The sequence below is a fragment of the Strix uralensis genome, chromosome 3 (genome assembly GCF_047716275.1).
Source record: "Strix uralensis isolate ZFMK-TIS-50842 chromosome 3, bStrUra1, whole genome shotgun sequence".
Lineage (NCBI taxonomy): Eukaryota > Metazoa > Chordata > Aves > Strigiformes > Strigidae > Strix > Strix uralensis.
The window spans coordinates 74,718,750-74,972,154 of record NC_133974.1 but is presented as its reverse complement, the minus strand read 5'-3'; the positions used below and the strand labels follow the sequence as shown (position 1 = coordinate 74,972,154).

The 253,405-nt window shown below is 38.6% G+C and overlaps 2 protein-coding genes across 2 annotated transcripts; both read left to right on the top strand.

The window, feature by feature from the left end:
- Positions 1 to 11,541: 11,541 nt before the first annotated feature.
- Positions 11,542 to 33,013, top strand: RAB32 (RAB32, member RAS oncogene family). Its single transcript, XM_074862917.1, has 3 exons — positions 11,542 to 11,981; positions 28,739 to 29,016; positions 31,442 to 33,013. The coding sequence occupies exons 1-3, from the start codon at positions 11,753 to 11,755 to the stop codon at positions 31,589 to 31,591; spliced, it is 657 nt and encodes a 218-aa protein (XP_074719018.1). The 5' UTR covers positions 11,542 to 11,752; the 3' UTR covers positions 31,592 to 33,013.
- Positions 33,014 to 36,427: 3,414 nt separating this feature from the next.
- ADGB (androglobin) lies at positions 36,428 to 173,270 on the top strand. Its single transcript, XM_074864612.1, has 36 exons — positions 36,428 to 36,601; positions 42,382 to 42,677; positions 62,253 to 62,403; positions 65,332 to 65,424; positions 67,728 to 67,799; positions 69,058 to 69,246; positions 75,556 to 75,695; positions 76,994 to 77,080; positions 78,711 to 78,922; positions 80,511 to 80,639; positions 86,505 to 86,599; positions 89,118 to 89,292; positions 90,058 to 90,148; positions 92,879 to 93,023; positions 101,164 to 101,209; positions 113,175 to 113,343; positions 115,255 to 115,318; positions 116,989 to 117,091; positions 118,128 to 118,269; positions 120,384 to 120,498; positions 121,996 to 122,163; positions 125,479 to 125,617; positions 132,392 to 132,526; positions 134,796 to 134,889; positions 137,562 to 137,696; positions 137,891 to 138,044; positions 145,071 to 145,258; positions 146,855 to 147,039; positions 153,929 to 154,128; positions 155,318 to 155,429; positions 162,946 to 163,133; positions 164,851 to 165,006; positions 167,400 to 167,508; positions 169,571 to 169,673; positions 171,034 to 171,217; positions 172,846 to 173,270. Exons 1-36 carry the CDS (start codon positions 36,428 to 36,430, stop codon positions 173,035 to 173,037), a joined length of 5,130 nt encoding a protein of 1,709 aa, XP_074720713.1. The 3' UTR covers positions 173,038 to 173,270.
- The last annotated feature ends 80,135 nt before the right edge of the window (positions 173,271 to 253,405 follow it).

Sequence of the window (253,405 nt, the reverse complement as noted above, 5' to 3'; positions counted from 1 at the left end):
CTGCAGGGGGCCAACCTGTGTAGGTAACCTGTAGACTTTGCTCTCTCAGCAGTCATTTAATAAAGCACATTAGCTTTGAGGCATGAGTCTCAAGTACTACCTCAGCTTTCCTACACCAACTCATATGTTTGACACTAAGCATATCCTAAGTACTGTGTTGGACTGAGACTGGTTTTTTGTCAGTATTGTAGTTTTCAAAAAACTACTAAATTTCCTTCAGCCCTCACCCCTTTATAAATAGATCTTTGCTGTAGTTGAGAGATATAAACTAAAGAATCATTGAAACTAAAATCAGGAGTCTTGAAATACATTATTATTTTCAAAAATCAAAATTGCTATTAGGTCAAACTACTTAAATTACAAACATCTCGGGCAATTTTCTGGAGGGAAGCATCAGAATAGTAGGTCAACTGGAAAAAAAAAGGACTTGAATTCTTTGAAGTAGTTTATAAGAGGCTGCCAGAAGAAATGTTTTCATTTAGGAGAAAAAGAAGAAAAAGAAAAAAAACCTTGGTTAGTATCTATGACATGTCATGTGACAAGCTGCTATTTGAAAAGACTGTTTATGGTTGTTAGAACTTCATACACATCTAAGAACCGATTTTGTAAGGAAAGCTCTCTGATCTGCAGCACACATGCAAGCACATGTAAGAAAGAAAGTGTTTGCTAGGTCCAGCAAACGGAAGTAATGTTGGCTGTAGCTTTGGGACATTTTAAATAAACACCTTTAGTTCTGAATGGACCTTCTATACATGCAATCTGTAACTCCCTCTGTTCTTTAAGTGAGCTTCCTTCTGCCAAGAACTGGATTCTTTGGTGGTTTGCATCTATTACAGAAAGAAACTGTAAAATTAGCTCAGAAGAGCTGATACCAGAGCTCTACAACCAGACAGATTGTTCTTAAGAAGAAAATATCCATCCTCTGGAAGCTATGTGTGAATAACTTAGTATCTCCATCACAGACAAATCACAGACACAGAGCTGCAACAGCATGGAAAGGAGTGTTCGCGCTTTGTGGTCCGCAATAGTTTATCCCACTGAATTTGCTGTCTCGATGTTTGAGACCAGGTTAACATTTAAGAACTATCTCTATGACAAAAGTGGTTAGACACCTTTACAATTGTTGAGATTGATACCAGTAGTTAGAGGATTAGATTAAAAAAAATAAAGCATTTCTGAAGTAGTCAGGAACTTTTTGATCCTACAAATTAAATGAAAAGACTAACTAATAGCGCTTGATTTGTAAAATTAAAAGAGTATCTTAAAAAGATATTTAGAGGAGTTAAATTTCTTTAGTAGAATATCTCACCAAGAGAAAATAAGAGAAAAGAATAAAAAGAGGAATTGAAGAAAGATAAGTAGGTACTGATAGAAAATCAGTAGAAATACTTCATTTTAGGCTACAACACTGTTTTTGTCTTTTATTAAAATGAGATGTGAACCCAAGGACTCTAGGTCATCAGCCATGCATCAGATAAATAATTACAAAAGTATTTTTAATTGATAGGTTTTCATCTCACTTCTTCCAAAGTTAATATAATTATTTGTATTTTGTAGATGGGGAACCTCACCAGGAAGACCAAATGACTTTTCTAGCATTATGTGGCATGTTAGTAGCAACTGAAAATAAAACACAAACTGAGATTCTGGGATGTTGGTTTGACATTTCACACCATGGTGCCTTCCTAGAAATGAGGCTTGACTTAGGTCTGAGAGCCAGGCAAACATTATGGTGAGTTTTTTTCAGGAATGTGTGATGAAGTCCACTGAGTGACAGAAAATTCTCATTGCCTTCCTACTTTCTTTGTGAATCTGCTACAATTGTCAGTGTCTCTTTTGTGGTATTGGCTAGTCTGATTTGTGTGTTTTGGGCCTCTCTTCACAACATGATGACTTTCGGAAACTGAGTGTTCTGAAATTAGGCACAAATGTGCACATTGTTTTCTCTATCTTTCTTCTTCTTTTGTCTGTCTTCTCTTTAATTTCTTGAAAACTGGCGGTAATCAGATATATCCCGTTTCTTCTAGATTTCCTTGCAGTATTGCTTGGTCCAATTTTAGGAATTCACCATATTTGCCATCTTTTTAAATTTCACTGCCATCTCTAAACTGCCCTAGGGAAATAAATTATGCAGAGCTGAAGTACACTGGGATGAAAGCTTCTTCCCTCATTCAAAGAATCCTAGGAAAACACTTGCCATCTTCCAGATTCCTAGACTAGAAGGCAATTGCTGACCCCTAATTGAGTGATTAGTTGCCTCTAGTAAGCTTAGAGACAAATGCCTGTTGGAAATCCTATAGCAAATCAAAACTTGTTCATAGGCTGCCAGGGAACCATCATGATTGGACTGTGAGATGTCTGTGCTGAATTAATTGCTGGTGAATTATGTAAAGTGCAAAGCCTGAGAATGTTATCTCTGACATAAACAGACTGCGCTCACAAAACAAAATATTTGGAAGTAGAGAGATTTGCTATATAACTCATGTTACTGTGGTGAGATGGAAAGCAAGATAAAGATTATAGTTACTCTCCAAGTCGCCCAGTTGGAAGAACAGTCCTAAGACCTAAATGTGTTACCCAGTGGCAGTTTTACATACTCTCTTGGCAGTAGTTTGAAAACTAGCAAATAATAATCAGTCATTAATAATCTCTAGTAAAACTTGATAGCAGACTATAAACCAGATGCCCTTTTCCTTGCTCATTGCTGCTCATGGAATTAGCAACATTTATGTCCTAATGTTCAGCTTGATTGTTATTCAGCTTACAAAAAATTTCCAAAGATCCTGATCTGATATGGGTTGGGCTCATTGATTTGTTTAATTAGTTCACCTCTCTCACTAGCTATGGAGCCTAATGAATTAAAAAAACAACCCAAAAACAATGAACCTGAGCTTTTGAAACATTAGGTATGGATAACTGTGTAATTATTTTTTGAAAAAAACCCTGCAGCTACCTTTTAGAACAGTATATCATAAGCATTAAACACAGATATTCAGTTGCCAGGACTTCTGCCTAGAATGAGCTCTTTATTGTCTTTTATGTTCAGACAGTTTAGAGATGTGTAGGCGATGAGGTCTCCATAGAATAAATAGAGGTTGAGGGAATAATGATGCAGCTTAGGTAGACCAAACTGACAGTAGCTTATGTTTGACTGTCTGTTGCTAACAATGCAGAAAATAGGCAGCAGTGTTTTAGTTGATCACCACAAATAAAAGTAAAATTATGGAAAAATTATAAATATCTATAGCGAAAAGGAGAAAAATGTACATAGATCAGCGGTACAGTGATGAAAATTGGCACTGAGCAGCCATGCCAGTCTGAACGACAAGAATGTCTTGGGAGCCGACCAGAGCGAGCATAGATAAGCTATTGTCTTTGTCCCTCAGCTGATCAGCCAGCTGGCAAAAGCACTCAGCCCCCGTTCCCCAGCTGCCAGCTCTCCACGGACAGAGTGGTGCTTCTCCTCAGGAAGGATCTGGCAAACAAGGTACATACAGCCAGGGGCAGGTCAAGAACTGGAGCACCATGATGGAGGACACACTCAAGAAAGAAAATGACTTAAAGGACACCTAATCCTGCACACACACAGAAAAAAAAAAAAAAAAAAAGTTTTTCTCAGTGAATGATGAACCTGAAGACTCTTTTATATGCAAATACAGGTAAAGGAATTGGTGAATTAACAGCTTCATTCTCACACAGTCACAGTAGTCACACACTACGTTAAAAAATGCTAATTGAAAAAAAAAATGCTAATATGATTAGCAAAATACATTTTGCTTGTGTAGATACATTGAGCCTGAAGGTCTTTAAAGAAGAATGACTACCAGATAGAACATTTAGATGGAGAGAATACACCACTATGGAAACAGACAGGACATTATTTTCTTCTTTTCTTTTTTTTATGGTGGGGAGTGGTGCTACACCTATAGAACCATGATTCAAATACCTACAGACCTCAGGAGCAGTGGTGATAAGATGATATACTGTTGCAGTGGGAGATACTTGCTTTCTCAGTAATGAAGGCTGGGAATCTCCATTATTTTTCTTTAGCCTGCTTGAAATTTAAGCAAACTTTATCCATGCCAGGTGTCTGCCTCAGGCTGAAAACCTCTAAAACTTGTCAGCACGACCTGTTCAGCTATTTCTCAGTAATAAATTAGAGGGAAAAAATTATTGTCCCAAGTCAGGGAAAAAAGCTTCCTTTTGGCTGGAAAGGTTTGAACTTCCATGCTCGGCAGCAGGACCTTGGAAACTGACACAGGGGTAGCACATATCAAACTTTACATATCCGTAAAACACTCTTAAAATTGGTCAGGGGCCTCTTAGACACCTCAGTTCAAACACTAATTTCAGGATCTGGAAATTAAAATCAGCTGTAAGAAAGCCATATAGCTACAGCCTAAATTCCATCTTAATCTTCACACAAATTACACTGAAACTATTATTTGGTCATAATATGACCTGCTCCATTGCATGAGCTCATAGTCTGTTTAAAGCACAGAATAGCACTGAGGCCAACACAAAATACAGTAAGTATGGTTAGTTTCATTCAAAATCTTTGTCAGAGAAGCTTGCACTTTTGAATGGGAATAAAAAAGGGAAAGAGCATCTTCATCTCTCCTGTCACAGCTGTGAAAGTCTGCAGCAAAGAATGCAGTGGAAAGCATCTACATTTTCAGCTGAACCTGTGATGAGTGAATAAGTACGATGTATATTTCTGTTTACATGCATATTAGCTGTATTTTCAGGTCTGGTGTAATATTGATCTTTTTCACTCTTTGTCCCACCACAAAAACTAAGAAACTAGCTGCATGTGACAAAGCTCATGCACGTGAATAACCTCTAGAAAGTGCGGTGGGTGGGATGACTCACAGTGGCTGAAGTTCCACACTTGCTTAGATGTGTAAGCAGAATGGGGACTTAGTATTACATACTTTAAAGAAAGTGACAGAACATTTTTTGTTTCGATTTTTCTACTTTGCTCCATGTGTAAGATACAACAAATGCTGCTGCTTTAAAGGGTTGTTACAAATGAAATAAATTTTAACTTATTAAAATGAAATATGTTGATCAACATGGATTTCTTTACAGTAGTGTCTGGTTTTCACTCTTGTCACTCTAAGTATCTATGTAATTTGGTATCTGTGTTTCCAAGTCACATTTTATTTTAGTCATACTTCTGTAGCTGCAGATATTGTGCAGCGTGGTACAGGAAAAGTACACTTGTTAACCAAGATAAGCTAAGAATGATAAGAATTTTAGATAAGAATGACACAAAACATTATGTTGACTCATCAACACAAACATAATCGGGAATTTCTAGTGCTTTCCAGTACTTCCATTTTGGAACTGTTTTAAAACAAATGAAAAGTGTTTTTCTAGGGTGGCTGCTGTCTGGTTGGTGCCTACTGCAGAGTCTGCCCAGCTGGAGATGCTACCAGTTGCTGCTAGAGTAAATCCTCTCACCTCACTCCTACCTTCAGCTGCTCTCTGCCTCAATATTTTGCTGTAGGTGCCATTAGTTAATCACCATCAGGTAGGCCATTGCCTAGTCTGTGTTGATGAGATATCAAAATGACCCTGACTTTGGGGAAGAGATCAGGTGGAGGCACTGTGGATGGAAAGTAAGGGCCTTGCATGGAAGAACTTCTGTTCCCTTCCTAGCACATGGCTTGGGAGTACTGAGGACAATTGGGGGATGTTTAGTGAATGTTGGAAAAAGTGTTGTGGGAATTTGGAGAAATAAGGTCCCCTAACAAACTGGAGTGAGCAGCTAACAAGGGAAAAAAGAGTTTATGGTAATATTTCCCTCAGTATTTCACAGACTCTTCTGTCTTGCTTCCCTGAGCCCCAGTCAACCGCTGTCCCTTCTCCTGGCCCTCAGTCTAGATCTGCAATGGTGCTCTACAAGTACTCTCATTTTGCCACACATCTGCCTGCCAACGGCACTCCTCAGGAGCACTGCACTGGTTCAACACTAGAGTATTGAACTCTTATCTTCTTCAGAGTGCTGATAATGAAGGCAAAGACTTTACCATTCTCAAATGCAAAGAGGCAAAAAATAAATATTTGTGGTCAAGAGAATTCAAAAGCTGTCTCTCTCAGTCTGTTGTCTGCCTAGAGGTAGATTTACCAAAAGGCAAGGAGTTCAGCAGATCTTTAGCACTTTCACTATCGCCTGCCCCCACATCCTGTGTTGCAGTCACAGCCAGAGGACAAGACAGTCTTTCAGTCTCTCTTCCAGCCCCAGCAGTCTTGTACCCATTCACTTCCTGACTACCTCAAAGGTATAAAGGACTTTTCAAAAGAAAAGAATTAACAATAAAACAAACATAGCCCACAGAATTTTGTTAAGAGGAAGCCTGTAAATGAGGAACAAGTAAGCCTGATTGCCATGTAAAGGTGTCAGTCCAAGCTCAGCACCATTTGTTTGCATAGATTACAGATGAGTTAGTCTGAGAAAGAATATCCTATCCTCTGTGCAAGACCATCAGGCCTCATGAAAGAGGCCTCTGTGATCATCAGAGCTCTCTCCAGATGTTTGCCAAAGACTGGCAAACGTCACTGTTTGACGTGAATTCCTCATGGCTGGTTTCTCTTCCTCTTCCAGAAAAAAAGCATTCATCTATTACTCCATCGTATAGACTGTTATTTTATGGGTTTTAATAAAAACTTAATATTTTTTTTTCTAGTTTTCCAATATATATTTAGGGTTGTTTAATAATAGTTTTGCTTGCAGGCATCCAAGATACATTTTACAACCGACACAAAGACAGTATCTGTGTTTCTGCAACCATATCTTTCAAGTATAAGTAGAATTGTCCTATATGTAGGCTGTGTGTATATTACAGGTTCTAGTCCACATAATACAGTTAAGTTTGTGGTCAGGAGACAACAGTATATCATACTGCCTTGTAGGAAGTAAAGCCCCAGACAGGCTAATAGAGGCTTTCCGTTCATGGGTGCTCCCACACAACTGAAGGAGAATATTTTCAGTGGGTAAAAACTAAGCATGCATTTGCAGACCATAAATTCATATATACGTTTCATGTAACTTTAATTCAATCCTCTTGTATGTGTGCTTTGTTGTCCAGTGTTTTACTTGGCCACCACAGTATTTTTCCAACAGACCCCCAGCCTTGCATGCTTGCCTTGATCTCTACTGTTTCTCTGTTACTATCACTAAAAGCAGTACTTTGGAACATTTCCCTAGAAAACCAATGTTAAAAGAAAGCGTTCAGTCACCTACACTGCTCCAGGCAGTACAATCTGTCTGTTATAACAATACTGTTTTACAATGCAGATTTTTTTTTTTTCCCTTTGACTATTGGGAAATGCTACACAGAGCAGAGGAAGTGTTCTGTCAATCCTCTACCTGATCAGAGAAGTGCATGGAGATAGATAATATGGTATGCAAATCTGCCAGTCATAGCATCCAAGCAGCTGTTCTTCCTCACCCGGATACAGAGGAATCTTTCATGTGCTGTCCTTCTTCCACGTTTCCAGCTACTCACACCACTCCTTCAGCTATGAATTTCAATTCTAATGCACAGGGGAGAGTAAACAAAATGCATCCCTCTGCTTTAGCTTTCCTGGCCTGACTAACCAACTGAACCTTCTGCTGTCCCTTCCACACTGCAGGCTGACAAGAAGAAACATGAAGAATACCTCATTCACTTCAGAGAGGAAAAGCTCAGAAGAATGGGAAGGTGAGTATGAAAGGGAGAAATCATAAAAAAAAAAAAAAATAAAAACTAAAGGCCTAAACTGAAGTCAGGTGAAGAAGAACATTCAAGGGAAAAGGAAATAAAAACAGAAAACAAAAGACAAAAAGGGAGGATATTAAAGAGTTACAGTTGGTATATGACAATAGAAGGGAGATAAGGCAAAATGGTGTTGTAGAGGAAGTGGAGGAGAGACTAACATAGGAAAGATTAGAAGAAGCAGTGTTGAAGGAAGAGATACAAAAAGACATTAAGGATCAGAAAAAAAACGAAGCGACAATGTCATCTTACAAGCAAAGTTATTTCACCAGACCTTTGATATTCAACATGTAATGATCTATTAATTAATAGGCTATTAAAAGTTCTGAAACATTTCCAGTGAGCTGCCAGTTCCCCGAACCCAGCTGCTGTAGGAAGCCAGTATTCTAACATGTGGATAAACTGATAGTTCAGCAAAGGACCCCTGTGGATGGGAAGGCTAACACCAGCAAACAGCAACTGTAAAATAATAGCTAGTTTTAATTCAGACCAGCCTCCAGCATTCAGGTTGAGAGGCTATCAAAAGCCTGTTCTGTAAGATTTACATTTTCTCTTCCTCATTCCTGATACTTCCAGCGCAGGGAAAAAAAAAAAAAATAAAACAAATAGTTTTTAAAACTGCTATTTGAAATATGAAGCAGGCATCTTTTTAAAGGCAACCAACCAGTTAAGCTAGTTAAAATGGCACAATAATAACCCTTTCCTGGTCTCCCAGTGTAGGCAACTGAAGGTAAAATATAATCATATAATCCCAATTACTGTACCATGATGCAAACAACCCTTGTTCAATAGAAGATTTTTGCTGACATTCCAGTGATAAAGGGGAGTCTGTTAAAAAGTAGAATTACATGCAAAAGACCAAGTGACACTAAAATTTAGTTCACAGTATAAAGATTATCAGCCCTGAACTAGGAGGATGGTGATTATACTTTGTTCTGTAACCTCGTGCATGGTTGATTATACTGCACCACAGAGAGACAGAACAGTAATAACAGGACTGCAGATGACTGAATTTTGCCAAGCTGTTCCACACAGATATCAGCCAACTTGAATAAAATGAATAATAATGAAATTAAAGCAAATTAATAGTTCAAGCAAGACTCACTGCTATATGTTTGGCATGATGTAATGTAACTAGTACTGATCAAACTATTAATTGTGGAAAATTATCAGTCACATTTTGCCCTTGTTTCTCTTAGTGACTTCTGTGAATAGACCATGACTTTTACAGACTTCTTTGTTTTTCATGTTAGTTCTAATTGCTCAAAATCAGTATGTGAGGAAAAAAATTAACCTACAGGCTTCTTTTGTACTGTTGTTACAAAACTTCAAGTATACTGAGGTACTCGTATTCAGTTTACTAACAATAGTATAGTTGCTCACTTAGTTGTCTGATATGATCTATGTTCCCCTACAAAATGAGGAAGAATGAAGAAAGGGAGTAACAAATTTCTATGACATGTAAGACAAAAAGGGTAGTAGGCAGGCCTTTCCACCCCAACTATGCAAGGAAAAACAATTTATCTAATGTTATGAGAAGCCTGCAATTAGAACAAGCAAGTATTCCACACTCTGTCACATAATGACAGAATGTGCCTGGTAATCAAGTAACATAACACTCCTGTAAGGTAGGAAGGTACTATAATCGCCATCTGACAGGTAAGAAATGAAGACACAAAGAGTACATCTAAGCCCAAGGAACTAGGCTTCTGCATCCATATTAGAGTCCAGTCACACCTTTATGTGAGCATTTTCATCCCAAGGGGAAGGAGAGAAACTTGGGCACCTATGTGAGGAGAGATCTTCAGTGCATGCCAGCCAAATCCCCAATCTGAACAGACCATAGCTGTGCATGCAGGTAGACTATCAGTCTATATACAGCTAAAGAGGTTTACCAGAATCCATAGTGCTTAAAGTACATGTACTTGAAATCATCTTCAACCTCCCAAATAATGACAATGTTTCTTATCTATCGCATCTCTTGACAGAGAACCTGTGACACCCTCCATCAAAAAAAAAAAAAAATCTAATTTTTGAGTAAGTTTTCTCTTAGTTTGTATTCTGATGTTATTACTTCTGCTGAAAAGTAAATACTAATTAGAACAATTGCATTGAAGTTAATATAGCATGACAGCTTAAATTAATAAATTTAACCCAAAATTGCTAAATATGATTTTTCTCCAAGAAGTCTAGCTTTTTTGCCTCGTTTTGCCAAACAGCTATTTTCTTCACCCACGTCCATCTACATTGCATGCATCAGCTTTGTGTGACGTGGAAGTAAGCATGACAACCAAGAGAGTCTGGATTGTTTTACTCAAGTCACTAATTAAAAGCGTAGCAAAGGAATTAGTATATATAATAAACCATTATAAAATGAGGAGCAATTGATGGTTGTTTGCAGGTCAGTTACCAGATGTTTTAACTGTTACTTTGTTTCCCGTTGGAGGCATCCCTTCACACATCATCACTTGGGCTCCTAACTTGTGTGCACTCATGCTCTGTAGACAGTCAGGTAACATTTCCCTTTCTGATCGTTCCTCATTGCTCTCCAGTACAAAACAGCTCCATTAAGGAATTTACATGATAGCTCAACAATACAGCACCAAGACAGTACCACTCAGCTGCACAACTCCATCCTCTCATTGCAAGGACTGATGCCTGGGGTTGAGTGATTTGGAGAGTGTGTTAGCAAGGATAGTTTCTTCCCCAACACTTACAATCTGCACACATGGTACTATATGGTCCTAGGGACAGGAAACTTATTTTATGTTGGGTTCTAACAATGTGTCTGTTCATTTACTGCTTCGTCCAATGAATTTTTCAAAACAACCACAGAGTGATAAAAACCATTTTACTGGATTATAAGAACAGAAGGGAACCAAATGTGGTTGTCAGTGTTTGACGGGAATCCTGCAGATGAGGGGATGATTTCATCCTCTGTTACCTGAGCCTTTTATGCATGACGGCCTGTGCCACGTCACTGCTGCTGCCTCCGCCCTCGGCCTGTTTGCACAGGTGAGCTCAGCACCACCCTTCCCTGGAGCCCAGCACCCCCTTTCCCTGGTGTGTGGTTCCAGGCCTTATTGCAGGGTGTGCAAGTACAGGGAGGTGGCCCTGGGCGCAAATACCCTGCTCTCCCAGGGCCCTAAACAGGCTCCAGTTGGGCAAGACAGCAAGCCCAGTAATGGAGAGGTGACTGGGGGTGCGAGTGCAGGTTACTGGAGCGCTCCTACTAGCAGACACCCCGATAAAGCCCCCTTTGCCCCACGAACCTCTTGGCTTTGCCGAGCAGGGAAGAAAACCTGAGTGTTTTCAGGGCAGGGGCGCTCCCGAGACTTTTACCGAGAGAAAACTTTGCTGCCGCTACCAGTAAAAGGGGGCGGAGGATGCCACCGGCAGGGAGCTGACACTTCCCCGCGGGAGCCCCCTTTTAACGCTCAGCTCCCGCTACGGCCGGCGCCCCGTCCCGCTCCCCCCCGGGCGCTCCCCGGGGCACGGCCGTCACGCCCGGGGGGAGCGGGACGGGGCGCCGGCCTCCCGCCGCCGCCGGCTGCCCCACAACAGCCCATCCCGGCCGGGCGAGGAGCCGAGGGAGCTGCGGGGGTACCCAGGGACCCCATCCCGCCGCCGCCACCCCCCCACCCCTCCTGCTCCCGGTATCCCGCAGCGGCGGGGCGGGCCGGGTCCCTCCCCCTGCCCCTCCCCGCCGCCCTCCCCCGGGCTTTTATAAGGCCGCGGAGTTTCCGCGTCCTGTGACTGCAGTCAGGTGGTTGCGGGGTTTCCCCCCCGCCTCCCTCCCTCTATCCCGCTCCCTTTTCCTTCCCCGCCCGGCGTGGGCCGGCCCAGCGGGGAACCGTCTGGGGAAAGTTGGAGGAAAGTTGTCGGCTGGGAGGAAAGTTTAGAGGCGGGAGAGCCGCGGCAGTCCGGCCTCCCCGCGGCGTCCCGCCGGGTCCCGCAGCGCTGCGCTCCGCTCCGCGGGAGGGCCGAGGATGGCCGGCGGGGGAGGAGCGGGCTCTGGCCCGCCTGAGTGCCGGGAGCATCTCTTCAAGGTGCTGGTGATCGGGGAGCTGGGCGTGGGGAAAACCAGCATTATCAAGCGGTACGTGCACCAGCTTTTCTCCCAGCACTACCGGGCCACCATCGGGGTGGATTTTGCGCTCAAAGTCATCAACTGGGACAGCAAGACCCTGGTGCGGCTGCAGCTCTGGGATATTGCAGGTACGGGCCGGGGGCGGGCGTCTCTCTGCAGGGTGAGCCCCGAGTGGGCAGAGGCCTGTGAACTCGGCTCTCCGGCCTCTGCGGAGGAAGCGTATTTCCACCGAGAAGTCCGTCTTTTGGTTTTTCTCCTTGCCCCTGTTACCTGCAGCCCCTCTTGTCTGCGTTTGAGGTGTAAGTAGAGGGAGGTCTCAATGTGGGGGTGAAGTTTTTGACTTTTTACAGGCTGTGTGTGCTCCTGTTAGCTGATGTTGTGGGGCTTTTGGCTTGGCCCAGGTTTTACAGCGGTCCCCAAAGCTGCTTTGCTCTTCTTGCCGGCTCCCGGAGGCTCCTGCTCCTACTGCTCCTGACCCGCCTGCCCAGGCACTTGTGGCCTTGGTTCTGACTGCTGCGTAAATTCATTCGTGGTTATGGCTCTGTAACACTACTAGAGGAAATAAATATATTTTCCAAGTAGGTTATGTTTAGTAAGCACATGTTACAGCTTAAAGGTAGCTCAGATAGCTAAAATAGTCCTCAAAGGGAGTCTGCTCAAGCTTTGCTTGTTTGGAGTCACCTACTTAATTTTAAAGTAATTTGTGTCCCTGAAATGTGGAGTGAGGGAGTGGGACTTGTGTTATGCTTAGTTCTATGCACAAATCATGGGTTTGTGTATCAAAAAGGTACTTTGAGCACACAGAAGAAAAGTCCAGTTCACTTGTGCAAACTGCATGTCACTTTCCTATATATTATTCAAAACTGTTCTTTAACTGTTTTAAAGACCCCAACTGTATACCTATCATGGCTGACTATGCTTATGCTGCAGTGTTAAATGCCACAGAACAAACTCTGGTTTGTTGTGGTCTCATAAGAAGTCTGTCCCATCAACTCCTTAATCAACTGAAGTTGGTATTGCATTTCTAGTTTTGTGTGCAGCCCAGGTATTAACGTGCAGCTCCCTACCACATTCAGAATGTCTCCTTGGCTATGAAAAAGAATTATCTCAAATGCTGGTGTTTAAACTTATGCTACTGGAAGAAACAGGGTAACAACTGGTAGTTACTGTTTCCATGAACTCTATCAAGTAGAAGCTCAGGAAAGAGGAAGCATAACATGTGGCTGCTGTAACCCAGTGACAGACCAGCTGTACATCAGCTTCTGGCCTTTCTGCTCTAAAGGTTATCTTAAACACTACAAATATGATTCCTCAAACTAAAAAGCCTGCTTCTTACTGCCATATGCTGAAACACACTGTAGATCTTTCTGCTGCTGGCCTGCAGGGCAAACTAAAATTTTTTCTAATTTCTGTTCTGGAAAGCAAGCAAAGTTGGCAAGTTTTTCTTCTGTTGTGTTGCTTTTATGAATCAGTTTTAACTTTCTGTAAATCAATTAACAGTATTGGTACAAGCTGCTGCAATACTCTGGATATATTTTAGCAAGTGTGGGGTTCCAAAGATTGAAGAGGGGAGACTGTCAGTTATCATGGGGTTTGGCAGGCTGCCACGCTTGCGTTTAACTTCTCCTCAGCCCTTGGTTTCTGAGGCTGTGTGCTTTGACAAAGCAATCTGTTTCGAGAGGCTAGGCAGGAACTTAACTAGTAACAAAGTTTGGACAGAACCTATTTACATTATGGGAAGTCCTATCAATATACCCATGCATTAATTTCAAGATCTAGAAGACAATATCTTTCAGTCTTGATTATTACTCTTACAGTTTCTAGGACACTGCTAGGCGAAGACTGCATTAAGAGCTGCTGATAAATCCCTAGAGGCTTGTGCTAATATTGCTGATAGATTGAAGAATTAAAATTTTTCCTGTCACTGAAATATTTTTCCTATTTTACAATGTGGTGTACTTCCATATGAAACTCCTGACTAACCTTTCCCTAGCAAAAATGAAAAAGGAAGATACAACTGTTTTGCAGTTTGCACTCCAAACTCTAATGTCTAATCCAGTAGTTTAGGCTATATTGTTTCCAAGGGGCTGGGGGTCCTTCCCCAATAGAAAAAAACACCAAGAAGAGAAGTAATCTGATTCTGAGGGATTTTTTGATTGGGCTGTGCTTAGCCAGTGTGGGAGTAGCAGTTCAGACTGCTGTAGAACTTAACATCTCAGTTAAGCGTTAATCATTAAAATAAAGGGGATTTTAGTATCCATAAGGGTGTCATGGTCTTAAAACTGCTGAAGTCCTTGACCTGGGAATGTGTTCTGCAGCTGTCTATGCCTATATTCACAAATATTTCTAAATACCTGAGGATCTTAACAGGTTTATGTAGAGACTATTAGAGAACCAGGTTGAAGCTGGCTTCTATATAATCATAGCACATATTCCCTAAAGCATTTTACTGAAGTGTGTAACAAAGTATCTGAGCATGTGATAGTCATTCCCTTTTAACTCATCAGCCCAACTGTCTTCTGGCTTTCAACAGCTCATGTAGATAATTTTGTCTGCTGGTGTGTGCAGACAAACAGCTTTAGATCTCTTGGAGAGTTCTAAATCTTATGGTAAAGTAATGTTACATGTGACTTCCCTGCTGGTATTCTGAATTGATTATGATGCATTTAAAAAGGCTTCTGAATTGAAGTCTAACCCTTAAGCATAGTAAGGCGTGTTATTTTTCACTAGATCAAAGCTTGTACTTAACACTTCATCATAAAAAGCTTTCCTCAAAGATCTGGGTGCTGCAGTCTAAGATTCTGTACCTGAGTCAGTCATAAGAACTAATCATGTAGTTCAGTCAGCTAAAGATGCAGATACTGTGCTGACTTCTGGTGTGATGCAGCCAAAATGATGAATGTTGTGCTGTGTATTACAATGTAGTAGGTTCCTGAGTAACTTCAATTTCTTGTACTCGTTGAGGGTTTTTTTTAGTGACTAGATAATTCTATTGAATAGAGCATGACAGTATTACACTGCCTATACTTTTTTTCCTGGTGAAAATAACCTTCATGTTATAAGGTACAAAGTAATTAAATTCCTGCAGCAGAATCAAAGGGGAAGGAAGAAGGGTACTATTGTGCCTAAACTTGTGTATTCCAGAAATACTCAGGCATTTTAGTTTTTAGGCACAGGTTGTAGCTTCTTGAATAATGGAAATGGAAAAAGCTTGGTAGTAAAACTGATCAGTCACTGTCAAATTATGTCAGTTGCAGCATGAAGTATTCTGAAAGAAGCTGAATGGATTACATGCATGTTCATACAGGAGCAAAACTTCTAAACCTTAGCTGCCCTTAGGCATTACTCTTGTTTTTTACCTTGACATGTGGAGTTATGATAAATACCTCTTTCTGGATAAATTCTGAAAGTGTTAGACCCAGGTTAACCCCCTTGATCAAAGGACATAAATAATTGGCAAAATAAATAGGAGAAAGGTGTGAGTCACTGTTTTAAAGAGATACAAAACAAAGGAATCTTAATGATATGGAAATGCTTCTAAAGTCTATTTCAATATGCTAGAGATTCCTACTTGACAAGCATGCTGTTTTAGTGAGTATACTGCACTGACCACAACGTTGTGTAGGAGATGAATATAGCATATTGATGAAACTCAGTCAAATATAACTGAAAGAACACTTCAAGGATTTTCTGTATCATAAAAACTTTTGATCTGATCTCATACGACCAGCAACTGAGTAGTGTTAGCTGCTGCTTTATGATCATATTGATTATCACTCACATCAGCCTGTATGAACATGCAACTTCCTGAAGGGCAGGGGTGGTAAAAGTCATAGATGACCACTTGAGCTTGGCTTCTCCTGAAGAATGTCACTAATGACAAATGATAGACAAATTTGGTTTTAAAGCTTTGACTGAGTGATTCTGAATTAACTTTGGTGTAATAGCACCCTTCTTTCAGGACTGTGTTAGAATTTCTTTGTATGTTAGAATTTTTATGTATGTGGAACATAACTGTCTACTGTTGTGTATTTTGGTGGCTGAGTTTCAAAGGCATTCAGGCTGTTTTGGTGTGTGAGATGGTATACTTCCATGTGAAAAACCTTATAGTGTCAAGCAGCAGTATGTTTCAGTTTTTCCTCAGTCAGCATTTGTGCTACTGACATGTCAGAAGACCGTCAAGTTGCATCTGTGTACCAGGTCATTAACTTGTTTCTTGCATTATGGACTGATTTTATTCTTTTTAAATAAGGTCTTAACTAAGCCTTAAGCGATGTTCATGCATCCCTGAAAGTCTATAGGGCCAACCAGAAAAATTCCTCCATTTCCTTTACATACATAGCTCTGTGCCATGGAGGAATGTACTTCAATTGCTTTTCAGAGGAGTTTCTTCTAAGTGTGGAGAGCTTGGAGGTAGTAGTCTCTAAAAGTAGTCAAGGTCTTGTAACAACTTGTCCTTACCCACAACACATTTTGAAGCTCATTGTAGGGATTAAAACAGCAACTCCTGCAAAGAAACCATGAAAAAAAACCTGCTTAGCTGTGTGCCTAGTGCACGTGAGCATAGGGTGGTGGCAAGACAATCTAGGCATAACCTGTCCCCCTGTGATTTTTTTTTTTCCCCTCACTGTTATAAAGATACTTAATGAGTGAAAAACATGCACATAAATAACTGCATCAGAAATGGATGCAGAACCTGGAGCTCAGAGCTTTTTCAGAAACTGGTAAGTTATCTGAGGCTATTTCCTAGTTCATGTGGTGATGGAGGTTCCAGCAGCAGCTGTCTTCACGTAGAGGTGGAAGCTGAGGCAGGTCAGAGAACTTCCAGTCAGGGTTGGAGAATCTTTTATGTGATTGTCTCCAGACTGATCAAAAAGATTTGGAAGACCTGTGACTGATTTCTGAATGCTTCCTGCTCACACACATTTAAGTATAAATCTCATGTGAGGAAAAATTACTTAAGGATGATGTTGGCTGGAAACATGCAAGACTGGCTAATAAAGTTTGAGGAGGAGAAAGTAGAAAGCCTGCTCATGTTGAGAGGTTTTGAACACTATCTTAGAAGCAGTAGAGGCAGGAAACAGAACTGAAGGTGTACTGTATTTCCTTCTAGAAACTATCCCTCTGTGGGAAATCTTGCGTGGGTGTCCTTTCTTGTGACTCTTTCGGAACAGCTGAATTAGAGTTATGAGCTTTCAGTTGAGAATGATTTGCTGTGCTTGGAGCTTTACAGCAAAGTATCCAAATAAGTACTGAATGTGTTAAACTTGTTTCTTTTTGGTGTGTCTCCAGCCTTCAGACATCTCTGAATAGACTCTGGATTTCAACATGCATTCTTTTTTGGAATTCTCCTGTTTAATTTTTTATGAAATGCTATCAAGTAAGGTATGGTTATCGGTCTTACCGACGAAGCAATTTTTTTGCCCTATCAGTACTGAATCATTCATATTGGTGAAGGTTCTTGTGCTTAGGACTATATTATATAGCAACTTGAAGTACTATATATGTTATCTTGAATTAAACTTAAAGCCTGTGTGCTGATGGAATTCCATAAGCATATTGGAAATACTGTCTTGAAGCTGGTGTTGTAAGGCTGTTTAGTATGGTTAATTTTGATTATGCAAGACAGGACTGTTCAGTTAATTTTCAGTTAAATGGTAGAATTGAAGCAGATGTTCTTTGAGTGTCTTGGAAATAAGCTTAGAGTTTCTCCATAGGCATTTCTAGGTGTTCTACAAGAAGTGGGGTTAAAGATGTGCTCTTGGAAGACCACCTGATCTAGTACAGGCTTTAAAGAAAGCTTGCTGTATTGATCTTGCAGGTACTCTTAACTTCTGTCAACAATGGAAAAGCACTTAGTGCTTGAGTTTTTAATCACTATGGAATGGTGTTCCACAATATGGTGCTTCGGCCTTATTTTCAAATTGGTAAGGTTCATATCACACAGCAGTTGCTCAGGAGCTTTATGCTTTCTACAAGTTTACAAGGAAAATGTTCCCCTAGCACTCTGATATAGATAATAAAGGGTGGATGGGTGAGTGTTCATCAGATGGACAGGGGGGAAGCTACCTTAAAGGGAAACAATACCTAAGTTCTTATGTTCAGTACAGCGGACAGGAGGAAAAAATAGTATATCTTGTACAACATAACTAATTTTTGCATCAGTTTATAAAACAAACTAGAAATCTTTGCAGAAATTATCAACTTGCATTGATCATAAGATTTTTTTGAGGCAAGTATTGGCTAAATTCTTGCCCTTCATGTAATACTGACTCAAGTAGTCAGAAATTAAGCTGGTTTGACAAGTGCATTACCCTTCAGAGACAACCTCATGTAAACAATATTAAATACACACTTTTCTCTTAATGTATGGACTGTACGTGAATGTAAATTGACCTTTATCAACTCTCCTTGCATCAGTGTTTCAGCTTTAGTCTTGGTGTCTTCACCTTATTTACATCTCCACTTTGCCTCTTACCAGTTTGGTTTTCTTTACATGCACATTAGGACAGGGTGTCACTGAAGTGCACGTACACAAGTACAATTTGAGTTGGCAAGTGCTGTAAAGGGGTTGTTCTCAACTGATTATTTTCTTTCCTGCGTTTCATAAGATGGGTAATCTTAGCTGCCTGGTTCCAAAAAAGGCTTCAGCATGATGTATAAAATAAGATTCTTCCCTTCAGTAGTGAGCAAGGCCACTGGGATTCAGCCTCACAGCTGTTGGAAATACCTCCCTTGAACTCCAGTGGTAACCAATGCCTTGCTTTTGCAGTCTGTTTCCTCCAAATACTCACTTCAGAAGTTTTGAAGTGTGATATGCCATGTCAGAAAGAAATGATTTGCAGTAAGGGAATTTCTATTTATATTTTCACATGAAAGCATAGGAATAACTCTAGTGAATTTCTTGCAAGTGTTAAAGCTAGCATGACCAGCAGTAAGCAGTGACTACAAAGCATAGCATGCTTCTGAAGTTACCTGTGGTAGAACATTAGATGTTCAAGGTTCTCCTCTGGCTATGGAGACACAAAACAAAGGTAGATGGGGTAGTAAGATTATACTTTGAAAAATGATGGTATTTCAGGGGTTTATAGAGTTTACTGAGAGATAAGTACCTTGACTCTGTCTAGGGAAAGCATAGTAAACTTTCAGTAGCAGTGGCTTCTAGATTATTCCTTATTGTATTGATTTTAGCAGCTTTTCACATAATAGATGAAAAAGCCTCTGAGTTACTGCAAACAGCTTAAGGGAACTTGTTCTTTAAATGCTTCCAGGCTGGAGTGCTGGGTAGAGCAAAGTGGCAGCTATTTGATACAAAATTCCAATGACACACATGTGCCATGACACATTGACCATTTTGGAGATTAACATTTTTTCAGTCTCGTGATAAAGTTGTTCTTGAGACAAACTGACTTTAGACTTGTTCTTCTGTGTGCTGTGAAATGCTGTAGTGCCATGCAGCATCACTGTTAAGTACACTGTATGGCTCTGGCTGCATGGCAGCACTCCAAAAGAGGTGGATTAGAGGGTGTCAGGCATGAAATAGCTTAACTCTGGCAGATTACTTGTTTGGGTAAGTCTAGTTTAAAGCAAGGTAGGAAGTAACAGTTCATGCTGTTGCTGGCACTTATTGGACTATGTCAATATTTTCTGAATACTAATGCAAGAAGTTTTTCCATACATGCTGCATTTGACAGCTAGTTATAAATCATTTAGCTTGGTTGAAGTCTACTTTTCTGGGCATGGAAATCTAGTGCTTAGTCATGGGCTTCCTCTCTTGTTAATTTTCTGTTTAGCAAAGATGCAAGAAAAACAGGTTAAACTTTCTTAGACAAACATGACTGTCTTACATACAATACATTTGATGCTGGACAAAGCCTGTTGAACTGTAAGTGTAAGATATTACCTCTAAACTTCTTAAAGACAAGATAGTAAGCTGGTAAAGTAAGTTTCGTCAATCATAAATCACTAGATTAGCTCAAGGCTATGGGCAGTGATAAAGTGTATCAGTCTTGCTGTAAAATTCCCTGCGAGAGCTATGCAATGTTTGAGGAAGGCTTTCTGTCTTTGTGAAAGAGAATGGTGTGCTTTTCCCATCTATTAGGATGGTAGATGTGGTCAGCATTCCTGATGGAAATCGGATGTCTAACTTTGAGCAGTTGTACCTCAGTGCTCTTGCTGTTTCACTGGTGGTGAACTGGATTGTCCTGCTTCAGAATAAAGTATAACAATAGCAAACAGAATGGAAGGACAAGTTGCTGATTTTGAAAGTAGCCAACAAATTATTAGGTTAGAAACTGGCTTTGTGCAATGAAACTTTAGAGCAAGCTACTTCCTAATATTTCAGAATGGAATAGTGACTTCTAAGAACATGTGGAAACACTTCGTTATGATCTAAACAATCAAAATACTCCTCCACCTGAACTGATAGTCTTCAGTGACTTTTCAATGACTACAGAGTTTCTAATACATATTGTATATATCATGGATGTCAGGTCTCTGACACTGTTTCATTCAACAGAACTGATTCAACTGCACCCTGCAACTTTCTAATGTAGACATAACCAGAGGATCAAAGGTTATCTCTTATGGTAAAGTGGGAGTCAGTTGAACAGGGATTAACTGGCTGATTACCTTTTCCCCTGAAGGCGGTTCTTCTGGAGGGCTTGGGACAGTTACTGTTAGGAAGAGGTCTGTCCAGTGGTCAGTTAACCTTCCCACACCACCCTTAGTAAGGTAGGACACTGGCAATTCACTTAAAACCATCTGAGGCTGCTTTTGTCTGTTAGAAACTGTAAGAACTGCAGATAGTGAAACTGTTCCTAGTACTGCCTAATACAGGAAGATATAATAGTCTTGTAGTTCTTGCTTTTTAACTTCTTGGTGTTTGTCACCAGAACCACAAATACCAAATATTACTTCCACAATGGTAGAAAGTAAGTCAGGCTAAATGTGCCTTTATGCAACTCTTACAGGTTTCTAATATTTGCTAAAGCTGCTAGTATAGTTCTACACCTCTGTGGTTTAAACATGTGGTAACTTTTGCTTTTAATAGCTTAAATGGGTAACTGGGGAATGGAGAGCCATCTAGTACTGACAATCTCAGAGTCTGTCTGCTCTCAATCTACTGTTGTTACCCCTGTGAAAAGGCAGGTAGACACACTTGAGCATGTCCTGTAATGTTGATAGTGACTTGGTTAACCTACTTCTTGTTGAATAATAGATTCAATCTAATTGGGTAAGACAGTTCTGGGACAAGGCTGCGCTGGTTTGGGGAGAGGGGGGAATGCTGTCAGCAGTGGTAGCTTGCCAGTAACATATTGATATATCTGACTAAAAGGGAACCTCAGTCAAGTCACCCCTGGGCCTGGTAGTGATAAAAGGTACATTAGATATCTGGAGAACTGGGAGATGCATCCTCAGGGCAGTTCTGGATATTTGCTGTATTGTGCCAAACATCCAGCTGTAGAACCAACAGGCATTCAGAGTGTAGTCTCTTCTTGTCTGCAGCTCCTAAAGGGCTTAGGTGAGTTTCAAAAGTGACAGTGGTTCTAACTCGGTGAGAGGATTGGACTGCATGCCCAGCTGTTTTGGATGGTGCTTTAGCTTAAATCTACTGTACTGAATGATGTGAACTTTACTAGGAGTTGGAATGGCAAATAAGGAGCTGCTACTCAGATGATCCTTGATGTTAGTATGTGAAAGCTTGACCCTAGAAATTCAGGGAGTTGGGGAAAAATCTTTTGTAAAGCAGCACAACTGGAACAGAGAGGAGAGTGCTTTTAGGTTAGGCCGTCCCTTGGCAGAAGGAAGACTGAAAAAAGGGTTTTCACTTACTCTTGAATTGTGGTTTTTTCCATCGAGGTTGAATAAAAGCACAAATGTCTCATGGTCCTGGAAATTGTCTGAAGTGATTAACTTGTAGAGTTTGGCATTGAAGCCTAAATAGTGGCACTGTGCTTGCTCGCTGTGGCCAATAAAGTCAGAGTAGTTGATAGCAAGGACCTAAGAACTATGGTGTTGGCAGTCAAATTAGAGATAGTCTGACTGTCACTAATGACCCTTCTTGAATTTTGGCATGACTAATTGACTATTAGTGGTCATGGTAAATAGTTGATCTGAGAACTTTTCACAATTGAAGGGGAATGTTTAAGTATTCCCAGACTACAACTGATTTATTACAACCATTCACTATAGCTTAATAAAAATCATGTGATGCCTGAGTTCGCTGCAGTGTCTAGTACCTGTTGGTAGAAGAACTCAAACACTAGCAGGATGCTACTTCTGTGCATTTTGAACCCACTCAATTTGATTCACTAGGTCTCTTGATCATTTTCTTCACTACTGCAGTATTGCTGGATAGCTTTTTTTGGCTTGGTTTTATAGATTGAACTTTCCTGTGTGGTATATTCCTTCCTTCTGTTGAACTTAAACTGCCTTTTAAACTAACTGAACTCTGAGTTTCAGTATTCTGAAGGACAATGTTGGCAAGAGCTGCTTGGCTTTATTCATATACTGAGGAGTATTTGCTGTTTTTCAGACTCTTGACAACTCTGTATTATTGGGTCCAGGAAAAAACTGCAAAACTTCATTGAAATGGTCTTCCAGTTAAAAGCAAACAACTTTGGAATAAAACTCTTCAGCTAGTTGTGCTTTGACTTTGGGGTGACTGTAGTCTAGACTATACATGTATAGTTTAAGATTATTTGATGTGGAACTGCCAAACTTGTTAAAATCAAACTTTGAGCTCTGGCCACCCATTAAGCTGATTAGCCTGCCAAAGATGACTCGAACTCACATTACTTCAATGAAAGAAGCTATTTGTTCCATCATTCTTCCAGTTGTCAGGCTTTTATAACCCTTGGTCATCTTTCTCTTCCTCATTAATGATGCAATTTTTGGAGGATGACAGAACTGTTAGTCTCATCTGAAAGAGAAGAACTTTGAAGAACTTTGTCCAGTTGTCCATCAGCACTCCTGATGAGATGTTAAGAGCTTAAATGAAACTAAGACAACTCTGGTTTCTGAGTTGTATGGCTTCAGGTAAGACTCAGCTTAGATTTTTACAAGGTAAGGGAACTTGTTGGTATTGACAGAAGTAAACCAAAACTTGCCCTCATAGCTTCCTCAGCTATGCTTTTTTGCTTCTTCTGGATAGGCCATTTCACTCTCCTTGAATAAGTTGTTGTTAGTTCATACAAACTACATATTAAGACTTCTAGGTATGATAAGTAGTCTGGGAGAAGGAACCCTGACAAACTCAGTATCATGCATATCCAGCAGTCATTTGTACATTTAGTTTGATTTTTCTAGCCTCAATTCCAATCACATAGGTGTTAAGAGCAGAAATAATGGTAGGAGTGTAGAGTGTCTACCGCTAAATAAAAGCAAGAACTGCCACAATGATGAGTCACACTGCTGTGATAAACAGGACACTTGTTTATTCCTTACACTGGTAAAGACTGCTGTAGAAACTCTTTAAAATGTACTTCAAGGCAAGGTTGGCACTGTCTGCAGCTTATGATAACGTCTTTTGCAGTGAAGGACAAAGATAAAGCTTCTAATGTCAGACCAGGCTATAACTTTTTTCATGTAGTTTTTAGCTTACAGTTTATCCCTATTACAATGTAGGTTGGGAAGCAAGAGTAGCTCCCAAGCTCTGATTCAGTTTTAACCTAAACTTAATTACTGTGATGCTGCTGTTGGCAACTGTATTAGTTCCTGATGCATGACATTATGCAAGTATTTCACTTAATGTTGTTGCAATTACTGGAAAATATGGTGCCAATGTGTACTGAGTCATTTAGATGTGAAAACTTTGTGGTTAGAGAATGCAAGAACTTTGCATTGCATGCAGCCACTTCCATATCCCCAAACAAAAACCTCTGATCCCCATGACTGCCCTGTAGCTTAGCTCCTCATCTACACCTGAACCCCTAAAACACAGAGAAAGTATACCTTTGTGGTACCATCAGGTTTATGTCAAGGCACTAGACCTATCAGAATAATTAATCCTATGATGTCCTTTCCTTACTGCTGTAGTAAGCAAGTATTTATCTTCATGTCCCCTTCCTTCCATGGTTATACACACTGGAGATTTTAAGTCTAGTTTCATCTGATCACTTTTAGCCTTCTTCCCCTCTGGGGTTATGATTCACTTTCTGCACTGCTCAACACTAGTCTCGCACATGGTGAAATGACTACAGCAAAAATTCTGCTGGACATAGGAAAGGGAATGACAAATCCCTGGCTGAACTGAGCATGGCAAAAATTGAGTAATTTAGTTTTAATAACATGGAGAATGATGTTCAGACTCCAGACTTTGGAGGACTAGTATATTCTACAGTTTGCTTTTTCTGTGAGGTTTTTTTGCAAACAGAAAAAGCACTTGCAAAAAGCTTTGCCTGAAAGTCCTGTTAAATTTTCAAAAGGCTGTCTAGAATGCTCTGCATTCCCTACAAGAAGCTCAGTATGTGCATTGTCAGTAATAACAGGATTATAAAGAAAGTCTACTCGGTTTATACTGAATTGTCTTCCTGCCTCATGCCATATACCTTTTACCCCAACGAAATTCTTACCTCTTAGGCAGGCCATGTGTTGTTGCTTCTGTCTTCTTTCTATAGAATAAAAACGATATAACCATTCTCGTTAGGCCTCCAGACAGGACAGAAGAGCAGCTGTAAGCTAATACACGGGTCAGGTTTATTGTTAGTATATATGAATTCTAGAGGTAAAAGCAGCTCTGTGTAACAAACTGTTTTGGAGTTTGGGCTACTTTAGAGAAGGGCAGCACTCATACTGGACTGTATTTGACCTATGAAAAGGCATTAATCTCTAATACTATAGTGGTGTTGAGTTGTGTGTGTTTAGGGGTAAGGGGTATGAAATCCTCCTAATGTAAAGCTTAAATCTAATAAGATAGAAGCTTTTATGTTGATATATGCATCGGTTTGTCTACTTTTGCCCAAACTTAAATCACAAAAAGAGTATGTATTAATGTTTTTTTAAATCTAAAATTTGTACTGTAAGAGCAAAAATTTCAACTTCTATCAATAAAGCCAGCTAAAAATACTTGAATGATTGTTCCTGGCAGCTGAAGCCCATTCTTTCTAAGTGACTGCTATAGAGTACAAAGTAAAGTACAGTTCAGTGCAGGCTTACATTCCTACCAGAACTGCTGTCTTCTCACACAAAAAAAGCTACTGTACAAAGCTAACATTGGCTTCTGCATTATTCCAGAGGTTCTGAATCTTCCAGTTAGCACAACCCCACTTGCAGTGGCTTCTCCCCTAGCCAGGACCCCATGAGGGGATTCAGCTAGTCTGTTTTTCCACTACAAGACCATTGTTGCCTTTCTGGTATAGTATATTTGGCAAGAGCCTGCATGGTATGAAGCTTCACGTAGGCTGGGGGATATTGGGGCATGAGAAGTCACCAATGTCAAGAAACCAACTGCCAGGCAATCTTGGTTGATTACCAGTCAATGCAGCTCTCCAGCTCATTATATATAAGACATGGGCCTAGGTTGATAGAGAAGACTGACTACAGTAAGATGATGGGAATTCTCTTGGAAATGGAGTTGACAAACTTATCTGAGTGATCAGACTTTCTGGCCAAGGCTAGGCCCCATGTTATTTCTATAAGAAAAAGCATTTGATTGTGGTTAGAACTCTTCAAGTTTGGTTATGATATATATTTTGTAACTTTATTTTCTTTAGAAGCTATATATGATGCTGTACTAATTCAGTCTCTTTTGTACACCTTAAATGCACTGTGTTATACAGGTTTCAGCTAGGGTTATTGCTATAGGAGGCTAGTATGGCCTTCTTGCTAACTATTCTTTAAAGCTTTTTGGGTGGGAGGGCAGTAGACAGGAAGGAATTCAGTCAATGGTCATGTCCTTCACTGTGGTAACTGATCACAGCCATGTTTACCTAGAGCATGCACAGCTATCTGAGAAATGATAACTGCCTGATAACCTTTTCTGCAATTCCCAAATAACTTAGTTTTCATATGTAGTGATTATGTTGTCTCTACTCCTTGCTGGTAACAGTCTAGCAACCCTTTCTGCAACTAATCAATACAACTTAATTTTATTATGTAAATGTCCATCAGGTATTTGGAAAAAACTTATAGCCTTAATTAAAAAAATACTGAAATCCCCACAGATCTCCAGCAATTGAATAGAGAGGACTAATGGGACTGTTCCCCTCACTACTTCAGAATCACTTTCAGTCTCATGTAAATAACAGCAAGTAGCATTTACTTCTAGACTGTTTTGGGGCCAAGATGAAGAAATCTTTCTGTAGAAGACTGAGGTTGGTACAGAGCACTGTAGACCTTGAGATTACACTGGTTTGTGGGTCTGTCCCTATGTGAAGGGGTATACTGCCTGAATTGGAGATAAGACTTGGTGCTTTAGCACAGTCAGAGGCATTTCTGTGTAAGAGGAATCGATGGCGAGACTGGCTAAACAAATGGCAAAGCTGAGAAGCTCCTTACAGCTTGTGTGGTGGTGTAATATAACTGAATTTGACCCTGTGGAGCTCCATTTTTAAATTAAAAAAAACCCACAAAAAACCCAAACAACAAAAACTCAAACAAAAAACCCCCACAAAACCCCCAAATCCTCACAATCTAAAGATAAACCTTCTTTAGATGTGACACAATTGATCTATAGAAGTAGTAAAAGACTTCTGGCCAAACTTTTTACTAATGGTATTTGATTCATGAAGACAGTGGACATGTGGTACAACAATTTGTAGTCACTGAGATGCAGGCTTGGTGCCTGCCTTGTTGGCCTTAAAGTCCCTGGCATAAATGCTGCTTCAAAACTTGAGCTTTGAATATGGAGGGAAGAGCTTCTCTCTTGCATGGTCATTGTTCTCACACAGGGGATAATGAGCTGGTAGTGAAGAAATTAATGTCTAATTTCCACCCCTCAGAATATGCTGGCTAGTGATGCTGTTTTATGCAGCATCATACTTTAAAGTTGAACAGCCAGAAATCAAGTCAGCTTTATAGTTCTCTGGAACTTCACTGTAGCTGCTGCTGCTTTTGGGCAATTCTAACAGCTGCTTTTCTGAAAATGTCTATAGGGAATCAGTTAATCGGTACACTGAAGTACTGACATTAAAATGAAGCAATTGAGCTAGAAAAGCATGCTGTTGAACAGGATCCCTGTCAAGTTCCTTTACCTAATGACTTTCTGGCTCTTCTTGAGAAGATAATACCCAGTTCTACTTGTAAATGTTTGTCCTTGCTAATCCAAGGTGGACTTGAATGTTTATAAACAGAGGACAACTGTTTCCAATTAAAATTCTTACTTTCTCTATTCTAAAACTGCATATGCATTAAATGTTAAGAGCTGAAGTGATGACACACTGTAAAACTAAACTATAAAGTGCAAGGCCTACTTTTTCCAGTGAAGCCTTCTGAACAAAGCAGAAAGCTATTTTAGTAGCAAGCAACATGACACTGGTATGTGCACTCGAGTACAAACACAGCATGATGGTCTGACCTTCCAAACAGAAGAGCTGAACTGGCACTTCTACATTTCAAGTATACAGACTAGAATAGCTGCTTAATAAAAAAGGCTTTTTTAGTTTACTATGCTTGCTGACCATTGGTTTTTCTCCGGGAATTTTGTTGTGAATAATTGTACTTTAACTATTCTGATAATTTTGTTTCAAATCCTGGGATTGCTGTAGAATTCCTATAGTTGGAAATTATTGCAGAGAAGGTCTTAGCCCTAGAAGATAAAGTCAAACATAACAGGTTTAGCTCAAAGTGTTAAACTAGCTCCTTTTGAGCTTGTCCCTAAGGAAAAATCAGTAATACAGGAGACTTCTTCAGAAGATGCTGTCATGGTTTAACTTGGCAGGCAGCTAAACACCGCTCACTCATGCCCCTGCAGTGGGACAGGGGAGAGAATTTAAAAAAAGTAAAATTCATGAGTTGAGATAAAGACTCTTTAATAGGACAGAGAAGGAAGGGGAAATATGAATAATGATAAAAGAATTAGATTATGAAAAACAAGTGATACACAATGCAATTGCTCACCACCTGCTGACTGATGCCCAGCCAGTTCCTGAGCAGCAGCCTCCAGCCAGCTTTCCTCCTAGTTTATATGCTAAGAATTGACTAGTTTATATACTAAGCATGATGTCATATGGTATGGAATATCCCTTTGGCCAGCTGCAGTCAGCTGTCCTGGCTGTGCCTCCTCCCAGCTTCTTGTGCCTGCCCACCCCTCCCCCCCCCAGCCTACTCACTGGTGGGGTGAGAAGCTGAAAAGTCCTTGACTTAGTGTAAACACTGCTTAGTGACAACTGAAACATCACTGTGTTATCAACATTATTCTCATCTTAAATCCAAAACACAGCACTGTACCAGCTACTAGGAAGAAAATTAACTCTATCCCAGCTGAAACAAGGACAGATGCTTTGAAGGCTCTTGGCCTTGGAGCTTGTAGAAACCCTTGTTGCTCACCCTTCAGAAAAAAGCTGAGTTTGCTTAAGTCTCTAGCTCAAGTAACTAGATTTATATCTAAATCTTGCAGAATCTCTTTTGATGAAAGAATGATTTGTGTATAGCTGTGCTGGTGGTGTTTTTAGGCATTACTTCTCAAAGAACATTATTCAACAAATAAGTAAAAAAAAAAAAATCAGTGGTAGTTGGGATTGTAAACTGCTTTTAACATCCTAATTGTCATGTATAATATACACAATGGCTGTTACAGTGAACTTCCATATAGGATAGAAGAGGCAATGTCATATGACCTAGGTGACTAGACCTGAATGCCAAACTTGTATGTACTAACCTGGTACAGAAGTCCATTTACATTGCCTACTAAAATAATATACTCTGTCACTGTCCTCTCTTTCAGGCCAGGAGCGCTTTGGAAATATGACCAGAGTATACTACAAAGAGGCAGTTGGTGCTTTTGTGGTCTTCGATGTCACAAGAGGCTCCACTTTTGAGGCTGTTTCAAAATGGAAGCATGATTTGGACAGTAAAGTACTACTTCCCAATGGCAGCCCCATCCCTGCTGTTCTTCTTGCAAACAAGTGTGACCAAAAGAAAGATGGCAGCCAGAATCCCTCTCAAATGGACCAGTTCTGCAGAGAAGGTGGCTTTGTTGGCTGGTTTGAAACATCTGCCAAGGTGAGCATAAAGAAAAAACATGTTTTAACTCCTCTAAGTATTGGCATAAGAATGGATGAATATAGTCATGTGGGGAATAAAATTATCAAGTAGAGAAAATGATAGTCAAGTCTCCAGTGTACAGCAAAAGTGGGAAGTGGGGTGCAGGCTAGCTCACTCCCATGAGACTTGCAGCATAGTTGGTTTAGATTAGAACTGCAGCTTAAATTTGGAGAACCTTGAAACTAACTGGAAACCTTGATTAACTGAGTTTAAGTATTTTTTCATCTTGCATGCATCAGGATCAGAGTCATTCTTTAGGTGTTAATACTCCTAAATGCTGATCAAACTATCCAAAAGATACAAGTAATCTTTAGGTGCAGGTTTTTAAATTGCACCTTCTGTCTTCACTGTTGCAACTAGGACGTGGTAAGACTCTAAAAGTGAACAAGCTATTTGCCTACTTGTTACTACCTGCCCAGATGATAATGTCACTAAAGCACTTTTCTGTTTTATCAGGCAGTGTCAAGACTGAAGAAAAACAAATTGTTCTGTATAGTAACAAGATAAGACAGACAGATGCTTTATTCAAACAGATAACTTTAAGTAACTTCGTATGTTGTACTTTTAGTCTACAGACTTGGTCAATGTACAGATAAGCTTGTAGTAGCTTAGTGAAGTGAAATTCAGCAGTTCCTTAAAACTCAATTGATTCTTAAAATGAAAGGTTCCTCTAGATGAAGACAATGTGGTTGACAGACCAAATTACCGGTCTGGCTCAACTACTTTATACGGTAAGCTAAACCTCAAGGTCCCTCTTCTCCCTTGGCTTGTCTACTTCCTTTAACCGCTGCTGATGAACTGGCACAAAACAACCATTTAAAGAAAAAAGTCTGTAAGAGGAATATAAGAAATAAAGTAACAAGCTTCTGCCTGATCACTTTAAAGTAAGGAAGAAGGGTACACAGACAGGAATCAGTTACATTAGCTAATTATTTGTATTTGAACAAATAATTCCCAAACCCACCCTTCTGTTACTGAACCCTTCACATTTTAAGACTCTCTATACTCAAAAACTGCCAAGATTCTGCTTTGGGTTATGTCTTCCCTGAAGTTTTACCTGCCTGTAACACTGTTATGTATAAATTTCAATGTGGGTTAAAAATAAATGCAAGCAACACTGGAATAAGACCTAACGTGGAAGTGTAGTGACTTACATTTTAGGTGGCATTTAAGACATGACAACGTAAAACAAGGTTCTTGGTGCAGAAAAGTCCAGACAGTATTAGTCCTAGTTCAGTTATTGACTTGTTCAGGACTCTGAAGAGGTGTAGTTAAAATAGCTTAGCAAAAATTCAGGACAGCTTTTTTGTTTTCTAAGCATAACAAATCAGTTTATGGTTTTAAATCCTGCTCACTTATATATCCTGATAATCTGGTTTTGCCTTTCTGCTGGAACTGATACTCGAATCTTCAGTCTACTCATCAGTAGTATAGGTCCCACTCCCTGTGGATTAGGGGGAATATTAAAGGCAAAAACTGCAGAGAGTATAAATACTCATAGAAATATCTTATGAACATCCTTACACTAAAATGAGGAGAATCCTCCTTCACTCTGGGCAGTGAAAAGTTCCTATCGGCAAACTGCCAAAAGCAGTTTGTGGCTAACAGTCACAAGCTTGTAAAATCCAGTAGTGATGGGTCGAATGATCTCATGATCTAACCTTTCTTGTGTAGAGTTTAGATCTACAGTTACAGAGGCAGAGCGTTCTGGGGTGGTATTTCCTTTGGAACCAAGGATGAGCAATTCCAAATGTGGCAGCCCTGTGGTGAGTTAATAGGTGGACCAACCAGGTCAAAGCTGTGGCCAAAGGCCCCTTGGCACTGGCCAGCTTGGCCTATCAGTAGCTGAGATACCCTGATGAAATACATCTCTAGGTATCCTGCATACACACCACCTTAAGTATGTATGTGGAGGTACTTTTCAAAGCATGCACAAGAAAATGTAGAGTGGCTAGATGAGGCACCCGGATTTAGCTGGGGTTTTGAGGCTGATGGAAAAGGTCCTTTTACATAAGTGCATCAGAAGCAGAAAAAGGCCCCAAAAGGTAGAAAACTACTATGAACACTGTAATTGCCTATTATCTTTCCTGATGCAGAAATGCATTTTGGCTTTTGAGTATTCCAAACACAGGTGACACTTTTACACCAACTGCCTACAAGATTGAAGTCAAAGTATGCTATTTGTAATATGGGTGAATAAATTTGTCTCAAACCTTTCTGGTAACTTTTGAAAAAAGCAAGTGTATGAGCAATGACCTGATGCATCTAAGCTGTTTGTGTCAGGCTGATGAGACTGTAGAAGAGCTTTTGTATTTGGCCAGCTTCTAATAGGAATGTGTGACTGTTTCAAAATCACTGACTTCCTTGCTTTCAACATTTTTAGGACAACATCAACATAGATGAAGCTGCTCGATTCTTGGTGGAAAACATCCTTGCCAACTACAAAACCTTTCCTAATGAAGAGAATGATGTGGGGAAACCAAAACTGGACCTAGACCCATTGAAAGCAGAGAGTAAATCACAATGCTGCTAATGCTATCGCTGTTCAGTAAATGTGATGGGATGAGCAGCAAGACTGTTCCTTAAATCAAACTGCTGCTATGGTGCTGCGTTGTGACAATCCATATGGGGTGTCTGGTATTATCTGAATAGGTGATTCTTGTGGGTGTTTACATATTCTTGTTTAGCATGAAACTGAGTATCTTGTAAGTTACCGCTCCACTTGCCTGAGTGACTACACCTAAGTCTGATTAGTGTCTTCTTACTTGAGAACATAAGGAGGTAGTGTTTACACTCCTAAAAAGGAACAAAGATAACATTCAGTGTCTAGTTTGCTTCTAGGACATATGCTATATTCCCAATAGGACTCAGTCATCATGGTTTTAGCTGAACAGACACTTGCACCTTTAAACTTTTCCTTTGTCACCAGTAATGTCCCACTTCAGCCTTCTCACCTACATTTTTTGTCCCTATTTATTATCCCCCACCATAAGGATCTGTCTCATTGCTAGTTCTCCTGGATCAAGACATCCCAGAAATCTTGAAGGGGTCGATGACAGATGGGAGGTATCTTTCTTAGTATGTTCACTAGGACTGGGTGAAGTAGATGGCTTTTACCACTGAGTAAGAACAAGATGGGTAAATGGTACTTAACATGGTTATAGAAATACTAACAAAAATGCACCTCTAGCCACTTAAGGCAGAATATTTTCAGCTTATACTTTACATATGAAACACATTAATGAATAGAGTTGTACTGCTGGCACATAGTTATGGTAACCTCACCCATATGCACATCCAGAAATAAACATCTAGTAACTTCTTCAGGCACTAACACTAAAAACTTTACCAAGAGTGCAAAGTAAATATCTTAGTCCTGTGATAATGAACTTGCTGTTTTTTTCCTTCTGTCTTGAGATGGTTCTGAATACCATGAGGAAGGAGAGAGGTCTTGAAGGAAATAGCTTAACTGGTTCTTGCTAGCCTATCAAACACCCCACCTCCTCAGCTCTATCTTCAATTTTAGAACAGTGCTGCACTCTTCTGATTACTTGGAGCTGGTGAACTGGTTTACCAGTTTGTAACTCTGTTTGCTGAGATGCCTATGTTTCCTTGTTATAACTTGTATGTATTTTTGGCAGCAAATGAAGAGCAAAAGGATTAGAGATTTCATGGTTCTTGAATATGTTCTGGAACTCTGGCTCTGCTTGGCTGAAAGGCTTTGAAGCTCCTCTTTATTTTAAGGGTTTCTTCTGTCCTGGTACCTCATTGCTACTGACTTCAGAAGTCTTATCTTGCTTGGTTTGATGGTGCTGATGTCTACTTAAACATCAGTATATGAAGTATGTGCCAGATTGGATATACTTTAATCTGTATTGAGATTTCCTAGGCTGTCTTTTTTTTCTGAAGAGTAATGTACTTTTTAAAAGGCAAATAAATGTATTTGGGCATCTTATGTATGTTGTTGGTGTATGCTTTTGAGCAAATGAATCTTCATATCATGTGTTCCACTCTATACACAAATGCTCTCACTGACATTTGAAAACAGCTTTATCTTCTGGTAGCTGCTATGTTAGAGCTTTAATAGATGGCTAGCCTTCCTTTGTGCTACAAACTTCATTCCTGTTCCTTGGAGGGAGCATTGCTGTGTTTGAGACTGGTGGGCTGGTCAGGAAATCTGATCCAGCCAGAAGATGAAAACTACAAGACTGGCATTTTAGCCTGAGGAGGGGAATGGGAGCATGTCCCTGGTAGATGAGAATGAGACTAGTTTCTGGAGAAGTCTTTAGGTCAATTAAACTAGTCATGGAGCCCTGTCCTAATTAACCCGAGAACTTTGATTTGGAAAGATATGTGGAAGTTTAAACAGACCCAATTTAACTTCAGGCTAATAAGTGAGTAAAAAGTGTCAAACATCATTTGTTTTATATATACAGGATATATAGTAAAGTGATAATTCATCTCAGTTACCAGAACAGAGGCCCCATGCTATTTTATTTCATTATGTCTTGAAATCTGAAATATGTCAATCTTAAATGAGCAAGTACCTGACTTCCTAGTCCCTATATTTAAGGGACAGTTTTGAGATTAAAAACTTGAGTAAAAATCTGAATCAGTGCCTCAGTAAAATGTCTTTCCTGGCATGTTTCCAACAACTGATTTTTGTAAATGGGATATAGTCTTCCTGGTTTGTAGTTGTGCAGTATGTCTGTGAAGCTAATGCATAAGTCAACCTCTATTCATTTAAAAAGCTTAATGAGGCATTACAATTGCTGAGAAAACAAGGAGTTAGAGCAATTAGTGATCTTTCAGTATGGGATTTTCTAGGTGTATCTTAACTGCAGTGGTAGAAAAATGAGCTATTCCAAGCTCCAGAGTTTTGTTTGTTTAAACTTTGTCAGACCATTGAGTTGTAATAGCATTCAGTCTCCTTAAATTGAACAAATCCTTGTTCATCTGTAGTGATTAATCCCTGGGTAATAGTTTGAGGCATTCTTGCAGACTCAGTACCGGAGTAACCATTTGGTATATAGTGATATGAGGAAAGAGTTATAAAAGAAGTATGTGCAGTAAAACCATGGTATTGAATGGTGAAACATTTTGCTCTTAAACTGTTGCTCCCTTATCTTTCTAGTCTTAACATCTTGCTAGAAACCTTGGTTCCAAAACAGAGAACTGACTACCTTTTTCTCCCTTTACAAAACACCCTGTTTGGTACAGAAACACGGTTCTCTTAAGTGCATGTATGCCTTTGTCCTTCATATAATGAGTTGCTAAAGAATTTAAGAAATGAGCGTAGCAGTATACTTTCAGGAGTAAAAAATATATTAACAAAATGCCAGTGAGATAAATGATTCTGAATTGAAATACAGCATTCACTTGACAGTATGTGAGAGGTCACTTCAGAGTTCTTTGTCCTGCAGCAGACTAATATTGAAAATAAGGAATATACTAGATTCAGATCTGATGATGTAGTGAAGAAAATTTGTAAGAAAGTGTGCCTGTATTGTACATGACCATCATAAAGCTCTGTCTGTAAGCTCAATTCTGTTTCAATCTGTGTCTGAACAGGGGAAAGATAAAAGTACTCAGTGTATTTTTAAACACATGATTATGGCCTCTTATCGCTACTTAAAATAGTTCAGTTCATTCAGTGAAAATTTCTAACTTAGACATTGTAAGTGGCTTATGTACTTGAATGAATAAATTCTACTAGATGGTTATTTTATCGTTTTAGTCTGTGTACATACAAAATACTTCCTGCTCCAAGTATCTTAAGAAAAACTTCCTTGTTTAGGTAGAGGTGCTGTTTCAGATAGCTTTGGCTTGGGAAGTGTACAAGAGAGGGTCAGCATCTCAATATCTGTTCCTTCATCCTTTTTCCAAGATAATAAGAGGTAAGTATACTATCTTGCATCTTTTTATCACTGGGTGAATCATAATTTGGCCTGAACTCTAAATTAAATTAAAATACACAGGATTTCTGGCCTTATTGCCCTTAACTTGTAAGAGGGAGTAAAAGGTAGCTGCTACATGTCATGTGGTATTTTAATATTAAGGGATTTTATCTGTCTTTTACAGGTTCTAGGAAATGAAACAAAGTGTTCAGCCTTTTGATAAAATATACAGGCTTCTGGTTTGCCTCATCATTTTTTTAATCTTAAGAACTTTTAACATGTCTATCATGCTTAAGTTACACTAAAAATTATCAGTCCTGTTGGAGAGCTTGTGGCTCCCTGAAGGTTAAAGATAGCATGGGCGTTCTGCTAACTCTGCTTCTAAACTCCTCTGCCATTTACTGGGATGTATCAAAGTAGTATATACTATTCATCCAGAGTAATGGACTTCCAACCTCTCACATTGTCCTGGTTTTGGCTGTGATAGAGTTAATTTTCTTCCTAGTAGCTGGTATAGTGTTGTGTTTTGGGTTTAGTAGGAGAATAATATTGATAACACACTGATGTTTTTAGTTGTTGCTAAGTAGTGTTTATACTAAGTCAAGGATTTTTTAGCTTCTCATGCCCTGCCAGCAAGAAGGCGGGGGGGGGGGGGGGGGGGGGGGGGGCACAAGAAGTTGGGAGGGGACACAGCCAGGGCAGCTGACCCAAACTGGCCAAAGAAATATCCCATTCCATATAATGTTATGTTCAGTATATGAACTGGGGGGAGTTGGCTGGGAGATGTGGATCACTGCTCGGGGACTGGCTGAGCATTGTTCAGGTGGTGGTGAGCAATTGCATTGTGCATTACTTGTGTTTCTTGGGTTTTATTTCTCTCTCTTTTTGTTATCTTCTTTTTCATTACAACTACTATATTTTATTTCAATTATTAAACCGTTCTTATCTCATATCTCTTATCTTGGTTTTGATTCTCCTCCCCATCCCACTGGGGCTGGGGGGAAGAGTGAGCAAGGGGCTGCATGGTGCTTAGTTGCCAGCTGGGGTTAAACCATGAGAAATCACAGAATCATCTAGGCTGGAAAGGACCTGGAAGATCATCTAGTCCAAGACATGTTCAGATGGGTTTGTTTTTTAACTTCTGTACTTCAAAAGTGTTCTGTAGACTGTGGTGTAGAAGTAATATAACACTTGGGCTGCATTGTCCATTTTCATTGTTCATATTATGTCTAAGCATCTTTGGTTATAATGAGTGAATATTAATTGACAGTATTATCCCAGCATTGATGTAGCAAAACATCTGCCTCATCAAGATACATTCAGTATTAACTTGCAATTACTATGCCTCAGACATGATTTTATACTCGGTCAGTATTTATTCAGTACAGTACAACACTGAAGTAGTTGTATTGTGCACAAAGATTACTTCTAGTCTCTTCTCCCTGGACAGCACCAGGCTGGTTGAAGTGCAAATGCTTCTATGGATATATGTACAGGCTGTATTGGGTTTGCATGGCAAGGTTTTGGTAGCAGGGGCCTACAAAGGTGGCTTCTGTGAGAAGCTGCTAGAAGCTTCCCCTGTGTCTGATGGAGCTAATGCCAGCCAGCGCCAAGACAGACCCACTGCTGGCCCATCAGCGATGGTGGTAGCGTCTCTGTCATAACATTTAAGAAGGGGAAACAAAACCAAAGAACAGCAACTTCAGCCAGAGAGAGGAGTGAGAATATGTGAAACAACTCTGCAGACACCAAGGCCACTGAAGGAGGGGGAGGAGGTGCTCCAGGTGCCAGAGCAGAGATTCCTGTGCAGCCTGTGGTGAAGCCCATGGTGAGGCAGGCTGTGCCCCTGCAGCCCATGGAGGTTAATGGTGGAGCAGGTACCCACCTGTGGAGGACCCCATGCTGGAGCAGGTGGATGCCTCCAAAGGAGGCTGTGACCCCATAGGAAGCTCACAATGGAGTAGGTTCCTGGCAGGACTTGGGACCCATGGGAAGAGAGGAGCCCATGCTGGAGCAGGTTTGCTGGCAGAACTTGTGACCCTGCAGGGGACCCATGCTGGAGCAGTCTGTTCCTGAAGGACTGCAGCCTGTGAGAGGGACCCACACTGGAGCAGTTTGTGAAGAACTGCAGCCTGTGGGACAGACTCACATTGGAGATTTTTGTAGAGGACTGTCTCCTGTGGGAAAGACCCCACACTGAAGCATGGGAAGAGTGTGAGGAGTCCTCCACTGGAGGAGGAAGGAGTGGCAGAGACAGCATGTGATGAACTGACTGCAACCCTCATTCCCCATCCCCCTGCGCCACTGTGGGGGAGGAGGTAGAGAAAGCCAGAGCAAAGCTGAACTCGGTTGGAGGTAAGGTGTTTCTAAGATTTGGGTTTATTTCTCATTATCCTACTTTGATTTGATTTGTAATAAATTATTTTCCCAAGTCAAAGTCTGTTTTGCCCATGATGGTAACTGGTGAGTGATCTCTCCCTGTCCTTATCTCAACTCATGAGCCTTTCGTTATATTTTCTCTCCCCTGTCCAGCTGAGGAGGGGAGTGATAGAGCAGCTGGTGGGCACCTGGAGGCCAGCCTGGGTCAACCTACCACACAGGCAAACTACTTTGCTTGAAACTTAAAGAATTGATGATTTCAATTGTGCTTTGCCTCAAGGTACCCAAAATCACTGCCTTCTAGTATTTAGTAGTTTAAGGAGCAGGGGCTTTCAGTCAGATTGTCTATCAGAATGCTATTTGTTTTCACTGGATTATTGTTTTAAGCACAATTAGATGAGACTTACTATAGTTCAAATGGTTATGATGGCACTTGTGCCATGTGTCATATGTATGATGGCACAAGTGTCATAATGACTTATGTCATTTTTACATGTTTCAGAAGTTAGAGAATGTAAACTGTGTTGTGGTATTTTTTTTTTATTTAGAGAAGATTTATTTTTACTGGGTAGATTGGAAGAACAAGTTTGAAGACATCTTACAGGTATACCTATTTATGGTCTTGTTCCTCACTTTGAAGAATGTTAATCACATTTATATTACAAAATATTTATCTAGCAGTCTTATATTTTGCATTTTTAAAATAGTATAACTTTTTGCTTTTAGCCTGTATACACAACTGCAACTTAAAACTGCACTGAAGTTAATCACTATAAAAAAGGATTTGCTATGATCTGCAGCATGCCTTAACTTAGAACAAGACCTAACTTTTTTAATCTCCTGGAGAAAAGTTACAACCTTAATTGTAAATAACAAAATACTAAAGTAAAATGGTGTACTAAGAGATTATTAGCCTCTACAGTTCAGTAGTTAACACTGCATTAACATTGTGTATTCTCATTTTAAAAACAGAAATATCCCTCCATCCCTTTGGCTATCATCAAAATTCATCATATCTTTTAGCCAAAGATTCAGGGTTTTTTTTTTTAAGAGGTAATACTACTTCCTCTGTCAGTATCCCCATTTCTTAACAATTGCAATAGCTAGAGTACCACAGTTGCCCTCAGCTCCAAACTTCAGATAGGGGTTTTCACACAGTATCAGTACAAGGAAGTCTTTCATTTTGACATAGAAAGATACCCTTGTTATGAATCATCAGATGTAAGTTTACAAAAGAAAAGCAATGGCACTACCCTGTTCTCTGAATGACTAATTTTCCTCTGCTGCCTGCTCTGGCTGCCTACACTCTGTTCCCCCAATATTTAACTGGAAAGAGGAGTGGAGAGAGGATCAAAGTTGTGGTGCTCCCCAGTTCATGAAGACACTTTGACTTGAAGTTAAGCATGTGCTCTGTTGGTACTGTTATATTTAAATTGGGCTTGGACAGCTGCTGAATATTTTACTGATTATTTTGGAGCTGTCTTCCCCCCAAAACAGACTATATAACATGACAATGTGATCAAGAGGTGCTTTAGCAAATAGACAACTTAACAAAAAGATAAATGGAAATAGTAACACAGCTGGGTTAATCAGAATCCTTTCTAGCACCATGTCAAATTCAGGGGAGGCTAGAGTGCTAGAAAAAAAGCATATCCCTGACAAGATCAGATGAGACACAGTACCGTAAGATATTTTTGAAATGGCAGTGGGCAGAAGGTCCTGTGCTTAGAAGACTTTTTTCTGTTACGCAGCTGGTTGCAATTTTCTTCCCCTGTCTTGTTTTACTCCATCAGTTTACCCAAGATACTCATATAATCCATTTCCCCCCTTCGCTCCCTAGCCTCAGGCTGACTTAAGAGTTAACAGAATACAGCTGCTTGTGAATAGTTTCAGTCTGTCTGTTCGAGGACGGTTTTGCTCAAGTTCAGTTCCCTGCCCTATGACACCTTGGCAGCCGACTATTCCTGACTCTGCACAGACTGCTCCTCCCAAGCTCTTATCACATACTGCAGGGTTTCCTTTTTCTCAGATGTTGCCAATGTCCACTCACAATCTCCCTTTTTCTGATCACTGTTCACTCTTTCTCTGATCTTTCACTGCCTGCTGTTCCTGAAATGCCAACCCACCGCTGTCCTCCCTTGTTCACAATTTCCCACTGACCTGTAGCTTCCTTATCTCACACCCACCTACTCTTTCACTTAGTAAATAAGCAGAAGAGAGTAGTGGAAGTCAGAGTACTCTTTTTTTTTTTTTTCTGATTTGCTAAATGAATTAATTTCAGAACCTAAATTTTTCTATCCTTTAGTAACTTTAACCCATTGTCTAACTTTAACCCTTTTTTCATGGAAAACTTCCCAGAACCACAGAATGGGTAAGGTTGGAAGTGGCCTTGGGAGACCATGTAGTGTTACACCCTTGCTCAGAGCTTAAGCAGGTTGCTCATGGCCATGTCCAGTTTGATGCAGACTCCACAGTCTCACTGGAAAATCTGTTCTCATGTTTGACCACCCTCATTGCAATTAAAAATAAAATTAAATATCTTATTTTTAAGAGGAATTTCCTGTATTCAAAATTTTACATTGTCTGCAATCCTATCACTGGGCGCCTCTGAGAATTTGAGGGTCTTTAGTCTCCCCATGAGGTATTTCTACACATTAAGATTTGGCCCCCTGCCACATGCCCAGGCCTTCTCTTAAGGCAAAAGCTTTCTTCTGTCTGGTTTTGGAATCCTTGTGCCTTCTTGAAAATCAGAGGAGAGAGTTAAGTCTCAGTGGTCTGAGCTCCAAGACCCCCGAGAGGGGCTTTGGTAGTGTTCCTGTTCATAGTTATTCTTTTTTTTCCCTCTCTCCAACTAGTTTTTGTAGCTACAAAAAAGTGCAAAATATTTAGGACTAAAAGGCTGTTTTCCTGATAGCGACTTGTGTGTGCTATAGCAGTTGATAATGTGATGGTTTAAGGGAAAAACAAAGGCAGTTTTTTCGAATGGTGCCTTAGAAGAATGGTGACCAGAATGCCACCCATCCATCGTTATCCAGTACCTGTTATCTTAGTTTTTGTTTAGCTACATCTCTGTGGGTCCCTAACATACACTGTTATTGTTTTATTGTCTCAAATATATATTTCACATTTTCCAACTGTAAGTCTGCTTCTACCCAAACAACTTTTTCCTTCAGGGAGTGTCTGTCATATGTACTTCATGGATGGAGACACTAGGCCAGTGAAACAGCTGATTTGACCTTGCAGATTCCTTGCCAGTTAGAAAACTAGCTTTTTTAAAATTCAGATTAACTTCTATTTCCAAACAAGCTGCCCTTGTCATTGCTGTTAGGTTATGGAATTCTAAATTAAGGTATTGGATAAATAAAAAGATGTAGCTTGATGGATGCAAAAGCTTGAGATCCTTTTTTTCTTCACAAAGCACCTAGATACATGCTTTGAATGCCATCACAAATGTATTGTAGAATTTTATGGTAAAAGTTGCATTTTGAACTTCATATGTAGCAGCTATCGTTTAAGAGAGCAAAGAATGAAGGGCTCTGTAGCTTACATACCTTCTCTTCTATTTCTGTCCTTCTTCCTTCACCACCCAAAAACGTTTACAGACAGATGCCCTGAAATTTCAGTTCCTTTTCTGTTTTCACCTAATTGTATTACAAGAATTATATTTGCTGGGAAGTTGAAAACCTCACTAGTCATCTGCAATGGGATCAGGAAGGAAGTTTCCCTAGTAGGAAAATTTTCACAGGTGCCTCTTACACCTATGTTTCATAGACACTTTTCCATAGTAGTTTCTCTGCCCAATGAATATAGGAAAGGGGATTCAGAGGAATAGATGGAAATCACAGATGATCTGAGGTAGTTTTATCCATGTTCTCTGTTACAAACTCATTCCTCTAAGTTCCAGCTTCAGTCTGCAAGTTTGCATCGGCTTCCAGCAAGGTGTGGAGGTTAAAGCCCTGCGCTGGTACTGAAGCAGTAGCCAGCTGTTTGAACTCACCACTGCCTCTGCTATTCATCTGCATGCCCCGATCAGTATTTGATAGTGTAATTGTCTGAAGAGAGACCAGTTTGAAAAAAAATAAATAAACCTAAAACGTTTACTTGGTTCTCAAGTGAGAAGTGTCCCAAGGTACCTTATTTAAAATGGATGCTGTTGGACATAATGCTGAAGGAAATGCAAAGATGTGGAAGAATTTTCCACTTTCAAATTTAGAAGTATATATCTGGCCTTCTGTCATCTTGATATAAATCAAGATCTGACATTTGTCTAAAACAAGCCTCTAGATGCAGCAACATCTGAATATTTTTCCTTGTATCTTTTGATCTATTCATGCCCTCTGCAATTTGACAAATAAATTTTCATTGATTTTTATATTTCAGAAAGACTGAGCTTGAATAAAAATAAGCAAAGAAGTACATTTTGGTTTATCATGGATTTTTCATCACAGACTATAACCTGGGAAATAGCAAATAGGTTGAAAATTAGAAATAGGAGTTGTTGGCAATAACACAATCCCTGGAATGTATCTGAAAAAGTTTCCTTAGTTTGGCTGAAATCAGGTATCTGCTGAATTCAAAAGTAGCTGATTAATGTTAGTTTTACCCAATCTTGGTGAAATTCCATTCACTTTGGTAATTACAGGCCTTGTATCAGGAATTAGTTGCATCATTTTAAAATTAAAAAAGAAAATACATACTTGCACAGTCCGGCTCTAAAACCTCTCTCCAGGCTCCAGTACTAATTATTTTTTGCTTCCTTCTCGTGTGGTTCATATGTACTGCTATAAAAAGGGGCCAAAAATTGCAACCATTTCGAATTGGTACTTTTTGCTCTTGCTCTTTTAATTGTTCAACAGAAACTCAGTCATGCGATTATAGTATTTACAACTAAAATGCGGTTTTAAAATGTCTTTCCCCCCCCCCCCCCCCCCCCAAATTGCCGTCTTCGGAGCGATCCTCGAAGCTCCCGCATGAGCTCAGGCAGCAGCATTTCATCACTTTCAAAGCTAAGCCTTTTCCGCAAAGGCACTTTACATCCGATTTTTAGTTCCTCGAAGACGGCGGCGGGGGCGTTGCGCGGGCGGGACCCCCCAGCCGCTGCCCGTCCGCTGCCCTCCTCCGCGGCGGGGCCCTGCCGGGCCGCCTCGCGCCGTCGGGGGCTGGCGGTAACGCCGGGGCCGGGCGGGCCGCGGGGCGGCGCTGGAGCCGCTACCTGCGGCGGGCCGGGTCGCCCGGCAACGCGGCGGACGCGGCGGGGCCCGCGGCCATGGCCTCCAAGGGGAGCAAGAAGAAGGAGCTCGGCAGCCGAAACAGCTCCGGGCTGCTGGGCGCCTCCGCCAAAGAGTAAGAGCCCCGGGAGGGAGGGCGGGAGGCGCGGGAGAAGGGGTGCCCCCTCACGCTGGCCGCCCGCGGGGGGCCAGGCGGGCGGGTCAGGGCGTCCGGCCGGGGCTGCTGCGGCCGCTCCCGGAGAGGGGGCTCGGCCACCCCCGCGGCTCGCCCGGCCGCCCGCCGCCTCAGGTCTCGGACCCCGGGCCCGGGCGGGCGTCAGGGCCAGCGGGCGGCGGGGCTGGGCCGAGCCGGGCGACCCGGTGCCGCCTTCTGCCGGCCACAGCTCAGTGCCGCGGCCTTGTCGCCACAGGCTGGACGCAGGTGGGGCGGAGGCGCTTGCCCGCAGTCCTGTGCCCGCAGATAACCAACGCTAAGAAAGTTTACTTGCTCAGGTGGATACTTCATGAAAAGCGGGTTCAGTAGGCAAGGCGGGGTTTGGTGGTGGTTGTTGCATGTTTTATTTTCTTTCTTAAACAAACTGGAGGCCCAGCTGGGTGTGGAAGTTGTACTTTCTCCTGCACCTGTCCAGTAGCGTCATCCTGCCAAAGCGATGTTGCGTGTATCTTGTGCCGTACCCGGGCGAGTAGAGAGGGGCCCCGGGACCTTGAGGAGAGCAGCGGGAGGGAACGAGAAGACCGGGGCACACGGGGGACGCGGGTGGGTGGCTTTGCAGAGTGGCCGTTTCTGTATGCCAGGGGCAGCGTGTTGGCCACAGCTCACAATACGAAGCGATCAACTTACAATTAAGAGCTAACAGAAGTGTTCACTGAAATGATGTTTAGGTTGAAAAGAATTTCGAAGCTGCAAATAGGGACAATAATTTTGGGAATACATGCTCCATTCTCACCAGGTGGAGGATCTAAGCTGGTTGAAGTTTTCAGGGCAAAATGGTTAACAACTCTTACAGCACATCAGTTTCATCTACAGAAGGAAAATACAACTCTCAGTGCCTTGAATGTTTGCTGTATGTTATAATGAATCTGAGGATATTAAGTGTTACAAAAAACCCATTCTTCCTATGCGTTTCTTAAATGTTTCTGTGTGAGTAGTGTCTCTTGAGATATTTTAACATGAATCACTATTTGCTAGGTATTTAGTGTGAATTTGTATATTTCTGTGAAATGTGTATTTCTCCCTGCAAAGACAAATAAATAAATAAATAGAAAACACTGACTTTCTTTCACTGTTGCTATTTTGACCTTTGCGTTCTATTTCTTATGTTTTGAGCAGCTTTCTCATCCTAAAGTATGTAAGCGTGCTCTTCTTTTTCCTGCCATAAACAGAGGTTTCAGTTGTATTGCTTATTTTCTTTCTTGAAATGAATTTTCAAAAGCCCCTTTGTTCTTATTTCATATGCAGTTACCCAGCCTTTGCTACAAAGTAGTTTCTTATTTCATATTTTTATACATCTGTTTTGCATTTCACACCTTGATTTCCATTTTGATAACTTCTCTGTTGTTGCAGGCAGCCAATATCTCTAATTCCTCCCTTCTCTTCACTGTGTCCATTTGCTTAGTAACTTTTTTGTTTGTTTTGACCACAGCCATACAGCCCCTCATATTTACTGCTTCAAGCAGTTTATCAATCTTCTCTGATGATATCTAAGCTGTCAGGCACACTTTTACTTTTTATCACTGTTAGAGAAAAAGAAATATTTTCTTACTTTTCAGTGTATGTGAAACTAAATGGGCTATCATCCGAAAGATTTTGTCCAGTATTTCAGATTTTGTCCCCTAATAGGCATTCTTCCTGTGTGAGAATGTTTTAGCTCTTCCATTAAATTAAGATACATCTTTTTTTTTTGAGTCTAACAATACATAGTTTTTATATAGTAAAATTGTTAATTCTGTCCTGTATCATACATAATAATTTGTAAAGAATCATTCTTATGAAATCAGTTATTTGTATCAGATTATCTAGAACAGTATCCATCTTTTTCTTTTGTACATTGTTACTTTAGGCTTTATTAAATGAAACCACGATGGATAAATCAGAAAATTATTTTCCCAGTGTCAGGTTGAGATGAGAATAGTTACAAACTATTTGAATGATATTAAGCTTTACAGAAACACCTCTGAAATGCAGTCTAGGAGATATACTCATGTTATATTTGAAATCTCATGTTGGACCTTAAGGACTGGAGACGATTTATCTCTGCAATTATCAACTAATTGCAATGGAACTAATGTCGAGCATATGCCAATGTTAATTCAATGTTAGCTAAGAATCAGAGCAGAGGAATATTTACTCCCTTCACTAAAGCTGTTTTACATAAAGTGTGGTAGCTTGAAGATATCCTAATGGTGGTTTAGTGACTTATGTTACTAGACTATGGAAGAAACTGTTACGGTAGCCTGACTGTAATGCAGAACCTTCATAACACAGATTATATAGTTTGTATTTATTTTTTTCATTAGTCCTGTAACTTCTGTTTGAACACGAGCATGACTTTCGGGTTTATCTGTTCTGTCATTGTGATAACACAGTGCACTTGTAAACTTGTAAACAGGAGTAACTCTCAGCAGTAAGCATCTAGTCAGGTTGTATGTGCAGCATACATTTCCATATGGCATCTTACTGTCCTGAACAATATTCAGGCATATGAAGAGATGAAGTGACCTTTTTTTAATTATTTTTAAAGAAAAAAATCTTATTTGATGGAACAGGTTTTAGTACACAGAGCTACCTTTATGTTTGTGTGTTTATATTAGTATATATATTACTAGAAATGTTGGTAATGTAAAAGAAAACAGGAAATCTGTGACACAAAAAACCTAAAGTTACAGCAACTCTGATACTAATTTCCTGACTAACCTATCCCTCTTCACTTTTTATTGTTCTGAAATATTACTAAGGCCTATGGATGGATGGATGGATGGATGGATGGATGGATGGATGGATGGATGAAAAAATGTTGGTTTAGGTCAATTCATGTCTTGCCAAGTTCAGCAACTGACCTTATAAACCTTCTTGTTTAAGCTGTCAGGAAACATTTTACTTTAGCATCTGTTGAGCTGTAGATAATGAATTTAAATGAAGAAAAGCTAGTGACAGCTTATTCTAAACTTTTGTGTAAATAAATTTTTGTCTTGAAACAATATTTTAGCATTTTTAGTCCCTCTGAAAGGACTGAAACATCGAATCGTATTTCTTTTCTTTAGTTATGGTATAAGCTGGTGGTCCCCGAACTTTTTTGATCATGCAACCCTATCAGTATAACATTTTGAGCACACACCCGCAATACATGTACATTTATTTATTTATAAATTATATACATGCAATACTGAAGTTCTAATATGTTCTTCCTTGTGCACAACACACCCTGCTTTGGAGACCACTGCTGTAAGCTAAAGTATTTCTATGGAGAGAACAAGCAACTAGGCAGTTTCAATTTTTAAACTACAGTCTGCTAAAGTCTACAGGGAGCTTTTTATTTGGATCAGGCTTATGGTCAAAACTACAGAACGACACATTGGTGATTTATGCAAAATGGAGGCTATGTTTCATTTTTCAATTTTCAACATTGCTTCTAGAGTGCTTTCCCCTTTGTCATAGGATTTGTGATGTTGGAATGATGGGAATGCAATTGACAGCAGACAGATTGACATGTTATTTCGTTATTTGGAAATGGAAGGGTGCTGTATAGTAAGGAATACCTGTATTACAGTAAAGATATTCTGTGTTTGCAGGGCCATGAGAAGAAGATGTAAATGTCATTCATTTACTAGAAAGTACATTTCTAGCCCCAAATGCAGAGAATGTTCAATTTTCTGATTTAAGGCTAAATCTACATGATTATTATCAAGAAAAATCAGAATAGTACAGAGCTGATTCTGCATGAGTCTACTCTGGGACAAAATGATTAATACTGATGCTCTTAATATTTATAATTGTTGAGAAAAACTACTGAACACAGTGATAAAACAACTGTACTGCGTAACCCTGTGACTTAGTCCTCATTTTGGTTGGTAATCCCTGTGTTGGATAGATTGTTCTCTGTTTCCTCAGGTAATGATTTTCTCCTAATAGTAGGCAAGTGTTAGTAATGATCATAAATGTTTTATCAAAGGCAGTTTACCAAGTCGTTTTTTCAGTGGGTTGTGGAGATTAGAACTGTATCTTAACACACCCCCTGTAAGATTGAAGCTGTGTTGATTGGAAATAGGACAATTACTTATTAGACATTTCGTTGACATCTGTGTATGTTCATTCTGTTACCCAGCTTGTTCAGTGCATTTGTGAGACAACTTGTAATGTACAAATTTTGTGTAAGTGTATGAGAATTTAAGTAATGTTACTACATCTGTATCTGAAAGAGGAATGGATGTTTGCAGGTTGCTTGAGAAAATGTTGCCTTGAAAGTTTAGTATTCAGTGATAATTGCAAGACAGGCTTTCCCTGAGGATCGCCTTTTTCTTTTGAACACACTTGCAGTTCAGTTGCGGGGATAAAAATGGAAAAAATATCTTCTCTTTGGTCTAATATTGTCTTTCTGATAGTAAATGCTATTTTTATATGTCTTTAATGACAAATACTGAATAGAAATGTCAATAGTAGAAAAAAGAAAAAAGGCTAATAGTTTTTAGAAATATTTTGTAAAAAAAATCCTGAGAGCTGTCAATGTTTACCACAAAGAATTACAGTGTTATAACTTCAAGTCTTGTGGATAATGTTAATGCAGAAGCTTTCTCAGAGTAATGTGTACAAACATCTGGGCAATGTATTTTGATCACGTTAAAATTACTTTGCTTGATTTCTAGTGAGATCAGGTTTCTTTTTCCCCTGTAAATGCATACAACAGTCAGCACAGTACATCTGCACCGTGGAAGATGGATGGGGATTATTGGTGGATATATTGTGATGCTGGAGTGGGACCTCAGACGCATATGGAGAAGGCAAGAAAATTCCTTTGGAGTCGCTAAGCCAGACTTTGTGTAGATCTCTGCAGGATGCTCCACTGGGTCTCTCTTCATTACTCCTTTCTAATTAGGTAGCAGTTTCCTTCAGGATCTAGGCAGTAGCTAGAGATGATGGCCTGAAGAGCTCAAAAGAACTGCGGTCCTTATAGCTTTTCTTAATTGCACCATTAGAGGCTACTCAGAATCTGGTTTTTCCCAGGTTTCAATGGCTATAGTGAATAGGAATTGATGTCTTTGTCAGCACTGAAAGAGATTCTGGCTAGTAAGAATGGATAATGAATTAAAATGCTTTTTAATTGAATTTGATGAAGCTGTATGCCATCAAGCCCAATCTTCTGAATTAAACTTGAGTCATCAACATCTATCTGAATTAGGCTCTGGGTTATTAGGGACAGAAGTGAGGAGTTAATGGTCAGTGCCAAGAGAAGCAAGTGATTTAGGGATAATTGTGGCACAGGCAGAGGTCACAGATGTTTAGGGGAAGGTCAGAGTGGTGCTGGAGTTCTTTTTAGGGAGAGCAGTAACTAAGAGCAGTATTTCCTGCTGTTGGATCCTTAAGGACCTGCAGAGACAGGCTGAAGCCTGGACTGGCTGAAAGAAGTGACTTAAGTTTAGCTGTGTGCCTGATTGATTGCAATGAGTAGCAGATTGCTGCACTGCTGTTGTACAGTGGGTTGCTGCATCAAAGCCTAGGATTACCTAACATTTGTTATTAAGATTAAAGGCTGGGACAGTAAGAACAGAAAAAATAGCAGCACTGCTAATTTGTGCTTGAATTCCTGTATGCCTAGGATAAAGATTCAGTCAAAGCTTGTGATTGAGATTTTATCCACTGCCAGCATGTGTTCCTCAGGTAAGTATTCTTAAGGTTTAGGCTGCAGCAGTGGTTTAGAGAATATAGACTGGACAGATTTTGATGTTTTGGGTGGAGTTCACTAGATTAAGGTTTGGGAATAGCAAGAACTAGTGTCTAGTGGATAATGGCATGGTGGTTGAACTTGGGGCTGCTTTTAGTGTTGGGCTGGAGCACTAGTGTTGGTTAGTGGAAGTTTTAATGGGCGCTAAAAATTTACATGGGGTCATGGCACAAGTTTGTGGAAAAGAAATCCTTTGAAGATTATATACATACATAGCAACCACATATAGCTCAAGAAGTGCTTGAGCTAAAACTGATCAGAGACTATCAAAGTATTGGAGAAATATACTATATATGCCTTTATGCTCTTTGTAGGCTTTCAATTGTGAGTATTGTTTGAGACAACATGTTGGGCTGTAGTTCACCCTTGCTCTGACTCACTACTCCCCTTCTTATGTTTGTGGTCCAAGAGGGTAGCTCAGTGGTGTATCTTTGTTTTGCAACGTACCTTGCAACATATCCGTTATTGAGAGAAGGGGTTGCTATATTATTGTAAAAGCTAGTTAGATTCGTACGTAGATGCTTATGCATGTTTTTGACCTTGCATGAGCTTCAGTCAGAGATGGGTATGGCTTGGTGGCTCTGCTAGGGGCTTGAAACAGAGCTAAAATTTTGAACAAAAGGCATTGAGAATACTAGTCCTAATTTTTTCAATTGTGGGATTAAACATATCCATTTTATGGTTAATTCTGCCCCACTTATTGGAAACTGAGCTGTCTTTAAAAATACAGTTAGTTTTGAGGTTATGGTTATGATAAACATAGTGCTTGAGTTCAAAGCATACAAGTGTCATGGTTTAGCCCCTGTAGGCAGCTCAGCCCCACACAGCTGCTTGCTTACTATCACACCCCACAGAATGAGGGAGAGAATCTGGGTAAAAGTGCAAAAACTTGTGGGTTGAGGTAAAGACAGCTTAATAGGTAAAGCAAAAGCTGCACGCATAAGCAAAACAAAATGAGGAATTAATTCACTGCTTTCCATCAGCAGGCAGCTGTTCAGCCATCTCCAGGAAAGCTGGGCTCCATCACACATAGCGGTTATGTGGGAAGACAAACGCTATCACTCCAAATGTCCCCCTCTTCCTTCTTTTCCCCCCAGCTTTTATTGCTGAGCGTGGTGTTATATACTAAGGAATATCTCTTTGGTAATTTTGTGGTCAGCTGTCCAGGCTGTGTCCCCTCTGGTACCTTCTTGTGCACCCCCAGTCTACTCACAGGTGGGGTGGTGTAAGAACCAGAAGAGGCCTTGATGCTGTGTAAGCTGAAACATCCCCCTGTTATCAACACTGTTTTCATCACAAATCCAAAACGTAGTCCCATACAAACAAGCTACTGTGAAGTAATTTAACTCAATCCTAGCCAAAACCAGTACAGCTAATTACTTGACTTTGCAAGGGAAGGAAGATTTATATGAAGAAATTTAGACTTTCACTGCATTCATAACCTTCTTTACAATTGTAACTGGCAATGTACTACAAGATATTATACCCTTACTACAAAGCTGATTTTGGGTAACTCAGGTGTCTCTTTGTGGTGGTTTGACCTTGGCTAAATGCCAGGTACCCACCAAGTCGCTCTATCACTTCCCCCCCTTCCCCTTTTTTTCCTCAACGGGGCAAAAAGGTGAAAGAAAATAAGATAGGAAAAAAAAAAACCCAAACCAACCCTTGTGGGTAAAACAAAAGCAGTTTTAATATAAGCAAAGGTCCGCACGCAGAAGCAAGAAGAAAAAAACAGATTTATTCTCTACTTCCCGTTAACAGGTGATGTCAGGCCTTCTCAGGAAGCAGGGCTCTGGTACGCGTAGTGGTTGCCTCGGAGGACCAAGGGTGACCCCCTTCCTCCTTTTTCCCAGCTTTATACTCGAGCAGACGTCATATGGTATGGAATATCCCTTTGGTCAGTTCGGGTCAGCTGTCCTGGTTGTGTCCCCTCCCAAGATCTTGCCCACCCCGTCCCACTGGGGGGGAGAAAATGTCGGAAAGAGCCTTGGTGCTGCGTAAGCACTACTCAGCAGTAGCCACAACACCAGTGTGCTATCGACACCCTGCCAGCTCCCAACATAAAACACAGCACCATGAGGGCTGCTATAGGGGAAAATCATTTCCGGCTCAGCCAGACCCAGTACACTCTTCCATCTCAAATATCTCAGTTCAGATCCTTCCTAACCATATGCCTCACCAAAGCCAGTTAAAGCTTCACAGGAGTCTGGGAGTGAGCTGTGGTATATCTTGAGCTACAGCAGTTGTTCATTTCCAGTTGGCAGCTACTGTCCTGATAATCTCGAGGAACAGGCATTTTAAGATCATGGTCTCATTTAGCAGGCTGTTAATTGCAATCACTCAGAAGATAAACAGAATTCTTTTGCTTTGAATGGCTGTCCATAAACCCTTTTGGAAGGGTTTATTGGCAGTTTGCATTACCAATATGACAAGGCATTTCCTGTTCTCTCAAGTAATTCAGAAGCAACATAAATCTGTAATGTCCCATGATTCCAGGATGTCCAACTGCAGAGTTAAGGGGAGTATGTTCCTCAGGTAAGTATTCTTAGGGGTCTATGTAGCTTAAAATTTAACCATCTGAAAACACAGAGCAAATGTTACTGTCATGCACATGCATACTTTCCCCAGACATAGTAATGCTAGTGGATAAATGTGTTAGGATCTTAGGTGCAATTTGGGTGAAATTCTTTGGTTCATGATTGTTCTTCAGAAGTTATTTATTGCATCAATGTGCATCTGCGAACTCTTTTACTGTACTATTGTACTAATACCTAAATTGTAATCTAACAAAAACTAGAGACATTCCTGAAGAGTCTGCATTGTCCTTCCTGAGCATAGAATATCTGCTTTTCATTTATTGTCTTTGATTATTTGTTCTGTACATAACTCGTATTTTCAAGGCCAGTATTTTTTTAGTCTCAGAAATAAAGTTACGCACATGCAGAATTTTAGTGTTAGCATTTTCTGGCCAGAAAGATGAAGATCTTGCTTTCAGCATCTGTGCTTCATTCATTGAAATGTTTCAGTGTGTAAACACAGTACAACTTTCATCTATATAGTCAATTTGTTAGTACTTTTTATTTTTTCTTCTTTTTTAGTTTCATGCTTTGTAGTGAGACAATGGGTTCTTCCCCAAGTAGATGAGATATACATATTAAAATAGCATATAATCCAACCAGTAAATTGAATTTTTTATTAACTAGATTGCATTTCAGTTAGGAAATTACATATTCAAATTAGTTTTCCTAGTTAATTCTAATTAAACCAATGAACCCCTGAGAGCTCATCTGTAGATTTCAAACTTCATGGACTCATGGGTATGAAAACATTAAGTAATATACCAGTGGCAATATCACACTAAATGCTGTAGTTTTAGGTTTTTCCTTCCATGGAACTCAAAGCAATGTCAGAGGATCTTGCAGGCAAACACTCCCCATGAGCCATTGGTTGGAGACAGTGCAATCAAACCGTGCAGTTGAAGTCTAGACTTCTATTACAATGAACAGTGTAATGAACAATGTAATAGAAAGAAGCAGCTTTCAGCAGAACTATATAGCAGAAAAAGCACTGTCAAAAGAAAGATAGTAATAATTGTGCTTTGAAACTGGAGAGCATTCTTAAAGTATCATGCTAGAGACTCTGTTTGCCATGGGTTATTCGTCTACTTAAACTGAATGGTCTTTAGTTTCTTCTGTGAGCTCTCTGTAACCACCACTGAAGAAATGTGATTTCCTGGTTTTCTTATCGATGCATGCTAAGTGCTTTGTAAATGAGTTGTCCTAAATCCACAGAAGTACTGACATGCTCTGCCATGCAGAGATTTTTAGTTCTTAGTTAATTACCCAGGTGCATTTAGAAGGCACAAAAGGATTTTATAGAAGCCAACAAGGAAGGAGTGCTAAAGAAAGGAGCAAAGCACAGTTCTTAAAAGATACTTGAGAACCAAACTCTACTACGGAAAGAAGTGCTGCAGTCTTCCTAGCGCTGGGAAAAAAAAACTCAGAAAAGTTACTGGTTCCACAGTTTCTAAGGTACTGTACAATTATATGGGGAAACATGACTTCAGATTCCCTCTTGAATCAGGTACAGTAAAAAAGGATTTGGAAAGAGATCGTCAGCTTCCTGCCTTGGAGGACAACCAGAACAAGTGGATGCTTTGTGACTGTACTGTTAGTGGTTTCTCACACAGAGCTCAGTGGAGTGGAACTAAGATCCCCCAAGCGGTGCATTCCTTTTTTTCTTTTTTTGTCCTGAGTTTGACAGAGGCATGTGCTACTTGAGATAGGCTGTTCCAGAAGCTACAGGTCATTATTCTCACCTGAGCTGCACCTGTTGTAAAAGGGTTCTGCTGCTAATTATGTGCTGAGTGGTCAGATGTTTCCTTTTACCAGTTTTAAATTTGCTGTGTTTTGTTAGATGCATTATTTTTCTTGTGTCATGAGAACAGATAAATAATACACTCTTATCTGTACTACTCAGGATTTTGTACGTTAACACTTTGTTATTCCTCCATGCTCTAAACCATTGCCTGTCACTGAATTTCCAAAGTTATTTTTATATTGCTAGGGCAACCGAACCAGACATAGTATTTCATGCAAAGGACATAAAATTAATAATGCTGAGTGGCACTGTACTAATTTCTTGTATCAGGCATCTTGCTTCTAATGTGTCCTAGTGTTTTATTTCCTTTCCTTGACTGTACTTGGAACAGAGATATTAACTGATCAATCATAATGACAGATAGCTCCTGATCTTGAAGTGTTATCAGTAACTGAGAACTATATAACCCGTAGTCATTTGCTACTAGTTGGAAGGACAGTGCATTGATCGAACAGAAATTTGGTCTGCAAGTTGGGTCTTGATGTTACTTACACTCCAATCTGTGACTTGTTGAAAGACTGCAAGATGCAGCTGGGACCCCTTGGTGCCTGTGGTAGTCTGCATTCTGTTCACATGGCCTGTCACCTCCACCTTTTGAAACCAGGTAACGGTAAAGGATTTGGGCTAGCTGACAACAATCCCACCTGGAGCACAACCCAGAGTCAACCACCTTGGAAGAATCGGTCAGAGATCACTTCTTTTGGCTGAGATTGGCACCTGAAAATCATCAGAAATGGAACTCCTCTTTCCAGGCCCTTGCTAACTCTAGCTAGGTATTGGTATATCATATTTCCACCTGTAAAAGTTGATATAAAGCCCTCTGTAAACTGTCTTTGTTTCTGTAGATTAAAAGTGTTCATTTAAGAGCTAGGTATTGCAAGATTTCTGCTTAAGCAGACATCTCTTGGGATTAATCTTCAGTGTTCCACACTTGGGAATGTAAATTCAAAAAAAACCAAAAAAAGTGAAGGATGTCTTTTAAAAGTCTAAGTGACCCCAGTGCAGTAGAACATGAAAAGCTGACGAATGACTTCCAGGCCATCTAATACCTTCCATTATCAAAAGAATATTTTTCAAATATGTAAAATAGTATTTTTTTCCATTCCATATTAAAAGCTTTTTGACAGCAGACCTCTGGCTCCATAGAATCAGGAGCAGAGAATTTTTACTACAGCTGGGTCTTGCCACTGAAAATGGCAAGCTGAGCTTTTCTGACATTGTTCTCTCAGGCTACAGAGTCTTGATTCATGCTGCCGTTGAAAGCAGCAGTGTCCACATTATTCTTTCTGAAGTCTGTAGCTTCACCTGATTTTGCTTCTGTCTTTGAGCCATTTAATGATCATTTGTGCAATAAAAACTATTCTTCCTGGAATGCAAAAATAGAAGGTTAAAAATGAGTCCACAATTCTAACACTGTGGATGAGCTTGCTATGAACATGAAGGTTGGATTTCACATAATTTCTTCCAAAATATATGAAAAAATGTATTTTTGTTTTAGTTTTGCTAAGGTTTAGTCACACAAAGTAAAAAAAATCTGTTGTGATCTACATGAAATAATCAATTGCCTTATCACTCTATTTGTCATCAGTTTTTTGAATGCATCTTCATTTTTTTTCTCTTAACACATGGCACCAGTCTAGTACTCTATTCTGCTTTTTATATTAAATTTCTGACTTTTTTGTCAGTTCAAACTTTTATATAGCAAAAAAAGGTATAGTTGGTATAAATGGATCAAAATAACAAAAGTCTGAATTATGTTGATGATAACTGATCCAAACTTTTAAAGAAAGATACTCAAATTTAGCTGGAATTTTAAAATTATAAAGGCTAAAATACAGACAATGTTTATAGGGCAACAAATGGAATCCAGCTGAAAATAGGAGAACAACCTAAAAAAAAAAGTTTTAAAAACAACAGTGCTTCTAGGCCACTACTTTCTATCAATTTTTCTTTGAAATAATGTCCAGGAAACAACACTGTGTGGAATTTAGGCAAGGGATTTGGCATGTAGTGCTTTTTTTCTCTGTTCTGTAACCTGGAAAGCAAACCAAGAAGGAACATCTCACCTCCCATTAATATGCAGACAAATAAAAAAAAAAGAAAACGTGGACTTCTAGCTGGTAAGGCTAAATGTGAGGCTAGGTAACCATCCTCTCTTAGCAAATGTGTGTGCATTTGAAATAGGCTCATTCTTGGCAAGTTGCTGAAGTCTATTAGTAGTTTGTCTGACACCTACAAGGATGTCAGCTATGTTTAGAAAGGAGAATATTACACTTGAAAGTGTAATAGACTTTCAGACTCCTTTGAAAATAATATGCCTATAAAGAATAATCAGTTGGTAGTCATCTTTTCGTTCCATCATCACTTTAATTTTCCACAGTTTGATCTTGCTTCACACAGAAAGCACTCGGTGCTTTTTGAGGAAGAAATCCTACGCCAGTACACAAAAGTGAAATCACAACAAAACCTGTTGTGATAGTCTTTGCAGGCAATTCTCATTGCAACTTAGATGCTTTACAATTATTTGTTCTGGTCATCGTACCTGAACTGCATCCATGGCTTGAGTCTCTCCACAAACATGAGAGCTCTGAGCATTTACACTAATGTATTTTTCTTCTGCAGAGAGTCCTTTTAAGTTTTGGCTCCAGTGTCCGAGATAAGAATAATGGTAAGTTACTGTAAACAACACATACACATTTTTGGTTTATTTTGTAACTGCTGCTGACTATACTAATAATAAAGAGAAGACTGTATTGCCTTAGCTGTTTATTAGATCGTCTGATCATGACTCATTCTGTTCATTCCTCTTCTGAAGAATGGCACTAGGTATGAAGAAAAGGAGCAAATCATTTTGGCACAGTTACTGATACTTGGTCAAATGTTCTCAAATCCTTTCCAGATTCTTATGAACTTGAGTGTTGCCATGGTTTCTGCTGTGGGTTTCTAGGATACTCAAATGCTACTTTAAAAAAAAAATAATTCAGTGATTAGAGTTTAAAAGAACTTTCTGCACTAAAATAACGTCTTCAGAGGGGCCTTTTGTCTTTGAGTTCTGAAGAGATTAGGGAAAAAGTTAAGTGGCTTCCCCACAGGGCATGTTTGGAGTAGAAGTTGAGCCATGTGCTTGTTCTCTGCCCTCTTTTTCCTAACATAAAAGCCTTTAGTGGGGCTAGAAATTGTTTCTTCTGGCTGCTCAAACAGTCCAAGTGAAGGGACACATTTTTCTATACCGCTTCCTGGTAAGTGGAAAGAGCCCAAAATTCTCATCTCCCTGTGACTCAATGTTGATATCCACTGGGGAAGTGAGATTCCTCACTCCTATGTCTTCCTTCAGATTGCTCTTACTTCTATACATATAGAGGAGTTCAGAGCATCTAAAGGAGTCAAAGGAGGAAAGAAGGATGAAAGTTTCAGCTCTGAGCCTCATTCACTGGCATTCTAGATACTAATTACTTAAATATGATGTCCTGTTACTGAATCATTTCCATTAATTATTTGCCATCCCAAGAACTGTAGTCAGTGTGACATCAGATATATGTTAATACTGTATTTTCTGGGGCTTTAGTGAAATTAATCTTTACAGTGTAATGGTTGCAGATATTTCATGGAAAGAATAACTAATATTTAATGAAAGATAAAAGATCGGCAACAATCTACAGGGAACAAGGTGAAAATGATGAGCATCAAAGATTTTGTCTTCTGTTGGGATATTGTTATAATCAAATTCACAGTTTATTTTTTAATCTTTAAGACATGCTATGGGTAATGTTCATGACCATTTAAAACACCTACAGGGAGCACTAAGATGGAATGAAGTGATGGCCTGTTGGCAGTTATTTAGAAATAAATGCTCTGCTGTGGAGATAAACAAATTCTTAATAGAGTGAATCAAATGAAGACCAAACTCATAATCATTGAGTCTACAGAAAGGCTAGCATATAAATATCTAATCATACTGTACCACCTAAATGTATCACACTGCAAATAAAATGGCTGATTTGTTTAAACAGTTGCTCTTACAGATACCAATGCTCAGTCTTTTCATTCTCCAAAATGTGCTTTAAGCAAACACGTATTTTACTCCACAGATGAAGTTAGCTAACAACAGATGCATAGACAGTAGCTGTAGCTCAGCTGCTGAGTAGCAATTCATTAAATCAATCAAAACTTAGCTTTCAATTTTGCATCTCAGTCCTCAGACAGAGATCCCAATACTGTGTCCTAAATCCATGAAAACTTCTGTATTAATTTCTTAGGATGATAATATAAAGCAGACCTTGAACTTTGAAACTTAAGTAGATTTAATAGAAATAAACAGAACCTTAATGAAAATAGAAAAAGGATTTAGCTGCAAAAAAATCTTTGCAACCTGTGTCGTAAGAAATGACAAGGATTGCAGAAAGAATAAAAAAGATTGCATATATCCATATGCAAATAACCAGAAACCCTGAAGAAGTCATCAATGTGGTGGATTTTTTTCCTAACTTCCAAAGTACAGACATGGAGGCAGAAAAAGCTGAAGCACTTTTATCTGTCAAGGCTCCAACCAGATTGCTGCATAAAGTCCCAGAGTCATTGTGGAAGCAGTACTGGCATTGTTATTGAACTATTAAACAATTTTATCTGTTTCAAATACCCCCAATCAAAATTACTATGAGAAGATGTCTCATTTCCATCCTTAGATCTGCTCATCTAAGCAAAAGTGAAACACTAATTATTTTTCCTTCCTAATTTTGGGTTTTATTTTGTTTTATTGTTAAGGAAAGTGACAGCATCAAAATGCTAAGCAAGATTACAGGTGCATCTAACTTTTGCAAGGAGGGGTTAGGAAAGAGAGCATTCATTCTTTATGCAGAGGAAAGAATGAAATAGAAAGAAAGGTATCTTCCTAAATTCTAAAAAACCTGCATAGTGTCACAAAATTATTATTGTCTGGTGACCCAGAATGACATCAGTACTGGGGAAGGAAGGTGTAGTAGCCATGCTGTTCTGAAACTAAATACCAATACTTCTGTGATTCTCTTGAGAAGACTCCCTTCAATACTGCTGGATTCCCTCTATGAGGAATGGTCATAGAGAGTTTACAGGTAGATTTACCTACTTTAAGAAGAAAATATTTGCTCCCTAGACTCCATTGACCATGTTGACAAGATCTTGCTTACAGAGTGTGTGAGCAGCTAAAGTGTATATGTCTACAGACTAAATGACTATGTTTAACTTGAGAGAGCACACTTCCAGTACTTGTGAGCCTGTTTCCTGTCGCTCTGTTAAATCTGAAGTCTCTGAAAAACTTAGGCTGCAATCTGCATTCTTTTTTCCTGTTGTTTGTCTATCCTGCCGATCCCTATTTCCCTTGTTGGCACTATATCAATTATGCCAGTATTCTTGGAGAAGCTGCTTAGAGGGTCAGAGGTGAATTAGTGTCAACTTCATAGTGTTTCCCTCATTTGGCAGTTTATTCTTCCTTTATCTCCTTCAGGGTTTAGCACAGGATTAAAAAGAATTCTGCCAGTGTTAGTGTTTAAAATACTGTTGCACAATGAAGCCATCCAGCTTGAGCATAAAATACTAGTAATGGTTTGCTTTGTCCTTGTGTCTGTTAGTTCATTTCAAAAAATTTTCAATGAATTATATTATTCAATTCTTGTAATAATGAAACTTCTTAGCAGCTTTACTCAAATACAGTATTTAAATAAATTCAGCTGTCTTTTTTCACTTATTCTTTTATATTTTGAGTTCAATTAAATTGCAGTTCTTTGTGAATTTTTCCAAAATCTTGTTGAATCATCCTTTTTGAGAAGTAGGAGCATTGGGCTTCCCCAACTTAGTTTAACCATCTCAGTCTTAGATAGCACTGTTTCCATGTCTTCCACATTGTTAGTGTTGAGGGTATTCTATTATGTCAAAGTGCATTGGAAGGTGATTTTCTGTCTTAGTGTGATAGTAAGCTAGGCAAGTCTTTCCATACCTTGTTGTTTTTTTAAAATATGCTTTTTTATTATTCCATTATTGTCCCAAAGCAGTCAGAAATCTTGTAGCAATTATTGCAGTTATTATTTAATTTTCTTTGGGAATGGCTTCAGAACATCTTTATAGCTATTTTTATCATTATTATCATAATTGAGTGAAACTTCCATGCTTCTCTATAAATATTTAAAAGAGCAAATGCAGACTTAGAGGGAGGAAAAAAGATAAAAAAATTAGTAGTAGTCCTTGAATATTTTAAATCACCACATATTCATATTTAATCTGAAATAAGAAAGAAGTAGAAAAAGTAAGAATTTTAACTTGTCATTTTTCACTTGTAGGTATATGTAAGAAGCTGCCAGGAGTCATATTTAAATCAATGTTGAAAGGGGCAAAGTTTCAAAATATCCCAAATGTTGAAGCTGTTCGTACAGCTAGGATTCTGTTTTTCATTGCTCTTCATCCGTGCAGTTAATGCAGATACAGCAGATTCTTTGAAACAACTGGAACTGGTATAGACATTCCTAGTAATTCAGAGAAACTGATAAACACTTCAAGGTTTTCAATTGCTTGCTAAGTATTATTGAATATAGAATAAAGCGTCGTCTGAGTCTTCAAGAAAATGCCAGAGAAAAAAATGATATTAATGAAAGATCAAACATAATAGAGAGAGGCTGGAGGCCATTTACAGATAACTGAGATGACAAAGATGGAAAAGCAAAGCAAGATATCACTCCAGAGAATATATCTTCCTTCCAGATAGAGTGGTAGAAGTTATATTTTTTATTTGCACAGCAGAAGGCACAGATGGTATTGAATTTTCACAGCTGTCTTCCAGTAAGAGTTACTGGTAGTGTGGATGAATGTAGTTATTATCTAGACAGTGAGAAATCTTTACTTTTGCCCATGTCTTTCTCCTTATTATTGCTAACAACAAAGTATTATGGAATCACAGAAAAATGTTGATTGAAATGTGCCTCTGGTAGCCATCTAGTCCACCTCCCTGCTCAGAGCAGGGCTAGCTTAAATCAGGTTGCTTAGGTCCTGGTCCATTTGAGTTTAAAGTATCTCCAGGTTCCGTAGTTCCCCAGATCCTCCTTCTTACGGTTTTTAAGATGAGTGTGATTGCCTTTTTCCAGTCATCAGGAACTTTGCCCGTTGCCATGGTCTTTTGAATATGACTGACAGGAGCCTTGCAGTGACTCCAGTCAACTCCCTCAGTACCTTTGCTCACATCCCAACTAGTCCCATGGAGCTGTGTGTGTCCAATTGGCTTAAGTGCCTCCTAGCTGCCTTCCTCTACCGTAGATAATACTTCACTCCCACAGACTGTTAGTAGACTGGGAGGCCTGAGAGCCAAATTTGCCAGCAAAATGCAAGACACAAAAAGGCATTGAGTATCTTGGCCTTTCCTATGTCCTTTGTCACTAGGTTACCTGCCTCATTAAGCAGTGAACATGCACTTTCCTTACTTAGTCTTCTGTTTGCTGCCAGTGTAATTGTAGAAGCTTTTTTCCTTGCCCTTAATGTCCTTTGATTATTTTGACTCCTGCTGAGCTTTTGCTTTTGTAATTTCTTTGCTCTACACTTGAGCAATGTCTCTTTTCCCCCAAGTGACTTGCCCCTGCTTCCACCATCTGAGAGACAGAGCTTAATAGTATTTTCAGGTGTCACTTGCTACCCACCATTTTTCCCTAGCCAGACTACTCATTTATGAAGTCTGTGTTTGTCTTTAGAACATAGTCATAATTAATGTTGCACTTATATAGGAGCAATGAATGAATATTGTGTACAACAACTGAAAAAGAGCATATGTGAATTATGACATTGTGACCATTTTATCTGAAATGTCAAATTCTTTGTACTATCTGAGTGATGCTGTAAATCATAATCAGGGTTCAGGTTTTTTTCTGTGGAATCACCAAAATCTCAAGAGAAAGCTTTAATTCTGAAATTTAAAATGAGAGTATGGTTTTGTATGTTCTCACTGACTGATTTGTATATCAGTATAAATATCCACATGATATGATATGCAGTATATGGCCAGGAGTCAAAAGAAACTGTTCTCAAATATTAAAAAAATGGAAGCTTTCCCTTTCAGATCTCCTGAAGATGTCAGTTTCTAAAGAAATTAAGCTTTAGTTTTTAAAAGAAATATTTCTTGGTACCAGTTTGTAAAAATAGCTCGCCAGCTGTAGCCTAAAACACTGTTACCTTCCTCATCTCCTGGACATATTTGTAGGAATTCTGCTGTTTCACACTAAAAAAAAAAAAAAAAAAAAAAAAAAAAAAAAAGTGTTGTATAAGGAAAGGAAAGAGAATGACAATATCTGTAGGTTTTTATAGCTGATGTACATAATGTAATGGAAGTATCATGTAAGTATATTGTTAAGGCTCCAGTAGTAAAAGAATCTCTGTCTAATAATGTATTTCTGCTGAAGGACACTGCTGAGTATCGAAGGAAATTCTGACCTTAGTCCTTTTTTCCAACTAGTTGAAGTGATATTTTTTCTGCAATAAGATTTTTTTAAACCCTTTTGCTCAGTTTTTGGTGCCAGGTTGCTTCTCAGGTCCCTGCAGCTTCTTCCCTTTGTTCTTTTGAGTGAACATCTACAGTTTATTGCCAGTGGATTTTGGAGAATATAATTAAGATGTGACCTGCACACACTTTGCTTCCAAGTTTGGTAGTTAAGGAGGAAGGAGCTGCTGTATTCTCATTCTAGCTAATTCAATTTTTCAGCCCTTCATATGCTCTGGAAAAATGATGTGCACCAGTACTACTTGTGAAAATCCCTGCAGTCTCAGCAAACTTTTTACCAAAGTTGTGAATCCTAAGAAGAGGGTAGTGAGAGTGCTGGCAGCATAAGAGGCCCTGAGAATGAAACTAACTGGAGACAGAACTGACTGGTCTAGTAGCTCACAGGTGCCTAGCAGTGGGAGTCCTTTTCTCCAATATGTCTTTTATCCATAGCAAGCTCCTTTTGGTGGTTAAAGAAAATAAGTCATAAAAAAAGAAAAAAGATGAAAGCCATCAGATGGGTGAGTGAGTTGAATTGGGTCGTGAATGCTAGGACCTGTACACAGGAGAACCATGTGGCTTGAAGCAGGGGAAAAGGAAGACAGAGGAAACCACTCGGATTCTGCTTTTGTGCTTCAGCTGTCCCATTTACTTCAGCAGGTTTCCTCATATAAATGCATTTGAATATTTTGTTGGTTTATACCTAATAGCACCATCTAGCACTTCTATAGGCTTGCTTATCTTAGTGACAAACAGTTACTGTAGTTACCAACACTAGATTTTTTATTACAGTACATTAAAAAAAGAATATTTTATGAGATAAAAATCTTCCTACTACCCTTGCCTAATATATTGTTCATTTTTATTCATGTCTCTGTTTGTTTCCCAGGGCAACTTTGTCTTCCCACAGAGGTGCTTCCAATGAGAGGTGGAGATTTCCTATTTGGCCAGAATGGAATGAAGCAGATATCAATGCAGAAAAATGGGATGCTGGAAAAGTTGGAAAAGAGAAAGATAAAACTGGGAAAAGCCCCATTTCAGTAAGTTGTTTGACACATATTATTTCTACTTCATTTTTTTTACCTGTATTTAGTAGAGAATTTGTCACAACCTCAAAAAATTTTGTTACTGATAAATATGTTAATTTTCAATCATATATTTTCAGTAAGTTTTAAATAATTCTAAAATAATAAACTTAAAGTATTGTGCATTGTTTATTTGTTGCTTCTTAAATGCACTGTTAATATGTGTGCTCTAATGTGTGCACATTAATGATTTAAAAAAAATGCAATCCCAAAATTAAAACTGGGGATGTGGGAACAGCTGAACTGTTGTAGTATGTCAGAACAATCCCTTCTCTGGGCACTTCAGTTTCTGTGGAGTCAAAAGATTAAATGCACCCATCTTTATTATGGGAAAAACAGATGTTGAAGTGTTTTCTTTTGCACACCTCAATTTCTGGACATGTGAAACACTGTCTGAAGTTCCAGTGTGCAGAGAATGGTTTGAGGGGATATCGTTATTTTGCAGAAAGTAAGCACCTACCAGATGCAGAAAAATTCTGTCTTTCCAACTTTGGAGTGACTTTTAAATCTCATGTGGATTTTTACTCCTTCAAACTGGTTATCATTACAGAATGTCTGTGCATTTTATGCAGAGTGGTAGTAAAATTATTTCTTAAAGAGTTTCTCAAACTTGGATTTTAAATGTCACTTAAAAATTATATTTAATACAGTGCTTAATTGTCTATTTTATATGCAAATTCTTCATTGTTCCTACATTTGTTCTGTATGTATTCTTGTGTGTTATGTATATGTTAGCATATGTGTTTGTAGATTTTAGGGGTTTTTTTCTTATCCCAAGCTTAAATATATTATACCCCAATGGGGCCAAAGTACTCTTCTGAGAGAAGGTATAGGTTCTATACTGAATGCTGCCATTAACTTGACATGTAAATAATTTTCCTTTGTGTCTTTCTTCTGTTCCGTTACCATATTTGGTGTCTTCGGGCTGTATTCTAAACATTTATCTATCACTAATCTGTTAGGTCTACCAGCATTATTATAATAGATAAAATTTAAGAATAATTGTAACTGAAAATCTTTCTTCTTTTTTAGCATAAGAGGCATTCTTAGGTGTTTACTGGACCATTCTGTTCTTCAGCCACAAGCTATATGAAACATTGCTCTTTTTACATGTTTAAAGGAGTTGTTAAATATGTCAGTCCCAGCAGATGAATTTACAGATCTAAAGGATTTTTTGATGTGGCCTCTTTTGATCCAAGCAGATAGCCAGAATTCAACATCATATAGGGTATTTCAGTTAGAAACAGAATTAGTGATGGCATCCAGTACCTTTGAGTACACTCGGAACATGAATATAAACAATCCTATTTCTTGTGTGGGGAAAAGGCATTAGTCGGAAGTGATCTCTTTCTTCGTAACACTAAAGCTCTTTTACCAAGTACCCCTACACAATAGCCTCTCTTAGGGCAGCACAGTGTGCTACTGAGATTGTGCATTGTCTGTTTCTCTTGTGCCTGTTTCTTGCCTGTTCTTTCTGTAGAACTTGTGGTTGAGGCTCCTGTCCTTAGAGCATAAACTCCTAAGACCTGGCAGTTGTCTCTTTATAGCCACCTTAAATAAAAGATAAGTTAAACCTGATTTTGTCAGCCAACCTACAGTATCCTAATTCAAAGTATTTTTGTACTTGACAGCTAAATCTCTCCGTTTTTTGGGGGGTGTTTCTTTTCTTAGTGTTATGTCATTCTCACCTGCCTCCTTTTTCTGGTTTATCTAGTGTTTAAGTGCTAAACTTTCCTGTTACACCATGTAGTCAGGGTTGGATGTCTCTGAAAGCAGAATATAAACTGCTATGTTAATACAGTTCTGTGTGGTCCATGCTACAAGGCCTTCTTTAAGCTTTCAGAAGAATAAATATTCCTGAAAGGTTCTTTTTTTCCCTCCAAATTATCTTTTGTCCTTCAGGTATTTGAAATAGTTTGTTGCAGATTGATATGCTGAAGAAATGTACACAGTGAAACAAATAAAAAAAATGCAAAGAAAATACTATTTTAGAGTCTTTGGTTTGTGTTTGTGTTTTTTATGCTTTCATAAAGTATTTTCTTTTGCCTTCCTTTAATCAGTACATACTCAAAGTATCATAGGTTTTCCTTCCCAGAAACTCTTTCTCTTCTTTGGTGTGTAGAAGATAAATACAGTCCATGGTGGACTGTTAAACACACAGAAATGTATAATATTCCTAAAAGCTATTTAAAGTTCCAGGCACAAATAAAAGGCATTAACTACGAAACCGATTAGTTTCTCAGTCAGCACGAGCATTATCAGAGGCATCTCCTCATCTACATTGCGCTATTAAGTAAACAGATACCATGTATCCTGATGCCTTCCTTTCACATGGAGGATAAGTATCACTTTGGAAATGAAAGCTTGAAAATTGTGTGAGATTCTCTCTTTAATGGGCTAATTCATGGTGCTTTATAATTATATCTCTCTTTGGTTTCTATAGCAGTTTTAAATGTGTGAAGCCCGCTTTGTTTGCATCTAAATAACGCTTTAGATATTTACGTTCAGTCTTCAGTTTAAAAAGCTTTAGAAATAAGTGTGTTAGGAGAAGTACTTAGAAACAACTTGATAGAGGAGTACCTGACTTAAAAGCTTAAACAGTTTGTGGGGAGGTTTTTCTGAAGGTTGGAAAAGAAAGAAAACATTTCATATAGAGCTATTTAGACAGCGCAGACCACATAGACTTCTCAACAATATAAGCAATCTTCATTTTGGGCTTTACACTCTTTTAGTTCTGTTATAGATACTATTAGTTCCTTCTTATGGTATTTTTTGCCTTAAGTGAATTATCATGTGAACAATATATTTTTTTAAATCTTGTGGAAGATACAATACTGTAATTAATAAAAAATGTTCCATTTTGTTCATGCATATTTTATGTAGCATGTCTTTGAGGATCCTGAAGGGAAAGTAAAGTTGCCAGCATCCTTAAAAGTGTATTCATGGAAACGTCCACATGAGTTTTTAGCAAATAAGGTAAGAAACAAACAAGGTCATAATGAAAAAATGCTACTCACCTATCTATGTCACAAGTAGAGGAAAATTAGTAGAGGAAATCAATTCAACAGATAAAACCCACTTGACCATCCAGAGTCATCCTGTCTGGGAGACCGTTGTGTACTAAGTTGTCAGTGATCCATGTCACAGCTAACCTGTGCTACAAGCATAGCTTGACCCTGAGGCCTGCGTGGTGCAGGGTGTAATCCCGGGTTGCTGGATAAACTCAGGCACCTCATTGTAAGGGAGGAGCCTGCAGGCAGCTCCCTCTTGTTACCAACAATTAGGCCACCAGCGTCTCCTTGCCTTTATCTAACTGCAGGAGCAAGTTCTTATGTGAACGTCCTTTTTGTTTTACAATAGAAATGATGAACAGAATTGTTTTCCTGTAAGAAAATCCTGTAATAGCTCAAATCCTATCATAGCTCAATAATACCAAAATGAGATAACCCTTTCTATGGTTGGGATCTGCAGAGAATGCTGCACGTGGATTGGAGACCTCTTTGATGCTGCACAACTTGGATTTCCCAGTGTCTAAAAGGACATCAGGTTGTCTGTACTAATCCCTTTCTTTCTCGTTAGCTCTAATAATAGCATTTTAAATGATACTCTACCGAGTCTGAGTGACTTTCTTACTGGGATCGCTATGGACCAGCACATCCTGGTGCAAAACATCATGGTAGTGTATCCTCCCAAGTCTGCTCTGTTTTTTGACTCCACATTCATTTAGAAGACACCTGGACAGAGAGATGCCTTTCTGTTTTATTTTGTGTTCTTGTTTTCTCACTTAAAAATCAGTGTCATGGCAAAGCAAGTTCTGTTTGTTCCAACTCAGGCTTCCCTTGAGCAGGTATCTGAAGTAAATATCCTGAAACCATGAATCAGCTTTACCAGAAAAATAGTATTTTTTCTTACTTCAACTATTGTATTTCTCCAGTCTGTATACAGGTCCACATCTTTGACAGTACTTGTCTGGAAGGTAACCATAACATTTTAAAATCATGCAAAGCTCTTATTCAGTTTATTTTTAAAATTAATTACAAAGAAAATAAACAGCCTACCATTTCAAAGATTAGTGTTCTCTAATGCTGTTGCTAATCTAAGTTTTAAGGCGTTTATGCTTCAGATGAAATGCTGAAGTTTTAAAACATTTTGACTACCCTTCCAAATTTTTCAGGCTTGTCAGTTTTCTTTTTGTCAGCTTGTCAGTTCCATTTTTTATTAACTAGACACTAAACAGGTCCAAGTTTAATTTTTAATGGAGGAAGGAGAGGAGGAGGTCAGGGGAGTAATTGACAAGACCAAAAGATTGGATGAGAAACGCTGCCAAAATGCATAACTGAGTAGAGGTATCTGAAAGATGAGGGCAAGAGAGCTGCCAGCCCAGAAAGCCGTGGAAACATGTATCTGTATTAAAAATAGCTTTTGAAATCTATCTTTAGAGCACTATGAAGAAAGCATTTGTTTTCTTTAAGATCTGATTAAAACTTTGGTGCTTGTTTTGGTCCAGTGTATTTTGAATCAAGAAGCTATGATTACTAGAAATTTTATAAGTTGTTAAAAATTAATGTAAATGCCAAGTGATGAAAGGCTATTTAGGATGATATATGTTGCTACCTAATCTATTAGTAACTATAAAAGAAAGCATAAACAAGCCTATTTAGTGTAGTAGGCAAAGAATCAATCAATGAACACCAATACATGGTGAGAGGCACAGATATATTTAGTTCAGTAAACTACAATGCTAGTATGTTATTTCTAAACTGCTTACAAAAATAAAATGGACTGTATAAACAAGTAACAATCATCAAAACTCTGTAATATAGACAAAGGTTTGCTAAAGTCAGTGTTCATGCTGACAGGACCACTGTTTAACTGACCATGAGGAAACAAAGCCCTTTGAATGTTGGTGGGGGACCAAGGAAATCTCAAAGTACGAGACAGTGTTATTTTCATGATTTAAATGCAGAACTGCAAACTTTATGAATAAATTGGGGGAATCTCGGTTTACTTACGTAATTATTTCATTTGACGCTCTTTAAATCTCCTGTTAAAAATAATTTTCTTAAAATTCTGAACGTCTACGTTTTAAGACATTTTTATTAAGAAATACAAAAGCAGCTACAAGATTTGCAAACTGATTGCCTTTAGTTTGCAAATGTCTTAACAAATGTTTGCCAGATGTCTAACATTTGTATGTCATTACAATTAAACATTAAGTGTTCATTTAAATTTTTTCCAGATAATTTAGCTATGGACTTTACTAATTTACTTTCTTCTAGATTCCTGTGGTTGTCAAAAATGAAACTTCATTTGACTTTGTTTCAGCAAATGAGCATATATTTTGTAGTGAGGTAGGTAGAAGTACATTAATGTCCCTCTTTAAAAATATTTTATTTCATTATTTTTAACTTTTTTGATTTCACTCCAGATTTCTACCATGAAGAAATAAGTTGTGACAGATTTTTTAAGTGCAAAAAGAATGATGGGAATAAAATGGCAAGAAATAATCTAGATTTGTATAATTAACATTTAGAATTTTTTTAGAATTTGAAAAATTAAATCGATCGTAAGAGGTTTTCCCAAATTATTTTTTTTTAAATATACAGTCTATGAACTATGAAGATTATTACTGGACAATATTCTCTAAAGATAAGAGCAAATAAAAGCTATATTAGAAAGGATTTATATTTTTCATCCAAGCTTTCCTGAGGTCATGTTCTTAGTGCGCCTGCATGTATGTGCAAATGTCTGTCACCCAACCAGTCTTTTCCTTTTCTCCGGAGCTGAATAAATGTTTACCAGATTTCTACAGGTCAGGGGTAAATATAAAGCAGGTAGAACCAAGGGATCTGAGTGCCTTAGTGAATATAATATTACTTCATAATTTCTATTTCATTCAGTGTTTCAAAGCAAATTCAAAGTTCAGCACCAGAGAAACTGTATGGGAGGAAGCCACCAGAAAACAGATTATGTAAATTTTGCTGTCCACAGAACCAATAATTAATTTTAGGGCAAGTTTCTTATAGTAAAAGCTTATTCTCATTCTTGTTTATTTAAATCACTGTAACAGCCTGATAATACTTGTGAAACTATAACACACTGCAGAAATCTGTGTGTTAGAAAAACACATGCACTGAAGAATGATTATTTAAAGTTTCTATTTTAAATTTTAAAAATTATTAAATACTTTTAATAATTTAGGATTTTTTGCTGAGAACAGATAACAACTATTAAAGCCATTACTGATATTTAGCCAGCTATATCTAGTAATAAGCAATTAAACAAGTGACAGTTCACAAGTCCTGTAATACAGTTTATTTTGAAATTGTATGTCTTCATTTTTCTTCGGTAAATGATGAACAGCATAATTTATATTGTGTCTTTACTTAGTTTCATTGTTTTGTGTTATTGTAGATAGATATTATATGATGATTTTAAGAAGAGTTGTACCAGTGAAATTAATTTTTGCATGAAACCATAGCTATACTTTTATGTCACTTCTTCATTTAAAACAGGTTCTTTTATATTCTTTATTCATTGTAATATAACTTTTTTTTTCTAGAAGATGTAAACAGAAAAAATTGTTTTTCTTTTTTTTTCTGTTCTCAGTTGATGAGATGGATTATAAGTGAAATTTATGCAGTCTGGAGGATATATAATGAAAAGGCCTTAACTAATGGAACATCCACACTTTTTTGGAAACCATGGGAACACATTTATGCGTTATGTAAAGCTACCAGGGGACACATGCCACTGTACAATAGCTATGGAAAATACGTAGTGAAACTTTATTGGATGGTGAGTACTTCCCTCCAACCATATATAAATATTGTGCAGCTAGCATGGCAAATTTTAATGGTTAGGATAAGTATTTATTATTATTGAAAATATATGGATTTGTAGGAGTAGAAGTATTGACAAATTGTTGATGCATGTTAATAAAAATGCCCTTTACGGTTCATGTGATTTTTGTACAACTTAGAACTTGATAAAACAGTTGTTGTTTGAAAAGACAATATTCTTGTGTCATAAATTGTGTAGAATTTTGCTGATTGTTATGAGGATTTTTTTCCTCTGGGCACTGCAACAAGATACTACATTTGAGTTCATTTATTACACTGTAGAAAGAGGATCCAATAATGTCAGTTGCTGATGTTGCATATGTTCAAACTATCTATTGAAATAACTTTTCTAATACTTGTGACATGCTTTTTTTTGTGTTAAACAGCAGTTCTTAATGTCATTCCTTAGCCCAAAGCACAATTTCAATATATTTGACAGAAAAGAATTAGTTCATTCTGTATCACATAGTGAATGGTTAAAATAAAGGTGATTTAAAAAGTGATTAATTTTCAACATTTGTAGTTTCTTTGAGCTGCATGTGATATTTTACATCCTATTTTTACAGGGTTTGATTTCTAAATCACATGTCTTCTTATAGCCCAAAGTAAACTGTTTTTGATTTAGTGCATCTACAGAAATTTTGTTTCTTTCTTATACCTTTTTGTTTTATGAAGGTACTTCTCGATATTTTGGGGGTTTTTTACTCTCTGTCTCAAAATGTTATGACAATACTAAGCATCATATGTGTGTGCTACTGAATGCAAATTCATTTTACCATTTGAATTCTCAGTGTTGGTTGGCTTCTACTGAATAAGAAGGTATGTTTCAGTTCATTTTTGCTAGAGAGAAAAATATGAAGACTTTGAGGTTTGCACTGCACTATAAAGTGTATGATTTAAACTTTCACTTGGTAACTTTTAACTCATTTTTGTTTCAGTCTTAATTTAATCTGCCGATTTTTGTGTGTGTGTGTGTATTAATTGTTTTGAAATAATACTCAAAATATTTCTATTCCTGGATAGTGAATGATAGGATATGGAGGTTTGATGCAAGTGTTTAGCAGAGTCAGACAAGTGTCCCAGACCTCTGGTGTATTAGGATTAAGAATGTTTTTTATTGTTTAAGTAACTCAGTTGGTGGACTTTATAGAGCTATTTGTATCCAATTGTATTTGAAGGTGATTAAAGACTTCCAGTGTGAGCACTGTTTACTGAAGATGTACTGGTAAAGCCAAAACAACCCATGGATTTTCTAAAAATAACAGACAATAACTTCTTAATGCATTTTACAGTCAACAGGGAACACTTAATTTAATATTGAACCTTATACTAATAAAGAAATATCACTGACCTAAAAGTTAGAAGTTGTCTTTGTTGTTAGGGTTATTCCAGTTACATTTGTAACAGAATATGTCACAAAACATTAAGACGTATAACTGGCCCTATTAATTTTCCAGTTCCCCAAACTTGAAAATATTTTTGACACAGTCATTTGGAAACATAAAGTTGGAAGTGTTAATGAAAACTCAAAGGCATCCCATTGGACTTCTAAAAAGATAAAATTCATGGAAACATAGAAAGTTCTACTTTAAAAAGGAAACAAAACCTAAGAAAGAATATGTAAAAGCTTTTTTTAAAAAAATGCTAAAATCAATGCTCATGAATACAAGTGAACAGCTAAGACAATGCAGACAGCTGATTAAGCAGGCCAAAGGTAGTAATGAAATTTACGTTGCTAATAGTATTGATATACAATGTTTAAAAACAGTCTAGCACAAGTTACTGGTAATAAAAACATAGACAGCAAGGTTAAGGAAAAAACCCATCAACAAGCAGTTATTCCATGAATATTTCTTATGTGCATTGGAAGGCTGAGATATATCTGCTCCTTGGCACACTGTGTATTGAACAAACATAACCATCTCTAACAAAGCAGGTTTAGAGGCTCCAGCTGCTCAAATTAAACATTGTCATATCAGTAGATTGAAGTAAGATGTGGGTATATTCAGAGTGCCTGCTTGAGAAAACTGCTTTAGTCATCACCACACCAACTGTCTCCAGCAGCAGAATTTAAGTAGATGAATTTAGGTGGTGAAGTGGTATGTTATTGTTAATGTAGATAGGTGTGAGTTTTTTCCAAGGGTGATTAAGTTGTCTCACATACTGAGTGAGGAGCTATCAGAATTAGTCAAAGAAACATTCAGTGTTTCTGAGAGTTTTCCTGGAGGTTAAGCAGCTGACTTAGGGCTTTGTATTAGGTACTTCTATCTATGCAGGTACCAAATGTTAGATTATTCTGTGAGAGTGCACGAAAAGTTATAGACAGCTCATATCTTTTATCAGATGGCTGCCACCTCTCCTTCTGCATAAAATGTGATGGTTAGAGCACTTGCCAAGGAGTGGAAGAACTGAATGTTCTTCCCTTCTCAGTTGATAAGGTCTAAACCTCTGAGTTTCTGCAAGGAAAGTTCCATGAGTACAGCTGTGATTGCTCTGCAAAAATGTACGTCATGGGACCAAAAACCAAAGGGTCACACCTGGATTCTTTTCCAAAGTTTCAGCATCATTTAGACTTTAGATTGTCATGTGTTTAACTTGGGTCTCTTCCAGCTTGATAGAGGTTACAAAGGTACAGCATATAGTTAGTTACAAATGGAAAAGAAGATAGTCCCAGTGGAGGAATTCTTAGTGAAATGAAAAAGGTCCAATAGCTAGAATTTGACTTTAGATAAATTCAATCCAAAATATGGCATAATTAATTAGAAGAAAGGGCAATTAAATATTAAAATAATTTTTGAGGGAAATAGTATATTCAGCATTACTTCATATCCTTAAAATGTGATGAAATAATTAAAAAAACCTGCTAATTTTGCTTTCTGGGAGAATATGTTATTAACATATAAGTATGTAAGAAGCTTCATAGAGTAAAGAGGAACCACCAAAGACTGATGGAAATGCAAAAGAAGAGAAAAATCAGGAAAGAACAACCTGGAAGGGTTTTTTTGTTTTTAACCCATGGTAAAAAATTAAAAAAGAGAGGTCTCTTGAGAAGATGTTCTCAGCCAAGAGGATGCAGTCAAAAGAAGGAGCAACAATAAGTATAAGAATGAAACTCTTAAATTTGGGGAGAAAGAGGTTTCATGAGGGCTGTGTTTGTGAAAAGCACTGATGTGATTAATGGAAGGATTTGGAAGATGGGATGTAAGAGTGCGGGTCAGAATACTCAAGGGCAACACTCTTAAATGTGTAACAGTAGGAGATGGAAAAATACACCAGAGGAGAGGAAGAGAATATATATATAATTTGGTGAAGAGTGAAGAGATTTTGTTTTCCTAATGGTCTTCATGGCAAGTCTCCAGTTTACCATTAGTTGAGATAATTAGTGTTGCTCTGCAAAAGGAGAGGGCACAAACTTCCTATCTCACATGTTTTTAGAACTTCAGAGTAAAGGAACTTGCATCACATCTGCAGCAGATGATGCTCCTGGAGAGGGACAGCAGCAAATCAGTGCCTCAGATGGATCAGCTGGCCAAGTTTTTGTGTTTGAGGTGTGGAGAGAGCCTTGCAGTTGCATGCAGCACATCACTTAGAAACACCTCAGCGCAGAGTTCTTTCAGAAATCTCTATAGTTACAAATACAAAATAATTATTCAAACATTTCCATGACCCTTGGAAAATTGCTCATTTTTTTTTTTTTTCTATGCTGGAAACTATTACTCTAGTGGTTATAGTACAAAAACTTCCTGTGAATAAAAGGAGGGATTTCTTTTACTTCTCCATCATCCTGTTAAATTGTTTATAAATCTGTCCATCTTTTGGAATGAGCATAAATGCAAACAAAGCCAGGGAGAGATTTGGAATGGCTGCACTTGTGCACATTGCAGTTTGATATGTCTCTTGAGACAGAATAAAACCCTAAGCATATTAATTTTATTTTTAAATGTAGATGTAAATTTATTGTACATGTATTTGTATTAAGAAAAACTTACAGTTCTAATACAGTATAGATCAAATACAGTATTTTAAAAGGAAGTTTCATGCACTTTGCTATTGATACACGTCAGCTAGCCAGCACTGAGAAAGAAATAAGAAAGCAGTTAAAACTGGAAGAATTTCTTAACTTTCCTGTAAGGGGGAGAACTTAGCTGATTTACATGCCTGTGATTTCCTCATCCCTTACTACTGCCTCCACATACGGAATAACTTATATTCATATAGGCAATAAGAGTTGCATGAGTTTGAGAAGGCAGAAATGATGTTGCCCAGGTTCCTCAGCAGAGGACATTATTCTGTGTGTGAATTTAATGCTGCAGAGGTTGTGTATTCGTGTGATAAAAGACTTCATTTTAAAGCATCTATGTGTTATCAGGGTGTTTTAGTTTCTTTGTCACTTTTGTTTTGGTTTTATTTTGTTTTGGGCCTTTCCATTTATTTAATTTCTTTTCCCCTGGTTATACAGCTGTATTTCACAGAAAGAAAAGCTGGGAAATAAAAGAGGGTCAAATGTTGGAAGATTAAAGAAAATGAGCAAATGAGAAAAGACAAATACCAGTAGAGATAGAGGAGAAACAGACTTCACAGGAGAAAGTGGAAAATTAAATGAAAAGGGAGAGAAAGCACAGTGGAAGAATAATGAACTGGTTTCAGTAAAATGCTGTATTGAGTCCTGAGGGGATTGTCATCCACCAGATCAAACCTGCGGATAAAAGTTTTTCACATAATTGGCACAATATTCTTTCAGTTCTACCCCACATCCTACTTTCACTTTGCATTCCTGAGGTTTATTGACTTTTTTTCTTTATTTCCGCTTTTTCTCACCTATAGATTTTCTATCCATAAACATTCTGCCCCACATACTTGTCTTTCTTTATCTTGGTGTCTTATCTCCTTAAACTAGCGTAATTTTTTTTAGAGTTAACAATGAAATGCTATAAAAAGGATATCATTGATGCAAAATAATTGTGATATGGATTCTATTATTTATAAAGTATAAAAGGTGAGCAGTTGGCAAGGAGGAGAAAAATATTTTTAATGGTGTTACATATACCAAAAATACTATTGCCTTTTAAGAATTACATGCATGGAATTACCACTCTGAATTTTAAAATGTCCTGAGCTATAGAAAACCAAATATCTCCTCAATCTTTTCCTTTACTTTCCAACTTGTACTGCTTTCTCTATTGAACTTCAGCAATTATTGAAAGAGGAGATGAATATGTGATCATTTCACTTACTAGGTCATTTTCAAACCTGGGAAATCTTAAAAATTTAGTTTTGTCTATCAAAAAATAGGTTTTATCCTAAAAAATATTAACCTCTTATGCTTTTTGAGTATCTTTGCTATATGGCCTAAATTTGTTTTCTTCTGAAACCTATAGAACTCTATATAGAGTTAATCAACAGGCATTTCAGCTTGAAGCCACAGTTCAGTTACAAGCAGAGAGCAGTAATTTTTCCCTCTCTAATAACGTATGGTGAACATTTTAGTGTGTTGGTCATTCTTCGTCATTTTGGGGGTGAGTTAACACAAGTACTTGCTGTTGCCCCACTATTTTCTTAGCCCTATTACGTCTTGATCACTAGGACAGAGACTCTTTTTGGGGAATGGTAGGCAAAATTATTTTGTGGGATACTAATTTACTAATGAAATATCTGGTATTTGAGACATCATTATCTTGTCTTACCTGTTTGTTTCTTATCCTGGAAATATGGACATTTGTTACATTCCATCATTTTGTGTTGTTTCCTATAGTGTTTTAGAAGATACAACCTTAATGCTTTCCAGGTCACTAACCACTGCAGCCAACATCCCCGGGTAGTTCTTGGGAAGCAAGGGGCACTGCTCATATCACAAGTATTTTCCAGACTAAGACCTTAAAGAGGAATTTGAAAAACTGATATCTTAGTTAAGCCTTTTTTTAATCATTACTGTTTCTCAGGCATCTGCAATGGCAACTGAAGAAATAGCAATGAATGCATGCACATGATGGACTACACGGAAGAAAGAAAATGTATTTGGAAATAGCTGCAATTAGATTAATCTCTGAAATAAATAAGTCAGAGGCAGTAATAAAATGCTATGAATACTGTTTCCATGCTTCTCAGATATTATATGAGAATTTCTTTTAAAGCCATCTGTAATATAAATGAAAATACAGTAGAATGTCTTGGGAAGGCGTTAAAAGTTCTCTTACACACCTGTTCTGTTTCCAGGCCACAGACTCAGTGTTTTCTTTCTTCTTTCCTCCCTCCCCCTCTATCATAGGGGTGTTGGAGAAAGATCATTGTGGATGACACTATGCCTTTCAGTGAAGAGGATAAGTTGTTACTACCAGCTACAACCTGTCAAACTGAACTGTGGCCAATGTTGCTGTCCAAAGCTATCATTAAGCTTGCAAATACTAGGTATGTTTAGTCATCTCACTTCTGGGTGTTTTTGTGAAGTCACATGGAATTTGCAAAAAGTTCTGTTAGTATACATGAGAAATATATTTTGCTAAAAATTTTGTAGTGACAAGTACACGCTCTTCTGAAAGCTGACACTGTAAATCAGTAAAGCAAAATCCCCTGTAGCTACAGAAGGTGCAATGTTTACTTTTTAGATGTGTTTGTAAATTTATGCACAGAAAACTTTGCAAAGAAACTGGAGTACTCTCTCTGTTTTATCTCTTTTCCATTATGCCCAAAAAGCTTCACATGTGGTTTTCTGCCAAATGGAAATGTCCAAGAAGTTTTAACAAAGTTTTAATCGTCAGCCCTAACCAGTATTGACTTAACTGGTATTGAAAATAGAGCGTTGTAAGCTACTTTTGATGCTTTTGCTACAGTTCTGCTGTTGTGGGCTCTATGGTAATCTACTTCCCTAAAACTGACTTGGAAAGTAGAAAGTGGCACACGGTACAGTGATTGACAATTACAGCTACAGGTTCCTAAGAGATGAGGAATGAACACCAAGTGTTTAAATGACTAAGCTTCAGAAAATAATTCAAAACACTGATCTGGGTAGTCAAGCTTCCCTGCTCTGGTCATATCAAGTTATGTTTGTCAGAAGAGTGATCTAAAATACTTCTACACAGGCTAGGGAGTTGCCTAGAGCTGTCTATTAGGAAACTGTTTGCAGGAACATGTTTGAAATAACTGCATTATTTATAGAGCACAAGGGTTAGTCATCATGAAGGGCTGGCATCTGTAACCTTTGTCCTCTCAGGATCTACAGACAGAAACCTCTCCAGAGGGTAGGAGACTTTATCAGTTTGAAAGAGTGGAGTGTGGTACACTGGAAATACAGCCAACTTGTGCAGAATAACCTGGGAGTTAGAGCAGCTGCTCAGGAGATGGAAGTTCTAGATTCATATCCCCCTTCTAGCGCGAGGGATTTCAAACCCTCATCTCCAACCCTGCAGAAAGAGGTTTTACTGTGCAAGTATACATAGTATGCTTGCTAACAATTTTGAAACTATAACGTTGTACTGGAGGGAATGCTAAAATAATGGGCCTGATGCAAAGTCATAAAAGCAAATTTGGCCTTGTAGGCTAGTAGTCTGCAGTGGTTTGGAAAACTAAACTGCAAGGAAAGACTTGTTTTTCAGCAAGCTATTCTGTTTGTGTATGGTCTTTCTCCGACAGAAAGCAATGTAGACTACAGAGTTTACTGTGAGTTGGTTATATTACAATTCTATATAATGTCTGCTTTTGTCTTACAGTACACATGAAACTGGAAAAAGAGAGCTGGAGGAATTTACAGTTCTACATACACTGACTGGATGGATACCAGAAGTTATTCCTCTCCAGTAAGTTCTTCTATTAAACAATTTACATATTAGCTGTTTAATATTTAATTCTATAAGGCATTATGAAAAATAAAGCTGAGCCCTAAAAGTCCTTCAGCATCAATTTTGGGAGGTGTACAGTTTTTAATTTTGGCACTTGAGAAAAGTGCATTCAAGGAATGCAATTTTACTGTGTTTTTCTTTATAGGGCTATTTATCATGTTAAGCTGATGCCTATTCTTTATAAAATTATTTTTTTAACTAATATCAAACACTGTGATGAAAACAAGGTTAGAGAAATCAATGTTTCATCTAGTATACAGGTAGAAAATGTCTGCCAGTATAATGATAACTTTGTATCTGAATGTACTATAGAAAGTATACATCATTAATTTGGAAGTAATCAACTTCAGCTAGTATGGTGTTTTCACCTTTTAAATTGGAACAGTTGATATACTTTTCTTTCCAACCAAAAATAGTATTTCCAACCTATAATAATATTTTTCTTGTTTCCTGTGTGTTTTAAGTCCATTTTGTGGTTTTAAAGAACAGACATTCTAATTTTCCAGCTTGATATTCTTTTTACTGAATGAATGACTGGGATACAAGTGCTTAATATTTAGACATTTTTTTAAAATTACACTTTTTTGCCTTTTGATGTATGCATTCTGATGAATACATAGATAAAAATAGTTTTGGTTTATATATAATTTATTTAGGTATAATGGTTTATCTACAACAGTATTTCAGTATTAAATAAGTTCAGTCAAAGGCTATTTTAGCCTTTATTTCAGCAATTCCCAAGCTGTGCTTGCAATTTAGGTTTTTGATATATTGGTGTCTTACAGTAGTGTGCATGTGGCCTATGGACTTAGAAATCTAAGTAACCTGAATTTTGTTTCTTTATGTAGTTAGTTTTACAATTGCAACAGCAAAAAACAGTATTCACAACTCTGTCACTTACTGCAAATACATTATATTCTGGAATAAGAAAATGTGAATACCATAGAGTCTTTGCAATAGTAAGATGGTTTTAGTTCATTGTACAATCAAATTTATTTTTTTTTAAAAAAAGGTTTCATGCAGTTAGCTTGCATGAAGCTCATTCATGGCCCTGAATGATTCATTCAGGTTTAGATTATTTCTGGAATCACTGAGTTTCTGTGGAGAACCAGTATGGCTGCAACTGGCATGTCGTATTGAAAAGCTGTTGTAGCCAGTGGAATCCATGGAAGAGGCATGGAACTACCTGTGTTGAAACAGTTAGGAAAACCTAGTTTGGAAGTACCTTTGAGAAGGTTTTTAATGTACAGAGCCAGAATCAAGTTGTTATATGGTGTAGTTGCAAAATGGTCTACAAATTTCCCTGGCGCAACTTTTATCTGCTGAAAAGCTTTAGAAAGAATACTTTGTTTAAGTGCTTCTCTAACCACTATCTCTTTCTTTATGGGTCTGTCCATAATCTCTCTCTTGACAAACTGGCTGATACACAATATCAGGCAAGTATGTTTTATTTACTAAAATAACCCAGTAACTTTTCAAAGAGTTGGACTGTCAGTTGTAGTATAGTGTTATCTAAATGAAAATCACGCTTTCTTTTTTTATTGCAAATATCATTATCATTGACATATGCATGTGGTTTTTTTTAAAGGCATGGATACTTGGACAAAGTCTGGGGCTTTTTGAAAGAGATTCTGCCAGAATTCAAGCTGCCAAATAAGAAAACTCCTGAACATGATATTCCTCAGTCAGATACAAAACCTAAAGAGACCGAAGTCTCAGAGTTAAAAAATGAATTTTCATCTGTGAATAAGCAGTCAGATAAACCTGAGAAAGCAGAGAAAGCTGATAAAATTGGCAAAGGTCTGTAATTTTAGGTAGTGTTATCTTTGTAGGCCAAGCATAAATAAAGTTATCCTCTGGCTTCGAATTTGTATGTCTTTATTATGCTACATGCACCTCTCTGGGTTTGTTGTTTTATTGAACATGTTGCAATGGTGTAAAATAAAAAAAAATTAACTGTAGATCTCATTAGAAGCAGTACTAGTCTCTTATTTTATGGAAACAGTTCATTTTAAGGCAGAGATTTGTTCAGCTCTGTGTCACAGCCATTTCTCTAAACACTGGTTCTTTGCAGAGGGACAGCAATCAGAGAGGTTACAGTTTCCCCAAAGGCAACACTACTCTGACCATCAATAAATTATACATTTCATAATGGATGTTACAAAGCATGATTACCTAAAGATGGTTCTGACAAGTATGTTCTAATGTCTGCCTGCAATTTTATTTATAGCAACTTTTCTGTTCATGCTACTAGGTATAGGTATTAATTTTCTTCAAGAGCTGCTAATCCTATTTACATTTAAATGAAAAAACTTAGGTTTAGAAACTTATTTGTTCCAGTGTATTATTCTTCAATGTTTATATTTGAGACTGAGTTTTCTTAATTGCTGTTTTTAACTTGAAGGCATGGATGCAATTTCACAACACTTTGGAAGTACAAATCATATACCAAAATTTCTATTTATTCCTAGATTTTCAGAAAAATCCCTGCCTTCCCCACTTTGAATCCCAAATACTATGCCCTAATGTCAAAAGTATTACAAAAATATTGGAAGAGGCCTGTCTGAGGGGGTATTCTCTCTTCTTTGGAATTCTTGCTGTCATTTCATGACCTACCCATCAGTGTAGTAGGTATTTCAGAGTTTGGAATGGACATGCAGAGGGATGCAGCCACTGAGAGGGAACAGCAATATCATTCATCCAACAGGGTGCTGTAATTTATTCCCAGAAAACTTTGTAAATTTAATCCTGTCTAAGACTTAGAAATTCTATTAGTAACTGAAACAGTTAAGAATCAGGGAAGCATTATGTTACAATACAGCTCAGTAATCTCCAACACTGAGGCTACAAGCTCTGTTCACATGCTCTGTTAATGTTTGGAATTTTTTTCATTAGAAATGTAATCTAAAAATGTAGTTTTCCTACAGTCTAATTTCTAAGTCTTGAAAGAAGGTTCTGACTGTGGGAGACTTTCTTCTTCCATGTCCATTGGGAACCTATGCCTCATCAATGTTAGAGTCTTTTGAAAATTGCTGGTGCACACGAGCAAGGACATGAAGAAGATATTTGACACAGTGCCAGGAATTCAGGAATTCCAAACATTATAATAGGGCCATGAGAGTTGTGCACCAACTGGAAGGTGGGACTGAGGCCTTCCTGGAACCTTCTCAGTAAATCTGCATTTACATCTTAAGAATTATTTTTTATCTTTTTTTTAAACTGAATGACATTAGTTCTTTATTGTATCTCAACTCTTCTGACTTGAAATAGTTTGTGGTTGATTTAATTTATCTAAAATGTCATTAAAGCATTTACACAGTATGAGACTTTATGACTGAAAGTTTGTATCTGAAAAAGAAAAATATTTAGTCTTTATTTTGCTTAATAGAAAAAGCAGAGCAAAGAGAAATCGGAAAGAAGAAAAGCAAAGAAGCAGAAAAAGAAAAAGACAAGTTAGCACCTCAGTCTTCACAAATGTTGACTGAAGCCCAACATTCTCTTCAGGCCTTAACTGGAAGTAAGTCCTATTGTTTTGAAGCTAAAAATATAAACAGGAAATATATGTAAAGCAAAGGGCTTTGCTTTTATTTGTTTTTGAACTTAATTGGGGGAAGGTTAAATATGCTATTTTTTTTTTAAGTTACAGTTCTTTATAGGCTGCGTTACAGACTGAAGTAATTCTAACCTATTAAAATCCTGTAACTTACATGAAGGATAGTATTGCAGTAATTTGTGTTTGATGTCAAAAGGTAAAGTAAATCTGTGCAGAATATTTGGAAGTTGCTGGCCAGTCATGTAGGACCAAGATTTGTTCTAGTGGTAAACTGTCTTTCTGTATTAAATAAAAAAAAGCTTCCTCTCTAATAACTTCTTTGTTCAGTACCCACTTTATTCAGTAAACTGTGTTTGGAAAAAACAGGAATGCTTCTTTGAAGGGCAGGGTGGCCAGAAATATTAGAATTCACTCCATGAGTTAATTGTTTAATAAATTTGTTTCCTCTATCCTGGAAATGTATCTTGATAAATTTATTTTCTGTATTAATACATTCACAATAGCATAAAAATGATGTAAACTCTTGCTTTGTGCATTTAGATTTAATGATTTTTTTAAAAAAACCAAAATACAGTTTAAACAAACCACAAGTAAATACAAATTGGTCAACTAATCAGTGAATAAAAAATGTCATGCCTACTAGCATAAAATATAGAAAATCTTCATAAATGTACATTAAGCTGATTTGCTTTTGTCATTGTTTATATTTGCATACATGTAACATTTCCATATGGCTAGCAGAAGGAAACGTGTTTATTAACTGTAATATTATCTAGTTGCAAATCAATAGGGAAGAATAAGTAGAGCATCTTTCTTTGGGGAGATAACTACAAAGTAAAAATGTCTAACAAGAATGAAGCTCGCTATGTAAATTGGATTCCTGCTTCTTGATTTAAATCCCGATTAAAATTGGTGGTTTAAATAATTTTAATTTATATCAAACCAATATTGCTGTTTGTCATCAGCAAATTTAATTTGAAATAATTTTAAATTAATTTGAAATCCTACCTTATATACTACTAAAGGAGTTAAACAGCAATAAATTTTAAAATGTATTGCAAGAATATAGTTTGTTTTGGTGGCAGCAATTGTGGAATAGGAAATGAGGCATTTCGCATGAATATAAGGAACATGACTAGTACTCAAGTACATTATGGGGAAAAGAAAGCAGAGGTGAAGCAGAAGGATCCAAGTGATGAATTCTAGAAATTGTACAAAATGAGTGAAAGGGCGTTAAAAATCATCAGGCAGTGTTTCCCTTTGAAAAACTACATGATGTTTTGATCTTTGTTCTGCCATTAAAAGCACCGTCCATTCTCTTTACTGAAAGACAGTGGCCTGTGAGGAAGGTTTTATAGAAACATTATTTGTTCAGGGATCAAATACAATGGTCAGAAAACTCTTTTATCCTAAGTCTGATCCAGAAAAGAGTTCTGAAAAAGAGTAAGAGGTAGATATCTCACTAATAAACTTGATAAGAATTTGAACAGAAGTAGGTGTGGAGATTGTAACATCAGAGGCTGTAGGATATGGAGCAAATTTAAGTTTATTAGACTCCAAGGAAAATTAAAAAAGGAGAATTGCAGTTTGAATAATACTGAATTAAATTTTTGTTGTGAAATTGTAGCCACAAGAGAAAAAGCTTGCAGGCTTTATGAGACACATGGTCTGCAGGGAGTGGTTCAGGACAGTAGAACCATTGTTGTGTATAAAGTAACATCTGAAACTAGGGCTAGGTTCAAAGTCAGACTCCAGAGACAGTAGTTGTAAAAAGTTTCTGAATTTTTCTTGGGAATTTTTTAACAGTGACTTAATGCATCAGGTTGGTGTTGGTTTTTTTTAATGTAAGTGGCTTGAAACGTATTTTATTTCCAGCACCATAAAACTGCTTATTTCCCTGTAGCAAGTTTTCACTCTACCTATTGAGTGTGAGGACCTTAAGGGACTTGTTCTTCTTTCTGTGATAAATATGAATTGTTTCTAAAGAGGTATTTAACTACTCTTGATATCATTTGTATTTTATTTCTGAAATGGCAAAACCTTTTATATTCATTGGGTTGTATATTCATTACTTTGTTTAATTTCATACACATTGGCATACCTTTTACTTCTATGTATTTGTAAACTTCTCTTACAGGCTTCTGGTTTTGTGTTGGTTATAATATTGTGGTGGGCTGATGCTGTCTGGCAGCTAAGCCCCCACCTAGTCACTCACTCCCTGCCAATGGGATGGGGGCGAGAATCAGGACTGAACCTCTTGGCCACCCCCAGCATAGTGGCTGGGGCAGCAGAGTGAGAAACAGAAGATTTTAATGCTGTGTGAGCTCTGCTCAGCAACAGCTGACACATTGGTATGTTATCAACACTGTTTTGGTCGCATATGTAAAACACAGCACTATACGGGCTGCTCTGAAGAAAGTTAGCTCCATCCCAGCCAGACCCAATACAAATGTATAAATGCAATTCTGAATCACCCACACACTCAGACTGCTGCACCCCCTAAATACAGTAAGAGTTGCAGGATCTTTGAAATGTTGAACTTGTTTCTCTGTTCATCCTGTTGTGTGGATCCAGCAGAATAACGAGCCCTTCACCTGATCAGTCAGGCTTTTCCTGAGAGCAACCAGCTCTTTGGTCCTGTGGCTTATCAGCCAGCCAGTCCTTGGGAAGCTTTGTAGACAATTCACATGTTCCTACAGGCCCGTTTTGGCACACAGTCTGCACTTTTCCGCTCATCAGCCTTTTCTTCTAGTAACTATGTCTCCTTTCATACCTACAGCATCCATTTATTCCATGAAGAGTTTTTATGTTGATATGATATGAGCTAATTAGGTCCCCTATTCCTATAAAGAGCCACCGCTTCACTTTCCATTTAAGTTTTGAGACTGATGATTTTCCTAATAATTTCTGAATTGCTGGGAATATTATTCCTATGGAGAGGGCACTGGCCAGGTATTTGGGATTTAGTTCTACAAACCAGCCATGTATTTTTGCTAAGTCTTGTGCCTTGATACCAGTTTAGTAATGAGAGATAACAACATCTTCTGTGTCACAGAAGTGTTGGGAGATTATTACTATGTTTAAAAATTTCTGAAATCATACAAGTAGACCTGTAATGCTAACCATCGGAGTCAATGAGATACTTTTAGCACATAACTGTAAAGTTCTCATTTTCATTTTGCCTATTCAAAAGAGTTTTCACTTCTAAGTAGGGACTGGAGCCTAATATTTTGTTTTGTTTTTTCAAAGGCATGTTATAATTCTGAAGTATTTATCTCAATTCTGAAAAGCACATAGGTTGTTTTTCTGAAGACTAAAAAAATACCCTCCAGTAGGCAAAGCAAATCCATGCCTAACACAACAACAGAGGTTAACATATGAGCTGCACACCTGATAAAAAGGATGTTGAAAGCTAACTGAAGTGTTTTGGAAAGTTAAAACTCAGCATCAGCTCTTATTTGACAAATATTTGAAAAAAACATAAATATATGGTGAGAAAATTCTTTGCGAGTCTTCAAAACCTATGATTTTTTAAAAAATCAGTTAAGAACTATTAAAACCAGTAATTTTCATTCCTGGCCTTTCTTTTTAAGTGGCTGGTTATATATATTACATGGATGAATTCAAATGATACTTTCCCTTCTCCTGGGGACTGAAACATTTGTTCAGGTTGTGTAGTACTCATTCTGCAAATGAATTTGCAAAGCCGCAAATATGAAACAAGCAGCCACAAGGATTCAGAAATTTTTAACAAAGCACCACAGAATTCTTAAATCCACACTGATGAATATAAATAATAGGCTTTGCTGAATCTAACTGTTTTGCTGTACCATATGTTATAACATGTTGATCTAATAATAAAATTTTATCAAGGTATCAGTTTTAACTGGTTTCCCCAGATGCTGAATTTATGCTAAGCAACAGGACACTTGGTGGCAAAGAATTTGCATATATCCTCCTCATTTTTTTTTATAGTGAAAAAAGACCAAATAATATATTATTTTTAAAAGGTACTGGCATAATATACAAAATCTTTCTAGTACTGTAATAGTATTATTAAAGTGAATATGCTGTGTCTGGTTAATCATTTGCATGCTCTAATAATTTGTTCATTGCTGTTTATTGTCTGCCCTGCAGAAATTTTATTTCACAACCCATCTGGACTGAGTATGACAGCTTTACATTCCACCTGGTATTTGATTAAATACTTTATTTGAGAAGTACTTCTCACAAGCAATGAGATCAGTGTGCCTTGTGGCACGTATGGCTCTGTAATGTGTAGGACATTGTAGCTACTGCTGCTGTATTTGTAACAGCAGATATGTCAGTCTAAACCTAGATTACAGGCTTGCTTTTGAATAATTTGAAACACAGCTAACACAAGAACTGTGGTTAGCGTGGGACTCACAAGCATGCAGTGAGAAGTACTAAGAATCCACTGGAAAGTAACTCTGTCTTACCAGCAGCTTATATTTAATCGAGTAATTGAATTTCTGGAAGAATATTTAAGATGCAGATATATCTTACTGCTTTAAGAAAAAAAACATTGCATACCTTCTAAATAAATGGATTTTAAGTTTGATAAATTTTATTTTCCAGCCATTTGCCTATATTTCCTTTCCCTTTCTTTTCCCTTTTCCTTTCCCTTTTTTCTTTGTATTCAGACAGCATTGGTTTATTCCTTTTCACAGAAAATACCTATTCTTAGAGCAACTTTCAGCTGAATACTTACTAAACTCAGGAAGCAATTATCCTGTATTTGAGGTGGAGCTGAAAGGAACAAAGACAAAACATTCTGATGAAAAACAGGTGTCACAACCTGTGTACTGAAATCCTGTCTTCACATGCTCTCTTAGATGACTAAGGAAAAATAGAGAGAAATAGATATCTTTTTTTTTTTTTTTGAGCTGACTTTTAGGTCAAACCACAGACCTATATTTCCAGTATTATATTTTTTAGACTTTTGATTTCCCTTCAGCATCAGTGAACTGGCTGTCAGCCAGACAGCCTTGGTTTCTCTTCATTATTCAGGAATTAACAGTGGCTTCTGTCAGAGATACAGGTATGAGATGATGGTGGGGTTGCCTAGTGCAAGATTACTAGGGGTAACAAAGTGAATGTGTCCCTGCTTTTATGTCTTGCCTATGGTAGAATTACAGGAAAGCTTCCCTAAGGTGTGTGGGATAAGAGCTATGGGGTTACCCCCTCACACTTTCTGAAGCAGCTGACATTGCCTCAATTTTTCCATCTCCTTGACAGAAGAGCAGTAACCCTGGCTTACAAGCACTCTTTTTCTCAAACTACTTATCTCAGTCTTCATATCCATTGGCAGGAGTGGCCAGAGCTCTGGCTTTTGATCCTTTTGTGGCAAGATCAAATTTTGCTTTCACTGATGAGAAACCTTTAGCTAGTACTGACCAATCAATATGTTTTTACTTCATCTACCCAGATGATGTGTATTGTGTTCTTCATGCTAATATCTAGTATTTTTAAAATTTGAAGAAAAAGAAAAGAACAATGGTGAGAGCTACCTCTGACCTGTTGCATTTCTAAGTTGTAGTTTTTGTTACTCATTTGTGTAAAAGAAGTGAAATAGCCAAAAGTTGTTGATGGTCAAAATAGGTAAGGATTAAAGCAGTGTGTTGTTTCCATCCATGGCTTCTCTTCTGAGTGCTTTACAATGAGGTCTTGTTTTGAATGAAATAACAGTCAGACAAACAAAAGAATAATAAAAATAAGGCAGAGAAAGCAGAATAATTTAGGGTGAGGTACAACAGCATTTATTCACTGTTTACCCTGTTCTAAAGCATGTTAATGTTTTTTCTGTAGAATCTTCTGTGTCAACCCAGCCAGAAACGGCCGTGTATGCTGCCTGTCTACCACTACATTTGTTTGAAGAAGATATTTTTTCATTAGGGCAGATGGTAAGATTCTATGCTCTCAGGACAGAAAGGCATTACTTTATTATCAGGGAGTTTCATTTTGTAGCAACTATGTTGTAACAAGTGAAACAGTCACCACGTAATGACTGTCAGTTAAATTTATATTTCTGTACTTCTGTATTCTGAACATGCATTTTTCTGCCACAGCCTGCTCATTTTTTCCAGTTTTACTCCACTTTCCTCTGGATCCCAGGAGCTGAAGTCTCCTGGGAGAGACTAGATTTGGACTAGAAAATGCATCATGATGAGATACTTCTGATTGGAAAGACTAATTATTTTAAGGGCTACTTGAAAAACATGAATTTTAATTTTTTTTAAGACTACAATTAATGACTTATTTGATACACATTTTCTGATATGTTGTTTTATAAGAATTAGCATGTTTATATCCATTTCTATCATTAGTGTTGTAACTGGTGAAAGCAGCTGAAGAGAATGTAGCACTTCAGGCAGCTGGGGTTAAAACAATGCTTGAATTTCCGCTTAGTCACTCACACTTTACAGAAAGCTATTTATAATGCTAGAGCAGGCTTTCTTGAGTTGATTATTAATTAGACTTAATTTTTTGTACATCTAAATCATATTCATCATAATTAGAACATTAAAATTTAAGCTGCCTTCTCAGGAAACTGATAGGCTTCATAGAATAAAGAAATTTCCAGAAATGGTTTGCAGGTGTTATGCTTTACTGCTCTTAATTCTTGCATTATTTTCTTTTTGAAAATTGTGCTGTGTTTTATGCTGTTTTGAAGACTAGCTTGTTGTCTGTGATTTTATTTTAATTTATTTTAATTTAAGGTCTCAGACAATGCTGTCTCATTAATAATAAGTAATACTAGTCATCAAAAAGCAAACTGGAAATGGTGACATAGGGTTCTATCTTTCCTGCCACCTAATGCCTTGAGTCTCAAATTTGGCTTCAGTATGTTAAGATATAGAGATTACTGAAAAAGAGACATGGCAGACCAAATAGGATGAGGCAGATGAATCTATATATCTGTCTAAACCAGTATTTTAGTAAAGACTGATAGAAAAATGGAAGTTGACAGAAATTAAATATAGAAGTGTGGTGGATTTCTTGTGGGTTAAAAAAAGCCCATTTTCAGGCTTTTTTTTGAGGGCTGAGGCACCAATGCCAATAATGTTTGGAAGAGTGGATTCATTGGGATAAGAGATGCTCCCTAAATCTGGAGGAGATTTTGTCATTGACTGCAGTTGTGCCAGAATTTCCCTCCAGAATTTTTGCAGTATCCCTTTTAGTTTTGCTTTCTAGTGAGTATGTCCTTGGATTGTTGTGGCTTGAATTTAATTGTCTTAAGTTTGCTCAAATAAAATTAAAAAAAAAACAATAATTGAGTCATTCAAGTGTGTCTCCTACTCAGCAGCTGACAAGTTCTCCTTTATGGCACTTAACTAGTCGTCTTCAAAATCCTTTCTAATCTTGGATGTTTTAACTTGCATTTTAAAGTTGCTTGAATATGTGTGTACCCAGTCACCACTCCTGCAATATATTTTTATAAATTCAGAGATCAAATGAGGCTAATATATTGCTTGTGTACCTTACTGTGTTTAATTTGATCCTCTCCCTTCAAATAACTGACAACCACCACTACATTCTTCTATGCAAAATTTGTAATTATAGACCCTCAGGTACATTTGACAATGAGCAGGAGAAATCAGAGGCTTGCTGATGGGCATGTCAATGAAATAAGTTATGGGTCATTTATCTAGCAGGTAGAAGAAGGTGTATTTTTAAAATAAAAAAGATTTACAAATCTTGTAACAGAATTTTCAGTAGTGAAAAACGTTAAGTACTGGACCATTATTATTTTAATGGGAAGAGCACCACTCAATGTCCACATTTAAAATTGCTCTTAAATCTATTGCTAAGGGCTTTGGTGTACGAGTCAATTGCAGTGCCTTTAATGTGTTTTCTAAATTAGCCAGCAGATAGAAAGCTTAACTTTAGTGATACATTGGTTCAAAGTGATACTACATTATGGAGATTTCACAAGTTATCATGGAATCATAGAAGGTTTGGAACTAGGTGATCTTTAAGGTCTCTTCCAACCCCCCTGCTGTGGGCAGGGACACCATGAAGTAAGGACTTTTTCCCTTGGAAAAAGTATTTTTAAATATGTTTATTTAAAAGAAAATGTTGTCCTTGTTGTTTTCTTACCTCTCCATTCTGTTTGACTTGCATGTTTTCTGTAGCACCTAAAAGAATGTGGTTATATAAATAAGTTGAAAGAAGTGCTGAATCTATTATGAAAAGTAAAATATATGTAAACACTTCTAAGTATTCAATTATACCTTTTCTGCTGAATATCAAATTCTAATTAAAAAGGTTTTGGATAGCCTTGTCAGGTGAACCATTTTTGTTTCATTTGTTATCCAAGCCATTAGATGCTTTTGTGTGCATACTGTTCTTTTTTGTGAGAAAGATATGATATAGAAAGGAGATCTGGCCCCAGTCAGATTGTCTTTCCATGTTTCATAGGCTGATTCTTCAGAGAAGCTGAGACAATATGGACTTTCCCACATACATAGCCATCCTGTCCTCATCACTAGAACTAGGTCCTGTCCTCTGGTAGCACCACCACAACCATCACCAGTTCCTCGTTGGAAGCTTTTCCGTCAGAAAAAGGAAACTGTTGTGACATCTGAGCCCCAAGGTTTGTCTACTCAAACCTCCAAAATAAACTTGTAATTACATTTTGATTATTATAAACATTTTCAGGGCCATACTTATCATCTGTTAGCTTAATTTCAATGGAAATTCCCTAGGGATTACTTTTTTCCTCACTTCCCCCCTCTCCAATTATGTATGACTTCCCCTTAGCCCTGCTATTTCTTGAACACTTTGAGAAGTGTCTTAATTTATCTCTAAAAACACTCTATTGAAGAAAATGAAGAGGGAGTGTTATCAAAGCAGTGCAGAAGCTCTCTGATGCAGAGCCATGAAAGCTTCTGAACACCCTTTAAACGTTTAAAGTATGTGACTAGTCCTGCTGCAACAATTCATAGTTTTAGAGGTAACCTTGTTCTAGGGTTTGTCTATATTACATAATGGACTTAAATGCATGATATGAGATAGCTTGAATGTGAAAGCGTTAGAGGCATGCTAGCAAAATGTAGTGGGTAAGAAACAGGAAATTACCAAAGGCAGAATGTGCTGCCATATTTGTTGAGCTACCTTGGATAACCTTACATATAGATTAAGCCCACTTTTAATACCTTACAGGATGAGAATCAGTGTTAAGGACTTTTATTTTTTTCATGATATGTCACCTAAAGAACCGCTGGCTGTTCTCTTCCATTCAGGTGTATGCGCTTGAAGAATGATTAGGAGTGGTGAATCCCCTATGGAAATTATTTGTCAAAATTATGGTATTAAGTATTTCTTATGAATATACATTTAACAAGTTGCTTTTTTCCAGAGCCTGTGGTAAACAAACCTGAAGAACATGTTGAGATTGCTAGCCTATTTTTGAATTACAGATTGAATCTTATCACAATACCCACGGACATGTAAGTATTCAATGTAGTTTCAGCATTAGTATTGTAGTCCATTTCACTGTCAAAGTGCAATGGCTTCTGTTTACTTGTGTCACAGGGGAAAACTGCTCAGTTCATGTAGTTTAAAGCACGTCAGGATCAGAGCGCTCTATTGATTTATTGATGTCACATAATGAATTGGCAATCAGTGAACTGTACATTTAGGATTGATATCAGCAATACAACAGATAAACCACTATACCAGAAGCTTACAAAATGTTAATAAACACCTACAAACTGCTGAACACCTTTGCGTAGTTAATCACAAGAATTTCTAATGGTGCACACAGAGGCATACACATGCAATTATATGCACCCCCCTGGCAGTGAGGGTTACAAGCACACCTCTTTTGGGAGTGCAGGTTGTTCTACTTGCACACACCTCCTGTTGGAGATGCAAGTTGGGGTTCTCGGAGCTTTATATCCTGCTTCCTACAATCAGCTAATCTACACGCTGGTGGGAGGAGGTGGATATGCATACAGCTGAGAGGTGGGTCCCTACTTGTCACACCCTGTACAGACAGTCCCCTGGGTGGATGCACACTTCTCAGGGCATCTGACGTTGAAGGGCAGGGAGCTCTGTCAGGCAAAACCACTTTGCCAGCTTCTCTACTCACTGGGCCCAAAGATGTAGAATATTCAATGGATCACTTCCACCAGAAATAGGAATATTCTTTGATATCTTTCAAATTTTTCCTCAGAATTTTTCAAATCTTGCACATAACAAGCAAGTAATTGACTGGCCAGTCAGTACTTTCATGGGCATCACATATTTGGCATGGAACACTTAATGTTTATGAATAAAACAGTTGGTTCTCTGTTCATTATAGTTGTTAAAAGAACCCTGAGGGTGCAGGTGAAGAAGCTTATACTCAAATCACAGCTTTGTATAAATGCCTTGTTAAAGACTGTTTGGAATTCCTCTAAACACTTGAAAACCAGAGTCTTATTACAGTGTGTCTTAGAGAAGTTTCAGAAATTGATGTACACATGACTCCTGGTCAGTATTCAGTATTCAGCATAACAGTTGCTCACTGACCAGAAAAAAAAGATTACCATTAAGTGTATCAAGGTCTTGTTATTTTAACTCTGACCCACTTCACTTTATGATGTGACAACTGCTAGGATTATTAATCTCCTCTCCTTTACTTTGACGGAACTGTTGGCAGAGAAAGCCTTGAATGTATCACATACCAAGTGAGCACCAAAAAATTTATGTTATTTTGGAGGATATTTCTTTTCTTGAGACTGAGTCCAACAACACTTTCTAAATTGCTGGAGGTGTGAATATTTTTTTAAGGTGTGTACACCTTTTGTTAAGTATACCTCTAAGTAAACTGAATAAATTACATACTTGGCAGGTTCTGCATTTTGATCATCATGATTGGATGCGTTCATAATAAAACAGTTATACATTGGCTGGGTTTTTTTTTTTCTGAAGAGCAGCATTTGTCCATGGAAGAAATGACCTTGGAATATTTTGGGAGTATCATTGTTTTGCTGATATAGTTGCATTTTATCGGTTAAAAATACATTAAATTACTTATTGTTTGTTTTCAAATAGTAGGAGTAGAAATACATAAAAATGCTCTAAGCAATACCCATTAATAGGCTATTAAAAGAATGAGATAATAATAATTAAGATGTTGCAGTATTTGCATGTTAAAATTTTATAATTTTTTTTGTATTTAATAGATTGCTTCATGGTCAACTTACCATTTTGTCAAGGACAGTTTATTTATTATGCTAGGTTTCCATGACAATCAGCTAATTTAATCTCTTGTGATTTAATTAACAGGTAGTAACCAAAAATATATAGCAAGTATTAGCATTTCATTAAAGTAATATAGCTGCCTAAATAGGATGAGGGACTCTAGATACACAATTGGGAGTGAAACTGTTTTTAATCTCTTGCTTTTATTCTAATAAAATATTTTGAAACTTTCAAAGGCAAGATAATTGTGACTGTGTTGCTGCTAAAGATCTTGATGTTTCATTATCTCAATCCTTAAGAAGGGGTCTAGATAACATGTGCTTAAGTTTTTCTCTGTTCTTTATTGCTGCAATAACACAATTGCACTTTTATGTCTAATTGGCATGTATGCAACATTGTTTTGATCTTGTTCTCCTAGTTCACTTCACAAGCAAAGATTTATTTAAATTTCCATCAGATTTTACATCTCCTTCCACTGAAGTCAGCAACAGAGCTTTCTTTTACTACAACCAGAATAGGCCTTGTACAGGTTTCCTTGGTTATCATGTGTTTTAGCTGTCTGGTAGCTATGGAGACCCATTTTGAGGGAAAAGACAAAAACTATTCTGATATAAAATATTTTTTTTGCCCTACCTCCATTTAAGTAGTGCACATTATAATTTTTTTTTCTTCTCTAAGTGCCATAGAAATTTATTCACTTCTGGCATTATGATCTAGTTTTCCTCAGCTGACTTGGGTTTCATTTTTTTGAGGGTTAGTTAAGCGGGCAACAGTTCAGGTCTTTCAAGCATAGATATATGTATGTAGTGCCAAGCCAGTAATGATAAGGAATATATACATACATAGATTTTGTCCTGCCCTATTAAGCTGTCAAAATAAAGGAGGCACAAATTATTTTGTCAAAATTCTGTTAAGAATAGTAGTTATGAAGACTGTAATTTGAATGTAAATATATGGATTAAAGTGTTTGAGTTTGTTTTATTATTTAGCCACTTTCCACAATCTACCATCAAAAAAGGATTTCATTCCATATCCTGTCTCCCTTCTGTTACTGAAAGTGATGAAAATGTAAGTGACAGTAATGTGGACGCGAATCAAAGTGGGAGACACTCAAATGCAGAAGATTATTCTCAGGTAATAATTTTCCTAATTTTTTTTTAACTTGACCAAGTTTTATATTCCAAAGGATAGTGAAAGACAAAATAGAAAATACTTAATACTTAAACATAGGTTTTTAAAGACTTTTCAGTAAACTTTCTTTTCCCTGCTATTTCAGTAAATTCCCTACCCTTTCCACTTTATAGCTATATTGATGTGTACTGGGTGGGAAATCTTTCCCAATACTTTCTGGTTTAACCTTATTTTTTTATGATTTATTCCTCAGATTCTAAAAGTACTGCTGCTAACACTATAAAAATATTTTGCTTTTGCTGTTTAAAATCACTTTGATGGGAGAATCTTAAGAAGATGGTCAGGGGTCTTTATAAATAAGTGTTACTTCATGGATTAATGTTATGATTAGCATATTTCAGCTACAGTGAAGGATATACCCAGGCACATGACTACTTGAAAAACGTAAACTTTATAAACACATGCCTTAAAATGGCATACTCATGTTTTCTTAATTGAAAGACTTCAGGCTAGATCTGGAAAAAAAGGCTTCAGTGCTGAGTTTGCTGCTCTTAAATTTCAGAAGCTTTGCCTTCAAATGGAGTCCTCAGCCATGAATTAGACACTCAGGCTTCCTGAGCAACACCATGAGAGAGTGACATTTCTCCAAACAGATTCATTAGATTCAGCATGCTGACCACAGGTTGCCCAAGCTAGCCATTAAATCTTATATGCTGAACAGAGAAAAAAGTATATTTTCAAAGAATATACTTTCTGGGCACTACACTTTTTCATGCAAAATATTTTGTATAGGAAAATAGAGACATAAGAAAGATAGAGAAATCCAGACTTAAATATTCAAACAAGCAGAGCTCCACTGAAGTTATTTATTTCTTCAACACCTACAAAAGAACCCAGCATGGCAGCACCAGTACCTTTTCAGTTTCATACTTATTGCAGCAAACACTGCTCATAAGAGCATCTGATAGCACTTCTCTTTTTGACTTTAAGAAAATTGAGGGAAAAAGCAGTCTAGGCAACATACAAATGCTTTCAATGAAGTTATACTCAAAATCTGGATCTGACTCCATAAACCAATTATATTTTGGGGAAGATGAAGTTTCGACTTGTAAATGTTTACTACAGTTCTTCACTCTACATTTATTTTCTATCCCAGGTAAAGAATGGGTACTTCATCTGTGTCTGTTACATTCAATATGATTACAATATAGAAAATAATTTAAAAGAACTTATAAAATGTATTCATCCATAGTGCTGTGTAAAGGAAAATCTGCAACAAAGTCTTTATCTGCACAGTCCTGTAGTAAAGTTGACATAATTATTTTAAAATTTCTACTGTCCTTTTCTGGGACAAACTGATACATATACTTGGGGATAACATTTGTGGTATTGATTGATATACAGTGACTGTCTGTAGGGTTACAAAATGTGTTTGAAGACCAAAGACATACTGTTAAGGATAGTATGTCATGGGGTATCTTCATGAAAAAAGAAAACACAATTTAGTTTGGTAAATTTAGAAGTGAAAAGGAAATAATTTTCTATGTAATTTTTGGAATGCCTACTTACAGGTTTTCTCTTCAGAGTATGCTCTGATGCCATCTTTATATTTCAGATCTGAAACTCGGTTGTTTTAAACTGTTCTATATCCATTGTGTGTATAGAAAATGTATATGTGTGGATATAGTTATTGGGTATTTATGATCTTAAAATAAGGGAATTCTGTAGTGAAGGAGAATTCTTTGCAATAAAATACATATTTAGCTAGTCTGTATATTTTATACATTTTATAAACAATAGTTTAATTAGTACTTCATTTGTACTTCACCTTTAAAAGTCTTTTTAATAATTTCAACTTACAAAAATTAGTACAAAAGCAGCAGGGTAAAAAGGAGCTGTAAGTAGCATCTTACAATATATAATAATTATTGGTTGCACGACTTCAGTCTCTCTAGCTGTACAAATATAGATTTAGTTAGTTACAAATTAATAGATGTTTATGTGCTGGAAGCATAAAAGTAGTTTGAAACATCACTTTGGTTTTCTCCCCTAGTCCAAGAATGTAAGAACCATGTGATTGTAGAAAGCTGATGTGTCACAGTAGGACATGCAGTCAAGGAGAGGCAAGGGCAAGTAAGAAAATACAAGAGAGAGAGAGATTTTGATAAAACTGTAATGGTTGGAAGAAGACATGAATGTGACTTTTAGTCTGAGGGCAATCTGATTCAGACATGAAGTGTAAGAAGTCATGAGCAGCTAATTGACTTGAACTTTACTTTTGCCTCAATTTAGATCTCAGCTGAAAAATGCTATGCCTATTAATAGCTGCAGTATGTAAGTAGGACTGCATTTGTATGGATTGCAAAAGAAAATAATGTATTTAACTGGCAGAACAGTCTCCTTTATTTCACATACTAAATCTTTTAATCAACAAAATTATGTGGATACCTTTGCGTGATTCATTATGGGAGAGCTTTCTTACCATAGTTTTAAAACCTGAGATAACAATATACATTTACACTTTTTTTTTTTTTTAAATCAATTAGTGATTAAAAAAGCAAACACTGAAAGAGAAACTTGGATATCCCCAACTCACTGAGTTATTGCTAATTTGTAGAATTTTGTAGTATACCAAGTGTGAATAACTTTGTCTCCATTTTAAACTCTGTGATTGCTATTTAGGAGACATCTGCTTTAAAATCTTTGATATAGATTTGGTAAATCTTTGGGATGCAGCAGTTTTATGCTTTAAGCTGACTGAAATTCAGTCAGCTGCTGTGCCAGTTCCTCAGCAAGTTCAAATTGGTATATTTCAATTCACTCCAATGTAAACCATATAAAGTTACATCACTGAATATCTGATTCACTGTTCCTAAGGTCTGTTGTCACAGAAACAGAGAGTAGTGATAAATGAAAGGAAAAATTTTAGGAGCTGGATGTACCTTCTTTGAAGAATATCAACTTGAAAGACACAGCATTACCCTCGTGTCCCCAAAGTACTCATGCCAAATAACAGAAATGCTTTATTATTGTTTTTAAATTTTTTTTCCCCCTGAATTTCCTATTCCCTTTGATTTTGCAGTTCTGAAAGCTTTGTGAATTTGCATTAGGAAAAAATACTATTTTAAAATATCTATTTTTGGTAGTTAAGTTGATCCTCAATCACACTGTTATTAAGAAAATACATTTGGGAAATTTTTGTTTAACAACTCCATAAAATAGGGCCCCATTCTTTAATGAAGAGGCTTGCTTTTATTGTTCTTTGATAGGAAGGTAAGTAATTTATATGTGTAAGATGCATTGAAATGCATGTGAAAGTAGATTTTTAGCTTCTTCCATTTGGTTGGAAAAAATTATTTGTGGAATTATGGCTTTCTAAACCAGAACATTTCCAGAATTTGATTTTTTCCTTTAATTTTTATTTCTTATCCACTTTTGTGGTCAGGAAAAAAGCAAAAAGGTCATCATACGTAAATTGCACAATATCTTGCAGTTTTCTGGAACAGTAATTTTGACAAACTCTTTTGAGAAAAATATTATCCTGTAATAGTGTTTCCCTGTAGCTCTGCTATTGAAAAGCCTGCTTGAATATTCTTCATTGTGTTTAATTCTTTAATACAAGTTATCTCCAATTCCTTTGAGAAGAAAGCTCTTTGTGTTCTGTTGGAGGAAATGTTGAGCAGTAACAAAGCAAGAAAAAGCTAATCCAAATATACTTACCATCAGAATGTGCAATGGCTCCTAGATATTTTAATAGACTTATCTGATAGCTATATTCAGAAATCTTAAGCAGAACACTCTCATTTCTCTTTGTGACTTCTTCAGCATCAAGCTCCCTGGCAGTGCTACTTTCTAGAGTAGAAGGGTTAATATCACCACTCTCTCCCAGTGACATAAACACAATACACTTGTTCTTTAATGTTCATGTTTACCTTATATTTCTTACTTCGGTGCTATCCTTTTATATATGCAAGCTCAGTCTTACCTTCTGCTTTACAACTGATACCGGTCTATTTAGTTTGCATGTGTTGTTGTGTGCCTTTTTAATGTTCCCCATAAACATTCCAGACTGTTGTGTCATAACAAGCTTTTTCTTCTCCTCATTCTAATCCTTCTTAGGATATATTTCATAAGCCCAGTGAATTGGTATTGAGTCAACAGGAGGGCTAGGTAGAAAATAAAAAATTCTATTTTCTTTACAAAATTTATAGTTTTAAAAATTTCTTCAATCTGCAAAAAAGGAAAATACCCTGCCTTTTTTTTTCCAGGGAAAAGAGTATACATGAGATATGAGGCACATGAATTAGTAGAGGAACTTGAGAAAAGGGACACAAATTGAGACATTTGTGGTCTAGAGAATCTTTCTGACAGGCCCACAAATATATACTTGCTTATGCAGATTGGGACAGTTCCAACATTAGAGACAATGAAAGAGAAGCCGAGTTAGTAATATAGTATTTTTTAGCCATTCCTATACCTCAGTCTGTGCACAACTTTGCAGCTGTTTGTTCTTTTGTACCACTCATTTTTTTCAAAAGCCGACTCTGTTTGTTACCTTCTCCCAAATCACACCTAAAATGAGAACTGATATTCCATTTAGTGAAAACAGTGACATGGGAATAGGCAAAAAAGATTGTGTCCAAGTGACTATAGATGCAAAACCCTTTGATGATACAACTCTCAGGTCAACATCAAACCTAGAAATTTAATACAGGGTTGGATCTTAAGAAATATTTTGGTCATCTTTGTCATTCTGGAGGTAGATTTAAAATTGATTTTTGATCTTAAAAAGGATATACTTGAAACTTTATTTCTTCACCTGCAATTATGTCCAGAGAGATTATTTTTGGAAGAAGATTGGTGGTTTTTACAGAAACTGGTGTGAAAAGTTTTGCCATGCATCATTTCTACAATAGAAAAGGATACTGGTTTTATAGAAATATCAGATAAATTGTAAAACATATTATTTGGTGGATTTGAATAAAATAATGACATAGGTAGGAGGCTGAAAAATACAAATGAATACTTGAAGGTAACAAGATAGCTATAAATTTATGAATTACCATTATTTTTACAATTATGGATTAATGATTAAAAAACGTAATAGATGATAAATTAGATTTTAAGTTAGCCAGCTAATTTTCCTTGCATTTTGCATTCAGATTTCCCATTGATTGCAGGAAGAACAATAAGTAAATGAATTCTCCCTGACTCTAACTGTGTGCATCCTTTCATGTTTCACAGCTGGATCCAAGTCTTTTTTTATTTATTTCTTTATCAGATACCGTGGCAGCAAAGCTGACCTTTCAGACAATGTGTGTTCATTAAGGAGGAAAAATGTCTTTAGTTTCTCTTTTTGTGCCAATGTCTTAGTCGCTGTGGCTGAGGCAATAGCATAACAGAATGAGAACTTCCTTGACACTCCCAGTTTGTCTCAGAATCAGTGATGTTTAGGTAGATGGACACATCCTGTACCATTAGAGAAGCAGACAGCTTTTGGCTATGTTTATGCTCCAAAAACTAAGTAAATGAGCCTACAGGAATCTCTACACAGCTGTGGTTAAATTACTTTCACAGCTCAAACTGGCTGAAATAACATTATTAAGCATCCAGATTTTCTAGGTTATGTTCTTCTTCTTTACTGGCAATTCTATTGAAGCAGTTTTTGAGGATTTTCTGTATCTCTTCAGGACTTCCTGCTGCCAGCTGTTAATACCAACAAACTAGCTCTATAGTAAGCTGCCACATATCAATACTAGAAGCATAGATCACATGTACATGATCCATGAACAGTAAGTTTGGCAGAAAGTACTAGACTCATGGTGCAAACATTACAGTCTCCAAGGCTTGTACAGGATCTGATAATTTTTATATTATGGACATATGCAGGATTTCTGAGAAGAAACTTGATAAATTGTAAAGTTGACATGTACCTGTTTGGTAAATCCTGTGACTCCTACAAGAAATTTGGCAATATTGGAATCTTGCAAGTTGTAGACACCCATGCAGAAATAGGACAGCTCTATGCATGTGTACTTCTGAAGTCAGAGTTTAAAGGGGAGAGACAGTCCATGTATTACTAGAGATTTTTCAGACCCAGGTGTTGAGGCATGACTGTCAATGTCACGTGACAAGTGATCATAGCTTGCATTTTGTTTTGCAAAGTTGTATGTAGAGCAGTCTGGAAAGAGGAGCTGAAGTACATGGGCAATTGTAAAATCCTGTTGTGTCCTTTTCAGCTCATTTGCTCCAGAAGAGCAAGAAATTAATCTAAAAATGGACACGTAAGATGTAATATATTTCAACTACCAAATTGTTCAACCAACTGTTAATTTCAGCAATGTCTGTATTTTTCTCTTTATTGCTGTTTAAATTAGATCTGTCCCCAGCTTTGACTCATGAACATTCTTTAAGAAACACACAACGGATTTGGAATAGAACTTGGGATTTGTTCTGTGCAAAAATGGGACTTTCGAGATCTCTCAATAAACAATACTGCAGTTAAATTATAAATTTTCAATTATTTGGTACTTCCTATTTTGAGACAGAGACTCTTAAATATGTAGTTTATTTTCTCAACTCTTTCCTTTAGTTGGTTCAGAGAAGATCAAAACCCTAAAATTTTGACAGAGGCGAGATTTCTGAGCCTATTCTGGGCCTGTGGAGATGCTCTAAAATACTGCAGGAATACTTTTACTGCAGCTAGGAATTAAAGAAGAAATCCATAAGGCTTTCCTGTAAGGAAGCATTCACAGATCCCTTCATATTGTGTATGCGGGGTAGTCTGTAATAGGAGGGTTGCAGCAGACCTGAAGTTATAGCACAGTGACCTTGTGCAAGCTTTAGGTACTGTTATGACCTGCCATCCAGTCTAACTTACTCAAACTCTCTAAATTATGTCAGTTTGCCCCTTAACAAATGTTTCTAGATTGTACTGAGAAAGCATAAAAGCAGCTCCAAGTCAGTAAAGCTCCCATAACTCCTCTTTGAAATGCAGAATAGAAAATCACTGTATGTGTCCAGATGTTGCCCAGCTCAATGCTATCAGTTTCAGCATTAGCACCTTTGACACATGTAAAGATGAGCATACATGAGGACTTTGGGTGTGGGGAGGGATGACAAATCTTGTTAAAAGGAGACCTGGGATGAAAAGAGGCTTGTAAATTTGTTTGCAATAGCCTTTTTAGGCTTTAATATTTATCTTTGCAAAGGCAAAGGTAGTCCAGTAAACCCATTGATAGTACCACATCCAAATAGGACATAAGCTGGAAACTGTGGAATCTCTTTCTCCAGCTCTCCCCCTCCCTTGTTAAAAAAAAAAAAAAAAAAAAAAAAAAGCATGTGCAGAATATGTCATATTGCAGGTAAGAGGGCAGTGAGAAGGAAGGATGACTAGGCACACATTTTTAACAATATCAAAGATTTTAATCTCTCAAAGACAAGGACTCTGTCTTTGCAAATTTAATGAGTGGACTTTCTGAAAGGCTGGCTAACTTGATTTCAACTTTAAATGTAAGTCGATATTGCATTCATGTTAGTTCAGCAGCTCTAGGTTGGAAATGGGATTGACCAGGGTAAAGTTGTTTGCCAAAAACATTAAAAAAGAGCAGACTACTTTTTATTTATGCAGCTGATAGAAAAAAAAAAAATGCTCTAGCAATCAGGTGTGCTGTTGCCAATGACAGTTGTTTACACTTACACATCAAGATATGCTTCTTGGAAAAGGACCTCTCTATTTACTTTCCAAGAATGGAAACTTAGACTAGAAAAGAACAAAACTGGTTCTAGAATAGGACTAATTAGTTCTTAGAATAGAACTTATTTTATTTTCAAAGAACAGTAATACCTAAGAACATTTTTTTTAATAGCAGAGAAGTAGGCATATAGAACAGCTCCCAGACTCCCAATCACATGTACTTCTCTAGAATAACATCAGTCTGTCTATTGGTGATGTATATGTAGGTACGATGGTGAATTTTACTGTTTCTATTTTTCTAAAAAAAAAAAATACTACAATGATAATTTACTAGTCTGTTTCTCCAGCTCAGGAGGGACTACCCCAAACCCAAGTATTTTCTTTAATGAAATAATACAAGATTATAATTACCATTGTTGGTTTTTTTGATTTTTTTTTTTCACCTAGGAGACCACCCTCTTTTGGCAGCAAAATGCAGAGAGACCCAGTAAAGGTAAGTGTTTTTGAAGTTTATATTCTGGCTTCTGCCATTCCCATATTGTTTGGCCTCAATGTTAATCCTCATGTACAAATATCCACAGTCTTATTTATGGATGTTGGTTTTATGGGGAAAGATTTCAAAGAACTGTTAATAGCATGTATAATCACATAGAGTAGAATCTTCAGATTGGCATTAAAAAATCCGTAATTTACAGAATATTTTGAAAAAATAACACCTCTCATAAGTTACTTTCAAGTAAAATATACTGGATTTGGTACACAGAGCTCTTTTTCTTATCACTGAATTATAATTGATTTATTTTCTGAAATAAAAGGCAAGAAAAAAGGACAACTTCCATTTTAATAAATGTTCCTTTTTTAATGTGTTTGAAATTAGTATTTGAAAAGTATTTAAACAGTCATTTTAAAAAAAAATGAATACTTCTTTGTTTAAGTGAATGTTTTAAGGGTTTGGTCAGGAGAAGTTAGTAAGGGCCTTCTTTTTAAAAGTAGTAACCGGATTTGCTTGGTACACAATGAACCTCTCCTAAAACTGACTGCTAGGAAACACCTTCCCTTTTACCAGAGTTCCAAAAGTGAATCTCAGAGCAGAACAACATGTGAAACATGTGAATAAGATTCATGCTTTATTTACACCATGATTCATATGTGTGACACTTGCCTTTCTTTTGGTTTTCAATTCTTCAGTCCATGTAGAAGCCTGTGCAATGCACCTTTGCTTTTTAAGCATTTCTGAAGGTTGATTCTTATGGGGGGAAAAGGTATAGAATGCCATTTTTTAAAACTGTTTTTTATTTTTATTTTGTTCTGTGTAAATATCTATGATACCCTCTTCCAATAATTGAGAAATACAATAAATATTTTCTCCATTAAAGCAGATGCACAACTTCCTAACTTCTACAGTAATTAAACCCAGAATTTTACCCAAGATGTTTAGATATTTTGAGTTTTTAACATCATCTTCACTCTGGAAAAATGTGCAACCTATCAAGCATCTCTAGTAACCCCTAATTAGGGTAATACAAGATAAGGTTATAAAGAGAGGTAAAAAAAAAACCAACCAAAAACTTGGGTCATACCAAAAGTATAATGAAGAGTGAGAATACATTTATGATTTTTAAATATATTGAAGCAAATATAAATCATATTTCTCCAAAACCTACTAATGAGCAGTTTTAAAACAAAATTAGTAAATATATGTTCAGTATAGGCAAAAGATATAATTTTAAGGTTATAATTTTAAGAACTGATACTGATTTCAAGTGTTTGAATGTCTTTTCTTATGAATTCTTATTTTTATTAATATCATCCCAGTAAAAAAAGAATCAAACCAGAAGAATCAAAATGCTGCAAGTTAATGAGCTGGAAATATATTCTTCAGTTATCCTCTCACAGCTCAATGCCAAAACCTAATAGAAATACAGTAGTTTGCAGTAAATGACTCTTTAAGCCTGCCATTATGAAAAGCTCCCGTAGCACAACCAAGGAAAATAATTAAGTGGACATGTTTCCATCCTCTGGCCTATAACACTAATAATTCACATTACTACTGTAACAAAGTCCTTCGTGCTCAAGTTCTCTTCACAATGTCCAGGCCATCTCAACCCATATGTTGTCATTCCTCTATGCAAAATCAATTTATTCCAATGTTACATTGAAAATATTACTAATCATTACAGGATTCAAAGACTGGAGCTCTGTGCTCCTATTAGATAGTACAGGTATCATTGCTTTTCTTTACATAATACAATTCCTTTTAATTACAAACTAAACCCATCTTCAAAAAGTTATTCTTAAAACCAAAAAAAAATCATTGGGAAAGGAGCATTTGTAATATAACTTGGTTTAATGCTTTGCATTCTGCTGTGCACTGTAGGTTATGACTGTTACTTTGTATTACTTACTTCAAAACAATTCATTATGTCTTTCAAATTCACAGAATATCTGAGAGCATGAATCATGAATCAAAACCGAGGGAATCAGAGAAATCTTTTTAAACATGTTTTATTTATGAGTATGGGGGTTTAAATATACTTTTTAACATAGCTAAAATTTGCTCATATTTTGCAAAGTATGTGAATGAGAATTCAATAACTATCTCTTCAGAGTTTGGTTACAGGTCACGAGACAGTTAAATATATAAATATAGTCTGATGTCAAGAAAGTTCTTTCTGCTCACTTGAAGCAGATTGGAAACATTCCTATTGAGAACAGTGATTTTCTACAAGTAAACTCACATAAACAAATCCTTTCCTGGATAAATAATTGCTTTTCAATAGTTCAACCTCTTGGTTTAGTAATCTCCGTCCTTTTATGTTTGTTTAAAAAAAAGAAGTTTAAAATATTCTCATTGAACTACTTAGGCTTCTAAAGTCCATTGAAATTTTGTGCTATTGAGGTTCACCAAGTGCAATTAAATGTTTTTGTAAAAGTATAGTGCATCACTGTCTTTCTCTAGAGTGTCCTCAGAGTAGGAAATCATAGATTTCCAAATCTACCAGAACAAAAAATTTGTCCTAAACCATATAATTACACTTAATTGTGAAAATTCTTACATTTACACTTATTCTGTCTGTGTCGTTGTTACAATAAAGCACTTATAATCTCTAGATGAAGTGCTTTTCTATGATTTCCAATTTTTTTTTCATGCAGATACTAGATCTGATGGAAGTTGGTTGCAGTATCACATTGTTCCCATGTGTCCTGGTTTTGGCTGGGATAGAGTTAACTTTCCTTGGGCTGAGAGGGAGCACAGCTAGAGGGCCCATCCTGATCAATCATTGGAGCATTCCGTATCATGTGATGCCATGCTCAGTATATAGGCAGACACGTGCTCTCATGCATTTTTGGTTTCTGGGTCTGCATAGCAGGTTTCTCTGGTGTGGTTGGATCGCTGCTGGGGATGGGCTCCATACCGGCCACCGCTTGGTGAGCCGCTGCTGCATTTTACCCATTTTGGACTTACTATTGTTACTGTTGTTTTTGTTACTATTACTAATTTATTTTTTTTTTTATTCAACCTATAAATTTCTTCTTTTGTCCCTCCCCGATTTCACTTGGGTGGGGAAGTAAACAACTGGCCACGTGGCAATTTGCTACCTGCTGAGTTCAAACCACAATAGTTTTTGGCACGCAACGTGGGGCACGAGGTTTGAGATAATGACAGAATGGGTAATAATGTTGATTGCTTGGCTCCTTAAGATTTTATCACCTCATTTGCAATATGTATTTCCCATGCTCTTGCTCACAGTCCGTGAGAGTTGGGTTAAGATTTTGTTTTTGCTGTACTGTGTGATGCTTATCTATGACAGGGTGCTGTCATCGGCCCTGGGGCTATTTACAATTGTGTTTGAGGAATTCAGGAATTTCAGATACCTTTGCAATGTTGATATCAACATGGTCGTCTTACTGCTAGGAGCTAGTGTGTTCCTGCATGTGGTTCAGGTTTTGTTCAGGGTTAAGCAGTTATTTAAGAGTATCCCTTGGAAATCTACCCCAAGGTTGGAGAATTATGAGTGGCTGGGGGTGTGGAGTAGCATGGGCAAGTACCTAGAACAGTGGGCACCTCCAGTGTATTGGAACTTCACTCCTGCACAGGTGCAGAATCCTGAAGAACTAGTAAAATATTTGGAAAAAGCATGTTGTCACCTGGGTAATTCCAGAGAGGCACAGCAACATGCTGGGGCATAGCCCACGCCTACTGAGTGCTATTAAACACTGTTCAGCACCCTCAAGAGGAAGAGAAGGGCACTACAAGCCCAAGGACAGGCACTGCAGCTGAACCAGAGAACCAACCATGACAGTATCAGTTGCTCCCATACATAAGAAGAAATACACAAGAAAATCCCCTCGCAGTGTACAGGGTGATGATGAACCAGGCCCATCACAAGAACAGGAGGAGGAGACAGAGCCAGTGATAGTCACCCAATCCTTATCCCTGAGTGAGTTGTGAGACATGCAAAAAGATTTCAGCTGCCATCCAGGTGAGCAACTCATTACCTGGCTGCTCTGGTGCTGGGATAGCAGGGCCAGCAGCGTGGAATTAGAGGGCAGGGAGGTGAGGCAGCTGGGATCCCTGTCTAGGGAAGGGGGCATTGACAAAGCCATTGGAAAGAAGACACAAAATCTCAGTCTCTGGAGGCGACTTCTGTCAAGTGTGAGGGAGAGATATCCCTTCAAGGATGACTTGACATGTCGACCAAGTAAGTGGACCACTATGGACAGAGGTATTCAATACTTGAGGGAGCTAGCTGTGCGGGAGGTAGTTTACTATGACCCAGATAATGCACAGCTACCCACAGATCCAGATGAAGTCCAATGCACCTGGCCCATGTGGTGAAAGTGTACGGAGCACACCCTCATCATATGCCAATGCATTAGCACTGATGGACTGGAGAGATGAAGAGAGACCAACAGTGGATGAACTGGCTTGCCGACTACAACAATTTAAAGAAAGTCTCTCTTCCTCCCTTGTCGCGACTGTGGAGAAATTATCTCAAGAATTCCAGCAATTTAAAGAGGGCATGTCCTACTCCCCACCTGCACGGACTAGAATCTCGGCTATTAGGAGCAGTCGTTTCTCTACTCAGGAGAACCGGTACACACCACGGGGGAAGCTGTGTCATCTCCTGTGTGACTATGGAGAAGACATGAAGAAATGGGATGAAAAACCTTCCTACTGCCTAGAAGAGCGGGTATGTGAGCTGGAAAGAAGAACAAGTACAGAATGTCGTCCTTTCAGGAGAAATGCTGCTCCAGTTTCCAGTAATCAAGTGCCCAAACAGAGCTGAAAGGTCGACTTTGCTCATGATCCTATGAGAAGAACTCCTGACTTGTATTCACAAGAAGTGAGTGATCAAGATGAGACTGAAATCCGTGCACGCCACACTAACCCATTTGTCGTTAGCGGGTATTATGACCAACATTAAAGGGGCCCTGCCTCCAGTCAGCTGGAGGACAGGGACAGTTGAGTTTATTGGTCTGTGTGGATTTGATGGCCTGGCATGTCTGACCCCCAGCAGTATAAGGCTCTAGTGGACACTGGTGCTCAATGCACCCTAATGCCATCAAATTTTAAAGGAGCAGAACCTGTTTGTATTTCAGGAGTGACAAGGGGGTCTCAACAGTTGACTGTATTGGAGGCCAAGGTGAGCCTAAGTGGAAAAGAGTGGGAAAAACACCCCATTGTGACTGGCCCAGACACTTCATGTATTCTTGGTATAGATTATCTCAGGAGAGGGTATTTTAAGGGCCCAAAAGGGTATCAGTGGGCTTTCGATATACCTGCCCAGGAAACACAAGAAATTAAACAGCTGTCTGTGTTGCCTGGTCTCTCAGAGAATCCTTCTGTTGTGGGACTGCTGAGGGTCAAAGAACAACAGGTGCCAATTGCCACTACAACCGTGCACCGATGGCAATATCGCACCAATTGAGAATCTGTAATCCCTATCCATAAACTGATTCGTCAACTAGAGAGCCAAGGAGTCATCAGCAAGACGCACTCCCCCTTTAACAGCCCCATATGGCCAGTGCAAAAGTCTAACGGACAGTGTAGATTAACAGTAGACTATCGTGGCCTGAATGAAGTCACGCCACCACTGAGTGCTGCTGTGCCAGACATACTAGAACTTCAGTATGAACTAGAGTCAAAGGCAGCCAAGTGGTACACCACGATTGATATTGCCAATGCATTTTTCTCCATCCCTCAGAGCAGCAGAATTCAGGCCACAGTTTGCTTTTACCTGGAGGGGTGTCCAATACACCTGGAATCCACTGCCCCAGGGGTGAAAACACAGCCCCACCATTTGCCATGGACTGATCCAGACTGCACTGCAGCAGGGGGAAGCCCTGGAACACTTACAGTACATTGATGACATCATTGCATGGGGTAATACAGCAGAACAAGTTTTTGAGAAAGGGGAGAAAATAATCCAAATCCTTCTGAGAGCCAGTTTTGCCATAAAGCATGGTAAAGTCAGGGGACCTGCACAAGAGATTCAGTTTTTAGGAGTAAAATGGCAAGACGGACATCATTAGATTCCAATGGAGGTGATTAATAAAATAACAGCTATGTCCCTACCAACTAACAGAAAGGGAACACAAGCTTTCTTAGGTGTTGTGGGTTTCTGGAGACTGCACATTCCAAATTACAGTCAGATTGTCAGCCCTCTCTATCAAGTGACCCAGAAAGAATGATTTTATATGGGTCCTGGAGCAACGACGGGCTTTTGAACAAATTAAGCAGGAAATAGTTCATGCAGTAGCTCTTGGGCCAGTTTGTACAGGACAAGAATCAATATGCCCTGTTTACCGACGGGTCCTGTCGCATTCTAGGGAAACATCGAAGGTGTAAAGCAGCTGTATGGAGCCCCACATGACAGGTTGCTGAAGCTGCTGAAGGAGAAGGTGAATCGAGTCAGTTCACAGAGGTGAAAGCCATCCAGCTGGCCTTGGATATCGCTGAGCAAGAAAAGTGGCCAGTGCTCTACCTCTATACTGACTCACGGATGGTGGCAAATGCTCTGTGGGGGTGGTTACAGCAGTGGAGTAGAGCAGGAGTAGAGCAACTGGCAGCGCAGAGGCAAACCCGTCTGGGCTGCTGAATTATGGCAAGATATTGCTGCTCGAGTAGAGAATCTTGTTGTGAAAGTACACCATGTAGACGCTCATGTACCCAAGAGCCAGGCCACTGAAGAACATCAGAACAACCAACAGGCGGATCAAGCTGCTAAGATTAAGGTGGCTCAAGTAGATCTGGACTGGCAACATACGGGTGAACAATTTATGGCTCGCTGGCCCATGACTCCTCAGGGCATCAGGGAAGAGATGCAACATATAGATGGGCTCGTGACCGAGGGGTGGACTTAACCATGGATGCTATTGCACAGGTAATCCATGAATGTGAGACATGTGCTACGATCAAGCAAGCCAAACGGTTAAAGCCCATTTGGTATGGAGGACGATGGTCAAAATATAAATATGGGGAGGCCTGACAGATTCATTAATATCATGCTCCCACAAACTCGGCATGGCAAACACTACGTGCTTGCAATGGTTGAAGCAGCCACTGGTTGGTTGGTTGGAAACTTATGCCGTGCCCCATGCCACTGCCTGGAACACCATTTTAGGCCTTGAGGAGAAAGTGGCATGGCACACCAGAAAGAATTGAATCAGATAATTGGAATACATTTCCGAAACTACCTCATAGACGCCTGGGCCAAAGAACATGATATTGAGTGGATATATCACATTCCCTACCATGCACCAGCCTCTGGGAAAATTGAGCGATACAATGGATTGCTGAAAGCTACACTGAGAGCAATGGGTGGTAGAACTTTCAAACACTAGTCAATACCAGAGGATCAGCTTGCTAGCTGGCTTTGCTCAATCAAACCTCCTACATACCGTGGATGGGGATAAAGCCCCCGCAGTGCGCATTAGGAATATGTTAGGGAAGGCCGTCTGGGTTACTCCTGCATTGGGTAAAGGTAAACTCACGTGTGGGATTACTTTTGCCCAAGGACCTGGGTGTACTTGGTGGGTAATGCAGGAGGACGGAGAAGTCCGATGTGTGCCTCAAGGAGATTTGATTTTGGGTGAAAATACCCAATGAATCAAACTGTCAGATAACCCTGTTATTGCAATTAGTGGAATTGGGAAGTAAACAGCTGGCCACGTGGTGATTTGCTACTGGCTGAGTTCAAACCACAACCATGATTGTCTGTTATCTCACAGAAATCTTGCTGTTCCAGTATTTGTCCAGAGACATAAACTAAGATGCAGGCTGAAAATGACAAAACCAGAAAGTGAAATTTCAAATAAGCATGCTGGAATTAAGTATGACATTACAGTGTATACAGGATATATTGAAGTAGTACTCAGTAAGGTGGAAAATTTCTTTGATCATGTTGACAATATATATATTTTCCTTAAAATTAGCTAGAATTTGACATTCTGTTAAAATGGACCTGAAGTTGATGGCTTGGTTGCCTTCAGCTTTGCAGGGTTATGTAGCACTCTTTTGTAATGAAAATGCAACTCTGTTTAAGGCAGAGCATGTATGATACTTCCGTTTCTTTGTGTGATATTTTTTTCATCAAAAGATCTCTCCCTTCTCCTCCCCCCCCCCAAAAAAAAAAAAAACCAAAAAACTAACCAAACCCTAAAATAGTCTGACATGTTCTACCTGGATAAAGTTATTTTGCCTTTTAATTCACATAACTGTGTGAGTTTCAATAAGGCCAAATGCCGGGTGCTGCACTTCAGCCACAACAACCCCCAGCAGCGCTACAGGCTTGGGGAGGAGTGGCTGGAGACCTGCCAGTCAGAGAGGGACCTGGGGGTGTTGATTGACAGCCGGCTGAACAGGAGCCAGCAGTGTGCCCAGGTGGCCAAGAAGGCCAATGGCATCCTGGCTTGTATCAGAAATAGTGTGGCCAGCAGGGACAGGGAAGTGATCTTACCCCTGTACTCGGCACTGGTGACGCCGCACCTCGATTCCTGTGTTCAGTTTTGGGCCCCTCACTACAAAAAGGACATTGAATTACTCGAGCTTGTCCAGAGAAGGGCAACGAAGCTGGTGAAGGGTCTGGAGCACATGTCATACGAGGAGCGGCTGTGGGAACTGGGGTTGTTTAGTCTGCAGAAGAGGAGGCTGAAGGGAGACCTCATTGCCCTCTACAACTACCTGAAAGGAGGTTGCAGACAACTGAGGATCAGTCTCTTTAATCAAGTAACAAGTGATAGGACAAGAGGGAATGGCCTCAAATTGTGCCAGGGAAGGTTTAGACTGGATATTAGGAAGCATTTCTTTACAGAACGGGTAGTTAGGTGTTGGAATGGTCTGCCCAGGGAGGTGGTGGAGTCCCCATCCCTGGAGGTGTTTAAGAGTAGGGTTGACATAGTGCTGAGGAATATGGTGTAGTTGGGAACTGTTAATGTTGGGTTGATGGTTGGACTGGATGATCTTCAAGGTCTTTTCCAACCTAGACCATTCTGTGATTCTGTGATCTACCCATTTGCCTGCATTTGAAATTTGTTTTATTGGCATTGAACTAAATAATCAGTAGTTGGTTAGATCACTTTCCATATCTTCTTTGAAACATTTGCTAATCTTCGGACTCATGGTAGAAAACCTACATTTAAAGGTATCTTAAGTACCATTTTGTGGATTGGGTATTTCCTCTGCCATTATCTCTGCTCTCTTATGGAAACTAGCTACAACCTTCACATTTGGTGTGTTAAATTCTTGCATTTTGTGCTGTAAATGGGACATTTCTGGTTTTTTACCCCTATTTCAATAAGCCAGCCTGTTTATCTCTTCTCACTGAAAATGGATACAGGGGACTCATTTCAATTTTGAACTATTTTGAACACTTTCTTTACAAGGTAGTATTTTCTTGTGCTTTTCACGTACTTGGCTAGCAAACATTTTAATGTGCTTATTACTGTGTTCTAAAGAGCTAGCTCATGACTATAAAGAGCCAGATACAAAGCGTCCAGATACTGAATAAATGTTAGCGCCCAAAACTGTAGTCAGTTTGATCAGGGGCTTGATTTCCATTTAAGAATCTCAGTAAACAGCCAGTCCTTGAAAAATGATGAGCACTTAACAAAAACAATGACAGCATTTGATGCTAAACTGTCTTAAAATGTGTCTTCTCAGTTTCTTAAGAACATTGCTCTTTCTAATAATTTTGGGGGTTTCATGCAGTACAGTATTTTCTTACCATATAAATAGGGATTTTTGTGATAAACTCTGCTAATCTGTGTTCATTTGCTACTCTTTCTTTTTTCTCTTTTTGGGTTAATTATTCTAGTTTGTATGCTACTGTGCTCAGTTATCGATCTGTTTTTATTTGTCTTCTATTTTTTGTTACAATGCATGTTTTGTTATTACTTCTGTTTGAATGTTTTCCTTTATTCATCAAGTTACTTTTTTACTCTTGGGCTTGATTGTAACATTAATCTTTGCTGCTTGAGTTCTAAGTAGCATAAAATTCTTGAATCCAAATATGCTGTTCCCTTTTCTGAAACTCTCTGTGGTTTAACTTTATTATAAACTCATATTATAGCCTTGTGTATTTGATTAGTATTTGCATTTGTTCAAGAAATTCTATTATAATTATGGACAGTTAGTTGCTGCAATTATCTTCCGTATGTCAGTTTAAAAATACTATTTTATACTGAACAACTCAAAAGATTTGCTTCAAATTTATTTATCTTTTTATTCCATAAATTATATCTTCATTCTATCACCCAGTGTTTGCAGTTTCTCATAGCTGGCACTTCTTGCATACAAGGTAAATGATAGCAGTTTGATTTACTTTTTTCTTGTAATTGTATCAGGAAGCTCTGAACAGCACTGCCTTTGGACTGCATAGATCAAAAAGGATAAAGTATGCTTTTTGATGACATTCTCACAAGATTCTCATTACTACTTCAAAGAGGAGTGGGGAAACTTCAGCCATTTTGTTGACACCAGTTTTGCTTTCCTTTAACTGCACTGGAAGAGCTATCTTCCCTCTGACCCCAGTCTGCATACAGAACCAACAGAAAAATTTCTGTATTGACTTTTAGATAGGGTGGGGCATATCTTCTGTTTGAAGGCTGCAGAGATTTATTGACTCTATTGATCCTGAAGGTCTATTGATAGTGCTCTAGTACTCATGTTCAGAATGAACAAAAAGGAGCAACAGTGAGCCACAGGAAGATGACACTGAGCATAGTTCTGCTCTGGTGACCCCTTCATCATCCTTTCTGTGATACGCACATTTGTAAGCCAAGCACTGTGGTTATTTCACTGGAGGCTAAAGACCACATTAACTTAAATCTAAGAAAAAGCCTAAATTTTATAACTTTCAGGTAGTTGTTCCATAGTGTAAGGAAGAGAAAAAGTTCTTTGGTATATTTCCTTACATTACATTCCTTTCAATTCTTGAAAAACAGTTGTAGACTAATTTTGAACCACCTACATCTTATAAACTCATTAGTTATCTAACACATCACTATGTGTCTTGCTGATCATGAAATATTAAAAAGCACATTTAAATATAAATTATGTATTTTTCTAATTAGCTTTCTCATTTGTTATTCCTTACCTGTTTGGATATTATCTCATCTTTTTCCTCAGCAAACATTCTGAATTAATAGCTGTTCGTGTTTGAGATGTTCTCAGCTTTATTCTCAGCTGTTCTGAGCTATTCTCAAAACTTCTTTTTGGGCCAGATTAAACTTCTTCAATAACTATTTATATGAATCTCACAGAGTAAAGGCAGAGAAAGTGACATTACAACACAATTTTAAAAGTTATTAATTGATTGCAAAATGTATCTACATGACATTTCTGTGTTTATATTTTGGTATGAATCTGACAGTAGTTCTGATTTTTCCTACAAGAAAATTCACGTCTTGTAGTTCAAATCTATTTCTGTTTACAAGTAGTTAGGCTGATTTGTGTGCGTAGCATCACAGGGCATACTATATAAGTACCAGAGGCAAAGATAGGTCTCTGTGTGCTCCACAGTTCTGTGTATTTTTTATTTTCTGTGGATTGTAAAAATTTGATGGTACTGCCCCATCAGCTTTTCACTGAATAGGAGCTTTGGACAGGGGGTTGTATTTTTCTTTATATAGATAACTTTAGGTTTGCAGAATTCCTATGTATGTTTACCTAACATGCTGATATTAAGGGTTCTAGCGCACAGTTCAGTATGTAATAGTATATTGAGGCAGAATACTTAAGCAATTGCAGATGTAAACAACGAATATGTGTACAGAGTTGTTTCATCACCTTTTGAGCTTTTTAGGTTAGTGGGTTACTTTTTATTTTTAAACTCTGAGATGTATGGAAAATATCCTGAAAATTATTTTAGGATAATTTTTCAATATACAAATAATACTACTTTAATGTGCATATTGTCACTGTGTTGGCTCTGTGTGTCTTCTTAACTCTACAGACGAATTATATGAGAATATCAATTTTGATGCAAAACAAATGTCAGAAACAGCTGATACTGGTATGAACATCCAGACAGGGGATAAATCAAAGGAAGAAATCAAGTTGGAAAGGACTTCTGTTTCCAGGGAAACCTGGATTAGCTTTGAAGACTTCTGTGTTTGTTTCCAGTAAGGAATACAGGTTTTGTGGTTTATTCCATAAAATATACAGTATACCAATGGTAAAATGCAAAATGTGACTATATAAAAAGTGTATCTTCTCAACAGGTCTTTGTATAACTGTCCTGCCTTTCAGAGTGGTCCCAAGGCTCCCCTTCAGGTCAGAATTCCTGCCCCTGTTGACAGTGAGTCTGTAGGTGCAGCTCCATGCTGTGTTTTGGGTATGTCCTCCAGAGTACAGCAGAGAACACAACCACCAGCTTTGCAAAACACATGTCAGACTGTAATGTGGGTGGAAGTTGGTAGGTCATGGAGTGTGCAGCCATTAGGGTGCTCACATGCCCAACCTGTCAGCCACTGGGCAGACACAGTCTGCAACTGAACAACACAATTCTAAGTCAAAAAAAGTTGTGGAAGTCTTCTGTTGCCATCAGCATAGCTCAGCTTGGTCAGCTAGGTGCTTTCTTTCACTCCCTTTTCAATATAATTCCAAGGCGTTTATACCTCTGCAAACATAAAAAAGCTAGTGTGATTGTAGCGTGATATCTTTAGTTTCTGTCTTTCAGATTTAAGAAGCCTCGTACAATATAGATCCTTTAGAGAATCTGATATTGGTGAGGGGAGTAATTTTATCAGAGATAATTCACCCAGATTTTCTTCATTTGAATTTGTAACTGAGATTTCTTTGTGAAGCTTTTATTTTCATAAATGAGTGTTTTCTTGAGCAGATATTAAATTCTCCTCCCTTTCTGAGGGATATTGTATAACTTTTACAGCAGCAGCACTACAGGAACTTTAGGAATAAAAAATCAGTTTAGACCTTGTTAAGGTTTGCCTAACTACTTTTGGGGAGCCCTGGGTCCAGGAAGATAGGGTCTTCAGAAAAAAGCATTACAAGCAAAGTAATTTCCTTTCCTTTCAAAGTCTTGCTCACAGTGTCATACAGAGAGAATGTAAAATATGAACTTTTTAACTTGTTAGCCAAATGTACAGTTGACCTTTTGTAGACCACTGTAATATTAAGGTATAGAGCATTTGTCAGTTTCTTATTCCTGTCCCTAAATGGGTGAGAGTTTGCTAATTTTTGCAGTGAACTAATAAAGTAGCTGTTAACAAAGCATCTTGATTGACCTTAGAAGAATTTATCACTCAGAAGAAATTAGGCACCTAAGATTTTCATTTTACCAGTCAGTTCTGTTGAAAGCACTTCCTTGTCTGACATGCCTACATCTCAGATACAGTGAAAAGAAGGTGAATGTTCAGAGTTCATACCAACTTTGAGAAATGAGGAAAATTTTAGTCATTGTAGGAATTGAAATGTCAGCAATGGATCAGGATCCCTGATAAGTTTCTGAGTAACCAAAACATTTATTTTACGTAAAACATTGGACTTCACATCTAATTCCATCCTTAATTAAAGCCAAAGTCATTTATGTTCCCTTTGGTTAAATCAAGGTCAGAAAAAAATGTCAGGAACTAAGTAGCTTTCTGAAGGTGTGCAAATGACCACAGAATTGAAAAAGCACATTAATAAACTATAAAAAATAGTTCTTCCTTACAGTGATACTTTATAGATAACTTTATTACAGTAATTTTCAGGTAGGCATGGAAATTTTAGAGTAATATTAGCTTATTACCATTTATAGATTCAAACTGGACAAATTAGTGGCCTGACCTCCAATGGAAAACTGTAAAAGTGCAGCAACGATAGAAATTAATGTCAGCTGCTTTCTCTGGAGATGAATTGTATTCACCTTTTATGAAACTAAAAATGTTGAACCATTCTTGATAAATAGCTGGGAGATTTATTCATGAAAGTAAAATTAGTATCTTATGCTATGAAATAGATATTTACCTGATATATACAATTTATACTAAGATTATTTTCCTACATATATTTTTATTTTATTTTCTCCCTAGGAACCTGTATGTTTTCCACAATCCACATACATATGCTTATAACTATCAGAAGACAGATTTTAAGGTATATGACCATGTTGAGTTTTTATGTCCTCCTTTTTATATTTGTCAAAGTCTTACATAATTAGATAATACCTATATCCTAAATAATATCAGTAGATCACATAGAACTGCTATTACTGAAAAAATAATAATGCATTAAGATTACTTTAGTCAATGCAAAGATAATGTTTGCTAGCAAGTATCCAGAAGTGTTTCACAGTGTTTTAAGACAAGAAGAAAATATTGTAGAATGCTATTGCACAATAATAAAAACAAGTGTATGTAAATCATGAAAGTTGGTAGTGAGAGTATATATATTACAGTGAATCAGATCTCCATCCTGTCCATATCTTGATTTAAATCTACCTTATAACAATTTAGAGACTAAATTAAATTTAATGATGATTGAGCTGCAGAATCTGCCCTTCGGTTCTTCATCTTCACCTGTCACCTAAAACCCAAATCAGGAGTCTGTATAGTGCAGTCCTCCAGTTTCTCTTTACATGCTAAGTCCTTTAGCAATTTATGAGATTCTCTTGCAGGGATTAAAAATACCCCTTAGTTACACTGAAATTACACTATTTCTTTAAACCTGGCATTAGTTCATATTATCAGAAGGTTATTCAACATGCTTGAATATCCCATTCCAGCTCTAGTTTTACACTGTAGCTGAAGTGTAATTTTAGAGTACTGAAATGTAAACTCCAGGTGTGGACTTCATGTAAAATATTGTACTGAGAAGGTTAACTACAAGGATTATGCTTCATAATTGTAGTATACCTGCAATTTCACACCTCTCTCTATTTGTAATCACATCACAAGAAGTTTTCCCAATCACTGCACCATATACTTTCACAAGCCATAATTGGCATCAAGACTATGTAAGCCTGTGTGCTGTTGTGCCAAAAAACTAACCCCTTGCTGTAAAAATATTCTGTTTTTTTTAAATTGATACAGATGAGGTGTTTACACTATTAGGTAAATTCTGTATCAGACTCATAAAAGACACTTCTATATTGTGCTATGAAGATAATAGTAGTGGTATTCCAGGATCAGATACAAAAAATGTATTGATATGACTCTGGAGAATGTAGGAAGATATGTATTAAAACAGTTCTGAAGCAAAGAAGTTCATTCACCTTTAGATTTTGAAGAATTTCTAGGAACAGTAGAATCATTCTATAGTTTCTAATATTGGCATAGGAATCATGTATTAAAGTTGAGAATGAAAAATGCTGCCTCCATATATTTTCATAGAAAAAAAACATGAAGCAGAATCAATTATGTTACAAATTACAAGAGTGCTTATTTCTTTCAAACTTACTGTAATTGATTAGAATCAGAAAGTTGCAGCACAAAACAAAATTTTTGGTCTTCCATTGGATCTTTGGCAAGTAGAACCACTAAATTAAGGTGGATATGAAGAATATCATATAAAAGTAGATATATTCTTATTCAAGAAACTTTTCTGTTTCCTTTTATCTTTGAACATTATGGTTTATACATGCAGCATGAGGCTCTGGGATTAAATGACGTTCTGAAACTTGGCAAAAGTAGTGACAGTTAATTACTTACTTCCCATACCATATCTAGGGTCACAGTATCTGAAGTCTTAGTCATGCTATGTATAAGACCAGGTGGAGAGCATTCAATGAAAATGAAAGATGAACAAATGTCTGTTTTTCTATGCAGTCTACTGATGACCGAGTCTTCTATTATTTACTTGTGGACAGTCTGATGCCTGTTGAGATCCTGGTTAGCTTTTCTGCATTAGTACGCTGGGATGATAGGGGAGGTAAGGCCAATACACAAAAGTGCACGTTAGTGTTGTGTTTTCCCATTCTTGAATATGTCTGTGCTGTTGTGTTTGTCTGTGGTGTATCTTAGCCAGTTTGAGAGTTTAGCATTAAATAGTCAAACTGATATTAGGAAATACACTAATATTCAAGCAATACTTTCTTGTTATTTCATATTGATATATTTTCATATTTGAATATTTTCTTGAAAGGATCCCTTCATTTACTGCTTCTTATGGTTTCCTGCATGCAAGCTTTTCATCAATATATTTCTGGTATGGATTTCCTTGGGTTTCTTAGGGTTTCTTTTTCTACAAATTCCATTCTTACATGGTACTTTATGCCTTAGCTGATCAAAATGCAGTAAAATCGGCAATATGACCAAAGTTTATTTTTTAAGTGATTTTTAAACTGTTGCACAGTAAGGTTTCAAGTATATTTACAGCTGGCTTATTTCAAGATCCAACAACTTGTATCATTTAAATAAAAATCACTTGTATTTTATGAAAATCATAGAATGGCATTCAGAAAAGCTAATGCATGTTATGAGAGTCAGCTTAAGTTAATCAGACATTTAAACATTGGGTATGGACATAATTTTAGTGCATTTAGAGTAGAGTAGATAGAACCAAAAGCTTAAAAAAATCCAAACTGACCATCCCATTAAAATAATTAAACTGTAATATAAATATAAGCTTTGTGTGGCTGATTGCTTCCTTTGCATGTGGACAGAATGGATTTTTACGGAGTTTTAGAGCAACTTTAAGTGACTTGGAAGATGTCTGATTTACACATCCTCCTAACACATTCTTTTAACCATTGCTTTCTAGTAAATAGTGCAAATAAGCCATATTCTTTACCGCCTATGCATTTTAAATGACTGACTCTTTTCTCTGAGTTGTCAAAGCCTAAATGAAGACTTGAATGACTGTGAAGTAGCTACAGATTCTCCATAAGTATATTTGTCTTAATTTTACTGTTATTCCCCCCCACAATTGTGTGAGGTTTGGCTTTTTTTTTTCTTTCTTAATCTAGGTACTAAACAAGAATGTTCTAGTATTTCGAAGGGTGTGCTGATGGTTGAACATTTCTCTTGGAAACGTGTGACTCCTGGAGAACTTGTGTTAAAGATGCATACAACGGCAACCAAAGCTACTCTGTTGAATCTTCCTGTTGGGTATGTATGAGGCTGCATTTCACAATTTAGTCTTAAGGCTTGAGATGATCTTGGTTACTTTACACAGTAACCAAGAGTTTATTTTCTGAAACATGAGTTTTTGGAATATCAGACTGGTTGATAGCTAGGATTTGGTAAGACTGCAAAATTACTATGAATTTAAAATAATTATCAAAACCTTTATAAATATTTTTAATTCTTTACGCTTATTTAAGATCATCTAGCAAGAAAATATCACACTGACTTGCTGAAAAATAAATTAGAATATAAATTCCTACTTAGAAGTGTTAAGAATGATTTTGAGATGTTCTCTGGAATACCAACAAAAAATAAAGTATTAGGAATTTTGGTGGAATTATAAAAGCATGATGATAAATTAGGAGGTTTCATAGCTTTTCTTGAAACAGGATTTATGAGACATGGCAGGAAAAATTCTGAGGTTATTCATAAAGGCTTGCATGTCTTCACATAGTGCTTAATATAATTTATTTCTCTTTGCATCTAACTCTAGATATTCAGTGTAGAGCACTGACTGTTTAAATAAGAAATGAATAAAAGGCAAGAGCCCTTGATATTTGATAGTTTCTGAAGTTTCTTCCAGTGGAACAAGGAAGATGACATCTTCGTCTCTTGCCATAAGCATGAAGTTGCTGACTAATGCATTGAGGCGCCTACTTTTCCAAAAATAGAAAATCACCAGTTAAACTCTTTGAGTTTAATCTCAAAGAGATGAAACAAAATGTATTTTTTAAAAAACAAGTAAGGTTTTAAATAAATAGGCACAGAAGGAAAATAGCACAATACTAGCACATTGACATTTAATCAAATATCTTTAATAGTGCTCTCTATTTGTTTTGATTCAGACTAAAAATGGAAAAGTTATTATTGTGTTTATAGGTTAGTTCTGCCACCACATGTATTTCGTTGGTGTAGTTTCCAAAAGTTGCATATCTCTTTCCTGTAGGAAAGCCAAAACCATGTATCTTTTTGCCCCTGCAAATTTCAGAGCTACCAGAGATACAGGCAACTCAAATTGATAAGCTTCTCACCTTTGATTCTCCCCACTCCAGGCAGACCCAGCAGGCTTACAGGAAGATTTCATTTACAGCAAATGTGGGAGACAAATAGGCTTATTGACCACTTCCTCATTTCATTCTGAATGAGAAATGACTTGCTAAGCCATGAAGGCACTTTCTTCCCTCTGCCTGTGGGTGGCCAGGGCGCATTTCAAATTTCACTCGCAAGAAGATGCAGTTAAAAAAGTGCAAGTGTGTGTGTGGGAGTAACTCTCCTTTCTTACTTCACTGCTGGATCTCTGGTTAACACTTTGAAGCTGTGTCCTAGGTGAACTTCTCCAGCTAAATGCCATTCTGACAATGATGTAAGACCATGAAGCTTCGCCATTTGGTATCAGCAAGCTCCTCAAGTATTTCAGTGGGACTGCAGGACATTGTTGACTGGAGAGAAGAGCATGAATTCCCTGCATTGTATAACTATAGTTAGGAGTGGCTTTTTTTATGATTGGATTCCGTTATAAGATACAATCAAGCAAACAAGAACAAGCTGAGTGTATCCCAATAAGACATACTGAATTGTTGCTGGCCACCCTAGGAGGTTACGGTTGAGTGGTTTGGCCCACAGGTGCTCCATAAAATAGTCACTCTCTAGTGTTCATCTAGCCTGACACAGTTATGCATTTATTTTTCCTGTTTTGTCAATGCAAATATGGAAATTATGGTCTAAGTAATGCATGACCAGACTTCTCTAAGCTTTCTAGAGCAGATACATTTTTAAGTGTAGCTAACTATAATCCTGACTAAAAAACTTAGGTTTTGTATCCATCTGAAATAGTAAAATCACCTATTTTGCTAAAGAAAATCAAAATAAAGCCTGAACGAATAAAAATAAAATAGTGACTTCTCTGATTTCCCCTAATGCCTATGTTTGGAGGTCCTTGAGAAGTAAGGAGTTAGAAATGCAGGATTTGAAGAGCCAGGACATCTAGTAAAGGATTCAATTTTTACAAATGTATGAAAGGAAAAGCCTAAGAATTTCTGTGATTTAAAAAACAAAACAAAATGTGCTTTTTGGATTATTTTTTTTCTTGAATGTAGGCGACATGTATTGCTCTTCACAGTAAGTTCTCCCATAGGGCACCATATTCATCTGTGTAGCATGGTGCCATGTGTCTTTGGAGAAGAGGACTCTGTGATGCCAAGTCTTGAAAAGGTACCAGAACTAGTCAAGCATTGTGATAATGTGACACTGTTATCTAAAACTAAACTATTATTTAGTTTTAAAATGAAGTACTATTGAATTTTCATTTAGAGTTATTATATTTAATGGTATAATACTAATTTCAGTATGAAATGGATGAGTGCATAAAAGAAATCTGTTTTACAGTGCAGCAGGCACTGATATGGATATTGCAACAATTGTATAAATATGTAAGTAAGCATTGGGTAGTATTGTGGTTTACATAAAGCAGCAGCATAAAATGGAATGTTAAAAATACTCTTCTTGGAAGACATATGTAAGAGGTAGCGTATAAGCTCTCTTTTTGAGGCATGTGATAAAATACATGTACAGATATTAATTAATATTCAAAAATACCTGCCTAGTAAAATAAACTGTCACATCGGTAACATTTGTTTTGTCCCATGAAATCTCATATTATTCACTGGGTCCCAGAGCAGCTTTTATACCTAAAATGAACAACTGATTCAAACAACTTTTCATAGCAAGAGGCCCAGGGGAGTAATTACTACATCTTTTGGCCTTTGTTGCCTACAATCCAGAGAGATATCACTGTCATCCATATTTTCAAGATTTCTTTGGCAAGCAGTAGGCCCAAATATTTGACATGGGCACTGATGGGAGGGAGTATAGCTTCTAGAGCACAGTTGTGCAAAAATATTTTGAAAGGTGAGTGCAACAGCAAATTTACACAGCAATGTAGATTCAGGGTCCTAATAATAGGACATTAAAGCAGCTTGTGCAAATTTATTACATTTATTATAGCAAAGAAGTTTAAATATAAGAAGTTGGGCCATTAAGAATGTCTTGTGGCTGTAAAAATGTCTTGTGGCCTTGTCTTCAGGTTGTGGATGAAAAGCTATTCCTCATCAAGAAAATAAAGCAGAATTTGATTCCTGGGGTCTTCTCTGCACTTTTTGAAGGCAGAAATTTCTCTGCATAGCAGAAATTTCTCTGCATAGTGTCATCTGCAGGGAAGTGTCCACATTCTTGCACAGAAATCCTGATGAAGATTAATGATTCTTTAGGTAGCATGTATTTGGATGTTGTTTTCAGCGGGAAACAAATACTCATCTGTCCTTTTATAATAGATGCTGAGCATTTCAGCTAACAAGAGCCTTATCACTGCAGTAGAAAGTCTCTATATACATCTTAATTTGATTAAATGTCCTCATACTAATGATACAGGAAAAATAAAATCCTTAACAGAGATATGTTTTGGTGCCTGTTATAGTGTTATAACATTTTTATTTCAGTAGCTAAAATTAGTGAAAATTGTATATGCTTTAGCATACCAGATACCTAGTTGATTTTACAGTTCCTAAAATGAGTAACAATTGCTTGACTTAAGAAAAGTTTTGTACTTCATCACAGAAAAAATCTTGTATGGTGTCACAGCCTAGAAAGAAAACAAAAGAAAATCTTAAAGCAATCTTTCTAACAATGGTTGTTTTTATTCTCTCTCTCCAGGAGAGCTACCGGTTTATAGAACAGGCTACAGCTATCCTGAAAGCGGTTGGAAATGTGGTAAATAATTTCAGCAGTAAGCCTGAACTTTCTAAAGCCTTGAAGGAGTTGGAACTAGCTCACTGTCCTCCTGGCCTGCATGGTACTGGAATGGTTGAAGAACACTTCAAGGTGAATAAACAGTTTTAAGAAGCACGTATCTAAAGGCTACAGAAGCTGGATAACAGCTTAACATTGTCTTTATCCTCTTCAAAACAATGACTATGGTTTTAAAAAGGACCTCGTGAGTGCTCCAAATGTGGTATTCGTTATTAAGTGTAAGCCCAAATGACATAACTTGCAACTGTGTACAATAATTACCTTCTTTTAATATGAACAAATTCTAATATGCACAGAGTAGCACATTCTAAATTTGAGTCTTTAATTTTGTCAGTTTAGCTTATCATACTTTGGGGCAGAAAGCATCAGCTTTTTTTATTTTATGACTTAATTCTGGGTTTAAAAGACACTACCTGAAATGCAGAAAAGCCAGAATGGTTCATTTCTGTGCCTAATGTTGATGGCACAGGCAAACATTATTACAGCTTATATTACTGAAGACAGTAATGAGGGTTTTTTCCTCACAGTATTTTTGAGTTGTTTTTCTTTAGTTTTTGAAACTGCAACATTCTTATTCAACTTTTCTGCTTTGTGTTTGATAAGTTAAAGGGTCTTTAGATACATGATGAAAATCTTACACTTTTCTGTAGGTCTCTATACTGTAGCTTTGCAATATTATAAAAAGATTGCAACAAAAAAGTTATATAAAAGGTCTGCAAATTTTTATGTATATGCAAATGTTGATAATACTGCTAGAACTTGATTTTTCTACAGTCAGTACTTTATATATTCCAGATTCAATTACTTTCATCAGAGTACTAAAAAGCTCATGCAGTTTAGTCTGTGTATTTTAGAAGACTGAATAAAAGCAAGGGATTAATATTTTTATAATTGCTGATATTAAAAAAGAGCACCTAAGCCAGTACTTTCATACATGGGCTTCACACCAGGCTCAAATTCAGCAAAACAACAGAATTGAGAAGAATGATTCCAGGTGCACCACTCATGAAAGAGGTAATTCTCATGCCAAGTCCAACAGAAAAAAATCAGTTTGACCTCTCTGGAATGGAAAATACAAATTCTAAATGTACATGCTCATATGAAGTATGTGTAAAACTTAGGGACCTTAAAAAAAATTCAGTAGGCATGAACACAGTTATCTCTGTCTCTCCCTGTCTAAGAAGACCAATGAATAGTTGTAAAGGAATAAAAAAACAGAAATGAGATAAATGAGAGGCACTGAGCCGACAGTGATTCAGGAATGAAAATATGGAAATTATCTATCTTTAATACAAACAGTGAAAAATTATTCTGAACGTAATGTTGTAAAGTAGATTCTTTCTTCACCAGTCTTAAATCTTTCAAACTAAATGAAGTGTTTATTAATATTCAAGTAAATATCTGTGTTGGGTTTGTGTGGCAGGGTTTTGCTAGTGGGGCTACAGCAGTGGCCCCCTGTCAGAAACTTCTTGAAGCTCCCCTGGCTCCAAGTCAGACCCACCTCTGGTCGAGGCCGAGTCAATTAGCGATGGTGGCTGCGCCTCTGTGATAACGTATTTAAGAAGGGAATCTGGGAGGAGCAGTGGGAGTTGTAAGCCTTTTGTTTTATTTTCTCCTCCCCATTTCTGAGTGGAAAGGAGTGAGCAGGCGGCTGTGCTTTCATGCCCCACATTGGGCACGACAGAGGACTGTAGTGGTTTAAGCCCAGAGGGCAACTGAGCATCACACAGCTTCTAGGCTTGGAGATTGAGACAAGGTCAGGGGGGGATGACTCACCCATTATGGTTTTGGGCAAAAGACAGATTCCATTGGGGAAGAAAAAGAATGTCAATGTAATTTGAACACCACCACTACCTCTTAATTTACCAATCGGGGCAGGACAGTGAGAAATACAACCACATCTTAAAAACACCTTCTCCCCATCTCTCCCTTCTTTCCAGGCTCGGCTTTGCTCCCGATTTCTCTACCTCCTCCCTCTGAGCAGCGCAGGGGGATGGGGAATGGGGATTGTGGTCAGTTCATCACCCGTTGTTTCTGCTGTTCCTTCCTCCTCAGGGGGAGGACTCCTCACACTCTTCCCCTCCTCCAGCGTGGGGTCCCTCTCATGGGAGACAGACCTCCACAAACTTTCTCTGACATGAGTCCTTCCCACAGGCTGCAGCTCTTCATGAACTGCTCCACCGTGGGTCCCTTCCATGTGTCACAGTCCTCCCAGCGACAAACTGCTCCAGCGCGGGCTTCCCTCAGAGTCCTGGCCTTCTTTGGGTGCAGCCACCTGCTTGGGCGTGGGGTCCTCCACGGGCTGCAGGTCAGCATCTGCTCCACCGTGGACCTCCATGGGCTGCAGAGGGACAGCCTGCTCTCTCCCCATGGGCTGCAGGGGGATCTGTGCTCTGGCGTACCTCCCTGCCTCCTCCTTCTTTCTTCCAGCTGACCTTGGTGTTTGCACAGGTATTTCCCTCACAACTCCCCCTCATCCTCTCAGGTTCCCCTTCTTAAATACATTATCACAGAGGCACAGCCACCATTGCTAATTGGCTCAGCAAAGGCAGGTCTGACTTGGTGTCGGGGGAGCTTCGAGAAGCTTCTCACAGGAGCCACCTCTGTAGCCCCCTCCCCCACTACCAAGACCGCACCACACAAACCCAACACAATAACTTAGCGTAAAACATTTCCAGAAAGCAGAAAAATATGAAAATAAGGACAATGAAAGTGAAAAATTATATCTTTTCCAATAAGATGTTAATGTGTTCTTCAATTCAAATTATGAAACAAGCTCTGAAAAACACACTCTAAAATTTCCATCTGCTGGAAGAAAGAAAAAGAGACTGGATTTCTGCTCTTTAAAGAGTATCAATATGTCAAGAATAAAAATAGAGCCATCAGTTTAGTCATATAAGTAGGACACAAAATCTTCCCCTCTTGCCCGTCAATATATTCCTACTTTTCCTTGTGGTGCCACCTCCTAATTCAGTAAGCATGCCCATTTGATTGTTGGTCTCTGTTCCAAAACTTCTAATTAGAATGCCAGTTTTCATGATGGTGATTATAATGTGTTCTGCTGTCCTCTGGTATGAGACCATCAACTCACTTCACATAAACTACTAAGATATTTTGGGGTGATAAAAACTTATGCTGTAGAATCAGTCCTATATTTAATAAGCCAGGCATGAAACAGGTTTTTTCTTGATTGTTGGCTTGAGGCATTGTAATCCTACAGTTGGGACTAATTTTCAGATACTGTATTTGTTAGAGGAAGTTAAAAACTTCATTTTTACATGAAAAAATAAAAGACCTAAACAGTTTTTGAAACAATAGTGAGAAACAATATAAATCGCTTTAAAAAATTAATCATTCTTTGAATGCTTTTCCTCTTTTTGCTTTTAGGTTTTCAATAGTGCATTGTGGTATTTGATCAAATGTGTATTAGGCAAGAAGGCTGCTTACAGCTATAAATTTGCCTTCACGTCCTTCACTTTGGATTTTAAAGACACTGAGGTTTCTGAGGATGACACTGTGTCTTCAGGTACTGTATTGGTATTGCTAATCACTTCAAATATATCTGCCCATTCCTATTCTCAAGGAAGCCAACTCTTCACTAATCTTCTGTTTTCTTCCCTAAGTAGGCATGGTTCATTTCTTATGAGATGCCTAAGCCTTCTACTGTTGACAGTCTGTGTGAGACTCATGTCAGAATAGAAATTATCCTTTGTTCCAGAAAGTCTGTTCATGTTTTGTTAATTTATAAAATTTATAAAATTGCCCTTTGTCTTCCTTGACTTTCATTTGTCAATTTTGACAAACATTAGCAAGCATCTACAGATGCCTTTTTTACCTGAGGTACTGCAGATCAAGGCTCTTGTTCAAATTACAAGCTGAAAAGGCCTTAAATGCATATATTGTTCATGAAATAAGAGCAAAGAAAGACTGAAGTTAGTACCTTCATTGAAAGTTCAGCTATTTCTTGGTGATGGATTGAGGGGTTTTTGTTTGGGGAGGGGGGGGTGGTGGGTGGTATTTTGGCTTTTGATTGATTGCTTGCTTGCTTGGTTTTTAAGTCCATTACTTGGCAAATTACTGTGTTGGCTGGCTAGTTGGCTGGCTAGTTAGCTGGCTAGTCACACACATGCAATGGGGAACCAACTACAGCACCATCCACCTCTTCTCCATCCTGTGTTTAGGGTCTGCTGTATACCTGAAGGTACTGTAGGAGGAGCCGTTGGAAGGCAAACAGATTTATTTACAAGCAGGGATTAATTCTCGTCCCACAGGTTCTTTGTCTCATTTTGTATCCAGGCTGGAGGCATCGTTAGAGTTTAGTTTACCTGGCAACCAAATATATGGCTTTTTTCCATTTTAAGATACTTATTTTGCAGTCTATGTATCTTTTAAATCTATTAATATTAATATTTAATTCATTAATATAAGCTTTATGTATATGGTTTCATATTATGACAGGAAAAGAATTTATCTAAAAAATAGGCTGGAAGATACATCATCACCATTTGAAGGCCATTCAGAGTGACTTAGCTTTTCCTTCTGCTATTATGAACTTTCAGTATAAAGTCTTCTCCCTGGTCAATCAAAATTATATTAACTAGCTTTCACTAGTGAGTTTATTTTGGAAAATCGATATAAAAAACTTCATTAAAATTTACGCAAATATCTTTACTAACCAAATGATGTAATACTCTTGTTTTTTAAGAAAGCACTTATACTTCTATCTCACTCTTTAATGGGGACTTTCCTCCAAACCTCCTCTCTTCTGAAGGTTATTCTTCTATGAGACATCAAAGATAAAGGATCAGCCAGAATGACTGAATGACTCATTGTATTTTTCACATTGTATTATATCCTATGTCAAGAGTGTAAGCTGTAAGGGTCATCTTATTGACATTTGTCACACCACTTGAAGTCCACAACACCTGTCAGATTTTTCAAGATGACTGCTACTGATTTCTGTATTCCAAAAAAAAAACTTAAATCCTTGTCAGCAATAGAAGAGAAGACATTTTTAATTAGATTTGAATAATTAGCACAGTTGACAGGTTGTAGCAACAACCTCATATACTGAATTATGAGATCCACTGTGACAGAATATTTTTTAGGATTTGGGGAGGTGAATCAAAAAAGTGGAATAAATATATGGAGAAGGAAAGTTCTGTTTCAGTTTGATTTTCTCCAGTGTCCAATATATCTTTTTAATTTAGTTGATTTTCCAGACTTAAATTACAGAAGATTTCTATAGGACTGGAAAGTGAATTGTTTCCATTTGGATTTATTGATGTTGGATATACATTCTGCCCTGCTTAATAAAGGTTTCACTGGAATAAATTCATGCTTTTGTTCAGGTTTCATCCCAGAACTCTAAAGAAATGGAGACACCTGCATTCAAAAAAGCATAAATCAAGTGAAATGTCAAAAAAAATAGGTAGACAGCAGGAAAAAACAGGTGAGAAATGCATTGTAGGAAGGCCTAGAAGGACTGACATCACTTGATTTAACTCCCCACATTAGCACTGCTACATCGTCAGGTTAATTGCTCAGATCTTAGCAAGATTTGAGTTATAACCCTTTGGAACCTAACAGTCATCAGTGTAAACTGCTGTAACAGATGAATGAAATCTTTTCGTTGTCTGTGTCTGAGAGTAGATCCGGTCAAATCTGACCTTTTTTTTGTAAATGCCACCTCCATTTTATATTAGCATGTTCATTTTGCACTGTGTGCTGAATTCATCTCAAGATTTACTGATGGCAGGGATATGATGATGTACTGCAGTTAGCAGTCGTGCCTGGTAAGATTTCTGAGAAGCCATCCTTAAACTGATCGAGTAACATTTACTTGTCTGCCAAATACCATCCATCACCATGGAGCAATTAGCACAGGAGCCACAAGAAACAAGTAGAAGACCATGCCATGTGAACATATGACAAAAAGATGGAAGTTTCTGAAGCTGAGTGCTCTTCCATGGCATGGCTCTTCTATGGTCTTCTGGGAAGAAGAGTAGGTAAAGGGACCCTGCAGAACTTTGGGCAGTCATGAGATGCTGAATTTACAGAGGTATGTGATGCTTCCTGGGAAAGGAAGCATATCAGGATGATGTTACACAAGTTGAGGGGAGACAGTCTTGACAGCTCAGTACTGCTTGCCTGCTCTCTGTTGCAAATTTCCTCTGTCTACCTTGTCCTGGTTTCACTAGCCCACTAGTGAGCCAGCTCAGCTCATGAACTCACTGGAGGTCTGTGGCACTGATTTTCAAGAGTCTCAGACACTCGACAGCCATTTAGGCACAATTCAAAAGGTACATTTCTTTCTCATGGATGAATTCTAACTTCAAAGTTGGAAGTAGAGTGCCTTTTGTGTGCAGTTCTGTTAAAACCTTCTGGTCTGAAGTTTTACCTTATCTAGACGTCAAGCTGTTAGATACAAGCTTAGCTTATCTGTGTGAATCATATTTGAGAAGTCCTGTTCCTGCCCTGTTCTCTTCCAGAACAGGCTTCTCTTTCCTCTGGAAACATAGGTTAAGAGCAGTGATCGTAAGTTGTGCTGTGTCACTGGAGAGAGAATTCTGGATATTTTTGTTTCTTCTTGCACTTTGGATTTGAACTTGAGTTCCAGTAGGGGGGAGGGAAAGTTTGCCATTATATGGTTGAAAGGCATTATGTTACATTGCCTACAGTAGATGCATACACACTGTTATGAGAAAACTGCAGCTGATTTTATGATGAACAAAGTCTTGCTAAGATGCTTTGAGAACTTCACTTTTATTATTAGCAGGATGTCTTCTAATTAGCAAGTAAAGCATGTCAGAAATTTTTGATGAATCATTTTTAAATCTTAATGTAAAATTTGAAGCATCCGCTAGTTAATATTGGTTGATTTAAAGCATTTCACAGTAACATACTTCTCTGTTTATGACAAAATGCTAAGAACTGTTAGGTCAAAAAAACCTTGGAAGATAAGAATATTTAATTTGACTTCATTATTTTGACTTGTAAGTTACAAAGAAAAATATTGTGTTCTTACAATATTGTATTTTAAAAGTTAGAACAAAAAAGAAATCAAATATTTAGGAATATATAATTTCACAAAACACTCAGAATATCCAGTTTTCAGCCTGTTCTGGGGTAACTTTTGATAGTTTCTATGACTAGAATTAATTTCTGTGTGCGACATTGCATCCAAATTATTATATTTGTGTATTCATAAACAATTTAACATTTAAGTGACTGTATATCTGTATATTCTTTAGCTTCACAAATGAAATGCATTATTTCTAGTGACAGAAGTGTTGATTTCTAACTACAGAGTCCACTTGACATCCCCAGTCAATAAACTTTTCAGTTTGTTCATAGGGCAACACCAAGCCAATACTCTGTGTGTATTCCCCTATCAGCATTTCACATTTTGTTCTGAGGGAGTGGTGGGGATAATGAGGTCTTGATTCAGTGACAGGTGAGCTGGAATTTGAACTCATCAGCCTGATCTTATATAAAGGCCATGCAGATGGGAAACATCTATTGGGCTAGATCTGAACTGGTACAGGTGAATATTTCTGTAATCGATAGCAGCATATGAAAATGTAAGTGCTGGTATAAGTGATTATGGCACTATGATTTTCAGCTTTTGGAAAATACAAGCCCTTTCAGCTCCTTTGTCTTGAATAAACTCCTCTACAGTACAAGAGTAAGACTTGGCTGCAATTGCTGACCACAGCTATAAATACTTACTCTCCCTCCCTAGTTAAGGTAAGATTCCACAGCAGCTTAAACCAGTGTAACTGCAGACTGTTGCAATACTATCCCCACACCTTTCCGCAACTCCAGCACTGACAAAGCTTGTGCTGGGTTAATTTAGCCCTCTAAATTGACAAACATAACCCAGTAATAAGAAAACATTAGAATCATGATATCTAAGTCAATTTTAGTCAATTCTGGAGCCTGCTTATAGGCAGTTCACAGTTCTCTGGATATTATGAATGTTGTTGCTGGCAATACAAATACTGAAATACAGCATAAGCCATTGATTAACTGCAGATCATGTTCTGGTCTTTTTAGACCTTAAAGTGCAGCTTCACTGAATACTACCACTAAAGTCCTGTCCTTCCCCCTTCCCGTCTCAGAACATGTATTCCCACCATGAGCAGTTGCACAGATGCTAGGGAATCAGATCAGCTTGCTGATTTTGCAGGAAGCAAAGTCAGGGGTAAAAAAATTAAAATTGTTCATTCAGCAAGCTAATCTGACTCACCGTGCCACTATGTAATCTCTTTATACAGTATTTATTTTTCTGCACCTATTACAAGGTTCTCATGTGAACTAAGAGGAGAGCCTATTGACAGTGACATACAACCTGACACTACTAAAGTGCTTGCTTACCTGTCTGAAACCAAGTGCACATGGCACTGTCTTGCACCAGTTGGGTACTTTCTTGGGGAAGTTGTCCATTACTTGATTATTGATTAAGAAGCAACAAGAACAAGAGATGCTTAGATGAACCAGGAATAACATTAGATGTAGTTACAATTTTGTATATTACTGATTCAGGTTCAGTGTTAGGGTCTCCTTACTTACCAGGTCAGTCTGTGTAACTGTGTGATCATATAAAAAGTATACAAATTTTACTTACTTTACAATAGATTATTTTGCCTTATATGGGGAATGTTAGCTCTGCAGCAGACACCATTCTTCTGAACTAAAACACCTACTGAAAATAGAAGTCTATTTTTTCCTTGAAAACCATGATTAGTGGGGTCAAAAGGCATAGCACAACATTTTGCCACCAGATTATTTAATTATAAAATAGACAAGCTTGTAGATGGGACAAATTAATTTTAACATATGAGTTACTTTGATGAACAAATGGGAGAAGATAGGAGCCGGACACTTCGCAGAGATGCAGAGGTATAGGACACATCTTAGAACATCTTAAATTCCAGTTGGATATTAGGAAAACATTTTTCACCATGAGACTAGTCAAAAATTGGAAGATATTGCCCAGGGAGATGGTGGAGTCTCCATCCCTGGAGTTATAAAAAATGGACTGGGCATTTGCTCAAGACCATAAACAACCTGCTCTAAGTTGATCCTGATTTGGATGTGGAATTGGACCGGATGACCTTCAGTGGTCCTGTCCAGCCTGTCTTATTCTGTGATTATATGCTTCTGTTTTATAAAAGTGGTTGTGCCATTCACGTTGTTGAGTTCTAATCTGTTGTCTGTTGAAGTGGGCTTGTGTAACCTTTCAGAGTCACTAAATATTAAAGAAGCTTTCTGGCATTTGGAAATGAGATGACAATGAGAAATGATGGTTGGGAACACAGCCATATTTAACAATATTCAATAAAAGAGATTAGATTGAAATGTGTGATCTCCTGGCTGATGACAGCAATATCTTTACTTAAGCTAGGTTGTTCCATTTTTCAAGTGGATCTCTCACTTTTCTCCTCCTTTTTGTTTGTTGGTACTTCCTTTTGGAGCACTGTTTCCTTCCTCTCATGCTGTGTCACTGCCCTCATTATCTATCTGTGCAGTTCCAGACTGGCTCCCTGGCACTGCCTCCTTGTAGTGCTGCTCACACCCTCCCCCTAAACCCTGGTGCTGATGGCTCCCAGGATGCTAATTCTAGGCAAGGATGCTTAAAAAGAGCTCATTACTAACCTGTCAGAACCCACTAATTTCTGTTCCGCTTCAAAACTCCTTAGTAACAGAAAGTCAGTGTCAGATAAATGAACTCCTGCTTTATCATAGATCTTATCCTTATTCCATGGCTCCTTAGTGAAGGTTGAATACAATGTTTTGAATAACATTGGTGTTTAAATTAATACTTAATAAAATTATCAGATTAAGAGACAGAAGCACTTAATATCTTGTGAAGCTCTTTTAAGCTGTATTCAGAGTCAGACCTTAATGTATAAAATCCTCTTGGTTCATATCTGGAAGGATATTTTGGAATTATATTAGGAGACTTGATTTTAAAAAATGCACTGCAATAGCTGTCCATAAAGAGAAATAAGAATTCAGTAATTTGGTATCTGTAATTAGCATAGTAGTTGCACACTGACGTGTGATTAGACCGTATATTTTGTCTAATTTTATCATGGTAAGAGCAAAATTTTAACAGTGATACTTTTGTCATAAACGGAAGTTTTATGCAGTAACCACTCTGTTTCTGGAATATAGCACTCTCGTTGTTTTGTGTTTGGTTTTTTTGTGTTTGGGTTTTTTTTTAACTTCATTGCAAGCAGCTACAGGACTTCCTGTTTTATTGATGTTACTCATTCTCCTGCCCTTCTTTCAGAGAGTTGTGAAAAGAATTCCCTTAGTAGTTGGCAGAACCGAACTCCCACTTCTGAAGAAGAAGCAGCAGCTCTTAAACTTCAAGCCATCTGGAGAGGGACCTATGTTAGGAAAGTTCTGAACAGCAGAAAACCAGGTGTGTCTTTTAAAAATGCCTTTTAAAAAAATGTTTCATTCTTCTTATTCAAATATTTACTGTAAAGATTTTGTTACTAATTACTATCTACTGAATTAACTGAAATGCAATAGAATATTACAGTTGAATCTCTGATATCTTATAAAACTAAGAATAGTGCTCAAACTAATCACTCAATTAGCACATATGATACTAAAAAGTAGAGGAAAGACACCTCCCCTAGATTTTTGTAGATATTAAACCAGAATTTCCATTAATGTAGATTTAGCTCAGAGCTGTGCTAAATTTATTTTTTTTCTGGAAAGGTAAGTGAAGTTCATACAAGAACCTAAGCATCATACTGGATCATCATCAGAACACAGCATGAAAGGCTGATACTGTGCTCAAAAGATACTGTGCTCGTACTATAGAGGAATCTTACATAGCTGTTGAAGACTTGTGTTACATTTCTTATTCAGCAATTCTGTTCTCTCAGCTGGAATATTGTACCCAAGTGCAATGTCCACAGTCCAAGGAGGAAGATAGGTAACAAGTGAGAAAATCTGGGTGGAGTTGTAAGGATCAGGATTAAAGAAGAACCTTGTACTTGCAAGATGTTAGTTTGTAATTTAAGAAAAGGAAGATTAAGAATTACTTCACTGTAATCTCTAAGTACTCATATAAGAAAAGGAATTTGATAGCAACAAGGTCTTTAGTCAGACATCCAAAGAGTTAACATGAAGGTCTTTAGTGTGAGATTCAAAGATTGTGAGTTGAATCCAGACACATTCAAACAAGAAAAAATGGCATTTATTTTTAAAAGAATAAGGTATTTATTGGAATAAACCAAGATTTCTGTTGTACTTTTAACTACTGAAAACTTTAAAATCAAACAGATACTCATAAAATTCAAAAATAATGTCATTTATATATGATGAAATAGTAATTAATATGTAAACAGGACTGTTACACAGAAAGTCAGATCACAGTGATTCCTTCTAGCCTCACAGTATAGGAATGCCTGAGGATCGTGACAAAGAAAACTGCTGCATTGTGAAATATACATTCCTTCTTTAGTAAGTCATCCGCATTCTGCTGGAAGCTGCTTCTTGAATTACCATCATTGCTGGGGTTGCTTCCCCTATGTATTTATCTGCACCAGATGATCTTTTCAAGCTGTCTTTTGTACCTTCATCTCCTCATCAGTAAATCTGGTGCTGCTTCTCTCCCAAACTATCACATGGAGCCCCATCTTGCTTAAGCTTTCCTACTAAGTAGTCTAGTGCCCTTCTATTTTTATTTATGAAGTGCCATGTGAATTAGGAATTTCCATAAACTTTCACTAGTATTATTAATTCCTACAAATCCCAGAGCCCAGAAGCTGTTCTTTCGAAGTTTAGATTATAGATTTTTGTCATTTAAACACTACGTGAGTATCCCAACTCTCTTCTATTGTCTATAGTGTCTGTCTTAACATCTTCTGATTTATGAGTACTCTGTTACCTTTAATTCTGGTATTTTCTTTACAGTGCTTTACTGTGGTTTTTGTGTTTGTTTTTTTTTCCCAGTCATACTATTCTTCTCCTCCTTTCCCCCATTATCTATAATTTTTTCTTGTCATTACAGTAAAGTGTTATTACTCCCCCCCCTTCTTTTTTTTAGTTTTCCCCTTCCTTTTCAGTCACTAATTGCTTATGCAATAAAGAAGGATTTCACCTAACTTTAGTCTTGAAAAGTTAGACAGCAGGTCTAAACTAGTTGCCTAGTCTTCATCTGGATGCTGTGGATACTGTGGATTCTGTGTAGACACCTTGAGATGGTAACACATCCTGTCATTTGAAAGGTAACAAACATGGATGGGATGAATTACCCACTGGAGCTGCCTGATTCTTTTCTTTTTAGCTACACAGATTGCCTAGGCACATACCTAACCCTTCATAGTATCTGCTGGGAGCTAAACATCCTCTGAGGACTGACATCACCTCCTATCACTACAACATGTCACAGTGAAAAAACTGTAAATCAGAGAAAATAGTGATCACATCATTTTTGCAGTTGGAGGAGGGCTGAAAAGTACAAAGGTGATGATGAAGGGAATTTTCTCCGTCAAAGGAGAAATTAGTTTTCAGCTCAGTGAGACTTCTGTAAAATTCCAAATAAAAACGAATGATTCATAAGACAATTTACTTGTGCGAGTGGCATTTTTCACAAGTATTTGGCAGGTGTATATTTAGAACAATACAAAACTGAGATGTTATATACATTTTCTAACTTATTTAATTATTTCCAGGTACTAAAGAAAATGCTAATGTCAAAGAAACCTTACAAAAATTGTGGACTGCAATTGAGTTAAATTTTGAACAGTATGCTGTAATGCTGTTAAGGTAATCATGTACTAAATTAAACTATTTTATTGTAGCCATAGAATTGCCAGAAATTGCTGGTTCACAAATTAAATATGGTATGAGCATTACTAGTTTTAAGATTACAAAACTTTTTTTAAAATTACAAAACTCTGTTGGAAGGGTTGAGGTGTTTTTAGTGAAGATATGCTATGCTTTATTCTGTGCGCCCTACATGAGTAAAACTATAGCAAATCTAATCTTTAGGTATGTGTGTTACAGATTTTTTTCCTACAGTTTAAGCAAGAATATGACCTTTCTCCTGTATTTCATTTTTTAATATCCTGTAGGGTGTTTCATAAGTATAAATCTGATACTGATTCCTTAATTAAGCAGCTAACCAGTTGATTTAAAGAAGCATTTTGATTCATGCTATCTGTTAAGGAATCCTGGTTGACATTAGAAAGGGCATAACTATACTGTTTAATTGTACCACAGTTTATATTATCAGAGGATTTGTTTGCAGCACTTGCTTGAGGGAAAGTAGATGTAGTTCTAGGTAGATAGTTCACCAGTAATTTCATTACAGCTGTTGCAAAATAGCTACTCTAATATCAAGTGTTCCTTAAGTCATTTGCAGTCATAACCCACTTTGGGGAATCACATACTTTCATGAAGTCATTCAAAAATCTCTCTGCAAGTGTTCACACAACTGATCTAGCAGTAGATCAGTTCTGCCAAGGTTGAGTAATGAGAACTGGCAATAATTACTGACTGTGGGTATAAATCCTCACTCCTTATAACCAGCAATTTGGAGAACACTCATATGGGGTATAATTTTATGTCACTTTTTAGTGTGTCTAGTCAGGATAACTATATCTTGCAAAACCTTTGTATGCTGATGAGATCAGGGCTTTGCAACCTCAGCCTTGGTACAAATGTGAGACCTCAGTTTTAGATTTGCAGCATTTCTAAATCAGCAAAGATCAAATGCAGGTTTTAGTCTACCTTCAGACTTTTAGAACTTATAGGCCTGATTCTTAGACGCTGTTCCAGAAGATACATATGAGTGTTAAAATCATGCTAATGTGATTTTGTTGTTTGTTTGGGTTTTTTTAACAGCTGACAGACTAGCATTTAATATAACAAGCTAACACCATGGCCGGTAAAGTAACATGCAGGAATTTGGGAAAGCTCATTATTAGGGTAAAAATCTTCCTATTCTCTAACCCCAGACTTACTGGAGGCCAGAAGCAGTACTATTTTACAACACAAACACCAGTTTAAAATGCCTTAAAACCTCTTAGTTTGTGCTAGGGTTGCCACCTGTTTCTCATTATACATCCCATGTAAACCTATCTGTGTTTGTTTGTCCCTCCTATAATTTTCAATGAATTAAAAATTTGAGGTTTCTGAGGGACTTTTTCTGTCTCTGTGTGTGCTTATTATCAGTAGTGGAAGGAACCTTTGCAAAGCTTCATGGACTAAGATTTAAAACTGTTCTGTGATGTTCTATGATGATCCGCTCTGTCACTCACCTTAATTAAGGTGAGGCAAGGTCAGCTATTATCATTGCTAAAAACGTGAATGTGGAGATTGTTTCTGTAATTTCAATTACTATCTAGGAATAACAGAACATCAAAGTAGCATTGTCCAAATTTTGTGGATAAAATTTTTGCAGATGAACAACTTGAACACATTCATGTTTGACATAGAAGACAGATTTACATAAACCATATAAAACAGACTTTGAATTAGAGCAATTAAAAGATTGCAAAAAAAAGAGAGATAGTTTACTTACTGCAGAAAGCAGGTAGTGAAAGAATAATTTAAGACAGAGGGAGTGGCAGGGAGAAGGATATCCTTTCCTTCACCTCTATGTAGGCATATTTTTCCTCATAATCTTCAGAGAAAATCACTGGATGGAGCCAAAGATGGAGGAAGACCTATTATCTTTATTCTGCCTTCATCCTGCCCATCTCTTCACATAACAGTAAATTTTGTATGCTGGTCTTCACATTGCTTCATCCAGAGGAACATTAATTTTTGATACGCATATGATAAATAAAAATTCACGGTGTCAGTTAGGTGCCAGTGAGGTTAGTTCTAATTTTGTAGCACTTCATAATACCTGAGAGTCTTACAAATAACTCCTGAATTTACATTCTTAGGTTTCTTCCTGTGTGAAAGGAATGTCTTTAATCCCATTTTGAATTTATTTGGTTTTGCTTTTATTCCTTTCTTGTTCCAAAAAGTTTTAAGAGGAAATAAGGGGGGTTTTAATCTCCTAATGATGCCACATCTTTAAGATGACAGCTTAATATAAAGAAATGGAAGTTATGCTGATATTTATTAAAAAAAAAAAAAAAAAAAAAAGCAACAAAAAAACACGAAAAAGTAAAGTTTTGTAGAAGCCATAATGTTTCGGGCTATTAGAAGCAGCTGTACTTATGGATAGACTGACTGGTACAAATATTTTTATGTAAGTATTGGCCATTACAGGCCATTAGCTCTAAAAGAGCTGATCCCTACCTCTTTTATTATTTTTTGAGAAGGAACAGCTGCAGGAGAAACATTAGTGACACATTTTATATAATCATTTTACACTCATGCACACACGAAGCAGTGTTCTTCATGATTAGCGTAAGTTAAAGTCAAGATATATATGCCCTCCTGATTAGATATAAATATTTATCTTGTTTTCTGCTTTCCAGAGAAATGTTTAAAAGAAACTGTAAGTCAATTGAAAAGTTTCCTTGCTATGAAGATGAATGGTGTAAGATCTCTTTCGCTGACTATGATGTAATGTATGATGATCAGCCACCAAATGTGTGGTTTGTGGTTTTCAGGTGAGTTTCATACAGCCCTATATAACTCTTATGGGGAAGTAGTATTGTTACACTGTTTTTTCATTAACCTGCTTTAAAAATGTAATTTTATGGAAATCTACTTTCCTGAAATTCTAATGTATACTTTCACTTCATGTTACACAAATAATTTTATTTGTGAAAGTAATTTAAATATAATTCAATTTTTTTTTTAGAGAAATATTTCTTGTTCCAGAAGACATGCTTATAGTGCCAAAGGCATATACCACTATCCCTTCCTGTAGACTTCATGTCGTTGATAATGACACACTGGAGGAAATGCCATATGTCCTTTTCAAAGTCGCACCTCGTGTTTATACCAAAAATAAGGTAAATGCAGAGTGGTTGTGAAAAGTATAATTTTTAAAATAATAACAATTGCCTATATTCTGTGGACATTTTCAGCTATGTCATAATGTTCTGCTTAGAAGTGCGCACTTATTTATTAGCAAGTTTGAACAGAGACTAACACTGATCTGCTTTTGTGCTAAATCCTTAACAGTGAAGGCCTAGACTTAATTTTCTTTGATATTTTTTTACTGTCTCTAAATGGAGGAATATCATCCAACTTCCTTGTGCTGTGCTACTCAATGGCATCTGACAGAACAACCTTCAAGATTCAGAGGCCAAACTAAAAATAGGGTTTGAATAGCCTTTTATAAGTCATGCTTACAATAATTAACATGCATCTTCACATGCTGATGATAATTGCAGCATTGATGCCCAATACTGTTTTAGATATGCTCCCCCTCAAAGCCTGTATATTATCTCAGAACCATTAGTGTAAATTGCTTTTGAAAAATAACTATATTGTTACATAATTATCACAGCTTCCTCTCCTCCTGCCTTTTCATCTTTAGACTAAAGACAGCAGTTTGCTCAGTCTTTCCTTGTAAGTTACATGTTCTACTCTTTTGATTACTCTTTCGTCTGGACTCTTTCCAATTGCTGTTGTTTTTTTCTTGTTTATCATGCACAACACTGAGAACAGTAAACTTTGCACCAAGGATTAACTTGTGGCCATACAAATGATGAGTAAGAAACTATTAGTTTACAGGTATTCTATTCTTACCCCTGTACTGAGCACTGGTGAGGCCGCACCTCGATTACTGTGTTCAGTTTTGGGCCCCTCACTACAAAAAGGACATTGAATTACTCAAGTGTGTCCAAAGAAGGTCAGCGAAGCTGGTGAAGGGTCTGGAGCACATGTCATACGAGGAGCGGCTGTGGGAACTGGGGTTGTTTAGTCTGGAGAAGAGGAGGCTGAGGGGAGACCTCATTGCCCTCTACAGCTACCTCAAAGGAGGTTGCAGAGAGCTGGGAATGAGTCTCTTTAACCAAGTAGTAAGCGATAGGACAAGAGGGAATGGCCTCAAATTGCGCCAGGGAAGGTTTAGCCTGGATATTAGGAAGCATTCCTTTACAGAACGGGTAGTTAGGTGTTGGAATGGTCTGCCCAGGGAGGTGGTGGAGTCCCCATCCCTGGAGGTGTTTAAGAGTAGGGTTGACATAGCGCTGAGGGATATGGTGTAGTTGGGAACTGTCAATGTTAGGTTAATGGTTGAACTGGATGATCTTCAAGGTCTTTTCCAACCTAGACGATTCTGTGATTCTGTATTGTGGGCTATGCTTTTGCTTATATATCCAACTGTGATGCTTGCCCTATTTTGCAACATCATTGTTGACTCATATACTTCTGTAACCCTAGGTGCTTTCCTGAAGAACTGAATCTTATATTTTATTATTCTTTACAAAATATAGTGTATTTCACTACCATTTTTAGTGTTATTTTTTTCAGACCATTTCCCTAGTTTAAAATAATCTTTAATTTTTTTTTCTCTTCCTCTAAAGTTACAATCCTTCTTAGCTTTGTGGTATCAGATAATTAAACATATACATTCTCGATTCCACCATCCACATTACTAATAAAAATATTGAATGGAACAGATTCAGGTCAGATCTTTGAAATCTCACTGACACATCCTGCTTTTCCAAAAGGAGCCATGAATATGTGCTTTCTGGATGTGATTGTCCAACAGACACCCTAGTTTCTTCATTATGACAGCATTTCCTGAGACTTAGAAGAATGATCAAAGAGACAGTGTCAGGCATCTCCTGCATTCCCATAGTGTGCTTTCCTATAGAAGGAAGCTTAATTGGTTTGATAGGACTTGTTTTTTGCAGTCTTTTTGCTACATTGAGGGCATTGCAAGGAGTTCATTTTATTAGTTATTTCATGATGTTTTCAGCCATTGGAGTTATGCTGACTGATAATTTTCTAGACACCTTTGTCCATGTAAAAAACCTGCAGCATTGCAGTTGTATAGTTCTCCATCAGCTATCAAACATAATTTAAAAGTTTTGTGATTGTTTTAATGTGTTATCTATTTATCCTTCAGAGGGTTCAGAAGTTCATCAGACCTAACTAATCCAAGCCCTTAATTTATTTATATAATCAATTACTACTTCTCTTCCTATTCTGGCCTGCCTCTTACCTCTTTAATATTGCCCCTAATATTAACTATGCTAGCCACATGTTGACAGATGACCTTTTAGTGAAGACACTTTCACAGTTTGGCCTTCTCAGTCTCTCTGTCAATAATAAGGAATTGATGTCAGTTACAGTCTAGCATTGTTGTTGCAGGTGCACCCACCCAATGAAAATAGGGCTTCTTGGCGGCTGAAGTGTAGCAGCTCCTGATTACCTTTGCTCTTGGGGCTTCATGGTAGTTGGCGCCTTTGGCCAAAGGGAGCCGCTATTGACTACAGGTCAGATTCAGCCTGGGTATAAATGGAGTCCCCTGGGGGAGCCATTCGGAGCTCGTCCCCTGGAGCAGCACGCTGCGGTCGAGGACTCTCCCCTTGGGTCAGGATGCTGCCCAAGGAAACTCCTTGAGGTGACTTGGGTCAGGATGCTGCCCTGAGCAGGTCCTCGAGGTTGAGAGCCCTCGCTTGTTATGTTGACAGAGCATTTTGAGTTGTCATTAAACCCTAGGGAGTGGTGCTTTGTTCTGCATTTTGGGTGGTCATTAAACCCTGTGGAGTCCTTTGTTTGGCATTTTGGGTTGTCATTAAACCCTAGGAAGTTGTTCTGTTCTCCTCTCACAGACATTCGAACCTGTAATTTGTGGAGGGCTAGGTAATTGTGTTAATAATAAATTTTAAAATTTTGGTGGTTGCTTGTTTATTTGAGAGCCTCCATAACAATTGTAGGAGTAGTTTTCTTGTCTTCCTTTTGTAATTTCCAATTTCATCAGACTTTTTTTTTTCTTTCACTGAAACAAACTTGCCTTATCTAGTGTATATAGTGAATATTAGCTGAATGTGACAGATAAGGACTCCTACTGCTTGAGGAATATGCTTTAAAAAGGAGGGTTGCAGACAGGCTCTTCAAACTCTCAAAACTAATTTGGGATCCTCAGAGATGGGGTGTGGATTCCACCAGGCAGGAAAATTAAGTTTGGAATCCGACAGTGGCAAGTGGCAGGATGCAAAAAGAAATCTCAGTGGTGAACACTACTTAGTGCTTTTCAGGGAAGTGGCAGGTTGTGGAAAGAACAGTCACAACTTCAGATTTACTTCAGATCTCATCTCAACATCTGTCCTGCTAAGCAGGATACAGCTGTGTAGTTCTGCCTTGTAACACAGGTTTTCCATTTCCCTGATTTTACTAATTCTTCCTCAGACCTCCTTCCATTTGACATCTTTCTTGAAAAAAGATGTCCAAAACTGTACACAATATTCCAAATCTGATCTTACCAACACTTTGTGTAATACAGTGGTTTTAATGTTGGAAATGCTTGTTTCTCTATGCACTATCCCACCTGGTATATTCCATAATGATTCTATAATTTTTTTTCATGGGTACAGCATGATAGCCTCAGTGATTCTGTCATTAATGAAAATGGCCCTTTTTGATTTTCCTGTCCTTCCTTATTGCAGAAGTCCCCACTTGAAGGAGATGTTTTTGTTATTATTCTCTAAACTCATGACTTAATATTTTATAATATTATATCTGGCTAATATGAGTAAAAAGTGATTTTAGTTTAAGAGTATTAAATCAGAATTGTGCATGTATCCTGTATTTTTCTGCTTGTTCTTAATACATTTCTTAATCACTGCTACTTAGTTTGTCACTAAGAATGTAACCTTATACTGTACAATTTAGCTCATTTTCTTCCTATTTGTAAATGGTTTATTAATGTTTCAATGGAACTGCAAAAGCTATTGAAAGCTTTATTGATGTTTTGACAAGACATTATGCAATTATTATGAAACACAGAATACAGTGGTATTGTTTTAATCTGTTACCTTTCTTTTTAACTGAATTTTGTAAAAAATATTCAATAGTGTAATACATTGAGCAACAAATTATACAGTATGCCTGAATTCCCAAATGTCAATATTATAACAGAAAAAGTCCTTCTTTTTCTTCTTTTTTCTTTTTTTTTTTTTTTTAAATAAACCTATCAGTTAGTTGTTCTGCTTCAAAACTATGAATCAGCAATTTCCAACAGAGCTAAAAAGAAATCCTATCAACACATATTGTTATTCTGCTGCAGAGACACTCCTGGAACACATTAAAGTTCATTTCAGAATGACTGACAATAAGGATAAAATCTGCACGCTAGCAATAATGACTGTCTTCTTTCTGCAGACCTTACAATCTAGAGAGAAACTGGCTACTTGCTTTGCATTATTTGGATTTTTTTTTTTGTCAATAAATTTTCTTCTTCCATTGTAATTGTTTCTACTGCTGGATACAGTTGTTTGGGTTTTTTTAATTCTACTCGCTATTATTCACAAGTCTTTTGAACAGATTGTAGAAAATTATAGAGATAAGCATTCCTCAAGCTTCTGCTGACCAAAAAAGATAAGAGGTGAAGGAATCATCACTAACAATGTATTTAGTCTAGAAAATAGAAGTCTATTTGAGCAAGGACACTGATCAGTTATTTGTCTTGACTAGTCATAGGAGGACATAAGAAAATCATCTTACTTTACCAAAAAGTTAGTTTAGGTGGTATACTAGAAAACAACCCTTTCTGATTCTAGACACAGTGAATTGTAACAAGGATACCTAAGTAGGTAATGAAACCTCTCAAAGGTTTTTAAGAAAGAGACATAAATCTGTTGGGGTTGTCTAGATCTATTTGCTTATTTCTCAGTAGTGACTGATGATTACTCAGTGTTCCTACCAGCCTCAAAATTCAGTTACTGTGCTTTCTAATTGCTTATAGTATTCAGAAAGTGCCCACTCAAACAATTTTTTAATCTTGTCTAAATTTTCTGCATATTTATAATGAACATCAAGATTGTAGAACCTTATCTTTATAAACAGGTATACCACAGAAAGTTGCACACCATGCACACCATGCTGTCAGAAAGCACTTGAATATCTGGCTAAATCTCTCTCAGGTTCCAAGTGTACTTGTTAAGAACAGTGGGACTTTAACTATATGCTTAACAATATTTAAATAAGTGAGTTCTCATGAATCATAGCTTTGAATGGTTGCTATTACTTTGTAGTGATTAAAGGGTGTAAAGTGCCTTACAGTTACAATTGCACAAATTGAAATTGTGAATTATTTCTTTTACTTGCGTTCTAAATATTCAGTAGTCCTGAAGTCACAACCCTGCATTATTGGATAGTCCTGAAATCACAACCCTATTTATTATAAGAATTTTTTAACAAAGCTTTTTTTCTGGTAAATATTGATTTCTTTTAGCTGTAATTTAGCAGAATACTACCAAGAGAGAAAAGCTTTCAAAGAATTTTCATCTGGACTACTTCTGGAGTGGAACATGAAATTTTAATGTTTGAAATAGCAAGTTGGAAGGGCTGGTTTAGAGAATTTGAAGAAGGGACTTAATCCCGAGTTTCTCTGTTACACTGCAGCTGGCTGTTGCGCTCATTATATCCCTTTTTCCTGACACTGCCTTTCAAGTAATCAATTCATATTGCCTTCTTTTTTTCCAAATACAAAATAAAATCAAATTTTAAAACCTTTTAAATTATATTCTGGTTTCCCATATTCCTCTTCTCAGGATTCATAAAGAGTAGATGAATCTGCATCAGATTTATTAATTGTGTGTTGCATTTTTTATTATTTTTTTATTTGATTTTTCTGATACTAGAAATATTTTTTCTTAAATCAACATCCTCATAAAATTAATATCCTGACATTTAATGCTATACTTGCAATGACATCTTTAAAATTAGGGGCTGTATTAATTTAACCTCAGATTTGAAGACAGTGAATCTGATCTCTAAATTTCCATGCAGCAAACTGCATTCACCCATACTTTCACTCTGCCTTCAGCATGAAGGGACATTTTAAAATCTCTGGTTTATCAGTGAATGCAGTAATTTTCATGTTTATATTTTATTTTTATCTAATTTTGCTTTTATATGTGTGAGGACTGCTAGCTTTTGCTAAATGTCTTGGACATGAATTAGTTTCCTTATCTTCAGCTGCGGCCACCTTTGAAGTTAAAAGTATCTATAATCTCAAAATTGTTGCACAGATTTCAAATACATCAACGTTTTGCAATACATATCTTTCTCACATCTGAGATACAGGCCAGATGTTTCCCAGCAATAGTAGAGTAGAGACTTGATGTGGTTGTCTCAGAGGTTAAAGTTCTTTGCTTATGCAGTGTTTTACTCTTTCTTCATTATATCTACTACTGCTACTACTACTACTGCTACTATTGTCACCACTACCACCACATATAGTTTTGGTCAGGTATCAAGAGGGAAAAAGTATTTTGTACCAAATGAAAAGAATTGTATTGATACTATTGCTAATGGTTTTACAAGAAAAAAAATGGTAACCCAGAGCCCAGGGATGTATCGAAGTGTTTTTTGAGAGCTATTTGCATTGTTGTACGATGTACAAAGTAATAAAATACACTGAATAAATATGTTTTACTGAACTTTAGTCATGAGAAGACTTTTCAGACTAGAGTACGGCACATGCTTAAAAAAAAGAGTAGGAACTCATTAATATTTGTTAAATTAGACTTTATTAAACAACTTAGAATCATCAAATAATTTGGTTAGAAAGTGACCTCAGGAGTATGATTGTACCTGCCCCTAAAAATACCTGCCAGTTTTGAAGTTAGATGAGATTGTATTTGACTTGCTATGTAACTTTTTGCCAAATATAAATTCCTGTAATAAGAGATGCTTCAGAAGTTAGACTATAATAGAACCATAAGATTCTTGCTTATGAAGGACATCTTATTGTATTAATAAGCGCAACATGGACAAAAAGTGTGTTGCATGTAGTCATAGAGTGCATTCTGAGTAGTGTTATTTCCAAGTAAAAGTGATTTGTTTTCTCCTTTCAGAAAGGATATACATTTATGGCTGAAGCACGTACTGGCAACCTACCTGTGGCAGCTGGAAGATGGAGGCTCCGTCTCATCAGTTCTCATAGTCCACTCCCATTTCTCTCCCGTGAGGCTGTAAATAATGCTTATTCTACTAAAGAAATTAAAGATTATTACATACCCAACGACAAGCATGTAATGTTCAGGTAAATATTGAGAGAAGAATGATTAAATTCTGCTTTTTATATGGACCATTCCTGACAGAAGAGCATGGTCTTTCCTCTTTCTTAGAAAGGGAAGGTATTAAAGCAAATGTCTGAATTTTATGGGCCGTCAATATGCAATATCAAATCTAACATTTCATTTGTGAAAGTGTTATTTTCTTAAATATTGCCACTGCTTAATGAAGAACAGGTATGAAGTATACAGACCTTAAATTTGAAATCATAATGACAGTATTTTGCATTTCTGTAAGCTTGATCTTGAAATGTTATCCATTTGTCAATTACTGAAATTCCATAGTACTTTTGGGGATTAAATATGTATTAAAATCAAGATTTTGCAGGTGGGGAGGAGACATAAAGTTTGATATATTTTTTCAGCTATTCAGATAAAGCTTTAAACATTGCAGAAATAAAATACTTTCTTTCCTGATAAAACAGACCAATTTCCATCTTGCAGTGTTGGCAGAAAGAAAATATCTATTTTATTTTAGCATGGTGATTCTTTTAGGAGAACATATTTAATAAAAATGTGATTCTTTACTTTTTATTAATCCTTTTTTAATTGAGTAAAGTTTATTAAAATCAGTTTATGCTGGCTGAGTTTGAGTTCAGAACTGACTCTTGACTAAATCACTGAAGTTTCTACACGAAGGACTACACTGTGCACTAAAACGGGCCCCATGCTGATTACACATATATATTTTGAAGGTTAATTCTAGAACATTTTGCCTTGATCCCTGACAATTTTTACCAATATTTCAAATCAATGGACTATTCTTAGGATAGAGGTCCATTCAACAGAAGAAATCAATTTCGATATAAATGAAGAAAGCATGTAATGGAAATAAAACAAATGCACTTAAATTCTATAAACTCTCTTTCTTGATGAGTATTTTTTTTTCCTGTCCTCTGATGTTGCCAATCTTTAAAAAAATTTATTTTAAAATATTTATATATTTTGGGCTCCAAATGTGCTGAGATCAGGGTGATGGAGTTTTTGTGTGTTGTTGTTTGCTTGCTTGCTTGGTGAGATTAGTCTAACAATTTGAATTTATGGACAAAAAGCAAATAATATATAAAGTTACAAGGCACAACAAAAATATTATTTAAATTTTGTCCTAAGACTCTAATTCTACAGTCTTTTAATTCCACAGTCTTTTAAGTTAACTAGAGTAGCAGCTGCTATCAAATGGGATAGCTCTACCCTTTTGAAAGCAAATCTTTTTTTTTCTTTTGCTCAGTTACTTTTTAATTGAAACAGTTCCCTAATCTGACTAACCATGTTTTTCAACAAACACTAGTAAAGCAGTGGGGAAAATGTCTATCTGGACATTTGATAAGACAGTGAAAAAAAGACGTGGCGAGACCACCCCTCTTTGCAGCAGCAGCGCTTACTTTGATCATGGATTCACTGCACTTCACTACAGGAAGCTTAGCCCACCAGATTGCAGGAAAACAGTTGTCTACAAACTCAATTTTAAGTGTTCACTTCCAGGTGAACACATTTAGGTACTTTCCTAAAAAAGAATGATCTGGTATAGCTGGTTATAATGCTATAATTTTTTTCTTCCTCTTTAGGTATTCAGTACAAGTCACAGCGTCACATATTGCTACAGTGCAGGTACAAACCTCTAAATCAGATGTATTCATTAAACTACAAGTCCTAGATAATGAGGAAGAAATTGTGAGTGTCACTGGAAAGGGCCATGCTGTCATCCCTGCTTTTAATTTCTTGAGTAATGAAACACTTTTGAGTTCCCACTGTAAGTATTGTATTCTATATTTAATTATTCACTGAGGGATATACATTCTTACAGTAACTTTAGGTAGTAACAGAAAATATTATTTTTTCCTACTTTTTCCATGAATCCCTAATTACTTTGTGATTGAGTGAAATTAGCTACATTTTTGAGCAATGAACAGGAGTCCTTGGTCCTCAGCAATGAGGAAGGGTACCAAAAGGATTAATTGAAATAAGGTGTCCAGCCTTATTTTCTTCTGCCTTTTGGTCTTTTTTTATAACTGAGTACAGAGTTTTGTGGATAACTGAAGTAGCTTCTCAGTTCTAAAGTTTGCTTGCCTTGTCCTTGAGAATTGACATATGTTTTATTTTCAAGATCTTGCCTTTATTTTTTTGATCTTAAATCTAAAAAGAGTTTTGGCTGTTACAAAACTGACACCCAGACCATGAGACACGATAGCTAATTCCCAGATTACGCTGACCCTTATGGTTTAAATGCACCATCCTGAGTACCACTCCTTTTAGCAGAAGCACACATTTTATTGGCTTCTTATCCATCGTATGAGCCCAGAGTACAAGGCAAAAGACTATTGAATAAATGATATAATATTTATCCTTAAGAAAATCTTTCCATTTTTGACTCTACCTCTGCTACAGCTTCACAATGATATTCATGGAAATAGAAGACACTGAAGGAAGAGCTATTGCCCCAGACTTTCAAAGTTGGTATAAAAGGCATCAATACCCATTATACTATTATACTGTGGTCAGTTCTTCATGATAGCAACTGAAATACTAAGAAAAAATTATACCCTATGGGAACACTTGAATTTAAACAAAATTTCCTTTGAGACAAATTTATTTATACCTTACTCATTTTTGGCTGAACAGTTGAATCTGAGGAGTTTATTTGCTCAAAGTTTTTGTTTTGTTTTCTTTTGATTTATTTTATTGCCATTCATTACATTGCAGTCTGTTTAGCTCAGCTCCTGTTAAAGATGAGAACCAGCGTGTATTCAAAGGTCAGCTTTCATAAATATGCTAAAATTCATGTATTTTCTCAACAGTACTTTGAAACTAGTGATAGTATCTAACAGAAATCCAGCTGGCGTCAGTTAAAACTGACTCTCTGTAGTCCGGCAAACTAACATTCTGAATCTACTGTATGCCTAAGCCTGGCAGCATATAAATATTGGGAGAAGGGGCAAGGAAGTAAAGAAAATTAAGCCAAACTAAGTCTTTTCAGTGGTGCCCAGTGACAACACAAGATGCAATGGGCACAAACTGAAATATAGAAAATATAATTTAAGCATTAGAAAAAGTGATTTGGAGGGAGGAGGTGCTGTTTGGTTTGGTTTGTTTGTTTCATTTTTATTCTCAGGCTATTAAACAGTGGAACAGGTTGTGCAGAAAGGTTTTGAAATCTTCGTCCTTGGAGACAATCAAAACCCAACTGGACATGGCCACAAGCAACCTGCCCTAGCTGACCCTGCTTTTAGCAATGGGATTGAACTAAATGATCTCCAGAGGTATCTTCCAGTCTCTGCCAGGACCACTCAGTTTCCCGTGATCCTGTGATACCCATTAGTGGTTAAAGCTTATGGTGGCTTTTTTTCTTAATGATACACAAATAATCCAGTTTCCTTAGATGTGCTGTCCAACTAAGGCGGTATTCATTTACAAACGGATTTAATAGAGACAGCCTTCAGCTTGAGAGGGTAGCAACGTTCTGCCATCACCCCCCTCTGATGTAGCACAATACCTTCCTGCACACTCTAGAGGGCAGAATTAGGTTACCCAGACATCCTCTTTCATGCTTCACTTCCAGGCTCTCAGAAGGTAAGAGTTCTGCCAAACTCGGTACTCAAGAGGTACTGTCAGACAGTACTAGCTGCTTGCTACTGGCATTTTTATTGTTTGATAAAATTGGGGCTGGGCTACTAAAGAAGCTAAAACAAAACTGGAATGAAAATTTTGTTATCTGAAAGTAACGCTTGGCCAGTTGATTGACCTTTGATTTTGAAATAGTGTTTAATTTTACTGTTCAGAAACAATAAATACAGTTGAATGAGGTACATAATTCTTAGGCATATATTCAACAATTGTCCTGGTAGTGCTCAGGTAGTTTTTAACAAAAATGAAATACCACCTACCTGCGTCCACTACACTTCTTATATGTAATAGATTTTAGATGCTACTGTTGTGTCATTTTAACTGGTTTCATAATCTTCATTTGTTTCTCTGTTTTCTATACACTTCACTTCTTAAGCTATTTCCATTTTATTTGTAAGATCGTATACTATTCTGAATTTTTTATTACCTCTATGGGTTTCATTTTGAATATGCTTCAGAAGCATTACAAGTTGCTTAAATAAAGCAGTTTATAAGCAAACAAGTCAGCTTCTGTACTCTCTATAGACATCAGTATAGATCAGTGTTGTAAGATATTAAAGTCTTCAGTCCTTTTATGAAGACTTTTAAACAATAAATCTTCTGTAAATCAATCAGTTTCTGCCTGTTTGAGCATATTCAGAACCTGAGGCAAAGACAAATTGTTCAAATACTGTATTATTGCTTGCTAAAGCCCAAAATAGCATCATATTTCATGTGCTCACCTCCAGTATTTTGAATTGTGTAGCTTTCTAACACAATCCTTTAGAAAAATGTTTTATCTAAATTTCCAATGCTGTGTGGGAAAAATAATCAATTTAATCATGTTTATGAAACATCTTGATTTCTGTCTCAGCTGTACCTTGTTATTACCAGAAATGTAAAATTAAATACTATGGAGACCATGCTCTGAAAGTGTAATTCATCAGATGGCAATGTTGTGGTTTTAAAGGAAGTCCTGGAGAAACTGTCATGATTCTGTCTGAGTTACCAAGATAATTAATAGCTATTTTTGGGTAGTGTTTTTGGAATGTGGGAATGGATTAGTAAACTTGATAGTAGACTGGTGGAAACAGAAGCAGGAAAGCTATAAATTAGGTTAGGTTAGGGGCAGCATCACAGTACTTGAAATAAATTGCCAAGTTACCCTCAGTAAAGTGAAACTTTCTTTCAGGAAACCGTCTTATTGGCAAAGATCATAGTCTGAAGACTGAAATAAGTTAAAAGGCTAATCAGGGGAAAAAGAAGAGAAATGGATTCCAACAGATGCTGGAAGGGAGAGGATGGGGCATAATAGCTGAGGGACATCTTGTCTTTGCCAGACTAGCAGGGGACATAGATGAGAACTTCACAAAATATCCTCAGAAATCAGACACACACATCAAGTTTCTGTTATTCTTATGTGCTGTGATACAAATAATTTCTGCTAATTTAAAATTATTTTAATAATATTGTGAATCATTCAATGAAATATCTGTTATATTAACCTTATTGAAAATAGGAAGGTTGTTGTATCAGGTTTCTATTCAGTAGTGGAGCCTGTAAGAAAGGTGTTAGGATTTTAGACTGTGTTTGAAGGTGAAATGAATATTCTGATGCCATTTAAGTGTGTGTGAGTATATAGAGAGCTGTCATTTGGAAGGAATGACTGTGAAGCTGTCACTGTTTGTTGGTTTTTTTGCTATTATTTTTACAATACTAGACCAAGTGGCCTTTACATTGAAATTCTTTTCGTGGATATATATGCATCCTGTATATCACAAAGATGATATTTTGTGTAAGTGTTCCAAATCTTTCAGAGCATCAACACTAAATGAAAAGATTACGAAATGTACTCAGTATAACCAATATCACAGTATCATCTTACCCAAACTGCTGAGTGTCTGTAGGTGCAGTTTATGGCATTGTAAAAGCATGTTTCTTCGCTATTGTCAAAAATGTTAGGCAATTATGGCCTGTACAATAACAATATAGGAACCTCCATAAATACTGATGCCAAGTTCAGGTGTGGATTTGTACAATTGATACTCAATACAGCAAGATTCATACTGTCAGTATCTAGTTGTTGGCTTAAAAAGTGTGTTTTCACAGAACAGGAATAATCAGAAACCACTGCTATACCATCATCACCAAACTTGTTAGTTAAGCAAGACACAATCCTCACACTTGAGACCTATTCAGTATCACACATGTTCTGCCTCTCATAGAATTGATCACTGTGTTACCAGAAGTACTCTTAAGTGACATTATTGTGCAAGCATCACCAATAGAACATTATCCCCCTTTCCCACCCACAGCCTGTTAATTCATCTCCAGTCACAGCTGTTTTCAAAAACTACGTTAAACCAATTGATTCTGAATATATTTAGCTCTTCTGAGATGTAGCAGATTACTTGGACTTTGAACTTTTGCATGCCAATAAAGGGGTTACATACTGACACGTTGCATGCACAACTTGTTTTGTTGATATAAGCACAGCAGTCCTGTAAGCGCAGATAGGCAAGTGAATGCTTATAAGCCTTTTATTTTCCATAGTAGCAGTCTGATACAATCCAGTTTCAAAGTATCAAAATCTCCTTCAGATATTTGTTGGAAGCTGGAACCGAGGTATATAGGAGTTCCCTTCTAGTCAGAGCTTTGCTTAGGAAAACCAAGACTGAATCTTTTACGTGTATAGTAAGGAAAGTAATTTTGTGTCACAGCACCACCTGGTGACAATTGCTAGAACTATCATTTTGGATGTCTGCATTTTTGGGAACTTTTCTGTCATCTTTCCAGCAAGGAAAGCAGAAAGAGTCTTATAGAGGGTTCCACCATTATGAGCTGAGTTATCTTCATGGCAAGACCTTCCTCTGGGCAAACCATTATAAAATATTTCAGTACGTAAGCTCTTCAGGTTTAGAAGAGGAGCATAATGAGACATTCATGAAAGCTAATTATAGCCTAAGCAATACAGCCTCCCTTAAAACCCATCTACCTTGATAGGTAGAGGTAGGCTCCTTCAGAGGGCAGTGCACAGCTCCTAAAGCCCAGACACCAGACCTCCTCCAAAGGAGCTCGCCTCTCTGTTGCCTACAAAAGGGAGTGCATTTAGTTGGCCTTACAGCTTTAAAGCTACCTTTTTATAAATTACTTGCATTGTCCTTTGATAACAGTGCTCAGGCAGGCATTGATGATCCTTTCTGACTAGAAAGTTTCATGTAAATATTGCAAATACTACCCTAAAGGCAAGTGACCCAATTGGAAAATGTCTGTATGTAGTTATTCTTCCATTTGGAATCCAAATTGTTTCTTTGTAGGAGGTTTTCACACAGATGTAAAAGAACATGGAAGATTCCAGTCTCTGGACAATGTTCCTTCTGTCTCTGGATAATGTTCCTTCTTCATCCAATTGCACTTCTGTTGTGTGAAAGCCTCATGATTTTGGTTCCCTCTGATGAAAGACTTGGTAATCTAACCACTATGAGTTATGTCTCCTCTCACCTTCACAGCATGGGAAGCTAACGGATACCTGGAAAGTTCAGCAAGCTCTACTTGAGTGAGAATCTGTTGCACAGATACAGGCTTGCTTAGGCATATCCCCATGGAGTTGCATCACTCTAAAAAATGGCTTAGAAGAAAGCAAGCATTGTCTTCCTTCAAGTTCCTCTCACAGGCCTCCTTACCATGGGGACAGCAACAGGGATAGTTCAGGTGCTAAAGAATGTCATGCAGAAAGCAACTCAGCTTGTGAGTTTGAGACATCTTGAAGAAAGCATCTCTGCAAGGTCTGGTTTTCATTTCCTGACTTCTAGTGATTTTCTTAGGAAAAAGAAAGCACTGCCTTATGCGAGGACAGGTGCAATAGCAAGTGATCTGTGGCATTTGACTTCCGTAAGAAACAATATTTCCTGACTCCCTTTGAGTTTCCAGTGGCATTCTTAACCTTTTATTTGGCATTTATACACTGACACAACACCAGTAAATTTTGCTGAATCTGGTTTAATAGTCCTGTCAACTCCTGTGAATTTCCCTGGATGTTTTGTCAACACACATGAAGCTCTGTACATTTTTCTTTTGAAGTATTGCAATGATACAGTATCATCTCTTGCTTCTACAATAAACCTTGGGAAGAGTAAAGCCTTCCGTCCTCAGTGAAGTCAAAAAGATACCTCTTTCCTAGTTGCTGGTCCAGCTATTGTTAGTGTAACACAGGTGAAGCTGCTTCCCCAGAGGTGTTATTTCTGCCCATATTCCATTTTCTATGAGATGTTCCCTTTCAGAATTTTTTTTCCTTTCTCTGGAGACATACAGGCAAGATAATATAGATTTCAGTGGTATTAGAAATGAACACAAGTTTATGTTTTCTGGATTAATACTTCTGTTACAGCCCTTCTTTAGCACATTCTTGGTTTCACAGTTTTTCCACATTTATACCTTCTTTAGAAACAATGATATAACTTTATAAATGATAGACCACAAATAGTTCTATAGCTCCTTTCAAGACTGGCTTTTCTTAACTTCAGTCAGCCATGATCTTTGTGTCAGGTTGACATAAAATATTTCTGTAAGGGTAGGAGTTGCCAGAACTGTGACCAATGCATCTCTCTCCTCCTTCCACAGGTATACACAATTTATTAAATTAGGTTAGCTACACAGAGACCCCATAATACAGAGTATAAGGCTGTCTGTGTTATGTAGTATATAGCATGGTGCTGTGATGGTTAGTGCAGGAAAGAAGTGTGGGGTTTGGGAAGGGTGGAATTATACACTTTATAAACAGTAACAAAATGATATATACAGTCTTTCAAATTTCTCATTATTTGCTTTGAAGAGATTTGTGATTTGCATGCAGAATGAAATCAAGATAGTATTTGGAATAAGCATACTTTTAGTTGGAACGTTCTGAACATAATACAGCGTGAGAAAATTTACTATAGTAATTCTTCTTTCTTATACTTTCTAGGGGCATCTGTTTACCCCATACTAATAATTCATAAAATTTCTGGAGATTAACACTGACATTTTTTATTATCTTTCAGCAAGCAAAACCCAGATTATTCAAAGTAGTACAAAGAAGGAATCAGAAACTGGAGGATCCAAAAAAAAGGGTCATAGTTCATCTTCAAAGGATACCAAAACTTCCTTCAAGCCAGGACTTGTACAAGAAGGTCCACCTGTATTACAAGATGAATCTTTCCTCTTGGAAAATTTTCAAAATAGTGATGGAAGTCCACAACAAGTAAGAGATTCCAAATCATTGGGATTTGGAAAAAAACCACTAAACAATGAAGGGGTGTTGATAATTCTTTTGGTACATGTGGAGATCTGATATCCTGAGGCAAGAACAAGGAATCCAAAATTAAGATTGTTGGTAGCTTCTGAACGAGGTCATGGAGAAAGAATAATGTACATATATGAATAACAAAATAAGAAGGGGTCATTTTTGTTTTAAATCAAGGTGATATATTCAATCTTTATTTGACAAATGTTCTTCATTTGACAAATCCAATTCAGGTATAGCATAATTTTCAGCTAAGGGCCGAAAACTACAAGTAATGAAGTTAAATTTCTGATGCTTCAGTGTGAGTTTTCTATGAAATATGATGTAAGAGAAGGCCATCTTTGATAGTTTTAAAAAAGAAACACCTCTTGCCAGTCAGCTGAAAGCTTTAGTAACACACACACACTAGCTGCTGCTTGAGCCAAGTTTCTCAGAGAGGGATGTCAGAACCATGGATTTTTCTTGATTTCACCTAGTATTATTTGTCTATCTTAGAAAAATAACATTTATTTTCTAAAGCAGTTCTTGTTTCTCTATCTCCAAGTGTTCCTCTACGGTGATTTTTCCTGATAATTGGGTTCAATTGCAACAAAATATTCCAAGGGAGAAAAATTTTTATTGAGAAATAAATTCCAGGGTTGTTCCTTTGACTCAGAACTGGCTTTAGAATTTGGAAAACAATTTTTAAAGATAATCCTTTCCTGTTCAGTGTAGACAATGTTTAAAATAACCCATGGACCCTGTCACCTCTACCTCAAATTGAGACAATAGTGAGTGCTAGTATTAGGGTTCAAAGCCCTGTAGTGCGTCTTAAAGACAAAAGTCTTTGTTTTATCCCATGGCATGGATAGGAAATTACATGGAAATCTTAAAGGAATGTAGCTCCTTATTGTATAGCCCAGTGCAGTTTCACTTGATAAACACATGAGTAACCGTTTAATTTCACAGGAATGAAAATAAAATCTATGGAATTATCACTAATTTTTTTAGCTTGTTGTGAATAATGTAATGTGCAAGCTTGTAAATTAATTATGTGTTTTATTTGCTGAGTTCAATAGCTGGCAGTTGACTAACCTACAGGACTTTTGAATGCTTCCTGCAATTGTTATATCTTCAGCATGTTAACATACTGCATTTTCTTTCACAGTCTCACAAGTATATCATACAAGCATTGGTGCTGTATAATAGTTGGCCTCTTACTGAGAGTCAGTCGCTGTTTGTTCAGGAACTGAAAGAAATGGAGAAAAATGAAATCAAAGGTAGGTCGATCTAGGTCGATCTAAGTATGTATTTAGTCAAATGCATCATGTTACTGGTTTTAAAAAATGTTCCATTGCTACAAGCCAAGACCTTATGACTTTTTTTCTTTTATTAACTGCTTGAGTGAAATAATTAAGCAACAAAGCTCTCTGTTCTGTGGTTCATAGAAATGAAGTTTGATTGCATGATTCTATAGCTTCAGTTCACAAATTATAAAGAAATCAGAGAATACTCTGCAAAACTCACCTGAGCTACTTTAGGGCTCAACTTTAGGTAGGGATCTGGAATGGTTGTAGAAGTATGACTGCTTCTACAGAGGCACCGATGAAGTGCAATGACAAAGTACATCCAAACACAGAAGTTTCTATAAAACAAGAAACATGTCTTCTGATAATTTAAGAAAATGCACTGACAAGAGGGAAAAAAAGGCCCATTTTGGGCTATGTACTACTTCTGTACCACTAGGAGAATAATTTAGGCAGAAGGCAAGACTAGAAAAGGTCCCAAGGACAGGCTGTGTATTCAAACCAGGAAGGGGACAGAGGAATTACAGAAGCTCTTCTCTTTTTTCCAGATTCTCTTAGCATTTCTTGTTAAGGGACAGAAAAAGCCCCCAACATGTATTAAAAGCAGTTAGAATACTAGTCAGTATCCTAGATATTAGATAAATGTCTCATATTTGCTTATCACTGGGACTGACACAGAATGATTTACATCTTAATCATATTAGAGGAAAATTTATCATGCTGGATCCAACAGCTGAAGAGAGGGGAGGCTGCTCCTACTCCACATCCCCATGTCCAAACATTAGCAAGGCTGAAGATGTAGTCCCAGCAGGTACACATGCACACAACGCACATACATGTTGCATATCTACATATATAAGTTGCCAGCCACACAGATCACAGACAGACACTTGGAGCACTCACACAATCGCAGACAGCACCAGTGGCCACATCCTGCTTCCTTCTCTGGCTGGACAGAGTGGAAGTTCACTAGAGAGACTATATATATGTATATATAAGGTGGATTCTTCCAGCAGCTCGACTTGGACACCTAGTGTTGCATTTAGGGTGAGAATAAATTTGGTAAGAGATAAACCCCCTTGCGTTCTAGCCGGTCCTCAGAGATTAGAGGGGCTAGGGGCAGCTGGACTTATCCCTTAATAGGTATACCAATTGGGGCCGTAACTATAGGTCTGACCCAGATGCCCGAACAGCCTGTGTGCTGTAGATCTGGTTGTGTTCAAAAAGAGCTGTCAGATTCACAAATAGTGCAGATTAGTGGCCATCACTGTAGGTCTGACAGAGCCCAAACAGCCCATATACTGTAAGTCTGGTTGCATTCAAGAGAAGCAGTCAGATTCACGAACAGTATGGTTTATTTTTATGCAACATCCACAGATTCTTTAAGATTGCCTACAATAAATGCACACACTGCAGGTTGGCTATACAGCACTACACAAAAATTGCAATCACACACACTAAGTTCCCAGGTATACACTCAGCGTAGCCAAGGAAATCTTACCAAAAGGCATCCCTTTTGGGGGGAGGTTAGAACACAAACCCGTCAATCTGTCCCTCTGATTTGGTGTCGGATTATCATCCCTCCAAGTTAGGTAACAACTTGGGGTAGTATTTATCTTAGTAGGTATGTGTGAGTGGGTGGGACTGCAGTCAAGCCATTATCTTTTGAGTAGCGACACAGTACATTCTTTGGTGCCAGGGGTACAGCTGATTTTTGTGGGAAAAAAGGGAGGATGAGAAATGACGTTTGCTCGATGCGAGGGGTGCAGCTGGGTTTTGTGAGATAAAAAAGGGAGGATGAGGAACAAGGCTGGCAGGCTACTGTAAAGAGCAGATAAATCTATCCTTGAAATGAAAGAATGGGACCGCACGGCCTACACCCCGCTTCGCATTCCTCCTTGGCGCCACAACAAACACAAATCACTGGACCTCCATCCCGTCCTGTGCTTGCTCTGGACACCCTGCGTCAAGGAAATGTGTGTTTCACAGATTTCTCACTGTTTTGCTTTTCTCACATTTCCAATGCCTAAACCCTAGTCTGCCCAGGAGCTAGCCCCTGGATCCCATATGAGCTCCTGAGGCTGCAGCCCTACCCCAGCTGCTGGTGCAGACCATCACACACACACACACACACACACATGTGCACGCATGCAGCTGACTCCCTGGTGCTCTTACCCCTACATTCCTGCAGAACCTAAAATATTGATTTCCACCATTCAGTAAATTTTCCATATCATTAGTATTAAAGTTCTAACTCAATTTTTAAAATTTGACATAAGGAGAAATTATTTGCATTATCCTTCCTCATATATATATACTTGCTAATACCCTTAAATTTTCTTAGGAAGATTTGATCTTTATTTATTAGTGGTATTTATCACTTCTTACTCTGGTTACATATTTCATTTTAAATGTCTGGTCATATTTTTTTTTATTTCTATTACCCTGGACTGAAGTTAGATTCATCAGCAGTTGCTGACATATGTTATTTCATTTTTTGGTTTTGAGTGCAACATTTGAGATTTTTGCAGTCTTTTTCAGCTAGTGTTACAGAACTTTAGAAAGATGTATCTTGTTGATTTACTATAATCCCTAGTTAGTAATATTTGAGGAGCTATGTCATGTAGCCTTACAGGCCTGTACACAGCTTTTTTAGTGGTGATTTTATCTGCTTTTAGTTTGTTGTTTTCTTCACAAAATCATGTTTTCTTCCTAGATGACTCCATATATTCTCCTTGTTTTCCCTCTAATGATAGACTGCTTCTTACAATAGACAACCTATTACATTGTCTTACCCTTCTGAGTTGGCTACACACTAACAGCTTGCGCTTAATACACCAGTCACACTACTGGTGTGTATCCTTTCATACACCTGTCACCATGGTCTGTAAAACTGCAGGTCAAAGGAGGTCACTTAATCTCTAAGTTTCTTCACTAGTTCTACGCTGTTACTACTGAAACTTGTCAATGTCATGAATATCCTCATGTTTAGTTCAAGGTAACAGTATTAGCTTGCCTTCTCCATGTTAACTGGTGCTTCGGCTCATTTGCAGTCAGCCATGCTCAAGCCAGTCAGTGATAACGAGCACTTTTCTCTTAGGATTCTTATTAAATGTTGTGATTTCTGTGTCTTCTCATAATTTCTGCCTTTCAAAGTAACCCAAATCCATTTCACAGTTCCTATTAAGTGGTGTTTCTGTTTGTACAAGGATACCAAGATTGCCCAGGCCACTCATCTTAAAGCAATTTGAAAACTGAGCTTTACCATTTAAAGCTGCCAGCACGGGTTGTCAAACACACAATTCATATAATAGCAATGTTGGTGTGTAACCAAAAATCTCACTATGTGATTTGTAACAAAGCTGCAGCGAGCCAGGTGGAAAATTCTTGCAACAAATTTTCACCATTTCAGGTATCACTTTTTCATGTAAGACAACAGTGCCATCTGGAGTTAGTTTTGTATTAAAGCTAATTTATCATGGTAAAAGCATATTTCAGCTTTGTATTAGCATTTATTAAAGTCTTTTAAACTAGTCTCCCTTTAAATGAAGACTATAATGCATACTATTATACTATCGATATTCACTGATATTATAAATATTTATTAAGAACATTTTTGAAGAAAGTAAGTTCTCTGACATACAGATGCTATGGTAATTTTCTATTTTCTATTTGTTGATGTTTGTTATTCTTTTCTTTCTTCAGAATCCTTAATACTGCAGTTTGGCAGTACTTGTAAAAAGAACCATGTTAGCAAAAGTTATTTCATGACTAATATTTAGTGATATTTATTATATATGAAATTTCATTAAATGTTTTATTAAAGAGCACATTGCACAAACAAAACATTAAAAAGGCATTAACTAGGAAAACCCAAGTACACAGAAATTAGAAAGTGTCAGATAGTTTATTATTTATACAGCGTTCATTCTTTTCTCTCTTTTTTCTTTTTTTTCCTTTCATTGGGAACTGTTAATGGGACAAGACTTCAATGGAAAAATAGTAAAAAAAAATGTGATGTCTGGATGATAATTCTTCTGTAAAAGGGGAATAATTAGCAGGCAATCTTGCAATTGCTAGTACCATTTTAAGTTGCTTGACTGCATGAATAAAATTATGATAAGATTTGTTTTGTATATATGATTTTCAGCTATTGCCTTTTTGGGTTTTTGGTTTTACTTTTCTTGTAGTAAGATCAGAAGTTTTATTGTGCAGCTGTCACAACCTGGAGTTGAATCATCAGTGTGCGCTGAATGCTGACTGCAGCATGTGTTTTATATACTGCCTTAAGTTAACTCCAGAGCATTAGCTGTTGATGAGAGAAGGCTGTCTACCCAACTGGGAGAGCAGGGGGAGATAGGGCACCCAACCCAGGTAGTAGAGGCAGGTTTGAAAAGTCAGGAAAGGCAAAATCCTTTGAAATATTCCTTTTTTTCTCCAGAACTGGGAAAGTTTCTTGCACAGGTTTTCTCTTCCCGCGGGAAGAATTTGCTGGCTCATGCCAAGGGCAGGATTTCATGAGGTGTTTAACATAATATTCAGTTCTCCCTCTCTTCATCTCTTTCCCACCTTGCCTGTCTGTAGTGACTAATCAATTGCCTGCTGAAACAGTAGGTCACTGAGGATACATGATGGTGCAGGAGTTTAAAGACCTCTAAGCCATGCTCTAACCCTCCCTACTACTGCAATCATATCGGTGGTTTGCTTCTATCCTGGTGTATTTTACTGCAACTTTAGTGTCTGGATAAGCCCAACTTTGGAAAGATTTTTGACATTACTATCTGTCAAGAATCCTTCCGAGGATCGAGTTAGAGACAGGAAAAGCAACATCCGAACTTCTCAGTCATTTCCTAACTACATGTGAAAGTCACAGTCATTTCTGGCACCTACTGGGTAATCCAACTAAATGCTCAGAGCCTATTTCAGATAGTGGGAGCATGATATCTTCTCAAAGAAAACTTTGAAAGACTCCTCTGTATTTTACCTATGAATAACATACATTCTCTGTACTTTGAATTTCATAAATCAGGAGTAGCTGTCTATCTTGCCTAAAAAAAATAATTGTTTTATCTCCATCTGAAGTTACAAGTTTCAGATAGGAATCATTTGGTGTAATTATTTAGCTTGTCATAGACAGGACATCAGACTGGACGATCACTATGGTCCCTTCAGGCATTAGATGGAATGAATGTCTGAGTAACTAATTGAAAAGGGGTAGAGAAGCTAATTTTGGGCATTGCTATCAGCTGTTTGTCATCACTGTCAATTGCTGTGGCGCCTAGGCTATTCTTGGTGCCATACATATACAATAACTGCCACTGAGAGTTTGTGATGATTGATGCATAAGCCATGAGCTGGAATGGCCTTTTACTTTCTGTATCATCTCCCTGCCTTTCTTCTTATCACATCCCATACAAAGTATTTGCCTGGCTTTGTCCTTGGAAAAGCCCCGAGGAACTATTCACATCTCCCTTAGAGTCAGAGTGGACTGCACACTATAGTGCCTAACTGCAGCCCGTGCCCCCTCCAGGAATATCTGGAGGATAATCCCAAAACCGGGGAGACTGCCTGCTCTGCTGAGGGAGGGAGGAGGGTTTGGGGAACCTGGACAGTGCAGCGTACTGTTAGCTACAAGAGCTCAGCTGAATCCAGCCCTGAGCCCTCATGTCTGGAGTTAAAGCAGGATACCTCATTTTAGCCCTGTCATTTCATATGCTTGTTTGTTATTACTAACTTCTCAGTGTATGCAATAAGTCCAAAGTATCAAAATCTTAAAATTTAGAGTTGTAAAATATTTATAGAAGCCAGACAAAGCTTGTGGTATCCCATGACATAGAAAGTCTTTGTCTGATATCATTTAGCTAATGACACTGAATGTCTCTTGAGTGTTTGTATAACCAATAAATAATTTATCTTTAAAAATTAATAATTCACTGAATAATGCATGTATACAGCCCGGTTTATGGTGCTAATATGTTACGATAATGTGAATTTAAATGGAAAGCTATTTATGTAATGATTTTATAACTTCAAATAATGTCATAACTATTTATTTTATCCTTGCATTTACTCTGGAGTTGTTTTAGTATCTTCAATATTTGTTGAGACTGCTTTAATTTTTGCTTTCATTCTTTAATGTATGCTTTGGTAGCATTGAATCAATTTAAGCACTTTGGTGCCATTGTACATTATTTAAGTAGCATGAGGAGTTAATAATACAATTTATACATAAACACGTATAATATGTGATGTAATATATATATAAAATATAGTATATATTTGTATGTGTAGTTATATGTGTATTATAAATGTGATTCTATATATTTACTATTTACAATTTTATATATTCATATAAACTCGGCCATGACATTGCAGATCTGATCCAAAGCTCATTAATCATGCAGCACAGTGATTTGTCCTCAGTGGAAAGAAATTAGAAAACCATAGCATTAAGTGAAAGGTACCTTGTTGTTATTGTCAGATTGTAAACTGTCACTCATTTCCTCTTTTTTTTTCTAAGAGAAATCCCCTGTTTTATTGTATTGACTAAATCTAGGTTTTCAGCATATGTTTTAATGTTTCAAGCAGTATGGAGGGAAACTGAGATTTCACACTCAGATCTTTAATCTTTCTCATAGTATTGTGGGTCCATTCCAAGTTCTTTCAACTGACATGTTCCTTATGCTATTAAAGCTATATGCTATTACAGGCTTGCTTTATTTATTTATTTTAACAAGAATATGACAAGCAAAGTCTTCCTAACAACTCCCACCAGCTCAGACAGTGCAGAATAAGTGTTACAAATGTCAATTCTCTGTATCTTTAATTCAAACATATAGCATACACATGTACTGATAAAATAATTAATCGAAAATGTTCTCAGATAGTTCTGAGAATTATAATTTTGAATTTCTTAAATATGCATCAAATCTCAAATATGTTTCTTTGCCTTAACTTCCTTGCATTTTTGGTGGGGTGCATCTTCCCTTCTGCTCTTCACACTTTCAGGCTTACAAGGATGTGAGACAGTGAGAACACTGACTTTACCTACTTTGAGCTTCTCACCTGCCTGGTGCAAGACTGACAGAGGTTGTATGAGGCTATATAAAAGAATTAAGAATCAGACTGTGATTCTGTACATTGCAATCTTTGGACTGACCAAGGCAACAATGCAGTAACTGATGTGCAGGACCATGACAAACACAGTTAAGCCCTGGGTAAAATGCTATTTAGGACAGATAAGGCTGTCACAATATGTCCAGCTTGCAAGTCTGGTTTTAAAAGTTGTTTTGTCCCCAGATTCTTTCTTGGTCCAACAATAAATGCAGTGTAGTACTTGAAAGTGTCAGCTAATTAACTGACTTTTCTTTGTCTTTCTGTATGGCTGGTTTGTGCTGTTATTCCACCCTGGATATTATATGGGGAAATATATTTATGGATGACAATGGTATCCTCTAATTAATCATGCATTATCACTACATCTGAATAGTATATGGGGAAAAGCATGAGGAGCACAGCTTTCCCCTTCTGGTCAATTATGCTGAAGGACAAAAGTCTGCAAGTATTTCTAAACCAACCAGAAAATCAAAAGATAAAGCATCTGAGAAGACAGAAAAAGAGAAGTCCAATAAAGAAAGAGGATCAGTTGTATCTCTTGCATCTCGACCTGAATCTCAGGTGAGAACAAAGCCAAAAACTGGATTTGTTGAATGTGCCATCATTGTACTGAGTGTAAAGATATTTTCAGGTCTGCAGATCAGTATTACTAGCACTTCTAGTGTATCCCTTCCGTTTCTCTATGTCCTTCTTTGCCACCTTTTTAGCTTTACACCTGAGAGAGACTGAATTACACGTGTAAAAGACATGCATCCTGCATTTAGAGATGTAATGTGCTCATTTTTTTGTTTATGTATAAAGCAACTACTGGTTGTTCCTTTTGTTGGTCTAGTTTCTGTCTCTGCTGAAGGTTTATTAAATTCCATGAATTTGCCATATTCATGTCACATTAGTCCCTCATTGTAGTGGTTTTCATGGGTTCCCAGGGAGATGAAATAGGTCTTTCTGCTTTAGTCAGTTCCTGCCTCGTATGTCACAACTGTCATTAGTTTGCAGACATACAATGGCGGAAAAATTGGTACAGACTTGCCTACTTGCAAATTCTTCTCATCTGTGGTGGGATAATCTGAGTGTTCTGTGGTTGACCAAAAGGCTACTGCCAGCCTGTATGCCTTAAAAGGAATAATTGACTTTATGGATTGCAAACAGATTAATGGAAGGCAAAGAAGAAACTGACAGCTCCTCATTTAATGGTATTACTTTTGCTGGGAATTTTGCTGCCTCATGGCAGGTAGTTCAAGGGGAGGGCATCTCCATAGAGTTTTTCATTATGAAATCTCTGCTGAATTGTTTTGTTGACTAGACCTGCTGCACAGCAAACTTCCCTATGATTCATATCCACCCCTAATTACACAGAGTTCCAGAACAGTGGTTTAACCCTTCTTTCAGAGCAGCCTGAGTGGCTGCAGTTGAGATTGTTGGCCACAGAGATGCAATGCAGCTTCAGGCTGCGTCAGATTTCTGCCTTCAGCTGCAATGATGGGGTTCTCTAGGGGTGCTGGGGTGATACTTCCTGGGAGTTCTTCAGTCTGCCACTAAAGCGGATGCAAATTTTGAGATGAAACTGCTTACAGATAAAGAAGATGCCCACCTTTAGTCTCAAATAAAAGCTGAACTCCCATCTCTGCTTCTAAATCTTGGGCTTAAAGCTTCTTCAGATGGTATGGTTTCCAGAAATACATGCAGCACAGTATCTCATTCATTGGTCAGACAGCAGAATAGTCTCCTACATTTCAGGCACTACTTGTACCCTACAGTTCTGGAGAAGGCATATGTTAAGGTGGTTTAGAGTTTGGGAAGTGATTGGAAGGAACCTGATGCCTCATAAGACAAAGCCAGATGTATTTCTACACAAAAAAGCCTAGTTAAATACAATAAGACTTCTAGTAAAAAAGCTTGTGGAAGGAAGGAAGGAAGGGAAAGGAGGGAAGGAAAGGAAAAAAGCTTGGCAAGGAGATAAGACAATTGCATGAAAAGTCATTACAAAATAGTTCTGTTCAGACAGACTGTTCAGAAGAACTGGGAGTGTGGAGCATGCTGTATGGGAGTGTGAGGAAGGATGTAAACAAAATACTTCAAAGAGCTTCTAGACATTGCAAAGTCATTTTCCTTTCCTGTGGCAGCCACTGTTTCTGTAGTAATGCATGTCAAAGTCTATCAATGTATAATGTATATCAGTTGGGAAAATTACCAGGATACAGAAACATAACTTCACCCTAAATAGTGGTAGTAGATGTATACCAATGAATACATTGTGTTAATGGTACTTCACTTTCAGCAAGCTGTGTCAAACAAACCGTACTGGACTTTACGTCTGGTTAGTGAACAGAGAGAGGCAGACATTCTGGAGGTGAAGAAGGACACCCAGCGAACAGATGAGATCAAAGCCATGAAACAAGCATGGGAGTCTGCAGAGCCAGGAAGAGCTATCAAGGTAATAATCAGAGTGCAGTCTTTGCAGTAATGTTTCTTCACAAGTTCCAGGAGCTGCTGTGGTGGTAGAGCGGTTGCCACAACAGAGACCTGACTTCATGTGGCTGTCGTCTTCACCACTCTGTGTAAGACAGGAAATTTTACACAGCTTAAAGAATCAAAAGTGATGATGTGCATGAATTCTGGACAGGAATTCAGATCGTCTGCCTTAGACTTCTGTAGATCACTGAGACTTTAGATTCTACTTTACAAAACAGAAAAAAGTTTCTCCTTAGAAAGCCCACTACCTCTACACAATTGGAAAGATGCTACTTGTGACAAGTTTAATGTTTAGCATGAACGGATTCTATTGAGAAATACACTGTTATAAACATGCCAAAAAGATTTCTCTTGAAGAACTGGAACCTGGCCATATCATCACTCAAATTGTCCCCTGCAGCAAGGATTCCCAAATTCATTCTGGGTTGCAGGTTACCCATGAACCTGTACATGCTGCTCTCTATGAGTTCACTGTTTTGGAGAAGCAAGAATTCAGATGTCAGCTGCAGCTCGGATCTTTTGACATGATGTATGCTTAAGATGGAAAAATAATACAAGTTCTTTCTAGTAAGGCAAAAAGTTACACTGCTGATTCAGAATTGGAAGCAGCATTACTGAAAAAGGAAAATAAAAGAACAAAATGCAGTCATTAAAATTACCTGACAGTCATCCCCTACCACCACCACTGACCACTGAGTGATACTCATCCAGAAACCACAGCTCAGAAGCATTTTGCCTTTTTTATATTACCTTTCAGAAATGAACCTCAGACATGGGTCTTTCCAGTTACACTTCCAGATTTTCTCAGTTCTCTTTACTGTATCCAAAGTTCAAAATTTTTTCTGCCATTACTTTATTAAATTCTGATCTAAGGAGAGATGCATTACTCTGCAACTTTGATTGACTGTGCTGAGACTGAAAATGCAAGTACAGTCTCCTAAAAATGAAATTAATCCCCTTTGATGTGTAAAGAGTCTCTTCAGAATGGTGGTTCTATCACCATTGCCTTTTTGATCAGAAAATCAACTGGACTACAGCTAAAGGGTTCCATTTTAAAAGCCCCTTAGGTCTGTGACATTTTTCCAAAACAGCTATCATTAACAAAATTTTAGCAACTGCATGTAATATGCTAAAAAAAGATGGTCTAAATTGGGGGTCTGCTATCCAGACTAAGTAGCTTCCCTTCTCCTTTCTTCCTGATCACCCTGCCCCAAATCTGCCTGTGCTGGGGGTCACATGTTCTCTGACTCTGGGAATTAGGTGCCTGACTCCAAGCTCACCTTTGGCTTCTCCATCTGGCAATCTAAGTCCTTAAGAAAAAGCCCAGTGAGACAAAGTCACCTTCCGAAAAGACAGGCAGAAGAGTGAAGCCTGGTTTTGGCATTGAAGGTAATTGAGTCTGATAGAGTTTGCAACCATAGCTCCCATTTCTCAGGAGGAAGTCTAAATCACCAGGCTATAAGAGCTCCTAGGAGGAAGTGATATATCCCTGATGAGGTACAGTAGCTTAATGTATTCTGACCATACATTCCCATATGAGGGAACCTTGCTTTTCTCGATTTTTTTTTTTTTAATCCAAAGGTTATTTTAAACTGCCCAGAGATCGGTGGGTTTCCAATATTTCATTGCATGATGATGTTTAGTGTAAGTATTCACTGTCTCAGGACTGATTCAAAGGGAACCCTAGTATCTTACCTGATTCCAGCCCCTGGCAGAGTTGCATACTGCACACTGGTGTTAGGTTTGTTATGGACAGCATAGTTTTCTCGTTTGGGATATGTACTAAATATAGCAAGTATGCATTGGAGTGAAACCATTCAAAGTGTACTGCCCACTTTTCATTTTACTGAACTACCATCTCACAAAGGTTTACTCAGGGGTTCTTGTTCATATACTCAAGACACACTTGATAGAAATTAAAGATGAACTTTAAGTACTAATGCTAATTTATTTCTCCTCTATACAACACACTGAAACAAAACAAATAAAATTTCCAAAATATTACTAGAAAAATTGGATGTTTAATGTTGACAGGTTATTGTTTCAGAAAAAAAAAAATCCATTGGAGAGATGGTTTGAATATGACTGACATGAAATGCAGTCCTCTTATGTTTATCTTTTTGCCTCCCCAGTGACTCACTAATGTTACTCCTGTTGTTAGAGATGATGTTTTCATAGATCAAACCAGTGAAATATACTCACCAGTAATATGAAGTAGCATTGTATCTCACATGCACTGGATTTGAAGATTTACTGTCTCATTGACCACTTATAGATTCCTACTTTTGAAAATTCTTTGGAATTTAAAGTATGCAGTAGAAGTTTTCTTATCTGGACTAAAACTTTGATCTCTAGGCTTTTCAGGAACGCATGCGGTTTATTAATAAGTATGCTGTGAGAAATTCAGAGGGGCCCATAGCTGGGACTGAGACTGCCAGTTTAACATCTAGTGCAGGAGAAAGAGGTAAGGGTATAACTTTCTGTCAAGCATGTCTTCAGTTCATCATGTTCAGCTCCTTAGAAAAGACTTCTGCATTAAATACTGGTAGTATATGGATAGAACAGTCCTGATAAGGGTGTCCAAATGCAGAATGGCATGCTTAGTTTCTGTCCTCTCTATCCCAAATTTGTTTTAATTGTTGCATTGCTCTATTTTCAGCCTTGAAGCTCTTGGAGGCTGCCAAGTTACCCTTAAGCAAATTTTAGGCAGTCCCGTACTAGAATTCTAACCCTAAATTAAGCTGAAATTTTTGGAAGTTCTGTGGAAAATACCTACTCCCTCAATTCCAAGTGGGGTACCAGAGGTCATTAGTGTAGAAATACCAAAAAATTGTTTAGCGGCTGAAATAACATGTCAGTAAGACACTAATACTTCTAATGTGCATTTTCTTTACGTTAATGTTCATGGCAACTGTTCACAGACAGTGCTCTGAAAGTGAGGTGTCAAAAAGTGCATACTGAGTAGCATCAGCTTCCTGGCAGCTTCCATAAGTGTTGTCATTTTATTTAGTGGTTACAACTTCTATGGATTCTTTATTTGTATTCCCTGGCAATTACTGGACTCATGAAAATCTGAACAGGGTGCAAGGCTGCAAGGCTGTTTGTTGTTTTTCTTCTTCTGAGAATAATGCTGTGATCAGGCCATCACAAAAAGGAAAGTATTATCTTCAATCTGATTGTGACAATATCTGGTCATGGCTTATGTGCATGGAACTAGAACCTGTAACCAGTACGTAACTTGTTAATATTAACATTTTGACAGTCAGGTAAGTAATCATCCTAGGAATGTTTCAGAACTTAAAGCAGAAGCACTCCCCACCTTATGCCTTAGACAAACATATCATTACTTACTTCTTGCATTCCAAAGGAACTTGAAAAAATATTATTTTCTCTAAGTGACTGGATAAGGACTTCAAAATTAATGGTTGTCTACCAAGAACTTTGTTCTAAACTAAGCATTTGGACTTTAATACAAAGTCACATGAAGTAAAGAGGTGACACCCCAATGACTTTAAGTTGTTGTGATCTGGCTCCATAGAGTGCAGCAGTAGGCAATAATGTGCTTGAACATTTCTGTAATGTTCAGTATCTTAATGAGAATTTTTATGTTCTGGAGATACTTTTCTGATGGGCAGTGTCTAAGGCACTTCCAAAGTCCATGTCACCCGTCTAGGCCAAAGGAGAAGGCTGGTATATTTGTCTATGTATGAATAGTAAATATATAGACAGTAAATTTTTTTAATGCTCAGAAACCTCCTTCCTATTTTTGTTGAGAAAATTCCAGTAATATTTTTAAAATGTTTCAACTGATTACTATTATAAGTAGGGTAATTAGAGAGGTTTTATGGAAACAAACTACTGCAGTCATCATTAAATCTCATGAAACTTTACAGGCACCATCCAGACAAACTGAAAGAAGGAAGCATTTGAATAATCACAACCCAGCTCAGCACAGTGGCATACTTAATATAATGTATCATTGTATTGTGAGAATGCTACAGTAAAGCATAACATGGTTTCCATGTGGTTAAAAAAATTCTAAGACTTCAGAAAGACAATTTCAAGTTGCCATGGGATCTCTTATCTCTTTTCTTTAGAATGGTATTTCCCAAACTAAATCTCTGCCCAAAAGGGAATATAATTTTTTTAAACTACAGACTGAACAGATTTTTATTGATTTTTTTTAATAAAAGATTGTGATTCCTTGCTGATTAGAAGTTATTCTTATATTCTTTAGGCACTTTAAATTGAATGTTCTTGCTTAGATTTATAAACCTTGAGTACTGTGGATTTAGCTAAAATACATATATTAATTTCACTCTTGCATATATGGGGTTTTTGCAGCATCTTTGATTCTATCATGAGTGCTGGAAATAAAAACGCAGAAATATTATATCCTCTCCAACCCATATTCTCATTTAATAATGTATTTATCTGAGCCAAAAAAAGAAAAAACTATCTAAAAAACTGTTTAGATGGAGCCTCCAAGCATAACTGAATAACCACTTTAATCTGTTCTGTTGTAGATTCTCTTACCACAGGAAAGAAAGCATCACAAGCAACTATTGTCTCAAGCTTACAAACACAGAAAAAAAAATGGGAGCCTATAGACCTTAGTCCTTTCATGAGGTAAACTGCAACAATAACAATTAAGTTCTAGTGAAACACCAAAATGAAAGACTATATAGAAATCAGTAAATGCAATATATTTTTATGCACTTGTATCCTATTGGATGCAGTATAATAGATGGGAATTTAGACTTTATTCTTCATGTGTCATTAAAGTAAGCTACAATTCTGTCGCACACTTCTTAAAGTTGCTGTGAAAATCCTGGCCTGTTTTATCTGTCCTTTATGTTGTGTACACAAAATCACTCAGTAGTGAACTCAGAAGTGTAGATGGCATCAAGATACAGTTTTCAGCTTTGATTTTCCTGGCATGGATGTGTTATAAAATCTGTGCTTTCCTACATCCATTTATAATTTATGTCTGTTCCTTAACATAATACATGTCAAAGAAGCTGAATCACTGCACTGCATGTAATGAGTATGTGACATAAAAATTTGAAGAAAATGCATGTGCAGGCAAATAAGTTAATTTCACTGGTCATCTTGAAAGAAGCCCATATGAAGTTTGTCAGGATGTGATGCTAGATTCAAACAATATATTTAACAAATGTAGTTCAGTTAATAATAGTTAATAGCTGAAATAATTATATGACTTATATTCTTTATTCAGAAGAACTATATTCTTTATTACGTGTGTTTATATGAACCTATCTAGCTAATATACATGCACCTTCATGTTTGCTGCGCTGCAGGTAGAACCCAGTTCGTGCTTAAGTCCATTTGTATTCAATGTGGCATTTATACGGCTCACTGATTTTTCAAAAGACCTTAGATCATGCTGAAAAAATCCCCAAATTTCATTTTAAATTGAAAGGGAAACTGGTGTTATATTGAAGTGAACAACATTAAAACAGTAGAAGATATAGCAAAATATCTTCCACAGGCTTGAGTCTTGTAAGCATTTAATTTGTCTTCAACTCCTTGACTTTTACACTAATCATTTAAGTCATATTATAAAAATAAATTATCCACTTAGTTGCCATTATGACAACAGCAAAAAAACCCAAAAACATTTGTCTCAATGCTGAATTATAATATCAAAACTTCTGGAAATATGATATTTCTTGCAAATTAAAAGTAAGTGTTGCATGTAGGAGTTTTTCATATGCTCAAAGATGAGCATGATTTTACAAATATTTTTAAAATAGACACTCAAGTATAAGAAGACCTGGCCTCAGGAATGTACTTTCTCATCAGTGTTATATATAAGCAGATGAAAAGTGATTCCTTAACCATATCTAACCATACGATGGTGACATTGCAGTATATAAGACAAATATATGCATATAAGTGTTGAGCAAAATATACACCACCCAAAACTGTATTTTAAATGAGACAAATATCTTTGTATTTCCTTCAGAAAAACAATGTCTGAGTCTGTGCTAAGAAATGAGTCTATCATTCAACAGCAAGCAATACGTAAAGCAGAAAAAATCAACCATTTTAGGGAACTTCGAGAGCTGGCTTTGGAACAAAGAGAAAAAGAACAAAATGCCAGAGCTTTCTTGAAGCAAAATATACTTGAAATGTATGAGAATCTGCAGGTAGGTTTTCAAGATTACTTTCCAGTAACTATTACTGTGATATCCACCACTACTATGAATATCTTGATCACCCATTTTCAAGACTTTTGTATTCAGTACCCATAATTAGAAATGGTGATAGAGCTTGAAATTTTGCTTGGGCAAAGGTTAAAACTAAAGATTCTAGGGGAAAAAAATAGTACTATACAACATCCTTAATATGATTTTCTTTTTACTTTCTTGATATAGTTCTTTGCAAAAACACTATTTTAAGAATATCACCATGAAAGATAGTTACAAGTGAGAATAAATTGAGCGTTTGGCATACATGACCAAATGTATATTTGATAAAATATCTCTGGTTTGGTTATTTTTTTTGTTTATAGAATTGTATAGGGCTTTTTACAAAGTAATAAAGAACAAGATAATTTACATAGGAGGGTGAGTTGCTCCTAATGTGTCTTAGAGCAAAGTTAGAGAACACAGTTTTCATGGAATATGCATGATGCAAACAAAATATTGGAATTATTAATCCTTAAAAAACCACATCTATAAATAATAAATTTGGTAGCATTAGTGTAGGATCCATTGTTAGGATTAACTCAGCCAATGCATTGCACATGAAGTCGGTACAAATATCTTAACAAAATTGGCTTAACCCTTGAGTGTCAACAGGAACAAAATGTTTTGTGACACAATGGTGATACGATAAACACTAGCAATCAGCTGGTGACTATTCAGAGCTCTTAAAACTAGATGAGACAGTAAAAATAATTTTACATCAAACCAACCTATTTACAGAAATCATCTCCTTGAAAACATCTCCTTAACAAATTCCCAGATAGTCTGATTTGTATTACTTAACGGCAAGTCTGCAAGGAGCCATAGTTCTCTACCAGTGACTGATAATAAGAATGCATGTCCAGGTTTTCAGATGTTGCTATGATTTTGGATGCCTAATATATCATATTTTTTATTAAGAGTAGTTCCTCAGCTCTTTCTAGAAAGTATGTCCATTAAAGATGTTCCACAGTATGAATTTAAAATGAGAGTTACTTGTGAATACGCATACTGTGCTGATTATAACTTTTACATTTTTTTTAATCTGTAGACCACAAAGAACTATATAAAGGTATCCAGGTATCCATATTTTTCAGGATGGAAATGTGAAGGAAAAAGTTTTCAGAAGTGTAGAAGTCCCACTTCCCCTAGGTCTCGTTGCAAGTCAATGTGATTTAGGCTCCTTTAGTCTCTTAAAGGACTAGAGCTCTTAAGCCATTTCAGCATTTCCGAAAACTGGATTTTAAGGGACTTGTTTAAGACAACAGAGCAAGCCAGTAACTGAAGAGGGACTAGATCCAGATGAGTAACTAGTCTGTTTCCCTATCCTGCTTTCACACAATTAGCTTATTATGCCAGCAACTTAAAGAGGATTTTCTTGAACTTTCTCTTCTTCTTTGTAGAGAAAAAATTGGCATATAGCTGTGTGCCTGTGACAAATCAATAAAAATACACATAAAGAGAAAAGGAGAGATGCTCTCCCTGTACTTACAGAGTCACAAAGTGAAACATAACAGGAAGGATGCAGCTGCTTGTGATGAAATCAATATTCATGTGTTGGGGGGGTATTGCTGTTTGTTTTTGGCTAGGCATCCTTAGATGAAACACGAGGCAGAGTTCACAGCATTCGGGAAGCATACAGAAGTAAGCTGCTAGAGGCTGAGCTCAGAAAACGTGAAGAGCTGGCAGCTCAGGAAGCAATCCTGCAAGCAGAGCAAGAGAAGAAAAGCCCAGATACACAGAAAAAAAAGCTCAGAAAAGGTTTAGGGAAAAAAAAGTAGTTGCTATCACTACTGAATTGTATTTAACAGTTTGGGAAAGAAAGTTTATATGCAAAGATGAGGAAGAACGTTTGTTATTTTTCAGTATTTTTGTCAACTGTATCACATTTTATCTCTTTGCCTGGTGCTAGTGAAAGAAATGATCTAGTATCCCTGTTAACAAAGTCACCACTATTAAAGTTTGTATGTTTTACTGGAATAAAATTTTGCAATAAAAATTCATATTCCATTCAGATTCTTCTCCCAAAATCACAGTGTCTTTTGTCCTCTTTTTCCAATCAAAACAGAACCAATCAAGAATGAATCAGACTTGATACAGTGAATGTAACCTACCCGTTTTGAAGTCATTTAACTTGGCAGAAATATGAGCTCCTTAAGTGGATGACAATTTGCGTAGTTTATAATAATTAAATAGTGGCATACCGCACTTTTCATATGCAGGCATTGGAAGGCTTCCCAAAGCCTGGTTCAGTAGACACTCACAACCTTTCTGTGTACTGTAGTATTTTTCCCTTTCATCATACTCTTAAGTGGTTTTGAATCTCACAGTAACTCTGTAGTAGCAAACTCATGGCACAATCTTTCAAGGCTTGTTGAATACTCCTTAAAACCCTATTATTCTCTTTGTTTATCTTTCCTAAGCTATGTTTTGCCCATGGTGGCTTTGCTCAAAGTGATTACAATAGACCCTTCCTCGGTTCCTAGACCTTTGGCTGGAATTTAAAAATGTTTCCTAAAGGCAGAACCAGTGTGTGAATGAAGTGGCAATCACAGGCTTTCTACATGAAGGGTAAAATATTTCCTCTAAGCTCTTGCTTCCATTAGCATAGAATTCCTGTATTTTTTGATATTGTCATCAAACACAAAAAAATGCATGCATTCATACACACTAGGTAGCGTTCTGTACTCAGAGACAATGGTCAAAACTCTTACAACGGTGAAGACTCTCTCTAGACCGAACAGAGCTGTTTTAAATGGCTTAAAGTATCTTCTGTGTATGTAGTCACAAGCAAAAGCCTGGGAAGTTAGACTGCCTACATACTGTATACATACAATATGTCCAGTATGTCCAAAAGCATTTCATTGTCTAGGCAACATGAGAAACCATGAGACTCACCTATTTAATGCAAATCACAAGAAATTTTATCCTTTGCATTCTGGCCACTAGTACTGGCTAGCCATTGCATTTGAAACTAGCCTTTCTTCTGCACCTTAAAGACATACCAGGTGTTCAGCTTCTGCTGGTTTTGCTCACCTCTGTTTTATCAGTACCTCACTGCCTGGCTTGAACTTGACTCACTCCTCTACCAGTTCTGTGATGTCTGTTCTTTGTACATCATCACACCTACACACCTGCTGTGATGCCTCTGCTGCCATTTGCCCTCCTTCCTTCCGTACAACATAAACTAAACTAACCAGCTTGAGTTTTCATGTTTGAAAAGGAGGCATTGAAACCAGAGTCCTAAAACTGCACTGGTGATTTTCATTTCAAAGAGCAGGAGCTAAGTTTTGCTTTGACCCATACAGGCTGCAAATAAAAAGCCTGTCAGTCTTGTGCTATAATTGCTCTGACTTTGTCCTCTCTATTTTGGAATATGGGCTATACTGCTTCATAATATTCCATCTTGTTTCCATGGCAATAGCACGTGTTGGTTGTCTTCTTATGTGAATCTCTAATGAGCTTCTGTAGAGGAAGATCAAGCTGAAGTTCTGTTCTTGATGTCACTGCAAGCGCTATAATGACATTCTGTTGTAAAAATCAATCCAATTCCAAAAGCCAGCATAATCGACATCTAAATGTCAAAAATTGAGCTAATAACCTGCATAATCACAATCCATCCCTGCATGTAATCAGCCATAAACTGACTTAAACTCAGACACACTGTACTAAGATCTACGTTATCAAATCTAATTCTGATGTTGTACGCAATTCTAAGTTTCATAATTTTCTCATTTTGAAGAGTAATGTGGCATCGTCAAAATCTGCTGTGTGGTTTGTAAATGTCTCTATTGGCTCATTTATCATTTCAACTACACAGATATGATGAGGAAGTGAATTACTATCATGCTGCTTAATTGCATGTACTTTGGAGTATGTGATGGTTTAAGAGAAGCACAGTAGCAGTTTTATTAAATCCCTGTGTGTATTCCAGAAGAACAAAATACCCACTTACCTCATAATGGAGCCTGGGAGAGAAAAGGCCTTGTTTGGATTGTGCCAAACAATTTACATACATTGGACCCAGAAACAGATGACTGATTAAATTTCATATGCATGTTTTACATCAACACATCAGCTATTTACATGGTGCACTATATTACAGGCTAAGTTAGTGGGGAAAGATGTACAAAAATTAAAACAAAATGTAACTATTTCAAAACAGCCATTTGCAGTAATTTAAGGAGCCATCACGTTTAGCACTTTACTGTAAGAAAAACAAACAAGTAAAACTATATGTTGTGTTTTAATTGATAGGATTGTTGCCTCCACTTTGTAGACCTTGTTGTCCAATAGTCAAATTGTGTGTTCACATGGATAAAGCACTTTTATTCTTTTGCCCTTTAGGAGTAAGACAATTTTTAAGCACCATGATTTTATGAAATTTATCCAGCCTTTATATCAAAGGAATTTACTGCATGTATTCTGTGCAAGAAATTGCTCAAATTCTGTTTTTACAGATTGTACATTTCAGAAATATGCCATATTGCATCAAGCATTCATATTTAATTAAGGTTTCCTGTAATAAAAGCTCTGGAATTTGGATAGTCGTAATTCCTGCTTATACTGAGCTTGGCCATTCAGGGCCAGATTCAGTAGGGGTGTAAGGACAAGCTTTAAATTATGTGCTTTCTTATTCAGTAAATATCTTCCACAAAGGACTGAAACATGGGGTCAAGCCCTTTACAGAACAGAATAGAGAAAACTTTTCTGAATCAAGATATGATTGTGTGATCTTTTGAGATGACAGTCATTTTGGAGGTGCAATAGAGGAATGGCTGCATCAAAGCATACTCTACCAGGTACCTGGTGGCTTCAAGTCACAGAAGAGGGTTTGGATTTGGGGGAGTGGGAGCAGGCATTGAACAGTTGCTTTCTAGCATTTCTTATAGAAAATAATCCCTGAGAAAGTTTACACAGTTTGTCACACAGTCTCTAATTTCTGTTCATGAAGGACTCTGTATATGAAGAACAGGTCAGATAACTGTCGATCTCTAAGTGTTGCAGTTTAGTTGTCTTGTGACTTGGAGAGTTGCATACTTGTCCGCCAAAATGCCAAGTCTTACTCCTGAAGAAGAGTATGGCAATAGCCACCTCTGTACACAGATGAAGAGGATGCAGTACTCCAACAGTTCAGAAATCCCGATCTGTCTCTGGAAGAAGATTGTGTGCTTCTTAGAGCCAGTCTCCAATATTCTGGTAAGATTTGCTTTTTGTGTTTGTATGTTTCCCCCACATCTTAAGTACCTCCAACTCATGAACCAAATACAAAGCTAATTCCAGTCTCTGTGTTTAAAACGCCATTGAACAGTCTCTTAGTGTCTAATCATTGCTGAGGAGTTGCACAAGGAGAAGCAGTTTCAGGAACCAGCACAGTAGCATGTGAGAGAAAAGCCTGGCTTTCCTCCTGTGGACCAGCTATGCAGTCTGAGAGACCTAATGAGCTCAGAGCTTAGGGCAATACTGGAAATATTTTACAATTACACTTTGTGATTGGCTGGAATTTTCAGTAAAGATTTAGAGATTCTTGAGAGCAGGGAGGCATCTTTCAGAGCATCTTTAAGGTTGAGCTGCATTTTTGTAATGGTAAAACAAAAAGAATTTGTTTACTGATTCCTGATACTCATTGCTCATTCATATAAAGCCCATTATACAAAGGAAAATGTCACTGTTCAGCAGAAGTTTTGAAAAGTTTTGATGGAAACTGCAAATGCCACAGGAGAATTAAAACTTTTCAACATGTTAGACTGCATTGTGAATAATCCCTAAAGAATTTCTTAGAGTTTGCTTGCTTTACTTCTATATTTTAGGAAAAACGGTAGCATTCATAAAGCAATGCAGGTACCTGAGAAAGAAATTAAGTCTTTGACTTGATAATTCAGTTTAATGGGGATTAGCTCTGTAAAGAGTTAATCACTTCTAATAATTCTTTGTAGGTGTGTTCTGCTAAGCTTTAGGGGTTTTCACTGCTTTATCCTTTTCTTTTGACCAGCTATTATGAACTAGAAAGGATCTTTTTCATTAAAATACGTATCTAAAGTTACTTTTTAATGCAAGTAGCTTCATTAATCTTCAAATGACTTGTCCCATCTGCTTTGCTTTAATTTGGCTGGCATTTACACAATGAGTTAGAGACCAAAAACCAGACCAAGCCCGTTCCAGGATGCCTCACTGCTGAGACAAGCAATGTGCTGTGAAATCAGGCTCAGTTCTGAGCTGCCAGGCTGCTCACCCAGCAATGTGCAATTTACCAGCTATGTAAGGTCTCATTTTAATTCAAGGAAGAGACACAGCATTTATGCACATGCACAGCATTTCCCCTCCAAAAGGCAAGGATAGTGTCTACATATTTTGTCTGGCAGAAAACGTAAGAGAACAGCTTTGCATAATCACACAGCAGTTTGCAAAATGAAAGAAATCTCACTTTCAGAACCCTTTTTTTCTCATTCATTTCTTGAATCAGCTCTAATAGATTCACAGTCCAGGTAATGTTTCAATGATTTAAATATTCTTGTTACCTGCAGAAAAACAAGACGCTGTTGTCCTCCATCTCAAAGGAGGACAAAGACAGGAAAGAAGTAGAAAGTCAGGGAAGGAGAGGAAACAATATGCATTGTATAAAGTGAGACAATAGCACAAAAGAAAGGTGCGTTGAAGATGTTACTAGCCAAAATAAGAGAAAAGAGATGGGGGGGGGGGGGGTGTCAGGTAGGACCTTTGATTTCACAGCAATAAGAATGTGGTTAGGGACAGTGGTTCAGGGACTGGCAGGCTAATCTGAGAATGAGATAATGTACAGACCCAAGTGTAGCTAGGATGCGTCACTTCAGGTCAGGTCTGGATGCACGCTCCTCTCTGAAACCTGGGTTCCTCTGCCCAACACGTGGACTTCTCCCTAAGGGCAAGCACCAAAAGGATCACCCTTTCAGGGACACACAAGAGGTGTTTGCCTTGCAGATGGTAGCCCAGTGGGTGCAGCACAATCCATGGAAAGCAACAGCCAGACTTCTGTTCCCTCAGCCTGAGAAAGCTGCAGTGGACTCTGTGGGTGTGTGCCCCACTCAGCAGGACACCACAGACATCTTTCCCAGCTACCCTTGAGTTGGGACCACTGTGCAGTGCTCACAAGACCAGGTACAGAGCACAGCAAGAGAGAGCCTGACTCTGCACATAAGCCAGCTCGTTGCAAAGCTGGAACATGCGAGAAGAAGGGATATAGCAGCTGCATGTTCAGGGATGTTGGTAAGGTCTATCTTGCTAATAAATCAACATAAATGAGGTGTCTTGCTAAAAAGAGACTGCTGGTTTGTGGCCTGAAGTGTCCTAGATTTAATTTCCATCCCATGGCTGGACATTCTACAGGTGGTAAAAAACAGAAGACATCAACTAACCAACAGGGTACAGAGGCAGTCAAATCACTCAGCTGTGGCATGGCTAGGAGCAACCAGAACTGCTTCAGACATTCAGAAAGCAGAAAGTGCCTAAAGGGACACAAAGGGACAGTGAAAAATCCATCCATCCTCTTCTCTACTCTGCCCATGCTAGAGACCACAACGCAGCTCTGCCCCTTCAGCTTTAAGGCCACAAACTTTTTTTTTTTCTCCACTACAGAGAAACATTGAGTTGGCTCTGGAGACAGTTGTTGGCAGAGGCTAGGATAATAGATCTAGAAAAGCAGGAAAGACTAAAGCTGCTGCACTCCCAGCCATCTAGGTAGATGGGATGAAAACTTGTATGTCACAGGGTTTTACATATCCCATAAGAATACAACTCTTGGGAAATGGAGAAAGATAAGAGACCAGAAATTAGTCACAAGTGCCTAAAGCAGTGCTTGTACTCTTCTCTTACACCACAGAAACGTGGCATGAGGGGATGTGAGGTTCAGCTAATGAAGGAATGGGAAGCTGCTTCCTCTCACCTTGTTCTTACTCTTGATAGAATGAGTTTCACAGCACTTCCCTCTCATCATCAAAAGCATTAGGAAAAGCAAGGCAATGCTTTTCTATTGTTCCAGTGCAAAAGGTGGGTTTCCCAAAAGCTCATTTCTTAGACTTTCTTAAGTGGCTTTCACATAAACTATTCAGCGTTAATGGTTCAAAAGATTTCACTGACATTTTAGCTTTTCTGAGTTTTCTTTTTTTTTTTTTTTCTCCCATATATATTACTGGCTTAACACATTGCAGCTGCTATGTTGCAGATGGAAACTGTTTTGATAATTGATGCTCCAAAATACCATTTATGCATAGACTGTGATATTCAAGTGCTGTTTAGGGTGTTGATCTATATCCATATCTGCTTTCTCTTAGAGACTCTGACTTATTCACTGCAAAACAACAACAAAAAGAAAATCTAGAAACCTGGCTAAGAGAAGAATGTACTTCCCTGTACTTTACAAATTGGATGCACAGAAAAGCAAGTCAAGATGAGGTGTCATTCTATTTCCAGCCTTCTCACTGACCTTAGCAAGAGCTAGAGGTCTATTATTTTCTCCCATGTATCTATCAGCACATGTGTGCCGAGTTTATCATCTATAAGATTTAACACACAGTCAGCACTGGTACAACAGTGCCAGCATGCAGTGCAGAACGATTGCAAATCAGGTGCAAGACATTTTATAAGATAAAGTCTCTGCTCAGTGAAATTCAGCTGGAGTTTTGCTAGAGGCCAGGACTTCACCAGCGGGATGCACAGGGTAGGACATGGTGAGATATCGCCCTTGACAGTCCAGTTAAGTACTTTGCTTTCAGATACTACAGGACCCAAAGTCTCCTTGCTCCATTCTTTTTTACATCTTCCACTGGATTCATTGCCGCTTTCATACTGTCACCCTGGTAGCAGTATAGCTAGATGGGAAAGTAATATAGTTAAAGTGGAAATGACTTTGCATGGAAACCTACAGAAAGGTTGTGCCACAGTCATTCTTTTGTCAAAGATAGTACAGATAGTATAGAGGCAATGCATAACTCTGGCCAACTAATCTGCAGGCTGAGTCATTCAGCCACTTTTAAAAATTCATAATGATGATTGTTGCCTGGAGGAATTTCTAAAATGAGATGTGAATTGTGTCAATGCCAACAGGTAATTTACACTGTGAATAAGGTAATTAAGAGAGTATTTAGCTTACTAAATGTCTTGTAATTTTTTGATGCTGCTGTTTTCTCATGTAAAAATCTAAAATGTTTTATGTATTAAAACATAATATGACAGCTTTACAGTTATTTTGAGGAGTCTAACACCTTCTACCCATACCAGGTGTTTCCAAGTCTCACAAAAATCAAACCAGGCAAACACCTGAGTGCACTCTCAGTGCTGCTTTGTCAAACTGAAGATCTTTTTTTTTTTTTTTTTTTTTTTTTTTTTTTCCAGAGCGGTTGCAAAAGGAAGTGTCTTTCCACCACTAGCTTAGATCCCAGCACAAGTCTAAGGCTTCCCAAAATCCTGGGCCGGATGCGCTGTCTCTTCTCCCGAATGTGTTATCTACTAAGACACGCACACCACCCACCCCCCCACCCCACACCTCCCACACCTCCCACACCTCCCACACCCCGCCCCTCAGGGCTGCTTTTCCCTGCAGAGCTCGGCTCGCTGGGCGCCGGGGCAAAGCACCGGCCCCAGCCTCCGCAGGCTGCGCCTAAACCCTGACCCAGGGCCGAGCTCGGCAGCGAGGGACCACGGCCGGGCGGGAAGGGCCGGGCACCCGCGGAAGCCGGGCAGCGTTTGCCGGCTCGGCTCGCTAGAGGGAGGTGTCTCCGTGCCGGCTGCCCGCACCCCCCGGCCCCTCCGGGGCTGCCCCCGCCTTCGCGCCCAGGCCGCGGCCGCACCTGGCCAGCCGCCACGCTGAACCTGGGGCGGGAGGGGGACAGGGGGAGCCCCGCGGAGCCCCTGAGCCCGGGCCCGGCTCCACCAGAGCCCGGCTGCCAGCAGTTCGCGGCCACGAAAGAGAAATGGTGAATTTCTAGCGGGCCTGGGCGTATTTCTGGGAGACTGAAGGCGAGGATAGCTGGCTTTTTAGTCTTCTGTTTACCCCACAGCAAAATATGTACTCAGTTTTGAGTAGCGCTGTAAATAAAGTAAAATATAATAACTGAAAGGCACTGGTCTGCAAAATAACAAAAGCTTAGCGCTTCCAGCTAGACCCTTCAAAGCTGTGCCCTGTCTTACCCTATTCTGCTTTTGAAAGAGAATGAATCTGTGTGAACTGGAAGGATTTTGTGCGGCTTTCAATGCCTCTGCCCATTCAAAGACTGGATGTGTAATGGCTCCACGATAAATCTCAAACACAGCTCAGCTAACCAGGGGATGAATCTTCACTGCTGCAAACCCCCACAAGTGCTGCCTGTGTCTAGCTTTAGTTGCCTCAAGCCTTTGAGTCCTAGAAGACTTCTCTATTTTTTGTTTTCAGTGCTTGTCCTCGGGCTCAGCTGCCCTTTCTCCTCCAGCAAGGTTGATGCTGGTGCACAGTATTGATCTCACTGCAGCACAAGATGTGCAGCCGAAATACTGATAGTCACTTACCTTGTACAGTGTAGTACAGTGAACTTCCAAAAAGTACAAGTGCTTGTTCAGGAGGCTGATAGAGTAAATCATTAAAAATACCTGCTGTCCATTTTGCCTCTTGACATTCATTGTGCTATAGCTGTGACTTGTTTTATTGACTCATTATAAGGATATAATGCACTGGGGAGTCAGTAACTTGCAAAGGGAAGTATCTGCTGTCCCATAAATTGTTCCTCTAATTTTGTAACACATTACAGTTTAAAGGCAGGTCATAATGTTCCCAATCAGTTACCAAAAGGTAGGTCTCTAACTAAAAATGACTTGATTTTGTGAGGAGCTGAGAAACTTACTTCAAATTGGGTCACTGAAATCAGGCCAGTTTGATTTAACTGCTGGTGGAGTCTAGCTCTGAAAACATGGGCTGCCATCTCCAAGTACAATACTTGCCTTTTAAAACAGACCCAGGGAATGAACGAGCATAAAAATATTCCAGACACCTTTGGGGTACTATTCAGTGGCACCGTCCCTGCCTGCACCAATGAGAAGCATGATGCCTTGAATGAAGACACAGTACAAGTGCCATCTCCACTGGATGTGCATCTGCTTGACCCTGAGCAGGTTCTTCATCTGGGACACCAAATCCACACTCTGTGTGTTGTACAAGAGGAAAATGGGGAATTGGGATAAGTGAGGGTCTGTTTTCTCCCCTCCATGTACTCTTGCACAGACTGAGTAGCTAACTGTACAAGTAAGTTGAATCATACCAGGGGCTGCTTAGGTTTTTGAACAGCTGATTGACTTTTTCCTTCCATTTACGAATCTGAAACATATTAGTATGCTAATTTCTTCCAACAAATTTTTGAGTTGCAGCATTGAGAGCTGCAGCAAACTACTTACATTTGTTTTAAGTTTTGTTTATTACTTATCTTTCAAATGTCAGCATGCACCAAAGGTCTGCAGGAGCCCATCACTTCTCAGGGACAAGAAGACTGCGAGAACCTTCTGACGGGGAACAGTCCGTGCAGTCTTCTGCCTACAATAAACTTTTTTTTTCCCAGTATGTGGGCAACAAGACAGAATATCACAGAGATTAAAAAACAGATTGAAGCTCTCATTGTGTTTAAGATGCAGTGTATATTAGGATATGGCATTTGTCTAATGATGAGTCTTATGGCTGAGATGTTAAAAAAGAATTAGTCTAGTTAACTTATGCACCAGACAGCTATTGATATTAACAGAAGCAGTCTGATTGACTTTGAAAGTCTCCAATTATAATCCTTGCTGTAATTATGATTATGCTTCTCTGTAGAGCACTACTGAGCCTCCACTTTTGACTCATACCAGATTCCTACTGAAGTCAGCAGGAGCCGTGCTTGAGACGGGGCTCTCATAGGCAGTACTGTTTGTCTGAAAGTAAACAAGCTGTTCCTGTAAATTGGCTACCTAATATGGACTGGTTTCCCCTTTGTATGGTAATAGCTCTAATCAAACATACAGCTTTCGCTTTGTCTGCCACAGGAACAACGTAAGGTTTAAGGAGCTGGTGGCCTGGAGTATTTTCAGACTTGTCAAGCACTGTAAAAGTCTTAACTAGACTTTTCAGGCTGACAGATTTAGGGACTAGTCTCTTGAGTCTCCGTCCAATAATTCACTATCAAGAATATCCTGCTTGCCTGTAAATCTTATCCTCATTAGTTTTTGGACAGACAAGTAAAATATCTTTAATTGATTTCATCATCATGATTAAAAAGAGGTAAGTAGATTTACTGCAGGAGAAGTAAATACTCAGGTTTATTGCAGAAAGCTTACCCAGGAAAAATCTATCTTCATGTCCTTACCGACTGCATTATATGCTCGGGAAAACTCTGCGTATTGATTGTGGATGAAGTTGTTAATTGCCTGGCCAGCACTGCAAGCGTGGAAACATGCTTGGGAAGCACCTTTCTATTTTTGTAGAAAAAGAGGAAACAAAGACCATAAGCTGGGGAAAACCTGAAATAGCAAAATTAGTGAGTCTCTCATTATTCATGTTAAGATGCACAATGTGAGAGGAAGATCTTCATATTAGGAAGTTTCTGTAAAGGTTAGCTTGCTGACAAATGGCCCCTATTATCTCTATAATCACTTGCTAAGCTGTAAAAAAGGTAAATCTCTCATCTTGCAAGCAGATCTGTGGAAGTACAATCCCGTGGGATTCTGCATGGCCCTACCAGCCTGTTCAAGTTGATCAGAGGATAGGGTTACGGCTGCCATCTCAGGCTGTGTTTGAGTGTTGTATTCTCTTCATTCTGGGAGAATTGGGATCTTCACCTCTTCAGTATTTGTTTGGGCATCAATGAGCACATATATCCACAATCAGAAGTATACGGACTTTTCTTCATGGAGAGTTTTCAGAAATATAATTACAGCTGTCTTTAAACACCATGTTCTACAGTTTCCTGTGTTCTTTATAGTGCTCTGCTACATGATGGCTGTGTTAAAACTAAAGCCATGCCAGCATTTTAATCGCAGGCTTTTTTTTCACTTACTCCTCTCTCCAAAATTTGCAGTATCAAATACTTACAGTCAAACACTGAAACAAAACGGAGAATATAGCTCAAAAAGTTTTCCATTGCAGTGGTGGCTACAGCATGTTACCCTATGGTATTTGAGCACTTGCATACAGGAAGGATTTCTGTCTCCTGAGAGCGCTGGGTGGCAAGGAGTTGTCCTAGTTTTGCAGAGAGTAATTTGGGTATTACCACATAAGCATTGTGGCCTTTTGAAAGTGGTGTTAGGTGGGAGGCATGGCATGGCCATAATTTCCTAGTGAATCTGGGGTCTTGCAGGACCTGGGCCCTGGGTACACCATACTTTTGACAACCTAATCAGTGCCTTCTGTCATTAATTCATAGCCATGCTCCACAACGCAGTAGGAGAAACCCTCTTGCTGAGAGCACACTACCTTCCTTCTGTTGGGAGGGAAACCAACATTTGGAAAGTCAACTCATCATTTTTTCTCACCTTCCTTTTGCAAAATAAAGAAGTGAGGCTTCCTAATGTGCAACCACTTGCATTAATCAGGCAGTGACTGTGTCTGAGAGGCGCTCAGGGAGCTCCCACCTGGAGAGGAGACATCAGGTTAATCTCAGATGTCAACATTTCTGCTACCTGCAGCCAGCGGCGGGGGCGGCAGGATCCTTTTCAAGAGACACGAGTGTCATCTAGTGGTGAAACAAACCCACTCGATCACACCCCAAAGGCCACCATCTGCCCACTGGTTTCCATACAGAGCATTGGGAGACAGATTTTGTTTCTGCTGCGCTTTAACAACCTATTGCAGAATGTATGTAGTAACACATATTTTAGCTTTTGTCCTTGCGGGATTTATTTTATGGAGGCTAATGGAAAATAATATGAGCCAACCACAGTTAAGCAAGCAGCAGACACTAATGACTCTCTGCCTGAGGTTTTTCTGTCCCTGCAATGAGACACAGAAAGGGTCTGTTTTCTTGGTTGGATACAATGACCACCAGCATCAGCCTTGCTCCCCAAGAGTTAAGTGAGAATTTTACAGGATAAAGGGCCGCTTAAAGCTTTATTTACCTGTTATATTGTGTAAGGTGTCCATTGCAGGAATGGACATTCAAGATCTTTGCATTTTAGAGTAGATTTTCTCCCAAACTCTTTTGCTGCTTTTCACACACAAATCCAGATTTATTAGTAAGGCAGAGCATAAACATAATAATTCTGTTCTAATTAGTCAAACACAAAAGAAAAAGCACCATCTACCCCGGAGCATCACTAGCAGAGGAACACACACGGAAAGACAGTTGAGCTGGTAACGAAGTGTAGTGGGGCAATACTGACTGGTTATGTATAATTCTCCTGATTCGACTTTCTGGCAGTCCATCACAGTAATTGCAATGCAACAATCCCAGCTCAAGGTGTTGTGCTGGTCTTCTGAGGAAAAGCAGATTCTGAACGCCCACAAGTCACCCAGAAATCATCATGTTGTAGAATTACTCCCACAGTCGGGATCCACTTGAGTGTACTCTGCACATTTCCAAGTGCAGAACTGGAAACCCACCTTTTTTAGGACAAAGGTGAACTTTGCGTATTTTCAGCTGATGCCAAGGACTGAGGCTTAAGGAAAATCCCAAGTGCTAAAATCCGGAGAGCTGAGTAGGGGCTGGTGGACGAAGGAAGGAGAGCTACATGGCCTCATAGCCCTGCTCCCACCATGGGCGGTGTGAACAGGGAGACCATAGCATCTTATCACCCTTCCCTCCTGCTGGAACAAGGTCAGTGGGCCATGCCAATGGAGAAAAGACTCGGGCCTCCGCTCCCCCTTTTAACTTGACTGTTTCTCTGAGGAGAAATTCACACCCCAAAATGATGAGTGCCCAATGGCCCTTTGAAACTGGCAAGGGAAGAAGTGTGGCTGGTCCTGCTGATCCCTGGGACCGTGTTTTTCCACGTGTGACTTGCCACCAGTTCAGTGTCAGAGAAGTGCTCCAGTGTTTAAGAAAAGGCACATTTCTAGTTCTGCCCTTGAAGCTGTGAGGAAAGGATGGTCTGTTGGCAAAGGATGCTTTAATGGAACAGAGCAAAGTAATTCCCTTCCCAAAGAAAAATCCTCCTTTCCCACCCTTTCACCACTACTTACAATTGTCCCCAGCCTGTCTCCTGGCCCTGTGCTGTTTCCTTTCTTTGATGCCAAATCCTTTCCCGTTAACTAGACACCCCTGTGTGGCTCTACATCTGTCAGGGGCTGACCTGCTGCTTCCTGCCTGGTTGCTCACCCTGGGAGCTATGGTAGTGCTAATGCAGCTGCCAGGAGCTGGTATGGCAGTGGAAAAAATGGATGAACCAAAGAGCTTGGGCTCCCCAATCATCACCCTCCTCCTCCTGAACTATGCCGTCCTCTCTGTGTGCTGCGCAAAGATGAACACCACTAATCCTAGATTTGCTCTATTCACCAGTGCATCCTATATTGTATTGCAATACAGGACACACTGGTTTGCAGTGAGGCTTTTGAACCAGGAGAATCAAACTGTGCCCCTGGCTGCTCACTGATTTCTTCCTGACCACAAAGTCCCTGTGCTCACAGGGGCCATGTTCTGAAAATTTGAGGATCCAGTCCCTCTTGTAGGGAGAGAAACTAAGGGCATCCTTCATCATTCTTCAAATGGTGCTTCACCTCCCACTGCCTCACAGCTTTTTCTGCTAGAGCAGGCCTTGGGCAGTCACACAGACACATTTCCTTATCCTAGGGGTGCATGCAAGGGAAAAAAACAAACAACCTAAAAGAAAGCACTGAACCCCTTTGCAAATATGCCAGCTGGCTGTGTAACAGCACGCTGGGCAGGGCTCAGATCAGCCAGGTAGTCAGGGGCTCTTGGCAAGCCAAGGGCAGTGAAGCATATGGGTCTTACCCCTGCATCCCTTCGCACCCAGAACCACAAAGGGAAAGGTGATCAAGAGCTGCCGACTCTTGCTCTTTGCCAGCCCATCAACCTCCCTTTCCCTGTGAGAGCTGACCCGGCAGGGCTCTCACTTGCTCTTTCATTTGTCAGCCCGCCTGCGTCAGCAGTAATACAGGGAGCTCAGCTGCTCATCATCCCAGCTGATAATGTCTCAGGAGGAATTAAGCAAGGCATGCTGGTAAGAGGGAGAAAGAGGGTTTGAGGGAGAGTAATCACAGGCACAGTGATGGGAAATAAATGAGATCAGGAAAAAAAAAAACAAAACAACAACTTAAACAGGGTATTCTCATGCTAGAAGGGAGTGTATTTTTAGGAGGATGGGGTTATTTCAGTCTCAGCCATGGGGAGCCATGGGATCAGCAGCAGGTCTCCCCAGAATTTCAGCAGGGTTTGTCTCAAGGCTGCAGTGAGCGAGGTGCCACAAGGCAATTGGCATTCAGCTGTGCTGCAGAAAAGCTAAATGAGTGGGCTGAGAGGCTGGGTTGTTCCCTTGTCCACAGATGAGATGTGGTGAGAGGCAGGGGAGGGCTCACAGATGCTGTCGGGTCTTCAAGGGCACTATGCAGGCTTTCCCTCTTCTGAGCGAAAGCAGAAAGCTTTGTTTACCACAGGTGCTCAGTCACACACCTTTTGGCTGAGATTTGAAGCGTTCTTTCCCCATGAGGACAGTGCTAATGAAGAGAGGCCATGCCTGAAACCCGGGGAGGACCTGGCAAATATGAGCAGCGTTACTTGCTGTGCAGCAGCCAACTGGAGTCCAGTCCCTGGTACATCCCTCATCAGCAGAGTGAGCAGACAGAGTACTATATCAAAAGAAGGCATACATTTAATCAATTCCTGTGGTGTTGTAAAATGCAAATTTAATTTGAATTTTTTTAATCATCTGCTTTACTGTTTTACCCACTGCTAGCACTACAGCGACATTATTCTCCTTCTCCCAGTAATTTCCCAGCAGAATGTGTCTCTTCCCACTGAAATTCAGTAAACATTTTGAAAACACTGTGGCAAGGTCAAGGATGTTTTGAAAAATCTTTCTCTGTGTAGCCTAAACAGACCTGGCGACAGATCAGATTGTGCTCCAAACTTGGGGAAAAAGATGAAATAACTCATCCCCATCAGTTCTGCTGTTTGTATGTGGGAACAAATTCAGGCTGATTGTCCATCTCCAAATGCTGCACTGACCTTCAGATACATGGCATCCAGAGTCGCAGTGCCTGCACTGTCAAGTGGTGGGCATCACGTATCTTCTTGGCTCTCCCAAATGCCATGAAGTGATCCCTGGAGGAAAGTCACGTGTCCAGAGTCCCAGTGCTGGGCAGACCCCAGTGCTACACACCAGAAGTGCCATCTTAGAAAGCTGCCTTTCATCGATACCAGGGAAGGAACAAGTATGACAGTGCAGAACGAGCTTTCTGGTTTGGTTTTTATGAGTGTTGTGTCATGTCTGCACATCTAGAACCAAATACTGTAATAATTTATGCCCATGTTTTGCATTTTTGGACATACATTTTCCAGCTCTCCAAATTTTCTGCAAAGTTCAGCAGTAAATTATTATTTAACAATCAAAAAAATTGCTTCTGCACCCCTTGTTTTTTCTTGTTAACTGACCACCAACAGAAGCACCATTAGAGTGACGCTGAAAACAAAAGATTTAGCTAAGATTTTCAGAGGGAGAATTGTCAAGGGAAAGGTGTCTGTCCTCTGCATATCAGGCACCAAAAGGTAAACCCAAAAAGGGGACACCTTGGTGATTGAATTCTTGGACAGTGGCTACATTTGAATATTCAAATGCTGTGATGGCAAAGCCTCTCCTGAAATGAATTATTTTGCCTGATATCATTCCACCAAGTTAAATTGCATTTCATATTCTTGCACAGGAATTATCCCATACCATATTTTTCCTCTCAGAACGTGCCTGGAGTAGGCAGGCATCCTTTCCTAACAAGCCCGAGAGGAAAAGCCTAGCTTACACAAGTTAAAAAATGTCTGAAGGACTGATAATTCTGGCAGAAAAGCACTTCATGCCCTCTAAGGGAAGATCATAAGCTATCGCCTGTCAGCTGGCTCATAAATTACCACGCCAGAGCAAGTCTGGTTATTCTTCCATTTATAAGAATATTTAAAATAAAATTCATCACCAAGCTTTGCACATTGTTGATTAGTCCTCTATAAATGATTATGCACTACAAAGCCTTTCATGAGGCAGTGTAGCTCTTCAGGTATCAAGCAGGGTTTAGGGAACAAAAGCACTGGTGACAGAAATGGAAAGAAGGTTGTGTTCTTCAGAAACGTGCCTTGCACTAGTGCCAGCCTCAGTGCCTGCTTTTGGCCTCCAGCTGTTTGGTGTTTCTGCGGCCACTGGGGCCTGGAAGCAGGTGACTGGCAGTCACCAGGATAACCATCTTCCCAACAAAACAGCAGAAGTCTCTCATAGTATACAGTGAGATCTACAAATAATCATGTCAGTTTAGCATTATCATAAACTCTGGGTTGTTTGTCCTCATTTCACTTTGATTTTTGTTTGGGAAATTCAAAAGCTGGTCCCACCCCTCCATAATCTTTCAGCCAAGCTTCACTTCATTACCGCCTAGTGGGAAGTCTTGGGAAATGCATCTCATCACCACCTAGATTTACCTTGTTCTGCCCAAGTGTGCATTTTGATGCACAGTACATACATGTCCAGCACAGCTTTTGATGCAATTGGAGAGCAGCCTCCCTCTCTACAGGTGTTCCCTGCAAGAGTTACAAACACTTTTCCTCTTCTTTCATTTGAGCTGATTTTTTTCCCCATAGGAGTTTGCTAACTGCAGTTGCAATAACTGGATACAAATGCAGGACTGGGGAGTAAGGCCCTTTGTTTTCAGTGAGACCCTGCAGGGTTATCCAGGCACTTAATTTCCCGTATAACAACCTAACTAATTCCCTTCAGTGAATTCAGCAATGCACAGGTGCTCCTAGAGAAGCTGTAGCCAGCAGCTCACAGATGGAGCAGGCTTCAGTGCTGCAGCAGTGTATTTCATGGCAGGCTGGTTCCAAGATTCAGTCAGATGAGGCTTAATGGTGACCTTCCCCTCCTCCATACAGACCTGGGGTCCATTTGGCTTAGAAGAAACTCTTATCTAAATACTTCCTTAATTTCCTGCTCTGCCCCAGCTCTGCTTCCCAAGTGCTGCATCCCTGCTCTACCCCACAAAGCGATATGCCAGCCAGGAGGGGGAAACCTCTCTGGGACCTCTGTCCTGACATTAGCTCAGAAAAAGCTCAATCCTTGGACAAGTTAGGGCCTTGCATGAAACCTGGGCTGTAGTGGAAGAAAGCTGAATGGAGAAAGTGATCGATACCTGGTGGAAGGACCACGCAAAAACAAGCCTTGCCTCAGGCCAGCAGAAAATACAAAGTCAACTTCAGGGGCTTGTGCCTTGACATCAAGGTGTATTTTGGGCTGAAGAAAAGACAGCTCTAGGTTAGCTGCTGTGAATACAGGAATTGAGAGCAGAGTTAAACGATGAGATGCTATTGATGAAGGGAGAAAATGACTGGGTACAGGCTGAAAGTCTAAAAAACAGGCTTTTTCAGGATGAGTGTGAGATGAGACAAGCCGCGGCTGGTACAGCATCCACAAGGACTGAAGCAATGACTGCCATAAGCAATGCAGTGAGGATGGGACAAGCTGCCAGCATCCTTCTGTGTTACAGGGACAAGATGTCCAACATCATCTGGGTAAACAGTGCAGGGGCTTCTGCAGCCAGGGAACAGTTTAGGCAGGGTTGTGTAGGCAGGATTGTGTTTGGGCTTTCCACCCCAGTGGCTAGGGATGGCTAATAGTCCTGTCCCTCTCTAATGAAACAAGCTCTTTTTCAATGTTTAAATATCCCAAGGTGCAAATCTTCTTGAAACCCATCCAATGCATCTCTGTTTGCTACCTGCAGCACATCATGGGAACCAGTGCTTACAGGTCTAATTGGTGTCCATTTGTAGACTAGTGGGCGAGTTAAGGAATTGTCTGCCCTTCTTGCTCCTTACTAAAAGTTATCTATTCTCACTTTATAATACCAGCTAGAGGCCAGGAAAATCAAGAGTCTGTATATTTCTGTGTATATCTCAGGCTATACCTACACACACACATACATACATAGGATAAACTGCACTCAAAACGTGCAAGGTTCAAGACTAGGGGGAAAAAAGTGTTAGTCACATGTTACAGATGGGGTGCTGAAGGAACAGGAGATGACATGAGTTCCAGATCATACTCCACATCTGTGATAGATCTGGAAACTCAGGTTTAACAAGAAAACCATCCTTACTTCCTGGAGTGGAAAGAAGGAATAAATAGGATTGTACTTTCTGTAGAGTACTTGTAGTGTTAAAATAACCTTAATTCCCTCTCTGAGACAGCCTCCCCACTTTTTCTTCTTTTTTTTTTTTTTCAGTAGTCTAAAGCAGGAACTATGACACCTATTTTGATTCTGACTTTTTAAATTTCTTCATTTTTTGCAGCAAAACCTACAATAAATAAGACTCAGGAGCTCCTTGAAGTTTGCAAAACCAAGTCCTACTCAGCTCCAGGCATTTATACATGACGCATCCACTCATCAGTGCTCACTGCTGTCGTTTCTCTGCCAATCACCTTACCCAACGTGAAGATGTGTCATAACACTGAGCAAACATGGAAACAGCCACTTTAATCAACCATATTTTCCCCATCTGGTAACTTTCCTTTAACATGGTAGTTCAGCTTTCACACAGATTTTATAGAGAGAAAGTTTACAAGCAATAAAAATTAACAGCCAGTATATATGCAACAAACAAATCAACAAAACCCCCCTATAGTGTGTGCCTGAGTGGATCTAATTCAAACTGTGACTAAACTGTGGTTTCATTTCCATGAGATATTTTGCCTCGGGATGTGCAGTATGCAAAAAGTGCGTGATTCATTTCAGTGAGAACCAACCCAGGGGTGACAGGAAGATGTTTGGAGGACAAGCACGGAAAACCAGCCACAACAGGAGAGGAAAGCCTCACAAACCTACTTTGCACATGCCATGGTGCCCGTTGCCCTTCAAGCAGTAACTGGGCAGGGCTATGAGCGCCTTCCCTTCCCATGTGCCTACGAAGAACTTAGCTGGCTCCCTTCATCTTTACCTATATATCCCCATAATGAAAAAAATCCAGAGCAATGTAGTTAAATGCTGGGGTAGTTCATGTTTCAACGCACTCTCTCTATTCTGCAACAGATTGCACTGCAGTAAGAGCTCCTCCATGCACACTTGAAGGACATTTCTAGGAGCACTTCCTTCCCAGAAGAAGTCTCTATAGGGGTGGGGAGTGGGTGCCTTGCTAGGAGTAATCCTCGCAGTTGTCTGGTTCATATGTTGTTAATGCAAGTACATCATTTCCACTGGCATAAATTAGGAGTATTAATGGCAACAGAAAACTAATATCTGTGCAACCAGAATCTGACATCATGTATTTGTCACATCACCAAATAGCTTGTCTTCAAATTATAAAACACTTGTGTGGCGAATGGAATCAGACTGTGATAATTTGTATGTCGGGATGATATTTTAAGGTCCACTCATTGCATCTTGTTCAAATACTGCCAGGATGGATGTTGGGTGGATGGAGGAGCATACGTACATTCTGTTTCAGAGAGGCTTCTCTTCCTGTCCTTCAGTGTGGCTGACTGAACTGCCTCTCCTCTGGTTATTCACTTTCAGTAAGACTGTTGGGAAGGAGAAGACAAACTGAACACAGCACAGCATCTGAGGCCATAGTGTTTTCAGAATTGGCTGGGAGCGGTAGTCTGTTTTCCTATCAAAAAAAGATGACGTGACAGCTCTGCCTGTTTCTTTTCATCCAATCTTCTCCTTCCTTCCCCTTGCCCTTCTCCTTTTCTATCATCTGTGTCACCTCAGTCAAATTTGGCAAAGGAATTGAGGGATAATATCTCAGAGATACTAAGTTCCTACAGTTTTTGTCAAAATCAGATGCAGAGAAAATAGAGACCCTACTAGAGCCTGTACTGAGAGAGAGTCAGGCTTTAGCCATTGCCTTGCAGCTTTGAGGCAGCCTCGCACTGGCTAGTCATTACATACACCGCTCCTGGTTGCTTCAGGTATTTGCTACTTTTTGCCCAATTATGTTCCACTTTTTGTCCAATCAAGAGGCCAAACACAGGTGAGGCAGTGGGATGGGATCAGGTTATGCATGGCTGGGATGGAGGGGGACACAAGAAGGGCATGAAGGGATTGCAGGGCTGCTGGGTGCAGGAGATAGAAATCTATTGCAGGGGTAGAAGTGAAGCTGGGAACTGGAAACACTGCAACTAGGACTGAGGCTATCACAGTATGTGTGAGTGCAGGGCCCCTAAAGTTAGTGACGAGAAGAGGGCATCCAGAGAACAAAAGTCTGCCTATGATATTAACTCATCTTTTCTATTTTCTGTGCAAAACTTAGAGTGAATTTAAAGCAATGAGTCAAATGAGATGTTTCACAATTTATGTTTCCCATAACAAATTGTTTCTAAGGAATGCACTAGAAATATATTTTAAGAGAAACAAGGGAGAAGAGGGGAAAAGTTTGAGTTTCAAAACCAAGGAAGGATAAGTATCTACATTTAAAATGTTCTTTATTTCCAATTCTTTATTCAACTGCTTAACTGTTTGCTTTGATAAAATACACATGACTAATTGGCATAATTTTCTTTGTTTATAACAATGAAAGGTGATCTCAGACTCGGTTAAAAGATGCTTTGTGCTCCTATGGTGATTCCATGGCAAGGTGGACTTGCAGAGGCTACTATGCAACTTGTATTTTTGACTTGGCAAGAATAGGAGAGTATTGTTTCCTCTTAGCAGCTTGGGCAATTTTGAGAGCTAGTGATACCTGATGCCAAGTTAGCAGAGAGGAATATCTTACGGGCAGATGCAAACAACTATCTCCAAGCATAAAAGGAATGGGAAAATATATATGGCCCTGGGAAATATTTATGGTACATGATAGGAATACTGGGAAGACATAGAAAGCAACAATTATTATGGCCAAAGCAATCAGGGGTTATCTGACATCCGTCTATGGGAACCTAGGCTTTCCTAGTTCTATACTGGTGAAATTCCTCATTCTAGCAAAGTTTGCTGGCATGGTGACTGCTCTTTTCAGTTGTATAGTGCTCAGAGGGTCGTTGTTTTCCTGAAAGGACTAATGGAATACACTGGGAAATAACTAAAATAAATTCTTAACTGAGAAGTTTTCCTGGTATATGCTTATATTTTTATTCAATGTATTGAAATATACAATGTTGTTAAATGCAGAAATAAAATACATTGACAAGTTTGACTTCATCTTCAACTCCTTCATCTCTGTTGTTCTCTGAAGACCAGTATGTAATATGCATGTGATCCAATACTAATTTCATCAGTACAAATTTAATTGCCAGCTTAGTATCATCTGAGACTTTTCTTCATCATGGGATATTTCAGCATTAAACTTTGCAGCCCAACTTTCCACAGGTAAGATGCTGGATGAGGAATGCTCTTTGAACAGCTCCTCCAGAAACAGTTGAAAATGCCCAGTGATCATCTGCAACTGCAACCACACACTCAAAATGTCAGAACATTTCAGAACGGCTGTCTTCTGTGTTTGTTTTTTTTTGTTGCTGTGTTGGTTTAGGTGCAGCTGAAGAAGTTGTGCTATGTCTGGACAGAGGAAACCACAGCATTTTTGCAGAGCCGGCAAGCCCCAGGAAGTTGTCTTATATTCTGTTTTGGCATGAACTCCCAAATTCTCCTGTTCACTTTTCTGATATAATTTTGTTTTAAAGCAATCTCACAAACAACAGGCTTCCTGAGAACCGATAAAGATTTTCTTGCTCTTTTGACTGTAGTAATGCTGTACTGTTCCAGCTCAGCTTATCAGCACAAATGTGCTCGCCTTCATTAACTGCTAATCTTTCCAAAGATAACAAGGGGAGACGATAGTTTTTCTTTTCCTGATGAAAAAGATTCATGAGGTCTACCAAGGCACTGACTTTCTCATTAGCTAAACCCTTTTTTCTTGTTTTCACCTGGTGATTCCTGGCATGTTGGTGAGCGGCTGACATTTTGGGCTGATGAGTACCCCACCCAACATGAGGACCTGCTGTTATCAATTCACACAGGGCCTCAGTTTATTTTAGAGATTAATCAACTGAATATGAATAGTGAGGGTGATTATCTCATAAATAGCCAGCTCTCCAGTAAATAACTAAACCATTTATCCTGAGATCTGTTAATTAACTTTATCGAGTGGAAGATGAATAAACACCTAAGTATGTAGGTGCCAGTAAGATAATAATTTTTTTTTTTATAATAATACTATTCCTCTGTGAATCCCTACCTACAGTTTTGACTGAAGAAAAGCCTCTTAAGAGTTTTGTGTTCCTCCCTTGACTTTGCCTTGGTGCTTGACCTTTGAGCAGACATGCAACAGCTGATGGGAATTCAGAGCTGCCTGTTTGCAGTCCTTCTGTAGGATGTCATTTCAAGCCCATCTAGTTCACAAAACTCCTGAGTCACCCTACATCTGGGTGTCTGAAATTGTCTGTCTGCAGTACTGAAGCAAAGTGGAGGACAGGGCTGACACTCAGGTGTGATCCCACAGATGCTCTGGCTCAGTTTTGGAGCTCACCCAAATACCTGCATTGGGCAGAGGAGCTCTTTAGACCTGTTTTCTGTGGAGATGAGGCCTGGATGCCTGCAGGCTGGCCAGTGATTCTGCCCATCGCCTTTTCATTGTCTGGCCAATTTTGGCCAAATTTGCTGAAAACATGGAGCTCACAAAAATTATAGTTTCCCTATGCTTTCAAAAGTTGTCAGCCGAGAAAAGAGGCATCTCTACTGCCACTGAAGTTACAACCTACTGGCAAGGGAAGACAGGTCTAGTTTTCTTTTGCATTAGTTCATTTTACTCATAAGCCAATTAATTAAGAAGGAAGACAGTAAGTCTCAGTAACTTTTCATCTCCAGCCCTAATGCACACCAAATGCCTGTCCTGCACAGGATTGTTGCTCCAAAGTCAAATCCTACAGTTGTGCCATCTTGCTTTGAAGCATGGGCTGAAAATGAGGCCCCTGCAGAGGTTTCTCTGTAAGGTTTTCAGACCTGTTTTGTGTTTCCTTTGGATACAAGTGGCCTGAGGCCCTATTCTCTTCCCCACAAAGTGCAGTGGTGTGGCCTGTGCCTTTGCTTAACCCTCCTGTTTCCTGAGCCCTTATCAGGACAAACAGAGCCCCCACCTCTTCCCCTTTTTTGGGACCTGCTATGAAAATTCGTTCAGAGTCAGCTGCATGTGCAAGTCTTCCTGTGGCTTTAGAAACGGCAGCAGTGGAGCAACATTTAATTTGCTGCTTCTACTTCTTAACCTCGAAGGGAAAAGGTGGTAACTGTTAATTGCATCACAGCATGCATGTGCTGGAGAGCACAGCAGTTTGCTCTGACTCTGGCTGTCCAGGGGCTAGCAGACCTAAAGAAATGCAGACCCAAAGCACCACGTATAGAAACCTAAGCCCAAACCACACTGCAAAATGTCTATGTTTATTGTTCCTGTGAATTTGGAGGCAAGAAATCGTTAACCTCCCTCAGAGCTCCTGACACTAATGCACACAGATATAAAAGATTGCGGGAATGCTAACACATATTCACTGTGAGGGCAATTACACACTGAAGACAAATATGTGGCAATTCTTTCAAAAGAGCCTGGAGGTGTCCAGATCAGGCATGTTGCAAGAAATAGGTTGCAAAATCTGGTTTTGAGGCTCTATTCTTTTATTCTCAAGTTATGTCAAACCTCAAGGGTTTTGTTTGTTTGGGGGTTTGGTCTTTTTTGTATCTAACACAGGGGAAAGATTTTGTGTGAATGGCTGCAGGGGTAAGGCTCCTGGGTGAATTCTGCAAGGTTACAAACTCTCACTGTTGCTTCTGCCTCAGGCTTGACCATGTTCCTCTCTTGCCTACCCTCCTCCTTTCCCCTCCCTGCTCATCATTTGCCAAGTCAAAAACTGTCACTATGAGAGGTAAGAGCTGTAAAGGTCTGTGCTGCTTTATAGCAGCTTGCAGGGAAGCTGTGATGATGGAAATACAATGAAAATTGGACATATTCTAATTAACCTCGGGAAAATTGCCATCAGCAATGCAGAGTATTCCCCTAGTAAAGATGCTTTTAAGTGGCTGATTTTGGGTTTGTCCATGAAGCTTTTATTTGACCACATAACAGCTTTGGGGAAGGCTTGTGAGAACTGTTCTTGAATAGGCTTCCATCAGAGAAGGAGGGGTGGGAAGCCATCTCGGATGCTGAGAGGCAGTCTGTTGCATTTAGGAAATACAGCAAACAGCCATATAGGAGAGCAAAAGAAATGGAAAAAAACAACAGGGCTCTCTGTCTAGTGGCTCAAAGGCTTAGGGGCACTTCAGCCAGCAGAACCCAGCAATTCCAAACTGATGAGTCCTTAATCATCTCACACCAGTGAAAGCTTTCTGCACCAGAACAAATATCGAATCATATTGCCATGCATAATGACAGAATTTGGTAAACTATTTAGGCCAAGCCACAAAAAGAAGATTTGAACCAGACTGGCAACAGACAATAATAAGGTGCAACCCTGCAGCTTTACTGCTGTTTGTGATTTTTTTTGTTAGTAAATTCAAAAACTGCTTCTGTGTGATTTTGAGAAGTCCATTTCAAATAGCATTGCAGGGTGGTGTGGGGTATTTTCGTGTACTGTCTTGCCTGCCTTGGGGCCTGAGATACTTGTATTTAAAATGAGTCTCCACCTTCCCCCTTGCCCCTTTCCAAACCTAGAGTTAATTCATTCCCACACCTCAGTTTGTGTGAACAGATGCCTCCATCTCAGAGCTCACAATTGCTGGCTGGGAAGTGATTCAGCTACTAAACGGTTATAAACGAACAGGGGAATAATCACTGGGTATTGCTGACATCTGAAGAAATAATCTTGTGTTCATGACTTCGCTAGCAAATGAGAAGGGACAAAAATAGAGGCCCAAGCTGCCTCAGAGCAGGGCTGCATCTGAAGTCATCTGCAGCGAGGAGCTGCCGAGCACCATGGTGCATGGACAATTTCAGATGTGGCCCCACCCTGAGGGTGAGCCCTTCTGCTTGCAGGACTGGACCTAAGCAGCTGGACAACATCCCCACATGGACAATGCTGCTGATGTTCAGTGCAGGAAGAGGACTGAAAGAACAAGGTCAGTTTGGTAGTTATGGGCATTGCCTCCATGTCTTCCCACCACCATCTCCTACTTCTCAATAGCGAGGCTTGACTTATAAAGAAGAAGTACCAGCTTCATGCATGGTTACTACCATGGCAAACAGATGGAGCCACCAGGGATGTGGGGACATGGTATCCCTGTAGCTGTTGCGAAGCACTGAGTGATGCCTTCAGCGCAGCCAGGCTTTGCTACAGAAGATGCCGTGAAGAAAGAAGAACCAGCAAACAAAAAATCCCAAACTCTTCGGTTGTAATGAGCCAATGGAGGGTTGCAAATATTTCTGACTCACTTTATGGGTTTTTTTTTAAATGTCCAGAATAAGTGGTTAGTTTTTATAGTCTTGAATGGGGTTTGTGCATGTAGTAAATTTAAATATATTGGATTCAGTTGTAAGTGTTGAGTAGTTCCTAGCTTGAGTAGTTTCTTAGTCAGAGTAGCTAAGTAGCTTTTTACAATTTATTAATCTTTGTAGATGCAGTCTCTTCTTTTTGATTAAATTATGTTCAGTTTTATAAATAGAAATTTGGGGATTAAAATCACACACAGGTATTAGAGGAGAAGAATTTCAGTTTGCTGATTTTTTCTGTGTTGTGTAATCTGAAGTGCAAAAAGATGAATTCAGTGAACAGCCAAAAATAAAACAAAAACTTGTGCCAGAACAATAGCACCTCTGCAGCATACTGACTGCTGCCTTGTCTTTTGTATTATCTCCATTGCAATATTCTGTTAAAAAAACAGACAACTTTAGTTAATAGTACAGGGGCATAACACAGTATCTGTGATTCTCTCAGGCTGATAAATCTAAATTTCAGAGTCAGTCATCAAAATAAAAATAATAAACAAAGACTGTAGATCTAGCTCCAAAGTCGTTTATCTCCATGATGGGCAAAAGTATGATCCAGCATCAAAGTACTAATGTGTGATGGGACTGGAACCCCACATCTGAACTTCTTCAGATCCCCAGGCCTTAGCTTTTCTATATACTGCACATGAGGTGATCACAACTGTGGAAGGAAAATCCAAGATCCACTCCTGGCTACAGGTGAGACTTTCCAGGTGAGGATGTGTTGTATGTTTAATAGTCCTTGTCTACTTTGAAGATCAAAAGCCATCATACAGATATTTTGTTAGGCAATAGATATTAGGAATGACCTGTTCACTGAGCGCTTTTGGAGAAATGGATTGGAATAGAAATTAGAAAAGAAGTTACTCTGCTATATGGATTCAACAGAAAAATTCCCACTGTGTACAGACAGTACTGAATATTGCCACTCGTATTGCAGACAGGTATCTATCTGCACAAGAGCCTGTTTTGTATTACAGTAGTAGAACTCATTGTACCATGACTACACTGATTTCACTCCTCATGTAAAGCAGCCGGTAGCAGTCCTGTCATCAGATTAGCAGGAGGTCCACAGGGAGTTCTATTTCTGGTTACAAAAGGCTTATTTGTTTTCAAGCAATAATGATCATGATAAAATCCCAGCTATAATTCATTCAAGGAAAAGGAACTCTTTCAAATAGTCAAAATGATTACCAGTACCTAAAACCATTGTGCCTGCTCACCAGTTTCTTGTTAATGTAAATCAGTATACAATGATGTCCTGCAAGACAACTGAAACAGGGTGGATTGACAGAAGTGAGTATTGGTAAGGAAGGAGACATGAACACTTACCACTACAAGCAGATAAGTGGACCACTATAAAGGGTACCATAGAAAGGAGGTTTTGAAGAATAAAGGATTCAAATGTTTTGGTTCAGGAGTTGCTGAGGCTGGCTCTGTCACGCTTAAGATAGCATTAAATCTGTTTGGTATAAAAATGTCTCTAGCAGGAAGGAGTTTTCTGTGAGGAATTAAGAGAGGGCAGTTAAATTAACGACTGTTTAACTCTGTCTTTCATCCTATCAAAATATATAAAAAATTATAATTATGGATGAGAGGCATCATATGCTCATCACAGAAATTAAAATGTTGAGATAGACTCCATGCCACTGACAGTCCTTGGAAGACTCTGGGTACCTGGCCAACCTCTGGGGGCACACACTGAACCTTGCATGTACAAATATAGCTGGAAGAGCCAACCCACACCTGGCCCACACACTCCTACATGGTCCCAGGGTCACTGTTGACTAATACAGAGCAGAATGATGTATATAGGTCTCATGAATACATCTGGGTTGGATTTTGTCAAAGTCCAGGTGTGTGACATTTCCTGCATTCCTGGGAGGAACTCCAGAACCATTCTCCTGGATCTCTCATGGATCAGCTGAGGTGCCCTTCCACAGTTCCCAGCATGACCAGTATCTATCACATGGTTGTGTGGGCAGAACTGGATCCTACCCACTTCTTCCTGCTGAACAGACCTCATTACCCAGTAAGCCTGAGTACAAACTCCAGAATTATAGTTATGTTTTTTCCCAACCCTCTAAGTAATTTCACGGGCTGGCAGTCCAGCCTGGATCTTTGAAGTGCCAGCACAGAAGGCATCTTGACCAGCATCTTGTCACAGGTGACATCATCATAAGTGTATTAAACGCTGGATATGCTGGAGAACAGGATTATAAATCAAAATTAATTTGAAAAATGTGATGAATTGAAGACCCCCTTCACAATGACATGAGATATAGAAGAGTAAGGTGGGCCGTTGCAGAAATACGGGAACACATATGAATTGCATGAGTAGCAGCTTTCCAGGGATGAATTCTGCTAGTGATTTCAGAGGGTAAAAAGCTCACCAGGAGTCAGAAATGTCACACTGAAAAGAAAATAGCATATTTCTTGCTGGGGTGTACTCACTGGATCACAGTCTGAAAGACACATGAAGTAACCCTTGACTGGATTGGCTGTGGATGTTCAAGCAGCATTTACTCAACCGGGCCTCTTTAAGCATCAAAACCCTCCTTCCTCTCCTGTTTGAAAGAGCAAGCCAGATGACGAGAAAAACTGATAAATAGAGATGAATTCTGTGCACAGCAAATACTACTGAAAAAGGGAGAAAGTGAAGCCAGATAGAGTTATTGCCTCATTTACCATCAAACTGATTATGACAGTTCAATCTACCTCCCAAGTTCCCTTTTCCAGTCTGGAAGGAAAAGCAGACAGCCTCCTTTCACATTACCAGATGGAAGCAGCAATGTACACATACGAACGCTGGCCCAGTGTCAGTTGTGTCCTACACCCGCTGGAAGGAATTGCAGAACACTCAGTGATTTGAGTGGAGCAGGCTCAGAAGAAGAGGTTACCACATAAACATTTTCCAGTGTATTTGCAAGCTAGTGTGCATGGCTACATAGTCAAAGGCCTCTATTCAATGGGATTATTAATTTTAGTCTTCTCTTATTTAATTATTTCATATAAACTCTCTAACAGCATCTCAGTCAGGGCTCCAAAAACCTCTGCCAGAGCCTTCAGCGAAATCCCTCCTTGGCAGCCACAGCTCTCAGAAATTTGCTTGCTATTTGCCTTCCCACACTCACCCCTAGCCACTGCTGTGGTCCTCATAATCTCAGAATTTGTATCACACAAAACCCAACACTGTACAAGCCCAAAACTTACCCCTAATCTTTAAGGTAGACTTTGTATGCAGTTTCTGCTCTTTATTTTCTGCATTTTTTTGTCTCAGCCTTATAATTTACATATGCTTAGCCCATCCAAGCTTTGTCACATTAACACAGAATAAAGATTAGACAAGTAAATCTGCCTTGCTTGCATTTTCTGCTTGTTTCGGTCTAACAAACTTGATATGATGATGTGATAATGTTTTAGAATTGATGATAGTATTATATAGTGATGCCAGCCCCACAGCAAAGGTCTCTGTAGTGTATAAGCTGTAGATGCTACTCAACCATCTGGGGTGGCAGGAAAGGAACATCTGAAGAAGCAGCAGATCGCATCTTCTGTTTGCAGCCAGCCCACATCAGCCTAGCAATAGCAGGCTGAAAGGCAAATTCTTCTGGACTGCTAAGAAATATGTGATAAAGCATCATTTGCATGAGGATTTGGGTTGACTCAGCAGGTCTTGCAGCTATACTCTGCTTCCTCACACCAGGATCTTTTTTTTTTACCTTCTGTTTTTCTTAGGGGTTTATCTTACAATCTTTTGCATGAAACTAATTGTGGCAAAGTGATTGGTAGACAAAAAGCTTTCCCCTGACAAGAACAAGGATGGTACAAGTATGGAAGTAATTTTCCTTATTTAGAAAGGAGTGCTCCATCAAGCACATTTTGGTTGAAAAATAACTGATCACCAGCTTAAAAAAACAGCTAATGTGCCTGAACATGAAGAAGGCTGTGACCAGGACTTTGGGCACTGGCACCTAAAATGGATCTCATCAACATCAGTTCCCATTGTGTTGGATCCCTTGGGACCAATAATTGAGTTTTAGCCTCCTGCGACTGGTAGGCTCAGTGTACATAACAACTAGGATTTTTTTTTTTTTTTAATTTTCCAAAAAGCAGTAGCTTCTCTCCCAAATAGCTGCCCTCAGACACTGCTGCTTTGAGTTTGTCTGCAAACCTCAACGGTCCTGCTTCCATCTGGAAAGGTAGGCACTCTGTTCATCAGGCCCAGAAAATCACTTAGAGAGGTGGAGAATTGGAGAGAGCAATGCAAACCTTTCTGATGTTTTGAGTAATAATGTAAAGTAATTCAAATATTCTACAGACATCAGAGCAATATTTAATAAAAGACTGCTGTCTCTCAGGTCTATAGGAAAACAGCTGAGGATTTCTTGACTTTAAAAGTCACACTGAAAATTATTTTTACTCCAGAACCCTGCAAGATGACTTAAAAAACCCCTAAGAGCAGCTGTTTTCTGTGAAAAGATATTGGATTTTGGAAAAATTTATTGCTTAATTATCTATTATGGAACCCTCTCAATATGGTTATAGCAGGAGTCAGCAGATGGCACTGTTACTCATAGTGATAAAACTTCTTTTTACAGCTGTGCAAAGCTTGCCTCATCTTTGAATAAATTCTGCATTGCTGCTCATTTTCTAGTGAAATGTCCTTGGCCAAAAATTAGGCATTGGCTCCTCGCCTCACCTATCAAACCAAAGAAAATACTTGAGACAGATCTGGCCTTAGAGAACTGTTCAAATTCCTGAGAAGGGAAGTTATTCGCACGCTGAGTACCTCTGTTCCAAAAAAGGAGGAAGTAAGTAAATACTTTAAAGCAAATAGCCATACCTTTTGTCAGTGACTTGTCCTCTACCGGGAAGTTGATGTTTTCAAGGATACTGGTGCATGGGCCATATGGAGTCCGTCTCAGAGCCCATGAGCACTGATAGGGAAGGGCACTACAAGAGCAAACGTGTGCAATCAACCTGAGCTACGAAAACCAACGGGTGCTTCAGTTCTAGCAGAAAAAAAAAAAGCTTTTAAAAATACATGGTCATCACGTCACAAAAACAGGTTGAAGAGGGTAGTTGAGGTAAAGCTGAGGAACTTTAGAGGACAGGGAGAAGGCCGTGGAAACAAGAGTAGACTCACCAGCAGAAAAATGGTGGAAGCACTTGAAAAGCCAAGGTAGAAACACCTCGTGGAGCATTGCAGGGACAGCAAGACTGGAGGAAAATGAGAAGGGCTGTGACAGGTACAGCAGACAGGCAGGGAAGTGTGCCCAGAGGAGCCTGGCAAGGAAGGGAAGGCCATGAGGCACTCAGTGGTGGTTATTCATTCCCTGGGAAGAAGCAGCACCTCTCAGAAGACTGCTGGTCCAGTCTGAAGCATTTACCTCACTGGTGCCATGGACCAAAAGAAACAGTGCATAACACCCAGTAATTTCCTCAATAATTGTGTCTGTCTTCATTAAGGTTGTTTGTTCTCCTAAGGGTCTTGTAAAATCTCTGAGAACAAATTCCACTTGTCAATGTTTTGCTGGTGTTTCTGGCTTCTGTTATTAAAATTGTGACATCAGTCACTTCAATCTGTCTGTTAATGATGAGTAGGCACACAGATGCAGACACACAGACACTTTTTGACTCAGAATGACTGTCCCTAAGGTAAAAAGGATTTTACTATTTGACTGAGGCTGCATGCTACATAAATCTACAGTGGGATCTATGCCTGGTGAGGACAAAAGCTAGTTTCTAGGAATTTTCACTAGGATGTTCCTATCCAGCTCCAGTTCTCTTTGGGATTTGCAAATCTGTAGAGATCAAGGTCCCACCAGAGGCAATTTGAAATTCAGTGAGGGTTGAGGTCTGATGGGCATCTTCAGCTCCTCACAGCTGTGAGCCACATCTGAGCCAGGTGGAGCAGAGCTGGGGATGAGGGGAGAGCTAGCAGGGTTACTTCCTCTCCTCTCTCATTTAAAAATGTCTGTCTTGCTCTGTTTCTGCTTCTGTCAGTTAATGTCAGCATCCCATCCACAAGATATAATGTAGAGTCTCTATGCCCTGTGGAAATTTAAAGAGTGCATTCTTTCATCGGAGTCTTCACAAAGTGCTCACAACTGGGTAAGTTTATAGGCAATTAAGAAACACAGAGCTCTAAAAATAGCAGTCTATCAGTCTATTTATAGTCTGTTTATAATCTATTGTGTGTTGCCATAGTGGTCACAGTTTTCTCTAGTTTGCAAGATATGTTGTAGGGTTTTTGTGGCTTTTTTTTAAAAAAAAGACAAAGGTAAATAAGGACTTGTATAATGGTTGAGTTGATTAATGTTATGCTTTAGGCTCTTGGTTTTCTTGGTTTCTGCAGCCAAATTGTTCATCAGCTCTGAAATTTATTAAATCAAAAGAACTGAAAAAGACCTTTAAAACTGCAGGAGGAACACAGGCTATATTCTCAATCTGCTTGCAAAAAAAAAAAAAAAAAATCTGTTGCTTGTTTGTCATCTGTCCTAGGTTTGCCTGTACTAATTAATATTTGCTCCATCATTGATTAGGGCAGGGGTGGACAATAAGGGAAACTGGTAACATGGACTAAGCTGCAATACACAAAAGGGAAGAAAAATACAACTATGTAATAGACTTCTATTTTTAGTTATGGGTTTCTGCACCTAAACCAATATTTTCTTACACTACCTTCTCTGTAAAGTTTTGTTTAACTACTAGATGAATTAATGAGACAAAATGATGTCCAAGGCACTAAGGAGTGGGAACTGAATGCTACAGAGATCCCTATTTACAGACTATTAAATTGTGAGAGGAGCACTGCTGTACAATGTGCTGAGCATATGTTCAATAAGAACTGCAAGGTTGAAAACCTGCTAAAATCATTTGGAAACAACTCACTTGCATGGCTTCCTTCATACGCCTTTAGGCAATTACGTATTTAAACTCTCAGCATCTCTATCTTCTCTTTCAATGAACAAAGAGCTACAAAAAAACCCCCAACATCCTTTAAAAATCCTATTCAGTCATTGTCCAGTTCTGGGTTTGTATTCCTACCTAATTTTGGTAGGTTCAGTAATTTTTGTTGAAAGAAATGCAGTCTTCCTGTGCATACAGAAAGAGGCTGCAATTTTGAGGTGTGGGGGAAACCACACATTTTTGCAGTGAAGTGCTGTTGTAAACAATGATCCTTCTGTATTCATTTGATGAGACCTGCAAGGTAATAATGCTTAAACCTTTCAGTCTATGTTTTGGAACAGATTAAAAAATAGGCACGACCTTAATGTCTAGCAGCTGTTTGTTATCACCCGGGGTGTTATGCATTTGAAGACAGCAGAGTGTATACCACTCTTCTTGTTATACTTGGTTTTTGGACTTGATTGTTTCAGCCTTATAAGAGTTTCATTGGTAGCACCCAGCCCAACTAGTTATTTGTCTTTTCATCATAGCTGCCAGATTATCTGCATGCAGGACAAGAGGAATGACTGCATTACTTGAATGAAAAAGTACTAATTTCTGGATTGTTATTTGCTTGGCAATAAAGAGTTGGGACAAGTTATCAGCAAGGCTTTGTCTGGATGTGTATCAGATATCTCTGGGTTAATGTGAATGGTTCATGGCCAAAGCCAACTTGCAATTTAAAAGGGAGTTCTTTAATCATTCTGCCTTATCTTACCTCCCCACATTTAATGAGGATATGACAGGATAAGTGTAAAAATGATTATGTAAAAGCTCCAGATAAAGCTTTTGGATGTAAGAGAATGCAAGTGAGAATCCAGTTCTTCAGCTGCAACAGTTGTCCCTGTACCAAGCAACACATACCTGCCTGAGCAGTCTCAATTAGAAGGTTGAATAGGGCCAGTACTTTTGAACTTTTTTTGCAGTTCTCCACCAATGTGTCCAGATAGCACACTGTAGCTGGTTGGAGTCACAGTGTCACATACTGCCAGGAGGACTGTTGTCTCCTAGCCAGGGACTCCTTTCTGGTGAGGCCCTGGGACACCACAAAACTGAAGGATACAGCTTCCTGTGTGAAGTGTGGAGGCCCAGGTCTATGGTATGTAAAAGCCAGGGGCATAGTAAACCTTGTGGGTCTCTAGAGACTATTTTCATCAAGGCTGTGCTGGCAGAGACATCTGTTTAAGCACTGGTGGTAGCCTTTTTACAGGTTTGGCACAGGATTTGTCTCCTCCTGTCAACACATCTGACTGGGTTTTCAAAGATGTCATTATTTGGAACTAGGCAAAGTAGAGGGCTATATCATCCAAGGAGATGGCTCGGGAACAGCCTTTCTGAATAATATCCCAAATCTTGCAGAGGTATTCTGTACATTTAGGATAAAGGCACAGGGTTTCACTCCTGTGTCTGTTGTTTTGTGATTCAGCACCTTCCCCTCCTGGGGAAGATTTGTTCACAGACATTCTGTTTGGCACAGCCTTGTATCATCAGTTTTTTTGCAAACCTCAGCCTAAGGGCATGTGATCCCTAATCACTTCTTTTCTACTGAGATACCCAAGGATTCTTTTTAGACAAGAGCCTTGGCTCATGATCTTTTTTACAGGAGAGGCAAGCTGTCCCGGGTCATATTTTGCTGTAGTGCTTGGTTGGTCTGTATGTGTAATTTCAAAACTGCTGATTCATTTCCAGATGTTGAAAGTAGTGACCCCAAACATGACCCTTTTTAAACTTGAATATTTTTTTTTCATGGTATGTAGACAAATGACATGTTAACGTAAATCATCAGGCTTAAACTAGAGTTTATCTGATTTGCTGTATGGAAGGAAAAACAAGCAAATTCCTTCAAGGCTGTTCCTCAGATTCAGATGTTGGCGCCAGTCACAGCCTCTTTCTGTAGCTGCCAAAATGTGAGCAGTTGTGCTTCAGTTGGGGAGCGTAACAGCTAACAAGAGCAGTATCTGGCCTATTCCTCTGCAATCTAAACCAGTGTACAAAGGCAGCTTTGCAAGAGCACTTTCCAGACTCTCTTCTCCTTTGATGCTTTTGAGCTGGGGCGTGTGCAGAATTCAGCAAGGCAGAAGCATTGCCACTTCACTCTCTCCACTTTTTTCCCTTCTGGGGCAGCTTGCTAATGGGGAGGGGGTGAGGGGGTGGGTGAAAATTAAGCCTATGAGTTATACAGGGAAAGTTCACTACAGGTCACACAGTTGTATACCCTAGTTGAAAAGGGCCAGATGCATTGCTAGTGAAACAAGTCTCTCAACACTGGGCTTTGCACACAGTAATATGGTATTGTATGCGCAGGAGATCATGGTACAGAAGTTGTGTTTCTGAAATCAGATTAAAAAACAGGTGTGGGATGCAGTAAAAACATGGGATTAGCAAGTTTTCTTAGAGATATGGATATCTGAGCTAGTGCATGTGCACACATGTGGGGGTTGCTTACCTGAGAAAAGGTTCGGCTAAGAGTAAAGAGAATACTTAGCAGATGTGTCCTTTTGCTTTTGTTTGAATTTCACTTCACTCTGGGACTCAGCTGGTTCGCTCAGGTTGTGAAGGATATGTGAACTGCAACTCTGCCTTTAGGTTTTTGCAATTACAGAAAGTACAGGTCTTGCAGAATCACCTCTTAGCTGCTTACAGGTAAGCTTCTGGATGAATACACCAACTACTTGGTCTAAACACAGCTAAATATCTGATTAAGAGCTACGTTTTGAAGCAGAGGAAAAAAACCCAAGGAAATAACAACTAATTGTGCTCTTCTAATTGTTAAATGTGTATATATAAACATGTATATTAGCTACCAGTGAAGCAAATACTTGCAGCTAAACCAGCTAAATGTGATAAATCAGTCTTTGGAAAATAATTGATTACAGTAATTTAAATTTAAGCAAACTAAGACTGGATCTTGGCTCTAGGTATCAAATCCTATTTCCCTATGCTTTCAGGTTATTGTAATTTAATATTCCAGGGTGTATGTGATTTACCAGGCAAGAAAACCTGTATCTGTTATTGAGATTGATAGCTAAGCTGTTAATGTAGGGTACAGTTCATGCTCTTCCGAAAACAAAATGTATGCTGTATATTCACTTCTGACAGAAGAATTCCTTTTTCACTCTTCCACAACCACCCATGTTTAAAAGGATGGAAAAATAGACAGGAAAGGTGGAGAGGATGAAACTTTGAACTTACTGTTTTGGAGAGAGTATCCCTGCCAGATGACTCAGAATTCAAGCTGCTGCTTGCTTTGCAATGCCAAGTGAAAGTCAAGTACCAACTTCAGTGACGTGAAGGAGGAGACTGGTTTGAACTGAAATACACTGGCCAAAAAATGAAGTGGACCTGTTTAGTTGTATACCACCATCCCATAATCTTTCTGGGCTTTCCTCCAAGAGATGCATCCTATAAAACAAAGGTGGAGCAAGAAAGAGAAGACATACAGGGTCACTGTCTACCATTTTTAATAATGAAAAATACTTTGAATGATCTGTTGGCCATCTTCCATAGCCTACAGTTAACTTAGCTAGTGCATTAAGTATTTATCTGTGAACTTAGAGTTCTGGCTGAACAGCATGATGATGCCCTAAAAGGAAAGAGATCTTCTGACATTATTTCAAGTGAAATTCTTGTGAATTATCTAGAGAAACATGGTCTTTAAGAAACTGAGTTGGGTGAAAATTTATCTCTAGATAAGCTTCTCTCTGGATGTGGTTATCAATGTTTCAGCTAAAAAATAGAAGGAGATATCAAATTGGATTCTCTGTATGAAAGGGTGTTTTGGGGTTTTTCTGTTTTTGCAAAGCATGAAGGAATAATCTGATCCCAACCCTCCAAAAACAGAGTGAGAAAACCTGTGAGTTCATTGAGCATTTTGCTCAGTGAACTTTCATTGCAACAGCAGAGATAGAGATCAGGTGCTAGGAAAAAAAACCCCAAACCCAAATAAAACAATAATCTAAAAGTAAAGTAAAGGGCTCAGTATTGTGGCCAGTTCTGCTTAATATCTTTATCAGTGATCTGGACGAGGGGATCAAATGCACCCACAGTAAATTTGCAGTTGACACCAAAATGGGTGGGAGTGTTGATCTGCTTGAGGGTAGGAAGGCTCTACAGAGGGATCTGGACAGTCTGGATCGATGGACTGAGGCCAACTGTATGAGGCTCAACAGGTCTAAGTGCCAGGTCCCGCACTTGGGTCACAACAACCCCATGTAACGCTACAGGCTTGGGGAAGAGTGGTTGGAAAGCTCCCTGGCAGAAAAGGACCTGGGGATGTTGGCCAACAGCTGACTGAATATGAGTCAGCAGTGTGGCCAAGAAGGCCAACAGCATCCTGGCTTGTATCAGAAATAGTGTGGCCAGCAGGACTAGGGAAGTGATCATCCCCCTGTACTCAGCACTGGTGAGGCCGCACCTCAAATACTGTGTTTAGTTTTGAGTCCCTCACTACAAGACAGACATTAAAGTGCTGAAGTGTGTCCAAAGAAGGGCAACAATGCTGGTGAAGAGTCTGGAGAACAAGTGTTATAAGGAGCAGCTGAGGGACCTGGGGATATTTAGCCTGGAGAAATGGAGGCTGAGGGGAGACCTTATCACTCTCTACAACTACCTGAAAGGAGGTTGTAGTGAGGTGGTTGTCAGCCCCTTCTTCCAAGTAACAAGCGATAGGATGAGAGGAAATAGCCTCAAGTTGCACCAGAGGAGGTTTAGATTGAGTATTGGGAAAAATTTCTTCACTAAAAGGGTTTTCAAGCATTGGAACAGACTGCCCAGGGAAGTGGTTGAGTCACCGTCCCTGGAGGTAGTTAAAAGATGTGTAGATGTGGTGCTTAGGGACGTGGTTTAGTGGTGGACTTGGCAGTGCTAGGTTAATGGTTGGACTTGATCTTAAAGGTCGTTTTGAACTTAATGATTCTATAATGAGATATTGTCTTAGACTTGGGAAGCTGTGGAGGTCTCTAAGAACAGGTTGAACAACATCAATCAGAAATGACAAGTCTGAAGCTGGACCTGAGCACACACTATGTGACTTCATAAAGTCCTTTCTAACCATCTTGTTGGATAGTGCTGTAATTTATGCATAAAGCTTACACTTGAAAAGCAACACACACATTTTTCCTTCATCAAAAGGTTAACTTCTAAATGGCTGAACCAGAAGTGAGGTCTTTTTCTCCTGAGAAATTGGAATATACTAAATTGATAATGATGTACTGAGTAATTCTTTCCACTGCACCACCAAATTACATGCTTGCATCTGTCAACCATATGCCATTCCAGTCTTTCCTGTCTTGATTTCATTAATAGCACTGGGCCAAACCAGGCAGAATTCCTGTTTGTGTAGGCAGGTGATCCCTCTCATTAATATCTTCTTGCTTTCTGTTTTAGTGAGTATAACCCCAATAGTATGACATTTCAAAATCACATACTTCATTAATACATGCAACTTAGAGTTAGTTCCTAGATGGCAGAAATAAAAATGTACTGTTTATTTTCCGTCCCCTGCTTCTTGCAACTTACAGGGACCCCATTTATGCTGTGTTCTTCCTGGATTGCTTGTTCTGTACCTCATCCCGCACAGTGGGACTGCAAGTCCTAGTAGGAGCTGCTGTAATACTGACAATGATCTCAGCTGACATGAATATGAACTCTGTGCTTTGTCTGAAAATAATTATTCTAGTGAATTGATCTTCTACTGAAATGATGGCTTGACCTCCCCACACTGAGTTATTCCCTTGGAAAACTCTGTGGGACACATGTGGGAAGCTGTTTTTGTAAGGCTGGATGACAGTTCAGAGATATGGGAGGTAATTGTTCTCTGGCCAAAAGAAAATCTCAGTGGGACATATATGCTAATAGACCTTTGCTGCCTTAATGAAAAGGCACCTAAATGTGTGCTGCTGAGCCCAGAAAGCTTTTGGAAGATAAAGCCCATGCTCTCTAATACAAGTAGGCAACTTGGATGTGATTGCAGTTTTGGGAGGGTGGTGGGGTTTGTTTTCTTTGAAATGGTAAATAATTACCGCACCCCATTTTATCAGCTTGCTAAGAAGGTACTGCAAAGTTTATTCTTAAAATGCCTTCCAAATGTTCCTCAAGTTTTTCTCTGTGCCCATGAATATGAGCTGGAAACCCTCAGGCTCCCTGTGAAAACCCTTGTGATTCGGGTGAGTAGTGCAGTGATTACCCCATTGGTCTTTCACCACTGTTAGCCATGGAGAGTGGACAGGCCAGGAATAGATTTCTGGTTTCTAAACACTTGGCAAATGCTGGAAAGAGGTAACAAGGACAGAATTTTTGACATGTACAAGAAGCAAAGTGGTGCACTGCTGCAAAAATTATGGTGCAACGAGGAAGCTCTTTATATTTACGATATTATTCAGAGGGCTAAGTCATGCTACCCCAAGACGCTTCCTTCACAGCTGGAAGAAAAGGATTTGGATCTAGCTGAACCTCATTCATCATAAAGGATGCCAAGTCAATGGCTTTTTTTCCTGATTATGTTTAAATTATTTTATTTACTGAAGGAGCTGTTTTTTCCAAAATTATCGTTTCCCTGGCCTGTCTTAATGTTCAGCATAGTTCTGTGGTTTTATAGTCTTTTCACATTAACTTTACACTAAAGTTAATACAGTAGAATGACTTCATGCCAGAATCTCTCAACATTTTTTATTTAAAAAAAACAAAACTATAAAACAAAACATTTCAGTCTCAAAAGAAAAGGGGTGCTCAATCATTTCAAGACTCATCTAACTGATGTGGAGGTGAGTTGTTTTTATTTAGGAGTATTTTTAGAAAAGACCTAGTCTTCACTTGTACTCAAAGCAGTTTTTTCTGTCCTTTCTCAGTCCTCAGTTCCGCCACTGACAATATTTTTTCCTGGTGTCAAGCCTCTGGTTAAGAGAGATTTACAACCCTTTCCCAGAACAAAGTAGATACTTGGCCCCCCTATCTAAATCTCTGTTTACATACAGACTACTTCCGATTTGGGAATCTTTAAGCTCTTTGAGAGGGAACAATATTATCTTTTCCATGTAGATCTCAATTTTATTCTTATCTCAGGTTTTATTCATCTTTATCCAGGGCTGTTTTGCCAAGAAGAAAATGTTGACTTTAAATTTCAGTTTGTTGCAGGAATCTATGTAAAAAATCTTAACAACAAATGTCACTTTGCTTGAAATTAAATTGCCCAACTGTTGTTTACTTTGCAAAAAATAAAACTTCCGCAGGTAAATATATAGGCTCTTACTCTTACAGCAGAGCTAACAGATTTTGAAGTCTGATGTAACATGGTCAATCAGTTCCATTTCAGCATGTTTACTTAATATAACTAAACTGGCATAAAAATTATTTATTTGATTGTCGAGAAGGCAAAGCATAATCTTTTGGTTTTCTTTTTTTTCTCCCTTAAACTGACAGACTAAGAGCTGCATCTGCAAAGAGGTCCCCTTTCTATTCAAGAACAGTAGATGCAGGATAGAGTGTAAAAACTGCCCTGGAATTAGCCAGGCTCTGGGGTGGGAAGAGGTTGGGCTGAAGTGGATTCTTCAGCTCTCAAGTTGGGGGGCGGGGGGGACACCAAATGCCATAATTGAAGGTGTATACTTGTATATCTGCAAATCAGTACCTCTGGCAGCAAGAAAATTCTTTTGGATTCCCTGCCCACAAGGTTAGGAAGAGGATTTGAGGGGCTATCTTGCCATGAGTCCCTGAACTCTGTTTAGATATGGAATCTCAGCCTTCTCCAAGTCTAGGTGCTCTTCTGTGCTGCAGGGAAGAAGGGAGGGAACAGATTTGTTCAGAACAGGTTGCTCATGGTAGTGGAAGGAGCAACTGGAGTGAGGTCCTGCCTACGTGTGGGATTATATTATATATTGACATATGTGGGAAGAGGGTAAATCACCTTTACTCGGGCTAGTGTAACTTCTACAAGTGCCCACAGTGTTACAATTTAGGAGTGAACCAGTGATTGATATTATTTCTGGGCTACCTCAAAAAATATGGATTTTCTGCATGATGGCTAGAATATTTGTATTCAAGTGGTGTGCAAAAGGGCCTTTCATCATGTCCAAGTAAATGCCAGACTACACTGCATAAGAACTACAAGAAGACCAACACTCTTAGTGGCCTCATATGCTCATAAACTGAGCTATATTAATTGGGTGGAGTTTCCCAAGAGCAGAGGACAGGAGAGCTGGAAAGAAGGCTCAGCTGGCTAGTACTGAGTCTGTGTCCAAGAGGCTTGAATAGACACTGAGATAAATATGGCTGAAATAAGGGAAAGATTTCAAGTGTCCTCTAATGAGATGAGAAAAAACCATAGCGTCCTCACACAGAAGCTAGACTGGCTTTTGTTTTTTTAAGGAGTAATAATTAAGTTTTATCAGGATTTTATTTGTTGGTTTATATCTGGAGACAAAAATTTGTTTCTTCAGCTATTTAATGTGGTGTTGGTGGTGTATGATGTTATTTCTGAAGTTTACTTGATTAGCTTGGACTGAACCCATCTTGCTGCCCTTTGATCCGTTTATGAAAGTTTGTATATTATTGTTTCATTGCAAAGTAAGCAACAGAAATATTAATAGCATAAAGGCTTCAGTCTCCATCATGGTCAGGATTTCAGCAGGATCAAATCTGTTGCCAAAATCACTGAAGAGTGTGAATCAGACAAACACACCTTCCTTCATCCACAGCTTCTCATTGGCTTTGGAGGAATCATGCATTTCATGAATGTGATTTCCAGAAGTTTGTGGAGGGTGGTAGGGATATTAGACAGCTCATCTATATCAATAGATCATGTAATGCTCATCTGCAACAAAAGGAAATGCACTTTAGACTGAGACTGCTGATCTCTTGTCTCTTTACTATATACCAGTGACATACCATTCACAGCTGCATAGCTGTCTCCTGGAGCAGGTGACAGCTGTACACTCAGCCTGTCCCTGGTCACACAAGCTTTGGACACATAGCACATGTGTTATGCAGCACATAGTCTCAGTTAAGTCTTTTGCCACTTTGGAAGTTGACAGAAAAAGGAAAGTCAGAAATATACTCAGCTGGAAGGGTGAGTAGGCTACATATCATCTAGAGGTCACTGTAGAGTTCTGCTAGACATACTACCTCAAATGCAAGTGACAGTAGGAAACTGAAAGTGTAGTTCATTAAATAGATATTAATCCTAGAAACATGGCTTCTTAGTACTTCATGTCTACAGATACTGGAATATTCCTGAAATTTGCCAGCTTATCTAGGCTTTGTACAAGGAACAACAATGAAACAAAATTGGTCTTGTTTCATAATCCCATAGCTTTCCATATACTGGGGAAGCTGCAGATGATGTGGCAATGGGGAAAAGAGGAGGATTTTGGGGTTTCAAGCAGAGAAATGCATGAGTGAAGGGCTGCTGCCCTTACACCAGTTAAGAGGAAAGACCACAGACTTTGGGTAACAGGGCTTGCCAGGATGCTGTCAGGAAGGCAAAAGAAAAATATGTGGGATGGGAATGCAACAGTAGCTTGAAATTTGAGTACAGATTTATGGCAATGAAGGAATAGAGAGGTTATTTACCTTGTCTTTCCTGCCTCCCTTCCTGTCTTCCCCCCTCCCAACATGCTCTCTTCTTTGATGGAAAAGTCCCTTGGCCTCAAAGTAGGATGTCCATATGCAAACTGACCTGTCAAGGGTCCTTGGAACATCATAGGTTTAGAAGTGTGCTTATGACTTTTTGGTATGATGCTCTTTGTTAGGACTATGCTAACAACTTAACAGTATAGACCATCATGTCCCTATTCCCAGGAACAATCTCAAGCATTACTTAACTAATGAGGACAGACAGCACCAGTATTCCCTTTGAGACTCTTTGCTGGGTGTTCCTGGGGAGCTGCAGGGAAATGACAAGCTCTACTGATATTTAGCTACTGAAAATCTGATAGTTAATTGCCAAGAGGAAAGCACAGTGAAACAATTATTGCTTTGATTTCAAGAGATCTGTCTCCTTTTTAAAATTTCTTCATCTGTTACATGCATGCTTTTGTAGAGATGGTATTCAGAACCATGATACCACCTTCCTGAAAAGCTGTCATTTGTGGTAAGCAGCGTCCATATTTATCCTGGAATCCAGATAAGCTGCTGTTCTGGATCTGTAGTTTAGATGTATCTGAATTAATCTAGAAGGGAGGTGATATGCATCTTCAACTTGATATGACAATAGAAAAGAGACTACAGGTCAGAATAAGGATCCATCTGGTTTACTATCCTAACTACTACAGTGGCCACAAATGAAGGCATGTGGAAAAGTGAAAACAGTACAAACATGGGTTAATCACAAATATTCTCTCAGCTACAGCTATAAGTGTTTTAGGGAATATTGTATAATGAACCTTATCCTTTTGTTTGCTGTGAACCTGGCTCCAAATGGCTTTCTTTAATGCCTCATTTATTTTACTGGCAAAAAGGGCAAACAATCCATTTTTAACTTATTCATGAGCTTCATTTTATAGACCTCTACCATAATCCCCTTTGGTCATTTCTGGTTTTGTGACTGAGCAGTCCAATCCCGTATCCTTACTCTTTGTTCCTTCCTACCTCTGAATCTGTTCCAGATTCCCACAAGAGATGAGGAGACTGTGCATAATATTCATGATCCAAATGAACCATGGCATAATGATGATCTCATTTTGTTCTGTATTTATCACCTCATAGTGCCTAAACTTTAAGTTTTTAAGCATTGCAAAGTATTGAGCTGGTGTTTTCATGAGGCTTCCTATTACGTTTATATACTTATATATTATGTTCCTATTTCTGTTATAGTCTCACGATACCACTTCTGAGTGGTAATGGTCAGCTCAGTGGTAAGAGCCATCATTTATATGTGAAGCTGGGATTGTGCTTTTTCTTCTGTGCATCCTTTATTGCAACCTACACTGAATTTCCCCTGCTCCTTTATTGTCCAGTCAGTTCTCTGATCCTTCTGTTTTTCTGTTGTCCCTCATGATTAATAATATTTACAAAAGAATAAAACTTGCTCACTTCGTTGTTCATATCTCAGATCCTTTACCAGGATGAGAACCAGCATGAGTCCAGGTAGAATCAGTAGTCAGCAAGAAATGACCATTTACTTCCAACCTCTGTTTCCACTCCTTTCAACTGATTATTTGTCTATGCTAACAACTTCCTCTTTTATGCTGTAGTTGTTTGTTTCTACCACTCTAATAAGATGCCCTTTTGGAAATCTAAGTAGATATTACCAACTTTATCACTCTTATCCATAAAGTTTCTTGCTCTGCTTCAAAATATAGTTTTGCAAGGCATAACTTGTCTTCAAAGCCATGTTGATTCCTGAAGTTGATCATTCTGATGCCTATTAATTCTGGGTTTTTTTAATTGAAGTTGCCACTTACTTGCCCATTACAAATATCAGGTCAAAAATTCTGGGGTTCCCTTGAAACTGTTCATTAAAAATTGATGTTACATTTCTTGTGTTCCTCAGGTACTGATGCAATAAGAGTCTGCACACTATCCTTGGTAATTCAGTTATTTCATCCTTGAGTTCCTTTAGAGTTCCTGGGTGAATACCATCTGGTCTTGGCAATTCAAGTTCATTTTGTCAGTTTGTTCCATAACTTACTCTACAGTCCCTTCAATTTCAGACAGCTCCTCTGAGTTGCTTGCTAAAAAAAAAAGTCCCCCAAAAGACCCCCACCATCTTTTTGTTTTGGCATGGGAATCTTCCCAGCTTCTCCCAGAATGAACAGCAGTGCAAGAAATAACATGTCTTCTCTTCATAGGTTTCTGCCCCTACATTATGATCAATTGACTCTTTGTAATCTTCAACAGGTTTTCTGCTCCTCATGTGCTTAAAAGTAGATTTATTATGGATACCTTTTATCAATTGTTCCTCAAAGTACTTTTGTCTGCTTCACTGTGTATTTAGGTTTTAATCTGCAGGAGTTCATGATCCTTTTTATTCAGCTCATTTGGACACACCTCTTCAGCTTTCTGAGGGCTGCCTCTGTTAATGTACCATGTACCAATATTGAACTCTTTTTGCTCCCTTTATCAAGGATTTCTCAGTAGATGGTATTTATTGTCCCTGTGCTTTCAATAGAGTGGCTTTACACAGCTTTGAGTGTATGGATGGAATTCTTTTAGCTATACCTTTAACACATTTTTCTTTAATTTTACATAGAGTACTGACTTTTTGCAAGTAATTTTTCTGCTGTGAGGAAGAAAAGGGTTTTTTTGTTTTTTTTTTTTTAGTTCTGAGTGATCGGGTTAGGGATCCCTTGCTTTTTTACCTTGAAACTTGTTCTAGATATCATCAATAGTTATGTACTCACTTAGGCCCTTTGCACTCACTGAACACTGAAAAAAACCCCCATATATATACACACATATTTTGTGTATGTATAAAATATACGTACACATGAATAAAAGGCAATTTGTGTTCTGAATCAGTAGCACCACATGGAATGAATTGGCTAATTCTGTATCATTTTTATGACTTCATATAATAAAAGAGTTCCTAATGAGCTTGTTCCATAACCTGTGGATGTTTTTCTATAAGTCTCATTGGATGGCAGTGACTGCAATGAACACTTCAGATAGCTCATAGTTGCTAAGCACCAAGCAGGCCTTAAGTAAAAAGGAAAAGATAAGTATGAGAATTCAAAAATACATAAGAAATTATTTTAATTCCTAACTGCATCATTTGCTTTGAAGTTGTTTGATTTTGTCATTCTAAAACAGGCAATTAGGGAGAGTGGTGGTCTAACTGGCGCATTGTTTCCTCTGGTTGTATATGGCATGTCTTGGAGCATATCTTTAGGGGGATCTTAACATAAAGCTGAGGCTACTCAGTGAGGCTTCCTGCTTATAAATTAACTATTTTATCAGTTACTAAGAAACACAGGCAATATTATCTGCTGGTAGCAGCTCTCTGCATGTGAACATCCTGAAATATTGCCACCTATTTGAACCAGAATGGTCCTGTGCAGCTACATCTTTAAGGCTGATTAAAACACCAGAAGAGCTGTATCTGAGTTTTAAATGTAATTATTAAAAGTAATTAAAAACCCCTCATTGTATATCTGCTTTCCTAATGCTATGAGTCCAGCTGACTTCTGGGCACATTCTTGTGTACTACACATATATCCTTGTCTTTCTGTGAAAGATAAGAAAAATGCCTAGGAACAAGATGAGTAAAGGCAAATGTGCTGTTATCTTCCTAGCAATGACAGGTTTTACATCTAATGCTTTGATCCTACTGACCCATTAGCAGCATGCTTTATGCCCTGTCTGCACACTAAAAGTGGTCAGAATGCATCACAAGTCCGAAAAGGTTCATTTGCCAAAACCAACTTTTTTGTTTAGATTCTGTTGAAATGCTTAATCTCAGGAAGGTCAAAACACAATTTGGTTGCGATAAGGTTGAAGCATTTTAGTTCAATTTTATTCAGTGAGCTCTTCTCTAACACTAAAATAGAATTTCTAATATTGAGTATTTGAACCAGCTTTTAATGCTGTGTTGTGCTGTGACCAGAATAGCAGGCAGGGTGTCGTGCAGAGGACACCCACTGCGGGCACCCCTCTGAGAGCAGTGCCAAACCAGAGCAAATATGCCTGAGTCCCTCCAGCTACTGCTGTCATCTGAGAAGAGGGAATATGATTGTTCCCTGTAAATAAGTCTTGACATATGACCAGCACTTCCATGTATGTATGCTGTATTACATAATACAGTGTATAGGCATTCATAGAAAACTTTGCAATCACTGTCTTATTCTCATTTTCCTCTCCTTGATCAGACATGGATTTACAAGGACTTTCTGACCTTTCAGTGGTCATAGAATCATAACATTTGTGCTGGACTCTAATTCTAATACCAGCATAAATGCTGTTGCAAGTAATAGTTTACTTTTCAGTGAGATCGTTTAATTTTGTGTTATGCCTTAATGGCTTGCAGTTGTTGGTAGACCAGTGAGAAACTGTGATGGACTTTTCAGCCACTTGAATTTGACTTCTAGTGAAGTTAAATTTGCCAGCTCATATGTAAGTTTCACTACATATGGTGAAATAGGATTTATTTTGCCTGAACTTTGTTCTCTGAAACCAGTCTAGGCAAGTTGTTTTGGATATCTGTAGCTGATGCACAGAGGGAAAGTACTTCGAATGCTTGGTTCCTCCCATGCACTGATGTTGCTTACATTTGGATGTGAAAGATTGTCCTGTGGAGCAGGCTTTCTTTATTTGTTGGCTACATGTCCAGCTCATAGATGGTTTTAAACTGGGTGCATAAAATTGGGGGTGTAGCTGAAAGACTAGAACTTCAGCAATCCTCTGGTACAATTAATCTATGCAGATAGGTCAAGACACCTCTACTTCTTTCATTTGCTAGCTAAGCCATGCTGTTTGTTCAGGTGTAGGGTAATGCTATGCCATCTTTTTACTTTTGATCTGTGCAAAACCAGTGTTGTCCACTGGTCTCAATGTATAATCCACAATAAACATCCTTACAAGCTGCATCTTGTTGTGTCAGGCAAACAGTTATTATTTGTTAAATATAAAATGCCCACTTGTGTTAATATGCCTGGCTTCTTTAAATATCATGTCTGAACTTTCCTGATGTATGACTGCATCATTTTTCTCTTCATAAAATGCTAAACTGCTTCTGGAAGAAGGTTCTGATCTCCAAGTGAATGGCCTTTCTGAGGTAGTAACTTAAGGTTTGAGCATATATCTACTAGGATTACTAGGAAAAACTTCTCTCCCTTACAAAGCAAAGGGACTGCAAGTGTCCAGAGGCTGTGGTGGAAAACCATCGGAGACATCTCAAACCTTGTATAAACTGAAACAATCTCTCAAAATGTGGACTGATGAGTTAAATATATGGCTAGAGGCTGCTTCTTGGGAAAAGAGGTCAAAGACAGTTTATATCTTCTCAGAGGCACTCTGAAGGAAAAAACAAAATGCACCTGAGGGAGTCCCACTACCATCTTGATTGTCTCTGCCATATAAGATTACCATACAAATATGTTTTGGTATTGAATGACACTGCAATGTTAGCACCTGATAGTCTGCTTCTACAAGCATACTTCTGTCTCCCCTCCCTATAGTCCTTCTTGAAATCATCACTTTGAGTGTTAAAGTTAAAATGCAGCAAATAAAGTTGGAGGTTGGAAAAGGAGGAGAAGGAATATATCTTTCTTGTCGTTTACACCTGGTCATGGAGAAAGGTAAAAACATTTTCAACCTCTTCCCATCAAGGACTGCAGTGCTCAAAGTGATTTCTGCTTTCCCCTTGATGTGGCACTAATACATCCTTTAGGAAGCACTGTGAACACCTGAAAGTTGAAGGAAGTCTTCCTTCCTCAGTGTCGAAAATCTAATGGCCTCCAGCATCTCCCAGCTCCAGGGATTATCACTCCCTGTGGCCTGAAGTGGTAACAGAAGTGAGGAGTCATTAGCAGAAAATGCTGCTTTTTTTTTTTTTTTCTTCTTGATTTCAGTAATCCCAGCTATGGAACAAATGATGGTTTCCAAGTAATTCTGTTGGGTAGAGGTTGGTATGTCTGACAGCATTGCCAATGAGTTTTTTAAAAAACCAAACCAAAACCCAGGACACAGAGTCTGTATTCTCCCCTTATATACAGCCATCTCAAAAATGAGGCAAACTGACTGATGAGAAACCTCAAAAACAGAAAGGCGATTGTAAAATGGTGTGAGTTAAATTACTGTGCAGCAGATGATATCACTTCATATGCAAGTACTGTCTGCAAGGCATGTCTAGCTAGTAGGATTATTATTTTTTTTAACCAAGTTTCTCTTAATTACAAAGAAGAAATTGCTGAGGAATTATTTCTATTGAGTTTCTGAAAAAGGCGTTTTCAGTTGCAAGTGGTAATTATGAAACATAATTATACTTAATTTAATTTACATGTAAATTGTATTTCAGTTGCGACTCGAGTCACTCTTGCAAGATTATTACTAAGTGGGAAGAATGAGTCAGACCTGAAAAGAGAGTAGACTTTATGAACTGACAATAAAATTCTAAATTATATTTCAAAATTTCAATTTTAACTAAATAATTGGTGTCACAAGTGCAAGACATTGAGAAGACAGAAAAAGGTTTGTAATAAAGACCTTTAATTTTCCATGCCCTGCTTGATATATTTGATATGAATAAAATCTGGCTTATTTAGTGCACAAGTTAATTCCTGTCAAATTCAGAGGGTCTTGCTTGAAAAAGGTGAACAAGGTTTGGCTGGTCTGAGTCCAGATATAGTATACAGCTAATTAAGTCCACAGAACACCCACCCACAAAATAACATTTCTGTCAGCATCTAAAAGCACATTGTATTTAATATGCATCCTGGAGATATGCAATCTGAGAATAATGAAGGGGGAGGGAAAAAATACACTTTTAGATATTCAGGTTCCTTCTTGATCATTCTAATGAAACAAGAAACAGCCAGTCTTCTGGATTTAGAGTCTAATGGGAACATTTCCAGCCTAAGTGTAAGGGAAACATATCCCCATCAGTCAGGTACTTTCTTTTGCCAGATGTCTTTTAAATTAGCAACTAAAATAGCATCTTTGTTCCTTCTGCCTGCAGTTACCTATTGAAGCAGCCTGGCACACAAGTTTGTTTCCCACATATGCCTCCATGAGGGGATCACTTGCCCCAGAGTTAATATATAACACTGCTGCACTGAGAGCGGGGGTGATTGCTCCAGCAATGCAGTGCTGTTATGCTCCATCGCAGTGCAGCAGTACTGTCTGGCAAACTGATGTGGCAACACAGCGTAGCCTATGAGACAGGCAAGGGTACGGCTTCATCTACCTGGACTTGTGCAAAACGTTTGACACTGTCCCACACAACATCCTTCTCTCTAAATTGAAGACACATGGATTTGATGGATGGACCACTCAGTGGATAAGGAATTGACTGGATGGCTGCACTCAGAGTTGCGGTCAATGGACAGATGTCCAAGTGGAGACCAGTGACGAGTGACATTCCTCAGGGCTCATATTGGGGCCAGTGCTGTTTAACATCTTCATTAGCAACGTGGACAGTGGGACTGAGTGCACCCTCAGCAAGTTCACCGATGACACCAAGCTGTGTGGTGTGGTCAACATGCTGGAGGGAAGGGATGCCATCCAGAGGGACCTGGACAGGCTTGAGAGGTGGGTCCCTGCAAACCTCATGAAGTTCTACAAGACCAAGTGCAAGGTCCTGCACCCGGGGCCGCGCAATCCTGTGCACAAATACAGGCTGAGTGAAGAATAGTTTGAGAGCAACCCTGCAGAGAAGGTCTTGGGAGTATCAGTACATGGAAAACTGACTGTGAGCCAGCAATGCATGCTTGTAGCCCAGAAAGCCAGCCAGATCCTAGGCTTCATCAAGAGAAGTGTGGCCAGCAGGTTGAGGGATGTGATTCTCCCCCTCTACTGTGCTCTTGTGAGACTCCACCTGGAGTACTGTCTCCAGCCCTGGGGACCTCAGTTTAAGAAGGACATAGACCTGCTCAAGTGGGTCCAGAGGAGGCCACGAAGATGATCAGAGGCCCAGAGAACCTTCCTTATGAGGACAGGCTGAGAGAGTTGGGGTGGTTCAACCTGGAGAAGAGAAGGCTCTGGGGAAACTTTATAGTGGCCTTCCAGTCCTTAAAGGAGGCCTGTGGGAAAGATGGTAGGAAACTCTTTATCAGGGAGTGTAGTGATAGGATGAGGGGTAATGGTTTTAAACTGAAAGAGAGCAGATTTGGATTAGATGTAAGGAAGAAATCCTTTACTGTGACAGTGGTGAGACACTGGAACAAGTTGTCCAGAGAAGTGGTTGTTGCCCCCTCCCTGGAAGTGTTCAAGGCCAGGTTGGACAGGGCTTTGAGCAACCTGATCTAGTGGAAGGTGTCCCTGCCCATGGCAGGGGGGTTAGAACTAGGTGATCTTTGAGGTCCCTTCCAACCCAAACCATTACATGATTCTATGAATATACAGCTGCTCTGAAGTCACACCAACCGTTTGGGCTTGTATAAGTGACACTGCTATTCAGCCCATACTTGGAGACTTTACTACCAGCATACCTTAGTAGCATATGGCAGGTGAGACGGCAACTGAGTTTAGTTAAGCACGTTTGACATTCTGCTATGAATCTCATCCCATCAGGAGGTGTAGTAGTAGTGCAAGCAGCACATGCCTAGGCATATTGCAAAAGTTTCTCTGGTGCTGGAGAAAGTCAAACTTGTATATGACACTTAAGTACCCATTTGAATACTTGCAATAAATCTACATAAAGCTCTAACTTTATTGCATACTAAGAGTTATTTGAATATATGACAGGTTGCTTAGCTGGCCTTGTACTAATACAGGTGCATATAGTCTTAGAAAGAACATGGTTTCTGCACACAGATCACACAGAACTTCATAAATAGCAAAGGAGTTTATCATGAGCATGATAAATGTGATATCATCATAGTGCTGTTCATTCAGTATTGCCTCTATCAGTTACAAGGCACACATTTCCAAAGCTACACAGATATTGCATGGCTGTTTAACATCGTATTATTTGAGCATATTTTTCTTGTATTTATAAAGAAAGGTGGGAAGAAAATAGTGCACTTTAGAAGAACAGAAATACAAATTTTCTGGAAATGTTTATGAAAGTTTTTATATCTCAATATCTTCTCTGTCAAGTGGTGCAATGAACAAAGGACACTCCTCACATACTTCTTTCAAGACTACAAAGAGAGTTGTTTAGCTTTAAACAAGTGTCTCCAAAAGCAATAAATGGATTTCAGTTTATCCAGTTGTAACAATATTAGCTTTTAGGAACATGCTATTTTCCTGAATTATTACTGTATTGGATTGGACAAAGGGAAACCAAATAGATGTGTCACACAGTACAGAAAAAAGGAAATAACACTCTAAGGGCTGCCATTCAAGAGGCCTGGCTTTGCTTTGGACTTCTGAAGGAGGATGCAAGACATGCTTGTGCTGAAATGCACTGTTGCAGACACATTCTCCATCAGTCTGATGCCAGGAGGTACATTCCCTCTAGAAGGGGGCATTCCAGATCAACTCTATCCTACAAAAACATTTCTGCTATCAGTAGACACTATGGAGGGTAATTAAACATCTGTTTCAGTTGCACAGAGGACTAGATAGACATTGAAGCTCTTCCAATTGCCTTTGCTTTTTGGACTGAAGGACCAAGTCTGAAAATTTCTGGCAAATACAAGAAAATGTTGTATAATTAATATGGCTCTGCAAAAAAGCTGTGGATCATTCATCACAGCTTCAGTTTAATATCTCATATAGGACTACCAAAGCCATGCATGTATTAATTCTATCTGTGATGGGCTTAAAAATAAAAGTGGAGTTACTGCAAAATGAAGACTAATGAGTCTGTATGTACCAACTGAAGTGAAATTAGGGAGGAATTAGATTAGTTCTATAAAACTGTTGGGGGGGCATCCCCTAAAACAAAATCTCCAACCCCTCTTGACCCCCTTTCTCCCTAGATATGATTTGAGCCAGCTCAGTAACACAACTGTTAGTTTTGATTGTTGGTTTGACTATATTGCTTAACACCAGTAGATAGTAAATGTCAAAACATGCATCTGTACTCTGTCCCTTACACAGATAGCTCTTCCTTTTGGAAAATTTGTTGGGGGAAAACATTGTCTCTCAATGTCAGGAGCAAACCATTATCTTCATCTGGGTCAGGATTTCACCAGTTCTTTCACCTCTTGAGACTTTAACTAGCCAAGACAAGGTCAACTCCCAACTTCAACTAGCATTTGGACAAATAAATTTATCATATAGCATTTTGTATAAAGTAACAGTTACAAAGACACAATGCATAAGGGAAGGGGGAACAGAAATCCAACTCAGACAGACACCTTGCATGGAAAAGACACTCTCATTTTCTCTACACTGGTGAATACAGAGTCTGAAATTGTTCTGAACCTTAGCTCCAAATGTGAAAGTTTGACTTTGTGTGGCAGTGTTTGAGGTATTTCAAACTATAACAGCATCTTTCTCACTGAGCATAAGTGCCAAAAGTCCCACAAGGCTGAAAAGCATGACTACTTGGAATAAATTCTGATAGGAACCTCTGGGAATCCTAAGTGGTCTTCTAACTGTTGAAACAAAGGAAACAAACATCAAGTTCAGCAGAAACCATGCACACAGTGTCTGCCCATGTGAATGCATATGCACACAGATGTGTATACATATTCCTTTAGACTACAGTTCACCTTATTCACGACATACCTGTTTAAAAGTGATTCCTACATTGTTATTGTATTTCTTGATGATAGGGCTAATTTATCAGATATGTAAATAATTTTCAAAAGTCAACCTGGGGACTCACAGTCCTAGTGCTACTCCCAACAAGCTCCCAGATTGCTTTCAATTAGGAAAAATATTGTTAGTGTGGGAACACAGGATCTAGAAGGCTCAAATATGAGAGGAGCTGAACACTGCCTCTCATTAATTGATTAAAAGAAAGTGCTTGCCAGCTGAAAGAAGTCTGACTCTGTATGTACTGAGCCACCCAGGAAAAAAAGACTTGAATCATAAAAGCAGCTTTGTAGAGTTCCACATTAAAATGTTATACTTCCTCCTCATTTTTCTTTTTTTTTTTTGTGTATTGAGAACACACAAGTATATTTCCATTTTTAATTAATTTGAAATAAATACTTGAAAAGCTTTTTTGAAATGACAACATTAAATGGTACAGAATTTAATAAGCACAGGAAATAACATACAGTGTGCTTGCACTACCTGTTGTCCAGAAGTGAAACTCGAGATACAGTTAGTATGCTTACACAGTGCCCTAGTTATATATGCCTATTTTTCATTGCACTAATAAAGGAAGTTAAACCAGGAAAAATTAGGAGTTTAATATGCCACAAGAAAGTTGCCCTTTTCCCTAAAAAGTGAGGAAGGTATTATGTGCACATTCTTGTATTGTGTAAATGTGAATAGTGTAAATAAGTAACTTCAAACCATTACCAAAAAAACTAACTTGATCATCAACTTAAATTTTTTCCCATGAATAGCTTAAAACCATTTTTTTTTTTTTTCTTGGGTTCCCTGTCCCTTGCATACTGGGTAGCAGAGCTCAGCTGTGGTGACTTGTAAAAGCCTTCAGTTACAAAAATCAAAGAGAAAGCTGTTGCATTAGGCAATATAAAGCCTGTTGTTTGAAATCAATGATGAGCAATTCGCCAGATCATGACTATAGAGACTAACAGCTAGAACACCTATGCCTCTCTCTGTACAGAGTTATTTGCAGTGGCTTTCAGGTCCTCTTGCCTTTGTCACAGAACAGCTCTGCCAGCATTTTTCAGGACCACAAACAGTGTTATTTAACAGGGACCCTAAGCATAAAGGTCAAAGCATAAACGCAAGCGCTATGCCTTACAAGATGGAGTTTTCCAAGAAAAATTTTCCTAATTCACAAAAAGTCAGGGAGCAAATGGATGCTCTGTACAACTAAATTACATTGCCTTGGAGTGAGTGGTTTTGGGTCTGCTTTTTAGAGACCAGGGTAAATCATAGAATCGTAGACTGGTTTGGGTTGGAAGGGACCTCAAAGATCACCTAGTTCTAACCCCCCTGCCATGGGCAGGGACACCTTCCACTAGATCAGGTTGCTCAAAGCCCCGTCCAGCCTGGCCTTGAACACTTCCAGGGAGGGGGCAACAACCACTTCTCTGGACAACTTGTTCCAGTGTCTCACCACCGTCACAGTAAAGGATTTCTTCCTTACATCTAATCCAAATCTGCTCTCTTTCAGTTTAAAACCATTACCCCTCATCCTATCACTACACTCCCTGATAAAGAGTTTCCTACCATCTTTCCCACAGGCCTCCTTTAAGGACTGGAAGGCCACTATAAAGTTTCCCCAGAGCCTTCTCTTCTCCAGGTTGAACCACCCCAACTCTCTCAGCCTGTCCTCATAAGGAAGGTTCTCTGGGCCTCTGATCATCTTCGTGGCCTCCTCTGGACCCACTTGAGCAGGTCTATGTCCTTCTTAAACTGAGGTCCCCAGGGCTGGAGACAGTACTCCAGGTGGAGTCTCACAAGAGCACAGTAGAGGGGGAGAATCACATCCCTCAACCTGCTGGCCACACTTCTCTTGATGAAGCCTAGGATCTGGCTGGCTTTCTGGGCTACAAGCATGCATTGCTGGCTCACAGTCAGTTTTCCATGTACTGATACTCCCAAGACCTTCTCTGCAGGGTTGCTCTCAAACTATTCTTCACTCAGCCTGTATTTGTGCACAGGATTGCGCGGCCCCGGGTGCAGGACCTTGCACTTGGTCTTGTAGAACTTCATGAGGTTTGCAGGGACCCACCTCTCAAGCCTGTCCAGGTCCCTCTGGATGGTATCCCTTCCCTCCAGCGTGTCGACCACACCACACAGCTTGGTGTCATCGGTGAACTTGCTGAGGGTGCACTCAGCCCCACTGTCCATGTCACCAACAAAGATGTTAAACAGCACTGGCCCCAATATGAGCCCTGAGGAATGTCACTCGTCACTGGTCTCCACTTGGACATCAGGCCATTGACTGCAACTCTTTGAGTGCAACCATCCAGTCAATTCCTTACCCACCAAGTGGTCCATCCGTTAAAACCATTTCTCTACCCTTTAGACTGCAAAGTAGATTGCTTTGAGAGAGCTTGGTGCTAATGTGCTCTAAGCATATACTTTTTTTAGGGTTTATGGTGATATTTTTGTTGCATTTCTCACCTAGAAATGAACCACATGCAGATATGCAAGGTCTTGCTACCCTTGTGCACTGCTTTTATCTTAGCTTTTATGGTTTCTGTTTAAAAGAAAAAAATTTTTTAAAAAGAAAGATAAACAGGGCAGAAGTTTTGCAATCTGTTTAAAGAGTTGCTACCCGTTTTCTATGTAATATGGTCATGTACTACCAAGGGACTTCTCTGTGTATCAGCAACCAACTCTGCATCTGCTCAAGAACAGCAATTGGTAGAGTGGGTGGGAGTGGAAACCTATTTTTAAAAATAACTGTTTTATATTTGAACTCACCCAAAAAGAGTTTATTACAGCACTAACACTGTTACAACAACAATGCTGAGGACTCTTATAAGAAAAGTCCTCTTGCCTGCTATGCATAGTATTAGGTCTTTCTTGTTCTTTAGAACTATTATAAAGTACAGATTATATCCAGTTAAACTAAGGAATTGTCTAGCCCCCCAGAAAGACTGTGGAGGAGAAGAAAAGACTGTTGTCACACTCCACTTAGAAAAGAAGTTGGAACTAATGTATATTAATGTTGAAGAATCTGACTAATATGCATAGCAAATTCATTTCCTACAGACAACTACATAAAGGAATATTCTAAAATGAAACCAATATACAACCCTTAAGAAATACATAGATGGACTGGAACAGGCAGTCGACTGAGAACACAGCAAGTTGCTAATGATATCCTTCAAACAAATGATTCACACACCAAGCCTTTTCCTATAATCTCACTCATATAGTGCAGGTCTCTGAGGGGAAAGAACAGAAGCAAATTGTGTTTTGCATCACTTGGCATCTCAGTATAATCAAAACCCCAGATCCAGGTGAGTGTGCTATTGAATTGTAAAGTATTCTTATCCCTTTCCTAAAAATGTCTATTCACGTGTATCAACTTTACAGTCCTTGTTCTGCTGCTTGAGCTTTGCTGCCAAGCTACAGGGAAATTCAAAAGCTCAGTTCAAGCCAAACATGATCATGAATGGCAGTGATACCAGGATTTCTGTGAGACTTGCAACAATAGGATTGGAAGGAATGTCTGAATTTGATACGTGCTGCTGGGAGGTAAAACTTTCAAAGTACTTAAGTCCCAAATGAGGCATGTGGTCAGATTCTTCAGAGTCATGATGCTGTGACAGGAAGGTAGATGCTAATTGGGATTTTAAGAAGCATCTGAGAAGCCAGGCTTCCTAAAACCAGCATTTATTCACACTGTCTATGGTATTTTGTTCTGCATGCATGTTGATGATTATTTATGTGTCTGTATATGAAAAGAATACAAATTTCTCTGTTCTAGGTGAAAAGGAGCTGTTTCAGTATGTTTTAGTTTTCAACACGTTTCATGAGATTTAAGCACAAATTTAATTTGCCTTTTGTTCTAGTTTTTAACCTCATTCTGATCAGAAGTTTGACTGTGAGCTGGCAGAGTTCAGTTTTATTCTGCACTACCTTGTACAACTTGGACTACCTTGTACAGTTGTATGCCAGCCCGCGAAGCCAATACTGTTGGTTATGAGACCCAACCCTGACATTAGTTGCTCAGTTTAATGACAACTTAGTAAAGCATATCTGATAAATGTATCTATTCAACATGTTTACCTGGAGAGGATTAGAGAGAGAAATCGTACACTTTGTTGTTCATCTTGTTGAGTTCAACTCTTCAGTGTTTCCATTACTGCATTTTTTCACTGTTTTTCTCCTAATGACCAGTAACTCTTCCATAATTGCAGCACTAGTGCAAATTCCTTGCAAAATTTTGGGGTTTGCAGAAACCTTAAGTTTTCTAGATGCCATTTTTTCCCTAAGCTTGCAAGTTAGGGTGTCCAATGTGTAAGTGAACAACCAAGAAATGGAAGGAGGTACCACAACGTGGGTGTGGGGAAGACAACACACCTTAGCAGTGAAGTGACCTTAGAGCTTGACTATGTTTTCTTTATGGCTGTTTAAATTGGCATAAGGCATTCAAAATAGTAATACAGTCATGCTCAAATCAGAAGTTGTTCAGACCCTAGGTGTACATAATCTGTCATGGGATCACCACTAAATAACTTAAGTCCTGTATGAATGCAACTTCATACCAATTCCCATGCTGCTCTGGGCTCCAGAGGCCTCCTGCATGTGGAACTAAGCATTGCCACCAAGTCCAAAGAGGAGAAACTCCCTCGTTGAAAACTGAACTCCTACCAATTACCCTCAATCTTTTCAGTCCTTTAAGGAGTGCTTTAGGTTTTTTGGTATCTTACTGTAAGGCTGGTTTTCTCCCTATCATTTTTAATAGCCAGAAACACACATGGTTTTTTCCCTCTATGGAACACCTAAGGAAACTTGCCCTTCCTGCCCTGTAGCCCCACAGAGCTCTGAAACCTCTGGCTTTTCTGACCCAAAGTGCACTCCCAGAAATACATGGGGTACTCAAGTGACCATGACAAAGCCCACGGAAGAGATGCCACCTCCTTTGGAATCAACAATTGCTGCTTCTCTGACTCAAGTTCTCCTTATCTCAATAATATCTGAGACTTGCAGTCTTTCAGTAAGACTCAGTCTTACTCTGTATTGCATATGTTCAGAAAGTCATGCCCTTCCCTTTGAAATGCAAAAGGTCATTAAACTAAAACCAGTATTAGTCCCCAATACCAAACCCTGTAGGCCCTCCAGAGCTCAGCACTCATTTGGACTTTTAGATAGAGGAGGCAAAATTGAATTTTGCTACCACAAGGATGTGGGACAGGGACCAGGCCACTGATGCTGTAGGAAGAGGATGGAGAAGCAGGAGGTTAGAGAGGAGCAGGGCTGAGAGAGATGGAAGGTGGCTGTGGGAGGTGCTGGGAAATCTAGCCCTACTACTCCTTCCAAGGCTGAATGAGGAAAGAATGTGGCCAGGGGAGAGTTTACTGCTGCTACAGACTCCAGCAACAACCTGACCCACAAGCCCTGAGGCCTTCCTCAGCAGTAGGGGTGATACCAACCCTACCACCCAGGGCTATCACAACGACAAAGCAGGCAGTGAATGGTAGGCTGCTTTGCTGCTCCAGCAGTCTGTTGTCTGGAGAATTGTATTCTGGAGCCTGGAGATTTGGGGCACACTGTCCACAAAGCCATCTTGCGGAAGATGAAGGAGCAGAGTTTTCTAGCCATGCCTGAACAGCCTGCTATCTGCTCAGATATGCTAAAGTTGCAAAATTGGAACAAGAGTTTTGGGAAAAGTGTGTCTAATGGATAAACGGTTTGGTAATTTGGTAATTAAACACCGTGGACATTCTCTAGCTCTTTTTTTTTTTTTTTTTGAATACTTGTTACAAACCAGATTAATCTTAGCAGCTGTGGAGTGTTTTGAAACCTGCAGTAATTCATGGGACATTTGTCATAGGGTGTCCCTGGGGTAGACAGAACTGGGGAACTTTTGATCCTCTGCTGTGCTGGAAGTATTTCCAATGAAAGGTGTATTTGTCTGTTTGCCAGAGCTTCTCTCTTCTTGTCTTCTCCCAAACTTGGAGTGTAGCCACACTCAGGGCCAGATGTCTGAGTTTGCAGGCCTACTTTCAATTTCAACAGCAGTCAGTATCCCAGCTTCATTAATAATTCAAGTTTTTCCTTCTGTTAGGAAATCAAGAGCTTTTTCTCACTAATCTTTAAAAGATATTTTAGTCAATCTTATGCATTTTTACATATTCTACTAGGTGACAATATCATCTCTGGTTGTGTTCCAAAGGTATTTTATTTTAGAGTTTTCACTTTGAGCACCCTTTTAATAATGTATTAAGCAATGTGATCATCCCTATTGAGTGTTTTTTCACCTCCTCCCTTGAGACAGAAATGTGTTTAAGAGGCTTCATATTTGGGAAGAATGGGTCCTGCTCTGGTCTGAAGTGAAGGAAAAAGTTCTCTTGCATTTTAGGGGAGTACTTTAGATTTACTTGAATTAATACTAGCATTACCATGTGATTATGCTACAGAAGACCAAGTTCAATAGATGTACCTTTTGTTTGGCTTAGAAGCAGCACAATTTTTTTGTCTTTTTGGAAGTTCATTTCAGAATAAATGTATTCCCCAGTTTCAGACTGGCCCTTCATAATGTTTAATGTGACAACCTTACAAAGTACAGAGCCAGAATTTCTGCTGGGACATCCCTTATCTTTAATAATTTAAAAAGTCTTGTCTTGCAGTTTGCCTTTCTTTGACATTCTGTGCTTTTATTTAAGCTGAGTTTAGGCAGGATAAATGAAAAAACTAGAAGCCCAAGAAGAATTAGTTCCAAGGTAAGCATACTGGCTGGATGTATAAAATGTTTGGATATGATTTCATTGCAGGCTCACATTCAGCTGATCTAACACAGAATGGCATATTGGCACTTCTTTCTCATTGACATCTTGTTCCCAAGAATCTGGTTTCTTTCTTTTTAAATAGTCTCTAACATGGTCACTGAGAAAGCTCTAAAAGCTGAGTGTCATCAGAATAGTAGTGGCAGTGGGGTGCTATGTCTCCTTGCATTTTCAGGAACCTTAGAGAATACCTTTTCAAAGGTACGAGTGCCCTGTCATGGTGTTTTAAATGCTAGCCTCCTAATGTGCTGCTTCTCAGACAGTATGGAAAAGGCCTGGCAGGAAAAAGTGCTGTCCTACTGCAAAGGTGGCTGACTGTGGCAGTGTTACAGAAATGCTTTTCCTAAGAGAGGACAGTGACTATCCCACACTTGAAAACAATCAGGTCTTTCTCCTTTCCCATCATTTCTAGTTGATATCCATTCCTTAAAGCAGAAGTTTTTACTGTCTGTCCTGAAATGAATAAGCTTTCTATATAGAAGGACATTCACTCAAACTATTTCTATTACTCCAGTCTGCAAGGTCATTCATTTCTTCCAATACAATTTTCTAATCCTATTACATCTCCAAAATACCTCCCAACTTCACAGGGTCAGCAAACTTCATCAGCATGCTCCAAATACTAACAAAAACATTATGTAAGATGAGACCAAAAACTAATTGCTGAGGAACTGATTGCCTTCTTTTCTTCCAGCTTGATGCTCCCTTTCAATCCACCCTCTTTAGTTCATTTCTTACAGTTTACAATTCTCATAGGTGTTCCCTATCTTCTCCAGTTTAATTAATAACTTCCTATGTGGTAGCAATTTAAATAATTTTCTGATGTTAGATTAGCCATATTTTCCTGTGTGAATACTAATTATCTCACCAAAGAAAGAAATCAGCCTAATCTGATATACAACTGGCAAATTCAGATTGTGTCTTGTCCCATTTGCTATTATCTATTTCCTTCCATGTCTATGATTCTTTTCTTTAAAATTCACTTAAATTTTGGTAAAAGCAAAACCAAACAAATGGCTCCATTGCTGCCAGCATAATTTATGGAACCTTTATTAGATAAAGGCATTGTGTTTGCTGTTCTCCAGTCAGATAACACCACTGACCCCCACTTCCCATTTAAACCTGGCATATCACCGGTTGCTTTCCCCAAAACTCTTGTCCTGTGCTTTCATTTCAAATGCATCCATTTCTTCGATGTTTTACTTGTACCTGGCTTGTCGGTACTTCATCTCTATATGCTGTGTCCCATTCTTGCTTTTTCTTAATGCAAATCTGAACCTAAATCTTAGTGTTTTGGGACCATAACTCAAATGCCATTACCCTAAATGTCCCTCTGTGGCAGGACAGATGGGCACTGTAAGGCCTCAGGAAAGCAGCTACACCCTGTAGGCACAGAGTCAGCAGAAGGGAAGACTCCCAGCTAGTGGATTTAAATAGCATGTCTCAGGGGAGATTCCCAGAGGAAACTGAATTCAGTGAAAGCCTTTACAGGTGGAGGAGGTTTTCTTTCTTGACTCCAAGCTGAATGAACTTTAAACCTGATATCGGCTGCTGCTTTTACCAGTTTTAGAGGAGTATCTGTGGCAAACATTGCTTAGATTGGTAGGCAGCAAGAGCCCATGTGCTGACCTTTCCAAGCCTTAAAAATAGGAAGGACAGAAGGTGAAAAAGAAGGAAAGAGTCGTCTTGTTTTTAAAGAGGAAAAACACTTGAGGACAGATGCTATCTCAGTTTGGGAATGTGCCATTGTGTCTTCGTGCCAGTCTCAATGAGAGACAGTAGGTGCGTCTGTGCCACTAAAAATAAGTCTGCAGTTCACTCTCTTTCCACAATTGCATAAGCAGAAGCTGGAATCTGTTCCAAAATATAACCAGTAGAGACTATCTTTTCCAGTGCTCTGAAGTGCCACTCATGCAGGCAGAGCTCTGGGCAGAAGTCTGCAGTGCTTCACACTGCTTCACAGAAAATCCATATGTGAGCATGGCATAGTACCACAAGAAGCTGTAAAAAATACTTCAGTTTGAATAATCTGAGATAAATTGAGCGTTTAGCCTACCTATGATCTACTTAAAATGATAAATAAGAAATAGAAGTTGTTGGGGGGTTTTTGCCCAATGTCTTGGGGAAGAAGGGTGTGGGGAGGGTTCAGTTTCTCTGACACCCTAACTGGGATGGCAAGATTGATCTCCTTTCTCATCAAAATGAGTACTAGCAGTGTGTGTTTGTTTTCATGGTACTGCAAGCACAACTAAAAAGACCTGCAGGCTCCTACTGCAAACCTCTATTCTGCAGAAGCAAAAAGCTTCAGTGACGTGGCACGATATACAAGATGATAAGCACAGATTGCACTGTTGATCTTCTGTGAGCCTTGCCAGAGGAGATCGTGTTGCAATTGTTTAACAGCCTAATTGCAATACTACAATGTAGTTTGGGATGGGCAGTGAAGACTGACTTTATCCTAGAAAGTGAAATAAAAAACAGATTGGAAAAAATGTTAGCAACAAGACCAGGAAGTTGGCTAAAGAGGTGGAGGGTAACACCTTACCTCTGTGAAAAATACCGTGAGATTGACTTGTAAGACTACAGTTCTGAATAAACTCTGGTTCCCTATGGGGAGCTCTGATTTTACTTAATAAAAGTAGCCCCTTCCATTTTATCTTTTATCTTAACTTGTATCTAGAATATGAGAGGAAGAGGAGAGCATGTACATTCTTCCATGGGCAGACATCAGAATAACAACAATTCAGTATTTTCAGTACATGCGAAGAGTCTCAGCCATCACCTTCAAAATAAATTATTTTAATCTCTCCAAAAGCAGCTTGGCAACCTTTGAGGCCTGCAGAACACAAAATGACTTATTTTGGTGTTGAGTTAAAAGTCAAGACTTACAATAGACACTGAATAACAAAATGCTAGCAAAGTGACCTTTTTGTCAGCAGTTATGAGAGCTTACGCTGCTTGACTGAGCAGACTGGACAGTCAGAATACTCTTTCACTGTAGAAAATTGGAATGAAAAATTTAATGGAAGTGGCAAAAGGCTGAGTTCCTGCATAGAGTATGTACATAAGAACAAATTTGCAAAGGAGTGATCAGTGATCATTTCTAGGAGCTTTCTGAATTTGAAGGAAAAATGTTCAGTACACATGAAATTACTTGAAATTTCTAGGCCAGATTGAACTCTGATGTGATAGAGAAAAAATGTTTTGATATTTTTCTGTAAGTGTTTAATACATCTGTACTTAACAAGCTAAGAAACCTCATACTGTGACCTATCAGATCTTCTCTTTATGACTGTGAAAGTAAAATAATCCACAAGAGGTAATGCTTTAGGTATAAATGCAAGATTTGTGCCACAACAATTACATGCACACACAAGTACAGAACAGGAGACGTGAGCAGGATGCATACTGAGTCTGACTTGTCCAGAGGAAAGTTTACCCTGATAAGACAGAGATACTTCACCGTTAGATTTAAAGCATAATATTGCAGCATTCAAAATCTCAATCATCTTAACTTTCCCCTAATACGTTTACTTCCTGTTTCTTCTCCTAATGTTCTGTGTGGTTCATTTGTTCTGAGGCTCTAGGTAGAGAAAGGCAACCTTATTTTAAGCTGTCATCAGTGCTTATGTTGAATGGCGATCAAGTAAGGTAGAAACACTTTGTGGAGATGTTTGGAAAATGTTTTTTCCATTGTGTGATAAAATGGGCACTTGACTTATTCTAATTCACAGAACCTCAGAAGGCACCCTGCTGACATTAGGTCTCTTTTGTGTGCTACAGGAAAGAGTAGATCTAGTAGAAACTTTACTATCTCCACTTTCAAGAAGCATAGCATTTTAGTTTGTACTTTGTTTTCAGGGCTCAATATGAAAACTCAAAAACTTGCATCAAAACTCAGCTAATTGTTCTCAGTCATAAACTATAGCTGTTTCTGGAAGCATATTGCAGAAAACTATGTCAAGGTTCATTGAAATTTAGCCCAGTTTTATCATAAGGTTGTGGCTCCTGGTGAATCATAGCTAAATTGTGGAGCTGTACTGGAACTACCAAGCAGAGTCAAGGGAGCTTTGGAGGAGCAATGTTTTATCTGAGTTGTTACTAAGCATGTGTTGCAATTAACTCTAAAAATTAATTGCAAAATGTTCTTTCCAAATAGGCTAAAGGGAGCTACTTCAAAAGCTACTGTAAGATCAGGAGAGATTTCTGATAAGATTTGTCCCAAGCAGTCCCATTTGGGGGCAGACAGAGTGGCATTTGCAAGCCCTCAGCAAGTGCAGATGACAGCATGGTGTCATTCATGGCGAACTGCTGTTTTACTCACTGAGTAGAGTTTGAGGGTTAGTTGGAAGAGAATGTACATGCAGGTGCTTCTTACAGAAGATCTTCACAGCTATGGAGACATAAACCATCTGGCTTGACATTCACAGGGGAATTATGACTGGATCCATTTCCTTGACTTTCAATAACCCAGACCACATGTGCAAAGTGGGTGACTGTGCACAGGGGCGATACAATACTTTGTGTGTATAGGTGTAGGAGATGTGTTTTCTGACTATGCAAATCAGTTGATGAGTGTTTGAGGGGGAAGGTAGTATTTGTTATTCACATTTGCATGTTACTCATGAGACTGCATTTAAGAAGAGGCATGCCATTTTTCTCTGCTGTATGTGAGTTGCTCAGTGCCATTGGGATGTTTATGGACCTGGCATTAAGATGACATCTCTTTTATCTCCAAGTATTTGCATCCGCAAAAAGCGTATTGGTTCTAATGTGGTGCTGTTTCCAAAAGCCTGATACTGGGGCTGCATTATAAAACATTTTCATAAATATTAAGTTTCATAAAATAAAGTATTTCCCTTGACAATATTAAGATTTCAAAAGAGTTTAGAAACATTCTTCTTCATTCATTGCAAAACAGAAGTATAGCTTTGTTGTTAAAGCCAGATAATAATTGACCTATATTTCACGTACCTTTCTTTCTAAAAGTTGACAAAGGCAATGCACTATTGAAGCTGATAAGAGCTTGTACTGGAACTGGGTTTAAACTTTTTGTGGTGGTCCTCTTTGCATAGGTTTTGAAGTTCAAATAATACTGATAAAAACTGCTGTACAGCGAAACAGTTAGTGTGATGAGCTGTAGTTTTAGAGAGAAAGAACAAATCCTGTTCTTTATTACTGACAAGGTATGGGATGCTGTCCTAGTTAACCTTCACAAGTAAACAAACAAACAAAAAAGACTACTGCCTTCATCTTTCCTTAGCCAAGACATGATCTACCTAAAATAACAGGGAAACCATAAGGTTTCTGAAGTTTTTGTTGGTAGCATGAGAAGAGAAATAAAATCATAACTTCCCAGTGAATAAAAATAAGCTCAACCCCATAGGAAAACACTGTAGCAGTAGTCTAGAAATGAATTTAATTTACTTGCATGGCCTGCAGGATTCATATTTTAACCTGATCTAAAGCTGCACAAATGCTTTAGTAATTCCAGTTCATGAAAGAAGATCAGACAATCACATCTTTTTTTGTTTATAGTGGGAGTTAAAAATGAGCATAACTTCAGAAGATCTTGGATATGTATACAAATATTTGCCATCTTATCTCAAATATAAATAAGTTTGGGCTCAGACTTTTTATTTTTACCTTGCTCTTTTGTACCTCTGGTTCAGACTAACTTAGATTTTTCAGAAGAATAATAGTCTCCATCCCTTACGAATATCACATTTCCTTGAAAATGCCATTGGTTTCAGGTGTTCTTGTAATCTTGAGACTGGTGAAGTGCATATATAAATAAAGCATAGTGGAGTAAGGAAGATCATCTGTGTCATAAACAAAGGCTACTCTCTCCAGATAATGTGTTTGGCTGCAGAACTGAAGCAAGGATATGTGAGGATGGATTCTCTCACAAAGTCGATGCTCCCTGACAGCCTGGGAAAAAGAAAAACTATGGAGTCATGTCCACTAAACAACAGCCTAGGTTAGGAAACAGGCTCCTGATATAGCTTGTGAGGAGAAAAATGATTGTTTTAAAGAATGAAGCAAAACTCCAGTGTATTGCTGGTGAGTTCCCTCTCTCAAGGTGTCATAGTCTGTGAACAGAGTATGATCTGATTATATGTGTAACTTAGGTATGGCAGTGAAGTCTCTAAAGACACATAAATTGAATCAGGACTTCTATGGCCTTAAAAGCAGTTATAGGTGAGAACTAGAGAAATGTCAAAAGTAAGGAATAATAGATACAATAAGCTTGATTGATTTACATCCTATATTTTGGTTTTTTCTATCTAGTATAATTTGAGCTTGTGCTGTGAAAAGGCAAATACCTTGGGGGCTGTTGTTGTTGTTGTTACAGAAAACTTTGTATTTCTTTTTAATAGCTCTGATTTAAGTGAAGTTTTATGGAAACTGTAAGTCTTGTGATTTGAAAACTTTTTTTTTCAATTTCATTAAAACCCTGCCATCCAACAAAATCAGATTTTGTTTCGTTGTGCTGAGATTTTCCAGCCAGTTTTAGTAACTAAGTAAAAATTAGACATGTTTAATTACAAAGAAATTTTTGTTTCAGCTTTTCAATTACTCTAGATCTGCTTTCTAAAGCTCTCTTTCCCCTATGCCACCCCAACCTCCATGGACTGCTGTAATCATATATTACTGCTAGTCACTTAAGGGAGACTAACATTTCATAGAATAAGTAATGAAAGCAGAGCCAACCTGATGATGCTACATGAAGGGAACAGCTAATTTTCTAAAGCAAAAGTAATGCTGGAATTAGCAGTCTACAGGTTGTCAGACACCTCTGGCCTCTGCCACTTGTGTGGAGTTCTGAATTCCTCACGCACAAGTGAAGTGTATTGTAAATGGCCACATTATTTTCTTTAGCGGTTTTCTAACAAAATGTGGTTTCTGGTTTGGGGTTGGGGGGTTTTCTGTGATTAAATTTAAATAAAATATTCTGAAGCTGGAAGAGAGAATAGGATACATGAAAGAACAGGAGAAGGCTGCAGACAGCTGTGACACTTTATCTCAGGATTGTTGTTTAGATTTGTTAAATTAAAAACAAAATTCTTCCTCCCCCTACTAAGTACTACAGTCTAAGAATAAAACAAAGATCCATTAATTAAATGAGGCAACAAATAAGGAAGAACAAAGATAAAATGCTGGTCAAGGAGAGAAATTTGATCTAATTATCAGTTGTGAGTGTGTATTGAAATACAGTGTGTGGGTAAAACCTGCATGTAACTTGAGGCTGCGATGCAAATATTCCGAGTTTGCTTTGCTAGCCTGTGTCTCCTCATTAGGCACTTTCTGCTTAAAAATGGAGCAATTCCTATTCATCAAAGAGAATACTGTTATATTGTGTGCTTAGGAGTATGCATTATTTTTGATACCATGATAAGGTCTCTTTCTTTGCGAATACTCCATAATTTCTTTTTTCTTTTAAAAATGCATGTTACGGAGCTTGATTTATTACTAAGGAAAGGCTTTCAGGTTATTTTCCATTTCAAACAAAATAGCGTGTCTACGCTCATTTTATATTCAGAATTGACTGTAATTGACTGTTCTCTAGCAAACTTTCTGAGTACATCCACAGACGTTGAGTGTGTTGACATTATATTTAAAAAAAGGGGGGTAAACTGGGAATTTAAAGTAGATTGAATTCAGAGATGCATGTATGTATATTTGAATGCTTGGAAAATATTCATATTTTGTTGGAAACGGGAATGGTTAGTTAAATATGATCAAGGCCTCGGATGAGTATCCAGTACTAAAAGCATGATCGAGACTGATCCAGAATTACCTAAAAGTTCTTTAAAGTCTGTCTCAAAGGACCCTTAGTCATAGATGCAATCTGCTCTGCATTCAGGGCTCAAGGGAGCTGATCTGGGTGCCCTTCACCACACTGGGGGCATCACTGCCTGCTAAGGGCTTCTCCTGCCTGACCTTGGCACGGCATCACAGATGAGCTGAAGGAAAGTGGCTGTTCTTCCACCTCAAGTGCCAGGTACTGGGTGTTACTGGTATAAATCAGTCAAAGCAGCACATAACTGGTAGCAGATCACAATCATAATATCTAGTGAAAAGGCTGGATTTCCTGACAAGGATTTTCTCACCTTGAAAAAAGCATATTCCCTAAGAAAAATTTAAGCCTTTTCTCAGAAAAACTCTAGTATTGTTTTTGAATTGTCTCTCTCAGTCCAGTAACATCCCAGCTCTGACTCACTTCCAGTTCCACTTTAATGCTTGAAAGAATAATCGTCTTTGATCTCTTAGAAGGGCACATTTCCCAGATAACAATAACATCAGAATAAAACATGGAAAAGAGGCTATCTTTAAACCATTCTGGGTAACTAGTGTTTCACCAGGTCACTCCTAACAAGTGACTTTTTCTCTGAGGCAGGACCACTGACTGTGTCTGAGTTTCTACCTCTATTCCTCTCCAATCCCATAATGAGTTGTGGTTTTCATAAGATTAACTCATAGGAAATTATTTTTCACTTCTACCCCTAGCTTCAGTTGGAAAATTCCACTCAGTTTTGGGTTGGCTTAAGTCTTTGCAAAAAAAACATGACTTAATCAAATACTAGATTCTCTCCAAAAGACGTGCCACATCTTTCTTCTCACTGGCACCTGGGGATCTGTGTGTCCTGGGCAAGTACAGGTGACCTCCTATCCCTTCAGCCTCCTGAGTGTTTAAGTGGTCATCGCAAAGCTGCTCTGTGCAAGCAGGCTCATAATGGGAGTAAATGACACTTCGGTTTCTCTGACACTGTGAATTGTAAGGTACAGCAGGAAAAAAAGTTTTGGGGTAAAGATAGTGCAAATTTCTCCTCTGGTCCCTAAACTCTTATGAGGCCATTTATAGTATGTCTATGCTCAGGTGCCAGCAATAATGCATCAGGCCCCTGCCCAGCTTGTTGAGCAAGCATGATGTTATCCTGCTCTGGCAGGTGATGTCAACAGCATTTGGATGTCCAGAGAAGGACGATGGCAGGTGCAGGTAGTGCCACCCGTGCCAGTGCAGCCCTGCAAGTGGCCCTGCTGGGTCAGAGGGCGAGCAGAGCCCTTCCCTGCAGCGCGGCCAGGACTGCCCTGCCTGGGCTGTGCCTAAGGGCCAGTGCAGCCAAGCGCATCCCCTGGCAAGGGGTCAGGTTGCTCTGCATCTTCTCAAGAGCCACTTTCTTAACTTTAAGTTGCTTGTCTGAAGGGAAGAGTTGCTACACTCTTAGCTACTCTGGCACTCACAGACAGGAGTGGTGTCGTGAGCTCTGGTTTATTTAAGGCCCTGCCGTTGTGGGTCTCTTGCATCCCTCTACCTGGCACTTGCAGGAGGGCTTGTGGGTGGCAGATACCCAGCAAATGCTTCCCAATATATGTCTCACAATATCAGCAAGGGGAGAGGCTTTCTGCTGTCTTATGCTCATAGGTCACACCCTATCTCCAGAAAAACTGCCAAGAGGAGGGATTGCAAAGATGTTGAGGGAAAAGGAGAGAAATAATGAAATCTGAGTCAGTGATAAATCTCTGGAGAGGTACAGGCTTCCTCTAAGTCATCTTCTCTAGGTACTAGTCTATTCTGTCTTATTTTTGGCATGATCCAGCTTCAAAAGTTTCCAATGGCTTTTAAAATTCTCTTGCAGCAATTGTTTCTACTATTTATGGACTACTGTCTCCCTGCCCCCTACTCTGCTGAGTCGACTGCAGGAAAAAGCTCTTCTCCGGGCAGTGACTGACAGCATGCTCCCCCAGCAGCAGTGATGCCCAAGAGCTGGTTTATGGCAGTTGGCAGGGGATGTCACGCCTTCCAGGTCCTGCTCTTCCTCCACATGTATGGGTAGCACAGCAGAAGAGGAAACCTGCTTAATGTCTCAATACACAGGCAGCATGGGCTGCCAAATAAACAAGCCTGGGCATCAGTTTTAATAAAGCACCTATGGAAAGAATACAGTTTGAGAGAGCTGCTGATTCCACAAAGAAAATCTGTCAGTCTATTTGTATAATCTCATAAAATGAGTACACAGTGTGTTTTCTTCCATTTTATACCTCTTATAGCAAAACTTCGTCTCTGTAGCTGGGATGGGGTTGTGGGGGCTGTATTGCTGTAATATTGCAGATACTCAGTGCCAGCATGTCTAGTAAAGGTACAACACGCTCACATAGATGACAGGAGAGAAAGGAGTGGTACCATGGAAAAGCCAGCTGGCTGTTCACTGATGTTGTTGTCAGTCACTTGCAGCATCACACAAAAGCTTTACTAGGGGTTAACGTAAGGAACTACACTGCACAAACATATCTATGTAGAGCAGACCAAGGAAACCAATTTAGGGGAAGAATAATTCATCTTTTTGGAGTTTGTATTTGCTCCAGCCGGTAGTTGTCCTGCCAAAATCTTAGTTCACCTGCAATGTCAGAGCTGTGCCTTCAGCACTGAACCTTGCAGCAGGGTGCTGGTATTGCGAGTGGAACAGGTGAAGGTTGGGTGTGGGCTTTTGTTCCTGTGTCCTATTTACAGCCACACCATTCAGAGTGTTCTCTGGACAGCATGGAAGCAGGGGAAAGACAGGTCCTGTGCTGAAGAGCTTAAAATCGTTATAGATGCAGAAAGTGGAAGGAGGAGAGGAAAAATGGGTTTGGTATCAGACATTGGCTAAAATGAAAGGGAGCTCTGACAAAGAACTGCAGAACTGAGATCTTAATGCAAACAAGTTTTAAATTTTCAAAATGTATTTAGAGGTTTTGAAAATACATTTAGAGGTTTTTTGGATGCCTAACTTCTCGAGAAGTGCTGAGTGTTTACACTGGGGAAAAACAAGCTTCCTTAATGTGACAAGTCACAAATGCAGAATTGGTGACATCCAAAATCATTGGTTTCTTTCATGGATTTTCAGTTATGTACAAAGATCCAGATTGAAATATACCATATTTCTGAAAAAATATTAGCAATGTTTTCAAACAGTTCTCACTGGTTTTAGCAAGGGATTGCGGGCTTTTAAATAGATAACACACTGACAAGAAGTCAGTTCATGAATACCAGGAAAGAAAATATTTCAGACCTGACAATCAACTACAAAATGCCTTAAACTTAAACCCACAGGACCTGAACTTTAAACTTGGATCAGACCCGAAGCAGCAAATTAAACATGTGACACAGGACATAAGCCAAGCCAGCAGCCTGCTGAGCTGATGCACTGTCTGGAGGGGAGGCCAGTGGTACTCATGTCATGTATAATACAGGCCAAACAGGCTACAGACTTCAAAATGGGAAGAATGCACTAACTTGGAGCAAGTCATACCACAGTGTTTTACACTGGTTTGAACTGTCAGAGTCTTACTTAAGTCTTCCTATAGAGTATCAGAAGCAGGTTAGCTCGCAGGCCACAAACCCACAGACAGACATGTATGTGGCTCACATGGTAAAAGGATCATTGACTGCACAGCTGGTAGGGAAGCAGTAGAGCAGAAAGCAACTTCAGTAAAACAGTTTTTAAAAAAATCATTGAGGATTAAAGTTTGAAATATATATGCAAGTAAAAGAAGTGTGTAAACAAAGTGCAACCCCCTAAAAGCACAGTCTAGCTCTGTGACCCTTGTTAGAACAGAGCTTTCTCCACTGTGGCTGCAGAGGAGCCACTTTGATGCTTCTGCACTAGAGTAGTGTGTGGGAAGAGGCCTGTAACCAGTAAGAAGAAGCCATCCTTAATGGTGAGGATAGATGCCAGCCCAAGTAGGAGCAAGGCCAGTGCCTACAGCCATGCCCACTTCTGGCTCCGGTCTCCTATTCTTTCATAAGGAAAGCTCAGCCTCAGGGTAGCAGCCACAGCTATAGGGCAGCTCCTAGAGATGCTCTGCAGCAAGTATTGTCTGTGGGGCTCTGTGTGTGTGTGTGCAGTGGGGCAGAAGACTTCCCTGAGTAAAGCACAGGGTTACTTAGATGAAAACTTGGATAACATTATATATGTTATATATCGCTCCAAAGAGTTATCACTCTGGGCTGCTCCAAGTGCTGTGTTACAGACAATATTTACACTATTTGTGCCTCCTGCAGGGATTTTCTTTTTCTGAATTCCTGTGCTCAATGCAAATGATTTTTGAAAGTCTGGATCATTATGACAGTCATAACTGAACCCAGAGTAACCCAACTAACAAATGCTCAGTCTCAAACAGAAAGGCTAGAAATAGGTTCCTGGGAAAACCCCTGTCTTAAGTCTACCCTTTATCTTCTATCTGTTTTCTTTCTCCAAAAGCTGCAGCTCTAGTACTGCTTTGTTGTTGGAGCCGAAACTAATGAATTCACCTTTATACTCTGCTTTTCCTTCCATGCTATGGTGGTTACAGAGAACCAGAGCTCCCTGAAAGCAGAGAAACAGAAATTTTACAAAAGACCTAGCTAAGGTTTAAAATTTAGCATTTGCCACTTTAGGTAATTGCAGAAATTTGCAGTTTAATTTAGACGTGACACAACTGTAGCTGCAGAGTACCTCTTAAGGGAGTGCTTTTAAGGTAACAACAGCTTCTCTTTTTCTCTCTTTCAGAAAGAGAGGCCACAGGCAAAACACGAAAAAATTGGCAACCTTGTTGCTTGGTATTTTTCACTAGGTGTTTGATGCTTTTAAAAGGTCGTGGTAGGGTATTGCCTGTTCGATGTACCAATCACTGCAAACTTTTTAAACTAGCTTAGGTTCTCTGCATGCTTTTAAAATTTCTGCTCAAGTGCTTTAGATGTTTTGCAGTATTTCATGGACTACAAATACCTGAGAAGGTTAGAATTGCCATACTTAGTGGCTGATGCCTTCTTTCTGCTGTGGAGGGGATGATTTAGGACACAAAGGATGGTGAAAGGATGGATTTCATTTGAAAAATACTTGTAAAGAAAACAAGTCACAGAGGTGACACTGAACAGACAGGATTAAAGTGCATGTAGGATTGCTCAGAAATTCTACTTAAAAGATAGTGATAACAGACTAATTGAAAGAGCAACAAAGCGTTAAATGATTATGTAATCTAAAGCTTAAAAACATTAGTAATTCTTGACAAAAAAGGGGGGAAAGAAAGAACACCTACTTGTACAGGAAGAGGAGGCTCTTTTTTATAGTAACCAAATCAAGTTTCGACATCATGCTTTCCATTTTGCCATACAGATATGCTTGTTGACTTCCAAAACACAAACGCACCACATCCCCCAAAACAAAAAGTGTTCCCATCTTCCCAACCTGCGTAAACATTGCTCCTGGTTACTTTTCCTCAAAAGAGTAATGGCCACATGTAGTCCATGCCATTACTTATCCCGCATATCCAATTCCCACTCCTTTCCCACCCACTCTATCTCATGATGTGTGCACATATAGGGTCCTTAATTCTCACTTAAATGTATTAACCTTAAATTCTGGGAAGATGATAGCTCTTACCAAAAGGTAGAGGAAAATGGGACATCAGTATCTGTTTTATAAACAGCTGTGAGGTTAAATGTGTACAGCCCTCAGTGCTGACTGGTCCCTGAGCTGATGAAATTGTTAAAGAACTGATAATGGTTGATTGTTTGCAAAAGAAGACTTGGTGTTCTTCCTAAGGCCAAACCAAATCAGTGTTTTCTTCTTAACAATTTTGTCTATTCAAAAGAGAAAATGACAGATTATGGGTCATTTCACTGTCTTTCCCAGGTTTTCTACCTTGATCTCCCTGGATGACCCTGGTTCTTCCAGCTCCTTCCTATACAAAATTGAATTATTTCCTTTGCTTATGGTGTGCGCTTTCCAATGTCCCTACTATATCTTCAGTACAATTTCCAACAGGAGTCCAGCTGCAAAATCAAGCTTTGTTAGAAGTAAAGAATCTTTACTTGATATTGGCTTTCCTTGAGAAACTCACCTATGAAAAATTCTAGCAATAACTTTAGATCTTTAATATTTCTGCTCTTTCTGTCTGGGTCAAAAACACTGTAAAGAAAAATTGCCACTTGAAATGTAAATCCATGAACATTTATCTTGTAAGTTAGAAGAGCTCAAAAGAAATGGCGAAAACATGTCTCTTTTCAAAAAGGAAGAAAAATTAGAAAATTAGTCCTAAAAAAAGTACCACTGTGCAAATTATAAATTTTTTTTTAAACTAAAACCAGAGGAATTTGAAGTCCTTCTGTAATTGTAAATTAAAAGCAGACTTAATTATATAATTTCTCCCAAAGCTGATTTTTTGTATGGTTGAATAGTTGTCAATAACTAGCTGGCAATGTAGTGTAATAACCTGTTCCTCTGATGCTTCATACCTCAGGGACTTATTTAAAAAAAGCAGACCCTTGTTTTCTGCTCGCAGGAGTGGGTCTAAATGACTGACAGGTGCTCAGCAATAACAAAAATGCAGGTCTTCTCTTGGTAGTTTGATTTCAGACAGCCTGGATTCTGGGAAAGAGCAGTCAGTGATTGTATATGTACATTTGTGTGAAGTGGGAGTACATTCCTCCTCAGCTGTGTGGCCAAAAGACACCTGAACTTACCACACAACACCCTGATTGTGTCCATGACAAACCAGATACTTTCCTCATGAAATCTTGCATTTGCTGTGCTCGCTAGCAGAGGATGAATACACCAAGCTTTCTAGGGATCGTGTACTCTCAGAGTTTAGGTCAAGTTTATGATTGGGTATAAACTGCAGTCTCTACCATGGGGGCCAAAGAGAAAGAATAATTTCCTCAAATGGCAAAAAACCACTGAATGTTCACATAGGTTTATTAAATGGCTGGAGAAAAACCTGCTTGCTAGCTAGCCATTTCATGGCTCACTTTATCGTATTGCAAAGGCAGAGGAAAGGACAAGATTGTCCTCTTACATCTGAAGTTATGGTGGAGTACCTCAGCGGGGCCACAGCCAGCTGATCTACTAGCCATGTCTCACTGGCTTGCACAGTGGGGGCAGAAACTGTAGCATGGAAGAGGGAAGGTGTTGTGACTCCTTTGCGGGAGGGCTGTTTGCATTCCTTTCTAACTCACAGAGCCAGTTACCTAGATATAATTAAGTGATAAAGGTAATTTATAATGGCCAGGAAAAACAGGCCCCTCACCTAGAGCTATTTTGAGTGCCTTCCTTGGATGCAGTGGCATAAACAGCATAAGGCTCTTTTTTTAGCCATTTAGGACAGGACAAGACATTCCAATGTGTTTGCTCACGTCGGTCTGCCACTGCACAGTTCAGCACCAGGCTTTAGCTTTGCAAAGTTCAAGAGGGAGTTTAGATATGAGATTTTGGTTCAAGGACATTGAGAAAGGAATCCAAATTTTGAATGTAAGAGTGGTCCAGCCAGCTATGGAAGTGCTGGCTGCTCTGCTATTAGTACTTAGCATTTCTATATGCTCTGAGTTTCAGCCAAATACTGGAAAAATAAAGAGGCTATTTGCTTTGTGCCATACAAATATAGGTTTGGGTGGTCATTAAACCTGATCCATTTACCTAAGGCTGTTATACCTGCAACCTTGTATCAGAAATTGGAGAATGAAGGAAAAAATCATGGAACAGTTTGGGATGGAAGGGGCCTTAAAGATCATCTAGTTCCCAATCCCCCACCATGTTCCTCCAGCCTTGACTCCTTTCCTTTTGTTGTCCATTCAGCAGGGCTTCACAATAGAATCACTCCACTAGATAAATTAATTTAGATTCTCACCAGAAAGCTGGCAGTCAGTACCGAGGAAGAGAAAGGACCTCAGGAGTTGGGAAGGCCACCATCTGCACAGTGAAGTGGCTGGTGCCAGCTGGGCCCAGGGCTAAAGGATGGAGAGGGAGAGAGGATGACCAGTGTTCCGTGTGCATGGGTTTTGTTGTTTTCCTAGCTACAGATGGGACATGCCCAGGATGTGGAAGTTGCTGAGACTGCTAGGAAAGAAGAAAGGTGGAGAAACTGGTACTGAAAGCATGTCTTTGTCTGGGATACAATTGTAGTGTCTACACATGCGTGATGCAGTGAATAACATCGGTCCTGTCCTCCTGGCTGTGTTTATTTTAGAGAGTTGGAGGGTTTAATGTTGCAAAAAGATCAAAGAAAGAGTTACTTCCTCATGCTTAACTTTCATCAATTTGTTATCTGTCACTTTTATCAAAGCAATATTTTCCTAGTCTGGAGAATTCAAGACTATGATGCTGTGTAGGATTTTCTCTCTGTATAACCCCATTCAGTCACTAGGAATCTGGTATCAGCTGGAGACTGCTACTGTCACATCTTCAGTTCAGACACAGGCTGTTACAGAGGAGATGCAGGCTGTTTTTTGCCACAGAGTATTTACTTTTAGCTTTTTTGTTGTTCCCTTTTATTAAAATAAGTATTTTTGAATGTAAATATAAGATTAGGACTTGTATATGGAAAACGTGATTAGCGAGTGCGCTCCTACCAGCATGTATATTATTTTCATTAATCAATGGTGACAATCATTTTGTTTTCATGGGTTTTGGCAATCCATTTGCTCTATTCTGAGAGACTCGGCATCTCAAGAGTTTGCTGGAAAACAGAATTTTGCAAGAAGACACTGGAAAAACACATTCTTTCAACCAGCTAAATGCTGTCATCGACAGTCACTTTTACATTACATGCAGACCATGAGTGAAAGCACAATACAAGCTCTCCCTCCCTGCCTTTTGTCTGGTGAAGGCTGATGGGGGTGCATTGTGCATATTTCAAGGCTTTTTAACATGCTCTTTAGCTCCCTAAAGCAAGTTTCTGACTTTTATCAAAGAAGCATTTGTATGTCCTCTAATTTAAAAAACAGTGAGATTTCAACTAGACCAAGTGCTATTAGCTAACCTATCACCACTTCTAAAATAAGATTGTTTTCTTGCTAGGGAGATATCTTTGACTTTATGGCTGTGTCATTTGGCTATTGGCCTAAATAAGCATATGTATGACTGACGTGTCAGTGGTAGATTTCTTCTTGATGAAAACCAGGTGTTTGACAGAATTGCCTTAGCATCTCCTCTTGATAATGTTAATCACAAAGAAATGGGATCTGTCTTTTCCAGCTGTAGCCATCAAAAAGTTATTCCAGGTCATTCACCTAGGCACTTACTATAAACCTTGCAGGCACTTCTTAAGAATTATTTGTTCAGCTTTTATCTCCTTCCACAGTAGTAGTCATTTATGTAGCTGTGATGTAGCTTGTCATTCAGTTCCCTACCCAGCTGGGACAGTTGAAAAGTCATATAGGGCTAAAGCTGCAGAAGAACTCACCTTCTGGGTTTCCATGACTCCAGTTCACAGTTTGAACCTGCAGTCTTGAATCTGGCACTTAAACTGCAGCAACCTTAGGTCCCCTCTCCTCCCTGTGGAAGCTGGCACTTTGGTAGGATGTTTCCAATAGCTTGACCATTGAACTTGTAAATAGGAAATGTCTCAGACACAAGCTTGTATCTTAAATTTTACCCTTTTTCTGAATCACATACAGCTTCACTTGATATAGAACCCCAGATGTTGCTTAGACTACTTAGCCTAGTGGTCTGGAGTACCAAATCACTTCCCAGAGCTGGGAGCCTAAACAACTCAGGAGGCATAATTCTTTTTTATTTAAAATATCCATCCCTGAGAGAGTCCTACTAGTATGAACTAACCTCAGCCAAGCATGTATTTGATGACAAATAGTGAATGAATGAAAAGTATTAATAGGTCTTAGGGAACTGGACACGAGTTAGCGCTTTGAGACTCTGAAAGGTTAGATGTGTTCTTGCTGCCCAGTGATTTCACATTTGTATAACAGAGGGCCTTGTTAAAGAGTCAGGATGGGAATACTATATCAGCTGAGGCCTGGTGGTTGAGAGGTTTTGTGTATCCCAGGGCTAGAGACAGCAAATCCAAAGTGAATTAACTCATAATTAGGATACTCCCTACTACTCAATGTCATTCTCCCCTTCCTTCCTCCCTCCCTCCGTAGCTTTAAATGAATACAGCTTCCAGCACTGTTTTGACCAGGGATCAAGCCTACTTGTGTGTATGTTTTCTAAAGAGTGTGTTGAGGATGACTGCTAGGTCTGGTTCACTATGGCCAAGAAACATTAAATTGAGGAGCCTGTCCAATTTTGGAAATCAAATAAATTTGTTGAGCCTGTGTGATGGAGAACTTGCTCTGGAGTTAAGCAGAAGCAGAACTTCAGAGAACTTATAGTGAAAGTGTAAAATATCTATTTTTTTAACTTTCTCAAAGAACTAAGCAGAAAACTTGAGGAGCACCATCAAGATTCTAGGACTCCAAGTTGTGACTTCTCATGGACTTGCTCCTTCAACTGTCTAATAACATCTAATTATTAGGAGAATAAATTCTCAGAGTCACGAGGTTAAGATTCTGTGGCAAGGGGAACCCAATAAGCACTCAAGAAATAGAAAAAAAAGAAGCCTCTAGCCCTCACTTCACCAACTCTCAGAACAGCTTTATGGTATTAGGTATATAATTTATGACAGTTTTCAAATGACTGTTCTGTTATAAGGGTAGAATATTAATTCTAAATCCAAAGTGTATTTTTGCATCACACACATATTGAGGCCTTCTTGCACTTTAGAAGAGGAACAAGAAAAGTGGTGTGAGACAATATAACAAAAGTAAAGAAGCCAATTTCTTATTATTTGTCCCTTAAAGTATTATTCTGTTCAAGTTCAGTCCTCATTCTACTTGTAATACACTTACAAAGTTTAAGAGAGAGGAATACTACTTTATTGCATTTTATAATATCCTGAGAGTAGTGGGCAAAATATTTTCTTCTCTTACTATATTTATCTCATACTATTCCACCCACCCAAGATGCCACAGGAACAGTTGTTTCTTTGGAGTCATATGTTTCAGTCTCCCTCCCTTTTTATTTTGTGACTTTGTACCAGATATCAGTGGTTACTGCCAGAGTCAGAGTCAGTTTTCTCAACGGTCTTGTTTTAAATCTTTCCTGTCCAAAAATGTATCTATTCTCATACTTCAGGGAGTAAATCTGTGACCTTCCTAATTGCTTTTCAGGTATTCTTTAACCTTTCAAGATCATAGGAGAGTCTTAGAAGATGAAATGGAAACAATTTTATTTGGAAAATATGCAATATGGTCATATACATAAAAGTGAACAAAACGCTTTTCATCAGCAGAGTGGCCCACAGTCCCAGTCTCAATAACTGCTTGGCTTATTGAGGGTCAAAACATTCCTTGGGCATCTGCAGCTTCCCTTGTGAAATTGGTTCAACTTAGTCAGATTGGCTGGTTGTTCTCTTGTGTTCTCATACCCTTTCCAGTCCAACACAACCCAGCCACCCGGAGTCCACTCAGCCTCACCACAATCGCTTTGCTCTTGTTGAATAAGGACGACCCTGCCTAATTTTTCTGTACTTACCAAGGCTACCAGTACAAGGAAACCGAGCAAAAAAACCTTCTCAAACCTCTTGTCTTTCAGAGACAGCCCTGTTACTGAGTGGAATTTTTCTACAACAGGAGTCAAAGTTTATCTGATCTTTAATATAAAAAACACTGTTGCTGTAAAATAATTCAAATGAGCATTTCTCTTGAGCAACAGCTATAAAACAGGGCAGTTTTTTAAATGAGTTCATCACAAGTGCTCTGGGCACATAGATAACAGCTGTATCTCTCTGGATAGTTGCCCTTAGCCTCTGTCTTTTTAATTCCTCCTGTCATTAATGATTTTCCCTTGTGTTCCCAGTGCAGATACAAAGAGAACAAATCAAGACTCACTAGTAAGCCAAATGTTCAGATGCAAGTACCATGGTATCCACAGTGATTCTGTCCTTCCTCCTTGTAGCCAGGACCAAATTCACCTTTGGTTTATCATGGTCAATGGAGTGCCACAAGAAATTACTTTCAGGTAATTCCTAGTTGACAGCCCAGCAGGAGCTATTTACACTGATGTTGATTCCCAGAGCTGTCCCTGGCATTTTTAGGAGAGAGACTGCGAAGAAGAGTTTTTATTTTTCAGTATGATATTTCCAGTGAGTATCTCCCTTCTGAGTAGAAAATAAAGTAACTTTAAAATGTACAAAAAATTACATAAAACAGTATGCAATCTCTTTTATTGGACTAACTAAAAATAAGAGGCTATCTTGCATTACTGTTGGGAAGCTGTAAAAGACTGGGGGTGTGATTTAGTTGGTAATGTTATTGAGCTTCTCTGATAAAGGTACACCCATCAATAACTTCTGTTATATTTTTATGTCCTTTAAAAATAGCTACTTATTTGCTTTACATCTTTTTCTTCTCAGAAACAGTTTGTGGGACAGCTCTCTTATAAAGAATAATTAATTTTAACTTATAAATTACAGGAGCCCTTGAAGTTTCCCTGAATAAGTTAGAAGACATCGTAAGTCATTCTCTATTTCCCTTTCTCATACTTGTATTGCATTGTCTATGGAAAAGGAGAAAACTCCTGTGCCAGTGTGGAACTCAGCCACAAGAAGGGAATCTGGGGCTGGCCTATGGGCCAGGAGCTAGCACAACTAGGCACTGCTGTGCAGAAACAGCCCATAACCACCTGGTGACTTTAAGACCTTTACTAGGGCATATGGAGGAACCCTGGGGCTCTCTC

What these genes read in the sequence shown, in the direction of transcription:
- RAB32 (XM_074862917.1), top strand. Translation starts at nt 11,753, where the DNA reads ATGGCCGGCGGGGGAGGAGCGGGCTCTGGCCCGCCTGAGTGCCGGGAG. An exon ending in GCAGCTCTGGGATATTGCAG is followed by an intron (nt 11,982 to 28,738) that starts GTACGGGCCGGG and finishes CCTCTCTTTCAG; the next exon opens with GCCAGGAGCGCTTTGGAAAT. An exon ending in GGTTTGAAACATCTGCCAAG is followed by an intron (nt 29,017 to 31,441) that starts GTGAGCATAAAG and finishes CAACATTTTTAG; the next exon opens with GACAACATCAACATAGATGA.
- ADGB (XM_074864612.1), top strand. Translation starts at nt 36,428, where the DNA reads ATGCTTCTATGGATATATGTACAGGCTGTATTGGGTTTGCATGGCAAG. An exon ending in CCAGAAGTTATTCCTCTCCA is followed by an intron (nt 77,081 to 78,710) that starts GTAAGTTCTTCT and finishes TTTTTTTTAAAG; the next exon opens with GCATGGATACTTGGACAAAG. An exon ending in ATCACAATACCCACGGACAT is followed by an intron (nt 90,149 to 92,878) that starts GTAAGTATTCAA and finishes TTTATTATTTAG; the next exon opens with CCACTTTCCACAATCTACCA.